General features: G+C 46.0%; 1 protein-coding gene and 1 pseudogene across 3 annotated transcripts; both read right to left on the bottom strand.

Moving 5' to 3' along the window:
- Window positions 1-4,235: 4,235 nt before the first annotated feature.
- On the bottom strand, window positions 4,236-4,605 carry LOC133096086 (mitochondrial intermembrane space import and assembly protein 40-like; annotated as a pseudogene).
- An 86,120-nt stretch (window positions 4,606-90,725) lies between these two features.
- On the bottom strand, window positions 90,726-285,735 carry EGFR (epidermal growth factor receptor). 3 transcript variants are annotated; one of them, XM_061198320.1, is made up of 28 exons: window positions 285,572-285,735; window positions 155,740-155,891; window positions 154,710-154,893; window positions 151,783-151,917; window positions 145,859-145,927; window positions 144,920-145,038; window positions 143,471-143,612; window positions 141,931-142,047; window positions 138,400-138,526; window positions 138,231-138,304; window positions 137,365-137,455; window positions 134,905-135,104; window positions 133,783-133,915; window positions 131,607-131,697; window positions 129,964-130,121; window positions 125,175-125,213; window positions 123,028-123,169; window positions 122,138-122,260; window positions 121,404-121,502; window positions 116,023-116,208; window positions 106,450-106,605; window positions 105,543-105,618; window positions 102,368-102,514; window positions 100,865-100,962; window positions 99,207-99,374; window positions 98,782-98,829; window positions 97,997-98,102; window positions 90,726-97,331 (listed from the first exon to the last, which is right to left on the bottom strand). In XM_061198320.1, exons 1-28 carry the CDS (start codon window positions 285,657-285,659, stop codon window positions 96,970-96,972), a joined length of 3,630 nt encoding a protein of 1,209 aa, XP_061054303.1. In that variant the 5' UTR covers window positions 285,660-285,735; the 3' UTR covers window positions 90,726-96,969. The 3 variants fall into 3 exon arrangements, with proteins under 3 accessions (XP_061054303.1, XP_061054304.1, XP_061054305.1); XM_061198321.1 differs by having other exon boundaries at window positions 97,997-98,099; XM_061198322.1 differs by lacking the exon at window positions 285,572-285,735 and adding an exon at window positions 210,361-210,383.
- Between the last annotated feature and the right edge of the window lie 2,623 nt (window positions 285,736-288,358).

Genomic DNA, 288,358 nt, shown 5'->3' with positions numbered 1-288,358 from the left:
CTCTTAGTAATCCTGCAGGCAGATCACACAGGCAAGGTAACATATGAAAAGAGAGTCAGCCAGTCTGCGCACAATGGAGAAGGATGCAGAACCCAACCTCCTGCCTCGATGATTCACTGAGATTCTTCCCCTCCTTTTATCCCTTCAAAAATTATAATGGCTGAGCAGAATCTTTGGACTTGGTCTTGGGACAGGAGTCCACCTTCTCCCCAGATTGCCAGCTTTTCTGATTAAAGCACCTTTCCTTTCTATTGACACATGCCTCTCGACTATTGGCTTTTGAGTGGCGAGCAGAACTTGAGTTCAGTAACAAGGTGATCATGTGGCAGTGCACGGCACTGCCCAGCTTTGGGTGGGGCCGCTCACGCTGTATTGTGCCTGAGACATCCCTAGGAGCACAGCTTAGGATACACATAGTTCTGTAGAGCTGTGCTGTGCTGGGGCCATGTCTAGGAGCCCAGGGACACTGTCAGGGAAAAGGAGGATATGAAGTGCTAGAGAATCCTAAAGAAACTATGAGTTGGAGTCTTGGAACTAAATGATATCTTTTCTGCTAAACCTGAAATTACTAGTCATGCCTTTACATGTCTGCCTGTAGTGCTGCTGAAAAAGTGTGGACTACACACTGTACCAAAGTCACTGGCTTCTTTCTACTTTCACGCATCCCTGCTTTGTCTCTGAATCTCTTCCTTTGTCTGACCCTTCCCGTCCCCTCCTTCTCCATTGCTCTCCATGCTCAGCTCCAGGAATCAGCATGGACCTGTGTAGGTCTCGGTCCAGAGAGTGGCACCTTGACCACAGCGTGTTTGTGAAGACTTGCCCAGGGAAGAAGAGAGCGTTCTTTATTGCTGATCATATTGAGGAACTCTCCTGCTGAGAAGAACTTGGGTTAGAAGAGGGAGCATCTTTACAAAAAAATGACATAATTATAGTTTCTTTACTGACATGGGTATGTTAAAGATTCTTATTTAGCTAAGAGACCTTTGGATATAACGAGACTTAAAAATTACATTTACTTGTGGGTGTGTTGGGTCTTCCTTGCTGCGCGCGGGCTTTCTCTAGTTGCAGCGAGCAGGGGCACGGGCTTCTCATTGCGGTGGTTTCTCTTTGTTGCGGAGCACAGGCTCTAGGTGCGCGGGCTTCAGTAGTTGTGGCACGCAGGCCTTAGAGCGCAGGCTCAGTAGTTGTGGCACACGGGCTTAGTTGCTCCACAGCATGTGGGATCTTCCCGGAGTAGGGCTCGAACCCGTGTCCCCTGCATTGGCAGGAGGATTCTTAACCACTGTGCCACCAGGGAGGTCCCACATTTACTTTTCTTTATATTCCTTTCTAGGGTTAGGGTAACGTTTTGACTGAAATTTAAATATAGGGCTATAAAATAGAACAATAAAATATTTTCTGTTGGAAAGAAAGAAAGAAAAAGAAAGAAAGAAGAAAGGAAGGAAGAAAGAAAGGAAGAAAGGAGAAGGAAGGAGGGAGCAAGGGGAAAGAGCAAGAAGGAAAAAAGACAAAAGAAGGGTGGAGGGTGGAGTGAGGGGGAGGAAATACTTTGTGTCGCTTCTCAAATCAAAGTTCCTTCTGGGGAAAGTGAGTTGGGGTCCCATAAGCAAAATGCTTGATGTGTTATCTTTTCAAATGATCATTAATATAATATTCCTACACGTGACTACATTTTAGACTGTTAATTCTTACTATATACACAGTTTTAGATCTTTTGTCTCTCCATCTGTCAGGGAAAGAATTGGCAAGGGTGGGGGTGACTCATCTTGGTAATTTCTTCTAGTCCTGTATTATTTCTCTGGCAATATGAATATCATGGAATTCTATCTGATTGGGCAAAAAATCTCTCTGTGTTCTTTTATTATTATTTTTAGTAAATTATATCTACCCAGAATTCATATCACTAGTGGAGGCTTCAGTTCTTAAAAAGAATTGATTAACTAAGATTGGTTCCATCTGTACTTGGTCCTGTTGAATATAACATTCACCCTCCTCCTAGCACCAGGTTAATAAAGATAGTGAGAAAGTCCAATAGAACCCATCCAGATTAATAAGGAAAGATGCAAAAGAAAAGTTATAGTTTGGCTATCATGGATCTCATTAATGTAAAGTTTATTGTTACCACCACCAATACGATCAGATGTATCCTTATTAACAGGGAAACAGAAGGAGATTTCGCATACATAGAAGAGAAGGTAGTGTGACCCAGGAAACAGAGACTGAGTGATGTAGCCCCTAGTCCAGGAATGCTGGCCGCCACCAGAAGCTGGGAAAGGCAAGGGATGGATCTCTCTTATAAGACAGAAAAAGTGCAGCTCTGCTGACACCTTGACTAAGGCTCAGTGATACTATCTTTGGACTTCTGGCTCCAGAAACATGAGAGAATAAATTTCTATTGTTGTAAGCCACTGTGTTTGTGGTAATTGGTTACAGCAGCACAGGAAAGGAATGCACCATGCAATGGAATGCTATCTAGCAATAAAAATAAATGAACTGCTCCACACACAACTTGGATGGATCTCAAAAACATAACACTGAACAAAAGGAGCCAGAGTCAAAAGACAACCCACTGTATAGTTCCATTTAGGTAAAGTTTAAAAACAGTCAGAGGGGCTTCCCTGGTGGCACAGTGGTTGAGAATCTGCCTGCCAATGCAGGGCCCTCGGGTTCGAGCCCTGGTCTGGGAAGATCCCACTTGCCGCGGAGCAACTGGGCCCGTGCGCCACAACTGCTGAGCCTGCGCGTCTGGAGTCTGTGCTCCGCAACAAGAGAGGCCGCGATAGTGAGAGGCCCGCGCACCGCGATGAAGAGTGGCCCCCGCTCGCCGCAACTAGAGAAAGCTCTCGCACAGAAACGAAGACCCAACACAGCCAAAAATAAATAAATAAATTAATTAATTAATTAAAAAAAAAAACAAAACTGAATGAAATCGGGTCCAGTTGCATCTGATGTGAGTTTTCCCCACCATCGTCTCTATAGAGACTGTGGCTCAAGGGCTGGGATGGGAGTGTGGCTGCACCTGCTCTTTCATCCCCTTTCCCTTCTGGACCTACCTTGGTTTGGATTGTTTCAATCTGACGCTGGTGGCTTCTCTGCTATGCCATTCTCTGTGTAGATGCTATGTGTGTTTGATTTGGGAGGGGGCAGTGTTCAGCTTCACCCTGACCTACCCTTTATCACAGAGTATTCCCTCAAAAGGGGGCAACTGTGTGTCCCGTTAGCCGCGCCAACAGTCCAGGTCTATAGCATCTGTTCAGGGCAGGGCTTGCCGTCTCTGGTCCTGTGCCTGGGTGACCCGAGGGCTCCTGTCTCCCCCAGCATCTAAGCTCCGCACTGGAATGCCTCATCCCCCCTTCATGTCTCCAAGAGCTTCAGAGATCTGGGCTGGGTGGAGGAGTAACTCCCTTTGGTTCTCTGGCACATCCCACAGTGGGTCCCTCTCATCTTGCTGGCATGGGGGGCATCAACGGGGGAGAGAGAGGCCAATCGTTTTTTTCTTTTTTTAAATCATGTTTTTCTTTCAATTGACACGGTTTCCTCTCTCGGGTGCTACTTTGGTAATGATTAGGTCCCCACCTCTCAAGAACATTGCATCTGAACAGGCTGAGACAGAGCCAGTGTGAACACGGACCCCAAACCTGGGCTTTCGGAATAAAAAGAACAGGAAAAAACAGCCTTTCTCTTCACTTACAAAGGGAGTCCCTCAGAGGGTCCAAAGCTCTGTTTTCCAAACGTAGAAAACCTGGAGCTCAATGCAAACTGGAAACCAAAAGATATCAGAAAAGAAGCAGAGTGCTTCATCATATACTCAAGGTCTGATCATCCCACCTCTTCTACAAGGAATGGCCCTACTCCAGCATTTTTAAAGGAAGATGTTTGTTTCTATTTCACTTTCCAAGTAGGTATAAAATCTACTAAAAGGGATACAATGAATCAGAATAAATCAGCTCACTCACAAGAGACACTCCCGGATAAAGATTTTTGGTTGCTGAGATTATTCAGCACATTATTTCAAAGAGAATTCAAAAGTGGCAGCTACATTCGCTGATAGGTTATGTGAGACACACATACATACAACCTATTTTTCAGTGTATATGTCAAGGGGCCAAGACCCTTGATCAGCTCAATAAGTTATTTTGTACATTACAGCGCACAGAACAACAGAGGGAAAGACAATTTCTTGGAGAGGTTCACGCGCTCTGAAGGAGGCTGGAGCCCAGCGCCCCGCGCCTTAGTTAGCTGGACCTCTCGTCTTCTTTGGTTGCGATGGCCTCAGAGGCAGCCGATTCCTCTAATCGATTTGCTGGCTTCTCCTCCTCCTGGGGATAGAGGTCCAGGTACTTCTGCATGCACTCCTGCATTGCCCGGAACTGGTCTACACAGTCCGACCCCTTGACATCCTCTGTGCTGCCATGGAAGCAGGAAAAGGCCGCCCCCAAGGCACGGGCAGTTCCAGTTGATGTCTCTGTTGGGTAGGATCAGCCCATGCTCCTCGTACGGATCACTGGGGTCGTCGGCCACCAGCTCAGCGTTGCTTGGAGTTTCATGGTCTTCTTTGGTCACAAATATGATTCGATCCTTCCCTTCCTGCCGGCAGTAGGCCATGATGCAGCCGGGCGCTCCGACCTCACACCGTGACCTCTCTGCTCCAGAGAGGCCAATCTTTTTTTCAGGCACTTCTAATTCCCATAAATAATTCTTCTAGCACCTCCTTCCTCTCTGGGCTCTGGGTGGGGATAGGTAGGGCAGAAGCACTTCCCGCTTCTCTGTAGAAGGAGAAGAGAGGAGCCTCTCATCGTGAATGCTGGGCAAGATCACAAGATAACTCAGGGACCTACCCACACCCACTCCTCCTCTGGGGAGGCAGGTGGAAGCTACAGGTCTCCTTCTTAGTTCGTGGGGTGGGGAGGCTATAGATGACCCTGACTATAGTGGGTATACTCAGCACCTTTCTGTCCTTCGTATTGGACTTTAGTCACTAATTCTGGGGCAACTGGAAAAATCCCACTTGATCTGTTGTCCCAAGGACCACTGCCCCAATCTTTGCAGATAAAAGAATACTCAAAAGATGGGTCCAAGCAAAGTGTGCAGGCAATATTCTTTCTCCCAGAAGTATCTAAGAATACTAGAAGATAGGCTCCAATCTTTGGTAACTTCTGTATTTTTATAAGCTTGTATATTTTTGTCTGGTTGGATCCCCAACTACAGTTGTAACTGGAGGAACAAATTATCTTCATATTCCTTGATCCCTGAAAGTTTACTTGTAATTGAGAATAATAAACCCTCATTCTACCTGCATTCATCTATGTTGTTACACTGGGCAGGTAAAACTTGCTTTTTTGTCATTTGCAATTCTTCTTTCATGCCAAGACTGTTCTTTCTCTCTAATCAAGGGGGTGATGCCCATCATCATCCACTAGTTCCATGGTTTCCTGGAAGGACTCACTTGACTCAACACTCTGATTTGGCCCAAGGTACATAAAATCATTGCAGAAGATACTTGGATTAGTTCTCTCAACTTCTGTTGCGTTCTCAGGAAAACATATTCTGACCTCTCTCTCCTCCCCCTTTCTGACCTTTAGTCGGTGTCTTCCACCGGCCAAATGCTTCAGGAAGCCAGAAGGTGAGAGAGCAAAAGGAATCATGCCCATAAGGGTCAGCTTCCTGAGGCCCAGAGCAGAATGCCAGGGGGGATGGATCGAGGGGTTAGAGCTGGGGAGGAAGAGAGTGTAACCAGCACAGATGTCCCTTCTACTAGAGAAGCACAAAGAATCCAGGTCATTCCAGACCATTGAGGAAGAGCCCATTGGTTTGTAGATTACACTAGTCACTGTCATTTGCCCCTTGTCCAAGTCCTTGTGGTTCCTTGGAGGTGGGGCTTCCTCGGCTTCATCCTGTGCTATGGGGCTCCTGCCTAGGCGGGGCACCCTGACCGCTCCCCCAGCTCCATTCTCCTCAGGTTTGCCCCGTGAATGGTCCTCTCTGAGCTCCTGCCAACTCTCCAGGGACAGCAAAGGCGTGGAGGACGGGTCCTGCCATTCTAGGGTCTACAAATAAAATAAAATAAAACTAGCTAACCCTTTTCAGTCAGTTTGGGAATAAACTTTTAGTAAAATTGGTCATGGTAAAGTTTATTTACCACATTTTAAAAGGAATTGATTCCTTGTGACAAAAATCTAGAAATTCAGAGTTTACCTATTGTTGCTTATTTCTACTAAGTCAAAACTTCCAGATTTTACAAGATTCTTCTGTCAGTTTTACAAAGTCTCCAACAAACGTTTTTTCTGTGTGTAGAATTAATTGTTGCCAGTATTTTGTGTTGATCGTTTCTGATGGTGATATTATAATTTGGATGAAAGACTGATACTTCGTATTTATTTCTTTAATAATCTTTGAGAAAGTGTGTACAGTTTTGCCCAGGAATTTCAGGGCTGCAATATTCCTGATGATTGGTCTAACATTTTAGTAATTCGGTTTCTGCCTATTCTTATCTTTCCTTTTCTGTCAATGTTCTAATTATCTATTCAAAAACATGCCTATATATATATGTATAGATAGATAGATATAGACCCTGACTTTTACCCATAAACATTTTATCATGAGCATTTCCTCAAACTATGCTATACTCTGCCAAAATGTGATCTTAGTGGCTGTGTAATATTCCACCTAAAGGAAACACCCTAACTTCTTCAGGAGGCCCCTATTTTTGGACTCTGAGTTATATCCAATTTCTCCATATTATTAATAACACTTGGAAAATATTCTTATTTGTAACTCTGCATGTCTGATTGTTCCACTATAACTATTCCTAGAAGTATAATCAGTGGATCAAACGATGTGAAATTTTAAAGCTTCTTGAATCATTTTTCCAAAAGATTTTCTTTAGGAAATAATTTTGGTTTTGCTCAAACACAGAGAAAAGGGGAGAAAAACACCCAGTGTTATATATCATAGCGTATTACTGTATTATTTTTCCCTGAAAAATGTTTAAAGTTGATATTAGAAAATGCTCACTTAATCATAAAAATAAAAATCAGTGCAAACGTTACATTCAACAGCACAATTCTCATAAAATGGCTTTAGTTTAGAGTCCCTTTGCCCCTTTAAACCCCTTTCTAGGCCCTGTTCTCCCCTGTCCCCAGGTGAAGTCTCCAGCAGGTTGTGACTTTTCTGTTAACTCACATGTAATCGAGAACCTCTAAGGTCACTGTGCAAAACACAGCCTCAAGGGTATCCGCTTTCAGTAAAAACAATATATATGCCCACATCTACCCATTTGCTTGAAAACAACAAAAACTCCTGTATAAACTTGGTTCTACAGGACTGAGAGGCTTCTTTGAGATGATAGGACAGTTAGGCATCCTCAGGCTGGTGCTGTATGAAGACAGGAGCTGGAGAGGCCAGCAGCACTGCACCTAGTCCATGGGCAAGGGCCTTGGCAGACACGGAGAACACGACCTCCATTTTCACAGCGAAAGGGACATGAGCAGAGCCACACACCAAACAACCTCAGTCACATCATGGAAAAGATAGAGAAAAATGAGCCCAGAGCCTGACCAGGTGTCAGATTCTTTCCCACAAAGCTGGACTTCCAGTCCTCCACTCTTAGTGTAAAGCGACCAGGAAGTAAACTGACATAGAAGATATATACGTATATATATATATGTATATTCTATGTTTATTCTCTCTCTCTCTCCATATATATATGTACGTATATATGTATGTATGTATGTATATATATCTCCAAATACAAGGCTAAAGAGATTCCAAAGAATTGGAATAACACAGATTTCAGGGGCTTCCCTGGTGGCGCAGTGGTTGAGAATCTGCCTGCCAATGCAGGGGACACGGGTTCGAGCCCTGGTCTGGGAAGATTCCACATGCCGCGGAGCAGCTGGGCCCGTGAGCCACAACTACTGAGCCTGCGCGTCTGGAGCCTGTGCTCCGCAACAAGAGAGGTCGCGATAGTGAGAGGCCCGCACACCGCGATGAAGAGTGGCCCCCGCTTGCCACAACTAGAGAAAGCCCTCGCACAGAAATGAAGACCCAACACAGCCAAAAATAAATAAATAAATAAATAAATTTAAACTCCCCCCCCAAAAAAAACAAAAACAAAAACAGATTTCATTACCTGACCACAATGAAAATAACAAAAAAATCAATAATGGAAAGATAGCCTCCAAATCTTGTAGGTCTAGATTCATAATGAAAATTAGAAAATAGTTTGAATTGAATGGTAATGAAAATACCACATATAAAAACTTGTGAAATGTAACTAAAGCAATATTAGGAGGAAAATTATACACATTTAAAACAAGGAAAAGCTCAAACTTAATGAGTTAGGCATTCAAAGGGGCAGGTAAACAACTGAATAAAATCATTGTGGTGTGAATTAAATGTAAGACAATCCTAGTTTTCATCAGAGGAAATTATATAATGTATCCGGAGACCATTGCTCTAGGTCTTGAATTTCTCAGTCAAATTAATGGGTAGGTTCCTTATGAGAATTTGAAATGGGGTGACTTAGTCCATAACTGATTCCTGTTCACAGAAGCAAAGACCCAGGAAATTTCAAGAAAACCTGAAATTAACTTTATTCCTAAAAATTTTCCTCAAAAAATGATTAAAGAGTGTAACATTTTCAAAGTGAAATAAGTAGTTATGCCAAAAGCCTCCTCCACTTGGTATAAAATATTGGTGAACAATTGGCCTACATTCTGGATGAATGACTGAATGCAAAATGATTGTCTTCAAAATGGCCATGACAGCAAAAGATCAGAAAGACAAATTGGAAACAATCCCATTTACCATCATACGAAAAGAATAAAATACCTAAGAATAAACCTACCTAAGGAGGCAAAAGACCTATACTCAGAAAATTATAAGATACTGATGAAAGAAATCAAAGATGACGCAAACAGATGGAGAGATATACCATGTTCTCGGATCAGAAGAATCAATATTGTCAAAATGACTATACAACCCAAAGTAATCTACAGATTCAGTGCAATCCCTATCAAATTACCAATAGCATTTTTCACAGAATTGGAACAAAAAATTTTACAATTTGTATGGAGACACAAAAGACCCCCAATAGCCAAAGCAACCTTGAGAAAGAAAAACGGAGCTGGAGGAATCAGGCTCCCTGACTTCAGACTATACTACAAAGCTAGTCATCAAACCAGTATGGTACTGGCAAAAAAACAGAAATATAGATCAATGGAACAGGATAGAATGTCCAGAGATAAACCCACATAACTATGGTCACCTAATCTATGACAAAGGAGGCAAGGATATACAATGGAGAAAAGACAGTCTCTTCAACAAGTGGTGCTGGGAAAACTGGACAGCTACACATAAAAGAATGAAATTAGAACATTCTCTAACACCATACACAAAAATAAACTCAAAATGGATTAAAGACCTAAATGTAAGGCCGGATACTATAAAACTCCTGGAGGAAAACATAGGCAGAACACTTTTTGACATAAATTGCAGCAAGATCTTTTCCTTTTCTTTTTTTTTAAAGAGTCCTTGCTTTTTGTTTTTTTTAATTTTTATTTCTTAATAAGGCTTTTTAAAAAAAATTTATTTATTTTTATTTTTATTTTTTGGCTGTGTTGGGTTTTCTCCAGTTGCAGAGAGCAGGGGCTACTCTCCGTTGTGGTGCACAGGCTTCTCACTGTGGTGGCTTCTCTTGTTTTGGAGCATGGGCTCTAGGTGCGCGGGCTTCAGTAGTTGTGGCACGCAGGCTCAGTAGTTGTGGCTCACGGGCTTAGCTGCTCCGCGGCATGTGGGATCTTCCTCGACCAGGGCTTGAACCCATGTCCCCTGCATTGGCAGGAGGATTCTTAACCACTGTGCCACCAGGGAAGCCCACAGCAAGATCTTTTTCAATCCACCTCCTAGAGTAATGAAAATAAAAACAAAAATAAACAAATGCGACCTAATTAAACTTAAAAGCTTTTGCACAGCAAGGAAACCATCAACAAAACAAAAAGAAAGCCCACAGAATGGGAGAAAATATTTGCAAATGAAGCGACCGACAAGGGATTAATCCCCCAAATATACAAACAGCTCATGCAGCTCAATATCAAAAAAAACAAACAACCCAAACAAAAGAAGGGTGGAAGACCTAAATAGACATTTCTCCAAAGAAGCCATAGAGATGGTCAAGAGGCATATGAAAAGATGCTCAGCATCACTAATTATTAGAGAAATGCAAATCAAAACTACAGTGAGGTATCACCTTATACCAGTTAGAATGGCCACCATCAAAGAAGTCTACAAACAATAAATGCTGGAGAGGGTGTGGAGAAAAGGGAACCCTCCTCCACTGTTGATGGGAATGTAAATTGGTGCAGCCACTATGGAGAACAGTATGGAGATTCCTTAGAAAACTATAAATAGAGCTATCATATGATCCAGCAATCACACCCCTGGGCCTATATCCTGAGAAAACCATAATTCGAAAGGATACATGCACCCCAGTGTTCACTGAAGCACCATTTACAATAACCAGGACATGGAAGCAACCTAAATGTCCATCAACAGAGTAATGGATAAAGAAGATGTGGTACACATATACAATGGAACATTACTCAGCCATAAAAAAGAATGAAATAATGCCATTTGCAGCCACATCGAAGGACTACAGATTATCATACTAAGTGAAGTAAGTCAGACAGAGAAAGACAAATATCATATGATATCGCTTATATGTGGAATCTAAAAAAAAAAGGGTACAAATGAACTTATCTACAAACCAGAAATAGAGTTACAGATGTAGAAAACAAACTCATGGTTACCAGAGGGTGAGGGATAAATTGGGAGATTGGGACTGACATGTACACACTACTACATATAAAATAGATAACTAATAAGAACCTACCATATAGCACAGGGAACTCTACTCAATACTCTGTAATGGTGGGAATAGAATCTAAACAGGAGTGGAGATTGGTGTTTGTATAACTGACTCGCTTTGCTGTACAGCAGAAACTACCACAACGTTGTAAATCAACTATACCCCAATAAAAAATTAATTACTTAAAAAAATGGCCATGATTCTGTAACCCAGCCGCCAGCTTGCCCCCCACCGCCACTCATCGCTCCTCCTGACGTCCTGGCGCGGCTGGCGAGCCGAGAAGCAGGGGGTGCTGTCCTCACTTCTTCAGCCTCTTCCTGCCCATCTGCTGGTCGCCTTCAATCGCTGGAGGGTGGGTGTGGGAGGGACCGCACCTCCCTTTATGCTTTACTCTTCCATTTTTTCTTAATGTCCTAATTCCTTTATTCCCCTTTGAAATTGCTATCTTTGCCTTCTCCTCCCTGTTTATCTTTTTCTCTCTAGCCCTTATCAACATTTAAAAATAGTATCTTTTTTTGGGGGGGGGTGGTTTGTATACCAAAATGATCTAGAAGCAACAAACACCAGATCTTGTTTTTTTTTTTTATTGAAGTATAGTTGATTTACAATATTGTGTTAATTACTGCTGTACAGCAAAGTGATTCAGTTATACAATATATACATTATTTTTAAAACATTTTTTTCCATTATGGTTTATCATAGGATATTGAATATAGTTCTCTGTGCTGTAGAGTAGGACCTTGTCGTTTATCCATTCTGTCTATAAAAGCTTGCATCTGCTAATCCCAACCTCCCACGCCATCCCTCCCCCACCCCCTCCCCCTTGGCAACCACCAGTCTGTTCTCTATATCCGTGATTCTGTTTCTGTTTCATAGATAGGTCCATTTGTGTTATATTTTAGATTCCACATTAAGTGATATCGTATGGTATTTGTCTTTCTCTTTCTGACTTAGTTTACTTAGTGTGATAATCTCTAGTTGCAAGAGCTTGTTTTCTAAATCCCATTTCTTACAAAAAGGAACCAGGACTCCTTGAAGAAATATCTGAAGCTAGGCCTGGGACTGGGGGAGTCTGAGGTGAGCCTGGGATATCATCTTGTTTTACCAGAAATCAAGGAAGAATTCGATGAAGGATAAATAGGGTCAAAGGACACAGGATTTGCTTTTCTGTATTTATTGTATACCTCAATAACACTTACCAAAAAACCCAAAAAACCAACAAACACATGGTCTGGAAGAGGCTCCCACTGCCCCAAAATGGGTCAGTTTGTCAAAAAGAATAATGACGATAATAAATCATAACAGTAAAAAATTGCATGAGTCCATATAAAATTCAAAAGCAAAAAGAAAGAAAAGGCAGAAGAAGGCAAGCTCTTATTTACAAATGGCAGCGAATAAATTTAGAAAGAATGGTAGAATTTTAAACAGCACCCCTAAGTGATCATTGATAGCTGATTGATCAGTGATCATTAGATAGATGATAAAACGATGAGATAAAATGTTGTGGGAACAGGATGTTATACACAAAAACCCTCATCCCACAGATTACTTACAGATTACTTAGGTTAATTACTAATTAGATAGGGGAAGATGTGGTTTTAGAATTGAGAGGCTGGTTGGTTCCTTATCCAAGTGACCTAATTTAACAGCACCAACAGTGAGATAATCTGACATTTTGGAATTCCTGACGTGGTACAATAAGAAATATTCAATATCTTCTATTTATACTCTTACCAAAAGAATTCGGCTTGAATCTCATCACAAGGAAACCATCAGACAAATGCAGAATGTGGTTAATTTAAGAATCTGGCCCAGATTCTTAAAAAACAGTCAATTACCATGAAAAGGAAGAAAAGGCAAGGGGTAAGTTTTAGACTAAAAGAAACTAACATTTAACAGCTTCGGTGTGTGAACCAAATTGGATCTGGGGTGGGGCAGTACTTTAGATGACATCTTGGAGACAGTTGGGGAATCTGAAAATGATTTCTCTCTTAGATGACATTATTGAATTATCTTTGTAGCTATGAGAATGGTATTGTGGTCATGCAGGAGAATGCCAGTCTTAAGAGAAGAATGCTGAAGTGTTTAGGAGTGAAGTGACATAACATCTGCAACTTACTTTCAAATCATCCAGAAGTTTTATATACATACTTCGGTACACATACAGATAGATACATACATATGGTTAATGAAAACCTGGCAAAACACTGACAGCAGATGGAGTTAGGCAACTGTATGCAGATGTTTGATGCTAGCTAGAGAAGACTGAAATGTTGAGCACTACTGGGAAATACAACTAGTCCCACAGTTCTTGGGAAAACAAAGAAAACAAAGTAAAAGGTAAACTTTCCATGGGAGATGCTCTCAGGATACTTCCCAGGTCCCAGACTAGCTCCCTGTCCTGAGAACTCAGCTTCCCTGCAGGCGCCTCTCCAGTGGGAACTTCCACCACCTTCTAGAGAAACTCCATCCCCAGCTCCAGCCATTGTTTTGGAGCCCTCACCTCAGGCCTTGGGCTCTCCAGGTTACAACCAGCAGTGGCTCTCAGACGCCCTGCCTCAGGGCTTGCTGTGAAGGCCTAGGAGGACACTCAGCCCCTGCCCAGGAGCAGTGGAGTTAATGCCCCTGGGGGCAACCCAAGCCTCAGGAAGGTGGAAACCTGTGGATAGATGTCCCCATCTTCCTGTGAGGCCTTTCTGAGGCATTTTCCCCCAGGCTCTTCAGAGGCTCCCAGGTGGATGAAGCTCCACTCGCCTCCAGCAAGTACAGCTCAAAATATAGCCTCTGTTGACTTTTCTCCCTTCCCTGCCTCTGCCCACTCTCTTGCATCTGCTTCCTGAGATCCTCTTTCCAAATAAACCACCTGCACCTATGAAACTGCATTTTGGGGAATCCAGACCAAGTTACCTACTCTGGGTGTTGGATCTATTTCCTCAACCACTGGCACATTCCTATCCCACTGGTACATTCTTATTGTATAATAACCACTTTAGCATGCTTCCTAAAGTCTGATTTAATCAAACTATACCAATATCAAGTTGCAGAGGAGGAACTGTCAGTAAAACATTGCTAAAGCACATGGGCTTCAGCACCTTAGTCAAAGACCTTGAAGGTTTTCCCATTAGAGTAAAAGCCTTTCCATTATCCCCAGTCTTCCAACAGAAGATGATTTGCTTAAACACATACACACACACACAGACACACCATATACACACACCCCGTATACACAATCTCCCAAGGCCAAACATTAATTTTCAGAGATTATTGTCAGAATTCATATTCGGGAAGATAAATCATTCCCTGAATACAAAATCAACTGCAAAGACCCAAAAAAAGTTGCATCTGTTTTACAGCTACAAAGGAAGAAGATCACACTGTCACATTAAAGACTAAGTGCTAAGTTCTGGTTGTCTGAGCATCTGTATACCAAAGATGTCCATGGCCCCTTCCAAGGGAGGCTGCCCTTCGTGAGAGGGAGGACAGCTGACGAGATCAGGATAGATATTGGACTCAAGGAGACCATCCTTCTACAGAAGATGTGAACTTGCTGAATTGCCCTCTGCCTGGAGGACAGGGACGACTCTTGGTTCCCCTCAGCCTCTAAGTACCTGTGGGAATAAGCCTCCAGCACCTGACTAGACCAGCTCCATCTCCCACAAGAGAGATTTGCAATAGACTCTCTGGATCCAGCCACGTACAAGGACAATGTCAGATCACTTCTAAGGTCATAGTTTGAATTTTATCCTACTCAACCCACCACTTCCCCCTAATCTGCAGGAAAAATTACTGATGCTTGAGATGTCTTTACATAAAACTTTTCAATCTATACTTATACTAAATAAATGGGTTAAACTGTAAATGTCCAAGAGAAGTAATAGTTTAACATATTCACACTAGATTGAAATCGCTCAGTTAAATAAGTACACTGATGGATGAATGCATCAGCTTTTTATCTTTTACTGAATTATATAAACATGGTTTCAAAGCAAAAAAAAAAAAAAAGACAGTCCTTCCAAAGGACTGGTAGGCCTTGACCTGGCTGTCAAAGATGAACTATGCCATTCTGATTCCACTCCAGGGATGCTGAAACTGAGACACTGAAAATCTGACAGTTTCTCTGGATCATAAGACTGAGATTCATTTATCCTTGGGGGGTGAGGTGGCCATTTTTAGGCATTTGCAAGAGGAGGAAGCAGAGAAAACTGGGGAGGGGAGCACAGAGGCACAGAAAGAACTAACTAGAAGCAAGTAAATCCCTAAGACAGGGCAGAGAGAGTAGCCATGGTTTCTGGTTTCCCAATTTTCTTCTCTACTCCCTGTGAGTTCCACATGTGTATCCCTTTCTTTCCACCTATGTCAATGAGGCTGCTGTTTATTAATCCCACCCACTTCCTTTATACGCTTAGTGTGAATGCGTCTCTATTGATGTCAGTAGGGTTTTCAAATAAATGTACTCACATGGATTGAATTCGGGTTCTCTTATGCATTAATTTATGACATCCAGGTAGTCAAGGCAGGAACTTCAGCAAGATAGCTCGTTAGCTTAGTGATGACACCAAAGTGACATTCTCCCACACACCGAAGTGACATTCGTACATTGTTGAACTTGGAGTTACTTGTGAATCACTAAAACTGCAAATGATTAACTCGTGAACGCCAAGATTTCAGCATGTGTGTGTATGTGTGTGTGCGTGCGTGTGTGTATATGTATTATAGTCAGTGTTATATTACAGTAATCACTGGTGGTAGGATTTTGATACACTAGATTTCTTAATTTTTTAAACTTTTGATGATTAGCATTTATTATTATTATGTGTATTTTTAAAACAACAGCTATCTTATTCAAGAAAGAAAGTAGGGCTTCCCTGGTGGCGCAGTGGTTGAGAATCTGCCTGCTAATACAGGGGACACGGGTTTGAGCCCTGGTCTGGGACGATCCCGCATTCCGCGGAGCAGCTAGGCCCGTGAGCCACAACTACTGAGCCTGTGCGTCTGGAGCCTGTGCTCCACAACAAGAGAGGCCACAACGGTGAGAGGCCCACGCACCGCGATGAAGAGTGGCCCCCGCTTGCCCCTCGCACAGAAACGAAGACCCAACACAGCCAAAAATAAATAAATTAATTAATTAATTTAAAAAAAAAAAGTAAGAAAGAAAGTAGATGGGCCTTAATTGGAACATCTGTATGATTAATGCTTAGAACCTGGGTTGATTAAGAAAATGTGTAGCTGTAATTTATTTAAAATATCTCTGATTTTACCCTGAAGTCTGTGTGCAATGCCACATGACAGCTTTCCTTCGTAAATACCTATGTGCACGTTACCCTGGAGGGAACTGCAGGAGAGCAGAAACGGAGGAGAGGGTAGTGGCCAGGAGCAGACTTCCTGCACGAGTCCTCCCAGAGGGCATCCGCTTGCTGGCTCGGCGTACTCTAGCCAGCACTTTTAGACTTACACTGAAATGTTATGTAGCACAGTTAGCATAAAATAATGAAAATTAGCATCGCTCGACATTCTCTGTGATCTGGGGGGATGAGGAATTCTCCTCTATGAACTCCATGCTTGGTGATTTACTAAGAGTACAAAGATAACAAGGCCTCCCTCTACTCCAGGTTGTATATCTTGGAAAAATTTCCTCTTCATCTTGTATTATGCTTTGTAAGTCTAGTCCAGAGGAAAATAATATTTTAAAATATTTTATTCTCAGGTCTGACTTTCTTGGCTAACAGATGTCCTGTTGGGCCCTTAGCCAACCGCTTCCTAGCTGTCCATCTGTGAACCCTTATACCTTGGCTTCGGTCACTGACCATCCCCTGATATTTGCTTTAGCAAGATGGTTTTGGATGAAGGAAACCCCACTAACTACTATTTTATATTGAATTTTCAAGCAACTTTCAAGTTCCACAAGTTACATTTTTTCCTTCGGCCGCGGGTCTAAGAAAGGACAACAGAGCAAAGAGGAATGGACCTTCCTCTCCTTCGTAACAAAACCAGTAACTACTGGAACCCCAGGCCTCCCTCTTTCGGTCACTTTTGTTTCCTGGTAAAGCAAGAGGAGATGGAGCTGAGTTGGGGGTGCAGGACCCACAAACTATTCGTGCTGCTCGAAGAGTGTTTAGGGTTCTTAGATGTCTGCTGGCTATGGGTTTCTGGAATTTGCTGCCAACACCTTTTTTTTTTTGGCTGTGTTGGGTCCCTGTTGCTGCGCGCGGGCTTCCTCTAGTTGCCGAGAACTGGGGTTACTCTTTGTTGCAGTGCACGGGCTTCTTATTGCGGTGGCTTCTGTTTGTTGTGGAGCACGGGCTCTAGGCACAAGGGTTTCAGTAGTTCTGGCACGCGGGCTCAGTAGTTGTGGCGCACGGGCTTCAGTAGCTGAGGCACACGGGCTCTAGAGTGTAGTCTCAGTAGTTTTGGCTCGCGGGCTCAGTAGTTGTGGCTCGCGGGCTCAGTAGTTGTGGCTCGCGGGCTCTAGAGCGCAGGCTCAGTAGTTGTGGCTCACAGGCTTAGTTGCTCCGCGGCATGTGGGATCTTCCCGGACCAGGGCTCGAACCCGTGTCCCCTGCATCGGCAGGCGGATTCTTAACCACTGCGCCACCAGGGAAGTCCCTGCCAACACTTCTTGGAGCCAGAGTCTGCCAGCTGCTCTGGGCACTGAATTACTGCTGCCCCCCTCCACCCAGGTGCCCTGTGGAGGGTGTGCGTCCTAGCCCCACCCCACTGCTGGCCTCAGCGAAACCCTGAGGCCTGAGCACTGCAGCTGAGTCTCCAGGCCGCGCCGCCTGTGCATATGCTCACTCAGCGACCGCAGGCAGGCTGAGGCCCCATGGCTCGGTTTCCCTCAGAAATATTTTTTATTTTAGAATTCTGAAGAGTACAGTTAACACAATCCTCGTATCACATTAGCCGTTATGTGATGGCACAGAGTCAGATGTGCCCCCGTGGCCAGTGAGGGTCCCTGTGTCGTTTCCTCATCTTCCCAAGTGCTGACCAATCTGTTTGTTCCACTGCTGTGGTCCTGCTTTCTGCCATTGCTGTGTGTTCATCTGAGTGGTTTTGATCCGTGTTGGTTGACAAAAGGCACTCAGGTGATGTTGCTGTGTGTGCCCACCAGGTGCATGCCAGGGCCACTTGACATGCAAGTGAAAATGTAAGTTTCATGGCACATTTATGGAGCTACTGGAGTGATGAGTTAGCATAAAATCAGAAATATAGGATTGTTGGAAGTTGGACTTTTAAAAAAATTTTTATTTTATATTGGAGTATAGTTGATTAACAATGTTGTGTTAGTTTCAGGTGTACAGCAAAGTGGAAGTAGTTTCACTTTTGAGAGGGATTCTCATTCATCATACAACCTGTGAAGAAGTGACTGGCAATTGTCTGGGTAGTAACCGGAAGAAGCTATGGGGATGTATGTCCTTACTGCAGGGGATTTCAAGTGAAGGAGATACTGGGGAAGCACCTATGCTCCAGTGACCAATTTAGTAAGCACTCTCACTTCCGGCATAGCAGTGACTGGCTTAAAGGGATGTTTCCTGTAGTCAGAGCACATCTGTTGTCTGTTCTGAGCTGCCAGGAATGGCACATCACCTCTCGATGATGACCCCGCCCACAGGTCAGCACCACCTCAGTCAGCAGGGCTCCACCCCCGCTGGCAGTCACCTTAACTGGTCTTTAAACCAGCGAACTTCCGGCCTTTCTAATCTCTTTCTTTCTTTCACGCTTCCGTAAAAGGATTTTGAAAAATTCTCCATACCTTTAAGTTGATACCTAATACTTTTCAATTTAGGTTTAAATAGTTGCAAAGGAAGTAATTTCCTAGGTACTGTAAATATTGACATGATTTATTGACTCTTTGACCCCTGAGTCAAATAAGTGTGTTGTTGATCTTCCAGTTATGTGGTATCTTTTCGTTATTTATTTCTAATTTATTTGCATTGTAGTCAAAGAATTTTATCAGTCCTTTGACATTCCTTGAGATTTGCTTTCTGACTTTTCATACAGTAATTTTTCTTAAATGTTACAAATGTGATTGTAAAGAATATACCTTCAGGCAAATACATAGAGACAGAAAGTAGATTAGGAGTTGCCAGGGGCTGGGTGGAGGGAGGAGTAGATAACGACCACTAATGATTATAGGGTGTTTTGGGAGAGGTTATAAAAATGTTCTGGAATTAAATAATGGTGATGTTTGCGCGATTTTGCGAATATACTAAAAGCTACTAAATTTATGCTTTATAAGGGTGGATTTTATGTCTGTGAATTATATTTCAATTAAAAATATATTTTCTTCAATTATGGATGTAAGCTTGTTAATTATTTTTCAAATCTTCTATTACCTTCTGATTTCATGATCTATCAGTATCTTTAAATTTGTGATCATCATGACACAAACACAAAAGAAACTTCGCTGATTACAGTTGCAGAATGCTGGTGAATCACCTCATTATTTTGAAAAGTGGTACATTGAAAATGAAACATAAGGGAAGAAATCAAACATTTGACCTACTTTTCCTCTATGAACTATACCAATGGGTAACCAGATAGTAGAAGAGGGTGGTTTCTTTCTGTGGATGTAGTTTAGCTAACAGATAAAGAAGGAAAGACTGAATCAGAATGTCACCTTTTCACAACCAGTGATGAATGAAGAGAACTAGGCTTTGAATATTTAAATAGTAAATGGCAGATAACTTCAGAGAGAGAGAGACAGGAAAAGAGATGGAGAAAGAGAGATAACCTCCTGGAAGTAGACAGCACCCCCTGTGAAGAAGTTTTCCAAAAAAAGGTGGATCAAGCCCCCATTACCAGTTTGTAGGAAACACAGAGGACAGAGAAATAGGTTCAATGACATCTCAGGATTCAATCAGAAAAATCCATACTATGGTAAACTCTACAGGACAAATGACTTGGTTTCTTCAACAAGCAAATTGCAGGGAAAAAAATAAGGTAGAAGGGGAAGTTATAGGTTTAAGAGATATGTCAACCAATCCGAGTGTATAGACCTTATTTGGATCCTATTAATTCAAATAAACCAAAAACAGATTTATGACATTTATGAGATCAATGGACATTTAAACGTTGACTGGATATTTGATGCTACTGGAAAATTAACTCTTTCTTAGGTATGAGATTGGTAATGTGGCTATGTTTAAAAAAGAGTTCTGATCATTCAGAGAGTCATACTAAACATTTCTAGATGAAATAATGTAACGATTAGGGTTTGCTTTAAAATAATATGAGAGAGGGGAAAGTGGATGTTGAAATAAGATGGGCCATGAATTGATAATTGTTGTAGTTGAGCAATGGGTCCATGGGTGTTCACTATATTATTCTCTCTACTTTGTATATGTTTAACCTTTTAAATAATATTTTTAAAAAATAAAAAAAATCTTTTTTTTTTAAAAGTATTTATTTATTTATTTATGGCTGTGTTGGGTCTTCGTTTCTGTGCGAGGGCTTTCTCTAGTTGTGGCGAGCAGGGGCCACCCTTCATCGCGGTGCGCGGGCCTCTCACTATCGCGGCCTCTCTTGTTGCGGAGCACAGGCTCCAGACGCGCAGGCTCAGTAATTGTGGCTCACGGGCCCAGCTGCTCCGCGGCACGTGGGATCTTCCCAGACCAGGGCTCGAACCCGTGTCCCCTGCATTGGCAGGCAGATTATCAACCACTGCGCCACCAGGGAAGCCCCCAAAAAATCAGTTTTATGTAGGAGTCTTATTACTATTCTCTGGCATGATCTTAAGTAAACTTAGTGCCCCTATGTCTCTCTTATAAAAAGGAAGATAATACTTACACCCATTTATCAAATATGACTGTTGTGAATCTTAAAAAGTATTCATGTAATAATGGCCTTGAAGAGCTCAGAGCCATCTGGAATAGGCCAGGCATGTGACTTCTGTATTTATTCAGACTTTTCTAATGAGTGACTAAAGATGACATCCTAGGAGCTGCGACTTGCCATGGAGCTCTAGGCTGGAGTCCAGACCAGGCCCTGTGGGTGTGTGCCTCTGAAGACCAGCCCATGCTTGCTCTTCCTCGGGACAGCCAGCCTTGCTGTGCATGACCCTGCCTCTCTCCCTGCCCAGCAAAACCAGACAGAGTTGAGGCCTGAAAAGATAGCTTTTTGAAGGCACTTCTGACCACAGAGTTTCAACCAGTTTCTTAGCTTTGAAAAGGCTAAGCCTGGGGGTAGGGTCAGCCCGGTTGGGAGAGCGAAGACATTAAAACAGCACCACTCCTGGTCTCGCTCTCTCTCAGTTGTTTTCGGACTTCTCCAGTCTTCCTCACAGTCTTTATGTCTGTCATGATGACATATAACCTTTAAGAAGATGCCACTGCCTGAGTGTCCCTCTCCCTGGTTTCGCTTCCGACCCAAACAGAATCAGCTCAGAATGCTGGTTCCATGGCACACCTAACAGGTCTGACAGGACTCCTGGCACCTGAAGGACACTCCTCTTGACTCCCTGGGAACCCATCCTTAGGGAACAGAACGAACGGGAGCACTGTGTGGGGAGTGAGAGGCTCTGCTTTCCCCCAGGATTAAAGAGTAGGGGGTGAGGAGGAAGGTGGCGCCAGGACACAGACCTCCTTGATTCTCATCGCGTGTGCTGCAGGTTCAATGCCAGCTTTACGATGGGAAACTAGCTGCCCTGAGCCGAGAGGAGAGTCAGGAGGCACCGAGGGAGGGTGTCAGGGTCTCTCAGAACAGGAGTGCTGTCATTCCCTGCCTGGGTCTCTGACTGCCCCGGGGGGGACCTGCTCTGCCGTCTGAGGAGGACCTTCTCTTCAGTATAAAGAATAAGTGACCACAGCTGGCAACGGAGTCACCTAGAAGGACACAACTTTATTCAGGCACTTCCCATCCTTTCTGGAACAAGGAGGGACCTACTGAACACGTGAATAAACACATTTAAATATTTCTTTTAGGAGGCTGAAGGTCCAATTTCAGACTGCTCCACAGTACAGCTGTCAGATTTAGTAATAAAAATACAGGGTGCCCAGTTGAATTTCAATTTTATATAGACGATGCCTAATTTTGTTTTTTTTAATGTAAGTGTGTCTTATGCAATGTTTGGGACATAAGTATACTAAAAACTTGGCTGTTTATCTGATATTTAAATTTAATTGAACGTCCTGTATCTTACCTGGCAACCCTACTCCATGCACAACGTTTTAGTTTTTTCACTTTTCAATTCAGTTGTGACCACGGGACAGAAGAGACAGTGGATGAGCCATAGCGGTATTTTTTGGATTGATGAAAAGGGATGAGGTATGTATAGTCTTGGTTAATAATGGGGGAAGCATTTTTCTTCTTGCAAATTTTTAAAATAAGTTTTCAAACGGACCTATTTTCATCTCCATTTCGTACACGTTGCCAGCTTGCCGCATTTTACCAATTTATTTCATCCCTTGAAACGCCCTGAGCAATGTCTGCAGCGTAAGGAGTTCCCAGAGCCTCACAGAACGGGGTCGGCGCCATGGAGCTTGCAGTTCAGTTCAGCGGAAGTGCTGCAAACCTGCACTAAGTGTTCACGGAAGACGAGGCCTGGCCGGGCTGCGTGAGCGGCGAGGGAGAGGCTCAGCATCCCTCCGGGTGCAGCCCCGCCCCGCGGCGCCGGCCGGAAGCGGGTCCCGGGGAGGCCCCGGCGCTGGCGCCGGAAGCGCCCCTGCTCCCAGTTTCGGCATCGCGCAGACCCTCCGTCTCCCCGCCCGGACCCTGGCTGCTTACACATGGAGACTGGAAGTCCGAGGTGTACCAGGGCGGCGGTGGACATGGTGAGATGTAGGCAGCACCTGGCTCAGAACCCGGGGGGAGGCGTGGGGAGGGGTGGGGGAGGACGGTTGTTCGAAGGACCACTGCTGGGGCCCGACTTCGCCCTGACACAGGCCAGGGGTCTAGGAGCCCGGGGTCAGTGCGCTAGAGGCTGCTGCCGCTTGCCTGTCTCGCTCCCACGCCTCAAACTCGCCTTTCCTAAGCTCACACTAACATCTCCCACGAAATCTAGTGCTCACCCTGAAGTCTCTGTCAAGGGGAGGGGTCCCATATGGCACATGTCCTGGTGTCGTTACCTGCTGCTCCAGCCGGAGGTCATGCTGGAGCAGCCCATCCTCTCGCCCCTACGGCCAGTCGGTCTGAAGTCTTGAGGAGTGGACCTCAGGAGACCCCCTCAGACTCACCCCGTCTACAGTTTCACTCTCTTAGCAGAGGCCCTCATTTCAGCTGCTCTGCACCTTCTCTGAGTTCATTACACTGCTCCCTGCTGCACAGGTTGTTCACATTTGCTTTCCTCTTCCCTTCTCTGTCTCTAACCGGTTTCTTTAAACCCAGCCTTTAAAAGCCACCCTGAGGTTCGTTTCTTTAAGAAGCCACCCTTGGCCTCCCTCTCCAGTTACACCTGGTTGCGTCTGTGTGTGTCTCACTCCCGGCCACTCAACGTGAGTACAAGTAACACAGTGTTTGACCCGGTGCACTGCACTCATTAATGTATTTGTCAGTCTCTCTAGATCCTAAACTCCTGGAAGACGGGCACTTTGTTTTTCTTTGCATTCCTTGCAGGTCTTAAGAGGCACTATACATTCCACATACCCCAAATGGAACTCTTCCTTCAAACCTGGTCGTCTTTTCATATTTTCTATCAATGGGTGCCATGCCATCCACTGGTAGCTTAAGTTAGAGTCATCCCTGACCTCTGTCCATTTTCAAACCCATCATTAATTTCTTTTTTTCTAGTTCTTACTTTTTTATTATTATTTATTATTTTTATTGAAGTATAGTTGATGTACAATATTAAGTAAGTTACAGGTGTACAGTTTTTAAAAGTTACACTCTATTTATAGTTATTATAAAATATTGGCTACATTGCACATGTGGTTCAGTATATCCTTGTAGCTTATTTTATACATAATAATCTGTATCTCTTAATCCCCTACTCCTATATTGCCCCTTCCCCCTTCCCTCCCCCTACTGTTAAACACTAGTTTGTTCTCTATATCTGTGACTCTGCTTCTTTTTTGTTATATTCACTAGCTTTTTGTACTTTTTAGATTCCAGTATAAGTGATATCATACAGTATTTGTCTTTCTCTGTCTGACTTATTTCACTTAGCATAATGCCCTCTAGTTCCATCCAAGTTGCTGCAAATGGCAACATGTATGTTGTATATGTATATGTGTGTGTGTGTGTGTGTATATATATATATATATATATGATGTGGTATATATACCACATCCATTCATTTGTTGATGGACACTTAGGTTGCTTTCATATCTTGGAACTTGTAAATAATCCTGCTATGAACATTGGGGTGAGTATATCATTTCTAATTAGTAGTTTGGGTTTTTTTGATATATACCCAAGTGGAATTTCTGGGTTTCTGGGTCATATGGTAGTTCTATTTTAAGTTTTCTGAGAGACCTCCATACTGTTTTCCACAGTGGCTGGAATTTACTTTCCCACCAACAATGAATGAGGATTCCCTTTTCTCCACATCCTCACCAACATGTGTTATTTGTGTTCTTTTTGATGATAGCCACTCTCATGGGTGTGAGGTGATATCTCATTGAGGTTTTGATTTGCATTTCTCTAATAATTAGGGATGTTGAGCATCTTTCCATGTTCCTGTTAGCCATCTGTATGTCTTCTTTGGAAAAATGTCTATTTAGGTCTTCTGCCATCTTTTAATTTTTTTTTTTTTAATTGATACTGAGTTGTATGAACTGTTTATATATGTTGGATATTAACTCCTTGTTGGTCATATCATTTGCAAACATTTTCTCCCATTCCATAGGTTGTCTTTTCAATTTGTTGATGGTTTCCTTTGCTGGGCAGAAGCTTTTAAGTTTAATTAGGTCCCATTTGTTTATTTTTGCTTTTATTTCTTTTGCCTTTGGATAGAGATGCAAAAAATATTGCTACGATTTATGTCAAAGAGTTTTCCTCCCACGTTCTCTTCTAGGTGTTTTATGGTTTCAGGTCTTACATTTAGGTCTTTAATACATTTTGAGTTTATTTTTGTATATAGTGTGAGGGAATGTTCTAATCTCATTTTTTTTAATGTAGCTGTCCAGTTTTCCCAGCACTACCTGTTGAAGAGACTTTTTTCCATTGTATATTCTTGCCTCCTTTGTTATAGATTAATTGACCATAGGTGTGTGGGTTTATTTCTGGGCTCTCTATTCTGTTCCATTGATCTATGTGTCTTTTTTTTGTGCCAGTACCATACTGTTTTGTTTACTTTAGATTTATAGTATAGTCTGAAGTCAGGACGCGTGATTCCTTCAGCTCTGTTCTTCTTTCTCAAGATTGTTTTGGCTCTTTGGGGTCCTTTGTGGTTCCATACAAATTTTAGAATGATTTGTTCTAGTTCTGTGAAAAATGCCATTGGTAATTTGATAAGGATCGCATTGAATCCATAGATTGCATTGAGTAGTATGGTCATTTTAACAACACTGATTCTTCCAATCCAGAAACACAGTATATCTTTCCATCTGTTTGTGTCGTCTTTAATTTCTTTCATCAGTGTCTTGTAGTTTTCCGAGTACAGGTCTTTTACCCCCTTGAGTAGGTTTATTCTTAGGTATTTTATTCTTTTTTAATGCATCCATCATTAATTTCTTTTGATTCAGCTTCAAGAAGCTACGTCTTGAATCTCTCCACATTTCTTCATCTTCCTTGTCACCACTTTAGTCTAAACCAGTGGTTCTCAACTGTGTGTGACTTTCCTCCCCAAGGGACATTTGACAATGTTGGGACATTTTTGATTGTCATGACTAAGGGAGGGTGCTACTGGCATCTAGTGGATGAAGGCCAGGGTTGCTGCTAAACATCCTGCAATGCACAGGACAGCCCCACAGCAAAGAAGCATCTAGTGTAGAATGACAGTGGTGCTGCTGATGAGAAACTCAGCACTAACCCTGCACTTTTTTTTTTTTTAATTTATTAATTAATTAATTTATTTTTGGCTGCGTTGGGTCTTCGTAGTGGGGGCTACTCTTCATTGCGGTGTGTGGGTTTCTCATTAAGGTGGCTTCTCTTGTCGTGGAGCTCAGGCTCTAGAGCACAGGCTCAGTCGTTGTGGCGCATGAGCTCAGTAGTTGTGGCTCATGGGCTCTAGAGTGCAGGCTCAGTAGTTGTGGCGCGTGGGCTTAGTTGCTCCGTGGCATGTGGGATCTTCTTGGACCGTGGATCAAACCCGTGTCTCCTGCACTGGCAGACGGATTCTTAACCACTGCGCCACCAGGGAAGTCCCTAACCCTGCACTCCTTGCCTGCCCCACTGAGTTAGCCTGATCACTGACCCACGGCACCTGCTCTTCCACGCCTCTGACTTTTCTTCACATAATGGCATGCTGAACTTTAGGAATGCTAATTTGATCATATCGCCATCCTGCTTAAAACTCTACTGGTTTTCCAGTGCTTTTAGGATAAATCTCAGAATTCTTAACAGGGTCCACCAGCTCTAGCTGGTGTGATCTTTGCCCAGGTCGCTGGTCCCACTCCGTGCCTCTCCTCTCCCTGCTTGTGCTCTGTGTGTGCTGCACTGGCCTTTCTCAGTTCCTTGAAGTCAAGGGCTCCTTCCCTCCTTAGGTCCTTGGCACTTTCTATTCCCTTTTCTCTTACTTCACTTCACTATTCTTCCAACTCCTGCAGATTTCAGCTCAAATCTTACCTCACCAGGGGGGTTTTCCTTACTTCCCAGACTAGTTGTCGGGAACTAGATGTTCGGGAACACCTAAGTTGGGGAGCATACTGCGTTTTCTTTTTGCAGCACTTATAATTAACTACTTGTGTAATTGGTTGTTGAAAGTCTGGCTCTTCTGCTAATACACGAGCTCCAAGGATTGGGCTACATCCCAGAGCCTAATGTGGTGCTTGCGCCTAGTAGACCCACAAAAGAATATTAACGATTGGATGAAACTGTTGGTACCCACCTAGCACAGTTTCTGGCACATAGTAGGCACTTAGTACATACCTGATGAATTACTGACTACGTGAATGTCCTTGAATCTAAATGCTCTCCTGCTTTACTGGGCGAGGTTTTAGGAGTCTGTGTGCAGTTCCTGCCCTAGTAATTCAGGTCAAAGACACCATGCTCTTCTGAAACGTGTTTCTTCACTTTCCTCCAATTTCAGGTTTATTTACAATGACAAGTGAAAGTGCTGAAACCACTTACTCACCAGATTGCAATGGTGACCCTCTAACCCTCTGACTTCAGAAAGTCAATTTAAAACTTCCCTGACTCATAAGGAATAATTACCATTCTCATCCACGCTTCATTTTCCCAGACCATTTACACACAGCTTTATCAGACCGTTTTATTGTTAAGCATTCTTAGTGGTGTATCCAAAACAATGTGACTTCATTTGTTTAACAGATTCCTGTTTCCTGAAGCTCACAAAGAACGTGAGCCAAGAAGACATGGGGGAAGTCATACTCAGATGAGCTCCAGTTTAAAAGTGGGCAAACACAGACCATGAGAGAAGGGAGACTGAAGTATCACAGAGCTGGAAGAATAGTGTCTGGAGGGCTAGCACCCTAGCCCCCAAATATGCTGAGGCTAGCCCAAAATGTTGAGGTCAAGGAAAAAAAAAACCAGTCTGAATATTAGGTTCAGAGCAGAAGACATCCGTAGTGTAAGGGTTAGTTGAGCAGAAGATGTACACGTGGAAGTTGACTAAGCTCTGAGCCTCAGTGTCTCCGCCTGTAAGGGGGGTGGGGAGGATAGCACTGTGCACACAGGGTTGTTTCGAGCGTGACATGAACTAATAGTTCAGTGTCTCTGGTGCCTGGCAGGCGCTATGTTGGCATTTGCCATTGCTCTCAACTCAAATTTTGCACCTTAGTTCTCATCTGGGGAGTATTAACCTCAGATAGGAAGGTTGTAACTGGAAGGTGGAAACCGAGTCCAGGGTGAATGTTGAAACTCGAAATCAGGGATCACAAACGCCACACCAAGAGGGGCCAGGAAGCCAATAGGAAGGAGCAAGTGGGTCAGGTGGAGAGGCAAACTAGAAACGCGTGCTACCCCAAGACACCCGATGTACCATGTGGAAGTGAGGGCCCAGGGGTGTCATAGCTTCCAAATTTTCAAGAGAGGTCAGGGATCCTGATTTTATGTGATGTCTTCAATGTTCAACATTGGCAACTAATTCAAAGTTTTTAAAACCTTGTTTGAGTGAATCAGATACAGCTGTAGTCTGGATATGTCCGAGGTCTGCTGGTTGGTGAGCTCTCCTGAGAGATTATCTGGTTGTCCTATAGGTCTGAGCCAAAGGAACTTCAGAGCAGCTGAAGTCACCAAATCACAGGTATTTGGAGTATGTAAGAAGAACAAAGATGAAGAAGTGCTTCCATTTTCTCCAAGGGAAAGAAGGTACATCCTACATTCTATAGACTGTAGTCTTGTAGAATAGGTTAGCAAATGAATTGCTTGTCTATACTTGCACAAGCAAGAGGTGACTAGAATTTGGCAGTAGGTTCAATTAAAAACTATACTGAAGTAGCTTCACTTCCTTTTTTGATCCAGTTATAAAATTGAGAGATTGGCCAAGTGGTCAATGTTGCTACTGAAATTTAGCAAGACATATAATATTTTAAAAAACATTATCCCTTTGGATAAGAGGAAAATGCAGGTTAAATGCTAATGCAATTGGGTGTAAGCGCTGAGTACTGATACCTGATGCCTGATTATTTAAAGACATACCTTCCTATTTAAGGGCCAAGTAACATCAGGAAAAAGTACAGGGGAAATTGCTCTCAAGGAAGTGAGATTTTAGAAAGAAATGGAGAAAACTACATAGAAGGGGAATTCAAAGTGAAGAGGATGAGAGTGGTGTGGCTGCAGGTGGGTGTTGTGACCCTATCTCAGCCCGGTCCTCTTCTGCTCTTTCACTGGGGGCTTCAGTGATGGCACGGATATCTCATTTCCCAGTTTCTGCCTTCTCCGTTACTTGCAGCTGTCTCCTGCTGGATTCATCCCCAGCACCACCCCCTTTCATCCCAGCCTCCAAACCTATCCTGTCCAGGCAGGTCCATCAGCAAGTTGTCACTCCTGGACTCAGGTCAGGAAGTGCTCTTCCTGCCCCCATGCCCTTGCCCAGCAGAAGCTCTCCTTAGGCCCTATTTGCTAGGACTGGGTTTCCATTGTGCTTCTTGTACTGTTCTTGCTAGATCTACTTCCAGGGACCAAGCCTTTTCTTTGAACATTCCAAATAATTGTAGCCCTTCGGAGAGCTCCCCTGGACCATGGCTTTTTGCCAGTCAGATTCTCAGTCCCTTCCACTGTAACCCCCCAGAACAGGATTTCACTATCTTCACTATCTTAGCACCAGTGGCCAGATTCAAGGCTAAGTTGGTCGTATCCTTTGGCTGGTCGTACCTTGCTTCTCCCTCAAGGCACAGCATTCTCTGCAGAGGCTCCTTCGACTCCTCATTCTCTCTCGATAAAGGTTATCTCAGGTCCTGGCTCCCTCTTTGATCTCACCTGCTCCAGGGTGCTGTAAGGAAGCATCATGTCTCATCCCAATCCTGCAATATGACACAAAGAAGGCACAGTTTTCACACTTGTAGATTACATTGAGCGGTGGAACAGAAATCAGGACTCAGAAAAATCTGGACAAGTAGAAGTTAGGAAAAGTCCTGGTCTTGATCCATATACCCACTTGCTCAAATGCAGAATGTGGACTATGGAGTTTTGTGGCATCTCCTGTTAAATAGACTTTTGGATTTTTAGTGCCTTTCTTAAAAAGTTATCTCAGTGTGAGTCATCAGTTTGTGAAGTGACTGCCAAAGAAACCCACAAAAAACAGAAGCCCTAGAATGAGCTCAGACTGCGTTAATAGAAGTCTAGAAGTTGGGAAGAGGAAAGCGATAGGCCATTTTACTCTGTGCTGGTCAGCCACACCTGGAGTAGTGTGTTCATTTCTGAAAGCCACATGTTTGGAAAACTGTAAATAATCTGGAACATAGACGCAAGAGTCGGGATGATGACAAGACTAAAAATGTACCCAAATGAGAATTTATCCAGGGACTAGAGAATGACAGCCTCGTGCATATGCAAGATGGGAACCCGTGTCTCCAGGGTGATCCTGGAACCAAGAATCTTCAGTCTTCGGAACTCAAAGAATAAAAATGCTGCCACCAGAGCCTTTTATGAAGCGAGAAGTCCTTCAATGGGGGAAAAATCTGGCTTCCAGCAGCTTGAGTAGCTTATATGGACTGATTCAAGACTAGCCAATCAGCTTCCAAGTTTGAAATTCCCCTAACTCCTTTGTCCCTAACTCCTTTGTCCCAACCCTGGATTGGGAGAGAGATTTGAGCCTTGCCTCCTGTCTCCTTGCTGGTCGACCTTGCAATAAAGCTCTTTCTTTTCTCAAAAGCCAGTACCATGATACTGGCTCCTATGCATGTCACGCGGCGAGCCTTTGCTCGGTAACACTTATATAGTGAATAGCCTTGGAAAATAGCGAACTCGTGTCCTTCTGGAGCAGAGAGTAGGGTTTTGTTTGCTGTCTAGTATAATAACATCTCCCTTCAAGGTAAAAGTCAGACAGGTTTGCTAGCAGCCTGTATAATAAATAAAAGATAAACAAACAAATAAAAGATTAATGAAATATTTTGGTTTCCTAAGCTTGGTGTTCCTCAGTCGTGATACAGGTGTCTAAGGCATTTGGACTTGTGACCCCTCTTGTGATTTTAGGTTGGTCTTTCTCATTCCAAGGATGTGTTTAGAGCTTTCCTCATGACTTTGGAAAGACAACACAGATAACTTCTTCCTTCTCTTTACTTTTTTTTGTCTTTCCTCCTCGTCTGAATCTTTTTTCTCTTAAATTTTTAACAGCTTTATTGAAATATTATTCCCTTACCATAAATTCCTCCATGTAAAGTGTACAATCCAGTGGTTTTTAGTTTATTTACAGAGTTGTGCAACCATTACCACAGTTTAATTATAGAGCATTTTCGTCACTCCTGAAAGAAACCTTTTAACTGTTAGTAGTCACTCCTAATTCTACCCCCCCCCCCCCACTAATCTCCTTCTGGCTCTGAAGATTTGCCTATTCTGTAGATTTAGTGTAAATGGGCTTATACATAAGGTAGTTGTTTGCATCTGGCTTCTTTTATGTGTTCAAGATTTATCCATGTTGTAGCACGTCAGTACGCTATTCCTTTCTATTTATCCGCGTTGTAGCACATAAATACTTTTATTCCTTTTCATTGACAAACAATATTCCCCTGTATGGATCTAACACATATTATTCATACATTCATCAGTTTATAGACAATTTGGGTTGTTTCTGCCTTTTCTCTGTTATCAGTAATGCAGCTGTGAACATTCACCTGCAAGCCTTTGTGTGGACATATCCTTTCATTTCTTTTGGGTATATAACCAGGAGTGGAATTACTGGATTGTATGGTAACTTTATGTTTAGCCTTTGAGAAACTGTTACACCATTTTCCAAAGTGGCTGCTCAATTTTATATTCTCAGTAGCAGTGTATGGGGGTTTCAGTTTCTCCACATCTTCATCTACATTTGATATTATCTATCTTTTTTGATTCCAGCTGTCCTAGGAGGCGTGAAGTGGTTTTCTTTTGCATTTTCTTAAAGACTAAATGATATTAAACATCTTTTCATGTGGCCTTGTATATATTCTTCGGAGAATTGTCTGTTCAAACCCTTTGACCATTTTTGGTTGGGTTACTTACAACTCTTACTTGAGTTGTAAGAGTTCTTCATATATTCTGAATCAGAGTCCCTTCTTAGATAACACGATTTACAAATATTTTCTCCTTTTTTTGTGAGTTGTCTTTTTACTTTCTTGATGGTATCATTTGTGGCACAAAAGGTTTAATTTTTTTTTTTTTTTAATTTATTTTATGGCTGTGTTGGGTCTTCGTTTCTGTGTGAGGGCTTTCTCTAGTTGTGGCAAGCGGGGGCCACTCTTCATCGCGGTGCGCGGGCCTCTCACTATCGCGACCTCTCTTGTTGCGGAGCACAGGCTCCAGACGCGCAGGCTCAGTAATTGTGGCTCATGGGCCCAGTTGCTCCGCGGCATGTGGGATCTTCCCAGACCAGGGCTCGAACCCGTGTCCCCTGCATTGGCAGGCAAATTCTCAACCACTGCGCCACCAGGGAAGCCCAAAAGGTGTAATTTTGATGAAGTCTAATTTATCTTTTTTTTCATCACACGTTTTTGGTGGTATACCTAGGAAACCGTTGCCTAACCCAGGGTCATTTTCTTCTAAGAGTTTTATAGTTTTTTTCTTACATTGATGTTTATGATCCATTTAGAGTTAATTTTTGTGTATGGTGTAAGATAGGGGGTCCAAATTCATTCTTTTGTATGTGAATATCCAGTTGTCCCAGCAATATTTATTGGGAAGACTATTGTTTCCCATTTTATCTTGGCACCCTTATTGAAGATCAGTTGGCCATAAATGTAAAGGTTCATTTCTGACTCTTAATTCTATTCCATTGATTTATATTTCTATCCTTATGCTGGTATCACACTCTCTTGATTTCTGTAAACTTATAGTATAAGTTTTGAAATTGGGAAATGTGACTATTCCAACTTTGTTTTTCTTTTTCAAGATTTTATTTTGGATAATTTTTGATCCCTTGAGTTTTCATATAAATTTAGAATCAGCTTATCAAAATTTCCAGCTAGGAATTTGATAGGGTTGACACTGAATCTGCAGATCAGTTTGGGGAGTGTGGCCATCTTAGAGTCTTCTAATCATGTACATGGGGATTTTTCTACTTATTTAGATCTTTAATATCTTTTTAAAATGTTTTACAATTTTTAGTGTACAATTCTTGCACTACTTTTAAAAATTTATTCTGAAATATTTTATTCTTTTTGGTACTACTATAAATGGAATTGTTTTCTGAATTTCATTTTTGGAATGTCCATTGCTAGTGTATGGAAATGGGCTTTTGTATATTAACTTTGCTGTGATGGTTAACTTTATGTGTCACCTTGGCTAGGTTTTGGTACTCAGTTGTTTGGTCAAACACCAGTCGGGATGTTGCTGTGAAGATATTTTTTAGATGTTATTAATATTTAAATCAGTAGACTTTGAGTAAAGTGGATTACCCTCCACCATGTGGACTGCCTCATCCAGTCAGTTGAACACCTGAAAGAAAAAGACTGAGGTTTCTCAAGGGGGAAGGAATTCTGCTTCCAGACTGCCTTGACTCAAGACTGCAACATTAACTCTTCCCTGCTGGCCTGTCTTGCAGATTTTGGACTTGCCAGTCCCCATAATCGTGTGAGTCAATTTCTCATAACTCTCAGTCTTTCTCCTCTTTGTTCTGTCCTCTCTCTTCTCCCCTCTCCTCTCTTCTGCACCCTCCCCACCACGTTGGTCTTGTTTCTCTTGAGAACTCTAATACATGTGTTGAACTCATTTATTAATAGTTTCCTAGTGGATTTATTAGGGTTTTCTATATACAAGATTATGTCATCTATAAATAGGGATTTTACCCTTTCCTTTCCAGTCTCTATGACTTTTATTTCTTTTTCTTTCCTAATTGCCTTCCTAGCACCTCCAATACAGTGTTGAGTGGAAGTAGTGAGAGCAGACATCTTTGTCTTGTTCCTGATCTTAGGGGAAAACCATCTAGTCTTTCATCATTAAGTGTGATATTAACTGTTTTTTTCATAGATGGTCTTTATCAGGTTGAAGAAGTACCATCTATTCCTAGTTTGTTGGATATTTTTATCATGAAAGGGTGTTATATTTTGTCTAATGCTTTTTCTGAATCTATTGAGATGATCATGTGGACTTTGTCCTTCATTCTATTAATATGATCTATTATATTGAATGATTTTCATATGTTAAACTAACCTTGCATTGCTGTGACAAATTCCACTGGATCATTGTATATAATCCCTTTTAAATGTTGCTGGATTTGATTTGCATTTGGTTAGCAATGTTGAGCATCTTTTCATGTGCCTGTTGGCCATTAGCCTTCCCTCTTTGGAGAAATGTCTATTCAGTTCTTTTGTCCATTTTTTAATTGAATTTTTTTTTTTTTGATGTTGAGTTGTAAGAGCTATTTATATGTGTTGGATATTAACTCCTTATTGGTCATATCATTTGTTCTTTTTTCCTCAGGATTGCTTTGGAAATTCAGGGTCTTTTATGGTTTCATATAAATTTTAGGATTATTTATTTTAGTTCTGTGAAAAATGTCATATTTTCGTAGGGACTGAGTTAAATCTGTAGATAGCTTTGTGTAGTACACAGTAGTAATTTTAACAATATTAATTTTTCCATTCCAAGAGCACAGGATATCTTTCCATTTCTTTGTATCACGTTCAGTTTCCTTCATCAGTGTTTGACAGTTTACAGAGTATAGGTCTTTCGCCTCCTTGGTTAAGTTTATTCCTAGGTATTTTATTCTTTTTGGTAGTTCATTATTATTGTATAGAAATGCAGCAAATTTCTGCATATTAGTCTTGTATCCTGCAACTTTGCTGATTTCATTTATTAATTCTAATTGTTTTTGGGTGGAAACTTTAGGGTTTTTATATAAAGTATCATGTCATCTGCAAATAGCGACAGTTTTACCTCTACCCTTCCAATTTGGATGCCTTTTATTTCTTTTTCTTGTCTTATTGCTGTGGCTAGGACCTCCAATGCTATGTTAAATAGAAGTAGTGAGAGTGGGCATCCTTGTCTTGTTCCTGAATTTAGAGGAAAATCTTTCAGCTTTTTTTTTTTAAAAAAAATTTATTTATTTATTTATTTATTTGGCTGCGTCAGGTCTTAGTTGCCGCACTTCACGGGTCATAGTAAATGGGAGGTGGTGGCAGAATCTAGGACCAAGGGAGAGGTAGGTTCTGGGGAGGCCGTGGAAACTCCAGGAACGTCAGGGCTGCCTGGGCGCTGGGCGCACTCTCCTCCGGGTCCCACCACAGCCCGGCGCTCGGAGGATGGACGCAGCCCGCCGAGGCCACAGCGCTGCTGGGGGACTGGGCAGGGCCCTGAGCTGGCTCTGAGGTCCCAGGCCCTGCTCCTGACACCCGCTTGGCTCAGCCAAACCCGGTCCCTGGGTCCCGCCATGCGGAACCAGCTCCAGCCCTTCTGCCCTGCTTGGCGGCTATCTAGAACATTAAAAAAGTCGATAATACTCCTTTTCTTTGGAAAGGGAGCTGCAGGCGACGCTGTCAGTTGCTGTCCCATTGTCCTGGCTACGATTCTGTCAGGTCGTCCTTGTTCCTTGGTGGAACTGAAGGGACTGAAGCCCAGCGCAGGTCGGTGCCTTGGTGGAGGTACCAGGCACACAGTGGCACCACTAAGGCATGGGCCGAGAGTGGCCTGAGGCCTGGCGGGGGATGGAGGGGGGCTTTGGTCATCGAGAGGACCTCTGTCCTTCCTTCCCTCAAACCCACCCTCACGCGGGAAGGAAGGTCCGTGGCGTCCAGTGCACGAGCAGGTGTCCCTTGAGCCCTGCGCTGCTTTGAGTTCCTGTTTTCTGATCACGTGCTGTGGTGCAGTGCAGAGTCTTTGGACCAAGAAAGGATTGTTTCTTATCCTCGGCCCACCCATCGCTAGGAGCCCCCCCACCCAGCTCAAGAACACCCAGGCCCTCCCCTGCGCCAGCCCTCAGACTCCCGGCCTGGGATTCTGGGATTCTGGGGTCCCTCCCTGAGTTGTAAGCATCCTCCTCCCCGCCTAGTCCAGGCTTTGACTCTCCCTCCAGCGCCCTTCCTCCAGGCCACCAGGGGTCACGGCAGTCTGCGTGGGACTCTTGAGGTTGTGGCCTCCTGCAGAGTTTGGGATCTGATCTACACCCAGTGATCCGGTGAGGGTGGGGTGAGAGCTGTCAGGTTGGATGGTCTCCCTAAGTCAGCTGAGAACATTGTCGGGAGGTCAGGCGTCTGGGCAGAATTTCCCTCAGCTCCCTGAGGGGTGTGGGCACAGGGGTTCACATTGACAGCACAATACTTGTCTTCCAGTTCCACCCCATGGCCCAAAAGTGAGAGCAGCGGTGGGAATGTTTCTTGGGGGCTTCACAGGGTTAAACCCCTCTGTTGCAAAGGCAAATCTGGGACGCGTGCAAGCGGCTTTGCTCTGGGGGTTCAAACCTTGTTCCAACTACCTTCTTATGGGTTGTGGAAACTTGGCAATTCCTTAAACCTCTTTAAAACTTAGTGCACTGCGTTGAAATCCATGTTCAACGGAGCCTGAGAATGTGCTCTTATTTGGAAATTAGGTCTTTGCAAATGTCATTAGCTAAGGTGAGGTCCTCCTGGATGAGATGGGCCCTAACCCAACGGCAGGTGTTCTGAGAAGAGGATGGGGGTCAGGAGAGATGCACCCAGAGGAGACATGGCAGGAGGCGGGGCGTGGGGTGGGGTGGGTTAGGGGAGACAGGCAGGGCCTGGCGAGGTGCGTCCACAAGCCTGGGAACGCCAAGGACCATAGGCGCCACCAAGAGCCAGGCGGAGGCTTGGAAGGGTCCTCCTTGAAGGCTTCAGTTGGAGCAGGCCCTGCCCATGCTGGGAGAGAACACCTTGCTCAGTTTGTGGTCGTTTCTTACAGCAGCACAGGAGAGGAATACACTTAATTTCTTCAGATGCAGAGTGGGGATGACATCACTTCAGAGGCTGCCGGGAGATTGACGGATATGATGTCTAATGAATGGCTACGTGGGCACATCTGACAGCCAAGCCACAGCCCTGGACGGGCCCATGCTTTGGCTTCTTGCCAGGCGTATAGTAACCCCTTGAAACAGTCATCACTTGGGCTGCTTCTTTGCTCTTGGGGGCTCTCGTGGTGACATCCTCCTGATATTTGGGAATCCCCTCCCACCTCATCTCAGGTCACCTTCCCTGTGGCCTTGTCATGCTTCACCCAGTTAGCAAATCCCTCTGGCTGACACCTTGATGGCAGCATTAGGGCGCTGTGTCCTGCTGCCCTAGCCACAGCCGAGGTTGCACCCTCCACCCCGTGGACTTCCTCCCATCTGCCCTCCCAAGTGACACCAGTTTAATGGACTCAAGAACAGGGTGGCCTGTGGAAATTGCACGTACATTGTGCTCTTGTTGTGAGGGCTGGAGGAGCCCCTGGGAGCAGTGCCCAGGGCCGGCACCTCTAGCGAGCAGCTGACGTCTGGTCACAGAGCCAGGCCACAGCAGCTGAAGGGCTGTAGCAGCCTTGAAAAGTTTGCCTGCGTTCCAGTCCCACTGTGTCTTGTCATCCACATCTGAAACGAATTCCAGCATCTCAGCCCCAGCCGAATCCCCCTCACAGATTCCCACGCTGTCTCCTTAGAGCAGAAATCTATCCTGATAACTACTTATAAACAGTCTCAGCCCTCTGCTGCTGGCTCCCATCTCTGTCACTGGGTGGCAGGTGGACACCTTGTCCACTTAATGTCTTCTGTTCTCTCTCTTTTTTTTTTTTTTTGGTTCTCTCTTTTTAAAAAGTTAATTAATTAATTTTTGGCTGCGCTGGGTCTTTGTTGTTGTGCGCAGGCTTTCTCTAGTTGCAGAGAGCGGGGGCTACTCTTGTTGCGGAGCATGGGCTCTAGGCGCGTGGGCTTCAGTCGTTGTGGCTCGCGGGCTCTAGAGTGCAGGCTCAGTAGTTGTGGTGCACTGGCTTAGTTGCTCCGCGGCATGTGGGATCTTCCCGGGTCAGGGCTCAAACCCATTTCCCCTGTATTAGCAGGAGGATTCTTAACCACTGCGCCATCAGGGAAGCCCCACTTAATGTCTTCTGTTTCCCAACAGGCAGACCAATGCCAGACATAGGATGGAGATGATTCAAGCCCAGGGCCTTTCAGTTGGGCTCTCAAGGCTGTGACTGAGGTGGTAATTGAGAACCGAATTCATCAGTTCACCAAGTGTTTATTCTTCACCTCCCATGTGCTAGGCAGAGCACATGTGTTGGAATTTTTAAAATAAGTGAGAATCTCCTCTGTTGCTTTCCTGGTGAGACCACCAAATCAACCTCCATTCCTCCCATTTCTGCTAGAAAGGGTCTGGGAGCTGCAATTCCAGGAAATCCATGGATTACAAAATAGTTCTACCGCTGATCATCTATAAAATCCCAGAAACTTCTCAGCTTTAGACTCACCGGCATGAGGCTTGATGTATCGTAGAGGTGTTGTTTATGTCCATTCTATTTTAGGTGCTTTTAAAATATGCTTGCAAGTCCTTTAACACTCTTCCTAACGAGAGGTGGAGTCTTTTGTCTTAGTCTGCTCAGGCTGCTATAACAAAATACCATAGACCAGGAGCTTAAACAGCATTTATTTTCACAGTTCTGGGGACTGGAAGTCTGAGGTCAAGGTGCCAGTGTGTTTGGTTCTGGTTAGGGTCTTCTTCCTGGCTTGAAGATGCCCTCTTCTTGCTGTATCTTCACATGGCAGAGCCAGAGAGAGAGAGGCGACAAGCTCTCTGGCGTCTCTTACAAGGGCACTAATCCCACCATGGGGGCTCCACCCTCATGACCTCATATAAACTAAATCACCTCCCAAAGACCCCATCTCCAAATATCATTGGGGGTTAGGGCTTCAACATATGGATTTTGGGGGGGACACAATTCAGTCTGTAGCAACTTTATCTTGTGCCTTGGTGACTACCTTGATGATAAAATGTGGTGATGCTGCCCCACTCTCACTTCTCTTCAACATAGTATTGGAAGTCCTAGCCACAACAATCAGACAAGAAAAAGAAATAAGAGGTATCCAGAAGGGAAGAGGTAAAATTGTCACCATATGCAGATGACATGATACTATATATAGAAAACCCTAAGGACTCCACACAAAAACTACTAGACCAAGTAAATGAATTCAGCAAAGTAGCAGGATACAAGATTAACATTCAGAAGTTGGTTGCATTCCTTTACACTAACAATGAAATATCAGAAAAAGAATGTAAAAAAACAATACCTTTTAAAATCTCACCAAAAAATAATACCTAGGAATAAACCTGACCAAGGAGGTGAAAGGCTTATACGCTGAGAACTGTAAAACATTTCTAAAGGAAATTAAATAGGATTCAAAAAAATGGAAAGCTATCCCATGCTCTTGGATTGGAAGAATTAATATTGCTAAAATTAATAAATTAATAAAATTAATTAAAATTGTTAAATACTAAGAATTAATATTGTTAAAATTTGGGAATACTACCCAAAGCAATCTACAGATTTAATGTGATCTCTGTCAAGTTACTCCTGACATGTTTTACAGAACTAGAACAAATAATCCAAAAATTTATAAAAGACCCAGAATTTTTAGAGCAATCCTGAGGAAAAAAAACAAAGCAGGAGGCATAACTCTCCCAGACTTCAGACAATACTACAAAGCTACAGTAATCAAAACACTGTGGTATTGGTACAAAAACAGGCATATGAGTCACTGGAACAGAATAGAGAGCCTAGAAATAAACCCACACACCTACAGTCAATTAATCTTTGACAAAGGAGACAAGAATGTAAAATGGGTAAAAGACAGTCCCTTCAGCAAGTGGTGCTGGGAAAGCTGGACGGCCGCATGTAAATCAGTGAAGTTAGAACACTCCCTCACACTGTGCACAAAAATAAACTCAAAATGGCTTAAAAACTTAAACATAAGACATGACACCATACAACTCCTAGAGGAGAGCATAGGCAAAACATTCTCTGACATAAATTGTACCCATGTTTTCTTAGGCCAGTCTCCCAAGGCAATAGAAATAAAAACAAAAATAAATGAATGGGACCTAATCAAACTTACAAGCTTTTGCACAGCAAAGGAAATCATTAAAAAAAAAAAAATCCACAAAAAAGCAACCTATGGAGTGGGAGAAAATATTTGCAAATGATGAGATAGACAAGGGTTTAATCTCCAAAATACATAAACAGCTCATACCATTCAACAACAAAAAAACAAACGACCCAATCAAAAAATGGGCGGAAGACCTTAATAGGCATTTCCGACGTACAGATGGCCAGTAGGCACGTGAAAAGATGCTCAACATCACTAATTATTAGAGAAATGCAAATCAAACAACGACAACGAGGTATCACCTCACACCGGTCAGAATGGCCATCATTAAAAAGTCTACAAATAACAAATGCTGGAGAGGATGTGGAGAAAAGGGAACCCTCCTACACTGCTGGTGGGAATGTTAGTTGGTGCAGCCACTATGGAAAACAGTATGGAGGTTCCTCAGAAAACTAAAAATAGAATTACCATATGATCTAGCAATCCCACTCCTGGGAATATACCCAGATAAAACTATAATTCAAAAAGATACATGCACTTCTATATTCATAGCAGCATTATTCACAATAGCCAAGACATGGAAACAACTTAAATGTCCATCGACAGATGAATGGATAAAGAAGATGTGGTACAGTGGAATACTACTCAGCCATAAAAAGGAACAAAATAATGCCACTTGCAGCAACATGGATGAAACTAGAGATTATCATACTAAGTGATGTAAGTCAGAAAGAGAAAGACAAATACCATATGATATCACTTACATGTGGAATCTAAAATATGGCACAAATGAACCTATCTACAAAACAGAAACAGAGTCATGGACATAGAGAACAGACTTGTGGTTGCCAAGGGGGAGTGGGGGGAGGGAGAGGAATGGACTGGGAGTTTGGGGTTGGTAGATGCAAACCTATTACATTTAGAATGGATAAACAACAGGGTCCTAATGTATAGCACAGGGAACTATATTCAATATCGTGTGATAAACCATATGGAAAAGAATATTAGAAAAAAGAATGTCTCTGTGTATAACTGAGTCACTTTGCTGTACAGCAGAGATTGGCACAGCATTGTAAACCAACTATATACTTCAATAAAAAAAAAAAAAGAAAAAAAGATGTGGTGATGCTGCATGACTTCCAAGGCTGGCTTAGAAAAGGTCCAATAGCTTCTGATGGTTTCTTTTGTGAAGCTTACTTTTGGAACCGGCCACCATGCTGTGAGGAGGTCCAGGCCACATGGGAAGCCTGCATGTAGATGTTCCACCAACAGCCCTATACGAGAGTCAGCTGATAGCCAGTGTCAACCATCGTGTGAAGCAGTCTTAGAGAGGACTCCAGCCCAGCCACTGTCTGACTGTAACTACATGAGAGTTCAGTAAGCCCCATCTAGATGAATTCCATCAATCCCAGATCAAGCATGATAATTACAATAAACGGTTATTGCGATTTATGCCGCACAGCTATAGATAACCAGAGCAGCAATCCTCATTGGCTATTTGTTCAGTTATTACCCTTCATGGGAATTCCGTGGCGGTTCGGTGGTTAGGACTCTGCACTTTCACTGCCGAGGACCCGTCTTCAATCCCTGGTCGGGGAACTGAGATCCTGCAAGCTGAGCAGCTTGGAAAAACAGCAAACAAACAAACAAAAAACAAAACCAAAAAACCAAACAAAAACACACAAAAAAACAAACAAAAAAAACCCCCAAACATATTAAAAAAAAATTATTGCCCTTTAGAAGACCCTGACTTTAGTGTGCATGGTCCCAGCGCCCCTGCATACCGGGCTGCATTAGAACAAAGGTCCACAGTTTTCTGCCCACCCTTGCTGCACATATATTTAGCCCAGCTCTAGGAAGACGCTGAAGCTCTTTATCTACAGCAGTGGTCCTCAGCCAGAGCTGCATATCAGTCACCTGGAAAGATTTTAACGTTACCCATGCCCGGGCTACAGCCCAGACCAGTTAAATCAGAATCTTTGGGAATATGGCCCAGGAATCAATATTTTTTAAAGCTCCTCAGGTGATCTTAACATGCAGCCTAGCTTGAGACCCGTGGATGGCGTCAGTGAGGATCCAGGCCAGCTCCTCACAGAGCGTCATGATGCCAGCTCACCCCCCAGCCCCCGCCCCAGATCCCGGAGGAGTCCTGTTACTGTCACTGGGAAAGCAGGATAATTTGGGCCCAGGGATAAGGGATAAGTTTATTCTTCTGTATTTGACTTTCAGTGAAATAGATCATTCCGGACCTAGATTACTCTTTAACCTAATGACCTTCCCTTCTCTTCTTATCAGAGCCCAGAGTCCAATTTCCTTCACAAAATGTCCTGATCATTCCAGGCCTATTAATTTTCTCTTTCTGCTTAACACATCACTCTAAAACCCAGCAGGTTAAAACAACAATAAACATTTATTATTTCATACTATTTTGTGGGTCAGGAATTCAGGAGTGTCTTAGCTGGGTGGTTCTGACTTGGAGCCTGTCTCATGAAGAGTCATTGTGTCAGGAAGGCTTGACTGGCACTGGGGATCCACTTCCAAGACGGTGCACCCACGTGGCTGCGCTTGCTGTTGTCAGGAGGCCTGGGTTCCTCTCCACGGGGGCTCCTCTGTAGGGTTGCTTGAGTGTCCCTGTGACATGATGTGTCACATCAATAATCCTGAGAGAGTGAGGAGAAAAGCTGTGATGTCTTTTATGACCCGGCCTCAAACCTTACAGCACCATTTGCACTGTCCTGTTGCAGGACACTTGTCCCAGGTTAGGCCTATGCATGGCAGGAGGCGCCGCAGGGAGGAGCTCCCATCAGACAGTGGGGATCGCTGGGAGTCAGCCTGGAAGCTCGCTATCACACCAGGCCCCAAACCCCTCTTCCTTCTTCTACTCTGCACCAGTGGTTCTCAAACCTGGATGAGCTCATCTGAGAAGCTCCTAAAAGTAAAGATTCTCAGATGCCACCTGAGATGTTTTGCTTCATTCAGGCCTAGAAATCTGTCTTTCAGTCTTCCAAGGCAATTCCTGTGATCACGCTGGGAACTTATGGCCTGTTCGATGTGGGCACTTAGTTTTTCTGGTAGAGGTGGGCCCCTTTTAGATTTTGTTCCCACAAGCCAGGCCACAAGGAGGACCCTGCAATCCAGGAAAGGAGCCCCGTGTCAGTTCAGGAACTGCCTCTTTGTGCGTCGCTCCTTCCCTGGACGCTCCCGTTATCCTCACCCCTGCTGCACTGCTTGCCCAGCTGGCCACTTGCATGGACCCAGACCTTTAACTAGACCCTCATCCCTGGAGTAGAGTGTTTTTGAAGACCGAAAAAATGGCCTCGTGACCGCCCACACCATGGATGGCCCGTATCCATGGGAATGCATGGGTGGGGTTTGAACATGTCCAACTCCCTCCAGCTGGGCAGTTCTTTAGGTGAGCCGGACACTCTGCATGTCCAGTCCTCGTCTGTATTTTAGAGCCCAGACTTTGGAGCCAGATTTCCTAGGTTCAAATCCTGCCTCTTCTACTTACTGTCTTGTGATTTAGGGCAAGTAATGACCGTTTCTATGGCCCTGGTCCTGAGTGTGGTAGCAGGTGGGGATGTCCCTTGTTCCTGCTTATCTTTCACCACCTGTCCTGCCCCAGGGGCTGCGGCGCCCATGGCCTGGCAGCTGTCAGCGCAAGAGCTTAGAGAGGGGCCCCAAGCTGGGCCCCTGGGGCTGGCAGGCCCTGGTAGGGAGGGGTTGGATTTGGGATTCATGAAGGAGTGAGTATGACCCGCTGATGAATCCCAGAGTATGTGGGAAAGAGGACTTAGTGAGGATTCCTGGGGTTTTGATTTGAAAATGGGAGCAGTGTCCGTGCCGTGTGCTGAAATGGGCATCTGCAAGTTTGAGGGCCGTTGGGAAGAGTTTTGTTTTGATTGTATGAATTTTGAGACGCCTACTAGACATCTGAGTAAGCACTGAGATATTTGAGTTTGGATCTCAGGGAACATGTTGGGGCTGGAAATAGACATTTAACAATCATGAGCATTTTGGTGTCACTGAAGCCATGGGATGGGCGAGCAGCTGCATATGGTAGAGAGAAGAGGCTCAGTGCAGAGGGCAAGGGGCCGGCGCCGGGGGAAGCAGCAGCTCAGGGGAAACATGCGTCCTAGAGAGAGAAGCTTCTAAAAGGTGGGAGATCCTGGAACATGCTGTACGTTTATGGTGATAATCCAGGAGACAAGGGTAAACCGCTGATGACGGAGGGAGAGGAGATAACGACAGGAGAAAAGGCCTTGAGTTGACATGAGGGGGTGAGGTCCTGAGCACAAACTGAGGGCAGGGGTTGCTTTAGAAGGAGCAAGGTCAGCTCACCACCTGCCACGGGGAGGACAGGGGACTGGTGGTTCTCGGTGCAGGGAGTTTTTTTGTGTTTTTTTTTTTAAATTATTTTTTTTAAAAAAATTATTTATTTATTATTTTTGGCTGTGTTGGGTCTTCGTTTCTGTGCGAGGGCTCTCTCTAGTTGCGGCAAGCGGGGGCCACTCTTCATCGTGGTGCGCGGGCCTCTCACTGTCGCGGCCTCTCTTGTTGCGGAGCACAGGCTCCAGACGCGCAGGCTCCGTAGTTGTGGCTCACGGGCCCAGTTGTTCCGCGGCATGTGGGATCTTCCCAGACCAGGGCTCGAACCTGTGTCCCCGGTGCAGGGAGTTTTGCAGACAGGCTGTGGGAGATGGTTGCCTCTGTGTCCTCAGGGAAGCAGAAGGGGAAGCTGTGGGTGGAGAGTGAGGAGGGGGAGGGGTGTGGGATGTTCCAGCCAGGAGAAATCGTGAAATCACCTCCCGGAAAAGGGAGAGAGCAAAAGCATTCCAGAAATGTGCGGGGATCACTGGGCGAGGCAGGCCCCCGTCTCCTGCCCGGGATGGTTATTGAAATGGAGCCAGGACCCCGTGGTCCTTCCCCACCATGTCCTCTGCCTGCCTGTTGTCTGTATAAAAACTTTAGTCAAAGAATAAGTTTAATCAGAGAAGTGGGAAAATGCAAAAACAAAGGACAACAGTCAAATGAGACCAAATAATAATAGTGTAATCATTAAGCAAAGTCAAGGACCTCTAGTTCCTCCTCAAGGGCTACAGATAATACTCTGAGCCACATCCTGGGAGCTGTCTCGTAGACACTGAAACCGCCACCAGGTGGAAGGAGTGAACTACATGATGACTAGACTATAGCCGTGACATAAGCTGCCACAGTTCTGAGAATCGGCCTCAAGGAAATGGGAACACACCAAGCCTGGAAATGAAGACTAACTGTACTTAAAGCAATCACGATGACGCTGGTCAGAGCACTGCAGGACCAATTTCAGGATGACTGTCAAGCCGACTGTGCTGTTTCTATGTGTAGCCCCCTCCGTCCGCCTATACACCCCTGAAACTCTCCTGATAGTTGGTGGGGAGTTGGTCTTTGGACACGAGTCCGCCCTCCCCGCCAGCTGCGGGGCTCTGGAATGAAGCAGTCTTTCTTTCCACCGACCTTGCCTCTTGAGTACTGGCTTTCGAGGGACGAGCAGCCAGACCCCGCTTTCGGTAACATCGTGAAGGGAAAAAGCCAGCAGACGCCTGGGCGCGCGATGGATCTCACCTGCTGCTCAGCCCCGCTCCCTGATGGACCGCTGTGCTGTGGAGCAAGGGTGGAGCCGGGGCAGGGGGTTTCCTCCGCTCTAAAGGCCTGGGGAGAGAGCCGCAGGGTGGGAAAACCGTGCTGAGTATCCAGGGCAGACGGCTCCATGGTGCTCAGAAGCAGCCGCCGTGATGGCAAGGAGAGGGGAGCGGCTGGGCACTGTCCGTGGGCCCCAGCACTTCCCCTCGTCCAGGAAAGAGCTGCCCCGCCGGGTGCCTTCGTCCATGCTCAGCACAGGGCGAAGGTGGGCACAGCCAACATGGCCCTGCCCTCCCCGGGCTCGGAGCCCAGGGAGACTGTTTTCCACACTGTCCAGGGTGGCTGCTCTGCTGACCAGTCGTCAGTAGGGGGCCCCTGCCACCTGGCCTCGGATGCAGCTGAAGCATCTGGAATTGGAAGGCCCGCTTCATTCTGTGCCCACTCAGCATCCAAACCGCGGGGCCAGTTGACTGAGCCCTGAGCCAGGACTTTGCCTGAGCCCTCATTTTCTTCAAGGTTATGCAGCAGCCCTGACCTCCTCAATGAGGAAACGGAGCTCCTGGCCAAAGTCCACCCTTTGGGTCTGTAGGCTCCACGGCCCAGCCGTGCTGGTCATCAGGGCAGTGGAGCTCCGGGTAGCTGCCCTGTCCTTCAGCACGTGGAGCTCAGCATTACCGAGGCTTTGTCCAGAAAACCACAGGGTCAGGCGGGTGTCCTATCTACCCAGAGATCTTCCCAGTCCTCATCTTAGTCACCTCAGGACAATGAAGCAAATGCCACAGACTGGGGGCTTAACAACAGAAAGTTCTCTCTCCCCAGTTCCGGAGGCTGCAGAGTCCAGATTTAGGTGCTGGAGGATGTGGTTTCTGATGAGAACTCTTTTCCGGGCTTGCAGACGGCTGCCTTCCCACCGTGTGCCCGCCAGAGATCTCTGGTGCCTCTTCCTCTTTGATGAGGACATTGGTTCCATGGGCTTAGGGCTCCACCCTTATGACCTCATTTAACCTTAATCACCTCCTGAAAGGCTCTATTTCCACTACAGCCACGTGAGGGATTAGGGCTTCACCATATGAATTTTGAGGGGGCACAGTGCCATCCAGAGCAATCCAAGGGCCCCGCCTGGACCTGGCGAGTCCCTTCCAGGGTCCCAAGCCAGGCTGCAGCCAGGCACGTTCAGTGTGGCTCTACCAGGATTGCCCAGTCCCAGCTCTGGAAACAAAAAGAGCCAGTGAAGGTGGTTCCTGGTGGTTTGCACCCTGGAGGAGGAGTTTCTGACTCAGCGGCGTCTGGACCAGCCTCGCCCTAGGGTCAGGGATTTTGCCCACCCACCAGAGTGAGTGTATGCTGCTACTCAGAGTGACGACGTGCCTGGGCCCGAGACCGCGGCCCCTTTGGAGGAGAATAGGCTTTATTTCTGCTCTCCTGGCCGTCCTGACACACTGTAAGGTCACTGTCTCATCTTGGGCTCAGCTCTGGTGGGAGCAGCGCTTCTTGAAGGCTCTCTCTCCCTGATCCCTCCCAGGTCACACTGTTCAACGGGCACTGGGGAGGGGCAGGGGGTATGCTGCTCAGTGTCTGTCCTAGTTTTAGGTATAGGCTCAGCCGGTTTCCCTTTGTTCTAGCCGGGAAGAGAGGTAGAAGCCCAAGTACAGTCTGCTTAGAAACTCAAGGGACTTCACTGCCTCAGGGCGAGGAGTCATGCGCGTTTCCTCCGCAATGGCAGGCTTCTGGTCCTCGGCCCCTGCTGTCGGGGCCACTTCCTCTCGTCTGCAGGTCTGCGTTGCACCTGTGAGGTGGCAGGGACGATGCCCTCCAGGGGCTCCCGGTCACAGGATTCCTGCAGCTCAGAATTTGATAAGGAAGAGCTCTCGTCTCCCAGTGTCCTCTTCCATCTCCCTGAATATTCTGATTGGCTTTGCTGGGATCGTATCTCCCCCTTAACCCCGCACAGTGTCTGGAGGGATGGGGCAGTGATCGGCCAGCCTGGTCACGGGCGAGGCTACAACCTTCCGTTCTTGGCTCCGACAGCATTGCATATATCGAGTGCAGAAGTTTCTGTAAGAAAGCACGTGTGGCAGCGTCAGTACCCCTCCACTGCACACCCCGAGGTGAAGGCATGGCGGGGTGCGTTGACCCACACAAGAGCACCAGGGTCACACCCGCTGCACTCAGGACGGCAGGGGTGGAGGGGGCCACTCTGCTCCCCTCCGCCTGGTTCTCATAGAGTCTCCATTCAGAAGAGAGCTCAGCTTTGTTTCTCATCCTTTGTTCATCCTATTTCTCCTGGTGTCCGTGCCGCCTTTGGGTGTGGGTCAGCTCTGTCCTGAACAACGGGCCGTACAGGAGGAGGCTCCGGGCACCGCATCTCCCACATGCCAGAGGGCCGTGCTTGTGGGCTATGATCTTAGAGTGCTTACCACAGGCTGGCCTTCTGCCAATGCATTTTTGATTTCCTGGCAGTCTTCCTTGATTTACCCTTTTCTTTTCACATGTTCCCCATCATGTCCCCCACCCCCTCCCCAGATTCTAGCCCTCCCAGCAAACGGAGCCCAGGTAGATGGCAGCTGAGGTGGCTTGGTTTGTTTGAAATCTTGTCCTTGACTTCATGGAGCTTGAGGAGAGGATTTTTGGATTTTAAATATTTTTTGCTCTTTGGATGAAAACCCAGGGTCCCCCGAGTGTTCATCATCCTCCCAAAGAGGGATAGTGTATGTCTTCTTTGGAGAAATGTCTATTTAGGTCTTCTGCCCAGTTTTGGATTGGGTTGTTTGTTTTTTTGATATTGAGCTGCATGAGCTGCTTGTAAATTTTGGAGTTTAATCCTTTGTCAGTTGCTTCGTTTGCAAATATTTTCTCCCATTCTGAGGGTTGTCTTTTCATTTTGTTTATGGTTTCCTTTGCTGTGCAAAACAAAATGGTTCTGAAGAACCTAGGGGCAGGACGGGAATAAAGATGCAGACATAGAGAAGGGACTTGAGGACACGGGGAGGGGGAAGGGTAAGCTGGGACGAAGTGAGAGAGTGGCATGGACATATATACACCACCAAATGTAAAATAGATAGCTAGTGGGAAGCAGCTGCATAGCACTGGGAGATCAGCTTGGTGCTTTGTGACCACCTAGAGGGGTGGGATAGGGAGGGTGGGAGGGAGACACAAGAGGGAGGAGATATGGGGATATATGTTTATGTATAGTTGATTCACTTTGTTATAAAGCAGAAACTAACACACCATTGTAAAGCAATTATACTCCAATAAAGATGTTTAAAAAAAAGAAAAAAAAAGAGGAATAGTGTGATGCATGCATAGTGTTTGTGAAAATAATTTTAAGACTGTTGCAAGTTCAACAAGGTGATTATGGGAATGTGGCAATGAGCGATCGTCTTTAAGAATCATGGGGCAAAGGAGTAAATGTTCTCCTGTCAATCATCTGGAGTGACAGCGATGCTGGGACAAAACACGGTCGAGGAGGTGCGCTGAGACAGGAGTGAGGGGCTGTGCTGGTCTCCCCGGGCAGGTGTGTGGTTCAGGCTCGGATGTCTGGGGGGCAGGCCGGCCCGCGGGGGCAGTGGTCTCAGCCCTGGCGCAAGAGTGCAGGATTCTGAAGGCAGGCCCCCGCGTTAGCGCTCAGGTTCCAGAGTCCGTGAGACCCAGGACGACACGGGCATAGTGGTGGCCGGGACTGCACTGGACAGCACGAGACAGACCCCGGAGGAACCTCCAGGAATACTTGGGCACGTTTGGAAGCGTGTTAATTTCTAAACGGAAGTGCCCCTGTGATGAGGGCCAGACACGTCTGACCATCATGTGGGTCATTCTCTGGTTTTCCCTGTTTAATCCTTTTGCTGTGGCATTCAACTGTTTATCTTTCTGGCTTCCAAATTACGGCTTTGCTTCTGAAACTCTAGTTCAGTCTTTCCCAAACATGGTTAGTGGTAGGCTTTGGGAAAAGAAGCCAAAGTTCTCTGGGCTCCAAGTGTCAGATGATGAGCATGCAGCCTCAGGTGCCAGTCAGAGGGTGACTTCTAGCTTCTGCTGCATGGCGTCATGGCAGTTATCACTGCACGGGCGGCTGTGTTTCCTGAGTGTGTACGTGAAGACCACCCACGTGAAAACAGGCAAAGGCTATTTATGCAGAGCTGGCTGCAGCAAGGGCGGCGACCACCATCACCTGGTTGGTCAGAGACTCAAAGACAAGCAGAGGAGTGGGAAAGCTTCATGCTGGAAAAAAAAAGGAAGGTTTCAGGCGTGCCCTGGCTGGAGGCGTCTACTAGACGGGGGCATCCTATGCGATTTGTCAGAGGGACATATTTGGCTTCTTCTGGTTGGTCCTAGGTTGGAAGTAGGGACAAAAGTATGCTGTCGGTCATTCATCAGGTCCTGGGCATTTGGGGCTGAATGTTGCAGGGGTTACTGGTTGGCTTTCTGCATTGTCACTAGAGACAACAGGCTGATTCCTGTGGATGATTGTGGATGAGAGGTCGGTTCCCTGTATGGGCTGCAGCAGGTGGGGGGGTCAGAGCTCTATTCTTATATATGGTCTGGCCATTGTCTCTTTGTATATTCTGCCTCTCATGTGCTTGGACGTAGTAATAGGCTTCTAAAAAGTAGCTGTTATTATTATCGTCACCTCCGCGGAGGGTGCCCAGATTGTTCACCTGGATGGTCTTAGAACCAGGTCCTGTTATGTCTGTGGCTTCTCTGAAGCGTGCCCGCCCTGGGCCGTTTCCGGATCTGGCTGACTGGCTTCGTGGTCTGGGCTTTCTAAGGCAGCTCAGCTGGGGGCGTCGGTGGTGTGGTCAGAGCCGTGCTGCTGGCCGCTTTTCCTAGAGGCTCAGGGTTCCACAACTGGTTTTACGGGCTTTGTGATTTAAATTCTTTCATGTTATAATCTTCCCCAGGCCAGCACGTGTCCTCTGCAGGGCGGCCACCGTAGGCATGCGTATGCTCTCTCCTGTCTCATTGCTTGATCTTTCTTTCCCCCTTTCTCCCCCTCGCTCATTTCCTTTGGTATTTTCCCTTGAACTCTAGTGTTTCATTATTTTTTGATTATCCTTCCGATTGTTTCCTCATTTTCCCAGCTTCCAAACTATTTCCAGACTGGGAAGTTATATTAGTTTTCCTCTTGCTGCTGTAACAAATTCCCATAAACTTAGTGGCTCAAAACAACACAGATTTATTATCTCACAGTTCTGGAGGTGGGAAGTCTCCCTGAGCTAAAGCCAAGTGTCAGCAGGGCTGTGTTCCTTTGGAGGCTCTAGGGGAGAATCCATGTCCTCGATTTTTCTGGTTTCCGGAGGCACCTGTATCCCCGCGGCCCCTTCCTGTCTTCAAAGCCCGTGGAGCCTACCCCTGGAAGTCTGTCTTGTCTCCCTTTGGCTTTTGCTTCTGTTGTCACACCCCCTTCTCTGACCCTGACTCTTCTGCCTCCTTCTAAGGACGCTGTGAGTACAGTGAGGCCACCTGCATGATTCAGAATGAACCACTCTGCCTCACCAGATCCTTAAATTAACTTAACCACACCTGCAAGGTCGTTTTGCCATGTAAGGTAACACTCACTGGTTCTGGGGATTAGGACATGGACATCTGTTATAGGCTGAATTGTGTCCTCCAAAACACATATGTTGAAGCCCTAACCCACAGTACCTCAGATCGTGACTGTTAATTAAGCTAACATGAAGTTTTTAGGGTGGCCCTAATGCAATCTGACTGATGCCCTTATAAGGGGAGGAGATCAGGACACAAACACACAGAGAGGGAAGGTGATGCAAAGATCTGGGGCGGGGAGAGGGGCAAAGACGGCCTCTGCAGCCAAGGGGAGGGGCCTCAGGAGAAACCTGCTCTGCTGACACCTTGATCTCGACCTCCAGCCTCCAGAACTGTGAGAAAATAAATTCTGTTGTGTAATCACCCAATCCGAGATACTTTGTGTCCCAATCTGTGGTATGGCAGCCTTAGCAAACTAGGACAACATCTTTGGGGGGCTATTATTCTGTCGGCCAGAGGTTTAGTCTAAATTTTGCCTAAGTTTAGTCTATTTTGGGAGCAGTAATATTTCTCATTTTACTCGAGACACATAAGAAACCAGAGGCCTACCTGCACTGAAGGCTTGAATGAGCCAAGGTGATACGCCTCTCTCAATAACTGAAAGGCTCTGAGTTCAGAATCTGCCATGGACACTTTCAAAGACAGCTGAGCCAGCAGGAATGTTTGGTGAACAGGACCAGGGCTGAGTTAGGGGTTGTGAGCACTGGTAGTTTGTCCACAGCAAAGAAACTGCAGACCCAACTGGAGATGGTGGTAGAGAGGTAGTTGCACGGGGACACGGTAGGGACACAGCCCACCCGGCACACACTGTATGGGGTGTACTGCCTCAGAGAGTCTACAGACAGTAATGCGAAGGACTGAAGTCCGCATGCTTTTTATAATCACCTTGGGTTGGAGGTTCTACATAATGTCAGAGATAGGGCTTCTGCCCCCTGCTGTGGGGCGTGGGTGGGACCACCGTGGAGATGATCACATGGTGTTAGAGCTGATTGGGAAGCAAGAACATGGAAGAAAAGAGGTTGTGTTACAGGATCACAAAAATATTTGTGTGGTTATTTATTTTTTTTTAAATTTATTTTTGTCTGCATTGGGTCTTCGTTGCTGCGCACGGGCCTTCTCTAGTTGCGGCGAGCGGGGGCTACTCTTCGTTGCGGTGCGTGGGCTTCTCATTGCTGTGGCTTCTCTTGTTGCGGAGCATGGGCTCTAGGCGCGCGGGCTTCAGTAGTTGTGGCGCACGGGCTTAGTTGCTCCGCGGCATGTGGGATCTTCCTGGACCAGGGCTCGAACCCATGTGCCCTGCATGGGCAGGTGGATTCTTAACCACTGTGCCACCAAGGAAGTCCCTATATTTTAAATTATCTTACAGCAGTTAATGCAGGTCATTATTTAATGTATGACAAATACTTTCTGGATATCTTTACTGATAGTAACACTATTTGGGGAGTAGATGAGAATTTACCCAAATGTAGATGAGATTAGCATCTCTCTCCCTCTCTCCCTCTCTCTCTCTCCCCCTCCATAAATCAAAGGAAATAACAATCAAATGACATAAAATTTGATAATCTGGTCCACCTTCTTGTGTTATTGCACTCATTTCTGTGGGTCATGTAGATGTAAACTTTTAGTTCATTAATGAAGCATCTTAAGTTTTACTTTTCCTCATTTTTCTTAGGCTCCAAAGAGAGACTTAATTTTATGGGTACAGCTTGGCTTGGTTTTTAATTTATAGTCATGACATGATTGTTTATATAGAAAAATCCTAAGGAATCTACAAAGTTACTAGAACTGATAATAGATTGCAGGGTATATGGTTAATATACAAAAATCAATGGGTACTTAATATATAGCAGTACACAGTTGGAAAATGAAATTTTAAAAAAACCATATACCATAACAACAGAAACATACAATACTTTGCAATAAATCAACAAAAACATGCAATACTTCTATAGTGAAAATTGCAAAATGGTGCTGAGATAAATTAAAGAAGACTTAAATGAAGGGGAAGATATACCATGTTTGTGGGTTGGAAGAAGGTATTATTGAGATATCAATTCTCCCCAAATAGATATTCACTGCAATCTCGTCAATCATAATCCCAGCAGGGCTTGTTGTAGAAATTGACAAAATGAGTCTGAAATTTACATGGAAATGCAAAGGACCTAGAATATCCAAAGCCATCTTGAAAAAAAGAAAAGAACAAAATTGGAGGGCTTACATGGCCCAATTTCAAGACTCACTAATAAAGCCACAGTAATCAACACTCTGTGGTACAGGCGTGAGAACCCACAAACAGGCCAAAGGAGCACACGGGGAGCTGAGCACTGGGCCCACGCCTGTATGATCACGGCCCGACTGGGGAACAGTGGTTCTTCTGGTCCTATATTCAGTGTTCTCAGGACAAGGAAGTGTGTGCTGGCTGAAAAAAGACCCTGATTTGTAGAATAAGACGCAGCACGTGGTGATAGTGAAAGTTTAGAGCCGTTCACTGTATTCGCCGATGGAACCATCCTTCTCCGTCCTCCTCCAGCCTGTGTAATAAGTAAGAATTATATGACAGATGGGAATCTGACATTCCAGGATGGGTCAATTGTTAAGACAATTGATCCCGTTTTCTCATGCATTTCTTATGTCATCTATGCATCCTACATGTTCTATGGCAGTCCTGAGTTCAAATAGTCTATCCTGTGATTCTTACTGTTATACTTGTCAGATCATTAGTCCTAATTTGAGGTTCAGAATATTAGTATGAGGTGGCGGCCTGGGCCCTTTCTTAGGTGGCACTGGTGCATGCAGTATCTTTCCTAGTGACCTGGAGCCAGAAGGAATGCTTCCATGACAGATGGTGATTATAGCACACGTATTAAACCCTCTTGTGCCTACTTACAGATAAGCACTTTGTATACATTGGGCAATTTAGTCCTAAATCAACCCTAGTTGGTAAGATTATTTTGACTACTAAGTTACTGACAACGATATAAACTAAAACTAGATTGAAATAGTTCCTTCTGAAGAGCCCAGAGACATAGGAGCCACTCAGACTGGAAATTTTTTGGTAGATTTTGATACAGGTTTACAACTATCAAAATTTTGCAATTCTGAAATCCAAAACAGCTCTAAAAATTGAGCATTTTTAGTAAGAAATTTGGCAGCAAAATCTGACAGGCATTGTGAATCTCCCAGGAGGGAATAAAGCCCATGCAATCTTCTTTTTCCCTTGGAGCATCTCAAGGGAGTTTTATTTTGAGAAATCATGCACTGACATAATCTTGCTATTAGTTCAAGACCTCCTAATTTATTTTTTTGCATAAATTTGGATTTTCCTTTTCAGTTTCCTTCGATTCATTCTTTACTACCTAACTATGCCAGGTTGTTTTTTTTTTTTTAATAAATTTATTTATTTTATTTTTGGCTGCGTTGGGTCTTCATTGCTGTGCGTGGGCTTCTCAACGCGGTGGCTTCTCTTGTTGCGGAGCACGGGTTCTAGGCGCGTGGACTTCAGTAGTTGTGGCATTCCGGCTCAGTAGCTGTGGCTCGCGGGCTCTAGAGCGCAGGCTCAGTAGTTGTGGTGCACAGGCTTAGTTGCTTCGCGGCATGTGGGATCTTCCCGGACCAGGACTCGAACCCGTGTCCCCTGCATTGGCAGGAGGATTCTCAACCACTGCGCCACCAAGGAAGTCCTGCCAGATTGTTATTTGATGGCTTCACAGCCTAATGATCACATCTGTGTGCACAATTCTTCAGGGTTGATGAGGCAGTTTTGTATTCATTTCTCTTTTGGTCCTCAGTAAACCCCTGTTTTTCAGCAACGCAGGAGTGGAGACACAGGACCCAGCTGGAACGTGGCGGAAGCAGAGGTGGAGCCTGACTCTGGCCTCTGGCATCACCATGCCCCTTGTAGAGACTAACCCCAGTGCTGTCTCCAGGACAGCTTGTCAGTGACCCTCACCGGCAGTGGGTCTCAGGTTTTAGATAATGCACAACCCGCACACTTGTAAGTGAAACAAGTGAAGGGCAGCAGTGGGCCAGCCGTGGCTGGGGGAGGGGAGTGGGACTGCGGGAAGGACTGGGGGTGCGCTGGCCGCACGTGAGCTGGACATCTCTGCAGCTCTGTCTCCTCTGCGCCAGGTTCTCTCTGCTCTCGTACGAAGTTGAAAAGTCAAGATGAAGTAGGTGATGTTTTACTGACCGGAGGTTATGGTGGTTCAGGGACTTGTATTGTTGCTTCTACGCCAGGTTGTGAAAGGGTCCGGTTCCCAAACCTTGGATTGGCTCTCCTGCTATCCAGGAACGTAGGAATGTGGAAGCACCGGCTCAAGCTCTTCATTCCAGAACAGACCCCCGAGGCCCAGGAGGGGGAATCACTTACACGATGCCAGTTAGTCAGTCGGCAGAAGAGCTGGGGCTGGAATTCAGCTTCTTCACTGGAGAAGCGAGCGTGCTGTGAATCTCAGCATCCTTAGACTGAGGCCTGGATCCCTTGTGCTGTACTGCTGCGCTCCACCAGCAGAGGGCACCATTAGTCTGTGGGTGTTTTCAACAGCTTTGCTTTCTAGGCCAGGCATTCTGGAGAATGCGTTAAGATTGAATACCGTATAATATGGGGATGCTGCCTTCACGGATTGTAAGAACTATTTGAAGACGCTGGCTTTTACAAAAGGATATGAAACATCACGATGTGCTCTAATGCGGAGATAGATAGAGCTGGGACAAGGGGGAGGTCTTTTGAAAACCAGATTTCGAGAAGCGTCCGTGTTGGCTGAGCTCCTCGGGGGTCACTGAACGTTCTCTCCTTGTCATCCAGGCACAACAGCTCACCGCCCTTTGTGCCGAGATAAAACAGGTGGAACATGCCGGACTCACTTCCTCTCTAGAGCAATGCATCACATTAAAACAGGGCACTGCTTCCACGCAGCACCCAGGGCAGGGCAGCAGACAGCTGGGGTGAAACTCTGCCCTGCGCCTTCTAGCTTCTCGTTTTGGTGACAATAAGACCACCTTGCAGGGCTGTCACGGGAACAAGACGAGACTGCATGCAGATGCCCAGCGCGACGCCCACAGCAGGGAGGACCGAGTGAAGGGGACCTGTGCTCAGGTGAGGGCCTTTAGGGCCTAGCTTGGGTTGGAGGTGGCCAGTCCCCTGGGGTGTTTGACAGATTATTGGAATGTGGCCTCGGAGTCAGGATGCCCGCCGCCTGGACTGCGGGAGACCTGCTGGGCACAGTCTTGTGCTTGATCAGGAGGGCCCCCATCAGCCGAGGGTGGGCCAACAGGGCAGTGCAGGGGTCAGCGACCCGGCTCCAGAGCCCAGCCAGCCGCCCTCGGGCTCTGTGTGGGGTGAGCACACGGAGCAAAGACCACTTCCTGTTCACACTGGGCCTCGGGACCAGAGGCGGACCTGCAGGTGGTGCTGTCGGTTGGGATCCTGTCACGGTGGAGATGGGCGATGAGGACCCGGATACTGAATGGGTCCCAAAGGGCACTGTTGGCAAAGGGGGCGTGGCTTCCACTAAAAACAAGGAATTCCATTCATCTTTTCATTTGAAAAGACATCTTAGTTTTAAGAAGTCTTCAGTGTCTTTTCTAGGGACTCTGCCAGTATCAGGTAGTTGGATTGAAGTCTGATGACAGGTAGGCAAACTTTTGAAGCCACTGTAGATCTTCAAAAAAATTTTCGGATGGATAGAGGAATTGAAATGTGAAGTGTTCAAATGGTTACATTTCTAAGGTCACACTATTAGGTGAGGGTTCTTTTTTGAATATACATTTCAGGAAGCCTGAGCTGTCAGGGCAGCTGCCAGGAGAAGGTTTTCTACGGCAGCTCCTGAGGGCTTTCAGAAACGGCCCGGGGGTTGTGAGGACCCACAGTCAGGGTTCACAGGCATTTGATGTAAGATCCATGGACACGGGTGGGGCAATAAAAGCTGCTTTACCCTTGGGCGTGAGGGAGAATCTCTAGGAATACATGGAATTTCATGGATCTCATCCAGGAATACCAGCTTTTGAAAAGAACGCTTAGGAAACATGATGGTGACACTTAGGTGCTATCAGCCCTACCCCAGTGGGCCTTAAGTTCTTTCACAGAAAGGACAGCAGACTGGAATACAAAGCTACCTTTCAAATGCCTGAGGTCACTTGAAGATTTGAAGCCTGGGTGGGAAAGCTCCCCTGTAACCACCGTGGGGAAGTGGAAGAGATGCTGGGGGGAGTCCTGAAATGCGATTTCTTATCTGGGCCTCTTCAGTTCCTTCCTGCCTGCTTCTCAGAGCAGCCTTGCTACTTTTTTTTTCAAAGTGAATCAGTTATACATATACATATGTTCCCATATCTCTTCCCTCTTGCATCTCCCTCCCTCCCACCCTCCCTATCCCACCCCTCTAGGTGGTCACAAAGCACAGAGCTGATCTCCCTGTGCTATGCGGTTGCTTCCCACTAGCTAGCTATTTTTTTTTTTAAACATCTTTATTGAAGTATAATTGCTTTACAATGGTGTGTTAGTTTCTGCTTTATAACAAAGTGAATCAGTTATACATATACATATGTTCCCATATCTCTTCCCTCTTGCATCTCCCTCCCTCCCACCCTCCCCATCCCACCCCTCTAGGTGGTCACAAAGCACCGAGCTGATCTCCCTGTGCTATGCGGCTGCTTCCCACTAGCTATCTGTTGTACATTTGGTAGTGTATATATGTCCATGACACTCTCTCAACCTGTCACATCTCACCCTTCCCCCTCCCCATATCCTCAAGTCCATTCTCTAGTAGGTCTGTGTCTTTATTCCCGTCTTGCCACTAGGTTCTTCATGACCTTTTTTTTTTTTTCCCTTAGATTCCATATAGATGTGTTAGCATACTGTATTTGTTTTTCTCTTTCTGACTTCACTCTGTATGACAGACTCTAACTCCATCCACCTCACTACAAATAACTCCATTTCGTTTCTCTTTATGGCTGAGTAATATTCCATTGTATATATGTGCCACATCTTCTTTATCCATTCATCCGATGATGGACACCTAGGTTGCTTCCATGTCCTGGCTATTGTAAACAGAGCTGCAATGAATATTTTGGTACATGACTCTTTCTGAATTATGGTTTTCTCAGGGTATATGCCCAGTAGTGGGATTGCTGGGTCGTATGGTAGTTCTATTTTTAGTTTTTTAAGGAACCTCCATACTGTTCTCCATACCGGCTGTATCAATTTACATTCCCACCAACAGTGCAAGAGTGTTCCCTTTTCTCCACACCCTCTCCAGCATTTATTGTTTCTAGATTTTTTGATGATGGCCATTCTGACTGGTGTGAGATGATATCTCATTGTAGTTTTTTTTTTTTTTTAATTTTTATTTGTTTATTTATTTATTTATGGCTGTGTTGGGTCTTCGTTTCCGTGCGAGGGCTTTCTCTAGTTGCGGCAAGCGGGGGCCACTCTTCATCGCGGTGCGCGGGCCTCTCACCATCGCGGCCTCTCTTGTTGCGGAGCACAGGCTCCAGACGCGCAGGCTCAGTAATTGTGGCTCATGGGCCTAGTTGCTCCGCGGCATGTGGGATCTTCCCAGACCAGGGCTCGAACCCGTGTCCCCTGCATTGGCAGGCAGACTCTCAACCACTGCGCCACCAGGGAAGCCCCTCATTGTAGTTTTGATTTGCATTTCTCTAATGATTAATGATGTTGAACATTCTTTCATGTGTTTGTTGGCCATCTGTATATCTTCTTTAGAGAAATGTCTATTTAGGTCTTCTGCCCATTTTTGGATTGGGTTGTTCATTTTTTTGTTATTGAGCTGCATGAGCTGCTTGTAAATCTTGCTTCTTCATTATTATCATCATCATGGTCACCCAGGCAAGCAGCTGAAAGACCTCCCCTCCACCTGCCGTGTCCGCCGTGGTCCCTCGTGTCCCTGCCCCTGCTCTCCCTTGCTTTCCCGAGGCAAAGACAGCCCCAGGGATTGCATGTCACCCCACTGCCTCCTCTGGCTGACTGTTAAGAGAGGGATGTTTGTGCTGAATTTTCAGGCCAGAGCAGCCCGGGACCTTGCAGCCCTTAGAGGGACTTGGCCCTTGCTCTAAGGCAAATCCCTCAGACACACTGCAGACTTCCTCGTGCGGCTCCAAGGCCCTGGGCACACTTGTCTTGGATTTGTGATGAGGTTCCCATGCTCCTTCCCTGCCTCTTCTCCTTCTGCACCCCTGGGGCCAACATCGTTAGCTAATCAACGTGTCCTTTTTCACACGCCTCAGACCCTTGAGGGCAGCTGCTTCCAGCTGATGAGCTGGCACCTGAACAGAGCCTTAGATCTTTCTAGACTTGCCTTTTACTGCACCCCATGTCCTCCCTTTGCTCTTAATTCCTGATTTGGGGCTTTGCCTTCCTAACTCCCTTTTCTCATGTTGTTATTTCCGCCTAGAATGCTCTCCCCACAGCCCAGCAATTCCTGCCCTCAGGCTGTGGGATGCCCGATGAACAACACAAACGCGCTTTCCTTTCTTGTCATAGGAAACTCGTGAGCATCCACGACAGACAGAAATGGACAACAGCTCTATAGGGTGATAGCAAAAGAAGACCCTACCCCAATTTCCCGGGGAACTTCGACTCACATCACTGTTAAGAAAGGCCAGTTAGGAAGTTAGTTCTGAATTGTGTGTCCTTCCCCGCCCCGCGTCTCAGCACAGGAGGGAGGGGTGGAAAGTACGGGGGTTCATACCGCTGGCTGCCTGTAGCGGGACGGCGGCCACACCCACCAGGATGCCAGGCAGTAGCCCCCTCGGGTGCTCGGGAGCCCCATGCCCGACCAGAAGGAATCTCCCAACACACGTGTGGACAGCGTGGGCTGCAGACATGCTCCGTGCTCTGTTTTCATCACGGGGACCAGCCCTCGAGAGAGCTCTCCACTCAAGGATCTCTCCCTGCACGTGTCCAGCACCCTCTGCAAGAAAACCTACAAACTCTGGTGTTTCCAGCAGCTGTGCTTTGCTGCACCCTCCCAAAAAGCAGGATGTGCTGCTTCTCCCAAACAGGTCCGGCTCCACTCCATGTCAACACTTACGGCGGTACAGAGAGTTTACATGGCAACCCGCTCACTACAAAATCCTCTACCTTTTCTCTTTTTCTCCCTCTTAGAGTCAGCAGCCTCATCTTTCCACCTAGAAGTCAGTGTGTCCGGGTGCCTCTGGCTGGGCTGGCTTCAGCCCTGTCTTCCCAGACTTCTTCACACCATCTCTTTTCTTATGTAGCGTGATCTCCATAATTTGTATCTTCATTTTCATCCCTTTGCTGATTTAAAAAGGATTCTCCTTGGAATTTACTCCCCGTACCAGATGCTGTTGGTACTATCCAAATGTCTGTTCTCCCATTTTTCTATAGTAAATGAACTCAGGGTGTTTAGCGGGACACATGGCCACCACAACAGACCCCATCTCCCAGTGAGCGCGGCTCTGTGAGTACAGGGCACCAGGGGATGTAGGCGAGTGTGGACACATCTTCTGTGAGGTGTCCTCCAAGACAGGAGGCACACCCTTTCCTGCCTTTGTCTCCTTTTTGCCTGGAATGTGGATGTTATGGCTGGAATTAGAACAGCAATCTTGGACGAAGAGTTAAAAGCTGTGTGCTGAGGACAGCAGGTGCCACGAAAGAGAAAAAAACGGGCCCCGATAGACGATTAAAACTTCTATTTAAATGAAAACAATTTTAAGTGTTCTTTTCAAAACAAAGTTTAATAATATGTATACATAGGAGAGACCCAGGAAAACTAACTCCTAAAATTTTCTTTATCGTATTTTTTCCTACATACATTATGTTTACAATTGGAAAAAACCTTAAATTCCATGATTTGAGGCCTATTTAAAATTTTAGTTTCTCTCAAGACTTAAGAAAATAAATAAAATAATTGATAATTTGATTCTTAAAATATTCCACTGTTTTGATTAAAAAGGTTATTGGAGTATTGGCAGCAGAGGTCAGATTTGGTCACCTCGTTTGTCTCTAGATGTTCAGATCTTTAACTGAGCCTTCCGTTTAACTGGCCCTGCTCTCCTGTAAAATAGCTGAACTCTGAGACTTCCCTTGACAGCAACATGTGAGGAGCAAAGGAGACAGAAATTAGGGTGGAGGGGTGCAGGGGGTATTCCCAGAGGGAGAAGAAAGTCAGTTCTTTTCCATGTTCCTGCTTTTCCGAAAGCGGATAAAATGTTTTTGTCTGGGCAGAATGCAGTTGCTGGGCCTTCTACTCATTCCTGATCAAACTTAGACAAAACAACGAGACATGCCTGGGCCCAGCCCCTTGGACGGGGTTCAGAGCGCAGGCCAAGGGCTCCTGCCTGTGGGGGTGGGACTCGGGGTGGGAAGACAGACTCTCCTTGGCTGGCGTCCAAGTTCTGAGGCCTAAAGCATTTGGAACCATCTGGGGGGAACGACGGCCGCGGTCCTCGACGGTGCCGGCCAGCCCCCTGTTTCTACGATCTGCGGGCTCCTTTCACTTAGTGGGATGAGGAGTGATCCCTCTGCCTCATCCTCCTCCCTTAACCTTAAACTTGGGGCACGGACTGAAAGGAGGCGGCTCTGCAATCATACTTGATCTGGTAAAACCAGAGTAAAAGGCTCTTACTAATCCAGCTTTTCTGGTGTTCTGAAATTCAGAGATGCAAAGCCTTAGCAAACCCAAAATATAATCAGGCCTCTATTACAAAAAAACATGCAAGGTTCTGGTTCTCTGGCTCTCCTAGACCTTTTTTACCCAAGGAGGTTCCGTTCTTTTCACAGAACCATCTCTCTTCCCAGTCTCTGAAACTGAATGGTCACTATTGTGTAATGTACGACCCACTGTGCTCACAGCTGGGTGCAGGGGCTCGGAACCCAGGAGAGACAGCTAAGCGAAGAGCTACACGTGCACACCCAGGAGGGCCTGGCTAAGTGACAGGCTTATTTGGCATGGGAGGGGGGTGTGTGTTGCTTCTGTGAGAACTTGAGAGAGAAGGTGGAGTGTGAGTTAAATCCTACAGGGTGGAGGGGCGTGAAGGTCATCCCAGGCAGAGCACAGCTTCTGGAGGCCGTGAGTGAGCAGGGATTGGAAAAGGAGATGGTGTGGGCGGCGCTGGTGGGAGGGATGGTGTCACACAGATCTAGACACCAGACAGGGGCTACGTCCTACAGGCAATATTCTGCATGCAGAGGGCAGTTTTGTATAATTTTGGAAGAAAAAAGTGATGGATGAGCTTGTGTGTGTCAGAAGAAAGAGCAAAATACAAAGATGCTTTAAGAGTGACAGGACCCACATCCTGTCGGTGACGTGAGGAGACCACAGTGCAAGAGATGCTGAGGGAGAAGAGGGTGGGCGTGAGCTGGGGCAGCGCGTGCTGGCTGGTGAAGGTGAGGCAGGGCTGGGGGCCCTGTGGGAGGATGCAGCTTCCTGCCTAATTGTGCGCAGTGATTTCTGGAAGTGAACTGGACAGTCAGCCTCAGGGCAGTTCCCTAAGGAAAGAATTTAAAGTCCCATCGCAGGCTGTCCCTGTATCACAATCAGAGCAAGCCTTCCCGCAGAAGAGGGGTCAGGGCGATTTCCAGATTGACTGGACATCTCCAGGGTGGAGAACCCAGCACAATGAAAGGAAAGGGGCTCATACAGCCCACGTTACTGTGAAATTTCGGAACTCATACGACAAAAGAAAATATTAATGGCTTCCAGAGTAAAATAAATACCAACAATAAGAACGAAATCCCACCACCCCGTGGCAGGATTCAAAATATTTAACACGTGGTATGGCCTGGGCACTGGCCCATCAGAATGGATGCCACTGGAAGTAGCTCTCAAGTGGGGTCTTGCTCTACTGGGTATTAGCCCTTTAGCTGTTTGGATGGTGGAAAGGTCTAAAGGTCCAAGAGGAGAGTCTGCAGGATGCTGGGACGTTCCAGGGCTGGGGCTGGGGCTGGGGTCATAGGATGCTGACCATGTACCAACTGGTGCAAAAGAATTTCTGTATTTTAGCAACAGGTGTGGCTGTGTTTCGTGTGGCCCAGCTGACTATCCGTCCTGCCTGCTTCCCACCCAACTCCACCAAGGCAGGGAAACGAATCAAAATGGTACTCTCAATACTGATTCAGTGCCTTTGGGTATCTGAGAAACAAAAATTCAAACTAGAATTTTTTACTTAGCTGCATTATCTATCAAATACAAGTTATTTTCAGTATTGCAAGGGTTCAGGAAAGGTACCTGCAATGCAGTGATGGGTTCAGGTTTGGTGGGGCGTGAAGCCTGTACAATCTGGGGGGCCTCTCTTTCAGAAAAACATTAAAAATTACTACTATATAATTAGATACAAACTGAATAGTTATTTAGAATCATATGAGAAGTCATAACTAAATACAAATATTAGCCTTAAATATTATAAACATAAAATCCAGAAAAAATTTGATTCACTGATTTCTATTATACTTTGATCCTATATTTTCCCCATACTTTTTGGTTGCTTCTTCATATGACAACAGTTTTATAGTATTTTTGTGGAGAGAAGAGAAGCATTCAGTCCTTTCTCTACTATGGTTGGTCAAAATTTGTTATTTCTTATTGATAGTATAGGAAACTCTGTGTTCCTATTGGGATATGACCTCAGGGCCTGCAGGGGCGCGGCCTGTTGGGGAGACAGGTGGCACGGTGAGTGGGGTGGCTCGTGGAAGCCGTTCCTTCTCTGGCTTGGCAAGAACCCAGCTCTGCGTGGGGCTGGAGATGCCGCAGCTCAGTGTGTTCCCCACTCAGCTTCCCCTCGGCCAGATTTCAAACACACGCTGGGGCCGCTTCACCGCCACCCAGCAATGTGGGGAATGTGACCAAGGGCAGGCGGGAGAGAGACGTTGCCTTAAACGGTTGCTGTTGAAGGGTCTGATTTTTGAAGAATTTATAAAAACACACAATCATGTGACTTCCCAGGCCCTTGGAAGAGGCTCATTAACAGCACAGTAAATCCACTTTAACTCCTCTGTGTCTGTCCTGGGAAACTACTGCAAGGCAGTACTCTAGCAAAAAACAAGGAGCAAATGAAAAAAGAGCGCTGAGGGGTCTAGGAAACAGTGGGTCCAACTCAGGAGCGCTCTGAAGAGCGTTCCGGGGAGACAGCAATCCTCAGTCCTAGAAAGAGCACGTCTTCACAGATTTGGAAGAAGGGGGCTCCGGGAGTACACGCATATGTTTCTCCAAAACGCAGGCTATGGATATCGTGAAGATGCCCAAAGGATTCCATGAAAGATCCCAGCCATAGATGGCCAGTCTATGCATATGGGTCATCAAAAGCTCACACCACTATGATAATGCACACTTTGCAGTAGACTTAAAAAAACACCGTGTCTGACAACTAGGAATCCTAATTTATAAATCAGAGCAGATGTATTTCCCATTTGACTTTGATTAATAAATGAGCATTGGCAATGATGTTTTAAAAAAGAAATACCACCTGTCTATAATTAATGAAGAAAGAAGCAGAGATGTAAAGATGCAACTTAAAAATTATAAAGGCCACAAATAGATAAATTGAATATACACCTATATTTCATATACATATGTATGTATGTAGTAGGTGAATGTGTTATGGGGAAAGATATTGAGGGTGTAAACAAACTAAACCATCATTCAGCATAACAGTGGATAATATGTAGAGCTGATAAATCCAGAAATAGCTCTGTGAGCTTGTTATTGCGAACTTCAGAGGCAACCACAGAACCAAATCAGAAATGACTGAATCAGGTTGCTCTGGAGAGCAGGGCTGAGGGTAGGGGTGTAGGCAGGGACAAGTGGCTTTCTTTATCAGTGTCTCTCCTTAGTTGATTTTTAGAAAACGTACATGTTATTCTGATTGAAAATACATTTAAAACATTTGGAAAAGAGCTCAGGTTAAAAGCCTTAATTGAGTGGGGACCATGGGGCTCATGTACGTAACTGCACGGCACTGCCAGGCTTCCTTAGCTATGCCGCCTTGTCGTAGGTGTGTGTGTCTTTGTCAGCTCAGGCTGCTATCGCAAAACACCACACTTGGGGGGCTGCAACAATAAACGTTTGTTTCTCACAGTTCTGGAGGCTGGAAATCCAAGATCAAGGTGCCAGCAGATTCGGTTCCCTGTGAGGCCTTCTACCTGGCTGGCAGATGGCTGCCTTCTGGCTGTGTGCTCACGTGTAGGGGAGAGGAAGCAAGCTCTCTGCTGTCTCTTCTTACAAGGGCACTAATCCCACCATGAGGGCCCCACCCTTATGACCTCATCTAAACCCAGTCATCTCCCAGAGGCCCCGTCCCCAGATGCTACCACATTCAGGGCTAGGGCTTCCACATATGAATTTGGAGTCCAAAGCCACATGCAAGTGGGAATGTTGATGTGCCACTGTTACAGGGTGTTAGGTTTGGATTTAGAAAGTGTTTGGGTTTCACCGAGGCCACATGGCAAGTTCATGGCAGAGCCTGGGTTCCCGTCTCCAGGGCTCTTGTCTGTGGAGAGATGCCCACACGGTGCAGTGGTGTCCGTGGGGTCAGATAAGTCTGAACAGTGCTAAATAGCCCATCTCTCTCTCCCGGCGCCTTGCAGAGTTCCAATTCATTAGCAGTTTAATGTTTTTGAGGAATCGGCAAGAAAGAAAACACCTTTTCCCCAAGCATACTTTTTCCCAAGGTAGCAATTCTTAAGCTTTTTAATTTCAGGACTCCTTTTCATTCTTAAAAAGTACTAAGGGCTCCAAAAAGCTTTTGTTAATATGGTTTAGATCTATCAATATTTATTGAAGAAGAAATTAGAGGTAGGAAACTTTAAAAGTATTTACTAATTCATTTAAAAATAATAATAAACCAAATACATGTTAACATAAATGAACAATTTTATGAAAAATAATATTTTCAGAAGAAAGTTTAGTGAGAAAAGTGGCTCTGTTTCATATTTTTAAACACCTCTGTGATCTGTTGGAGTATGGTCTTATGGTGGAAATGTTTGCAGAAAATCCACAAAAAGGAGTATTTAAATATCCACTTTGGATAATTATGGGTCGTCTTTTTGATACTACACCAAAACTCAACAATAGTAGTTTCTTAAAGGTTAGTTGCAATGTGGAATTTGAAACATGTCAATTAAATTTTCGTACTCTGTTACATTAAAATCCGTTGTTCTATCTTGCAGTTTGGATAGATGTTTTATCTGTGTATTATTTTGTCACATTTTGTGACATTAGCCATTTGGAAAATACTGGATCCTTGAGTTGTGAAATTTATCAAATGTTGACACATTTCATTATACAGTACCGAAAAATCACATCTGTTACTATCACCACTGATCTCGTTACAGAAGTTACTAGGTCATGGGAAACGGTCAAGCTCATGGTGGCAGATTCAAGTTTTCCAAATTCTAGTTTTTGTTAAAAAGCTTGAATTTTCTCATTGGCAACACTTACTCTCAGTTATTTCCTTGAAGCATCGGGCTTGGTTTGTCCATTTTTGAGAAAATGTCTGCCTAATACCCATGTGTGAATAACATATTTGTCTCTCAGTTGTTGTTTCAAGTAAAACTGGTGTCCATGAGAAAGCTGACAAGCTCCGCCCACAAAACCCATCCAGCACCTGGGTCCTCGGTGCCCTGACCGTCACCCTTCAGCACATGGCACACGTGCCTTCTCATTTCATCTCACACAATAGTAAAAGGGCATATATTAATGGGCCAAGATTTAATGAAATTAATAGTTTTTTTTTTTTAACCAATTTATCTAGAACATTCTTAAGAGAAACCGACATCACTTGTCGCTGGTGTTAACGTTTCTTTATTCATGACTGTACGTGCCTGGCGGGGAGAGCGCATGGCTGCTGGCAGTTTGCAGCCGGTGCGTTGATGCGTGTGAAGACTCCAGCAGGCTCTAGGCGCACTGTGTTTGCACTCTCAGTGTGAGTGTCAACACTGAGGTTTCCATCTTTATTCTGTATTTTGAGTTGGCGCTCTACTTTAACGAAGAGCTTTCACTTCTCCTTATTTATGTGTCTTACATGGCTATGGACTCATGAACTCCTGTTGATTCAATGAGTTATAATCTGTTAGGATCATCACTTATTTTGTTGTTCAAATTGTTAATAGCTTTGGAAATCTCTTGAAACTGGTTCTCATCTGCTTCTTCCTGCCCCACACTCCCATCACACATGGTCTTAGTGTCCTGTGCCTGTCACCACTAGCCCTGAAACTGCAAGACCATGTGGACTCTGGGCCATGACAAGTTCTCCTCGCATTTCAGCTTGAAAGTGATGTCTTTTTCTCTGTCACGGCATTTTTTCAGCCTTCAGCTTCACGTGGCCTTTGCCTGGAAGGGAATTAGTTTGTAATGGAGTCTTTTCATTTCAGGAGGTACATCAATATTTATATTATTTTGGAATTTCAGCCCAGGTACTACTAAAAAGTTTGTTTCCACAGATTATTGACTCAACACGAGATCTGGATGCTTACCTAGAAGAGTTTCTTTTGCAGAGGTGACGTTTCTAAATTCTCCTTCGTATTGACATTAGACCGGGTGTTTATAATATATTAATGGCTATGTTTGCCAAACCAAATGAACCAGTCACTGTCTTCACAGAGTGTAAGTTGCGAAAGAGACATGGCAGATACACCTCAAGAGGGGAGCTTTTGGTTAATGCATTTTGTTCTTTTTTGTTTGTTTTTCTTTATTATTTAGTTTTCATTGACATTTGAACATGGACAAGGGTGAAGAAGTAATGACAAACTAGGAAAGTAACAGGTCCCAGCACCTGCAAGTACAGACAAGGTCCTGCTCTGGGCCCTTCACAGGCACTACACCTGCCAGGTGTGTGCTGGTGGCTCCCGGCTTATGACGGTTTTCCATCACAAAGAGGAGCCCCCGCAGCACGGATAAAGCTGCACGGGCACTGGCACGGGGCCAAGGCCTGTGGCGCTGGCTGGCATCGGGCCGATGAGCCAGGCCGCCGAGCACAGGTGGCAACGCCGGGCCGTTCTGACCCGGGCGGCCCTCGGCCGGCACTGTCTGTCCCTCGTGCTCCAGGACAGCCGTGAGGACGCCACTGGGCCATCCGGGGAGCGGAGAGCGGTGCAATCGCTTCCGAAGGAGGAGCGGCCGGGCGGCCAGGACAGCAGTGGCCGTCCGCACCGAATGGCCACAGCTCGTGCCGCGGCCGTCCTTGTCTGCTGGAAGCGAGGAGCGCGCGCTGAAATGCGTAACGAGTGGCTGCGAGCGCACGTCCCCCGTGGGGCTGCGTCAGGGTTCCAGCCCCCACGTGTGCCCGGCGATCTCTCCTCGCTGCCGCCCCGATGCACGTGCTTCTGGAAGGAGAGGAGGGCTGAGCGTGGCGGGGGGAGGGGACGTGGGGAAAGCCTGAACTAGGGAGCCCGGGTGGGTGGGAGAAAAGGGCAAGAAGCTGTCTCTTCTGAGAAAGCTCCTCTTCACCCACAAACCCGCCCTTCGGCACCAGTCCCCGCGGCCTTTCGCGGGCTGCAGGCCTCAGGCTGGCGGCTGGAGGCCTTGGCCGGAGTCCAGGGAGGCTGAGCGGCCGCCAGCGGGCCTCTCTCGCCCGCTCTTCTCCACGGACAGAGCCACCTGGCTCTCCTGTCACCTCGTCGAGACGCTTTTGCCTTCAGGAAATCAGCTAATGACACTCAGCCTTGTTCCAGAATCCCAGCTGGAGCCCTGGGCTTTGGTCTGGCACCCGCTGGAAGCCCGGGCTGAGCCCTGGCCCGCCTCCCAGGCCCGCGTCTGCGGCTCTGCCCGCTCCTGTGTGTCTGTGACGGCCAGACGACAGGGGAACAAGGGAGGGGAAGGGAAAGCAGGGCAGGCAGCCATCGCCTCTTATTCTTCTCAGTTTTGACTCGCTGCTCTGCTGTCATAACTTGGTTATCACTTTTCACCAGAATGTGAGTCATCCTGGAAGACATTTGTTTCCCGAAATTAACATTCAGATAGCTATACGTTCTTTCAACTTGTACCTCTTCCGAATTTATAGGAAGAGAATCTCATTTTACATAATCCCGTACGTAACATTGGGGTCCCCTTACAGCGTATGGCTTCCTCATGTTTGGGAACAGGCATTCTATAAAATATTTACTTTGAATCGCTGAGAAAATAATTGTGCTTGTAGATTAAAAAGCCTGATTTTCTTGGAGATGAGTCCTTTAAAAATGATAGAGCGCATTTCCATAGAATCATTGCACTTTTGTAGAAGCACCCAGTCTGCCTGGCGTTTATTTCACATAAGCTTGTAAGTCATGTTAATGGCTACTTTGAGGCTCTCACTGCCAAGAAAGTGGCTCCTCGGGTTATAACCCAAGCAGGCTTCCTTCCTTTTTCCAGAGAATATAAAACAAGGTAAGCAAAACAGTGCTTTCCCACCCTCTGTGTGAAGTCCTCAGCTCCTTCTTCCCTTGTACTTTTAAAAAAAAATTTATTTATTTTATTTTTGGCTGCGTTGGGTCTTCGTTGCTGCATGCAGACTTTCTCTAGTTGTGGTGAGCAGGGGCTACTCTTCCTTGTGGTGTGCGGTCTTCTCGTTGCGGTGGCTTCTCTTTGTTGCAGAGCACGGGCTCTAGGCGTGCAGGCTTCAGTAGTTGTGGCTTGCAGGCTCTAGAGTGCAGGCTCAGTAGTTGTGGTACTCGGACTTAGTTGCTCCACGGCATGTGGGATCTTCCCCGACCAGGGCTCGAACCTATGTCCCGTGCATTGCCAGGCGGATTCTTTTTCTTTCTTTTTTTTTTAACATCTTTATTGGAGTATAATTGCTTTACAATGGTGTGTTAGTTTCTGGTTTATAACAAAGTGAATCAGCTATACATATACATGTATCCCCATATCTCCTCCCTCTTGCGTCTCCCTCCCTCCCACCCTTCCTATCCCACCCCTCTAGGTGGTCACAAAGCACCGAGCTGATCTCCCTGTGCTATGCAGCTGCTTCCCACTAGCTATCTATTTTACATTTGGTAGTGTGTATATGTACATGCCACTCTCTCACTTCGTCCCAGCTTACCCTTCCCCCTCGCAGGGTTCTCAAGTCCATTCTCTAGTAGGTCTGCGTCTTTATTCCCGTCCTGCCCCTAGGTTCTTCATGACCTTTTTTTTTTTTTTTTTAAGATTCCATATATATGTGTTAGCATACGGTATTTGTTTTTCTCTTTCTGACTTACTTCACTCTGTATGACAGACTCTAGGTCCATTCACCTCACTACAAATAACTCAGTTTCGTTTCTTTTTATGGCTGAGTAATATTCCATTGTATATATGTGCCACATCTTCTTTATCCATTCATCTGTCGATGGACACTTCGGCTGCTTCCATGTCCTGGCTATTGTAAATAGAGCTGGCAGGTGGATTCTTAACCACTGTGCCACCAGGGAAGTCCTTCCCTTGTACTTTTAAAGTGGGAGGACAGGAGAGACGCTGGCGTCCAAAGCAGGGGCTGTGCTGAGACGGTTTGCGGACCCCGTGCAGAGCGGGGCAGCTCTGTGCTTTGTCTCCCAGCAGGATTGTGCTGTGTTTGGACAGCACGCACTGTGGAGTAGGCCTCTGCTCGAATCCCAGCACTGACGTCCAGTAGCTGTGTGTCAAGTAACTGAATCATTAAGAAAGTGACCTCCTGTATTTCAGATGCAGTTTCCTCATCTGTGAAATGGGAACAACGTCACTGAGGTGCTGACTTTGGCAGGATGTGTAAGACACGAGGCCGGCGTCCAGGACACGACAGAAGCTCAGTGAAGCTCCAAGATGCAGAGGAAGGTAACATCTGGATCCAGATTTCTTCTTCTGTACTTTGAACCCTCTCCAAAAACAGGTATCCACACTTGTTTGTTTTATTGTAGACAGACTGTCTGATCTTGGAACTTCAGAGGTGGTAGACCTTAAGGACCCTCTAACCCAGCCCCTCATTGTAGGGTGGATGCGGGTTCATGCAAGGTCACACCCAGCGGTGTGTAGCAGAGCCCAGGTGAGCCCCTTGGATAAGGAGGGGAAGGTGTGTTCCTTGTCCATCCTGGAGATAAAACCACGCTCACTGATGAAACAGGTGCAGAGATTTCTTTTGCATTCTAATTTTAGCATCTGTAGAGTCAGCGTGAGCTCATACTTTTGAAGCTGCCTTCAAGCTCCTTTGTTACTGGAAAATGCATATGGATGGGTTGGACGCAGACAGGGGATTTTGTTGTTTTGTTGGGAAGAAAGGCAGCCTGAAGCTCCTATCACCTGCAGCTAGTCTTGGTCTACCTCCAACCCAGACTCGGGCTTGGTGAAGCACGTTAGTAAAGGGATGGGACACCTCTGGCTGCTGAGAACATGTCGGGGACTGTGCAGGAGGAACAGGCAGTACAGCGTAAACATTTCTCTCACCCTGGAGTTTGCCAGTAATGTTTCTGCTTTCTTGGATTTTTCCTAAGTTAAAGGATGCTAGAATTGTGGAGCCAGAAAGGACCGTGTGGTCCAGCTTCCTCCTTTCAGAGACGAGCAGACTGTGTTCACAGAGGAAAACCCGCTCAAAGGCACACAGGGAATGGCTCGCAGGCTCCGGACCAGACCAGAGCTTGTAGCTCCTGTTGCAGGTGACGCTCCACACCTGCAGTGCCACAAGCACTCACGTTTCTTGCTGAAGTTTGTTTATTAAAACCATATGGAAGGCGATTTGAGGCTGAAGTCACATGCATTCAAGATCAAGAGAAATGTGTCTCATCATGAGACCCGTGATGTGATAGGCTGTGATGACGTCATTTTAGAACCCACTAAATGCACTCTTCAGAAACAACATGACCGTTTCAGTTTTCTGCAGAGCTATTTAAAACCAGAGGAGCAATGACATCATTTTTGACTTACAAAAATTGCTCCTGTCTCTCCTAGCAAACCTTATGCATGCAGCAGCCCTCACCTACCTGGCCGGGAAATACCCTGACGCTATGCAGTGTGATGAGATGAGCCATCACCAAGTCCGTCGTGGAGGACAGAAAGCCGCTCAGGCTGAATGCAGGAGGAACAGGGCTGTACTTCTCATCAACTCTTGCCTGAATGTAAAAGGAACTACAGCACTGAAAATGAATTAACGAACACGAGCAATCTTACCAACATAATGTAGAATGGAAAAAGCAGCCCCAGGAGACCACCTAAATTAGAGCAGTAAAAATCAAGCAAAATGAAATAATATACTGTTTAGAAATTCATTCATTTGTGATAAAACTACTTCTTTAAAAAGCAAGAAGATGATTAAAAACACAATTCTGGATGGTGCTTATATCTGAGAAGGCTGCAGGGGGATGTGATGGGAAAGATGCAAGAAATTGATGATGTTCTTATTTGTAAGCTGGGGAAAAGCCGGGGAGGGGTAAGATATTAAGCCAACTTCTGGACAGAACCTCTGACTTGGTAGCAGTCTTTACTAAGCAAGATGTCTTATTCCAACAATTTCAGACAATTTACTAGCAAGAGGATGCTCTTTATTCTATATTGTTTAGGAATGAAAACTCCAAAATACATGAGGCCGTGGGCACAGTGCCTCCTCGTTTCTTGTTCTGTAGTAAATGGTCATCATAACTACTCATGCTGTGTTCCGTTAGATGGAGTAAGTTGGGGAGACTAAGAGGTAGAGAGTGAAAGCTGAGCTGCAGTATGCAAGAGATGACAAAGTCACAAGAGGAAGTTTGTTTTTAAGTTTGTTTTTAGTGAATAAATGCATTAAGGTGCTTGACAAGATGGCTGTTGCACCTCTAGGCAGCAAGTCAGAATTCCAGGTGGGAAGTGGGCCCAGCCGGCTGGGGCCTGAAGTACAGACAATTTGCGGACTCTAGTGGATGGAGCACTCCTGTATGGAAAGAGGCAGGAATAATCCAGAGGGTACCCAAGTCTGGCACAACTGAGTAGAATTCAAACCCAAGTCAAGAGAACGGGAAGGGAGCCAAAGAAGAGAGCGTCCTTCTTCTTGACCTTTCCTCTAGAACCACAGACATAGAGAAGCACCTGGGCAGGGAGGTGGAGGGGGTGGGGCTGTCTGCCCCATCACAGGGATGGATGCAGAGGAGGCTGATGAAGAAGCAGAGGTGAGTAGGAGCCGTGAGGACCGTGTTAGCCCCTCTTCCCCAGGCTGCAGGCTCCCCTTCCAGCCATGTTGCCTCAACTGGGGTCAGCTTTGACAGGACCTGGTCATGTCTACCAAGGGCGGGGTGGTCTAGAGAGACTCACCTCCACACCCAGGGTGGAGGCTAGACTTAGTTGTCCTGCTCTGAGCCTTGCTCTCAGAATTCCTGGACTATACCTGGAGGCAGTTCTGGGTCACTGCATGTCTCCTAAGTCCCAGCTTTCCTCTCTGATGGCTGCGTCCGCCTGGGCCATGCAATCAGCTGTGCCTTGGTTTCTTGGCTGCCTTCTAGCTTCCTCCTGAGGCTGCTGCCTAGCCCTGCACTTCTTTGACCCACTTAGCTGGGCCCACACACCCTGTTCCAGTTTTCCCGTCCCTGCTCTGTGGGTTGGACTCTGCTCTTCATATCACCATTAGCTTTCCAGGGTTCTGCTTCACACTGGGTAGAACATGCTGGGTAACTGTAGGATTCCAACATCCCTGGCATCCCCAACATTCTGGGAACACATCCCAGCCATTGGGCACTCCCCACATCAAGCCTCCATTGCCACCTGGCCTGATGGAGTTGTGATGAGACTCCTGGTCACCGCCCTGTTGAATTTGTACCTTTCCCATTGTCCTGTTTCCCCACAGATTTCTCCTTGTTGTGTGCACTGGCTATTATCCATCTGACAGCATCTCCTGTCTCTTATTTTCTGCTATAGTAGCCCAGTTGTTTAGGTGGCAGAGATTCCTTGATCCTGGGAGGGTGAGCGACTACTCCAGCCCAGATGGATGAAACACGATGGCCCTGGAAAGGTCTTGGTGCTCCTGCTGCCCTCGGTCAGTGTTCTGACAGATGATATACAATCAAACATCTAGACTTTCTGATCCAAAGGCACTTATTTGACATTCCTCTTTACCTATTTACCCTTTCCCCACCTTCTTTCCTGGAATTCTGACTTGCCATCTGGAGGCATAGCAGCCATCCTGCAAACTAGGATGATAATGAAAGCCAACACCGTGAGGGTTGTTGTTGTTGGAAGGGAGAGTCTGGTGCTCCTTTTTGTTTGAGGCCTGGAAGTCTTGGAATTTAGGTTGTTTTCTGACAAAGGGGAAGGTCTTCGACAGAGGGGAAGGTGTCTCCTGCTGAAAACGTGTGGTGGTCTGAAGCCTGCGCGGCTCCGGGGAAGGGGGACCCTGATGGGCTTGGCAGGCACTCGGGGTGTGGGGCACTTTTCCTCTGGCCCCCGGAGGAGAAGACACGGTCGTGTGGGTTGATTCTCTAGTCTGGAGGCGGCTCAGTACCACCCTGGCAGCCAACAGCATCCATGAGTTCTTCTCGGAAAGATGGCCCTGGCTATGGCAGAACCTGCCAAGATTTTTCAGAGCCCTCACTGCCACCACCTCCTGCTGATTTATATGGGGATGTGTTAGTCTGCCAGGAAAACCAGAGAAGCATTTTTAAGGCTTGTTAAGAATCCCATGAACCTCCTACCACTTAAGTCCCAGGGCTGCTCCTTGGGTTTCCAGGCTCTGTGGGTGGCGTGGGAGGTGTTTCATCACTGGGGCCATGAAGTCAGGACCAGGAAACCAAAAGCAGCAGGGCCACTCAGAATGTTTGCCTCACTTATCTCACCAAGTGCTGGGACTTTGCGTACACTGGGAGGTTGCAGGGCGGATGTGAGCAGCTGGTGATGAGGGCAGCGGACCTGCTGGGTGTGCCTTAGCCCCAGAAGTGCCAGCTGAGGAGCGTGCGGCTAAGGAAACTGCCTCATTGGAAGGATGTGTGGTCCAGCACCAGAGAGGGAGCTATGCTGTTGAAACTCATAAAGCTGAGGGTAAAAATACCCTGGAGACAGACAAAAATATGGGAAAACATTTTTATGTCCTTAGGGAAAAGGAAGACCTAAAATAAGATGCACAAAGCAAAAACCATAAAGAAAAAATAAATTTGTATAAACAAAGTTAAAATTATGTTTACCAATGGTAATAGTTACCATATAAAATGTATGTGATTAGAAAATTGAAAATGAGAATCCAGTGTATGTAATGAACTCCTAAATGTCAGTAAAAAGAAGACAGACAACCCAATAGAAAAAGGTCGCAAACAAAATTTGAATGTTTAATAAAATAAGAAAAATAAATATATATATATATATATTTTAATGTTTGTTTACCTTTATTATATGTTTTACTTACAATAAGCATTTTATATGCAGATATAAAAATTTAAAAATGCCCGTCTTCACTAGGAAAATGCAAAACCACAAACAAAGAAAGCAAAAACAAAAACAGGACTTCCCTGGTGGCACAGTGTTTAAGAATCCGCCTACCAATGCAGGGGACATGGGTTTGATCCCTGGTCCAGGAAGATCCCACATGCCGTGGAGCAACTGGGCCTGTGTGCCACAACTACTGAGCCTGTGCTCTAGAGCCTGCGAGACACAACTACCGAGCCCGCACGCCACAACTACTGAAGCCCGTGTGCCTAGAGCCCATACTCCACAACAAGAGAAGCCACTGCAATGGGAAGACCGTGCACCACAATTAAGAGTAGCCCCTGCTCACCGCAACTAGAGAAAGCCCACGCGCAGCAATGAAGACCCAACGCAGCCAAAAAAAAGAAAAGTAAAAAAAACAAACCAGCTATTTAATGTTCACTGAATTGACACAAATGATAAAGTTTGATAATGTTAAGAATTGGCAAGGATGTTAAGAAATAGGCCCCTCATATTCTTCTGGCAATTTGACAGTATGTGTTTAAATTAAAATATCCCATGATCTGACAAAGCAATTCCCTGTTGCCGTACCCCTGAGAGAGCCTTGCAGAGGTGCACAGGAGGGCATATAAAATAATGTCCATTGCAAAATTGTTTGTAATAGTGAAAGGCTGGAGGGGCTTCCCTGGTGGTGCAGTGCTTGGGAGTCCGCCTGCCAATGCAGAGTACACAGGTTCGAGCCCTGGTCCAGGAAGATCCCACGTGCTGCGGAGCAACTAAGCCCGTGCGCCACAACTACTGAGCCTGTGCTCTAGAGCCCGCGAGCCACAACTACTGAGCCCACGTGCCACAACTACTGAAGCCCGTGCGCCTAGAGCCCGTGCTCCGCAACAAGAGAAGCCACTGCATTGAGAAGCCCGCGCACCGCAATGAAGAGTAGCCCCCGCTCGCCACAGCTAGAGAAAGCCCGCACGCAGCAACAAAGACCCAACTCAGCCAAAAAAAAAAAAAAAAAAAAGTGAAAGACTGGAAACAAGCTACCAAAGGGCTATCAACAAAGGGACAGTGGCTTTAAAAAAAAACGGTATGGTTACACTATGGAGTACTATGCAATATTTAGATAGAATTGGCTGAATTTCTATGTCATAATGGAGAGAGTTTTCCAAAACATATTGCTGAGGGAAGAGAGCAAGCTACTGAATTATAAATAGAGGAACTACCCCTCCTCACCAAAAAAAAAAAAAAAAGAAAAAAAATCCATTTCCATCGGCAATATTTTACTCTTTTAAAAGAGGGATGAATTCATATTACATGGGTATAGTATTAAAGGCTATCTACCAGAATTGCAGCATTTATTCAGGGACAGAAGTGCAGTGACACAGCAGTCACAGCCCTGTAGGGGCTGGTAAAAGGGAAACTCAGTGAGGAGGTTTTAGGGGTCCTTAGAATAAGTAAATACCCCCTGAGACAAGGGAGCCACCTGAAGAATCCACTGTGGCTGTCCTGGGAATTCCTGGGGGCCTTCAGATTTAGATATTTTAAAATCATCTGTGTCATCACAGGAAAAGGGGGGACATAAGAAACAAGCTGTAGGCTCTGGGGGAGAGCAGGGCCTTGTTAGCTTTGCTCCCATCACATTTCCAGGGTCCAGAACAGTTCCTGGCCCATGGTAGGTGCTCAGTAATGTTTGTTGAACAAATGAATGAATGAATGAAAACTTCCCAGTGGTAAGATCTGAACAAATAGTTTCGACCCGGCTAATACAGGATTTATTTAAAATGCACTTCCCTTTCCTTTGGGACGATCCTTTTATTTTTTTCAAAGGATGCTCTGCTTCTGTATCTCCTGCGTTCCAGTCTGTACTTTTTAGACTAAAGAATATCATCTTATCTCCCACGTTGGTTGTTTTGTTTATTTGCTTGCCCTTTGTCAGGCTCTGTGGTTTCACCTTGGCCGTAACCGTTCCGGTTGTCAGAATGTCCTCTGGCAGCTGAGGGCGAGGCGTCCCCCTGTGTGGCTTCTGGCCAGCTTTCTGATGGTATGGTATTGCCGATGGCAATGGATTTTTTTTTTTTTTGGTGAGGAGGGGTAGTTCCTCTTTTTATAATTCGGTAGCTTGCTCTTTTCCCTCAGAATATGGTTTGGAAACCTCTCTCCATTATGACATAGAAATTCAGCTAATTCTATCTAAATATTGCATAGTATTCCGTAGTGTAACCGTACCTTTTTCTGATGGTACGGTCCCACACGTGTGCGCGCGTGCCTTCAACTTTACTTGCTGTGGGACACCAGCCTTAGTGTCTTCACAGCTCTCAACACCTTTCTTGGCACAGAGTAGGGCCATAAATGTTTGCTGCAATGAGCCAGTGTCCTTCATTGCTGGTGTATACTCTGTGGGCTTGTCACTCTCAGGGGGCCCAGAATGACCGTATCCCAGGGTTGCTTGCTTTGACTTTGTGTCTGGAGCCCAGGCAGTGTGCAGCTGACCCCCAGGAAATACACCAGCTCTGTGGGCTCTGGTCCCAAACAAGGCTGACGTGATTTTTCCTATGTCCAAAACAGTAGTATAATGCAGCATTTTAAATGTTTCTTCATCTGTAATATGGGAAGATCATTTTTCTCTCTTAGTGTAGATATGCACTTAGCACAGCATCTGATCTATGTTAAAAATCAATATATATTACCAATGATTATTGTTTCTTTAGCTAATTCTTTCATTAGTCCAAGTATTAATTAACACTTTACTAGTGTGTTCCTTTTGGTTAGTGTAATGGATGAAGCTTGGAATCCTCTTTTACTCTTGGATGTCAGCAGGCCTTTTTCAACTTGGGTACCTAGAGAGAATTTAACTCTATAGGAAGAAGTCTAAGCGATTATTGTCTTGATTCTCCCAAGGATGGTGCATAACTGCACAATTCTAGAAGGGCAGGGAGAAGTTTTTTGTTACATATAGTGGATTCCTTCATTAAGGCTAAATTCTTTTGTGGAACTGGGTTGAGACTGGCTTTGGGATGTGCTGCTTGAAGTGAATATATTTAAGGAAGCTCTTCCTAACATCCCTCTGCTCCAACTCACTTTTTAAAACACATTCCAAATCTTTCTGTTGCCAATTCCTGTAGCCAGTAAACTTAAAAATATGGTTCTGTTTCTTAAGCATTAAAAAGTTATGTATTGAAATTTTGACCTATAATGGCAAAGGGTTGGATACTTAGATCAGTATCTCATTTAAAGAAACAAGATCCAAACAGAAATTCCAGAGCATACTTGGATCTCACTTAAACTGTAGAGTACATGTGCTCTCACTAAAGTCTTCTATCCTCCCCGAGCCTCTTGCATCCTAAAGTGAAGAAGGTTCTCTGTTATAGACTGAATGTTTGTGTCCCCCCCAATCCATACATTGAAAGCCTGACCTCCAGTTACGATGGTGTTTGGAGAAGGGGCCTCTGGGAGGTAGGGTTAGGTGAGGTAGTGAGGGTGGGGCCCTTGTGACGGGATTAGTGTCCTTATAAGAAGAGGCACCAGAGAACTCACTCTCTCCCTCTGTCTGCCTCATGAGGACACAGTGAGGAGGCTGCTCTCTGCAAGGCCAAGAAGAGGCCTCTCTACCTTTGCTTTGATCTTGGATTTGTCAGCCCCAAGATCTGTGAGAAATAAATGTCTGCTGTTTAAGCCACTCAGTCTGTGGTGTGTTTTTATGGCAGCCCAAGCTGACTAAGACGCCCTCACTATGGAGGGGCTCTGTCACCCCATCCTCAGTGATCCAGGAACCTGCGTGCTCAGCCCAACTCCCTGCTGGCCACATCCTCCCGCTGCCCGCAGCGCCCCAGCACTGTTTTCTCCTTCCACTGACCTGTTCCCAGGAGACAGTGCCACAAGGATTTTGTTCTGGGGAGAGAGAGCAGAGAGAAGAGAAAACAAAACAAGAAATTGCTAAATGTTTTGTTGTGAGTGGAGGGAAGGGAACTGACATACGTTAAATTTTGTCCCAACACAACTGCCAAAGTAATATATATTCATTATAAAAGCCAAATAACACAGAAATATAGAAAATAAAAAGTGAAATTCCCTCCTTGCCACTTTATTATTTCACATACTGCTCCCTACTCACCACCCGTCTCCACCATTAATGGGCTGACACTAATATTTCCAGACGATTTCCAGATTGTGTGCACACACACCCACATACACACAAACTCAAAGGTAGGTATGTACACTAACATAAGCTTTTAAAAATAACAAAAATGTTATTCAGCAATTTGCTTTATTTCATTTAGAACTATATATCATGAAGATTTATCCTTTTCTTTGTTACAACTGCTCAGAATTCCATACTATGGATGCTCCATGATTTATTTAATAATTTCCCTTTTGATGGATATTAAGCATTTAAAAAATTTTTTTTCTCTATTACAGATAACGTTTTAGTGAACATTTTCATTCCTCTATCTTTGTATAGTTGTTTGAATATTTGTCTTAGCTCAGACAGCCAAAACAAAACACCGCAGACTGGGGGCTTAAACAACAGACATGGATTTCACACAGTTCTGGAGGCTGGGAGTGTGAGATAAGGGGCCAGCGTGGTCAGGTTCTGGTGGGAACTCTTCCTGGTTTGCAGACGGCTGCCTTCTCGCCGTGTCATCATGTGGCAGAGAGCGTGTGAGCTCTGGTCTCTCTCCTCTTGTAAGGACACTAATCCTGCTATGGGGTCTCAGCCTCCTGATCTCACTTAACCCTAACTACCTCCCAAAGGCCCCATCTCCAAATTCCAGAACGAGAGCTTCAACATGAATTTTGGGGGGGAGAGATGTTCAGTCAATAACAGTATTTTAATAGAGTTTATTTCTACAAGTGAAATTGCCGAATCAGAGGATATACACATTTAAACTTTTTATTGTCTTACAAAAACTTTATGACACTTTATATTCCTACCAAAATGTGTGGTGAAAAGGGTTTATTGTTTCATTTTAATTGGCATTTTCTTGACTGTTAGTGAGGTTGAGTATATATTTTCATAAGTGTTACGAGTCATTTGTAATTTCTCCATGAATTGTCCATTTATATGCTGTCAAAGTTTTAGTAGGGTGTTTAACTATTTTTTTTGAGTCCATTGGAATTCTTCATATTTTAAGATATTAATCCCTGATATATCTCAGTTTTTTCTCCTTATATGAATTTTGATTTTTTTTACTGCTATTTCTTTCCTTAAAAACCAAAAACAAGGGGATTCCTGCCCCCAGCATGCACCTCCCCAGAAGGGTGCCCTGCCAACATCCCCAACAGACGTTTTCTGCATCCTCTGGGACCTGCAGGGTTGAGGATTCCCCAGAGTCGGCCCAGGTCCACGCAGTCCATCCTCTTTGGCTGCAGCAGCATGAAGCCTGTGGGGTTTTACAAGGCCAGGACCTGGTTGTGGATGTGGGAAGCCAGCCCGTCAGAACACAAGAAGTATTTAAAGCATGTGATGAAGATAACAAAGGCTATCTAAGCAGAGAGGACTTTAAAGTTGCTGTTGTAATACTGTTTGTGTACAAGCCCTCCAAGCCGTGTGGCTGACAGGGTCTTGGTGCTCTGGCTGGTTATCAGGCCTGAGCCTCTGAGGTGGGAGAGCCGAGTTCAGGATATTGGACCACCAAAGACCTCCTGACCCCACGTAATATCAATCAGTGAGAGCTCTCCCAGAGATCTCCGTCTCAATGCTAAGACCCAGCTCCACTCAACGACCAGCAAGCTCCAGTGCTGGACACCCTATGCCACACAACTAGCAAGACAGGAACATAACACCACCCATTAGCAGAGAGGCTGCCTAAAATCATACTAAGTTCACAGACACCCCAAAACACACCACCGGACACAGTCCGGCCCACCAGAAAGACAAGATCCAGCCTCATCCAACAGAACACAGGCACCAGTCCCCTCCACCAGGAAGCCTACACAACCCACTGAACCAACCTTACCCACTGGAGGCAGACACCAAAAACAACGGGACCTACGAAACTGCAGCCTGCAAAAAGAGACCCCAAACACAGTAAGTTAAGCAAAATGAGAAGACAGAGAAGCATGCAGCAGATGAAGGAGCAACGTAAAAACCTACCAGACCAAACAAATGAAGAGGAAATAGGCAGTTTACCTGAAAAAGAATTCAGAGTAATGTAGTAAAGGTGATCCAAAATCTTGGAAATAGAATGGAGAAAATATAAGAAACGTTTAACAAGGACCTAGAAGAACTAAAGTGCAAACAAACTGATGAACAACACAATAAATGAAACAAAAATTCTCTAGAAGGAATCAATAGCAGAATAACTGAGGCAGAAGAATGGATAAGTGACCTGGAAGCTGAAATAGTGGAAATAACTACCACAGAGCAGAATAAAGAAAAAAAGAATGAAAAGAATTTAGGACAGTCTCAGAGACCTCTGGGACAACATTAAACGCACCAACATTTGGATTATAGAGGTCCCAGAAGAAGAAGAGAAAGAAAAAAGGGACTGAGAAAATATTTGAAGAGATTATAGTTGAAGACTTCCCTAATATGGGAAAGGAAATAGTCAATCAAGTCCAGGAAGCACAGAGAGTCCCATACAGGATAAATCCAAGAGAAACATGCCAAGACACATATTAATCAAACTATCAAAAAATAAATACAAAGAAAAAATATTAAAAGCAGCAAGGGCAAAGCAACAAATAATATACAAGGGAATCCCCATAAGGTTAACAGCTGCTCTTCCAGCAGAAACTCTGCAAGCCAGAAGGGAGTGGCAGGACATATTTAAAGTGATGAAAGGGAAAAACCTACAACCAAGATTACTGTACCCAGCAGGATCTCATTCAGATTTGATGGAGAAATTAAAACCTTTACAGACAAGCAAAAGCTAAGAGAATTCAGCACCACCACACCAGCTTTACAACAAACGCTAAAAGAACTTCTCTAGGCAGGAAACACAAGAGAAGGAAAAGACCTACAAAAACAAACCCAAAACAATTAAGAAAATGGTAATAGGAACATACATATCGATAATTACTTTAAACGTGAATGGATTAAATGCTCCAACCAAAAGACATAGTCTGGCTGAATGGATACAAAAACAAGACCCGTGTATATGCTGTCTACAAGAGACCCACTTTAGACCTAGGGACACATACTCACTGAAAGTGAGGGGATGGAAAGAGATATTCCGTGCAAATGGAAATCAAAAGAAAGCTGGAGTAGCAATTCTCGTATCAGACAAAATAGACTTTAAAATAAAGACTATTACTAAAGACAAAGAAGGACACTACATAATGATCAAGGGATCAATCCAAGAAGAAGATATAACAATTGTAAATATTTATGCACCCAACATAGGAGCACCTCAATACATGAGGCAAATGCTAACAGCCATAAAAGGGGAACTTGACAGTACCACAATAATAGTAGGGGACTTTAACACCCCACTTTCACCAATGGACAGATCAACCAAAATGAAAATAAATAAGGAAACACAAGCTTTAAATGATACATTAAACAAGATGGACTTAATTGATATTTATAGGACATTCCATCCAAAACCAACAGAATACACTTTCTTCTCAAGTGCTCATGGAACAGTCTCCAAGATAGATCATATCTTGGGTCACAAATCAAGCCTTCCTAATTTTACAAAAATTGAAATTGTATCAAGTATCTTTTCCAACCACATGCTATGAGACTAGGTATCAATTATAGGAAAAAAAATGTAAAAAATACAAACACATGGAGGCTAAACAATATGCTACTAAACAACCAAGAGATCACTGAAGAAATCAAAGAGCAAATCAAAAAATACCTAGAAACAAATGACAATGAAAACATGATGGCCCAAAACCTATGGGATGCAGCAAAAGTAGTTCTAAGAGGGAAGTTTATAGCAATACAATCCTACCTCAAGAAACAAGAAAAATCTCAAAAAAAAAAAACCCAACCTAACCTTACACCTAAAGCAATTAGAGAAAGAAGAACAAAAAACCCCCCAAGTTAGCAGAAGGAAAGAAATCATAAAGATCAGATCAGAAAGAAATGAAAAAGAAATGAAGGAAACAATAGCAAAGATCAATAAAACTAAAAGCTGGTTCTTTGAGAAGATAAAAAAAATTGATAAACCATTAGCCAGACTCATCAAGAAAAAAAGGGAGAAGACTCAAATCAATAGAATTAGAAATGAAAAAGGAGAAGTAACAACTGACACTGCAGAAATACAAAGGATCATGAGAGATTACTACAAGCCACTATATGCCAATAAAGTGGACAACCTGGAAGAAATGGACAAATTCTTAGAAAAGCACAACTTTCCGAGACTGAACCAGGAAGGAATAGAAAATATAAACAGACCAATCACAAGCACTGAAATTGACACTGTGATTAAAAATCTTCCAACAAAGAAAAGCCCAGGACCAGATGGATTCAAAGGCGAATTCTATCAAACATTTAGAGAAGAGCTAACACCTATCCTTCTCAAACTCTTCCAAAATATAGCAGAGGGAGGAACACTCCCAAAGTCATTCTGCGAGTCCACCATCACCCTGATACCAAAACCAGACAAAGATGTTACAAAAAAAGAAAACTACAGGCCAATATCACTGATGAACATAGATGCAAAAATCCTCAACAAAATACTAGCAAACAGAAGCCAGCAGCACATTAAAAGGATCATACACCATGATCAAGTGGGGTTTATCCCAGGAATGCAAGGATTCTTCAATATCCGCAAATCAATCAATGTAATACACCATATTAACAAATTGAAGGATAAAAACCATATGATCATCTCAGTAGATGCAGTAAAAGCTTTTGACAAAATTCAACACCCATTTATGATAAAAACTCTACAGAAAGTAGGCATAGAGGGAACTTACCTTAACATCATAAAGGCCATATATGACAAACCCACAGCCAACATCGTTCTCAATGGTGAAAAACTGAAACCATCTCCACTAAGATCAGGAACAAGACAAGGTTGCCCACTCTCACCACTATTATTCAACATAGTTTTGGAAGTTTTAGCCACAGCAATCAGAGACAAAAAAGAAATAAAAGGAATCCAAATCAGAAAAGAAGAAATAAAACTGTCATTGTTTGCAGATGACATGATACTATACATAGAGAATCCTAAAGATGCTACCAGAAAACTACTAGAGCTAATCAATGAATTTGGTAAAGTTGCAGGATACAAAATTAATGCACAGAAATCTCTTGCGTTCCTATACACTAATGATGAAAAATCTGAAAGAGAAATTAAGGAAACACTCCCATCTACGATTGCAACAAAAAGAATAGAATACCTAGGAATAAACCTACCTAAGGAGACAAAAGACCTGTATGCAGAAAACTATAAGACACGGATGAAAGAAATTAAAGATGATACAAACAGATGGAGAGAGACACCATGTTCTTGAATTGGAAGAATCAACATTGTGAAAATGACTCTACTACCCAAAGCAATCTACAGATTCAATGCAATCCCTATCAAACCACCAATGGCATTTTTCATGGAACTAGAACAAAAAATTTCACAAGTTCTATGGAAACACAAAAGACCCCGGATAGCCAAAGCAATCTTGAGAAAGAAAAAAGGAGTTGGAGGAATCAGGCTCCCTGACTTCAGACTATACTACAAAGCTACAGTAATCAAGACAATATGGTACTGGCACAAAAACAGAAATGTAGATCAATGGAACAGGATAGAAAGCCCAGAGATAAACCCACACACATATGGTCACCTTATCTTTGATAAAGGAGGCAAGAATATACAATGGAGAAAAGAAAGCCTCTTCAATAAGTGGTGCTGGGAAAACTGGACAGCTATATGTAAAAGAATGAAATTAGAACACTCCCTAACACCATACGCAAAAATAAACTCAAAATGGATTAAAGACCTAAATATAAGGCCAGACACTATAAAACTCTTAGAGGATAACGTAGGCAGAACACTCTATGACATAAATCACAGCAAGATCCTTTTGGACCCACCTCCTAGAGAAATGGAAATAAAAACCAAAACAAGCAGATGGGACCTAATGAAACTTAAAAGCTTTTGCACAGCAAATGAAACCATAAACAAGACGAAAAGACAACCCTCAGAATGGGAGAAAATATTTGCAAATGAAGCAACTGACAAAGGATTAATCTCCAAAATATACAAGCAGCTCATGCAGTTCAATATCAAAAAAAACAAAGAACCCAATCCAAAAATGGGCAGGAGACCTAAATAGACATTTCTCCAAAAAAGATACACAGATTGCCAACAAACATATGAAAGGCTGCTCAACACCACTAATCATTAGAGAAATGCAAATCAAAACTACAATGAGATATCACCTCACACCGGTCAGAATGGCCATCATCAAAAAATCTACAAACAATGAATGCTGGAGAGGGTGTGGAGAAAAGGGAACCCTTTTGCACTGTTGGTGGGAATGTAAATTGATGCAGCCACTATGGAGAACAGTATGGATGTTCCTTACAAAACTAAAAATACAACTACCATATGACCCATCAATCCCACTACTGAGCATATACCCTGAGAAAACCATAATTCAAAAAGAGTCATGTACCACAATGTTCACTGCAGCTCTGTTTACAATAGCCAGGACATGGAAGCAACCTAGGTGTCCATCATCGGATGAATGGATAAAGAAGGTGTGGCACATATATACAATGGAATATTACTCAGCTGTAAAAAGAAACGAAATGGAGTTATTTGTAGTGAGGTGGATGGAGTTAGAGTCTGTCATACAGAGTGAAGTAAGTCAGAAAGAGAAAAATACCATATGCTAACACATATATATGGAATCTAAAAAAAAAATAAAAAATGGTTCTGAAGAACCTAGGACAGGACGGGAATAAAGACACAGATGTAGAGAATGGACTTGAGGACACGGGGAGGGGGAAGGGTAAACTGAGATGAAGTGAGAGAGTGGCATGTACATATTCACACTACCAAATGTAAAATAGCTAGTGGGAAGCGGCCGCATAGCACAGGGAGATCAGCTCAGTGCTTTGTGACCACCTAGAGGGGTGGGATGGGGGGGTGGGAGGGAGATGCAAGAGGAAGGGGCTATGGGGATATATGTATACATATAGCTGATTCACTTTGTTATACAGCAGAAACTAGCACAACACTGTAAAGCAACTATACTCCAATAAAGATGTTAAAAAAAAAAAAACACCTAAAAAAAATTTAGGTGGCCGTGTTGCCAGTCGTTTTCTTTTTTTTTTTTTAAACATCTTTATTGAAGTATAATTGCTTTACAATGGTGTGTTAGCTTCTGCTTTATAACAAAGTGAATCAGTTATACATATACATATGTTCCCATATCTCTTCCCTCTTGCATCTCCCTCCCTCCCACCCTCCCTATCAGTCGTTTTCTTCATGGCTTTGGAGTTATGTTGTTATGCGTCAGCATCACCTTTCCTGAGATTCAAGAATATCCACATACATTTTACCCAATACTTTGATTGTTTTGATTTTTCATCTTTAGATCTTTAGTCCATCTGGAATTTGAAATAGAGCTCTAATTAATTTTCTAATTAATTAATTTATAATTAAATGTATAAAAGTTTTCTCCAAAATCATTCATTGGGGAGCCTTTTATTCCTCCACTATCTGGAAATGTCATCACTATCACATGCTATACTTCCATGTACACGTCTGTTTCCAAAAATTCTAATTTTTTTCCATTATTTCCTGTAGCTACATTGGTCCTATGCAGCTTTAATTATTTTAGTTTTATGTAGTGTATTTTTATATCATTGATATCACTACTCAATTGTTTTCCAAATGTTCCTGGCTACTGTCGTGCGTTTTCTTTTTTGGATTCCAAGTTCTAAAACTTCTACTTCCCAAAATAATGATTGAAATTTTCAATTGACTTTATATAATAATTAGGAGAGAATTGGTATTTTTACAAGATTAAGTCCTCATATCCATGAATACAATATATCTTTTAAGTCTTCTTTTATGCCTCAGCAAAGTTCTGTAGTTTTTGTTTTCATACTGTTTTTGCACATTTAAGTTTATATCCAGCTATTCTGTAGTTTTAGTGCTATTTTAAATGGGATTCTTTTCCATTACATTGTCTAATTAATGATTGATGGTATGTAGGATTAATGACACAGATGGCCACCCTACTGAGTTTTCTTATTTTGTTAATGTTTGTTAATAATGTTTTCAGCCAGTTGTTTGGGGTCAGCAAACTTCTTCTGTGAAGGGACAGATAGGAAATATTTTTGGCTTTGCAGGTCATAGGAGCCCTGTTGCAGCTACTCACATCTGCCACTGCAGTGTGGAAGCAGCCGTAGGCAATAAAGGAATAGATGAGACCATGTTCCAATAAAACTTTATTTACAAAAACAGGCTGCTGGTTGGATTTGACTACTGGGCATGGGACAGGGTTTGCTGAATATTCTAAGGATGCAAATATATTGTATATGAATAATATGCTTTTCCTTGTCTCCAAAACAGTGGATTTCAGAAGAGTGTTGAATAATAGACATGATAAAAGTCACTCTTGTCTTGTTCTTATTTAAGGTGTTGGTATCTCACCATTAAGTTCAATGTTTCTTATTAAATTTTTGGCAGATATTTTTACCCAGTTAAAAGTGTTTTCATCTACTCCTAGGTTACTAAGAGATTTTAACAGCAGTGTGATTGAATTTTAGCAAATGCCATGTATCTCTTAATATTCACATTTTCCCTATTATTTCTTCATGAATATAAACAAAATATCTTATAATGAACTGTCCTTGAATTACTGGAAGAAATGATTCCATTTCCTATATTTCATTAAGGATTTCTATATCTACATTCATAAATGAAGCCATAATTTTCTTTCTGTAATATTTCTTTGATTTTTTAGTACTATTCTAACTTTTGTAGAAACTTCCCATCTTTTTTTATGTTCTGAAATACTTTAAATGATATCAAAATTAACTATTCTTTGCAGGTTTGCTGGAACACCCAGAAATTATTTGGGTGTAGTGAACTTTTTCAGTGACGGGCTCTGCCATTTCCATTTCCTCTGTTATTTGGTCCTCCCAGCACCTCTTTGTCCCCGATGGCTAAAGCCTGTGTGCTGCGTGGGATCCATTCCACTTAGACTTGCTCTTGTGGAAACTGATCGGCCGAGTGGATGTGAGAGCAGAAGAAACCTGTCATAGGTTAAAATGTCTCCCCCATTCCTGCTTGAGTTCCGGAATGGTTAAATTATACGATAAGGAAAGACAGAGGAGAAGCAGAAAAGGCAGAAAAGTTTGGCAAGCTCTTTAGAGATAAAATAACTGGTAAGGAGAGGCCCTGAGCCGCTCCGGAGTAGAAAAGAGGGTGGGTACCCCTCCAACTTCTACTTCCACCCAGAGAGAGCAGGGCTGGATTTTTTAAGGGCATCATTGGTTCAAGGAAAGAAGAGATTTTGCACTTTGGAAAATGTGATGGGCGTTTAAGGCTCCTGGAAACCTTGGGCTTTCCACTCCCTGCTGAGTTGTCAGGTCCCCTTTGCTGGGGCCATACCAGCTTCAGCTCCAGGTGTTGGGGACCCTGGGTTGTAGTGCTCTCAGGCTCCCTCCCCCTCACCACCCTCAGATCCCTGGCTACATCCTTTCCTGGGGGCGGGGTAGGAGGTAGGCAGAGCCCCCCTGCAGCCAGCCCTCTCTCTTCATGCTCAGGTGCTGGGCCCCTAGGGATTCCTTGCCCAAGCGGCCAGGCTGACAGCACCTTCACGGTGCAGACCACCTGGAGAGGTGGGGGGCCACCTGCTGTGCGTGGGCTGAGCCACAGGTGAGACAGAGTGGCTCCCATCTGTCCTGCCCTGCGACCCTCACGCGTGATGTGCCTTGACGGGACAGCTCAGTGCTTGGGCTCATCGGAGCTAACTTTCAGGAATGGAGTAAAAGATGTAAAAGATGCATTTTTGTTTTCGTTAGAACCTAGCGTCCAGGTTTTCTAGCTCGGTGTCCAGGGCAGGAGGAAGAGGCTGCAGGCAGAGCCAGTGGCAGGGCCTCCGCGTGGACCCGGCCGTCCTTGCACTGTTGAGTCTCCCAGGGCGCCATGCCTGCCTGGTGGGCCGGAGGGTGAGGCTCCTTCAAGGCACACATTTACAAACTACAAATGGATGCCCACGGGCTCTTTATTATATTTTGTTTACTGTGTTTTTGAGGCCAGGGCAAAAATTAGATGTGATCTTACTGCTTTTCTACCCAAGTTTTTAAATGTCCTTTCCCAGGTGTGAAGGAAGGAACGGGATGGCCTGGAGGACGAGCCAGGATACGACACAACCTGGAGAACTGGCCTCAGGAGGACTTGCCCACGCCCTGAACAAGAGGAAAACCCAGGGAAGAACCGTCTACCCATCTTTTTCAGACCCTCCTATTCTTGGGAAAGCTTTTCTCTCCCTAGAGAGCTGTGATGACTTGGCCTTTGTGATTCCAAAGGCAGAATCTCTTCAAGCTGAAACCCCATGTGCACTGAGCTTCAGCTAGGGTTCCGGGGCGGGGTGGGGGGAGAGCGGGGTGCTGCTGCGTTTGCCCTGAGGTGGGGATGGAAGCCACGACCTTCCTTTGGGGGCAACATTTCAGGCTCCAGGCAGCCGGGGTACCAGCACTGTCCCTGTCTGCCTCACCCTTCTCTCCGTGAGGGTTCAGCCCTGATGGAAGGCTGGGAGCTCTAAGAGGCTCACCCCTCCCAGGGCACCGAGCACACCAGGGGCTGGGGGCTCGGGAGGCCGGGAGGCCAGGGAGGCCTGGGGGGTCCCACAGCGACCCGGAGAGGTCCCTGGACCCGCTTATGCTTCCGGAACCTGAAGTCCTGCTGCCACCTGAATGACAGATCCCCCTCAGCCTGTGTTGCACGTAGGTGATAAACGATCGTCGGGATGCACCACACCAAACAAAGCTGCGCCTCCCCTGGGAGTGATGGGCGTCTACGCAGCCAGCATTAGGGAGCTTGTGACACGGGGGGGCCTGGGCGGTGGCCTCGGGAGGGTGGGACGGCTCCAGGTGACTGCTGCCTCCTGCCTGGGTGCTCCCTCCCACCGCCCACTGCCCCTTATGGCCAGTTCAGATGACAAACCACCTCCGATTCCCTGAGCCGTTCAAGGATTTAATCTCAACACAGCATCTTCCCTCAGCGCTGCTGGTTTCCTCCACGGGCGAGTGAAGAAACGGCTCAGGGCGGGCAGGTCTTCCCCGTGGTACGGAGGGTGACGGGGAGAGAGTGGGAGCAGCTGGGCCCGACGCCCGAGCACAAGGTTGTGGTTCGTGAACGTCTCTGACTTTCAGTGTTTATTACGGAGCAGAGTCACAAACTTCTGGTGTCCTGAGGAAACGCAACCTTGCTACAGACTCTTCCGCAAGGAGGCCTCTCTCTTGGAGGAGATCTGGGAAGGGGAGATCTTGGGAGGTGTGCCCTGCACAGCACGGCATCGAGACGGCCCCACTCGCTGAAGCGTATCAGGCCCTACGGTGTGGACGGCGGAGCGGGGAGCCCGGGGAGCAGAGAGCATACGGTAACTCTCCGCAGTTCCGCCTCAGTTTTGCAGTTGTTGAAACTAAAACTGCTCTAAAACTAAAGTTTATTAGTGAACGTGAAAAAGTTGCCAGGAAAGAACATCTACAGTAGGTCAGATATGATTAATAACTAATACCAACACTGCATTAACAAGAATGCAATATTATTTTTTATAAGTATGAGTAACGAACAATGAATAGTATACATCTAATTTTTTAATACTCCATATACAATCAACATGTTTTGATCAACAGTGTAAACCATATAAAAGAAAATCTTGCTTTCCATTTGTACAAATATTGTTTTCATCATAGCAAAACTTTACAATGTTAAAACGTACCATATATAGAGGCTATAAAGAGTATTGCTTGTTTCAAAACGAAGTTATTGGTGTCTGAGGCTAATCAGTTACATCATCACCTCTAATATCAGTCATCAGATCCATAGCATGTCTTTGTTTCCAAGAGTTTATATTATACAGCAAGATTACTCTGTAGCCAAATTAAGTCAAAAGGGTTTCTTTTTTTAAAGAACAAACAAGTAAACGCAGCTAAAAATGTGTAGTTTTATCTACCAAGTGATAAGGTGGGGATTTTTAGTACTTCTGCTGGCAATTCAGATAGGAATGTATAATCTCGGAAGGCATACTGTGCTTGTGGAAGAGAAAATAGTACTAACTGCTTCAGTTTTTATCCCAGATATAATATATATATAAAAAAAATAAGACGTGTTTCTTAAAGCAAGCATCCTCTCGTTGGCTCTGGTTTTTACAAGCGCCATCCAACTACTCATGCAATCTCCTTGCCGGCTCCCTCTGCGGCTAACTGCTTCCTTTCTCCCTGGGCAATAAAGGATGCACAGTGGCTCCAGGCAGGGCAGCCAGCTGGTTGCACAAGCAGCAAGGATGCTCATGATCAGTCCACTTTTAATGGAAGACATGGAAAAAAGGGGTCTGTTCTGTATTTCCTTTTCATCGATTGGTTTGGCCCTTTCCCCTCTAGTGCTTGGGCACGTGCCCTGGACCCTCCCCGTCCATCCAGGTTCCTGACGCTCAGCGAGTGATGCTGGGTTTTTAAAAAAATTAATTTATTTAATTTATTTATTTTTGGCTGTGTTGGGTCTTCGTTGCTGCGCACAGGCTTTCTCTAGTTGCGGCGAGTGGGGGTTACTCTTCGTTGCGGTGCGCAGGTTTCTCATTGCGGTGGCTTCTCTTGTTGCCGAGCAGGGGCTCTAGGCTTGTGGGCTCAGCAGTTGTAGCTCGCAGGCTCTAGAGCGCAGGCTCAGTAGTTGTGGCGCACGGGCTTAGTTGCTCCGTGGCATGTGGGATCTTCCCGGACCAGGGCTCGAATCCGTGCCCCCTGCATTGGCAGGTGGATTCTTAACCACTGCACCACCAGGGAAGTCCGATGCTGGGGTCTTTGTGCTTGGACTTCTCTCAATCCTCAGGTGTCTACAACTGCAGAATCTGCCTGCAAGTCCACACACCTGTGGCTAATCCCTAGGCTGGTGGTTCTCAGCCTTGGCTGAACATCAGAATGATTTTAGGAGCTTTACGAAGTATAAATCCTGGGTTTCGCTGGCCTGAGGCACGGCTGGGCCTCAAGATTTTCAAAAGCTCCCCCCACGATTTCACTGTGCAGCCAGCGTTGAGAGCCCCATCCCTAGGGTGCGGGAACGGCTTACTTTGGAAGACCGTTGGTGGCATTCATCAAACAGGCTAAACGTTATTAGGGGTCTGCTGGTATTTCTAGTCTATATTGTAATCGCATATCAATTGTAAATACAAAAATGAAATACTTTGCATCAAAATCAGATAGGGATAGATAAACCAGCCAAGTGCTCCGCTACTGTTTTTCTCACATTTACAGGGTCCCGTTGGCAGATGGGTGGAGTACGGCATGCAGTTGAAGTTGTGTCTTAGTTGTAACAGTGATTCTTTCCCACTGAATTGCGCCAGAGTCAAATGAACCTCCTTCAGACCAAGAAACTGAATGTGCTTTCCACCTTTTTCTCATTTTATAGATATAAAAACGAGTCTCCTCTTCATCAGGACGATGACCTAGCCCAGCTCTGCAATGATGATGTGCCTTTTTATGAGAGAGAAGAGAATTTTCTCTTGTTTCAGTCAAATCCCTTTAAACAAAAATTTCAGTTTCAAATTTTGATTCTCTTGCAGTCTTTCTAAAGTAAGCTATTTCTTTTAGTAGAAAAGTGAGTTTTCCTATAAATATACCTTACAAAGTTCAGTGCTCAAAAAAGTTACAAAAATAGGCTTACATTTAAAAATCTTGTTGGAATGTGTCTTCAATAGTAAAAAATCTGTGCTCCTGATACAGCCGGTGTGATTGATTGGTGATAGAGGTAGGGGTTTCTATTCACTAAGGTTTTACAGCCCCAGCAAAGAAAAAACAAAGATCATTACATTGTAATAATGCACTCGTCACCAGGAAAGAAATGCAGAATAGATGTCAAGGGCAATTTCAACAGCTGTCACTTTGGGTGAGCAGCTCATTCCCTGCAGCGGGAGATGGATTTTTCTAATACTTCTTAGAAAATGAAACTGTCCAGGGCTTTCTCAAGGCTCGGATTTGGGTATCAGCCACTTTCAGGATGAGTTAGCTGCTGGTGACAAGGAAGTAGAGGCTTCTGGAATGGCCACCAGTGGCTGAGTCTCCAGGCACACCAGGGACCGCAGGGTCGTTCTGGCCCTGCCTCAGGAATCTCTTCCACACACACAGTTTCTCTGATTCTGCCCTGACTTGGGGGCACGGTGTAGACGCCTAGGCTTGTACAAGAGAAGGTGACCTTAGAGATGAGGGTTTCAACTCTGGTTGCCCATTAGAACCACATGGGGAGCCCGTAGAATTCCCATTCAGTTGGTCCTTTTGAGCTCACAGGCGGTCCTGGCGGGCAGCAAGGGTGAGAACCACGAGTCACCGAAACCCAACAGCCGCATCCTACACGCTGAGTGCGCCGTGAGTGGGAGGCCGTCAGCCCAAGGCTGAGTCTCCCCTGCAGAGCCTTTCCTTTACACGACTGCTCCCCAAACTCTGGTGCTCATCAGAGTCACCTGGGGGAGCTCTGAAAATCCCTGGGCCCAGGCTGCACCTGAGACAAATTCAGACCCTTTTTGGTTGGGACCCAGAGACTCCCAAGGGCAGCCGGCCTGAGAACCACTATCGTTGTGCTTCCGCAGTTCGTGGTTCATGTATGTCTGCAGTTTGGGCGGGGGAGGGCTAAAGCTCAAAATTAAGAACCTTCAACAAATACCTAAGCCTTATCGTCAACTGGAATGCAACCTGCTGTCTCCACCACTGTGCTCCTAGTTGTAAAATCAGTGACAACTTGGACCAGAGCAAACGTAGAGTTTGGAAGATTCATCTCTGTCTTCCTGAGGTGACAGAACAATTTTTCGTAGAGTGCGACAATGGGGACTCCTTAAAGATTATGTGAGAAGATGTGTGTAAGGCCCACTGGACAGCTGACCCTGGAATGACTCAGGTTGGGGCGCTGACCCTCTGAGCAGTGGACCCGCCAGTAACTTTAGTAAGTTGGCACTCTGGAGCCTCCGGTTCTTTATCTGAGGATTCAGCCAACTGGGGCTCGTGTAGAACTGTCACGTTCACTAGTGAAAAAATCCACGTCTAAGGGGACCCGCACCCATGTTGTTCAAGGGTCAGCTGTAAATGTTAGCCTCTAACTCTTACTTCCCCCTGACCTGTTTCCAAAGGCCTGGTCTGGGGCTGGGCCATGGGGAAGGGTTCCAGGGATGGCTGGGGAGGAAACAGAAGACAGGCTCTCTGTGGGACCTCGGGGCCTGGTGTCAACTAGGAGGAACCAAAGGGGTGAGCGTTAAGCTTTGAGGTCCAGCCACTCAGAGCCAAGACGTGGGAATCCTGGAGCCCTGGGAGCCCCCCTCCTGACTGCCCAGGGACCCCCGGGCTGGACTCAGGCTCTCTTGGGCTCTGAAGCATCTACAGGCCCCCCTGAATCTCCCTGGACAGACACAGTGAGACCATTTTGGGAAACACAATCTTTAAGAGACTTTAGCAACTACATTTTACGCAGGAAAACTGAAATACAAAGAAGAAAAAACTTGAATAGTTCTCGCTGTTTTATTATGTTACAGTATTTCAAATTACAAAAATACTAGGATTTTACTGCTACAATTGGACCAGCATGTCGTGGTCCTCCCTCACCATCTGTTTCCTGACAAATAAGTGACAGCAGAATGTGAATCGTTCTGTTTCTCAGTGCTGGATAAATAGTGGGCTAAAGTATTTATGTTCTGAGGTGAATAAATAATGAAAGTGGTTTACTGACAAGGACATAAAATTTCAGACTCTTAAGAGATGTTGTTTAGTCTTTCCTTGAATCATTTTCAAATCCCCCGTGGGGATGGACCCGAAGGGCCCTTGGGGAGTGTAACTCCCAGGCCGGAAGGGGCAGTGGGCCTGTAGACTGGCTGCATGAGTGGTTCCTGTGGCAGATGCTTTCGTGGGTGAGGCTCCCTCTGCTGGGAATGCACTTTCCATTTTCCAGTGGCTGACACCCTGGTGGTCTTTTAACCCAACTCCACCACGGCTCCTCCAGGACCCGGTCCCCCTTACTCCCTGCTTTGTGCTGTCGCGGGGCTGGGCTGACATGTCATGTCTGGCATCTGTCATATCGTTTTAAGGCTGGTATTTGTGAGTTAATTTTCTTCGCTAAATTGTGAATTTCGTGGAATCACGGATTATGTTTTATTTATCTTCAGTACCTATGCCAGGCTGGTAAGGTGTTCAAGGGTATTTAGACCACGATGTGATGGAATTGAATATAGTTTATATTTCCATTGAGACAAAAGAAAATACTTTGGTAACAAAACTGGGGCCCTGATCCATCTGAGTCAATAAATAACTTAAAAGCTAAAGGAAAATCATGGATGTGGGATGTGGGATGGGCAGCTGAAAATATTGTCTGAAACATTTCTTCCTGGCTGAGGTGGATGCTAAGAGTGTTTGTAACACTGTCTACAAAGAAGTGTGTTGACAGTCAGGGTGTGGGGACACAGCTGAGAAAATGCTGGTGTCCTAAGCAGCAGGTCCTCCAATTGCAGGGAGTTATTTTAAGGGGAAATTGTTTTCTTCTTCTCACGTGCCTATAGATGTTATGAAGGCAGTATCATCAAAGTCAAATTTCATATTTACCACCTGAATTCCACATGACACAAAATGCTGTCTCTAGTCTAAAACGTGCCACCAGTGGTGAGGGCAAGACGTGGCTGCAGAGCTGCCCCAGAGCCTGGACCCTTCAGCTCACCAAGGGCAAGGAGGAGCTTCGGGGGCAGCTTACCAGTGAGGAGCAAAGTACCCTTGGAGTAAAAAACCCTTGAAGTGAAATAAAAAGAAAACTATCTTCCATGAGTAGCTTAAACAAATTTTTTTTTGTCGGGGGGAGCTCAGAGTTTTAAGCGCAGCTTCGTTTTTGCAGTCTCCCAATACATGCCTGTCCCCCGACCCCCAAAGGACTTGATGTATTTCCTCTGAGACTCAAATTTGGGGGATTTGTTCCTTTTTTGCAGTGTCATTCCATCTCAATTAAAGGCAACTGGTCTGAATGCTGATGAATCAAATATGAGCTGATCTTGGTTACCGTCTCCTCCTGCTGACAGGGAAAGCACACTGAATTTCAAAACAATGGAATGGAAAAGAAACAAATCTAATACCTGTAATTAGAAAACACTGGTCAACCAATGGAGAGTTAAGTACCATGGAGACATTTATATAAAAGTAAGTCTGAGGAAGAATTCTACCCCCTCTGTTTCTTCCTTGCCCAGGAAGAATTCAAAGTGGCTTATCCTCTTGCACCTGCCGTGATTTGATATAGTACCAATCGGGCCTGCTTAGGATCCAGAGGACTGGTTCGTTATTCAACTGTCTTGCAATGGAAGAGTCTCCAGGCAGAGCCAAGGGAATCAAGTGTTAGCTGGAAGACTGACCCTTGCTTCTCGGTCACAGGTGGGCCTGGGTCAACTCAGTGCCACAGGTGCTACGAGCAAGATTTTCCCTCATTGGAAAAGTCCATTAAGAGCAAAATCAATGACAGTTAAAACCGCAGAGGTCCCCAAGCAATAAAACTCCTTAAACATATTTAGTGTTTTTCAAATATACCTCATTGAAAGGTGAACTTCTGCCCAAACGGACAACATTCTTTCTGGATGCCTTTTGTGGAAGCCTCACAGTTTGAAGACAAAGGAATGTCCCTGCAATTCCCCAAAGTGCATCCGAGTCGGGGGCACTTGTTGGCTGAAAGATGGGCTGATCACGGCAAATGGGGCCAAACCAGTCCACGGGTCCAAGAGTGAATGTGAGTATGGCTGACAGGATTGAGTAGCTGCCGTGGCTTGGTCCTGGGGGCTGAAGGGGCTGGAAGTTTTAGGGCTGAGGCCATCCTCCGTGGTCAGGCCCCAGTAAGGTCACTGCCTGCTGGTGCTGCCCTCAGGTATTCTGCATTTTCAGCGGCAGGACCCTTAAAGATGCCATTTGACTTGGCTTCCTTGGGAAAGAAGGCCTGCTGGTAGTCAGGGTTGTCCAGGTTAATCTGGTGACCGCCTGTCTGTGCCCAGAGGGCAGGGCCGTCGAGCGCACCGCTGGTGCAGGCGGGATGGGCGGCGTTGAGATACTCAGGGTTGCCCACGGCATTGCTGTGGGAATTCTGGTAGTGAGGGTCTCTGCCTGGAGCCGGGTTTAGAGGCTGATTGTGATAGACGGGGTTCTGGACAGAGCCCGCGGGCCTTTTGGGAATAGACTGGTTTACGTATTCTGCAATTGAAAAGAAATCAGACGTAATCAGCAAAGCATCGTCCTAAGCGGGATTCCGAGGTTCATTCTGAACCCGTGAATATTCTTCAATGAGGCAACGGACGACAGAAGCAGGGAAGCCTGCGGAGACAACGCTCTGGCTAAAATAAATTGTGTTCTTTTCTGTCCTTCGCAAAGCAATGGGCACGTTTATCTTTTGCTAATTTAAAGTTCTCAGAGGACAGCCTCCCTTGAGGGTGTGTGTGTGTGTGTGTGTGTGTGTGTGTGTGTGTGTGAGATAGCTGGGTCTGTCTGGGGATAAAGCTTAGATTAGGCAAATACATGTTTCACAGGCCAAGAACGGAGCCAGGAGAGAGAACAGAGATCAAATGTGTCACACACCCACCCACACATGCTCACACACTCACACACGTATATCTCTGCTGTTTGCTTCAAATTCTAGAAAATGTGCAGATTCATTCTAAAGACAACCTGGACGCGCCCTGAGCCCCTCAGAGACCCGTACGCGTGCCTAGCGGTTTCTGTCGATCGGCCTGTTCCTCCATCCATCGTGTCTGCACGCGTGCCACGGGCCCCACCTCCGGACCAGCTCGAAAGCAGCAGCTGGCCGGGGCACCGGGGACGGAGGCTGAGGAGCATGACCGCTTCCAGGGCGAGGCACTCACCGGCCGCTGGAAGGAAGGCGTCATCTGTGTTGTCCTCGGTCAAGGTGCCAGTGGGGTCTGAGCTGTACCGCTGCAAGAAGCTGTCTTCCTTGAGGGGATAGCTCTGCTGGGGAGGAGATTAGGCAAGGTTACTGCAGCCAGTGCCGCTCGCTTCGGCGGGGATCAGGATCCCCTGACAGCTCGTTAACCTGCAGATTCTGATTCAGCAGGTCTGGGAGAGGACCCGCTCCACCCACAGGTGGCCCACAGACCACAGGGCAGGTGGCACGGCCCTGGCCGGGGCCGTCCAGCGGGGCTTTCTGCAGTGACAGACATGTTCTGTCATCTGTGCTCTTCCACGTGGCGGCTACTAACCACAGGTGCGAGGAACTGAATTTTAAATTTTAACTTAATTAATGAAAATGTAAATGTAAGCAGCCACATGTGGCTAGTGGCTGCTACATTGGGGAGTGTGGGTCCAATCAAGGCTTCACACATCAAGCCACAGCATCACCTGGAAGGTGGGCTCAAATACAGACGGCCAGGCCCCTCCCCGCAGATCCTGAGTCAGTAGGTCTGGGGTGCTGGCCAGACAGTTGGCATTTCTAACCAACGGCCAGGTCCATCAACTGTGTTTTCAATAGCATTCTGATAAGCGATAGCTAATTGCTGGCCTTAGGGTAGGGATCAAACAACACAGGAAGGAAAGTCACAGCTTTCTGGGTTGGGGTGGGCATTTTTTATGTCTAATAAAGCCATGGTACAGAGCTGTGATTTAATTCTGGTTTACAGGAGCTGATACCTACCCCGTTTCTATCAACGCAAGCCACAGTGGGAGTGCTGCTGGTGGCGCTCTGAAAAAGAATCGCAGCTGTTTATGGTGCACGTGGACGCTCACCCACCCCCACTGAGAGCACGACGGGGGACCTCCGGGAGTGGGCACAGTTAAAGGGGCCTGATTTCGTCTTGACTCATTAGCTTTAGAAAAACTAGGTTCAGTTCGGATTTAACTCTGTTCCTTAGTGGACCAAAAAAGGTTATGATCCAGTTGTTGCAATGCAGTAAGATAATTAATACACTGAACTGATTCATTCTGATTTTGGCTTTACCATCTGCTTCACGTTTACTTCTTTGTCTCTACGTGAGTTCCACAAGATGGGTATCATTTTTTTGCTAAAACTCAATCTGTTCAAACCAGGAGGCAGAGCCTGAGCAAGAGTGACTTTGGTACCAGGGAACTGAGGAGGGGCGTCCGGGAAGTGGTGGGGCTGTGGAAGAAGCCCTGCTGGGGGATGAGGTACTCATCGGCATCCACGACATCCTCCATGTCCTCTTCGTCCATCAGGGTGCGGTAGAAGTTGGAGTCCGTAGGGCTTGGCAAATGCATCCTCTCGTCCCCCTGGCGCAGAGATTGTGAGACCATCAGAAAGGTCCAGAGAGCTGAGCTGCCGTTCCACCCCCTGGCTATCGAGGCGGGTCTGCTGTCAGCAGGTGCTTGTGTGTTTGCCAGTTGGGTTCTAGTACACTCGTCCCCCCTCTCCCTGCCCGGTTCTGGGAAGTACAGTTCCTCCTTCCATTTCCCCCGACCTGGAATTAAGACACTGAAAATTCCCTGATGTCTCAAAGTCCTCAAAGGAAATGCAAACGGCTCAGGAGGAAAAAGGAAGGGCCAAAGCCACAGCATTCACTGAGTGCTGTGCTGTGTACAATGAGAAATACACATTTGGTCTTCTTCCCTGCTCCTGGCACAGGGCTCCTAAACCCTTGGAATTCCCTATGTGTCTTTTATGTTAACGAGGAGACTTCTGGAAGCACCTAAAGATGGGGGCTGGTGGCCAGTGGAGCCAACCATGTGATTATATGGTCGGAACTTTCAGTCTCACCCCTAACCTCCTGGGAGGGCAGGGGGACTAGGGTTCGAATCTATTGCCAATGACCAATGATTTAATCATGCCTATGTAATGAAGCCTCCATAAAACCCCGAAAGGACAGGGTTCAGAGCTTCGGGGTGGTGAACCCCTGGAGATCTGGGGAGAGTGGTGCACCCAGACAGCACGGAAACTGCGCCCTTCCCCCATGCCTTGCCCTGTGCATCTCTTCCGTCTGGCTGTTCCTGAGTTCTATCCTTCTATAGTAAACCAGTGATCCAGTAAGTAAAAAGATTTTCTGAGCTCTGAGAGCCACTCTAGCCAATTAATGGAACCCAAGGAGGGGGTTGTGGGAACCTTCTGCCAGACGGTCAGATGCCCAGGTAACAACCTGGACTTGGGACGGGCATGTGAACTGGGGGGGGGGGGGGGGGGGGGAGGGGAAGCGGCCCTGGAGGACTGTGGGATCTGACGCTGTCTCCAGGTGGACAGTGCCGGATTGAGCCGAACTGAGGGACACCAGCTGGCGCTGGAGACTTGCTTGCTTGGCGGTGTGGGGTCCCTCCCCTCCAACACACACGCACCTGCGATTGCTGAGCGGAACCTTCAGGTGCTTTGCAAAGTATTTTGCATATATTATTTCACGGAATCTTTAAAGCAGCTCTGCGAGCTTAGTTTTGTTAACCTCACATTGTAAGTACAGGGTCAGGGATCTGAAGCCAGGTTTGCCCGACACCAAAGCCCCGGTTCTCCATGAGAGCGACATAAGGCTTTGTCTAAGGGGACCATGAAATGACGGGGGCCGAGTGTGAGGGGCTCACAGGGATGGCAGATGGAGCTGGGGGCCCCACGGTGTGCTCCAATTAGTCCACAGCTTGGGCTGTGCTGCTTCTAACGCACTGAGGGTTAATGGTGTGACCTGCGAGACGGGGAGGCTGTGTCGGCACCGGACGGAGCATAGTGACATTTGATGCTTATTAGAGGGACTTTCCCAGTGGGTGTGCAGACTGGGAGCTGGTACCTGGATGACAAGGTAGCGCTGGGGGTCTCGGGCCATTTTGGAGAATTCAATGATCAACTCACGGAACTTTGGGCGACTATCTGCATCAATCATCCAGCCTGGGGAAGGAAGGAGGAAAGTCAGTGCAATTAGAACCCTGAAAGAAGTGATGAAGATGGCATCGCTGAAAGAAAGCACTTACGGTGAGATTCTTTTAGACAAATAAATGAGGACGAAACCTAATCTTTGTGACAGGTTTTTCAGTCTTGGCAAACCAGCACTGATTACTGTTTAAAGACCATGATGACATCACATATTTGAGCCAGAATGGCAATAACATGCTCTAATTTTCTGCACCTCCCCTTCCAAGGGCCAGCATTCTGGTGTCATCACCTTAAGTGACCCAGCAGCTGTATGATATGCACTGCTTTCTGTGAACTGCTCTGACTGTAGGGTGCCCTGGGTCCAGTCTCTCAGTAAAGTCCTCCCTTGACGTTCACCCTCATCCATATTCACTCAGCAGTCTAGTAAGCTGGAAACCAGATTCGGTTTAGGGAAAATTAGGGACTTTCTTAAGAACCTCGGCGTTTGGGAACTCCACACCCTGGTGCTTTCACTGTATTACACACTCAAGCAATCACATGTGCACGTGACAGGGGTGCTTCAGTGCCTTTCCTGGGGGGGATACTTCTTTCAACCGTGCCAGTGCATTTGAGTACACAATGATCCAAGTCTAGATTAAACATGCTGGAGCAACAGCTATTGACTGGAAATCCTCATGATTCCTGAGGGTTCGTATTTATTTTCTATCAGCAGGATGTCAGGCTATTTTGGGCCAGACTGCTATGTGACCTTAGACAAATCATGTAACCTCTCTGGATCCCAGCTTCCGCAACCTAAAGCAAGGACGTGAAAACGGATTAACTCTGTGGTCTAAAGTTCAGAAAGGCTTAATATTTACATTAACTCTATCACATTCCCTGTGCTACCTTCTGTATAAATGGTCATCATACATGTAATGTTACCCCCAGAGCCTACTGAATTTGTGATTCTGATGGCGCGGTAGTGTCACAATCAAGCTGCACGCTCTTACTTGGATTAAAATGTTTACTTGCTACACTGCAGAAGGCCTCACATAAATCCACTATCTGAAAAGGTTGACGTCAAAGCAGAAATGCCGATTCTATTAACCTCTTGTGGTTACTCATTGTTAGGCATTTAAAAAGTTTCTCTGGTAACAGGCTTCAAAAAGTGGGGCAGAATTTTTTTCATTGAGCAACTCAGAGAGAAGAATATTTTGGTGTAATGGCTTATGGAGGACTTTGATTTTACTCGTTTGCTTGTGAACATGGGCAAACGTCAGCTCACAGTGTTCAGTGCGTCAGGTAAGTGCTTCCAGAAGTGTCTGAGGGGCTGTTTACAGATGTGCCTGCCTACGGACTGTGACAGCATGTCTTCAGGGCGTCGAAGGCCTGGGGCGCTTGGCTCAGGGCAGCCCAGGGCCAGGTGCAGCTGGCCACTCACACTTGACCATGATCATGTAGACGTCGATGGTGCAGATGGGCGGCTGAGGCAGGCGTTCTCCCTTCTCCAGGACGGTTGAGATCTCACTCGCGGGGATCCCGTCGTAAGGCTTGGATCCAAAGGTCATCAACTCCCAAACGGTGACTCCTAAGAGGAAGAAGCGCTGCTGTATGAGTCAGTAATAATCACAGCACCTTGTCTTTGGTCATCGTTGTTGACACACTGTGTCTAAGGTTTAAAAGCCCATGTTTCTGTGGCCTTGGGCAATTTGCTTGATGCTGGAAGTCTCAGTTCAGCTCCCTGTAAAGGGGGGTGATGACAGCGTCTGCCTCATAGGACAGTTGTGAGGATCAAACAAGATAACACAACTGCAATGTTCAGACAATCCCAGGCAAACAGTAAGTGGTCAATAAATAGTAAACTTTAGTAATAACAGCAAAGAGAATACCACCACTCTGAAACATACGGATTACGGTCTGTGGAGCTGGAGTTACACACCCAGACATCATCAGCCGCAGGTGACTTACCGGCAAGGTTATAGCCTGTGTTTTTAAAGAATAAAAAAATTGGAAGAAAACCCCCCTGTGTTCCCTTTGATAAATATAAAAACCCCATACTTTTAATTTCAACATCAATCAATCATGATGATTTAAAAAAATCCAAGCAGGAGTAATTTTAGAATTGGTGTTTTTTTAAGACTGTTCCAAAGTTCTGATGGTCCTTCCATCTCTGTGCCTCCCTTGATGGAATTCTCTGCTCCAGAAACACACAAATGCCGTGGGGAGTATGCCCCCACCTGGACAGCAAGGTGCCACTAGCGATGAGCGCAGTGGGCCTGAGCCTGGGTTCCCAGACCACACAGGGAGGGACCAGACACAGGAACCCGGGGCCTTCCTGGTCTCCAGCTAGTCTAACCACTCCTTTTCTTGAGATTGGCTTCTAAATGTGTATCACCACGGATCTGCATAGATTTTCCAGAGGTCATTCCCAAACCGAATGACCTGAATTAACACGCAAAATGCAAGGCTGAAGAATGAAGAAAAGCAGTGGTCCAGGGACAAGAAAATTGATTCTTCTGTCCTGCCCACCACGGAATCAATATGGACTTGAGGAAAGAAAGAAAATCTCATGTCCAGATCTTTAAAGTCGATTGGTCCTACTCTAACTAGGTTTAGACATTGCGTTTAAACACACACAATGAATTCCTGCGGGAAGGCAGCTTTTCAGGTTTCGGAACAAATGGTGAAAGAGGGCGGTGTGTGTACCCGGTTGTGGGGTATGAGTGGGGCTGGAAGGTGCTATGAATTCTCTCTCTTTTCAACTCCTAAGTGGAACACGTAGGTCCCTAACTGACTAAAATATTTTGCCTTGACTGGAGCCTAGAGAGTGGAGTAACAGGGTATGTTTTTAGACTAAAAACTCAGGTTCATGTTGTAACAGGTCCGGTGTACTGCCAGGACAGCCGATTAGAATCACTGACAACACGATTTCCACTGAGATGAAAGACACAGCCCCCGTGGTGATGCTGACTTTCTGATGCCGGTTGTAATCATTCCCAGGGATTAAGTCACTGAGCCGGAGAGTTTTCATTTACTGGACAAACGTGGCCCAAGCGCGGGCTGCGAGTGGACACACAGGGGAAGGGGAGGACGCAGCTGGGCGGCTGGGAAAGGCAGGGGGCCAGACCACTCTTGATCCTATCGATCACGGTTAGGGATTCAGGTTTTATCTGGAACATACTTGGCAAACCAAAGAAGGATGTTAAGCAGGGAAGCGAACGTCTAATGTAGTTTAAAAATATATTTTCCTGCTGTTTGGAGAATAGACGAGTGGGTGTAAAACAAGCCCAGAGAAGACCCAGGAGGAGCCCCTGCTTGGTGTCACTGGGGGTGGGGGGGGTGGCTTGGGCTGTGACAATGACAATGACAGCTCTGGGCAGGACCACAAATGGGAAAGAGGCGTTTCTTCCCATCCCTCTGGGGGAGTAGACATTTCTTGAACATGACTGAAAATAAGGCATCAGAATAGCTTTATTTCCTTATCTAGTTCATTCATCGTGAGCAGCTAGCTCACAGGTATAAATGAAAATTCACTTATTCATTCACAGAGATCTCCGTCTCTGTAAAGCTTACATTATAGCAGACAAGACAAAGACCCAGGAAATTTTTAAAAATGCATTTGGAATATTAGGAAGTTAATAATGCTCTGAAAGAAATGCTAAATGGACAATATCCTGAATGATTTTGTTTTTGTGATAATGACTGAATTCCTCTTGGAGATCCTTTTTACTATTGCTCTCCCCAAATACACGTTTCTATGGAGGTGGGTGACTCCTTCCCTTCACCTCCGTTGCGTTGATAGCTGGGATAGGCTGATAATGCACAGGTCAATGCAGATCAGGTGTTCTGCAACCTTTGGGCTGATTCTGGGTGACAGGGAGACTGCCTGCAGTAACATAGGCGGAAGCACCCCAGCACGGCAGCCAGTGGAAGTGCCTTCCTGAAAGGCAAGGCCCTTGCGGACTCAGGAAATGCTCTGTACAGAGAACGAGGCGAGAGCGTGAAAGGTGTGTCTGAAGACAGGGAAGCTCGTCAGAGGATGAAGCACAGGGCTGCGTGGGATTGGAAGGAAGAAGAGTCAGACCCTGACGAGACGGCCTTCACGAGAGCTGGAAACAGTAACTATTTCCCTTTCCTCATATTTCCCCCCCAACACACCCTCACAGTGCGTTTCATGAAGCCATTCTCTCTGACACACAAAGATGACCACTCACTATATGAAACCATAACCCCCGAGTCAGTCCATCATAAAACCACATTTCTCTACCGGGAAACTCTTCCCCACGAAACCTGATTTGTCATCTCCCTTTGGTTCACTTCAAATTCAGGGCAAGAGGTCACGTTTGGTTTGATTCTGGGGTACAGGCGTCTCCTAGGCTGCAGTTCTTTCCCTCCCGCTACCCGCTCTCCTGACAAGCTCCCTGTTCTCTCCAGTGACACTCGGTACGGTAGTTAGAGTCAATTTCCTTTTTCACATTTTCTAGTACAACAGACAGACAGCGATGATTATGGGGTTGTTAGTAACTGTCCTGGATGGCAGAGCGTATCATGTACATCAACAACACGAGCCAGTGAAGCCTCAGCCCTGATTCATCAGCCTCAGGATTTCGACTCACCGTAGCTCCAGACATCACTCTGGTGGGTGTAAATTCGGTGTAAAATTGATTCCAAAGCCATCCACTTGATAGGCACCTTGGGATGATGAGAGAGAAAAGTAATAAGACAACAATTAGCTTCCCTCTGTTGAAAAAAAGTAAATCACACTGGAATACATTACAAGCAACAAAAGTGAGGAAGCTGGGCCACCCCCAGCCCAACCCGGGCCCAGTGTTCCTTCCCAGCCGGGGGAGAGGTTTTAGTCTGGTAGCGAACAGGGCCTCTGTTAGGCCCAGAGCTGAGGGCCTTGGGTCTGTGGGCTGTTCTGCCGAGCTGGGTGCACGTGCTGGCAGCTGGGGGCCCTGGCTGTGCCCTGCGTCTGTGGCTGTCTGCAGGGCTAGCTGCTTGGAGCCACGTGGGCCACAGTGAGAGCGAAGAGAGAAGCAGCTGATCCAGAGCGTTCCGGAGGGCCTATCAGGAGACCCGCACCCCTCGCCGCTGGGAGAGGCCCCTGGAGAAGCCCCAGGCCCGTCCGAGAGGAAGAAGCCAATGCCGCCGTGGCCGGCGCCCCTCGGGAGCTGCTGCAACAACACGGGCCCTTTCTGGGCTTCTCTCCCAGCTGTTCTTCTGAAGGGGCTTTACCCAGGAGTGGGAGGTTGAAACCTACCCTTGGCTAACGGTCACCTAGAGATGGAGCTGAACTCACGTTTACTGCCTTTGGCTTCCGGATGTGTCAGAAACATCTTTACGCACTTTCCCAGCAAATCCTGCTCCCCAGGCAGCTCTGGCTGCAGGGCCAGAAGGGCCTGGCTAGACCCAGGTGCTGGTGGCAGCTGTGACCTAGCCCAGAAGGTCCTGAGGACGGCCCTCACATTGGTCAGCCTGCTGGCGGGGGAGTGCTCGCCCTTCTACAAGCCAGCTCCTTACTTTGCCCCCTTCTGCGTGGTACTCCTTCTCCTCGGCGCCCAGCAGTTTGGCCAGCCCGAAATCCGTGATCTTGACGTGCTGCGGCGTCTTCACCAGCACATTCCTGGCCGCCAGGTCTCGGTGCACCAAGCGCCGGTCTTCCAGGTAGTTCATGCCCTGCAACACGGGCCACGTGGTGAGGGGTGGGTGCTCAGCGGGCTCCCCTGGAGGGCACAGCGGGGATCAGGCAGAGGGCGGGCGCCCCGGCGCAGGGTGCAGTGTCACGTACGCAACAGCCTCTGAGCCGGAGCCTGTCTGCGGACGGACTGCCCTCCACGGACACAGTGACTTGCACCTGGTAACATCAGTGACCAGAGTCTATCTGCTCCACGGATGAAAAGGTGAAGAGATGAAGACGTAACTAGCTGCTGACTTACTAACTTATTGCCATCCAGTTACTCAAGTTTCAAACTCAGTTAAACAAATAGAAGAGGCCAGTGACAGAGCAGGAGCCCCGACGTCGGGCCGCGACCTGGTTAGACGCTGCACGCTGCTCCGGACAGCCGACCCCACCTGCCTGGCCTCGCCTTCCCCGTGCCAGCGCGTCTGGGGCGCCACCTCCCCAGGATCCAGGGCTCTCATCACGCTTTCCTGGACCATCTTATATGATTCACTACCAGTGAAGGTTTTGGTCCTGTTTTATTTTCTCTGTTTTAAATTGAAATCACATGGATATTGAATTTGCTTTTATTGATACAAGGTGCCACTCCCTACCCCCTCCCTGGATGCCTCCATAACTGCTGTAACCAGAATCAAGGCTGGAAGAGAAAGAAAGATAGAATACTTGAGAAGTACCCAGCACAGTGCCCGACACATAGTGAATTCTCGGATGTACAGTCACCCCTTAGTACCCATGAGACTGGTTCTGGGACCCCCTCTCCCTGCCACCCCTCCTAACCAAAATCCATAGATATTCAAGTCCCTTATAAAAAATGGAGCAAGTATTTGTTTGTAACCTACACACATCCTCTTGCATACTTTAAATCACCACTCGATTACTTATAACACCTCATACAATGTACATACTTGTAAACATAATGTAAATGCTATGTAAACAGTTGTTTGTGCCCAGCCAATTCAACTTTTGTTTTTTGGAGCTTTCTGGAATTTTCTTCCCACATGTTTTTGATCCACGGTTGGCTGATTCTGCAGATGCAGAACCGCGGCTACGAAGGGCTGTGTGACCCCTCACCTCTAGCCCTTGTCCACAGCCTCCTTGGTGTCTTTGTCACCTGCCCTTTCTCCCCTGACAGGTGGGCTCACTTCCTGCCCCTACTCCTGGCTTGAAGCCTGCCCAGCTGAGCCAAGCTTCCCTTGGACCCTCACAAGCTCTAACCCGTAGACATGAGCTTGGCAGCCGCTGCCCCTGTGCAGGGCCACACGGGCAGGCAGGAGAAGCCGGAGGGTCAAGTTCTGCACATGGCCTGTGTGGCTGGAACCATGTGTTCTCCTCCTTGCTCACAAAGGCACCTCTCCTCTCCCCAGCCAGGGAGGTGGACCACATTTCCAGCCTCCTTTACAGCTGACACTCATGAACTCTCCAGTGAAGGGTAGGCACCACAGACATGCTTACCGAAGGGCACAAAATGGAAATGAATGGGCGAAACCAACTCTGCATTACCCTCGAGCTTTTTGCATGTAGCTCTCTTCATTTTAGTGCAAATGCAGGGAATACCTGCACATAAGGATAGATCCCAAATTTTCTGGCAAATTCATTGCTTCCTTTTGCATAGATATTAGGTAAAAATTACTAATTAACTTGTCACATCAAAGCGAAGTTTACAAATTTTCTTTCTAGAGTTAAACTAGCCATCACAGGAAAATAGGATCTTACAAAGACACTACCAGGAATTAGTCTTTGAGGGCTATTTTTGAGGCCTTTAATGTTTTTCTTCTCTTGGGGAAAAAAAAAAAAGATTCCCATGTGTCCACTGTATTATCTAGAAAGCTCCTGAATGTTTAAGATGCTGTTTGATTTAAACGGTTCCTTTCTAAGATGTCTCAGGTGCCGGCAAATAAGGTTAATGGGCTCATGTCTATTCAAGAGGAAGTGGGCAGGTGCTTCCCTGGAATAGCACTTCCAGGTTAGGAATCATTCCTTAGGGATGGAGCGTGGAGAGGGAGAGAGAAGCAGGGCTTCCTGGCAGAGGAGGACTTCCTACTCCCTGGCACCTCCCCCCCTTCACAGGGCTCCTTTCAGCAGCATCCGTCTCCCCTGTGGTTCACTAAGCCCACAAGGAGGACTTCAGAGGGCATTTCCAGCTACATTTAACTATCGTCGTGAACTTTCTTTCTGCCTCTTTATATGCCTAACAGAGGATCTGGTGCACTGGATACATTTTTTACAAAAGCTTGTTGAAGATGAAGGAAGGAAGGGATGAATGAATGATAATAGCGGCCGACAGTTCCGAACCAGGCATTTCAAACACGCCTGCGAAGATGCCTCTCCCGGTGCTGGGAGGTCTGGTACCACACAACAGCCTTGACAGCTGACCCAGGGGCCCAGAGCCTGGGCTGGTGCTGCTTCACAGACCAAGGGCTCTGAGGCCACCACTGGGATGGTGCCCTTAATTTCCTGCTGGGGCCTCCAAGTGAGACTTGTCTGCTGACCCAGAGACTGCTTTGGACGCCACACTCCAGCATCTTGGCCCTGTGCCGCTGAGCGTGCCCAAGGGCAGGTGGATGGGACTCTAACAATGGAACTGGCTCCACCCCCGCCCCTCCCCCCACCTCAGATTTTTTAAAGGAGCAGAGCAACTGCAATAAACTGCAACGTTTTCTCGTAACACCAGCCTTCAGAGAAGGCTTGGGAAAGGGCAGGAAAGAGCAGTACGTGTCTGGAGCACACAGCTAGAGGGATTTAAATCAGAGATAATTTCGGGACAAGATTAGACTCACTTGAACTTAGATAAAACTCTTATTCCTTGGTCTCTGTCCCACACAATATGGCAGTTTGAAAGGCCATCTCAGTTATAGTTCTAGGCCCAGCAGAGTTATAGTTTAACCAGCACCAGAGATAAGAGCCCTGACATCGCTGGTGAACTCTCAGAATCCAAACAGAGACCCGCAGGAAGCGATATCAGCGTCAGCCTCGTGGGGCCTCTTGGAAACGCAGTTCCCTGATTTTTCTGAGGGCCTCACTTTAATTTAATGGAACATATTTATTTTGCTAGTTAACACAGGACGGCTAGGATGGATGCTGCAATACTGAGGTTAAAAGGGGATCTGAAGAGCCGCCCTGGGACCTGAATGCACAGGAGACACGGGATGCTTCACGAGGGTTTGAAAGACTTTCCTCGCACAACACCCGGGGGAGAAGAGAGGCCTGGGTTGGGTGTGACATGTACGGACCGTATTCCCAGGCACTGCAGCATCCTGCAACTCTTAGCAGGAGCCCAGAGCGAGAGGCAGGAACGAGCTGCATTTCTAGTGTACTTCTTAACCGCCATGTGGGGAAGTGGTGGGTAGCAGGGACGGCCACTGACTTGGTGACTACGGAGGTGGCAGAATAGGAAACGGAGGGGTAGGCGGAGGGCTCTGGCAGAGTAAAGCAAGGCATGGCGTCCACACCACTGAACCCCTGCCCTCAGAAGAGGCAGGGAAGTGTCAGAATTTCCTATTCCAGGCACCAACCTCCTGCTGTGTAGGGACGGGAGGCCTGCTAGGCTCACCAGCCTGTGGGCTCCACTCTGACCCGTGACATCACGTGCTGGGGAAAAGCACAGACTTGGAAGCAAGGAGCCCTGGGGTGGAATCTTGATTTTGCTACTTCCTAGCTTGAGATCTGGGCAAGTTACTTCAACACCCCTTGCCTCCCTCTCCCCCATATGTAAAACGGGCTACTCAGAGGATTAAATGAGTTAATCCACATGGAGCACTTAGGACGGTGCCCAGGGAGAGTCCTCCCTTGGTGCTGTGATTGTCATCATTTCCTCCTAAATGCCAAATCCATCCCCTCTTCTCTACCCCTTTTGCCATGACCTTGAATTAGGCTGCTGCCATGTCCTGCTACACTTCCCAACAAAGTCTGATCGTGAATAAATTCCCGCGTGCCGCCCTTTGCTTTCGTGATGAAGCCGCGCTTGCAGGTTCCTGCGGGGTCTCCCCTCCCCTCCGGCCTGCCCCTCATCCCTCAGCAGCCCTCAGTGTCTCTTGGTCACCTCTCACTGCTCCCTCAGATGGTCCCCAGGACGGGGACGGGCTCTCACTCGTGTCCACAGCACCACAGCCACGTCCAGGCTCCCGAGGGTGCAGGGTGGCCGCCTCACCACTGCCGTCCCCGCACCTGGCGCTTGGCTGGCCGACTGAGCCCACTTTGCTGTCCCCGTGTGACTTGTACAGCAGCCTCTGGGAGTCTGGTCCCTCAGCTCTCCTGCTCTGACCCACTCATTTCCTGCTGCATTGTTACCTCTGTATGGATCTGTTTTCCTCACCTGTTTGCAAGTTTGGGGAGACAGGAAATTTTGTCTTCTTTATATACATATTTCACATGATACCTGACACTGACAGATAAATGCTCAAGAAATCACCAAGTGAAATGACTAAAAGTTGATGAATATGCTTTAACAGTACAGCAACTTTTGGCTTTATAGTGACATACTGTAAAGTGATCATTTAGGTTGATTAAGTTCAACTGTAATCTTGTGGAACGATGTGAGAATAAATAAAAAAATAATTCAAATAACTGAAATATCTGGTAACCAGATCTGCTGTGGGGCTCTGTCCCTGTCTGCGGTCTTGTTGCCCAGGGTTTTACGCAGGTACCTGCTCTGCAGCTGAATCAGCTCTTAGGAAGCGTCTTCCTCTCCCATCGCGTGGATGGAGGCTGGAGGCTGGAGGCTGGAGGCTGGAGGCTGAATCACCACCCTCAGGCTGCACAGTTAGTCAGCGGGGTGGGGGCTGCCTGGAACCTCACCTTCAGGAGTCCTGATCTGGAGCACAGGAAAGCCAGGCGGGGGGTGGGGGGAGCAGACCTGGGCACGAGGGCCAGAGCCACCTGGGCCCAGACAGGAGGCTGTGCACAGAGCGGTCAGCGTCTCCCCCCGCCCCCGAAGGCTGCGCGAGGCTGACGGACAACGTCTCCTCTTCCGGCCCCTCTTCCAGCATGATTTTCATTCTCTCCCACCCCTGCTCATCCCTCACGACCAGGCCACAATTTGTCGATGTGGATGTCATGACACGGCACCTAGACCCAGACACGAGGGGCCAGCACGCTCTGCTACGTCATCGGCAGGACCACCTTCCTCTCCTCACCTGGATGGGTCTTCTCTTCGCTGCTCTCGTGCCCTGAAAGCGCCTATAAATGTGTGAGCAGTGAAAACGCTGGGGCTTTTTCAGATGAATTTAGACCAAACTAAGTATCCCGTCTACTTAAAAAATGCATCCTTCGAATGGCATGTTTTCTGAAGTTCATCCTTATTAAGTTTCATCTTATAGAATGAACTAGGCGTAGTTCGGTGCTTCTGAAGTTGTGGTCGGTTTCCTTCTGACAGCATCCACCCACCCACCCCTCCACCCCAGCCCCCAGCTACCTTCAGATCTCACCAGGGCCTGGTCAGGTATCTGAAACGTATATCGTCTCTCTGAAAACTCACTTCTGTGAGATCTTAATCCAGGTTAGGTGAAAGAAAGCTCTGTGGTCCCAAAGGTTTGTGAAAATGTTAAATTAATCACAGCCTAGAGAGCTGATTTATGCAGCACTCGGCAGTAATGTGCTCTGTGGTGCTCTAAGAGGAATGAGCCTGGCACGGCAGCGGTGTTCTCTAAACTGAATTGATGACAGACAGCATCTTTTGGATTCTAACATTTTACTACATTATTATCCCGTCTAATTATTTTGGGATTTACGAGCTGGTTTATGCAGCCAGGAAGAAGGCACACACTTTCCGAAGCACCTAAGTTACTCCCCGTGAGTGAGAGCCCCCTGTACCTTCCTGAGCCAGGAGCTTAGGAAGCGGTGATGAGGGAGCAGGTGACGTCTCCACGGCCTCCTGAGACTTGAGTCTAGAATCTACTCTCACCCTGTGTGGAACGGCACCTCTGCTTTCCCAACCCCAGCAAGATTCCCCACTAGGCCACCTCTGTGTTCTTCTTTTTTTCTTTTGCCTGTGATATAATTTTATTTGTCGTCTTAGCAGTTTAGCCAGGACAATAAACCTACGTAATGGTACCCAGCTCTCCATCAATACCGGAAAACTTCCCAAGAGAGCCTGTGCCTTTGTGAATCAGGGAGGATATTTATAAGTCAATAAATCCCACCTTGAAAACGCCAGCAGGTTTAGTTTCTGGTCAGCCACTAAGTGTTTCTGGGTAGTTTCACTTCTAACTTTTACAGAGAAAACTGTTCAATACTTAGGTAAACAGTCACTAACCCAAGAGCAAATTTCTCTCTTTACAGCTGAAGAAACCATTATTTTCCTTTCCCTGCAAGGACAGACACTGCATCGCCACAGCTATTCAAGTACAGTGGCTTAGGTTTCTCTTGTGAAATAGAAAGCAGCTCCATCGCAGACAAATCTAACAGCTGCAACGTGAACCGACTTTGGATGTGAGTGAACCTAAACAAAGTTCAACAGGCAGAGCAGTGGATTGAAATAACAAGGTGAAATTCTGAGTAATATTATATAGAGCACTATCTTGGAAAACTTGCAGGCCCTGGAAACTCAACTCAGGAACTTTGGAAACTCATGGCTGACCAGGGCCCGGGCAGAGCTGAACTCGCCCTGTGGTGGGCACTGCCGTGGTCAGGTGTTTGTTTCTTCCTCGTGCTGGCAGAAGACTGATTTTTGGGGTCAAATAAACTTCCATCTATGCAGACACTTGTGAGCAGGCAGATCTGAATGTAGGGCTGCCAAGGAGAGAAGGGGAAAAGCTCATGAACGAGAGAGGGACCGGAAATAGGAGACGCTGCTCTAGGGAGAGAAAGTCGATATAGAACTAGAATAAGACAATGTTTCAGCTTAGATTTTCGTCACTAATCTAACTTAAATTAGTCGAAATATGGGGAAAAAACCAGAGAGGTGAGCATGGGGTGCCTACTGGGGCCCGAGTGGGCACCTCACAGAGGCTGCCCAGCACCGTTCTCGCTGCCGGGAGGACAGACGGCAGAGGCCCTTCCGCGGCCACAGAGAGACAACTCGCCTAAGAAAAGCCAGAATTGAGATGTGAATCCCCCAGAGTCACAAGCCCGGTTCCGTACCGGGCAGAACTTGCCAAGGCTATGTGTCGCATCACGTAAGAAGTCACTTTTGTGGAGCGGCCAACTGACACAAGATAATCAGAATGCTAAATATCCGGGCACCCTCTGGTGAGCTGGGCCTCATCACCCAGGCAGGTGTGCAGAGTTCTGGATGCCCTGCCTGACGGGGCAGCAGCCAGGGCCAGGGCCCAGTTTCAAGTTAAACAAGTAAATAAACCAGGTCTTCGCAGGTAGCAAGATGTGTTTTTAAAAAATAAAGCGAGTTAAGCAAGGTGATAGAGGCTGCCTGGGGTGGTGGGGGATAGCTTTGGTGATTTTCCTGCCTTAGCTAATCAGGGAAGAGACTAAGGAAGAATTTCTGGGGACGGGAGTCAGGACACGAGTAAACCTCCAGGAAAAATGCCATATTCAGCGAGACCTACTTGGGGCTAACGACCTCTGCCCCGACACCAGCCTCTGTTCTGGGCTGAAAAGCATCCTCCCAGATCTCATGCCTACCCAGCACCCCAGAATGTGACCTTCTTTAGACATAGGGTTTTGCAGATCTAATCGGTTAAAGACCTTGAGATGAAGTCATCCTGGATTTAGGAATGACCGGTGTCTGCTAAGAGAGAGGGTGATCTGGACTCAGGCCTATAGGGCAGGAGGCCACGTGAAGACCGGGGCAGAGGTGGGAGGGACCTGGAGCCCCCAGAGCTGGGGAGGGAGGAAGGATTCTCCCCTAGAGCCTTGGGAGGGGTGCGGCTCTTCTGACACCTTGATTTTGAACTTCTGACCTCCAGAACTATGAGTGAGTGAGCTTCTGTTGTGGTAAGCCACTAAGTTTGTCGTGCCTTTTGGTGGCAGCCCTAGGAAACTAACACTGTCAGACACAGAAATAACCAGCCTTTTCATGAGACCACAGCACGTGAGGCACGCAGGTTCTACCAGGACCACTGACTAGCAGCGGCCACGTGACTCCTCTGCCCTGTGACCGGGGTTACGGCCATGAGATGCCGAGAGCACCACGCGATGGGCGGGGGTCCGAGAGGCGCACCCACACTGCCGGGTGCCGGAGCCTCCGGGGCTGGGGCTGAGACAGCGACCCCGGCGGGCGGGCACTGGAAGAAGAGGGCAGAGGCGGCCTCCCACTGCCAGCCTGACCCTGCACTGCTGACCCCAGAGAAGCCTGTCCTGGAGCGAGCGTCTCGGGCGGCTGCTGGCTGAGAGGAGCCCAGAACACGTTTTCGTCTGTCTTAAGTCACCTTCTACGCCTGCTGGGGGTTGAGCGAGCAAGTCCGGAGCATCCTCAGGAGTAAATCTGCAGGACCGACGGTGCTGCCGCCCTGGGTGAGGCGAGCAACCAGGACCTGGATGGGGCCTGGGGCACGACGGGCGCCCTGTCCTCCCTGGTTCCTGCACGCTCCCAACACCTGCCCCGGGGCTGAGGGCGGGGCCTGCCCACAGATTCCATTCGTTCCACTGAGTGAAAGGTATACCCACTGTCAGGAGGAACAGAATTTAGCAAGTTGGGTTGCAGATAACTGATGCACTACCGGCATTGAGAGAGAGAGATCTGAAATGGAAGAACAGTCCTTGTGAGGCCATCTGAGCAGCTAAATACCCGGCCCATCGCTCTGCTCCTGGCCTCAGCTCCACCTGGCCACTGTCCGCCCCCTCGGCCCCTCCCTCGCTCCAGATCTAGCCTGTCGACAGGGGGACGCGTACGGAGCCCCATGAAGCAGCAGAAACATCTATTCACCTCCTGCCACCGCACGTCAGAGCCAGCACCTGTCTGTCCGCCCGGCCACTCTGTCACCTGACAGCCCTGGCCTGGTTTGCTGGCCTTGTGATCAAGTCCTGCCTGGGTGAAAGCCACACCGCCCCCTCTGCTACAAATTACCACAGTATTCAACAAAAAGAATGCCAGGGAAATGAGAACACTAATGTCACGCATACTGAGAGCCCCCCGTACAGAGAAAATTGTGCAAATGTAGCTGAATAATTAGATTTTCAGTGTGCAGTGGGACAGGCACCGATCTGATGCAAAAGACAATTGATTCAATTTAATGCAAACTAAAGAAGCGTGCATGCCATGTACACGCGTGTGCACACACATACACACGCCCTCTTGGCACACTCTGCGCTGTCCTAGGATGGAGAACGTAATTATTAACTTCCTGGCTGTCTTTATCTCCCCCTTGCCGCCGGCCTCTGGGGCTCTCCCCAGGGACCGCAGCATCCCGGGGGGCGAGGGCGGAGCGGCGAGCGAGGGCAGCCGCCAGCCCTGCCTCGTGGCCCTGCCTGCCCTCCCTGCAGAGCCGGGCGCCTGCTGCGAGCACCCTCGTCTGGCTTACCTTCGCGATCTGCACGCACCAGTTGAGCAGGTGCTGGGAGCCGATGTTGTCCTTGTGTTCACGGACATAATCCAGCAGGCAGCCGAAGGGCATGAGCTGCGTGACGAGCTGCACCGTGGACGTCAGGCAGATGCCCAGGAGGCGGCACACGTGAGGGTTGTCCACACTGGCCATCACGTAGGCTTCCTGGGGGCAGCGGAGGAGAGGGCGCGTCAGAAAGGCTCCCCGCCGTGGCTAACGGAATGGGCAGGCTTTTGTCCCTTTCCGGGTACAGAAGTCGAACGTGATTTTGAGTTTGGAAATGCGCGCGTGTGGAGGACAAGGGGGCCCGTGAAACGTCTAGTGCAGTGGACGTTCCCGCAGGCTCTCCTGCACGCGAGGCTGTGGAGTGGCCAGCTGCTTGATGGGAGACGTGCGGATTCTGCGTCACACAGAGGCCCAGGCAGCGCTCGCCATCGGCAAAGCGCTGGGTGACAACGAGACCTGATGTCTCCAAGTTTGGGCGTTGCCGAGTCCTTACGAAGACCTCCACCTCAAAGCCAAAGATGCCGCCGCTTCAAATGGTGTCAGGGCCGGTGGGAACCCGTGCTTGGGGCCCACACCCTGGTGAAGACTTGCCCGCTGACTCCGGAACCCCGACCGTGGGCACCGTGGTGGGAGATGCTGAGAGCTCTGGGGGGTCGGGAGAGGGAGGGGGACCTCACCTCTCCACAGAGCACCGGGGGCAGAGAGGGGGAGCCCCCCCCCAGGCACTGCCGGGGCCACGGGCACCGCTGCCATGCACGTCAGAGAAGCCCTTTGGGCTCTGAACCGGACGAAGGACGTCACACCTACAGCGATCGCAGACTCCGCTGGCGGCCCAGGATTCACTCCTGAAGAGGGGGTCTGTGTCGCCCCGCCTCAGCCTTGGGAAGGGAAATCCCTGCTGCTCTGCAGAACCCACTCCCCCCAGCCCCGCCCCTGCTAATTCGGAGGCTGCCGTGGCGGAAGCCTGACACAGACCCACAGCCATGGACTTTATTTGAACCCTTCTGCTATCCTTGGGCGGAGGAAGCTGATTTCATTTACAACCATGCACACAACTGGGCCTGGCTTTTGTCTGACTAAGAATCAGGGAATCCTCAATTTCCACCAATAAACTCCAACTCTTTCCCTTTAGAATGCAAAGGGGGGGGACATTTTATTCAGATCACCTGGTCTCCAAGAGAAAGTTCCGAGGCGCCTTTCCCCATCTGACCGCTGCTGTGCTCGGGGTGTGGGCCCTCTGTGCAGAAGGGAACACAGCCTGGGCCAGGTGAAGGCACGCGAGGGGGATGCTGGGGGATGCACCGCAGGAGCCAGAGGTGACAGTGGTGACAGACAGGTGGAGGGGCACGCACACATATCCCTAAACACAAACGTGACGGCACCAGTTTCTGGCCTGAACCCCTCCCCCGGCCTCACTGTTCCTGGGAAGCCCTCCAGGTCTTGCAAAGCCTCTCCTCCCACAGACCCCCGGTCCTCCTGCCCTCTGTTCCCCACCTCTGCTTGCCTGTACCTGGGAGGGCCTTTGTCTGGAATGCCCTTCCACCTCTCCTTTCCCTGGCTGACCCCTCCTCAGAGGGCCTCCCTGAACCCCAATCTAAGTTGAACTCTCCTGGCATCTTGCAGTTTTTCCCTCGGGGGAGCAGGCTGAGTACGGCCTGCTAACTTGCCAGAGATGCCAGTCCTTGGGCCTTGCCCGGGCAGGTGTGCCGTGAGAGATGCACGGAGCTGGGGCTTGTTTATCACCTCACCTCCCCAACACCTGCTCCTGCTGCGTCACTCCCATGGTGCCCAACACATCTCTAGGCACAGAGCTGCCTCAGGAACACCACGGCTGAAAGACACTGAAATCATATGACACAGAGACCATGCCACGTCCACTACGGAAAGAAACCCACAGCTCTGACATCCACTGCAGAAGCACCGTCCGTCTGGACGCTGCCCTAAGTGGAGACGCCCTGCTCTCACGGGCAGTTGGCCTTTCTCCTCGTCTGTGTTGTAAACGCAGCATCACAACAGCAGAGCAGGTGTTTAATACTATGGACCTTCTGACAGCTCTTCACCTTTGAGAAGGGCTACTGATAAAAAGTTAGAACTGGAAAAGGCCTGCAAGTGGTTTCTTCTCAAGCCATTATTTGTCTGAAGAGGAAACTGAGGCCCAGTGAATGACAACCAGAGACCGCATTTCTTATGTCAGGGCAGGGCCCACACCCGGGTCTCCCCCGACCCGGGCCCTCCTGGTCCTCTCCTGCTTACCCCATGCGCCGTGAGGCCTTGTTGAGTGCTCCGGCAGATGGGCTACCAGAAAGCTCTAGAACTTATGACACAGAAAGAGCACGTATATAAATCTGTTTTGCATTCTCGTTCCGTTGCCTGCCCTAAATTTAAACTGGAAAGTCTATGGAAACATCAGTAGGCCATGCGATCGCCAGAAAAGCACAAATCACGTCTCTCCCCCAGTCTGGGAAACTGTACAACCATAACACCAAAGAAATCCTCTGGCTGTTCTTATTTTCTTAAGATCTGGTTGAGACTTGGAAACATGTTGTATTCATTTTAGAGGGGAGAAAAATCTGCAGATCAGAGCAGTCTGAGTGGCCCATCTGCTGTGGGCCGTGAGGAGTTGACCTGGGGCTCAGGGAGCAGAGCATGGGCGTGGGTGTCCGGCCACACAGAGCCTGGAGCCCTGCCAGGTCCCCGCTCCTCTTAAAATCTGGTACAGCCACAGATTTCTGCACCCCGAAGCCCAGGCACAATGGGGATGCCGTCTGGTCGTGCGTCCTGTTCAGTGTATGCAGGAGCTAACGTGAGCTTTGTTCTTAGCTTTGTTTTCCTTGGAATCTCAAAGGTGCACCGTGACCTATGGCAAGAACGCTTGGTATTGCCCAGCCATCTCCGATCGGCCACCCCCGCCGGGCGTGCAGACTGGCAGGCAGAGCCCACGCTCGGAGGCTCCCAAGGCTGAGGTCAGAGTCACGTGGCAGGAGGGCCTCTGAGGCTCGGTGACCTTGAAAGTCTATTATTTTGTCCAACCGTTGAAATTTGGGGGGCCTTCCTTCTTGCCGTCTCCCTCATCTGTGAACTAGTTTACGTTCACAAAGATTGGGGAAAAAAGGATTCCACTAGACTTTAAACTCCTTCAGGAGAGGCAGACGCTTCACTTTAAGAATATTTCTGAAAGTGTCCCAGTAACTAAGCCACCACTGACCGCAGCGTGCGCCAGGGCTAGAGGGTGGGTGTGTGTGCTGTACCTCAGTGCTGGCCTGGGCAGGGGAATAAGAGTACGGGTTGCTGGAGCCATTTACAAGTGCGTGTGAGTGTTTCAAAGCCCACGCTCAGCCCCCTGGGCTGCCTGTTACAGAATTAACTCGCCCTTTAACTCACTGTTGAAACTGGCCCTCAAATCACTGGCTTTCCCTTCCCTCAGGGGCTCCCCACGGCCGCGCCCACGCTGCGAGGACAGGCTCCCTGTGCGCGTGGGGCAGGGGGAGCTTCGGGAAAAGCAGGCGGAAGGCCTCGGGCTGCCATCCCTCTGGTTACAGCCACAGGACGGGTGTTAGAGCAGAAAAAAGAAACCAGGGGCGGGACGCAGGGAGAGAAGGAGAGCAGGACAGAGACAGCACGAGAGGCGAAATGGGACTTTAAACTTCTTTTTTTTTACCTTGTCAGTCTTTCCTTTCTCTATCTTCCACCCCAACTCTGGCCCACGAAAGCAGATTTCCTCCCGTTTTAGGGTTCCTGGAGGGCCCTTCTCAGTGAAGCTACTTCTTTCCCAAAGTATAGCTACTGTCTTCAAAATCGCCCTTACTCTGCATAGTGAATAGTGTTAAAATTCACATCTCAACACCATTTTGTGAAAGTTATTAGAATGTCTTAAATGAGTAACAAATGAATTAAGGAAGCAAATTCTGCAAAAAAGATTTTCTTTTTAACGGTGTAGGAGAAGGACCTAGAGGTTGAAAGTGAAGAGACTTCACAAATCACTTGTTTGCTGTACTTCTTGCGGTTATGGAAATAGGAGTCGACCCTACGTTAACAGACTGTACGTTAATCTGTAAACTGTTAAAATGAAAGATAACTTTGCTTGGTAAGCTATCATCGGTGTGTGAGACTTTCTGTTGCACTGTGTTAATACATCATCCTTCATGTAGGAAATACTGGGGTGGGACTTTCCTGCTGCGATGAAAGGAGAGGAGGCTGCCTGGAGAAAATGGGGTTGGAGAGAGTGCGCTCCTGGGAAGCTCACTGTCTGAAGGCTTTTTTAAAAAGGCCCATGTTTGCTTTGCTTACTGTATATTCTGTGGGTTAGATACAAGAGTGGGGAAATGTTATATCCGACCTTTGTCCTTCGTGGCTGTAACACGAACGAAGTTCTCTAGATTTTTGACTCAGTAAAGGCAGTCGTTTTCCTTTTTCATTGACTGTTTCCCTAATTCACCACTGAGCCCCTCCAGCTCCTCTTTCACTGGCTCTGCTTTGGGACAAGAGCAAGAGAAACCCACATCCACCCCAGCAAGCGGAGGCCAGCGCCGTTAGCCCGGGACCCCAAGGGTGCGTCCACCGGAGCTTCCTGAGCTTCTACCTGCAGAGGGCTCTGCCCAGCTCCAGGCTGGCCCCTCCTGCATCCAGCCTCTTTCTAAGACCGTGCAGCTCCCTCATCGGCTAGTGAGGGTCCAGGGAAGGTGGAAAACGTTCAAGAGAATCGCAAGTAAAAACATGCAACAATAATCTTGTGGAGTATTTCAAAGACTCCATAAAGTAGCAATCAGCGGATGCTAGAAATAACATTTAAATCACTTTGAGAAAAAGTACAGAAGGTGAGCAACAGATTATAGAGTTCATAGAGCATCATATTGTTAATCCTAGGCACCTTTACAAAGCCATTTCAAAGATGAGCTAGTTGGTGGAAGAAAACGAACATGCATTTCAGAGTCAGAAGTAACCACGTGCTGGAAACCTACCCCAGCCACGCGACCCTGAGCATCAGGCTGCTTCATGCCTCCGTTCCTTCACTGAAGGCTTGGGGGGCACAACACCTAGAGCAGCACAGGCCCGCCAGGGGCGGTCACTGAGACGGCAGGGGTAAAGCCACTAGCACGGGGACGGCCCCTGGTGGATGCCCAGGGACCGCAGGCTTCCATACTTTCGGGGGCCAATAAGAGAATGGAAGAGTGAGTCTTCTCTACGAGAGAGGATTATACCAACTATAGCCAGAAGGAAAAAAAGACAGGAAAAGTGACCATTTAGAATGCGGTGATGACAAAGTCTAAAACAGAGCAATGTGCTGCCAATCACGAAAAAAGGTGGCTTCTGGCTTCCAGGCGTGCAGATAGCTAGAGAATAAAGCAGAAACTCACATCAAGAATTTCCTTGTTGGCTTTTGGAGATGTGGCTTCTCTTAATTCCTTGATAGCCACAGGAATTTTAACCTTCTCGCCTTCTGGTATCCAGAGTCCCTGTGACAAAGACAGGGGAAGACATTGGCTGGCAATCATCATACACGTAAGATGCGGCTCCTAGGCCGGCTGGGCATCATTAGTGACCCCACCCCAAAGGGCGAGGGGCTCGAGCGCAGCTCTGCACCCAAGGCCACCGGTGCTGGGAGTCACGATAGCTCAGCAGCTCTTTAGCTATCATGTTCCAGAAATCAGAGTAGTTAGACAAAACCCCTAAGCTCGTGCCAGTTACACAGTCAGTGTGAGTCATTTTGTCCAGAATTCTGAGATTCTGGGTCTAGGCCTAACTGAAATCAGACTATGCAATAGGGATGTAGGAAAAAGAAATGAACAGGAAGCTGTTCTGAGCTGGGCTTTATTCAGATGCTGCTGGGCCGTGACAGGCAACCCTCTTTCAGACTGACTTGTGCCACCCACCCCTCGGAAAGCTCACACTGTCCTCCTGAAAATGTCTGTGCCTGTGTACAGACCTCACCGGACCACTTACTTGTCACTGTGATCATAAAAGATTTCCTCTAGACAACTTGAGAAAAACATTGGAATTTCCTAAACCCTCAGTGACACAAAGAGCACGTGACCACGATAAAGACCACAGTGGAAGGCGCCTGGTTCCCCCCCGGGGGGGGGGGGCTCACCTTGTACACCGTGCCGAATGCTCCGGAGCCCAGCACCTTGACCTTTTTCAATTCCGTCTCCTTTAAGATCCTCAAGAGAGCTTGGTTGGGAGCTTCTCCGCTGGGCGTCAGAGGCTCGACAAGCTGTGAGAGACAAGAGGAAGAGACGATGCCCGCCGGGCCGGGGAGAGGCGTGGCAGGTCCAGACACCAGGGGACAGAACTCGCGGCTCTCACTCCGGAGACAGGGACGCCTGTTCTAAGGAACTTGGTGAGACACTCGGAAGGAACAGGGACTGACCCCCGCCCCCCCCCCCCCCCCCCCCGCCAAAAAGGCATCCTTGAACAGAACAGCTCCTTTGCAATAAGTGCAATTTCTATTTCTGTGTCCGGGCCGAGAACACTTGGGGAAGGACAGTGTTCTGTGGTGGTCCCTCTGCTAACCGGTCGGGCCCCTCACAGCCGTGATGCTGTAGCTGCGGTGGGTCCCTCTTCCCAGGGCCTCTGGCTTCTGACACGTTGTCAGACACGGATGCCGGCTGAGGAATCACGGACAACACGGTCACAAACGTGGCTCCAAAGGGAGCAGCCGCTGGTGTGGACAATGGCATTTTCCAAAGTAACACCTCGTGAGTTTACAGTTCTGCGCACCAGCCTTCCCCTTGGCCGGCCCGAGCGCCCACCCCACGTGGGCAGCGGGCGCCCCGGCTTGGTAACCGGCCGTGGGACTTACCCTAGACACAGCTGCATTCCCCCGGATACAAGTACTAACATGTGCATGTAGTTGCTTATAACCGGACATTCAGAGATGCTTCCGACTTTTTCCTCGCGATAAACAGAGCACAGTAATACATCTTTGAAACGCAACCTTCGGGCTGCCGCGCCTCCCCGCCCCCTCGCGCGGGCGCTCACCTCGCGCTCCTGCAGCAGCCGGCGCAGCGTGCGCTTGCGGACGATGCGGCGCCTGCGCAGAAAGAGGCCGACGCCCAGGGCCAGCACCACCGCCAGCAGCAGGGCGCCCACGATCCCGGTGGCGATGGACGGAATCCTGGGCCTGGAACGAGGTGGACACGCAAGGGGGTGAGGCTTGTTACGGTGGCATTTCACACATTTCCCGTATGTTCTGATAGCATGACGTCATTTAGGGCTCGCTCAGAAAGTGGAATACGGCGCAGCCAGCTCGGAAAGGAGAAAGGAGGGCGGACTTCGAGCCCCAGGGCAGGGTTTCCAACTTCCTTCAGTATAGGAGCCTGCTGTGTCGCCTGTTTTGCACTGAGGTATCACTTGGACTTATCCCTATAGCGATCATACTTTCATCTGCTGATTAAGAAAGCACATCATTTAAAAAGTAACTCAGAGTTCAGTCATGCTTTTCATGTGAATTTGTGTGGCTCCCCGGAGTGTCTCCACGCGTTTGAGGCACGCCCTCCGCACGTGACACTTGCGATGTCTGCTGGCCAGGCTGGAAGGAGGGACCTTTTCAAACCTGTGGAGACTTCCCGAGGGGTCCGGGGCTTTCAAGAGCTGTATGCATGAGTGTGGAGGGGGTGAGGAAGTGACAGGATTTCCACACGGACAGCAGAGCTGTCATGGATGAGTGATGTCATCCTGCAGCCCCCCCACACCCCATAGGGCTCGGGACCAGCAAACACCCAAAACTCGGTTTCTAAAGCTCACGGGGAAAGAACCGTCTGAATTAGTAGATTCTGAATTTAGAATCTTCATAAAGCTTTTCTTCGCCAGCACCTGTGCCATCTAAACTTCTGGCAAACTTCATATTTTCAGGTAGAAATGTTAACGAATATCAAAGATTAATCAGTAGCACCGTTTGCACCTAAAAAAAAGTGCCATAGTTCTTACGGATTTCTCATAAGTGGGTCAAAGGTACTTCACGTAAATAGTATATATGACACTTTCTTCTTAGCAAGTGCAAAAGTCATCTCCTGAGTTATACCATCTTCCCAATTAATGCAGTTTGAATTAATGGGTTTTTACCATTTTGAAGGGGACATTGAAAGATGTCAGGAATAATTTGTACAGAGTATGTGTTCCATGGGAAGTAGGGGGAGTGAAAAGAGAAGAGAAAAATTAAAAGGGTAAATACAACAAAGAATGGTCGTTGACTGGTTTCAGGGTGGGGATGTGACGGAAAACCTCATTACTAAGACGCTGATTGAAGCACAAAGAGAGGACGAAGCTTGCTGGTGTCCTCGTGGCTCAAGTGAAGAGGGGCGTAAAAGGAAATCTTTATCTTTGAGAAACTGCCCCATTTGTCTTTAATATCTCACTTGATAGTAGGAGGGATCAGTTATCTTGGCTAATTCTTCAGCAAGAGACTGAGCTGACTGGCTCAGCTGGCAATGAGGAAGGTTGTTGAGGGGAGGAATTTTGTAAACGTTACTGGAGATGGCAGAGGTTCCTGGATGTTTGGCTGGTGTTTGGGGATATCTGGTCAGTGTCTTGTGTATAATTCTGATTCTTCGATAGACATTATTAATGGATAATATCACTTTCCTGATGAGTCTGAACAGGAAGTCCCAATTCTGCTTTTCTCTGTGCAGCATTTCAGGCAGTGACGGCAAAGTGATCACAACTGAAATGCTGAAGGAAGTCCTGTGTTTAGAAAAGGAAGTAAGGGGAGAAATTCTCCCAAGCTGGAGCTCTGTCATTGGACAGAAAGGTCATTCAAACGCAGGTTTGTGGTAGGGCCAGCTGGGTCAACGAGGAAAGAGAAGAGAAGCTGGAGGAGGAGAAGGATCCAGCAACGCTGGTGACCTAGGGGGCAGGACTGCATGTGAAGCGCTGGGCAGTGAGGCTGGCTCCGCGTGGAGGAGGCCCAGCACTCATGTCCTGCCCTCCCCCTCCCGGCCCCCCGGCCCCAGAGCACAGCCAGCAGCGTGGGCAGGGTGAGCTCTGCTAGGGATGCCCAGGCTGGCCCAGGGTGAAGTGAGAACCGGCCAAGGCAGAGGGCAGTCGGAAAAGAGGGAAAGCATTACCCTCACCCATAGCGCTCTTGGTCATTTCTGATCAGGTCATAACATACAAAGTGTCACACTTACCCATTCACTGCACAGCCTTGAAGACCTGGCCCAGCACAGCTGTAGGAATTGAAAGAGAAATACACATTTCGATCATTTTACTCCTTTAGCACTTTTTCTTGGAGAGTTTTTATTAAATCATAAGGCAATGTGTGTTAAATTACTTTCAAATCATTACAATCGCAGTGTGTCTCAATAGTGCTTAAGCATTTGTTTATTATGCATTTATTCATTTGTTCATTCACTCAGCAAGTATTTTTGAGTGTCTGCTTTGTGACAGGGATTGTTCTAGCATTGAACAAAGTAGACATTTCTGGTCTGCATTATTGACATGTTTTCACGGCTTCCATTTGACAGAGGTTCAGCTGGCCCACAGCTGGCTCTAGAACATCAATGTGGGCAGGAGGTACAGGGAGCTGAGACCAGAACCATTTCCTGGGGCACACTGATTAAGGAGCGGGGCGGGGAGGGGGGTGGGCAGACGAGTGACGACATGCATCTCAGGGGCAGGGAAACAGGGACGATGATTTCAGACGCAGAAAGCCAGGGGCTGGCTCCATCCGCTTCCACACAACTGCGATGTTGTACGTCAAGCAGGGACATCATTTGTCCTAACGTGACCCCTCAGCAGCTGGGTTCCCGTTCTGTGGGGCACCACCATCTGTTATTTTGATTACAGGATGATGGTTGAAAAGGCAGACTAAGTTGGCTCTGAAGGACAGCAACGTTTGTCAATAAAAACGTCAACAGGAAAATAAAATATTCCAATTAAATGGGGAAGACTGATGTTCACGGCCTGGGGAAAGATGAAGAAGCCTGGTTCAGGTATGTGAAGAGGCCCGGTGCTTGTTGGATGCGCACTGTCAACTGGTTCTAATCATTTTCTGTCTCATTCCAAGGGCTGTGATCTCTATACTCTACTCCTCTTGGTTTTGAGGGTCTGAGACCTCTTTTCCGTGGTGTCAGACAACGCAGTCTCGGCCCTGCAAGCCTTCGGGCCTTCATCCCTACACCCGACACAGGCTTCTTCAGGCAGTGGAACACACAAGGAGTTCTCCTTTTTTCACAATCTTTTATCTCCTAGGATGATCGCCAGAGACAACATTCGCTAATGGATAACCACTGGTAAAATTAACCCCTCCTCAAAATATCCCTCCTCACTAGTGTTTTTATATGTTCCCATAATGCCTGTTTGGTTTCCAGACCGTAACAGAATGGGAACTCTATGCATAGTGGTGCAAACTGGAATTGCACACTTTGGAAAAGAAGCAGGGTTTTCATGCAGCCTCTGAAAGTGCTGCTGGGAAACCTATGGGGTTTCTAGCAAGAAGCTATGGACAAGGGAGACGCTCCTAGGGAGAGCTCGGCCAGTTTACATTTGCAGAGATGATGGACATGGGTAGTGACTGGATAGGTGCCCTAAGAGGGAACCATCTGAGTATCAAAGGATTAAGAGGTCCTTGGGAAAGCTGATGGTGCCCTGCATAATTCTGCAGAAATGATTGTCAGATATCAAGCAAAAGAGGCCATATCATGCTATCATTTAATTTTGTCAGAAAAATTATTCCTTGTCTCCCACTTGATTTATCATTTTTTTGTTACATGTAATTAAAATAGGCAAAATTTCGTGTTATTTCGTTTAATTTATTGGCATAAAATTTCAAAGAAACCTTCCCCTGACGACTTACTATAAAATGTGGTTCCATTTAAAAGTGGATTTGCGGACTTCCCTGGCGGCGCCGTGGTTTAGAATCCGCCTGCCAATGCAGGGGACACGGGTTCGAGCCCTGGTCCGGTAAGATCCCACGTGCCGCGGAGCAACTAAGCCTGTGCGCCACAACTACTAAGCCTGCGCTCTAGAGTCCGCGAGCCACAACTACTGAAGCCCGCGTGCCTAGAGCCCGTGCTCCGCAACAAGAGAAGCCACCGCAATGAGAAGGCCGTGCACCGCAACGAAGAGTAGCCCCCGCTCACCGCAAGAGAAAGCCTGCACGCAGCAGCGAAGACCCCACACAGCCAAAATAAATAAAAGTGGATTTGCTTCAAGTTTGCTGACCCATTCCCTGGGGTAAGCAGACCTGCCCTGTGGGAATGGCATGGCTTCTGGAAGCAAGCATGCGCCTGTAACCTGGGCTCTGTCACTGCTGGCTGATGAGTCGTGGTGATCCCAGAGCCTTTCTAAGTGTTTCTTTAACAATACAAATGGGGAAAGCAGCGCGTTCGCTCTTAGTCATCGTTGAGGCTATGTGTTTGATGATGCTGTGCACATCGCAGATACACAATAAAAGAAATGTTTTATATTTCCCCTCACCCCATCAATATTTCTCCATATTTAAAAAATTAAATCCATTTTTAGTACGTAATTCCTTTGGGAGAAGATAGAGATAGTAATAACAAGATTACGGAAAACTATATATTTTTCTACCAATGCTATATGCTCACAGACACACACACATATAGAAACACATTTATTTCCCAAAGATAGAAAAAACAGGAAAAATATATTTATTTGATATAGGTAATATAATTCTATTTTAGAGAATCTGCTCCAAAATTGCTTATTTTGGGGAATATGAAAAAAATAGACTAAGTAAAAAACTAGCAAATTACAGTTTATACTGTGTTTTGTAGAGTTTGCAGAGTGGTCAATATAACCAGTGTGCTGGTATACCCAAAGGGAAAAATATGAAAAATCTTGAAATTCCTACCAAGGAGGTATTTGGTAAAGTTCAGAATTCATTCTGGATTTAAAAAAAGAGTTTAAAAGTAGGAATAGATAACTGTTTCTTTAACAAGATAATAAGAATCTCACACTAATAGCAAATATTGTTCTTAATGGTGATTTATTACAGCCATTCCCACCACCATCAGATATAAAATTCTGATCTCCACTACCATTGTATCTGATATTATTCTAGAAATTCTGGCCCTTGTAATATGATTTGAAACTTTTGGAAAAGAGATACAGATACCATTACTGGAGACGATATAATTGTTTTCCTGGAAAATTCAAGACCATGAACTAAAACCCTAATTTCAAAGGAAGTTCAGTAGAGACCATCAATACGAGATGAATATACACCTCCGCCAAAAAAAAATCAAAAGCTATCTTATATATTACATATAATAAATGAGAAGATATACTAGAAAACAAGGTCCATTTCACAGTAGCAAAAATAAATACAAAATGTTTAGGCAGAACATGAAAGAACACAACTAAAACTTTACTGAAATATAAAAAAGAATATCTGAATGTATGAAGAAATTATCATTTCCTGACTGGGAATACAAAATATTGTAAAAATGTTAGCCCTACTCAAATTAATTAATTGGCTTTAGTGGGGTTTTTGTGTGTGTGTGTGTGTGTGTGTGTGTGTGTTAAACTTGGTAAAATATTCCAGGTCACTTGCAACACACCAATGGCTTAGACTAAGATTAGAGGGAGAAGACAGTCACATGCAAACCACACAGGAAATGCCCAGGCTTCCTACATGTTAGCTGGGGAATCAGCTGCCTGGGACTGAAACTCTTGGACCACAGGGTCATGGAATGGTGGAGCCCTTCCATTTACCCTCATGATGGCTGAAACTCAAGAAGGAAGGTGAAACGATGGAAGTTGACCAGGGTACCAGTCATTCCCAAATCACTTGTCTCCAGGCCCAGGCTCTTCCATATAAATGCAGTTAAAATAGGTTTTTTGGAAAAACTTAGGACGTACTCGGAAAATTTTCAAGACTCCTGATGTTTGGAAGCCTAACTGGAAGGTTCTGCACCCCTTCAGAACACTAACCATCACTGTCACGGTCATAATTACCACCGTCACTACCAGCAGCACAGGCACCATTACCTCCTTCACCAGCATTATAACCGCCACCATCGTCATTGCCACCTCGTCACCAGCTCCGCACCGCCATCTGTGCAATCACTGATTGAGTGCTCGTGTGGTCCACGCGCTATTTTAAGTACAGTACACGTATTCACTCAAGATCTCAAAAATCCTGTGAGCAATGCAGTCTTATTATCCTAATTTACAGGTGAGGAAAGTGAAGCACAGAGAGGTTAAGACACTTCCCCAAGTCCACACAGCTAGTAAGAGATGGCTCCAGAGAAGAGTAACGGTGCCAAATAAAGTTGAGGATTAGGAGAGATAGAAGGGAATGTGAAATATATGGGACTTCTCCTTCTGATTTCTAGTAGTCCCATTTCATTGTCAAATTTATCATTTTAGTAAATAAGATATATACGTTCTGAGTGCTTCTGCTAATTACAGTCAAAATAGTTTTAATTTCCCTATTAACAGCTTAGCAATCAACTAGCTAAAAGAAAAAGCATCTTTAGGCAACATTCCAGGCAATGTTATCTTCTATTAATTGTAAACCAATAAAAGATTCCCACAGGAATCCCAGTCATCTGGAAAGATATATATATATATATATATATATATATATATATATATATATATATATATATAGAAACCTTTGGGGACGGGGCAGGACCTCTGCTCTCGTTCCCCCTGTCCCTTATTCTTCTTGTTGGGACATGCTGGCACCGCAGAACAGGGCCCTGGCACGAGACACACCTGGAGAGGCTGAGAGGCTCTCCCGCCGGCACCATGATCTGCCCACGAGTGGATCATTGCTGCTGCCGTGGCCGTGGGACCAGAACACCTGGAGGAACTGACTCAAATACAAACCTGTGTACTTGACTGACTGGAAAGTCTGGAGACATTTTCAATCTACGAATTTGCAAGATGGGAAGCACCCTGTTCTTCTGCCTTTTCCTTTGCAGACCCAGAGCTTTCTGCACTCACCCGTAGGTGCAGCTGGGGTGGCACAGGTGACACACGTGATTGGCATCTGCATACTTCCAGATCAGGGTGCTGTTTTCTCCTGTGACTCCAGCAGGGCAGGTCTTGACGCAGTGAGGGCCGTCGATGTTGTGGGCACACTTTACACAGCTGCCTGGTCCCTGCACCGAGGTGGAAAAACCGTTTCATAAATCAAACATTTACTTATGTCTCTCTCTTTTTCAGAATGAAGTAACTTTTTACTTAAAATGCTTATCACGAAAAAAAATCAAACGACGTGGAAGTTCTTAAAGTGGACAAGCTCTTCTGTGACTTGCCTGATGTGACCACTGTTAACAGCTGAGAATAAAGCCTTCTTGACTTTAAACGTGTATTTTATATACATACACACATATATATATATATATATATATATATATATATAAAACATAAAAGAAACTGTACTATGTGCTTTATTACATTTTACTTAATAAACTGTGGGCATCTTTTCTCGTCAAAGCATTCTTGATTGGCCTACATGTATATTTACATCCTTATCGGTCAGATGGACTTCCTTGTGAATCGTGTTTGGAGTTGAGGGGGCCTCTGTGGGAAGCTGTACTCGCCAAGGCCAAGCTGAGAAAACCCACACCTACATTTCTCCAGCGTTGAGAAGGTGGCACGTGTAAATGCAGTGGTGGCTGCATAATTAACTGTGCAGCATGCTAAATTTGATTCTGTTGGTCAAATGTGAATGCGTCGGTAAAACCCACAGAAATGAATGCATTGGGGCTGCTTGGGTTGTGTCCGCACACTTCACAGAGGGCTGAAATAGTGTGGGTAGGGGAGGGTCTGCCTGTTGGCTCAGTGCTCTCATGTCTCAAAGACGGAGTATTCCCAGAGCCAGAACAATCAGATGACGAAGTCGGTCAACATCACCAGTTATTTTATTTCACTGATGAAAATGTAACCGAACACCAACCTAAAAACCAGTGGTTTCCTTTGTAACCAGCCATTTTGGTAGCCTGTACCTCAAAACTGAGCCTTACCGTCTTCTGTCTGATTTAAAGAACTTGTGAAAAATGTTTTCCGTTACTAGATTTAGATATGGCTGTTGAAATTCAAATCCAAACAGAGCTCCTCATATAAATAATACTGAGAATTAACAACATGAGCTCTGGTGTGAGAGGGACCTGCAGTCTCACACTCTCTAAAAGATTATTACTGAACATGTAGATGTGAAACTGAATTTTGAAAAACCTTTCCTTTGCGATTAAAAAACACTCTTCAAATAACGATAAACTCATGTCAAATAAGAATTTGGTGATGTCTGATTAAGACGATAAAGCAATGATGACAGATGTCAGGAACACTGAAGGCTGCCTGTGGGTGTGCCCCGTCCACAGGGCGCCCTGCTCTGTGGTGTGAGGACGGGCGTCACCACGTGCATCTGGGGTTGGACAGAGAAGGGGAATGCCCGTGCCAGCAGGGTATGTGCTGACTTCCCCTCGGTCACAGCCCCCGACGGCTGTGAGATGGCACGGCCTCAGGTGTGGGCGGGGAGTGCGCTGGATGCGCGTCCCAGCAGGCACAGGGTGACGGGGGTGAGGGTCAGCCTTGCGGGCTACAGCTGACGTGTAGGGGGTGACATCAAACATGCTCCTTACGTGTCCCGTGCAGGTCACGTTCATGGCCTGGGGCAGGCATTCCGGATGGCACTGCACGCACTCAGAGTTCTCAACGAACTCCCTGGGCTCTCTGACGGGAGAAGACGGGAAACTGGTCAGTGCCGTCCCTGGAGACCCTGCTGCAGGATGCTGTCTGGCTTCACCTGTCTGAGAGCTCAGATGACACAAATCACCTCTCTTAGAAAGTCAAAACAGTTTTAGGTAAAAGTCGAATGGCCGGGAATCTAGGACTATAATGTAATAAACTGATTCTTGTCAGCGGAATCTTTGGTCATCTTCTCCTGGAACAAAAAACATCAGCTTCCGTTACAATCAAAACATCTTCCCTACATTTTTTCTCCAGGCACAGTTTTTGAATATTAGATAAGCAAGGCGACACATGGGAAAAAAAAAGAGAAGAAAACAGTCCTTAAGATATCAGTGCTTAAGATAGAAGATACCCCCTCCAATATCAGATTCATGGATATTTAAATTAAGCTGCAAAGAAATGGTATCTAGACTAATGCCTGGGAAAAGGAAAGACAGCTATTAAAAGTTTCCTCAATGGTTACTCCTAAAAACAGCAAGCAGGGAACACAGGCGGGAAAAATTTTGCTTGTACTATTTTAACCATTCCTCAAACTTAGATTAATGTTAAGCGACAAGCTGATGTTTGACTGAAAAGACACTGTAGTTGTGGCAGCTGTTAAGACGACTGGTAATTAACTAGGCAGTGAACAAGGAGTGTTTACACCCAAAGACGTGGTCCGTTGAGTCCTCTCAGGCAGACGGCATCAATTAAACCAAATATGCCGTGGGACTTTTTCCCTGTGCTTCTTCTCTGGGTTACCACACCTACTGCAGGAGCCAGCCTCGCAACTGGAGGAGGTGCTGCTGGACACTGGGGTTCTCTAATGTGCAGACCCAGGCGCCACCGCCGTGGCTATTTTAATCACCTTGTAGCTTCAAAGAGAAGTCAGCACTGAAGACATGAGAGCTTAGTGTCTGTTTGCAGCTGTAAAGACTGCGCCAATATTTCTTACTTGTTGAAACAATACTATCAATTATGCAAATTACTCTGTTAGGCTAATAAGCCTATCAGCTAAAGATTCCTACAGAACTGAACTTGGTCTTCTCATCCTGCTTCCGAGTATTTCGGATCTGAGCTGTAGCCCAAGCCCTGATAGTGAAACAGAAAGGAAGATTTCCTAGAGCCATCTGTAACTCCTATGTTCTTCTCCATCATGTAATTTCTCTTGTTCTTTAAATTAAAAAAAAAAATTGCCTCTGCCAGTCTCTATCCTTCCGTTTCACTTTCCTATTAATTTATTTTAGTCATTATTTGTGGTCATTCAAAGCCTTACTCAATATCAAAATTCCTATAGAATCAACAGACGGTACTTTTTATTGATTGCAATAAATTCAACAAATGTCATACAACTGTTTATTTCTTTGTCCATGGGTATATTTGAAGTTATTTGCACTGTTCAGTGTGTCTTGAACATAAACAAAAATTAACCAGGAGCTGTGTTTTGACACAGCAGGATTGCTGTGCTACAGTGGCCATGGTCTTGGCCATCTGAACCATGGAAGACTGTTCTGTTTGTCTTGGGAACTTTGTGCAGCTAGGAAAAATATAAGATATTTCCAGATAAAGAGAGACTCTATAAATTGGATTGGATTAAGTAATGAAAAAAGTTTGTTCACTTCCCTTTGTGATTAACAGTTGTCAACAAACAAACAAGAACAAAGGAAAAGGAAAAAAAGGAAAATAATCTGACTGATTAACTATAAACCTATAAAACCAAAGTCTTACTTTTTTTAATCAAAACATAGGGATTGGGGCTTCCCTGGTGGCGCAGTGGTTGAGAGTCCGCCTGCCAATGCAGGGGACACGGGTTCGAGCCCTGGTCTGGGAAGATACCACATGCCGCAGAGCAACTGGGCCCGTGAGCCACAACTACTGAGCCTGCGCGTCTGGAGCCTGTGCTCGGCAACAAGAGAGGCCGCGATAGTGAGAGGCCCGCGCACCGCGATGAAGAGTGGCCCCCGCTCGCCGCAACTAGAGAAAGCCCTCGCACAGAAACGAAGACCCAACACAGCCAAAAATAAATAAATAAATAAAAAAACAAAACAAAACAAAAAAACATAGGGATTAAAAAACAAAGCCTCTTACCCCTTTAGAATGTTGCACTTCTCCACACACTCCTTGCCACGGCTGAAGTTTCGGCAAGACACGCAGTCTTTGGGTTTCGGGCCCCAGCAGCCCTCTGACGAGCACAGCGGGTTACAGACGTGGCCCATGGCCTCTGCGAAGACAGGGTGAGCCACACGGGTCAGCCAAGGAACAGTGGCCAAGGGTGGGTGAGGTGCTCAAACACATGCTGGGCCCCCTGGAAGAAGCAGTGATGCAAAAAAGGGCTTCCGGAGGCCCACTGCAAGTCCCCTTTGCCCTGCTGGGGGCTGAGTGTACCTGGGTGAAACACTCAGAGCTGCCGGAACAGCATGGGAAGCGTGTGGTTCCTTGCCGTGTGCAAGGCACACAGAATTTCACCAATTCTGTCAACTGCACTATGGTGTGGGAATCATTATTACCTCCATTTCATGGATGAGGAAGCCAAAGCCCAAAGATTTACGTAAACTGACGAAGGTCTCAAAGCTAGGAAGGGCTCGAGCCACGATGTGAACTCAGGTCTGCTTCCGCCGGTGGCCAGGGTCTCAGCACAGGCTACGGTGCAGGCCCCACTTCAAAAGCTGACTATGGCTCTAAACTCAGAACTGGAAAAGCCCGTGTGAAATAGTCATCCCATTCCGGTGTGTGTGTGTGTGTGCGTGCGTGCACGTGTGTGTCTAGCTATAGTCACTGGGGATGAAATGAGCAGGGAGGAACACACAGCTAAAATGCAATATAACTGGGGGAAGAGGGGCGGGTCGGGATGGTGGGATGAATTGACATGTATACACTAATATGTATAAAATAGATTAATAAGAACTTGCTGTATAAGAAATAAATAAAATTAAATTAAAAAAATGCAATATAATTAATACTAAATTTAGTTCTGTAAATTACCAATAATTGATAGCCTAGACTTCAAGGCAAGCTCATCCTATGAAATGAGAATGATCTAGAAACAATTCTGATGAACTTCACAATTAAGAATATACAGATTTCTTTTAATTTGCTTCTTTACTAAAGTAAAAAGTAATTTTAATGTTTGGGAATGGTTCTTCAATATTCTAAATCAAAATAAATGACCCGTTGGAACCATCTCCACAATCGACCAAAGTGATGACTCACTGCACTCTTTTTCACTCCTGTTGTTTATAATTTTGGTTTTCTGACTTGAGGTCCCAAAGAGTTTTTTCCAGTTTATTGTATCTGCGTAGCACAACTTTCGGTTTCCTGAAATGATCACATCTCCATCACTTATCTCCTTGAGGGAGCGTAATCCCAAGGACATTATATCCAGGCCAACAACCGCAAGAGAAAACTGACCACTAAGTTGGAGAGAAGAAAAACAATGTCGTGAAAAATTATGAAAACACAGTATCACTAAAAACTTTGCTTTTCTGTACCACTTTAGATTTACCACAAACTGCCTTCCACGGGTTGTAAGTCATGTTGTGGAAGGTATGTACTGCAACTTTGGAAAATTGCAAGTGCTTTTTAAAGCTAGTTCAGGGAAAAGCTAGTTCCTTGTTCATTTAGTATCTCTAATCCCGGTGGCAGACTAGGGGCTGAATAAATATCTTCATGTCATTATTTGATTTGCTACATTTTAATTTTGCCTGGGAATTGAGAACATGTTCTAACTTCTCAAATATCCAAATACACTTAAAAAATCATAGGTTCATCTTTCCATCCATCCATCTACCCATCCGTCCATCTATCCATCCACCCATCCATTTATTGAACAAACATTTGAGGTAGTATGTGACTAATTCTATTCTAATTCTAGGTTAAGTGTGTGTTTCCTATTCTCAAAAAACCTTTTGTCTAGTGATGACACAATCATATGAGTAGATAATTTTAACCCAGCAGGGGTACCACGGAGGCAAAGAGTAGGGGTTTAAACAAGTCTGGGGAGGGGGTCTCCCAGAAGTGGTGATGCCTGATTGTCAGGACCTCGGGAGCAGGAACTATGATATTTTCTTCGCTACCCAACCCTGTGCTAGGATCCTACGGGGTGATCAGTACGTGTTCATCAAGTGACCAGATGGAAGTTATTCCGACTAAAGGGAAGGAAGTCCTGAACCACCTGGAGGAGCACGTGACAGGCACTGAGAACCATGAACTACTGCTGGAGGTGGGGGGGGGGGCTGGGAGGGGGGCCTGGGGAGGGAGGAAGAGGCCAGAGCATGGACCACCTTAGACACCACGTGGAGGTTTTTGTCTGCAAATGATGGGAAACCACAGGAAGGAGATTTGCATTTTTAGGAAGCTCACTGGACACCAGGACGTGGAATGGGCCAGTTGAGACAGTACAGTAGAGAGAGAGATAATGAAGGCGTGAGATGACAGAAGTCAAAGCATAGTTTGGAGATTCCTTCTCCTTGTTTCTTCTTCTCTCCCCACCCTTTCCTCCCTCTGTCCTCCCACAGCCTGGCTCCTGTGTATTAGACCTGCGCCCCTGCTGTTAGGAATCCCCCCAAACTGTGCCCAGGGGAGGCAAGCCAGCAGGGACAAAGCTGAGGTCTTCCCTGCAGGGCAGGTTTCGCTTTGCTGAGAACCAGGGGTCACACTGCCCCAGGAGGGACGGTGCATCACTGGGCTTCTCAGCAAATGTGAAAAGGAAAAAAGTCATCTTTATCTTGTATAAATCCCTAAAACTAAGCTGAGAGGTACATGCTAGTCACCCAAGAAAACGGACCTAAATCTCTCATCTCTGTATGAACTTTGGGCAAAAGAAGTATTCCTGAGAACTCAGAGCACAGGGGCCTTTCTGGGAAGTGATATGAGCTGCATGTTTAGCATCAGAGATGCAAAGCCAAGACGGTTTTTGGAGAGTGATGCTTATTTTACATGTACTGTCGTCTGACTTTCTTTAATATTGCACAATATTATGTAGCCCTCTTAGGGGTCAATTATGGGAAAGAGTTCTCAGAACCAGACGGTTTCCAAGGCAGGTTTGAACAAGAGAGTCCCAAACTTCCCCTCACCACAAAACTCATCATTACCCTTATTACGTTAAAGGTGCTTGTGTGTGTGTGTGTGTGTGTGTGTGTGTGTGTGTATTTCACTGTTGGAGCTGGAAAAGTGGAAATCCTGAAAGAAACACTCAATGTTAAAAAGCCTCTCAGGTCCCCTGAAATGACTTGCTGAAAAGGATGTGTGACCTCAGCGCTGTTCTTGCCAAAAATGCAAAACCTCAGCTGAATCAGGAGAAAACACTGGCTATCCTACAAGATGCCTGACCAATACTTTTTGAAAGGATCAAGCCCATGAAAGACAAGGAAGACAGAGGAACTGTCACCGACTGCAGGGACCAAGGAGACGTGACAGCCGCATGCAGTGTGGGCTGACAGAACACACACGGCGTTCATGGAAAAACTGGCGAGATCCCAGGAAGTCTGCAGTTCAGTTACTGCTGATTTCTTTACTTGATTCTTGTGCCACGCTGATGTAGGGTGTCACCATCGGGGCAGCCGGGTGAAGGATGTGTGGGAACTCTCTGTACTGTCTCTGTAGCACTTCTCTAAGTCTTATTTCAAGAACAAAAAATAAGGGTCTACCAGGCTTTGGCTGGGGTCAACTTACTGTTGCTTCGTCCTGCCACGTATGATTTCCAGGTTCTCAAAAGCATGGAGGCCAGTCCTGTTTGCAGGCCAAGCCTGAATCAGCAAAAACCCTATAAGGCAGAAGGAAGGCTCAGACACACACCACTTAGAAATTTCTATTTTGTATGAGACAGTATTGTAGGATTTTCAGGAGAGTGTCCATGAGCAGGGGAGGTGAACGCTCTTCAGTCGTCTTCCCGAGCGCACGCACGCACGCACGCGTCGGTGTGCACCAGGCACGCTGCCCCTGGGCCACCGCCCGACTCTCACCCCGCAGGCTGTGCTCCAAGGGCGAGACCCCAAGCAGGCCGCCGCGCTCAATGACAGCGGCCAGTGCCGAGCTGTAGCGCCACGAGGAGCCTCACATGTTATCCTTATTTAGCTCCAATTCTCCAAACAACCTTGCTATTTAGTCTGATTATTTCTTTTTTAGGGATGGAGGAAGTGGAGCTCTGACGGGTCCCGGGCCCAGGTCTGCCGGTGGCGGAGCAGGATGTGAAGTGCGTCTCCAGGCCCGGGAGCCTGCTGTCCGCTCGCCGCTGCCCCCCTCCCTCTACCCACCATGTCCTGGGCTGGTCCTCGGACGGCTGGCCTGGGCTGGGCGGTAAGAGATCAGACATGTTCACACCACGTCATGAATGACCTAACTCTTTGCTTAAAGAGCTCACCTCTCGAGTGCAGGGGAAACTGCATTTTTGAAAAATATCGAAGAACTAATTACTCATTAATGGTAGAATTTCAAAATAAATGTTTTCATGCCAAAGGAGAAGAAAATACTGCTAACAGTTCTCTTTGTAAAACACTGATTTCCTGTTAATGTTCATATGATATGTTAGCGGCACACACCTGTTATTTCCTTTACAGTTTTTAGAATGTCCAGTTCCTTTGGGTCCAGGCGTGGAGTACGTGTGAAGGAATCACTGAAACAAGTAACAGGATGATCAGTAACAACCTGCCGCTGAACAAAGCTGATTTCGTTTTTTTCTATTATATCAGTCACTTAATCTTTACTTACCCCCTAAATGCTACTGGCAGGATATGAAGGTCTCCACTGATCGAGGTGCAATTTCTGAAGTGTTTAATATTTGTAGCATTTATGGAAAGTGTATCTTTAAACTCACCAATTCCTATTCCGTTACAAACTGTAAAGATAAGGGAGGTGTTTATTCCACTCGCATTTGTTGAATTAAGAATAGCTAGTGTTCCACAGGCAGAGGGGAGCAGGCAGGAAACTGCAGCCGTGGGAACTATTGCTGCCATGCTGTCATTCATTCACTCAACAAACACTGCTAGGCCTGCTAGGGCCCAGGGACCATGGCAGGGTTGGGGCTGCAGTGGTTACAGGAGACGCCATGGCTGTCCTAAAGGAACCTGCTTTCTCCTCCTCATTTTCCCCACTTGGGCCAGAGTAGTTGCTCCTGAGGACTCCAGCTTCCTCTCTATGAGAGTGTGCCCTGCGCTGTCAGTGGTGCCCTGGGCTCATCCGCGTGCCCCTACTATCCCTCAACGCCTCCCCTCGCCTAACTGGGCCTGCGGCTTGGTCTTCTAACTGAAAGAAACAATATGCATAGATTTTTTTTTTTTAATGAAAAGAGCAAGATGCATTCATCTGAGAAAACCTTGAAAACACATAATAGAGAGGAACAAAATGACAAGCAATTCTACTATGTACCTTTGATATTTCAGAAAACTTCCTTCTAGCTATCCTCCATGGTTATGTCACACTAGATATGTAGCTGGTTTGTTTTTTTTTCCCCACTTACTATGCTGTGAACATTTGTCCTGTCATTAAAACCATTCACAAACATGGTTTTTAATGGCCGTCTGATGTTACATCATAAGAAATACTGGAATAACTCTTATCAGATAAATTGCTTTTCTTCCACAGTGTTTACTTAAGCCATGTGCTTTGATCTGTGTCCTATTGTGACGTCAGTCTCAGATGCCTTTTTCCACACTCTGAGCCCATTTATTAATTTACATTCACTCCCGAATTTCCATCTCAAATGCCAGCTCCCTCGAAAGCCCATTTATCTGTTGTGGCTCTACTTCTAGAATTCACAGTGCAATCTTTGGTACCTCTCTTTCAGACTGTATCTCACTTTGAAGAATAATCATGGAAAATCTCATTGTTCAGGATGAGGTCCTCCCCTGGCCTCACCCAGGCCTCCCTGGGGACAAGGTCCCCCCGTCACTCCGTCTCCCTCTGCTCTACTCTGTCCGGAGTCCCTGCTGCTTGGGTTGCCACCTGGCGGTGGGGCCTGTCCCATCAGCCCCCCTGGACCTCCAGGCTCGCCCTGCGCTGCATCTGCCTCCTGTGGGTTTGGGAATGTGAGGGCGAGGCTGGTTTAGTATTCCAAGGCTCTGGCTGACAACAGAGTGAGGCGGCTTCGGCAAAACAAGCCCCGAGGCAGATGCCTGCCAACGGGGACTTGCCGTTTAATTATGGGTTTGGAAGAGAATTCCACATGTTTGAAAGAATATCCATTCTCTCTCTGTTCAGGTGTGATGGTGATGGTGGGGTTACCTGAATTCCTAAATTTGGAGATAAATTACACATTCACCCCTAGACCGATCAGATTTGGAGAAGTTGTGGACCATCAACACACGCATTTTCCAAACTTTGTTTTCCTGGCGTCGCCCTATACCCGAAGGGATCTGAGTTGGCCACTACTCCAGGATATGAACTGGGGGTGGGTAGAAAATAGAGCATAATGATTACAGGAGAATCGAAATGTTTGTTGAACACAAAACTAACAGAACAAAGACAAAAATAATCTCTGATTTTATTGATCCATTTGAGGATGCTGATAGTAACCCTCTCTCTCTTCAGGGGCTTAACTCTTCTACTTCCTCTGTGCCAGCACTGCCCCAGGTTCTTATTTTCTTCCTTCCACGTCCCCTCTGCTGGGAGGTCTCCTGGAGCCAAAGGATACTCATCTCTCAGGGCCCCGACACCCCTGCCACACAGGAGCTACAAGGCCAGGTGGCCAGAGAGACCCGCTGGGAGCTCGTGGTCTGTAAAGTGGGGATCGTAATGGCACAGACCCCCTAGAGGGGCTGGAGGGACTCGATGACGTGGAGCACGGAGGCTGAGTTTGCCCCGTGAAAGAACACACGTGCAATGTAAGAGCACAGAGGTGGTAATCAGTTTCAGCTGAAATCACAGATGCTTCTTAGGGAAGGTAGCATCTGAAGCAGATGTTCAAGATAAGCAGTTATTCATTGAGGCATTTTTTTTGTAACAGCAAAACAGTGGAAACAATCTCAATGACCATATACAGGGAGACTGGCTGGATAAATTATGGTAGAGGGGATAGGATATAGGGGATTATGGATAGGGTTCGGGGAGTGCCCAGCAGCTGCAAAGTAGGATGAGGAAGATTCATATGAAGTTATCTGGAGTGATCTCCAGGGTATGCTAAGTTTAAGTGGCAAGGTACAAAGAGTGTAGATGCGTCTTCTGTGGAAGTGGAAGATGTGGTCTAGGCCTGCCACGTGCCCAAAGGACCCAGGTGCCAACTGGGGAGGCTCCCATGGGCCACATGGGGGACAGTCTGGACATCAAAGTGAATAATGACAGGAGGAGTTACCATAAACTGAATAAAAAAAGGATTCAATGACCTCACATGGGTACTAAAAAAGCTGTTTTAGAAAAGAACGTCAACTAATAAATGTAGAAGAAATGATAGAAATAGGAAATCACTCCTTTATAACCACCAAGAAATCTGACTGATGCTACTTCAAGCAAATCATCAAATTTGTCATCGTGGTAACGGGATGAAATGGTTGTGCCACCTGGTGGGACGCAATGAGGGGAAATGCTCCTGCCCACCTGAGTCCCACCCAGAGGAAAACCGTGCCCAGGCCAGACGAGGGACGTCCTGCAAAACACCCGGCCTCAGCCCTGCACAACATCGGGGAAAAGGGGGCTGAGAAATGGTCCTGAATTAACGAAGAGCATGGAACCCACAGCCCTCAGCTGGACTCTGGATCGAAAAGCAGCTAAAAAGGACGTATTGGGACAGTGGGGGAGTTGAAATTAAACTGAAAACTAGAATTGCATTGAATCGATGTTAAACTCCGGATGAGAGTGAAGCCGTCTTTTGTTACTTAGGGGAATGTCCCGTGTGTAGGAAAGTGTGCTGGCGAATGTAGGGTGAAGTGTCATAACACCTGTAATTGTCACAGGGCTCAGAAAACACACACACACATACACACACACACACAGAGACACAAACACAGAGTGAGAGCAATGTGGCGATTACTGAAAATTGGTAAAGTTAAGTGCAGGGCATATGGGTGTTCATTACACTATTCTTGCAACGTTTCTGGGTGTTGTTTGAAAAATTTCAAGATAAAAGATAAAGTACAGGATAAGCAGGGATAAACTGGCATTGAGGACACCCAGGAACAGGGCAGAGCGTAAAGGAAGGGACGCATCTCCGAGCCTGGAGACCCCCTAACGTCTCGTCCGAGCGTGACGCCGAAGGCCTGGGGGCAGGGAGCAGAGAGAACCCCTCACCCGCACTGGGCGGCTTCCCACCTTTGCCACAAGGTCCGTCGCACTTTTTACACTTGCGGACGCCGTCCTCCTCCACCTCCTGGCTGTCAGAGCTGCAGGCGCGGACGCACGAGCCGTGGTCCGTCACCACGTAGTTACCTGGGGGACAGTGAAAGCAAGGTGACGAAAGCGGCGCCAGGTGTTCCTGGGCCTCACGACCCTCCATGACGGGCTGATCCTCTGGTTTTGTTTACTTTAAGGACAAAGAATGAAAGGCTGCGAACAGAGAGGGGAGCGGGGTTCACGGGTTCTCAGGGCCTCCCCGCCCGCCGCGGGGCGGCGAGAAGACCGGCTGCCCGGGGCGCCGCCGCCTGCTCGCTGGTCACAAAGCTCCCTCCCTCCGTCCCTGCAGCCTGTGTTCCCGTAGGGTCTCCCTTCAGGACTTGTGGTTGAAGCTTGACTATTTATTAGAAAATGGGAAGCTACACAAAGACCACGCTTCCGCCGGGGCTGCCCCACCCACCCGGGGCTGCCCTCGTCCCCTCCGGCCACCGCGGGTGGCGGTGCCCACGCTCGGCACCAGCCCCGACGCCGGTCACTGTCTCGGCTGCCCTCACCGGTGCAGCCACGTGTTTGTGTTAACAACCTATTAACACAAATATTAGTCTATACTTTTCAGGAACTCTATGTGTTCCTTGTGACCTTCCCAAGTGGATCCTCAAACCTATTTGCTGGGCATTTGTCATTTTCCTTCTGAAAACTGTCTACTTTTGTTCTCTGAGGCTCTGAGTGGTTTCCTGTGGACTTTAAACTCTGCCTGTTAAGCTGTCTCTCAGAGAGAGAGACATGTGTCTCTACCTGTGTCATGACTGTGGCGAATTTTTCTTAGCTCGTCATTTACCTTACAGTGGTTTATTATTCTAGTTGTGTGTTCTTTTTTCTGTTCCAAATTTGTAAAATTTCATGTTCACAGATCTGGTAGGGCAAACCTCCCCCTCATAACTGTTCTTAAACATTTTTTTTTTTTCCTTAATCTTCCCTCTTGGAAATCAAGATTGGTTTCTAAAACAATTTAATTAGACAATTCTACACTTCCTCTACCACAAAATAATTCATGTTGCCAATTCCCTAAATACCAGAGCCATCTGTAAAGCACAAATAGAAATAAGCAAAACCCAAGCCCAAATGATTAAACAAAGCCAACTGACAAGCAAAAACCCCTCTGCAGTATTCCTAAGGGCACAACCTTCACCAGATTTTTAACCACTAAAGAAGGCAGGTCTTCTAACTACTCTCTAACTTGGGCCTTTTAAATACCCGCAAAGAGCTAAACGGGAAAATGGCCTAGTGGTCACGGGTTTGTGCCAATCAGACGATGGGATATTCTGGGCGACCACAGCTGGGGCTCAGGACACAAGAACTGACTCGAGGCCGGAGCAGCAGCTGTCCCCTCACCTGCCTGACGCTGAGGCGAACACAGGGACCCAAGGACACATGAGCGGGGGACGCGGGGATGCCAGCAGGAGATAGAACAGGTAACGGGGTGCCTGACAACGAAAGGGTCTCCACGAGGGGCACTCACGGGGGCACTTCCTGACACAGGTGGCGCCGAAGCTGTACTTCCCCAGCGGGTTGACTTTCATCTCGTAGGTGGTGGGGTCGTACAGCATGGGTGGCGGGCACGTGTCCTTGCACGTGGCTTCGTCCCGGAACCTGCGGCAGACCTGTCAGGGGAGGGGGTGCGGCTGTTAGACTCTGTGCGGGGAGCCGCGGCCACGGTTCTCTGCGTCCAGGCGTTTGGTCAGAGCACACGTGTCTAGCAAAGTACTCTCGGTAGAGTCAGAAAGACCCTTCTCTTAAAAGCATGGTTTTTCGTAAATCCACTGTCCCAGCTGTCAGAGTTTATGGATTATGATGAGGGAAAAACACGTCTCCGTTAACTTTCAAAACAAGGCAGGAGTACACACACGAGAGCAGTTAACTCTACGGTGAGATTATTCTTCAGCTTAACTTACGTCAGGTTTCCCTCCTCAACAACACTTGAGGACACATTTTAGAATTTATTGCCAAACGCAGAGAACCTGGACTCGGGGGTGTCGTGCAGAGGGGACCAGACCACGCACAGAGGGGTCCTGACCAACGGCCTCGGGCCATCTCCTTCCAGCCGCACATCAGGACCGGCCCAGACCAGCTGAGTCCAAAGCCTGGGGGCCTGTCCAGCCTCTGGAACTTTAGCCTCCCTGTCCCTGAAAACCAGACTCTTCTGGATCCCATCCAAGGTGAGTCTCCCAGTCTGGAGCTCGCTCAGCTCTGACTTCGGGACCCTGTCTGTCCGCCCTGGCGTCTCGGGACTCACAAGGTGCCCATAATCAGATGTGTGGCACCCACGGCCCACGGGGACACTAGGTCTCGCTTGAGCTTTCTGCAGCAACAGGGACAACAGCGAGGGCATTGGGACCCCACAGGGGGCGAGGAGGTGGGGGGTGGGTGTGGAGGGATGCGCAGGAGGCCTCTGAGCCGAGGTGGAAAGAGCAGAGGCTTCAGGGGCGAAAGACACAAATGGAGCCCCAGCTGTCCTGCCACTCGGGATCTGTGTGGCCCCTTAACTTCGCCGTACACATTTTAGGGGTCCCTGCGGCATCAACGCCCTAGGTTTGCAATGAGAATCGAGTGGAACAATAAACAGTGAGACGAGGCTGGTGCTGGCCACAAGAGACATTAGGGGCCCATAACACACAGTTCGTGTTTTGGCTCATTCTATGCCCAGGTCCTGGGTATGGATGCCACACACACTGTGCCGTTTAGACCACTTAACAGGTAGGTACTTTATTCTCCACCACTGTCAGACAAGGAAACCGAGGCATGGAGAGGTCACATAAGTTGCCCAAGGTCACCAAGTAAGTGGTGAAGGAAGGCAGGACACTAAAAGATGCTTTGTCACCCCTGCGGCTACAGACGTCAGTCAGTACGTTTCAATCACAGGAAGGCTCTCTGAATCTCAGGCCAGAGAAGCCGCTGGGGTGGGTATTACCAGGCAGTCGCTCTCCCGCGGCCCCGTGCAGCCGGCGGCACACTGGCTGTGGCAGCAGTCGCTGGGGGACCTGCCGCGGCAGCGCCCGGAACACTGCTGGGCACAGATGACTTTGGTCACTGCAAAGAAGCAGAGGCCACCCGTGAGCTGAAGGGCCCGGGAGGGAGGAAGGATGCCTTCCCCGGGACCTCGCAGAGCACTTGCAAACAGCGGATGAAAGATGGATCAAGTTGGCGATTCTGCGGCTTAAGTTCCCAAACATTCACATTCTGCTCAATTCAACCGAGTCTTGATCTTTCTTACTGTACTTTTTTTTTTTTTTCCCTACTTGTTTCTCATCACTTAGGAGAACTGACTCAGATCAACACTGGACTTTCAGACTGCTAGATTAGATACCGATGAGAATTGAGTTTGGGGGGGGGGTAACAGAAAGCATGTACAAAAGAGCATGACGCCTGCCAGAAAGTAGTGTTTAAAAGGACATAACAGTCGCATCACAATTAGACTTAAAGTTTTCAAGCTGACATGTCCCCAGATTCCTTGGCCGTTCATGCTCCCGAACTAGGATTCCCGCAGAAAAACCCCCTTGAAGGAGAAGCTACTCTTGCTTCTCTGGAGGTGGGTACTCAAGAGAGGGAGGGGTGCCATGACTCAGGTAACACAGATGAGCCCCCATTCCCAGGAAAACCTGCCAAACATATTGTTCAGAGAGAATGGCTGGTACACGGGTGGCCCACTTGCACTGACTTATGACAGGCTGGAGTGCCAACAATAGCCCGCGCTGGACTAACTGCACACGGGGAGATTTGCAAGACTGTCATTCACATAACTGCTAACATCTGGCCTTAAAATCAACAATGCTTTCGGAGTCTTCAAAGGGAAAACAAATGCAAGTGTAAGGGGAGAAGATGGCCAGTGAAACTCTGCTCCCCGACTCACTTTTCTGGCAGTTCTCCTTCCCCGCACCCCAGCAGCTTCCATTAAGACAGACTGGATCACATTTTGGGCCTAAAATATAAAAGTAATCGTTAAATTCATATTTCAGGGAAAGGGAACAAGAAACTGATGGCCCCTTCTCAAGCCCCTAGGCAAAGCCACATCCTAGAAACAAGGAAGTGCTTTCAAATTTCTTATTCTCTGTTTGTTCAACTGGCTGGTTTGTAAGATGATTTAAAAAAGACTCTCATGAGAAAAAAAAAAAGAACCAGGTACTGCTTTTATTTACATTTCAGTTGTGGAAACTGAGGAGGAGAGCGATTATTGACTTGTCGCAGGCCATGAAAACTGGGATTTAAATGGACTCATTGGTCCAGATTTCAAATCTGCTTAGGCTTGGAGAATTTTCCAGCGTCTCCCACAATGATGTTAAGGATGCTTCATCTGGGGGGATGGGTATGCACCAACCACATTCGTGCCGTGTCCAATCCTCTGTGATCCCAGGAGTTGGGGTCCTGTAAATAAATACTCCTACACTCCACGCCAAAGAGAGAGAGGCCTGGATGCCACACAAAGGGTAGGACGTGCATGTTCTGTGTCACCTGGTTGATTATCTAAAACTTCAGCTATTAATTTGCAAGTTACTGTCTGAAACTATCTGTAATTGATCAATCCATTCGTGCAGTTTTTGTAAATGATTGACTATAAATGACAGCTACTAAGGGTTTTAATCTCATCAGTTGTGTTTTGTTTTCATCGGCATTAAGAAATCTGAAGACCAAGTGTTCTATATACAGACATAGAGAAGAGCTGACCACCAAATTTGTTAGAAAGAGATCAGCCATGCCGATCACTTCCATTGCAAAGACACAGTAACCAAGGGACTTAACGTGTGTCCCAAAGTCTCCCACAGTCAGGAAGAATTCAGTCTCTGGGAGAATTTCGGTTTCAAACAGAAGAGCTGACGATTTGCCAAGTGATTGTTGGACCAGGGCACCCCTTCAATAAGACCGACAAGGTTTACAATCACTCCCAGGGGTGAAAGGCATTAGTGCAATGCTGGCACTTCTCAGAATCCTGAAGGATGGGAGGATGAGCCCCAGATGGATGGTGTGGGTTGTACATTGTGAAGAGAGACAGATGGAGATGGAGACAGAAAGAGAGAAAGAAACTAAGAGGAAAGAGCAAAAGTAACACATAGATATGTTCAAAGTGGTTGTGTCTGTACAATGATATCACGGTATCTTTCGTTTTTACCCGATACTTCCCCATATTTTCCGAATTTCTATTATAAGCATATAGTATGTTTATAAAAGAAAATATTTAAAATAAAAACGTTTAATGGCATCTTTCTGTAACACAGGAAAACATCTGCCAATCAAGGAATTCAAAGTCTGCTTATGATTCTATTCTTAACCTTTTGTGACAAAAAAAGAATTAGACATTATTTAAAATACGGATAATAGAACAAAGCAAGAAGAAGAAATGAGAATCATCCAGAGGTAATCAATATAGGCATATAAGTATATCTACATATAAGAATTAATATCACACTACACACTGTATTATAACTTAAAAAATAACTGATAAAACGTTATGACAATTTTTCCATGCCTTTAAATATCCTTCTGGGACTCCCCTGGTGGCGCAGTGGTTAAGAATCCGCCTGCCAATGCAGGGTACATGGGTTCGATCCCTGGTCTGGGAAGATCCCACATGCCACAGAGCAATTAAGCCCGTGCGCCACAACTACTGAGCCTGTGCACTACAGACTGAGAACCACAACTACCGAAGCCCGCGCGCCTAGAGCCCGTGCTCCACAACAAGAGAAGCCACCGCGATGAGAAGCCCACGCACCGCAACGAAGAGTAGCCCCTGCTCGCCGCAACTAGAGGAGGCCCGTGCGCAGCAACGAAGACCCAAAGCAGCCAAAAATAGATAAATAAATTTAAAAAAAAAAGTAAGTATCTTTCTACCTAACATGAATTTTTAATGGCATGGCTGAACCACAATTTATTTAACCAATCTCTTCTTTTTAGATACATAAGTTGCTTTCAAAATTTATTATAAACAAGGTTGTAAGGAACATTCTTGAACAAAAATATTTTTCTACATCACTTAATTTCCAATGTGACTAACCTAATATCCCTAGATCCTTTAAAAAAAAAACCCTTAATAGTTCTGTCACTTTGACATTTTTCCCTTAGTAGTGAAATCATTCCAGAACAATTTATTGAATAATGAATTCTTTTCTTATTTGCTTGCAATGTCATTTCTTTATGGACATTTGATTCAGTTAGGCTTATTCTTATTATCTTATTCTTATTTGTATATGCCTACTCTTAAACCAATACCATATTGGTTTAGAGTTCATAGCTTTGTAATATTTGAATCTTGTTATTGCATGAACCTGTCCACCATTCTTCTTTCCCAACACTTTCTTGCCAGGTCTTTCCCGCAGCTGTGGTGTGAGAGGGCAGATGTGCCGCTTTGGGTTGCCTGATCTGGTCCATGGCAAACCCGTATTAGGTTCACAGCCTTTCCATGTCAGTTTTTCTTGTTATAAATATACACAATTTAACCTCCCCCACTGTCCATCAGAGAGCTGAGGAAAGGCTAACCTCGATCTCTGGATAACATAAAATTTTGCATTGTAAAAGAAAGCTTTTGGTTTCCTGCAAACATAGTAGGTATCATGCTGAGTGTCTGTTGGAATAATATATTTACAAAACCAAAGGGCTCCAGAGATAAGCCCACGCACATATGGTCACCTTATCTTTGATAAAGGAGGCAAGCATATACAGTGGAGAAAAGACAGCCTCTTCAATAAGTGGTGCTGGGAAAATTGGACAGGTACATGTAAAAGTATGAAATTAGGACACTCCCTAACACCATACACAAAAATAAACTCAAAATGGATTAAAGACCTAAGTGTAAGGCCAGACACTATCAAACTCTTAGAGGAAAGCATAGGCAGAACACTGTATGACATAAGTCACAGCAAGATCCTTTTTGACCCAGGTCCTAGAGAAATGGAAATAAAAACACAAATAAACAAATGGGACCTAATGAAACTTAAAAGCTTTTGCACAGCAAAGGAAACCATAAACAAGACCAAAAGACAACCCTCAGAATGGGAGAAAATATTTGCAAATGAAGCAACGGACAAAGGATTAATCTCCAAGATTTACAAGCAGCTCATGCAGCTCAATAACAAAAAAACAAACAACCCAATCCAAAAATGGGCAGAAGACCTAAATAGACATTTCTCCAAAGAAGAGATACAGATTGCCAACAGACACATGAAAGAATGCTCAACATCATTAATCATTAGAGAAATGCAAATCAAAACTACAATGCGGTATCATCTCACACCGGTCAGAATGGCCATCATCAAAAAATCTACAAACAATAAATGCTGGAGAGGGTGTGGAGAAAAGGGAACACTCTTGCACTGTTGGTGGGAATGTAAATTGATACAGCCACTATGGAGAACAGTATGGAGGTTCCTTAAAAAACTAAAAATAGAACTACCATATGACCCAGCAATCCCACTACTGGGCATATACCCTGAGAAAACCATAATTCAGGAAGAGTCATGTACCAAAATATTCACTGCAGCTCTGTTTACAATAGCCAGGACATGGAAGCAACCTAGGTGTCCATCATCGGATGAATGGATAAAGAAGATGTGGCACATATATACAATGGAATATTACTCAGCCATAAAAAGAAATGAAATGGAGGTGTTTGTAATGAGGTGGATGGAGTTAGAGTCTGTCATACAGAGTGAAGTAAGTCAGAAAGAGAAAAAGAAATACAGTATGCTAACACATATATATGGAATCTAAGGGGAAAAAAAAAAAAAAGAGGTCATGAAGAACCTAGTGGCAAGATGGGAATAAAGACACAGACCTACTAGAGAATGGACTTGAGGATATGGGGAGGGGGAGGGGTGAGATGTGACAGGGTGAGAGAGTGTCATGGACATATATACACTACCAAATGTAAAATAGATAACTAGTGGGAAGCAGCCGCATAGCACAGGGAGATCAGCTCGGTGCTTTGTGACCACCTAGAGGGGTGGGATAGGGAGGGTGGGAGGGAGGGAGATGCAAGAGGGAAGAGATATGGCAACATATGTATATGTGTAACTGATTCACTTTGTTGTAAAGCAGAAGCTAGCACACCATTGTAAAGCAATTATACTTCAATAAAGATGTTTAAAAAAAAAAAAAAAAAAAAAAAAAAACCAAAGGACTCAATAGCCATGTTCACAGCAGCATTTTATACACAACTGTCAAAAGGTGGAAGCAACTCAAGCAACTCAAGTGTTCATCGACAGATGAATGAATAAACAAATGGAATAGTATTCATCCATATTAAGGAAGGAAGTTCTGACACATGCTATAACTTGGATGGCTCTTCAAGAAGAGCCACTGTGCTCAGTGAAAGAAGCCAGTCACAAAAGGACAAATACTATGTGATTCCACTCATACAGGGCACCTAAAGTCGTCCAATTGCTAGAGACAGAAAGTAGGATGGTGGATGCAGGGGTTGGGAGTGGGGAGTTAGTGTTCAATGGGGACAGAGTTTCAGTTTGGCAAGATGCAAAGAGATAAATGGTGGTGATGGCTGCACAACGATGTGAATGTACTTAATGCTACTGAACTGCACACTTAAAAATGCTTAAGATGGGGACTTCCCTGGTGGCACAGAGGTAAAGAACCCGCCTTCCAATGCAGGGGACGTGGGTTCTACTCCTGGTCAGAGAACTAGATCCCACATGCATGCTGAAACTAAGAGTTCACATGCCACAACGAAGGAGCCTGTGAGCCGCAACTAAGGAGCACACGTGCCGCAACTAAAGGAGCCAGTGAGCCGCAACTAAGGAGCCCGCCTGCCACAACTAAGACCAGCACAACCAAGATAAATAAAATAAAGAAAATTAAAGAAAAAAAGTTCACCACAAAAATACACAAAAGGAAAAAAGGTCCTTATTTAAAAAAAACAATGATTAAGATGGTAAATTTTATGTTAAGGGTATTTTATCATAATCAATCAAATCAGAGAAAAAAACAAAAAACAAAGCAGCTCCAGTTGATTTTTAAGATCCATATCAGCTCCAAATTCTGAGACCAAAAAAACCCCCAAGAAACAAAAACAAAAAAACACCCCTGCATCCACTGCATAGTTGTTGGGAAACAGAGAAGCAGGAAACGATGATGGCTTCTTATTTTCAAGACCGAAAGGTCAGGGAGATCAAGAAGGCAGCCGGCTAAGCGGAGCTCAGGGTCCTCAGAGTTTCCCACTGCCAACAGCGCTAATGGGGCAGCCCTGACCTGCAGCCTGGCCCCGGCCAGCCTCTCCCTTGCATGGGCTGCTTTACTGATGAATGGCAGGGACTAGGTAACGGGCACTAGTTAAAGATGGACAAACGCATCCCCATATGCTCCCCAATTTTGCTGGGGCTCCATGTGGGAGTGCCCAGGCCCATCAGCAGGAGGGCAGAGTTCAGTCCCAAAGCTTTCCAGAGGGCCTGCCGCTACTTTGAGCCTCGGCAGCAAGTCAGAAGCTCACAAAAGTCTAGTCAGTCCCCTCACACAAGATATGAGAAGCCCCCTCGCCAGGGCTGACATGACGGGCTCTTCTTAATGCCACATGAGGGCTTAGCTGTCCTGGGTGGGGGCGGGTGGGGGGGCGCGGGTGATCTGCCAGCAGGGGAGCTGTCACCATGAAAAACAGACTTTTTCCCCCCCTCTGTCTTCCGGTGAGCATATAATCTGTTTACTATCAATATTTACTTTTGTATTAGATTAATGTAACGTAGTGTTAGCTCTGCTTTCTCTGATCCCCACCCCAGCCCCACAGCTCTGCCCACCTTAGGAGCTGCAGGTTGCGGGCAGGGGTCCTTGTGGAACACTTACATTTGCTCAGGTGGCTCTGAAGTTCAATCGACATATTGCTTAGGAAGTCGGTGTGGACGATGTCCCTCCACTGGACGGTCTCCATATTGCAGAGCCCAGGGTTGTTGCTGAATCGCACGGCGCCTTGCAGGATCTCTGCGTGAGGAAGGAACCCCCATGAGCAAATGTGCCATCCCTCCTCAATTCTCCTGAGGTATGCATGCGTCTCTTCACATTGTGCCTTCTGCTAAAAGGCGGCCACCTGCAAACGAGACTCCCCTTGGAACTTCACTGGGGGGCAGTGGAAAATGACCTGATGGATTCCTCTGTGGAAGAGTCAGGGTTCCCCTGCACTGGGTCTTTGAACCACGAACGATCAGAATTTCGAAATATGGGGAGGAAAGAAGATAACGCCTTAGTCACTTAGCATAAACAACACAGTGTACAGTGAGTCGGTGGTTCCCGGGGGGGCTGGTCTGGGCTGGACCGGAATGACCATGTGATGACGATGTGAAAGGGCAGACGCGACAGGAAGGGTGGGTGGAAGGGAGGATGCTGTGAGGGGCTTTGGGAGCATTTCACTGGAGAAAAGGGGGTGGGAGTGAGGTGCAGCAGAAGGATATGTACATGTGAGGAAGAGACGGGACGGGCACTGGGAATGCCAAGGTGTAAAACTGTTCAACTGTTCAAAGGAAGAGCTGGGAAGACATGAAAAGTCAAGGGTGGTAAGAAAAGTCAAGCCTGAGCAGAGGACAAGTGTTTCCTCCGTGACATTTGTGTAAACATTTCCTGAATGACTTGTGTACACAGAGCACAGCAGCAAGAGCTGCGGGGTCAGCGGAGATGAGTGATTTCTGTTGGTCCCTTTCTAAGAAGCGACATGCGTGGGGGACACGGCACACAGTTAATGACCTCACGTCCACAGAGGACCACGACTCACAACGGGGCTGGGGCCAGCTGGGTTATACACGTGACCTGAGCTAACCCTCGCACGGTCCTCTGACTGTAACTCAAATCTAGATACATAGCTAATGCCCAGCATCCCACAGCGGGAAAAAGACGTGGCAGAGGAAGGGTGCTCCCTGGGAAGCTCTCTGAGGCTGATGGAAAGGATGACATTTCCTGAAGGCTGACGGGAGCGCGTGGAGGAACCCGAGGGAGGGCGGGCGCCGCGGGCTCCAGCGGACACACAACCGCAGCAGCGGCCCCCAGGGCTCCGGGGGGGGCGGCTCCTTCAGCAGACGGGGCGGCGGCGGGGGCCACAGAGGCAGGCTGGGGGGTCGGAAAGGGAGCTTTGGATGCGAACTCAGAGACGGCAGCAGGACACCCAAGTGAAAACGTTCACCAGGAGGGAGCCAGAGTCAAGGGATAAACTGCTGAGAGGTCAGCACTGGAGACGCAGAAGAGAGATGTCAGGGCAGCGGGACCCTCGGGACGATAGATCAGGGGCCGGGAGAGCGCCAGCGGGGAGGCCGAGGGCCCGACAGAAGCCGCGGGCAGCGTGGCGACGAGCAGAGGCCCGCGTTAGTTATCAGTAACAGTGTGTAATTCTCACCCAGTAACCCACATTAGAGGATTATTTAATAACATTAAATAATCGGGATTGACACTACCCCAATACCCACAACAGAAATAATACCAAGCGAAGAAACGGCTGCCCAGCGCTTTATCTGGAGTAATTCACTGAGTCTTCTCAGCCACCCTCGGAAGTCTGTCACCATCGTTCATCCCCATGTTTGAAGACACAGAGAACACGCTCCCGGGTGCCTGGCTGGTGAGCGATGGAGCCGGGGCTGGAACCCGACCGTCCGCTCCCACCCGCCTCTGCCTGTCGCCACGAGACAGTGACAGCATGAGGCAGGATGGGCATCCAGGGGGGCCGAGCACAACCGAGCACGGACAGCACGACCCAGCACCGGGGCTGCGCCCAGCAGGTGAGGGGGTGGGAAGCCCTAAGGCCGCCTCCTGAATGCAGAGCCCAGGAGCCAACCTGGAGAGCAGACGTCAGGCTCCATGGGGCTTGGACACTCAGCCATCCCAGCACCGCGGCCTGGGACCAGGCCCCTCCCCGCCCAGCACCCTCCCTCTGTCGTGCATCCTCTGCTCTCATCCCCCATTTGGGGTCGGCCCCCTCGCTCGTCAGAGCTGCGTGGAAGATGCGAAGGCGAGGGCTCTGGGGGCACAGACTGGGTGGCTATCCCCGGCCATCTTTTCGCTCATGTGGGACTTCAGGAGGGTTACTTTGCCACCATTTCTTTATCTGTAAAGTGGCAGAGCTACCACTTGCTTTCAAGAAAGGTTGTGGGCATTAAATGAAGTTACCAATTTAACACGGCTGGCACTGCACCTGCCATGTGGTGAGGGCACGATCACTGTTACCTTCAATTTTTAAAAATCAACTTGACGTCTTTTCTTCATCTTCTGTAGTTTCCTCTCACAGAACTCACACAAGTGCCCTACTCACAAGAATTCAAACTTCTCCTGTAATACCTTTATTCCCTATTCTTAACTTAAAAATGGCTTTCCGGATAACAGCATTAATCTGGAAAATGTCTCAGATAAGGGTTGATTTTTTTTAACGTTATGTCCCTTATACCTGAGGTCCAGGTGGTAAGACTGGCAGACTACCTAAGCATTCCAGCTCCGGTCACCTGGTCATACTCTCTTTTTTCCAGAACCTTTACCACTTTTTACGAACTCTCTGGATACTTTTCCATGAACCAGGGAGAACTGGTACTTGGCTTAAATCTTCCCTTCCCACCCCACCATCTACTATCTCCTTAGCAACTTCCACCTGCTGTATCTTGCACATGGCTGGCACGCAAATACATCTGTGTCTGATGAATAAAAGTCTTCTCTGAATGGAATTCAGAAAAGCACCAAGTCTGCTGAGTACCATCCGAGGTCACTCTCTGCATTTACAGCCTCCCCATTCCCTGGCCTCTCACCCTGTAAGTTTCTCATGGGCAACTCCCTCAGTCCGGTTTTATTTGCACCGTAGTTGGATAAGACCGCTAAGGCATGGGTGTTTTCATAGAGCACATTTCCTCTGATGATCTGCAGCTTTTCCAAAGGAATCTTCTCCACTGTGTTGAGGGCAATGAGTACATAGCCAGCAACCTCCTGGATGGTCTAAGGAGATAAAACATAAACGTATTATTTCTCTTTTGAGGAACTCACGAATGCAAGATCTGAAATGGGTCCAGAGAGCCCAGGACACCTAGCTGAACAGGAGTGGTTGACAGATGCGAAGCATGTAGGTGATTACCACTGGATCCCATGGGAGGTGACAGAAATTACAATGATTCCTGCATTTTTGCCTCTTGAGCTTGATAACAATAACAAAAGACCATGTGTATTACTTAGGAATGCTGTGACTTTCATTTTGCTTGCTGTTCAACACACTGAGATGAAAATGGAAATATTTTATTAATTTATTTTCTATCTGTCTTGCAGGTTTTCCTAAAAAACCAGAAGAAAACCAATCAAATCCTAAGTTTACACCAAACTCAGAAGCCTTCAGGGCTGATTCCCATTGGCTCATTAGAGGCTACTGTGAAACATCTGGGAATTTTGTGAATGAGTTGTTAAACTCTTGGTAGCTGGAAATCAACCATGGTGGGGGTATTTATACCAAGGAAATAGGCAAATGCTACAAAGCAGGAGTTTTTTTCTTTTTTTTTTTTTAAAGAGCCAGTATGTCAGGATACCATGGCTGAAGCGACGGTTGAAAGATTAGTGTCCACGATGATAGTGGAATGCCAGACTAGTCTGTTTCTCTTTGTTGTTTTTTTATAGCTATAACTTGACACTAGCTGGTAAAGTGGTCTTTTCATAAAACTTGCATGTGTAGGTCCCTAGGACTTATAATTGCCACAGCAAAAGTAAATACACTGCCAGTTAAATTCTGCCAAGGCCTTTATCTACTTATATTTACTTCTACTATATTTGGGTAAGAATCAAATTCATTGAACTAACCTTTAGGAAGGAAAGGTTGTAACTACTTTGCATGTAGGTAATTTCCAAATTCCCAAGGACCACCTCACAGTTATTGAACATCCTCTGGAGGCTCAGAAAGTGGTCTTCAAAAGTGCCCAACTGGGTGAGCTTGTTACTTGTCCCTTGGCAAACTGGAAACAAGAGGAAAAAAGGTATCACATGAAATGCCAAGTAGAAGAGCAAAACTAAAATAAAACGATATTCGCAATCTTCAACTAACTGCACACTTCAGTGACTTATGACAGAAATTCTGATCGAAGGCCACTCAGGACAAACGTGATGAAAATGTTTAAAAGTTTATATAAGGTGCAGTTCATAATAAGGACTAATTCATCTCTATAATGCATAGAATTTTTTAAAACTTCAAGGGGAAATAGATGGGAATTCTATGAAAATCTTTAAGATAAAACAGTCTATAAGAGCTTTAGTAAACAAAAAATACATATCATAATATGCAACTCAGCATTACAATGATGAGTTAACAACTATATAATGAACTTTTTACTTTGCAAAAAATAGCATGTCACATTATTGCGTGCTCAAAGAATATTTACAAACATATTTTCTGACCATAACACTGTACAACCTAAAATCAATGACAAGAGTGTAAATTAAAACCCACTGGCCGGAGATGAAAAATATTCTAAACGAATGCACCAAAGAATAAAATCAAATATTATATAACATTTAGAAAATGACAACATGAAAACATATATTTAAAAAACATACTCAGCTACTAAGAAACCAACATGCCTTTGTGTTTGCCCACACTCCAAGGAGCCCACCCACCCAGGCGCAGGTGCAAGGGTTTTGCATCCCCTGCCGGGATGCGGCCTTGGCACGGTTAACTCCCTGATGTTTTCAGGTATCAAACTTAATATAAGAAAACATTTAAAATTAGGGGACAAAGTTTGACTATGAAAATACATTTGGTAGTCTATCTTTAAAAGCAAAGGAGAGGATTATAATAAAGCCATGTTTATAAACCTAGCTCTTTGAACAACATGTACAGGCAAGCATAAGAAAACAAAGAGGTTCAGGGCTTTTGAAGCAGGGAGCTGTTAAGGGACTGTACTTTGAACCCAAATTATCATAAATGAAGAAATATGGCCCCTGGTTTTGGAGGTTAGATTCAGACCAGGCCAGGCTCTTCCACGGACGCAATCTGCAACCAGGTGGTTGAGGACAGCACCAAGGCCAGAGTCAATATGCAGGGACTTCCTTCAGGAACTCTTGCCGAGTCTGCACTTCTCTTTGATAGGTCCGTTGTCCCCTCCCCACAGAAGTGTTCTGAAGAGTATCACCGTCTGCTCTTGCATTTTAGTGCCACGGCAGCGAGCACATGTTCAGATACCACACAATCAGTGCAAAGCATTTACACCAACAGTAAATATGAAGCAACCCTTACTTCCTCTTTAACTGTGTGGGGATTTCCCTCTTCTCCCCTTCTGTGGTCTCATTCAAATCTGGTGGTAGAGAGAACGTTCACACAGGAACTGCGACGGCCCACAAGACAGAGCCCCCCGGCACTGGCTCCAGGGCACAGTGATTCCATCACTCTTCCAACCATAACACGGGACGGACCCAACATCTCTGGCTGCTTTCACCCAGGAGTGTGGACCGCTCTGACGGCAACCTCAAGTTGGAACCGCTGTACACAGTTGGCTGCAATGCATGTGGACGGGGCCAGACTGATTTCCCAATTCTAAGGTCCTTAAAGATGCCACCACCAATGGAGGTACAGGGTTTTGACGATAAAGGGTGACCTTTCCGTCGGCACACCTTGGAACAAAAGCTGCCTTCCAGCTGACAGACCATGGTCTCTAAATTTCAGCCTAACTGGTCAGCTCTGGTCTAGGGAGCCCCAAGTATTGATCATGCCCTTCACACCAGCCAGGTGACCAGTACTGACTAGAGCGGGGTGTTGGAGCACGTTTCTGAAGCGTTTCTTCTGTACAGAGAAGGATGAAAACAATCACAGCTACTTTCATTTTAAAGGATCAGGGGTACTAGCTTGTAAATTTCTCTTGGCTGAACCAAAGAATTTTTATTATTAAATCACGCAAAAGTGACTTTCCTCAGTAGAAAAGGAAAACATGCCATGTCAGTTTAGCCTGTTATAGAAGAAAATAATTGCAAAAAGACTGTACTTGTGTTGTCATTCACTCATTCAAAAAGTGCTGAATGAGTATTTATTTGATGAATACCTACTATGACCCTTCACTGTCTACAATTAGTATGAATTACTTTTACATTCATAAAAGATCCTTATCTGGAAGATAATAGCAACATTACACATTATTGATATGAAGGTTAATTTGTAAAACATTTTGAGAAGCAACTGGACAACCTGTATAAACAAATAAATATGCTTAAATTCCATGTCATGATGATTCCACTTTGGAAAACCTATTTTGAGGAAATAGACCTAAACTGCCAGGCAAGATGTTGATTTATTTTTTAATAATGGCAAAAAATTGTCCAACTGTCCAACATGTTTATCCTTGAGAAAAAGCAGTTGACCCACTATTTGATTCAGCTTAAGGCAAGTCCATCTTGAGTTCTATTCTGGGGTTAATTACTAAAGTATCAAAAGAAAATTTTACAAGGCTGTTTCTTCTGAGGCTTCCCCTGTCATATGCCCAAAAGGAGACAGCAAATCTAGGGTGAGGATGGGAATGGCCTGGCCTAGGTTTCTTGACTGAACAAAGTATCATCTTGGTTCCATCTTTATACCAAATATCTCATGTTATGTAATATAAAGCAGTGAGAAAATTTAAATGTGAGGCTGTTGAATCAGTAATATTAAAAAGTAAAAATCACTAACTAGTGAGGCAGATTTAAGACAAAACTGCAAGAGTGAGAGCCCTTAGCTCAGCCAGGAGAAAGTTTCTTGGTCAGCTCTTCTTCCTTATGCAACACTGAACGACTTCCCCGAGCTCTACGCCACGCTTTCCTCAAGTACAGACTTGGTGAAAACAATCCTGGCCTCCCAGAATTGTTCTGAGGATTGAATGAACACAAAAGCTTCAACTTTCTTTTGTTACAGCTAACTACTGGGAACTGTGACAGGTGTTTGACGTAAGGTGCCTCTGGACAGGCATTGGGGACCTCTGTGGACGTGTCCTTGTCCTAAGGTGCTGTCTGAACTGGGCATGTTTGGATCTGCCGATTGGCTTACTCAAATACTGCGCATTAAACAGTTACTTTATTCTTTGTCTGAAGAATACTTATCCAATCATAAGAAGAAAGAAAAAGAAATACATTGTACTTTAAGAATTTCATTAAAATATGCATTTAGGCATATTTAAGCAATTTATTCAAAGAGAAATTTAATATTACCTTAGGGCTATGAAGTCGAAAACAAGACAATTAAAAGTGTTTGTGTCAAGCTCCGTACAGCATACTAGGGATTTGCTCTCCCTCCTGCAAATGTGAAGACAAATCCTACTGAACCAAGAGCAGCAGGGCCTGCAAAGCACTTAGCTTTTCACCTTCACAGTTTATTACGACGATTCATAAATGGACAGAAGAGCTAAAAGAATTGCACTGTGAACATCCTTAAAGTAGCATTTTACTACGTTTACTTTATCATGTATCTATCCATCTCATTTTTTGGATGCATTTTAAAGTAAGGTACAGATATCAGTACCCTTCACCCTGACATGCCACTGATTACAGTTCAAGATGAGTAGACAGCTGTTGTTGAGGTAACATCACAAACTGTGAGATAATCAGTCTTAAGTGTAGCATTGATGAGTTTCAACAAATGCATGCACCCGTGTAACTTGTTACCCCTGGAACATCACGGTTACCCTAGGAGCTCCCTCACGGCCCTGCCCAGACAATCCCTGCCCCAGACACCACACACCGCGATTTGTTTTCACTTAGAATAGTTCTGCCTGTTTGGGGACCTCGTGCTCCTGGAATCACGCAGCACCGTCCTTTGGTGTCAGGTCCCCTGCACAGCAGGCGTTTCTGAGATTCATCCTGGTGCTGGGCTTCACGTGGCTTCCAGGGAGTCTTATGGGAAGTTATCTGCGTATTACAACTTGGACACTGAGGACTGATCCAGAGTCAGGCTGTTCTTTTTCTCAAGAACCCCCCCAAATTATCTTAACTGAAAATAAAACAATCTGCCTCCTTTAAGTCTTGAGATACCCCTGATGTGAGGGGGAGAGCCTGTGGCTTTCCTGTGTCATTGTGGGAGTGGGCCCTTCTCTTTGCCCACAAGCCTGGGCAAATCTGTATGGCTGATTAAGACACAACATGAAAACAGGTTTCTCCAGATTTCTCCAAATCCACTTAGACACTTGTGGAATTGCCTAAGTAAACTCATAATTGTTTTAATTTGTCTTCTCTACACTTCAACGGCAACCAAAGTCACTGGGTTCTTGCCAATCTATCCCCTTCTCCGAAGTTGTCTGTTTTGATTGTTACCCCATTTTCCACAGAGCACCTCATTTTGAAGCAGAAATCACACTGCAGTGCTCTTGGTTTGAACGATCCAGGTTTCCCAGTATCATCAGAACACGGGACGGGCCCCTGCCCGCGGCCTCCCCACCTCCTCTCAGGCTCCCTCCCCTGTCCACTGGCCCAGCCACATACGTTCTCCCCGGACACACACCCCCGCCGCCGTTTCTCCCCAGCGGCGCCAGGTTCCTGCTCCCTTCAGGGCTGTTCCATCTGCTTGGAACGCTCTTCCCTTTCTCCCCAGCTCTTTGCATCTTTGTCTCCCTTTTTATCACTGAGATTCCAACTCAATGGACATGACATCCCTTCAGAAAAGCCTGTCTGGAACCAGAACAGCTTAAGTCCCCACCATTGCATTCTATCACATTTTCCTGATTTCTTTTCTTCTTAGCATTTATCACTACTTAAAATTATTATTTGTTGATGCAAATACACACACAGAATGGGGAGAGGTGGAATATGTACAGATATATATCTTGTTGGACTGACTGCTGGGATGTGAATACACATGTTGCATTTACATTTTAGACGTGGAAGCAATGGGTCAATGGTGGCCATGTGACCAAAGTCTTGGATGATTCGACATGGGTCCCTCTGCCTTTCCTGTTGCCGTGTGTCTGGTGGTGGAGGAGGAGGAGGACGCAGGATGTCTCAGAAGAGCGCCAGTCCTCACAACTTTCTGGAGGGTTATCGTAAAATCTTTCTAGGCTAGGTAACATCTTTGATTAAGCTTTAAAAGCCAGAGGAAGATTCTGCCCACTTTCATCCTGAAAAGGTTTAAGGAAATCTCAAATAAGATATTTACATAATGGATTTAAAAATAAATAAGGAAAAGATACTCAGAGTTTGCTAGAGGTTTCATCGTATCAGGATTTATCATTTCTTTTGCCTTACTGAAACTGTATTATGGTGGCAATTTCAAACTGTGTATGTATATACATTTCAACTATTCAAAAATGCACAGAAATATGACAGGAAGAAAATACACCAAATGCTGTTAACAATAGTCTTTTATGAATAGTGGGATTCTGGGTGTTTTTCTTATTTCCTCCTTATAGTTTCTCCATTTTTCAAATTTTCTACAGTGACCATATATTTCTTTATAATAAAACATTATCGAGGAGATAATTTACAAAATTCTGTGTTGAACAAGGCCAAAAGAAGGACATTTTTAATAGAATACACTTCACAAAAATGGAGAAATGATTTTCAAAGTTTTGCATGTTAAACGGCTTTATGAAAGTGGTTTAAAAATCAGAAATAACTGAATGAAGTACTATATATAGAAAGTGTTAGAAGGGCAAATAAACTGCAGCTTCTGTACGTCAGTGTTGTTCAGAACAGCTGCATACGGCAGCCCCTGGGAAACGCCATGCATGGCACACACATGGTTTCTCCTCAGATGAGGACAGAACTGAAGAGTTCCCAAGTTCCATTTTCTTCCTGATCTATCAATACATTTTTCCACTTCGGGGAGCAGAGAGTAAGTTTATTCCATAGAAAAATGTTATAAATTGTGATTACGGCACCAGACTAGCCTGTGAAACTTATTTAATCCACCCAACAGTTTGTAGGAAACTAGATCTACAGTTCAGTTATAATGAAGTAATTGGGAAAATAATAAGAGTAAATACAAAATAGTATTTAAAATTTCACTGCGTGTTTAATCAAAGGTTTTGTGGAAGGGGAAAAGTCTCATTATAATTTTGAAAAAGATTTTTCTTTATTTTCCAAAACTTTATATTTTATCAGTAGTTCCTTATTTTATCATATTTGATTTCATAACTAATAAATAGTTCTCAGTTTGTAGGCATCCAAAGATTGGTGTCAGACTGAATTTCAATCTACACTGCAACTTGTAATATGCACATGTAATACTCAAAAAGTCCTCTTAAATACTTGATAATTTGCCATGTGCATTATAATATGCCTACTGGACTAAACATGCCAAGCCTCGGCATGTCCAACACATTTGCAAACTCAGGTAACTCTAATTAAGTTAACAAGCAGAAGACTTTAAAATAACACCTATTTTATTTTTGAGTTGGGGCACAGAATATCAAAACTGGTTGATTTCCTTCCCTATGATTCTCCTCCTAGCCATTAAAATAAGCCCAAGCCCAGTTTATGACTTTTAAAAAATATACTGAGTTAGGACACCTGTGCATATTGTATCCACTTTCTTGGGAGTTAAATGATGTTTATGAATCCTGGGAAGGCCAGTTCTGGGAGGGATTGTGGAAGGTTTCCAGGGACAGCATCAAACATCTGCCCTATCAGTGTGAAGATTGTGATGTATCATTATGGGATGATCTCCAGCCAGTTATCGCAACTCTCTGGGTCTCGGTGTTCTCACTGGTTAAAATCAGACCAGCTTGATGCATTTGACAGGGTAGTTGTGGGAAGTAATGAGATCGTGGACATGAACGTGTGTCATAAATCACAAATCTCTCTAAATACAAATCATGTCTGACACTAAGGCTTCACCATAGCAGTATTCACAGTAGCGAAACCACTGCAGTCTATTTCTGCCTGTGTGTCTTCAAGGATACCAGCAAACTATCCCCCCGCTTACCCCCCACCAGGATTTCTTTTTTAAATGCACTCAACAGAATTTGATGAGTTGTGTTGAAATTTGGGATGCTTTAAAATTCTGAAATTAAAGACATCACTTTTCATTTTTATAGGATGCTGTCCAGAGAATGGTCCTGACAATGGAAATGAAAAATCTTGAATCACAGGGCTGGCCATCAATTCCATTTTCATAGGTAGTTGAATGGCTGGTAGATCAGAAATGAATTTTACCTATTTTGGACTATCAGGAATGGATTTGGACCGGAGAAGATTTCAGAAAGCCATACTGATCTTTTATTCATTCAGTCCAAGAAATCTCTTTCGAGTACTTGGCAACACGTTCTGTCTCTGGTCATCTGTATTTTAAATACGTGGACATGTACTGAATGAAAATTCATGGGTAGATGAACGATACATGTCAGATTATGCATCAGAATCTGTATCAGGTAACACAGAACTAGACCTCTGTAGGACTGGACTGTTCCTTGATCGAATGCTGACTGCTGAGCGGTGCACTGAGGAAAGGACAGAATGCTGGATTCGGTTTAAAATCTCTCTGTGTGAAAATATACCAAGAGTGAATTTAGTGAGCCTGGCTGTTCCTTTCTAGATATATTGTGAGTAAGCGCCTCCTCCCGACCCGGGTTCTGTTTTTCTAATCTCCTAGCTGGGGACTATTGCTTACTCATGCGCAGGGCTCTCTCTGCACACAGGCATACTTCTGAAGTGAGTAATGCCACTTCCCTTCCAAAGGTCCGCTGGCCAAACCACGGCTTGGATGCTTTGCCCGCACTGCGATTTTGGTGCTTCTCACCTATTTCTTCAGAGCCCTGTTGCGTTCTCAGGTGATGACTTCAGCCCGACCGGTGTGGGGCAGCACAGAGTCCACAGTAAGATTAGTACTTGACACTGCACAGTTGCAATGACAGTCTGCAAAGCTCTTCCTCAAGAAGGCGACTGCGGAGACCTGCCTGTCACCTGGATGAGGAAGAGCTGGTTACCCTCTCTCACCGCCGAAGCACCCACTGGAATGGGACGGTCTGCCCATCTGAAAGCTAGGAAACTTGAAAGAACAGGGCAGGACAGGGGGCGGGCCGGGGTCTCACCGCCGAAGCACCCACTGGAATGGGACGGTCTGCCCATCTGAAAGCTAGGAAACTTGAAAGAACAGGGCAGGACAGGGGGTGGGGCGGGGTGGTAAAGGGGACACGGATGGTTAGCACAGAGGAAAGCCCAGAGGAGGGCTGGTTAAGGAAGTGGGAAATGTGAAATCCCAGACGGGGTTGGTGTCAAAGACCACTGCTTGAAACCAGGGTCAAGACGCGACTTGACGGTTCAGAGTCTGACTTAAGACTGCCCGCTGTCCCTCATCACCTTTCGCCTCTGACTCGGCCTGACCCTCTTCAGCAGAGACCTGGTGAGCTGAAGGCAGCAGGAAGGTTGGGGAGAGCTCACAATCGGTGTCATTCCCAGCAAGATGGCGTGGAGGTACAGTGGGGCAAGGCTGACACGTCCCCGCCCAAGTCACATCCCTTCTGCTTTCCATTCTGCTCAGGCCGGCATGACTCCCTCTAATGACAAAGGCTGGGTAGCGCCCCCCAGTGGGAGCTGCCCCTCTGGAACGCATCCCAGCCCGGCCTAGGGGCGCCCTGGCCTGGGGAGCCATCATCGCCTTGGGGGTCGCTGGCCACCGCGCGAGGGTTTGTTCCCTCCTGCTCTGTGGTCTGCACCAGGGCCACGAGGGCTGTCTGTTCTTCTGATCGTTCACGTCTTCAACTAAAACATATTTCATATTTCATAAAATGGTTCTACAACCGTTGCCAGGAATGAATCCGAAGTGCTCACTGCCCTGAAGAAATGTATTAGTCCTTTGGGGAGATGACTTTACATATGAAATAGTCACAGGACATCCCACAGCCAAGCGGTGCAGAGACGCTAAAGGAACCCAGGCCGGCAAGAGGAGAAGTCGCCGACCGCGAGCTACCCGGGAACGCTCCTTGCAAGCAAATGAGGCCACGCTACCCCACGTTCCCAGTAAAGACGAGGCTGCCTACAAGTGCCAGGTGTTGGGCTTGGTGACCTCACTGTACCCAGTCACACCATTTGCTACATGAAGAAAATAAGGTTCCTTCCATTTCTCCTTCCCCGCCCCCCCCGCATTCCCCTCTTCTGGGCCACCTGGGGATACAAGTGATCCTTCCTGGGTTCTTTATAGTTATCTCTAAGAATCACTTCTCCACGCATTCTTCTTATTGAAGGAAATTCTGGAAAAGATTTGTAATTTGCAAGGAAATAAAAGATTTCCAATCCACCATGGGGGGTAAGGACCTTTCTGGCAAGTATTTATTTCTGTGCAGAAGCACTGTGTTTGGGTGCTACGTGGCTGTGCATGCCTACCCTCCACCCCAAGATGGTCTGACTGTCCTTTTAAATGTTTTCGTCTATTATTACTCATGTTTTAAAGAAATCAGTCTCTAGTGCACAATGGTGTTTCAAGGTCATCTCTCTAAACATACACACATTTAAGTTGGTTTACTCATGAGCGTTAGAAAAAAACCCAAACACACAAATAGCCACTACCCCCCACCAAAACAAAAAACAAAAACCAAAAACCCAAAGCAAATGACAACAACAAAAATCCAAACAAGGGAGTAATCACTAAGACACCGGGAGAGGCCATGACACCAGTGTTTTCTTCTGAAAACCAAGATGCTCCCAGCACCCCTCCCTGCGCTCCCTGGGCAGCACGGGCCACGGTAAGGCTAGGTCTAGTTCCTCAGCTGCCCCGTGGTGTTTGGGATCCGCCCGGCCTTTGCTGTGTGAAGACTTCCAAAGGCGGCCTTTGCAGAACTGCAGGAAAGCCCAGAGGAGACGACACGCAGGAGGTCACAGAGGACCTCTGACACTCCTGCGGGGGAACCTACAGGAACGAGGCGCAGGGAAAGGAAGCAGAGGTGCAGAAGGAGGCCGGTCTACGGGGGTGCTGCTTGGGAAAGGGTGGATTGGGGGGGGGAGTGTGGAGGGGACAAAGCTAGCACGGCTGAGATTTCTAAGCCACTTCTCGAGTCTGAGCTTGCACTTGCTGCTTCAGGCTGGAATTGCTCTCTGCGGGGGAGTCATCGTATCCTTTTTGCTGCTGGGAACAAATCAGAAGCAGTGAAAGGAGAAAAGTAATCTCCCTAAAAAGGTGATGGGCTTGATTTCACCCACCAGCAGAGTCTGTCACCGCTTGCTTTTTTTTAAAGTTACTGAAACGTGTCAGGTCCTCAGCACAACTATTTGATCCAGTGCTTCATACTCAGGTCATGAAGGATTTGAAAGGTCAGAAAAGGGGCAAGTTAACGCCCCCCCGCCCCGACCCCGCCGCCATTCTGACTACAGAACAATAGCATCCAACTTTTACAATGACTTGTCAATGCACAATGGCCTTGGAGCCACAAGGACTGGATAAGAACTCTGGTCCCACCGCTACGGAGGTCACGTCTCCATCACATTGAGGCTCCTTTTCTTCACCTATAAAATAGGGACTCCTGGGAGGATTCAGTGACACATGGTAGGCTCAGTAAATATTACTACGACTTGAATCTGAGTTAAATCTGGACCGGGTCCAGTCGAATGAATTGTTTCCTTCCTTCCAAGCACTCCCAGACGCTGACCCCTCTGCCTTCTGGTCACATGGCTGTCCGTGGCCTGGTGAGCAGCCGTGGCTCCTGTACTGAGGGAAGGAGCAGTGACCTTCCTGACCACGGCTCACCGGCCACGGGGACGAGCCCAGGGCTTGAAAGCGGGGGCATCTGGGCCTGTATCTGACCAGGGGGTCTGTGCCGGGCACTTAAGGCTGAGGAGGCCACACCTACTGGGCGCCTCTTAGAAGAATTCCCTGAGGAGACCTCCAGCTTTCTGCTCAGAACATTCTCTACTGTTGTTATTTTTCGTTTAGAAGAAAGCCTCGCCTGACCCTTTGTGGTGGTTTTGTAAGTGCAGTTGGATTTGTGTGCTGTGTGTATGCACATGTTTTTAATTAACGCTTGTTTTAAAATGAACAATTTTTTCACTTACTCCTATTTAATTTAAATATTCCTTTTAAGTTTCATTTTAAAATGGTCCCAGCGGTGGAGGCCTGCAGCCTCTCTTTCCTTGGTTTGCAGTTTGACCCAAAGCCCGCCCCAATTCCTGGGCTCAGTGACTAGGAAATACTGACTCAGAAATCACTAAAAACTTCTAAGTTAACTAAGAAGAAGCCTGAGCCAACTTTCTGCCACAGAAGAATCTAGATTTTGCTCAGATACTAACTGTTTCTAGAACATATAAGCTCTCCACGAGGAGCTAGCAATTCAAGGTAATAGTTTTCCTACAGAACCATCTGCTATTAGATGGGTCACGTGCCTGGAAAAATGCATGAACGAGTGATGCCAACCAGAGCTGCCTCTCACCCTGCAGGTCTGAGTCCAGAAAATACAGTCTGAAGCATCCTGTATGCTGGTCCAGAGCAGGGGCTGGCAAACTTTTTCTGAAAATGGCTAGAGTAAATATTTCTGGGTTTGCAGATGACAGGGCCTCTGTCCCAACACTCAACCCTGCTGTGGCCCAAAGACAGCCACAGACAACAAGCAATGCCAGCCAGGCCCCACCGTGCGCCAAGAAAACTTTATTTGCAAAACAGGCAGCAGCTGGATTTGGCCCCTGGGCTGTACTTTGCCGATCTCTGCTTTAGAGGAAGGCCTGACAGAAGGTGGGGAAGCACGTGATTAGAATTCCCTCTATTCTGTACTTTCTAGAAGATAAACCTGGTTAAAGTGAGTCATTTTGCTCCAAGGCCAAACTCCAGAAGGGTTTTCTTAGGGTTAAGCTCTTCCTATTTTATCCTCAGCTAAATAGAGGAATTGAAGATATACGGTACTAAGAACTTATAAGGAAGTGCGGGGCTGGAAGCTGTCATTTAAGTGTTTGGAGCAGTGAGGTTACGGTTCCGTGCGAAGCTACGTCATCTACTCTTAGAACTGGACATCAGCAAGAGGGAGGGGATATGGGGATATATGTATATGTAGAGCTGATTCACTTTGTTGGTTTTTTTTTTTAATAAATTTATTTTTGGCTGAATTGGGTCTTTGTTGCTGTGCACGGGCTTTCTGTAGTTGTGGCGAGCCGGGGCTACTCTTCGTTGCGGTGTGTGGGCTTCTCATGGTGGTGGCTTCTCTTGCTGCGGAGCACGGGTTCTAGGCGCGCGGGCTTCAGTTGTTGTGCCTCGCGGGCTCTAGAGCGCAGGCTCAGTAGTTGTGGCGCACGGGCTTAGCTGCTCCGCGACATGTGGGATCTTCCCGGACCAGGGCTCGAACCCGTGTCCCCTGCATTGGCAGGCGGATTCTTAACCACTGCGCCACCAGGGAAGCCCTGATTCACTTTGTTATACAGCAGAAACTAACACACCATTGTAAAGCAACTATACTCCAATAAAGATGTTAAAAAAAAAAAAAAAAAAGAACTGGACATCCAACTCCATATCCAGGAATCCTGGCTTTCCATATTCACGACAAATGGTTATCAAGTCCTGCTGGTCCTTCCGCGTGACTAAGAGTTTTAATCTTGCTAAGAGTTTGTGTAGCAGCCCACTCCTGACTTACAGCTCTGTCCCAGAATTATTCCTTACGCTGATATGAAGCTAGACCCATGATAATTTCCTCTGACTTAACACAGATGCAACTGGCCCTGCAGATACTGAAGACAACAGCAGTCTCTCACTGCTGTTCTCACCGCAGTGCTTTCCCCACCCTGACTCCACCTCCGAAGCGCTCTTGGAGTTCCACGTGTGTGGTCTCCCTTCACAGCTACACCCTCCAGAGAGGCTGCCCCATCAGCCTCCTCCTCCTGGTTCCTCAGCCCCGGCTGCCTCTCATGGACGTGCACTTGCTCATACTTGGGTGGTGAAAGCGTTCTGTTGTTTCACAGCACATCCTGTCTCTGTAAAGAATAATATGTCACCTGAGAACGACAGCAAACATGCTGTTTCCTTTGGCTTCCCTTTAGCTTATTACACTGAGAAATTCAGCAAGCAATAAGGGATGAATAAATATTGCTAAATTACTGAAATAGCTGTACTAACATCATATATGAGTTTTCAGCAGACTTGATTCACTTCTTTAAGTTTAATCACTAAAATGGCAGCTGAGCAATGAAAATGGAATCTCCACTGCATCTATTAATAGTAGGGCTGACCGTAAATTCCTCTCAGGCTTGGATGAGGAAGTATTTTTCCTTGCTCGGGTCTCTCTTAGGTTTTACTTTCTATTACATCCTCCTGGCCTAATGGAATTGGATTTGCTACTGACTGCAGGTACAGAATTCTGTTGTTGAAAGCCCACTTTCTGACTGAATGTATTTGGGATTTAACCAGAGTGACGTCTTCCAAAAACATGGTCTGTTAGAATACCAGACAAGAAAACTTATCATTGCCATCCTTGCTGCGTTATTAATTATTACCCAAGGGAATACATAAAAATAACTCACACAGGGGATTCACAAAACATACTTCATATCTTCTTTTGAAAAAATTCCTACCTTCAACTTCTCTCTTCTGCTTTTCTCTTGCTCACAGAAGACATTTTGTAATTCTCTTCCTTGCTCAGCTTTCTAAAATAGCCTTCATTTAAGCTCAATGACCAAGGTGAAACTGCTCCACCATGAAAATAATTCTAGGCCAAAGAATCCTGGAGTGGGGTTTCCTTATCTGTTAGTGGGAAACTATTTGAATTTTTTCCCCTTGGGGATAATCGGAGACTAATCTCCAGGAGCCACATATGCGGCTTTTGATCATTGTTAGTGTCTTTCAAAATGCAGGTACCGTAAGTGAAGTTACAAGGCTTCAGCAAGATGGCCTCCACCTATTTGCTTGTGACTCTAAGTCTAGACTCCTGGTAGTTAAGGGAGAGCAGTGGAGTGATGGGGCTGGAGCCAAGTACCTGGGTCTGGAAAACCACCGCAAGTGAAAGCTGCTGACCCGCACTATATGTCTTAAGTACCAAATTCAGGCTCAACAATTCACTCCAGGAGATGGGAAAACTTTTTATTTGTTCTTGTGCCAGCCCCGGATTCTTGGGCTGTCCCATTCAATCCGACAGAACATGCTGACAGAGATAAAGTCATTCCTGGCAACCTGGGGCCCTGCAGGTCCCTGCAAGGCCAGTGCTGTGTGAGGATGGTGTCCAAGGTCTTTTAAAATGGCCGGGAGGCCTAGGTGCAATGGACATATTTCAGTAAGTTGGTAATCTGTAACCTAAAGTACTTTTTTGGTTTGTTTATTTTTTGCTTTTTAAGCTGACTATCTGGTTATTGAGGCCAGTAACCAGAGAAGTGAAAACGTGTAAGTGTGTGCTTTATGTTTTGAGGACTCATCATTAAGCTGTTTATTCTGGCACATTGTCAAATCTGCAGAAAGGGGCTGGTGGCAGCAGAAGGGGTTACCCAGTGGGGCTGTAGGAATGCCTCCAGTGGACCAATTTCTACCCTGTGGAATGGCCACGCAAACCAGACTTTTCTCCTTGAAGCTGAGAAAGTTTCCTACACAAACATTTCTTTGTAAGCTCAATTAACTTTTACAATAATTTGTGCTTTTAGTTTAAGAACTACAGATGTTGTGTGGGTGTTGGTGAGGGGGTGGGAATGAGAGGGTAAAGGAGCAAGGATATAGATCCTCCCCCTTTGGAAAATGCCGTAACACTTCCTTGCATGGAAAAAGCACATCAGGTTTTAGAATTACTAAAAAATTTGAATCGTTTGTAGGACGACGAGAGAAAGCCATGGCTCTTTGGTTTGGGGGAGGCCAGACTGGGCCACCTCCCAGCGTCCCGCCCTCCTAATGAGACCCAGATCTTTGTGGCATGATTATCTGGAATTGTAATTTTTATGTGGGAAACAGTCCAAAAGTTGGGGTAGCAGAACCTAGCCATTCATCAAATGCTAGCTCAATTTGCAAAAGACATACAAAACCAAAAATATTAAATAGCAATTGGCAGCAAGTATTAATGTGCTAAGGGACAGGGGAACTCTTATTAACTAGATAATAATTTAATTTTCACTGGGGAATGGTTTTTACCACTAGAAATACACATGCACTTCCCCCCCCCCTTAAGTCTAGTCACTTCTTATTTAGTGTTGATTTTAGGCTAAAAGGGGGTGTTTGGGTGTTACTGGATGTTTGTGGCTGTTTCATAGGACAATTCCTAAGTCAATTTTATACCCCAAATCCCACAATACTTTACATATAATGAATGTTATAGTCATTATACCCTCATCCACTTACAAATAGAATTATTTACAAAACGCTTTATACTTCACACTTGCAAATAATCTCAACTTTCTAATTCATCTCTACCTAATACTTAAGCTATTAAAGAAAATCAACCTAATAAGGAAAACTACTGAGAATCTAGCCCACTAGGATGAAAGCCCCTTGTGACCACACCCCGCTTAGCGAGGGCAGCGCGGGGACCGCTTCCCTTCAGCGTTTGTACGGCAGATGCCCACGGGACACCTGACCACTGTGTGTAGGGACCAGCGCAGAGGCTGCCTGTGGTGAATGCTCCTGTCTGAGGCAAGGATTCCGGCTCCGATGCCTGCCTTTGAGCCAGCTCTGAGGGGACCGGTGGGGTCACCCCGGGCAAATTACTTCTGGCTCAGCCTCGCTTTCCCTCCTCTGTAAAATGCGGGTAAAAGTGCCACCCTCTTGGGATCGGTGTGAGGACGAAATTGTTAACATCTGCAAGACCGTGTCTGCTCACGGAGGCCATCGCTGTTACCATTGTCATCAGCACTGTCACTGTAGCATCAGTGTGTGTCAGGCACACGTGAGGTCCGGGCACACGGCTGAGATAGGTCTGGCACTGTTCCTGCCTCGTGAAGCCTGCACTCCAGTGGGGAGACAGACAGCCACCAAATCATGGATCAGTTCGGTGCTGCAGCGTGGCTGTGAGCGTGGCTGGGGGAGGGTGTAGAGGGTCGACCCTGACGCAGTCAGAGCGGCCCTGGCAGGATTCCCTGAGCTACGGCCATACAGCTGAGCTCTTAAGGACAAGAGGAGCTTGGCCAAGCTTGGGGAAGGGCTCGGGGGGCTTTCTTGCAGCAGGAGCTGCGATTGTGGAAGGCTCCCTGGCAGGACGTGAGTCTAGCAGAGATGCAGCCCAGAGAGCAGCGAAAGGGGAGGCAGGGGGGCCGCCGAAGGGCTTGCTGCTGAGGACTTTCCATTCCATTTTAAAGGCATGAGAAGCCACCGACAGGTTTCAAACAAGGAGGAACATGCTCAGATTTGTGTTTAAAAAATACCTGCTGTGGGAGATCAGCTCGGTGCTTTGTGACCACCTAGAGGGGTGGGATAGGGAGGGTGGGAGGGAGGGAGACGCAAGAGGGAGGGGACACGGGGATGTATGTAAATGTAGAGCTGATTCACTTTGTTATACAGCAGCAACTAACACAACAATGTAAAGCAATTATACTCCAATAAAGATGTTAAAAAAAGAAAAACCTGCTGCTTTTTGGAGCAGGACCTAGATGGTGCCCCGAAGAGGGCGTGTCCGTACGAGGTCCTGTGGGAGGGGATGCTCTGTGCCAACATCCTGGTGTTGCAAGATGCTCCACTGGAGAAACTACATAAAAGGTTGCACGGGGCGTCTCGGTGCCAGTTCTTACAACATGTGAGTTTCCACTTTTCCCAAAACAAGAAGTTTAATTGCATTACTTTTTCAGAAGCACAAGCTGTAAGGCAGAAGTCTGGCAGGAACTGTCATCCTTAGAACGTGTCAGCTGTCGGAAGAGCCAAAGCCCTAGGCTGGAGCCCAGTGCTGGGGGTAATGAGCCTGGCTTCTGGCAGTGCCCTGGTGACAGCGGACTCTTCACCTCTAAGTGGGATATCAATAGCTTGTAATTTTCAAACGCTGCGATTTTTTCTTGTAAAGAGGAAAGCCATTATTTTTTTTAAAAGACTACCATATCTTTTTTTTTTTTTTTAATTGGGGTATAGCTGCTTTACAATGTTGTGTTAGTTTCTGCTGTACAGCGAAGTGAATCAGCAACATGTATACATAGATCCCCTCTTTTTTGGATTTCCTTCCCATTTAGGTCACCACAGAGCATTAAGTAGAGTTCCTGTGCTACACAAGCATGTGGTTTCTACGGTGCACAAGAATTGTGTTTCTCTACGCCATGTCGCACCTTTGTAAAATTAAATAATCTCCCTCTTCTAACTTAAACAAAAGGCCTTACTGCCCCGTGGAGAAGGGCCCAGAAGGTCTCCAGAGCAGTGTGGGGAGACCAGTTAGGCAGCTGCAGAACAGTCTAGAGCCTCAAGACGCAGAGTGGGGTCTGCAGACTGGCAACGTTGGCCTCGCCTGGGAGAGCCTGTTAGACATGAAGAGTCCTGGGCCCATCGCAGACTCACAGAATCAGAACGTGCATCTTAACAAGGTCTCTAGGAGATGCCCCTGCACTGAGCTTTCCAAGCCCGGCACTAGCATGGTGGCAGGGTCACGGGCAACCCCGACAGGTGTTAAGGAGTTTGACTCCACAGAACTGGGGAGAGCTTGTTATAGAAGCACAGAAGAGGCCTTTCCAAGTAAATATCTGGACTGTTTGAGCTCGTCATGGCAGTAAGGAAAAACGAAAGGTCTAGATAATAGGGAAAGACCTTGAGTTCAGTCCAGACCGGGCGAGAGGGGCTGCCCGCCTTGCCTGGAGCCTGGTCTCCCTGCTTGGGCTGTAGATGACAGCGGTGCTTCCTAGGGACAAGCAGGGGGTGATGGCTCCTGACCGTCAGCCAAGTGCACTGCCCACAAGGGTCCATCCTTTGAGTTAGTTACGCCGAGTCCAAACCTGCATATCATGACAATGCAGACTTCAAAAAAGTCCCCAGATCCATGGTATTCACACAGGACCCCTTATAGCTTTCTAACTGGAGGCTGCAACCAAAGGATATCCTGAACAACATCGTAATTGTAGAGCTTAAATTCGCAATTTTGAGATTCTGTAAACACCAACAATGTCAAGCAAGTCTCCAGAGCCCGGGTCCACACTCTGTGTGGGGTTCAGCCTCCGTCGTGAATAACTGAGTCAATTTAAGGCCTACATGTGCCTATACAAAAACCTGGTAGAGACCTGAAACATACTGATTTCAATAAAACATGCTGAAACAAAGCTTTTAGATTTGATTGAAGTAGTATGGAATGTCACAGGGACATTTTGTGCCAATAGCACAGGGGGAAAATATCGACAAGTCTGGACATTTTAAAACCATGACTGATCTAGAGCAGAGTTTTCCTGTAACTGAAGCTATAGCTTTCCTGTTCATGTCCCTATTCCTTTACACACTGTCTCTAATTAGGCTTTAGAAACACACACACACACACACACACACAGAGCTTTAATTCTGTGTTTGAGCTGGGAAAGTTCAGTTGCTCTAGTCTTTCATTACATTCCCCCCATATTTTGATCCCTCTCTGTCTTATCCTATAGGCTTTCCTTCTCAGAAACTGCATCTTAGATTTAAACTGACACTGACACTTATACTAGTGAGACACTGCAGCTCTAAAGCTCCGCTTACAAAGCCTCATGAAATGAAGCACGTGATAAAGATGGGATGAAGCTCTTCAAGACGGTGCCAGCAGTTGTCTGTGACATAAGTAACCTCTGAAAACACTTTACATGGAGGTACACTTCAAGTATGAAGAAATGCATTTTCCCACAGACTCTATTCTAAACAGAAAGTAAAGATCAAAAACCTTAAGAAGAATATATCCTTTCTGGGCATATAATCTTGAGCAGATATATGCAGTATTTTTAGTTAAGTTTTCTTCATGTTTGTTTATCAAAGGAATGATTATGCTGATTACTATAAGTGCATTTTGAATGTTAATTTCTTAATTGCTTCAATAGATATTTATGTGCAAAAAATACCTCTTTTACCCCTTGGCTTTCACCACAGCATCACCATCATTCCACAAATTCACCTGAAACTTACTAGGTCACACCAAGAAGGGTCTGTAGCCGCACATCACATTTTTTCCATACAAGAAATTTAAGACACAGCCTGGTAAAATTGGAGGCACCAGGTGGGTCATTTTCAATATCTTCTATAGGAAGCCCGTAGATTAAAACGGAATTCGTGACCTAGTCTTGTGTGACTTCTTTCCTGATCATAGGCCATCACTCTGAAACAACCCAGCATGTGGATTATGTTAATGGGATCTTTGCATCGAAGGTGTGCTACTGTAAACTATTAATTAATTAACCAATCAATTCATCTGTCACCACATACTGAACACAAGGCACTTGTGCACTGGCCCCTGCCCCGAAGGAACTCCGCCCGTGGCAGAGACAGGACGCGACGTGCTGGAAAGAAGTTACGGCAACTGCTCAGACTAATTCTCAGCTAAGCGAGGATAGAGGGCACCTTTAAAAAAAAGGCTTCCTAAAGGAGCTGATGCTTGAGTGTATTGTGAAGAGTAGCTTTTCGTCGTGCAGAGGAACAAGGGGGAGAAAACAGAGGAACAGAACATGAGAAGACTCGGAGGAGGCGGGAAGAAGCAGGGAGACACAGGTCCATCCGCTGAGCGAGCCGGCATCCTGATGCCAGCCCGGAACAGCGGCTCCCGAAGTGAGCCGGGCACTGATTAGAAGGAAGGAGCACACAAAGCGCTGGCAGTGGGGGGAGGGCATGTGGCTGGCAGGCAGGCAGGCAGGCAGGGGCCGCGATCACCAGATCACCGTGCGCGCTGCCAGAGGGCAGGGAGGACGAGGCCTGGGTGCCACAAGGGAGGCTGAGGGCTGGGAGCAAAGGAGGCCAGTGAGAGGTGTGGGTGTTGGGGTCTCAGAGGGCTCTTAGGGAGGAGATTCCCATACTGCTTGTTTCACAGAGTACCTAAGTAAATTGATATCATTTCTTTCAGAAAGTGGGCTCAGGTCCACACTCTAAATCTTTTGGGGATGGACTTTAAGGGTCTGAATTGACTATAAAAAAATCTCACAGTGTTATCTATTTAATTTTTTAAAAATTGTATCGTGTTAAGACACTTAACGTGAGACCTATCCTCCAAACCGGTTTTAAGCACACAATACAGCGTGACTTGATGGGATCGGACAGCAAGGAGCCCCCTGCACAGAACAGACCCTGACAAATACACTTGTTAGATGGCTGAATTAATTATAGCACACACTCGATTGCATCACTGAAATACCTTTTTAGTCTGGTAAAGGGGAAGGCCTTCTAATATGAAGTTCAATTAAATGACGTTATCCAGGAAAGCTTGGTAATCTAAAACAAAAGATAAAAACCACCCATTATGCTGCAGAGTGGTGTATTTCTAGTCTGTTTTTAATGGTGATTCTCTGAATGGAATTCAGATAGAGAAAGAAAGTAATAGGGGTGGTGGCCGGGCTGGGGATGGAGCGAAAGACAGAGCGGCAGAAAGCATGGCTGAGCCGGCTGGCTACGAGGACCAGTGCAATCTCTAGAAGGGCAGGATCTTCTGTTCTTCTTGTCATGGAAAATGCCAAGATGTCCAAGACATTCCTCTAATGGCCAAGCCACTACCTGACAGGAAGGGATGGCACGATGCCATGGAGAGGACACGCCCTACCTGCCCTGCTCCGGTGCGGGGAGGAGAAGTCCCGTCTGCTTTTTACCTCCTCTGTTGAAACAGCTTCTGAACGCCAGCGGCAAGGACAGCAGGACAGCCCCGTCCTCGGGTGCCTGATGGAAGAAGCTCACCTCTTCTCTGGTATCAGAGCTTCATCCCCAAATCTACTCACGGCTGTGCACTCAGAGGTCTGGATTGCATGGGCTTTCCAAAGAGGACAGCGTGAAGAATTTCTGCTTTAACGTTCAGCTGGGGGCTTCCTTACAACTGAACGGTCTGAGACATTTCCCCATGTTGTAACACTTGGATCGGGTTCATGGAATCGTCCCCACTTTCAAAACAGATGACCTCTCACTAGAAGATTCACTTATCTCTTTCCCCTCAGCCCCGTAAACCAGTCCAGCAAAGTCCTAACTTGCAACAAACAGGCAATTCACTCTACCAGACAACACAGTTATCTAATCTCCCAAAAATGACACCTGGCAAGTTTCTAACCATAATGCCATTTGACTCGTTTCCATCAACATTTCTTCTGACAAGCAATATTAATAACGCCTTTTAAGTCTGAAGGCTCCATAACCAGTGGAAAATAAAATAATAACAACTGGCATCCTGACAAGCAGCCTCTGTTCCGAATGAGTGTTTGAAGATTGCCAGCGAAGTTCCCAGGAGAACGAACGAGCTCTTGCGTCATTCATCAAACGTTCACTGGCCCCAAATGCGTGCCAGGCCCTGTGCTTGTTACTGGAGGGGTGAACGGTCTTCGCCCTCACGGAGCTGACAGTCTGGGAAGAAAGACCGACACTAAACACAGGTGGGGATTCCTGACACCACTACTGATTTGCAGGGCTAGGAGTAGATGCCTTTCCAGATGGGTCGTAGCCACATAAATGTCCTCATGGAGGTCATGCATTCTTTTCTCTATCAATGTGAACAACTTTCAACTGAAAGAGTGGAAGCGATTATTTGTCCAAGAAAGCAAGCACTTCCTTTTGCCATTAATCAAGTTGCCCAACACCCCTGCGGGCCCCTAACCTGGGAGATGCAGCCGCTGCAGCGCGCTGTCACACACGGCGGGAGGACGGAGAGATACAACAACGCGAGGGAAAAACCCAGAACGCAAGCCTGCTCCGGCCAGGTGGATGGCCTGGGGCCCATCCAGGCTCACACGAAAGAAAAAGCATCCCCAGTCATATCTAGCCACCTGATTAGAGCACTGACCTCAGCAATAATCAGACTCCAGGAGCTCAGGACACCACTTCTCAAGCCCTGGAGGGCCTATGAATTACCTGAGATTTTGTTAAAATATACCACCAACAAGGAGAGATGAAGGAGACGGGAGAGCTGGGCCAGGGCAGTCCCCCAGGCCATGAGGCAAAAGTAGACACCACGTTGTCCAAAGCTGCAAAAGCTTGGAGCAGGTAAGAGGAAAGGCACGGACCAGATCTCAACTACACAGGCAGTCTCCGAACCTTTCCCAGATGAGTTTCAGTGGCGTGGTGAGAACACACGGATTATATTCTGAGGAAATGCACACACTGGCTAGGAGGAGAAAATGCACAGTGACAGTTTCTTCTCACATTTGCTGGGGTAAGACCATCTCTGACTACATTGCAATTTGAAATTCTAGTTTCCAAGGATTAAACATTTGTTGGAGATATACAACTTTAGAGCCAACATTACTTCCATATATTTTCCCCAACTTTACTCAGGCATAATTAACAAATAAAAAGTATATCTATTTAGGATGTACAATGTGATGATTTAATAACACACGTTATGAAATGATTGCCATAATTAAGTTAATACATCCATCACCTCACAGAGTTACCGTGTGTGTGTGTGTGTGTGTGTGTGTGGTGACAACACTTCAGATCTACTCTCTTAGCAAATTTCAAGCACACAAGACAGTATTATTATCTATAGTCACCATGCATTTTTAAACACTCCAAAGGCTGCGTTGGGATCAGACACTTAGGTCATATCCTATCCTATCAAAGAAAGGGAGAGTCTGATGTTGAATTCTGAGCCTGTAATCTCACTGTGTTACATCTCATGGGAAAGGACTTGCAGACCATCACACGGACTGTCCATGCAGAGAACAGAGTATTCGAGAAGTATTAGTATTAGAGAAGGCTTTCAAAAGGCCTGCATTTCACAGCATTCATATTCTTATCAGATTAGACAATATTATGAAATTAAGGTCTTAATAATGATACCTTTCTTGCAGTAATAAATGTAGTAACACTTTAATTGTAAAATGAGCAGTGGGGAAGGGGCAAGTGTTTGCAGGCTTACCTGAACTCCCCATGGACCTCTATTCTTTTCTCCTTGCCTTTGGAGCAAAGGTAGGATTTGTCAAAAATAAAAATAAAAACATTTTTGGAGTGTATTTTTAAACTCTAGCTTTCCAGTAAGAATCTGTAAAGTGAAACCACCAATTTTCCTGCCAGTTTGGCACTGAGAGCACATTTATGGGGACGATTTGGGCCTTCTGATCTGCCACTTCAGTGTCCCGCCACCCCTGGAGCCTTCCCGAGGGACCAGCTCACACCGCTGACCCCAGGGCTGTGAGTGGCTGCCTGACTTGCCGTGTGCCGGTGGATGTGAACTTTCTGCGGCGCAGGCACTGTGTCTGCTGGACTTGCTGCGGCCGCGTCACTGACACCTGGTCGGGGGAGGGTGGCGGCTGATACAAGGCTGACCCAGTGGGAAGCAGCTTCCCCAGCAGTGGGCGGACCTGCTGGGCCCACCCTGCTCTAGCATTTCTGCTGAAAACCTGCAGGGGGAACGTCCTTCTAAGTATTTTATGAAGACAAATAAAAGATTCATTAATAAAAACTTAACGTGTGCTGGAGACTTGCGAAGCCCTCAACGATGTGAGAGCGCACGTGCAGTTCCAACGTGGATTTACAGACGTGAAGGCTGGGGGGGCGTCAGCCCATTTCCTTGGTGTCCGTCAAGGGCATCCTACAAAATGCCTGTGGACCAGTCTGAGAAGGCGGCCCACGGACGGTACCTGCTGCGGAGGGTCTGGGCGACTCCACAGAGCTCCTTCCGTTAGGACAGGGCCGTGACCCGGACGCACGTCTCCCCTCACTCAGTGCCCGGTCTCCAGGGTTGCCCTGGCTTTCTTAGGACCAAATGTTCCTCCACGCAGCAGCCACGGCCAAAAGGCCTTCCGTTTTGACAAGCTGCCTTGTTTGATTCTTGCAGCTTAACTGTAACATGCTTCTTAATTGTGGAAGTTAGAGAGGACGGGTTTTCCCAGAGGAAATGCCCCTCCCTTCTAGAATGTTACATCTTTCTTTGGGTGCCATGATCTCTCTTCCACTCACACATTCATTCAATAAACATTTACTGATCTAAAATGGGGGCAAGGAAACCTTTAACCACACCTCTCTCGCACTTTATAAACCATTGGAATCAAAAGAGCAAATACATTTCCTTTCGAATTTGCTGAATAGTTGTCATTGGTATGAGAGGTGTTAGATTTATTGTGAACAAGATAGAAGTTATATTAACTGCATATGTCAGAAGTCATTTTCATTTTCATTACGGCTTAAATACAGATTTACGCTGTATTGACTAGAGGCACCAAACAGTGTGGCACCAGCACTAGTTCTGGAATCAGAGGGTCTGAGTTCTAGGAGCATCCAGGCCACAACCACCTGTAGGGTCTCGAGAGAGTCATTCTACCTCCTGAGGCTTAGTTACGGTTTAATGGAGTGAATTGTTGCGCTGGAGGATTTCCACGTTTTTTTTTTTTTTGGCTGTTCCGTGCGGCATATGGGATCATAGTTCCCTGACCAGGGATCAAACCCCTGTCCCCTGCTTTGGAAGCATGGAGTCTTAACCACTGGACGGCCAGGGAAGTCCCCACGTTCTCTTTTAAGTGTCATCCTCTAGGATTTAGGGAATGGCCCTGGGAAAAGTGTGAAAATTCATATCGTCTAGGGAGAGAACAAAGCAAAGAGACCACATGTCAGCTCACGGCCCTTGGCCAGAGTTGACTGTGGCCCATGGCCTTACACAACCCTCACGCTTTGCTGAAGAATACAAGCTTTTCTGTAGCAAATGTGAATTTTAAAAAAATCTGCAGGGAGTGGGGTATAAACAACAAACCATTATTGAATGTAGTGCCTCAGGCCTTTTCTGTTTTCTGACATTATGTCATTTAATCTTCACTTAATCCTGTCCTTTATTCCAATTTTACAAAAGGAGAAACCAAGGTTTAAAGATAAGCTACTCAGTTGACAAAGGCAGAAGCAATATTCAAGCCCATCTCTGCCTTATAGCCTGTTCCAGGTCCCATGCTGCCTCTTTGGCATAAAGGCTATATTTATAAATTTAAGAAAATTAATTAATTTTAGGGAGGTTAATTAATATTGACTTTCACCATTAGATTTCCACGAGCACAGTCATCAGAATAGTTAAAATAAGAAAATCAGACAACATAAGCATTGGGGCAGATCCAGAGCAACTGAAACTTTCAAACACTGCAGGTGGAGTATGGTTTGCTAAAACCACTTCGGAAAATTTTTTTGTAGTATCTACTAAAGTAGAGCAAACCCACACCCGACGACCCAGCAATTCCTCTCCTAGGTACCCAACAGAAATGCAGAGGAGTGCACCCAGAAACATGTGCGATAGTATTCACTGTCTCATAACTGCAAAAAAGAGAATAACTCAAACGCCCGTCAATGGTAGATGGACAAATGCAGTGTAGAATTCTCTTATAATGGACTATCCAGCTGCGAAGGAGAGAAATACAACTCCACAGGACAACATGGACAATTCTGAACACATAATGTTGAGTGAAAGGAACCAGACCCACCAGAGTACTTGCTGGATGATTCCATTTATACAAAATTCAAGAATAGGCAAAACCAATCCATGGTATTAGCATTAAGATAGTGGTGACCATGCCCCAGAAGGAGACACAAGAGGCTTGTTATCCTGATCTGGGTGCTGGTTACAAAGGGGGGTTTGGTTTGTGAAATTCATCGAATCGCACCCCTTTGATCTGGGCACTTTTCTGACTCTACGTGATACATGAATTGAAATTTTCCTTGAAAAAATTCTAGGACTGCTGCTCCCTATAAGAAAAGCTGCCTGGGTTGAACAGAATCCCCTGTCAGGAATCAGGCTTTCCGAAGGGGCCATGCATGGGGCTGGCAGAACACACGAACAGGAGATCCCCGCGGGGGCCAGGACAGTGCGGTCCACCTCGGGACCTTTCACGGCCTCTCACCAAGTCACCTGCAAAAGAGGAGAGCTGCCAGGGCTGGAGTTCTGAGCACAGTGTGGGCACAGAAATCTCACTCACCTACCCTGGGTCGGAAGCAGAGAGGGCCTGGACGTTCCCCGCACTTGAGATCAGGGATCCACCTGCACGGAGAGGCGTTTAAACAAAGAACACGCATGGTTCTCTCAAATCCATGCCGTCAAGTCTCCCTTTTCCCAGGGCAATCTCTCCTTTCTAGCATGATTAAGCTGTATTTTCAAGTGTCAAACAAGTAAGGTTATAACAATAACCACGGACCCACACACTCTGCCCCCTCTTCCAAATTGAGGAAGCTAATAAAACACCCTGAACCCTGACTTGGGGACACTTCTTTCCAACTTCAGACGCTTATCTGTGTTTTGGGACCCTGTGCATCTTCTTACACACACCTGCTGTCATTTAAAACGTAAAATTTTAACAATACATGATTGCCCTGAGGATTATAGAGTTTACTGAGGTCATTCTCCATTCCAGTTATGCAGTCCAGGGGTCAACCAGTCCAAGTACCCAGCAACGACACCGGCATGTCGTTGTGCAAATGGAGTTACGTGGAAGAGGGAAGGGCACACAGGAAGTTCTCCATGTAACTGACAGAGTTGATGTAAATACATTCCCGGGTCTGATTAGCAGCAGCCTGAGCGTCTGAAGGGAACTTGTGGGTGGCGAGTGAAGCCTTGAGGAACCTGTGTCCCGCGGTCCCAGGGGCCCCTGTGCCAGGCCTGAGGGATTCCTAACAGCCTCCACCTCCGAGAAGGCTTCCAGGAAACCCTTCAGATTTACAGATCTGTGAGTCACTCTGCAATCCTGTGACTGATTACAGAATCTATTTTTAAAAGACAGAAGAGTTAAAGTCTTAGGTAATGACAAATATAACTTCTTCAATGCGATACAGGACAATACACATTTATTAAACAGAATTCATAAAAATTGCAACCACTGAATATTTACTCTGTGTGGGCACCGTGCGTGGCGTTTTTGCATTTATCCTGGTAGGTAAGATCCTGTTTCACAAGCCTATGGTGGCGTTAAGAGATCATGCCTGTCAAGTGCCTGATGCACTTTTATTGTACTTTTGTCTAAGTAGAGTCTTGGTGATATTTTAACTTAGGGTATTTTTTGAAATCATCTTAGGTTTTCAGGTAAACTTAAAGAATAATAAATAAAAGGCTGCAACGTTTCATTATTTCTATGAAATTTCCTTCTCTCAAAAGCTGATATTTACATAGCTTGTAACAATGTATTTCATTCTTTTTGAAATGCCAGGAAAAAACCCCCAGAAACACACATATTAAGACTTCGAGTCTATTGGACAGGGTGCCATAGAAGAGAATGAATTCTCCAATTACATCAAGTCCAATGGTTCCTTATGATAAAAATTAGAAATGGACATTTTAAAAAATAGTATTTGTTTAAAAAATTGCTGAATGTCCAATATTAAGAAACTATTATAAATAAATGATTGCGCATAGATATAAAATTGAGTGCTCTAACAACGAAACACCTTTTTAAAACATTAAATGCCACAGAAAAATCTCAGGATATACTGTTAATGAGTAAAAAACACTTACACATACTAATCTGTTAACAATGGTTGTCTCTGGACGCCAAGGTTTTTATTTACTACATGGCCATTTTCCAGGATGGCCATGTCTTACTTTTTAAATGGAAGACAAGGTATTAAGTGCTGACAGAAAGGGAAATCAGTGTCTCTGGGGGGGGGCACTTCCCCCCCAACCCCGGGAACCTTCAAACCCCCGCCCCCAAGGCAGGGCCCAGACCTGGGAAACAGCGAGTCGGGTGAGCCTGGGCCAGCAGCGTTTCTTCAAAGCTCCCCAGGTGGCCCCAGGCTACCACAGTAAGGCATGTGTCCTGCTTTCCAGAGGTCTGTGGGCCTTTGGGTGGGACTTGAACTCCTATCAAAACATTCCAGAGCCCATACACAGCCCTGCTTCTTACCAATTCACCTTGGGGTCTCTGTCGCAGATAAACTGCTTGTATCAGAATTGAAGTTCTGTGAATATATGGGGCTAGAATGTTGAACAAAAGCTGGATTTCTGAGGTATGTTTTTGGATCAATAGTGAATCTAATTAAAGCTTTCAATGAATTTCCCCTTATTGATTCCTTACTGGAGGACATCCATTGAAAAACTATCGGGAATGTGGAAAGAAGGTGATTTACTTGTCTACAGGGCAAAAGCATAACGTTTATACACGTCCAAGACTTTCCACACTTTCAGAGGAAAAAGGAGACCAAAAGGACCCCCTTGCCAACACCCAGGAGAGCAAGAGCTGGGCATACATCTCACTGTGCACTTCACCTGGAAGACGAGCGGCTGCCTGGATGCCAGGGGACTCGACTAGGAAGTGTTTTCATGGGATGAACGCGTTTACCAAGCACTCCCTGTGCAGGAGGCACACACGCTATCTTATTCAGTGAACAGTACTATCGGACTGGGTCACTAGTAGTCAGAATGCTTAGGGAATGAGCTGGCCCAGTTCACTGAACTCTCCACGTAACTGAAGCTGAGTGACTAACCTGACTCGCGTGAACCTTTCCGTGTGTGTGGGAATCACTGTTCTGCCCGCCCAGGAGCTTCTCTTAGCGCTTTGGCTCCAGGGTCTGGTCCAGTTATCCCCTCCTTTCACTCGCAAAAGTGTGCTAGTTTGGAGGGAAAAATTGTATGGACATCCTGAATCTACAGGGCATAATTTTATCTTCCTTTGATGACTGCCCCAGGATCACCAGGATAAAATGATACCTGTCTTTAGAAGATGGGACCGGAACCCAGGGACTTGGGCGGCAGTTCCTGTGTGACTGTCAGGCTGTGCGTCTGATGAAAATCACACAGGACTGAAGGTCAGGAGACGGATTCCAGGGCTGGCTCTGCCACGAAGTGCCCGGGCGACCTGGGCCGGTTACAAAAGCCTTCTGGACAGCAATTTCATAGCCTAACAGGGATCGTCGTGATGTCACGTTTCAGACAGTATTTTGCAGCCACTCTTTCTTGTTTTTCAACTCTAGCAGCAAGCCTCGTAGGAAGACCCCCCTCTCACCTTTCATGTGAGGTGACCGAGGCCCAGGTGGGCTTTCTGATTTGGATTCGTGCAGCCCTTCCTTCCTCAACGCTTCCCCATCTGCGCAGAGCCTGCCAAGGAGCCCCACGGGGCTCTCTCTGAGGCCACGTCCAGACGATGCTAAAGGCCTTGATTGAAAGTGACAACCCCCAGCTAATCGTCTGTTTGTTTTGACTGCGAATTACGGGTTTGAGCAATGGCCCCCTCCCACCAGCTGCCTGGTCACCGGGCTGTCGTGTCCCCATAGTTGGCCCAAGATTCTGTTGCCCGCCGTGACCATGGGACCAGAGAGGACACTGAGCGGTGGCCGTCAGAATGTCCCCAAGATCGTGCTGATGTCACCGTGAATATCCATGAGATGCAGACGGGTGGAACACTCACTTTGTGTGGGTGTTTTCGTATGTCTTTGGGAGGTCACTGTGGCACACAGGTTAAAGGCTTGCTGTTATTGCTGTGGGCTTTTTCCAGCCTGAAAAGGAGGAGGTAAAGGGCAGCTGCCCTTTTGCCCACGAATCCTGTGCACTGCTCAGCGGAGGGCTTTCAGGTAAGGCCGGGGTTGGCAGCGGTCACGGGAGAGTCCAGCTCTAGCTCTCCCAGGCCTTAGCGCGAGCTGTCAAGCCGCCCCTCCAACCCCATCCCCCCAAGCCCCTGCACCCCCTAACAGCAGCTCTGGGGTGCCCTCAGGCGGAGGGAGACGATGTGGACAAAAGCACTTAGCACGATGCCTGGCACAGGGGAACTATGATCAGGGTACACATTTCACTTTTTCCCTGTTTAAAAACCTTTCCTTTTAGTGGCACCATCCTAAGCCCTCCTAAATGTGGCATTTCCACGGTGTTTACCTGGTGGGCCGCTGACGTAAGAGGCCAGGCCGCTTCCCAGGGTAACACTCCTCTGTTTGATCTTATTTAACGGAACACATTTACTCTTGAGGTGAGGCCAGCTCACCTAACGGTTCAAGTCAAGGAACTCATCTCTATAGGATTTTATTCAATCCGGATGGTAACAATATTTTTAGTGCTTTTTAGACCACATTTTAGGCAACTTTAAACCTAAGACATTCACTGCTGCATTTTATTCAAGAAGGCTGGTAGGTCCTCCTGGGGGAGCCTGTCTGAATCCGTGGAAACAGCAGGCTCAGGAAACGGAAATCCAAGTGTAATAAGAAAAAGGTGTGAGGTAAGAAAAAACAGCCAAGGAAGCAGGATGAAACCTGACTCACTGGGCTGCCTCAAACCCGTTACTGGGGGTTGAAATCATACCCTGGTTGACTGAGCCCAAACCACAAAGTGTGTAACGAACGAAGCACAGCACTGCAGCTCTGGTCACTTTGCTGTTGGGCTGCCTCAAACCCGTTACTGGGGGTTGAAATCATACCCTGGTTGACTGAGCCCAAACCACAAAGTGTGTAACGAACGAAGCACAGCACTGCAGCTCTGGTCACTTTGCTGTTGGACGGGTGGAGCTGGAGGACCTGGCCGGCCAGCTCAGGGGCGCTCGCACTTGGTACCTAACCCAGCTGGCAGGAATCTTGGGAAGAGTGCGGGCAGCTGTCTGCTAGCATTCAGCAAGTCCAAATCCAATTGCTATGGTTTCTGAATCAGTTCCTGGGATATAAATGGAAGGGGGAAAAGGGACAATGATGCTTCCAAGAATAAAAGCAGTGTAAGTCTGGAAACTCCCCAAAACTCTAGTCACTGGGAGGAAGCTTTTCTGAAGGCACTTGAATCCCCTTCAGTTCTGCATACTGCCAATGGAAAATGAAATCACTCCCTTCTTGGCCCTGAAACGGTTCTCCAGCTACTTCACACCTGGGCCCAAGATCTGCCAGGGGCCAGCTGGTCATTGTGCAGAGTCTGGTGGCTGATGGCCAGCAAGAGGCAAGAGAAAGGAAAGCGGAGCTAAAATTGGTCCCAAATACAGTCTGAAAAGCAATATTTGAAATTCGACTTCCGGGTGTGAACAGGAAGCAACATGGAAATGCAGTAATTACAGGACTGAGAGTGGCCTGGGTCCCTGATTCTGTTCATGCAGATACAGTCTCTTATGAATATCTTAGGTTATGGATACATGTTAATTGAGCTCTCTCTCTATATATATAACTAAATAATCTTAAGACACTTAAGATTTAAGACAAAGGCCTATAAATGATTGAGGGCAGTGCTGATGCAAACCTTGGGTTGTGCCCAATCTCTGCTGCCTTTCCCCTGGTGGGGCTGGGAGGGCTGCCCCAGCAGTCGGGCTGTCCCTGCAATGCTGGACGGGCTTGGCTGTAGGGACACAGACACACACTTCTGTGCTATCACCTAATGGGGATTAGTGGGGATGGATTCACAGAGCCATCTCTCTCTATCGAGACCCCTTGTCTCTCTCTGGAAATTCTCATGAGATTCATAGAAAATCTTCTCTCCTACCCTCTTCCCCCACAGACTCTTACAGTGATAATATCACACCTCTTGATATCTGTTTACATTGTTATACCTCTCAATTTCTTCTATCTTTTTACACCCCCTAACGTACTTCCACATTTGGTTATCTAGGTGACCTTGTTCTCAGCAGAGGGCTAGCTTGCCGGAGTTCCTGCAAGGAAAATACACAACCAGCCTTGGAGTAGTACCCAGGTTTTCTCTTCCTTCAGAAGTTCACTGGAGAACAAGTTCGATACTCATTCAAAAAGAGAATGTTTTTATATGCCTGTTTTTGTTTGTTGAAATACCAAAGGCCTCTTTGTCATGCAAATAAACACACATCCACAGTCCTAGGCTCAACAGATTAATAGAATCTATCCTTTGAGACAAAAGTTTACACCTAAGCCAAGAGGAAGAATCACTTTAAGGTCTGAAAAGGATTTAAGTCCTTCTGCAAAGGTAATTTTCTGACTAACAATGACTCACATGGGAAAGAGAGGAAGGCTTTGCATTACTGCGTCAGGACCTGTCTCATCTTGCTTTCTGCTTGGTCTCCGGCCATAGGATCCCTTGTAACCAAGCACTGTGCTTTGTGCCTTGTACCGGCCCTTGGTTTTTTTGAAGACAGCCATGAGGCCACAACCTCAAGGCAGAAATCAGCCTGAAGTTACTGTTATCTGGGAACACAGTGCAATGCCCGAAGATCTTTCACTCCTCTAGATATTCCTTACGATTCTCCCGACACGGATGAAAGTCTCCCAGTGTAACTACAGTAAAATTTGATCCTTGGGAAGAATATGAGTCCTTGAGGATACCTTTTGTTTGGATTACATCCATATATTTTATGTTGAAAGAGACTTTAAATAACATTGCAGATACCATAATTTCATCCTCTGTGTATATTAATATACTCCCTTTCTAACTTCCAAGGCTGTGGAATTTACTGCCTAATAAGGCAGCCTGTTCTTCATTTGGGCCTTTACTGTTTATCCTATTAAATGCTGCCCTTCATCCTTCTTCCCTTCTAGTCACTCTCTATCACAGTACCCTATTTTTTTTTCAACGATCATTGACCAGTATCATTAATTTCCTTTTTCTTTTGTAAGTTTACTTCTGCATTTTCTGTTTTCCGAACTAAAATGGAAGCTCCACGAGAGCAGGCAACTGGCCAGGCCTGTGATCCTGCTGCCAAGGTGCTCTGTGCATCCTTTCTAAGCCTACAGAAGCCGCGCTTGGAGTCTGGCCCCGGCCCCGCCCACCCCCAGCCCCGCCTCCCTGCAGGTGGAGTCCATTCCTGCTCTGGAGAAACGCTCTTTGAAGATTTGAGGATGGCTGTCCTGTCTGCAGCCCCCTCCCCATCTCTCCTGTCAGGACTAAATAGCCTCAGCTATTTCAACTATTGTTCATGAATCCCGGGCAGGCTACGTTTCCTCAGTCTTAGCCTAGTTTCGCACCTTCTTAAAATGTAACACTTAAAACTCTCACAAACCTTTGACCAGATTTCACTTCCAGGAATTATCCAACAGAGACTTACCTAAGTGCATAAAAATGTATGAACAAGGATGCAACCTCTTCTAGAAATAAGCCAAATATCCAACAATAGGGGCACGTTCTAATCCTGGTATACAGGACGGCTATTAAAAGAATGCATCCACATGGAATCTGCTCAAGTTGTAGTATGAAGTTAAAAAGAAAAAAGGAACTTTTAGAACATGATTACAAACATGAGTTACGAACTCTAAATTATAGGTTAGAGCATGGATATGATTCTATTTTTGTTGAAAATTCATTACGTATACCCACCTCTCTCTCTCTATATATACACACACGTATATACATATATACATACACACACACATATATGTCTCCATACACACACGTATATGCTATATGAAAGGCAAAATTTGGGGGAAAGCTATAAACTTGTTATTTCTCAGTTGTGTGGGGATAGGTTTATGGGGATTTTTACTTTATGTCATATATTTCTATAATTTTTGAAGTTTTAAAAATATATATGTATATATAATTATAAGGTTACTTGGAATAACAGAAAAGCAAAATGTTACTCCAGGAGAGGTCTGGCGAGGGAAGCAGGCTAGCACCAGTTCCTCGTTTGCTCTGAACACCAGCCATCCTTCCATTAATTCATAAGAGGTGCTCAAGGTGTGTTTTGGAATGCAGAGAGTAAGTCTGCACGAAGCTTGAAGGCACCCACAACTCCTGGTCTGTCCACCTCCCGGCCCGCACTCCTCAGAAGAGTCTACATATAGTCATTTCCTATCGCTCGTGGCTTTTCTAGGCTCCTACATGAAAAATAGACTAGCTCAGGGTCAGAGAATTTTGTACTTGGAATGAGTCATAGTACAGCTAAGAATCACCTTTCAGAAGTTCTGCCAACTTAAAAAGAATAGAACTTTTGTTTCAACTTCATCTTTCAAGGATAACGCCTGAAGAGGAAATACAGAGCTTTGTAAGAAACCCAGTGGGATCCAGTAAAAAGATGTTTCATTTACACAGCAGTGGAGTTGTTTTCCAGTTATTCTTTGCTTATTGACATTTTTATGCATAGTGTAACACAGTGTAACCATTTGCATGGATTTTAAATATTTTTCTTAGTTTGCAAATCATTTATTTTGCAAGTACGCCTGTTTTTTCAGTAGTTTGTTTCAGATAATGGGGGGGGGGGGAATCTAGTGAGTGGGCAAATTCTCTCCAGAAAATGTATAGGCACTTGTGCAAAAATCATCCCATAATTTCATATGCAAACACTGTTCTATCTCCAAATCTGTGGCCTCCGGAATTTGGAAGTCAAATGTACTCTGGACAAGCGGAATTCACTCCTGTGCTTTATGATGCACTCTGGCAGGACATGGCTGGGACATTACAAGATGCTGAAAAATAGGAACTCTGATATTTCCCACTCGCTGCAGCATTCACTCCTCACATATTCCCTTTCTTTTGGGTTATAATGCCAATATTTCACATGAAATTCATTAAACATGAACACCTGAAATAGTAATAGATTTTTTTATATCACTTAACTCTGTAGGTGCTACTGAAAACAAAACAAAAAAACTGGAAAATAGTCTATATCACTAATTAACAAGACCTAATGGGCATTTTCCTTCACTGAGGAATCATATTCTTCTAGTGATCATTTGCTTGTCATGTAGCTTGCCAACGGAAATAGGAAAAAAAATATACACCAAGTATCAGGAACAAAAAATGGGGAGAAAGAGGAAGTGACAGACGGGAGGAAAGACATTTGTTACAACATGAACTATTTTGTGTAAACAATGAGAATGCCTGGGCTTTAATAAACCAGATGCTGCCAGATTATGCTTAATATATTTTTTTTCTGACAAAGCAGACTTACTTTTCCTGTATTGTAATTTTACTTAGAAAAACACAAGGTTGGAAATACATATGCATGTTTTATATGCAAATATATTATACATATATTTAACATGTTCATTATGAAAACGAATTCAGGAACATCTGAGTTAGAACTGAAGACAATTCCATGGTTAATAGGGTAATGTCTTGACTCCTAGACTTTTAACAAGATCTCTAAACACCACTTTTAAAAAACTGATTGTAAAATATGCATTTTACAATGCAGGTGTTGAGGAATAATTGATAAACTGCTGCATTAAGGATACGTATTGATAGGATGAAACAAAATTCCAGAGTTTGGGGAAAACGTCTTAGAATTAAAGTCTGGAAAGTCACTTTGTATTAATCAAGTCTAGACTTTCACATGAGATGATTAATTTGAAAGGTTTTACTTTAAGTCTTTGATAAAAGGTAAAATTTCCCTCAGGCCTGTGGACTGTGGAGCACACAGTGCATCCCTGGACGTGCAGAGTGATGCTTAAAGGAAACAGGACTGAGTACTGATACACAACCACTGGACCAATTGGTGCCCAAAGAAATGTGATCGACTTCAAGTTAGGAGCAGGGCAAAATGCATCATGAAATACAGAGATACAGCTGCAAATAAGAAGGGAAATGATGGGCATGGCCCACTGGCGGGACATCTAGGTAGGACGACACTCCTGGTGACTCCTGACTCAGGGCCAGAAGTGCTCTAGCGCATCCCTGAACTGAGAGTGAGCGTGAACAAACAGTGAGCCCCCAACCAGTGCTGGGAGGGGATGAGTAAGCATCCGTGTTTATCTTCACTATCCAGCCACGTACTACCAGAGTTACCCGCGTCTCTGGGCTCCGCATCTGGACACAAAGCTTCTACCTACTCTTCAGAATGGCCATGGCCCTGGCTTTCTACTGAAGTGGTCCAGCTCGGCCCTGACCTGGGTCTCTGGATCTCCTGGAGCCTCTATGTACTACCTCAAATACCTCCTTTAACGAAGTCTTGAATTTTGTTGTTATCGGGAAAGAGCTAAGAAATTCATGTGACAGCCTTCTTATTTCACGCTTAAAACTTTTATTACGTATTCTCACCATCCTACTTCTTTCAGAGGAAAGAATAGAAGTAACTAGTTCTTAAAAACCCACTCATCAAATGAACATTTATTTTAAATTGTCTTATCTATCAAATAGATCTTTCTACCAAAACAGCTAAATTAAAAGTTTATACATTTGGGGGCTTCCCTGGTGGCACAGTGGTTGAGAATCTGCCTGCTAATGCAGGGGACACGGGTTCGAGTCCTGGTCTGGGAAGATCCCACATGCCGCGGAGCAACTAAGCCTGTGAGCCACAACTACTGAGCCTGCGCGTCTGGAGCCTGTGCTCCGCAACAAGAGAGGCCGCGACAGTGAGAGGCCCGCGCACCGTGATGAAGAGTGGCCCCCGCTCACCGCAATTGGAGAAAGCCCTCGCACAGAAACGAAGACCCAACGCAGCCAAAAGTAAATATAAAAATAAATAAATAAATAAGTAAAAGATTACTATTAAAAAAAAAAGTTTATACATTTGGAATAACCTTAAATATAAATGAACTTTAGAGTAAAATCAGGATTCCTTTTCTATGCATGGGCTCTGCGTTCTAATGTGGGTGAACCTATGCTCTGTGATTTAGCTGGATGTTGTCAGCCCCTTTAGAGACAGGTACAGGTGGTCCAGCTCTGCGCCCAGGGCTCCGAGGGCCCCTCATGCTGTGACCGTGCCTTATTCACTACATGTACCACTTATGCAGGAGCTGTTTTCATGGTGAAAAGGAGAGAAACAATTCATGTCTACATGTAGGCACTGAAACTACTAGACCCAGATTCTCCCTTCCCCCACCCCCCCCACCGCCAACTTTATTGAGGAATAACTGGCAAATCTAACTGCATACATTTCAAGCGTATGATGTGATGCTTGATATACATATGCATTGAGAAATGATTACCAAGATCAAGATCACCTCCCATAGTTAAACTCTTTTTTTGTCTATGTGATGAAAGCACCTAAGATCTACTCTCAGCAAATCTCAAGTATACGATACCGTGTTACTAACTGCAGTTACCAAGCCGCACGTTAGATCCTCTGAACAAATTCCTCTTAAGACTGAAAGTTTGTACCTACATCTCCCCATTTCCCCCTCCCTCTGACCCAATTTCTCTTTCATCATAGAAGGCATGTCTAACACTCTGTTTTACAAATAAGTTATAGAGTAAATCCCTCTCTTCTAACAACAGGAAACTGACTGACAAAACCACTTAGAATGAGATTAAAAAAAAAGTAAAACAGCAAGTGAACTAGTTTCCCCTCTAGTACCTGAAGCAGTGAAGGCACACCCTTTCCTTGGTTCCCCGAAGTACATGGAGCCACATTGTAATCGAATGTGTTATTCCTGCCTAAGTGTTTGACATCAGGGGAGACAGCTAAAATTGAGCAATAAGGGGAAGGATGCAACAACTGTAAGATCATAACAATAATTTAAAATACCGATTATACTCCAAATCCTCAAATCAAGAGCAAACATCCATTGTACAATTCATTTTTAAAGGGGCATCATTGTAGTATAAATTGACCATATTAACCAAAAAAAAGTTGTTATTAATCATTAATACTATTTCTATCATGGAAAAGTTTACTAACCCAAATTCCCTGCACCCCCCCCCCCACTTTTCTTCCATTTGAGTAGCTTTCTGAGAGCAGCTGATCTGTCTTAGATCAAATGAAGCCAAAGCATAAACAATAAATTGATTCTAAATCACTTTCCCTGCCAGGCTGCCCACTTCCTACTTCACTGGAAAGCAACAGAAAAAAACAAAAATAAAAACAAAACAAAACAAAAATTCAAAAAACAAACTCCACAGGGTCACTAACATGGGTTTTGAATGGAAGGAGTCAGCGCTTCCCCAGAGTTGCTGGGCTGAGCCCTGCCTCACCATGGGGCGGGAGCTGGGAGAAGAAGGCAGACGGGCCAACTTGGCTGCGACTCAACACACCCAGCATCTTTGCCCTGAGAATACAAAGTGATGCTAACCACCATGGATCACGTAGCATATACTGGGTACCGAGTACCATGCACATCCTTGGAATTCTTAAGATAACTACCTCCATAATTGGCCCTAGTTTTTCTTAATTTATAGATGAGAAAAACGAGACTCAAGAAAATGACCTTGCCAAGGTCATAGAGCATGTAGGCAGCTGGGGTGGGATTTAAACCCAGCCTGTCTCAGCATCCTACGTGACTTCAAAACTCCATCTACCCAGATGTCACTCATCCACGGCAGCCATGCAGAAAAGCTGGAGCCCATGTGTGTGGGCGTCAGTCCAACTTGGCAGGTTGTCACCTCCGTGGCCTTGGTATATTTACCTAGACTCTCTATGCCTCAGTTTTCTCCTGCTGAATTGCTTACAATGCTTTTTGCCACAAAGGGTTGTTAATGAGACCCTAAAGCTCACATGCCAGTGCCTATCACACAGTAAGCATTTGATACACATTTCCTATTCCTATTAGTTACAGATGTTCTTTTATCCTCAGCACGTCCATGGGTGCTTCTGGGTGGGCATAAGCACTACAGATCCTGTAAATTGGGTTTTGATTCAGGCAGAGATTAACACTGCTGTTTTTAATATGAGCACAGGCACTTCTACCCTCTGGCATGAAAAAATAAAAATAAAACAATGCAATGCAAGTAATAAATTTTTAGAAACTATATCATTCAAGAAAAATTAATTTTCGTGAATTGAAAGATGTGAACTTCCCATACGGCATCCTTTATTCTTGTAACCAGAGATGACAAAACTTGTATGAATAGCTCCCAATCAAGAGACAGGTTCCAGAATATTTATAGGTTTCCTGCAGGACATTATTCTACAGATTCTTATGTTTGGAAGAACGTAGTCTGATGTCTAAACTTCCTTGATGTCTAAATATTCCTTGCTCAGATTCAGACACCACCATCCACTGGTACCTTGTTCTTCCCAAAGCGCGCTACCTACACAGCTCTGTCTATACAAACTTTCTTCCTTAGATTGAGCTTCAGGTGAAATATGCCAGCTTTCACTCCATCTCTTAATGTGACACTACAGGTTCGTGAATGTCCAGTTAATTTTGCAAGGGTATCTTTACAAGAACGCATTAGAGAGTGTTAGGAATGTAGAGACATTTTAAGGCATATTAAAATTATGAACTGCAATGAGGCCATCTAGTTAACTAAACCATAATATTAATTAGCAAAGATGTGGTGGCTGATAGGATTTCATGGATTCCCATAGGGTAAACAGAGCCTGTTGACAGAGTGTTGATTTCTAAGCAGATGAGGGTAGCGCAGTTAACCACGTACAACTCAGCCTTGGTCAACATCTGTGCCACGATCCAGTAAATAAAGCCATAGAAATCACTATGAAACACTGGGATTCAGAACTGTATGTGCCGGGTGGCAGGATCGGATCCCAGGGGTCAAGAAGCTAGAATGAAGGAGTGTTGATAACAGCATTCATTTTAAAAGGGGCAAATGACAAGTGCTTTATTTAGGTTCCCAAACCCCGACATACCAGGATAGCAAGCAGCAGCTGGGAGAGGGCAGGAGTGGTCGGGGGGCTGCTTGGGAAGCATGGGGTCCCTTGGGCAAGTGACAAAGTGTGACAGGAGCCATCAGCTGGTTGCAGGGAGGGGGCTTCTCAGCCTCGGGAAGAAGACGCTCAGCTGTCTTTAAACTGGGGGGTTGGCACGAAGAAAGAAGGCATCACACGTGGTGTCGGAGGGCCAGAAGAAAGGTGAGGCGGGGACACAGATAATGTACTAATGACAAAAATTTTTTTTTAAATGATTAGAGCTGCTGAAAAAGGTGGAACACAGATTGTCTCGGGTAGCGGTGAGGTCCCTGCCCTTGGCAGGGTTCACGGACTTCAGGCCCCGGGCAGCCCTCCCGGACCTGAGGCCCAAGCCACTCAGGCTGCTGCTTCCTGTCGCGTGTCCCGCAAGTCCAGGACCCCAAGGACTCCGCGCTCTAAGAGGGCGGAAGCCGCGATCCCCCTCCTGGGCCTCGCGCACCACAGCTGTGAGCAGGGTCACCGCGGTGCACAGCTGTGGTGGCTCTGAGACAATTTAGAAAGCAGACAGCTGGGGGGAGGGGAGGTCCTGTAGGCTCGGCTCTCTTGGGGGCCCGCCCACCGAACCCGGGGGAGCTGGCCAGATGGAATCAACACCACTGTTTACATGGAACATCCTGGCTCGGAGGGGATGGGGCGCGCACGGCACAGCTGTGATTGGAGCCCTTCGCGACGGGCAGCCCACGGCGCAGGGAGCAGGGCCTTCTCAAAGCACTTGACGTAGTTAACCTTAGCAAACAGGCCCGCGGCAGCTTGGTGAAGGCTTGTGATCTTCTAGTGCTTTCCTTTCTCGAGGAGCACGGGAGGGTGCTCAAGGCTCCGCTCAAGGAGCATGTCCCCCGGGGAAGGGCTGGAGGTGCTGCAAGGCTGGCTAGCCATGCACGCTGGCCACCGAGGCCACAATGAAAGCCCACTTCTTTTTGACAAACCTGGCTTGCACGGAGAGCTCCTAGACCCAGCGGCTCTCAGAAAAATTTTAAAAGAAAAGATTAAAATCATAAGCAGCCCACCTTGTAACACAGGCAGACCCCGGAGATACTGCAGGTTCCGTTCCAGACCATGCAATAAAGCGAATATGGCAGTAAAGTCAGTCACACAAGTTTTTTGGTTTCCCAGTGCACATAAAAGTTATGTTTACACTACACTGTAGTCTAGTGGGTGTGCAATAGCATTATGTCTAAAAAATGTACATTAAATGTACATTAAAAATGTACTTAATTAAAGAGTACTTATTGGTAAAAATGTTACCCATCATCTTACAGTGCAGGGTTGCCACAAGTCTTCAATTTGTAAAAAACGCAGTATCTCTGAAGTGCAATGAAGCAAACTGCAATAAAACAAGGTCTGCCCGTATCTGTAAACACTGGTGCATTTAATGCATCAGTTCCATCTCTGAGATTTTAAACAAATCATTAGTCTATTTTCTTCTATCAGAAACATCCCAGTTGGGACTTCCCTGGTGGCAGAGTGGTTAAGAACCCGCCTGCCAATGCAGGGGACACGGGTTCAATCCCTGGTCCGGGAAGATCCCACGTGCCGCAGAGCAACTAAGCCCAGGCACCACAACTACTGAGCCCACGTGTCGCAACTACTGAAGCCCGCGCACCTAGAGCCCGTGCTCTGCAACAAGAGAAGCCACCGCAATGAAAAGCCCTCACACCGCAACGAGGAGCAGCCCCCGCTTGCCGCAACTAGAGAAAGCCCGCGTGGCAACGAAGACCCAGTGCAGCCAAAAATAAATAAAATTTTAAAAATGTACATATATATATATATATATATACACACATTTTATGTTTCTTTTACACATATAAAAGAAACATCCCAGTTATTGAGAATGGAGATCCTTTGTTTAATTTTTTTTTAAATTCCACATCTGTTCACAGAAGTTGGCAGAAGACACTGGGAGAAATTGTGAAATCCCTGCTTTCTCATGAATCAGATCCTGGGAGGGGGCACACAGAGCTGTCAGCAGAGGACGTCTCCCACCCTGGCATGCCTTGGTGCAGGCACAGCCTGGTGAGAATGCCCTCGGGGGAGAGCCACAGCTGGTGACAGCGGGGCACCCCTCCAGAAGGTGGCTTTGGCAGCAGCAGCAGGTCCTGCAGTGGCTGATCAGAGCCCTCAAGGCTGCTAAGTGCAAAGTGCTCTTTTCCTACCTCGTGCCTGAATTCCTCCCGTGCCTCTGGGACCAAGTGTCCTGCTCAGCTACTCCAAGCAATTATTTCATCTCTTCACAGAAAGGAACGTTGCCCTCACGCTGAAGGCTTGTACCATCACACTGACTTCCAATTCTGAAAGTCAAATGGTAGTCTTTAATGCTTAAAAGAATGTAGCATTAAAAAAAAAATATCACCCATCCCACGGCCCCAAACAAAAAAGAGTCAAATGGGACCGCCCTACCCTAGAACCGGCATCTGTTAGCTCATCTGAAATGTGTGTGTAATTGATGAGATGTGGGCAAGTTTCACCACAATCTTCACAGCGTGCCGGGGGTGGGATTGCGAGCCACTGGCTTCCAGAGAATAAATCAACAGAGGGATACAGAGGAAGCCACATGTGTGCACGTGAGCAGACCCGGTTGGAGAGAACCCCGGGGTATTTCTCGAATGATTTCCATTTCCTCTTTGAGGCCACGGGACAGAGGAGTGAGAAGGGGAGAAGACAGGCACTTGAGAAGAGGCTGGAGGGCCGCGTGCTTTGGGGGCCTTTCTCGGGCCCTCTCACCCGCTCCCCCTGGAGACGGCAGCTCCTGGGGCAGCCACTGTTGCCTGGCAATCAGAAGACTGCGATTTCAGAGGGATCAAATCACTTAATAATTCGGCTCACAGACAACACCTCCACACCTTTTATGGTTTATTTATTCACATATTATTTCAATACCTTGTTGAATCTTTTTATCAAGTGAGAAAACTGAAGTTTCAAATCACAGAAGGATGATAGCTTGGAGGGCCAGGTTTGCCTGCCCTTGTTTAAAATAATTCAATTATTTCATTTTTATATTGTTGGAGGAACATGTTCTTTGACGCATAACTGGCTTATAGATAAGCAAACAGGAAAAAAAGACAAAACCAATGATCTTCATACAGTATTTGTATTTTCAGAATTCTTTCTATGCCTAGCGGGTAGGTAAGGAATTTATTTATAAAAATGGGACTCTACTACACATAATTTTTCACTTGCCTTTTTTCATTTAATAGACTGCCAAGTATTTTATTTTAATAAATATTTATCTACAAAATACTTTTTACTGGCAGAGGAGTATTTCATCATATAGAGTCAAGTTACATATGTAACGGGTCCTCCACTGTTGGAGCCCATGCATGTTTTCAGGTCTGCCACCGCGCTCGCAGTAGGTGAACAGAAGCGCTCCCTCCCCTGGTCCCAGCCAGGTCACAAATTGGTTATTCAAAGAAACACAGGCTGTTTAGGTGTGGAAAACAAAAATCAACAAGCTTTCCATTTCTAATAAGGCTATCTACACCCTCGTTTTTTAAAGTAAAGGGGATTCTTTGTTTCAGCAACTACACCATCAAGGCATAGGGCAGCTCTGGGGTCTATCCTGGAAGAAACGTCAATTGTAAATACATTACAGTAGTTATTACGGTGAGGCATGATTTGAGAATATTTTCTCATCACATTTTAAATTATTTTCAAGCTTCCTATAAAAATTGATACTTTTCTATTTAGGAGAAATAATAGAATCAATACCATTTTTGAAGTTTGGGGAAAGATCAAGAGTACAGAAGAGTATAGGGCTAAAAAATTTTTCTGAGGTGCTTAGGTGCACACAAATACATCACTTCCTTTTTTTTCACAAATGGGATTGTCCTATGGATGCTGTAGGCAAAGTACAGGCTCCATCTTGGCCATCGCTCACCGGACACACTGTGATCTACTGCAATCTGTTTGCTGCTGGGCAGTATCCCCCAGGTGGCCCCAGAGGTGGACACAGGGTTTGTGGGCCCTGAGACTTATGCATATAAAATTAGGTACAAAGTGCAAGTGAATACTTGGAATGAAAAATCACAAGATGCTTTCCTTATGCAAATTTCCTAAAACATTAAGACCCTGCCAGCATACTGCTAGGACCACCCAGGGCCTTGGAAGGAGCTTCAGTTTCATCAGCTTTATAGTAAATTCCCTCTAGGTGATTTACTTATCCATTTGTTCTTTGATGGATATTTGGGCTGGTCAGTTTTATTCTGTTTTGTTGTGTTATTAAAACAATACTGGGTGGGAGGTGTGAGAGGGAGCTTTGTCAGCTGAGGTCATTCTCACAGTGGCTGTGCTGCCTTCCTTCCCCGGTGGATCTGAGAGCCCTCAGGCCATCAGGAAAGGAGCAAGGTGGAGGCTTCGGTTCTGCATTCCAGGAAAGTGGCTCAAGCCCCCTGGGGAGATTCTGGCTCTGTAGATCTGGGCGGCACACAGAAGTCTGCGTTTTGACAAACGTCCTCAGGAGTTTCTTTGCATGCTAACATTCTAGAACCAGTTATTCAAGCTCCAGAAAGAGCACAGGCTCGGCCTTGGGAAAGTCACACTCTCTCTTGCTTCCCTTTCTTTATCGGGCAAAGGAGGATGATAATATGCATCTGGAGGGTTGGTGAGGGGCTGGGGTAATGAATTCACATGACATTCATTCCATTCCATTAGCTCCATTGCACAAGCGTGGCACAGGGCAGCTTTATTAACATCTAATCTAGGCAGAACCTCCAGTAACTTCAGGAAGGGAGCCATCAAGAAACACTGCCACCCCAGTGCTTTGCCTGGCCCCAGCAAGGACACAGCCACCATTCACAGCCACCATTCACAGCCACCCCAGAGCGGGCGGGCAAGGACGCGGCACAGACTCTGTCACCAGTGCGAGGGAAAGGAGAGGTCTCTTTTTCCAAGGGAACCTATACACTCCTAGTCGACAAAGGTGAAAGTGGAAAGCTGAATAAGGAGCAGCTGGGCCTGGAACACCTGATCAATCAATTTATGTCCGAGTGGGAAAAATATTTTGGTTTCCTGGTCCCTGAGATCATGACGCTTCACATGTTCCTGCAAGTAAAATATCCATAAATAGAAATTTTTTTAAATAACAGGTGATCTCTGTCATCTAATTCCCATTGCTTGATAGAATTCTTTATAAATGAGCAGAAAAACTGAGCATGAATGGCAAAGACAGCTTATACCCCCATGACATGGTTTAGGCTTTCGTCCACTGGCGTCCCAGAGTTAACTCAAAAACAGATCTCCGTACACGTGGGTATATTTTACAAGATTCTGAATTGTTACCAAGAACTTTGGTCAATACAACCACATAACTGGAAAATCAACTACAAGTTTAAAGTCTTCATTTTATCAGGGATTTGCAAAGGAAATTTTCTCTAAATTAGCAGAAAAGAAACAGGGCTTCAAACCGCAGGAGGAATGACAATGATTGTGACGGTGCTTGCGCAGCTCAGCACAGCAGACGTGTCTGGTCAGCTCGTCCAAACCTGTCTCTTCACTCGGCAGTTAGCAGGCCGGGGCACTTTCAACACGGCCCACGGACGTATATCAGAGACACAGAGGCAGTGCCCCAAGAACACGGGGAGGAACTGCGCTCCAGACAGGCCTGTTTCCAAACCAGTGATGGTAACTTACCTGCATACAGGTTTTAGTCTTCACCAAAACTGCAAAGGAAGGTTGCCCTATAACATCTGGAAACAGGATGACGAGAGACTGGGGACCGGAAGGAACACAAGAATTTAACCCGTACAGAAGAGGGGCGACATTCTTATAAGAGGAGATGAGGCTTCATTATGAAAAAATAAAATAGCATGAGGTGTTTGTGCAACCCTAGCTGCTCTTTTTTTTTTTTTAAACCAGAGAACAGGCAGACCTTGGAGGTATTTTGGGTTTGGTTCCAGACCACTGCAATAAAGTGAAAATCGCAATAAAGCGAGTCACAGATTTTTCTGGTTTCCCAGTGCATATAAAGGTTATGTTTACACTATACCATAATCTTTTAAGTGTTCAACAACATTATGTCTAAAAGAGCAATGGGGCTTCCCTGGTGGCGCAGTGGTTGAGAATCTGCCTGCCAATGCAGGGGACACGGGTTCGAGCCCGGGTCTGGGAAGATCCCACATGCCGCGGAGCAACTGGGCCCGTGAGCCACAACTACTGAGCCTGCGCGTCTGGAGCCTGTGCTCCTCAACAAGAGAGGCTGCGATAGTGAGAGGCCCGCGCACCGTGATGAAGAGTGGCCCCCACTTGCCGCAACTAGAGAAAGCCCTCGCACAGAAACGAAGACCCAACACAACCATAAATAAAAATAAATAAATAAAAGAGCAATGTACATACCTTAATTTAAAAATACTTTATTGCTAAAAAATGCTAACCATCATCTGAGCCTGAGATCTTTTTGCAATAATAGCATCAAAGATCACTAATCACAGATCACCATAACAAATACAATAATGAAAAAGTTTGAAATATTGCAAGAATTACCAGAACTGACAGAGAGACACAGAGTTAGCAAGTGCTGTTGGAAAAATGGCACCGAAAGACTTGTTTGATGTGGGGTTGCCACAAACCTTAAATTTGTAAAAAAAAAAAAAAAAAAATGCAGTGTCTCGGAAGCGTGATAGAGCAAAGCACTGTAAAACGAGCATTAAATTTCGGTTTCTGATATTAGGCTTCAAGATTTCTGAGGTGAAACAGCTCCAATGCCATGGGAGTAGGTAGGAAAGGTGATTTGGAGGTGCAGATCTCTGGGGTTCTGAATGTCATCCTCAAGGGCACTGAGTGATAAACTTCAAGGATGAGGAAGTGGGTACCTAAGATTGTCCCACTGAGAGCAGCTGAGAGCTCTGAGATGCCACGCACCCCTCTTTGCACCTCGGTACCCGAAATATGAGTTACGGTGCAGCGACTGGGGAGCCCTTCAGAGGAGAGCCAGAGGCAGTGGTCAGTGAATAGGTTCAAGATTTAATGTGGGCCTGGGTGGCACAGACACAGGGAAATGGATTGGGGAGGGGCTGCTTTAGCAGTCAGAGCAGGAGAGGGGGAGATGACAGGCAGCTGGGGGGCATGGACCAGGGGATGCGTACAGAGCAGGTAAAGGCCCCCGCCAGCAGCATCTGTTAGCATTTAAATGTCACGTATGAAGAAAGTGAGCCCCAAAGGTAAGGTTCAGGTCGACAACAAGCAAGGGAGCGAAGAATAAGGCTGGTCATATTACCAAGAGGTGTAGTCAATCCACGGAGCAACTCAACCAACCAGGGAGACGAACGGGCTGTGCCTGCTTCGTGCCTGAGCGCCCAACCATCGGCAAACGCTCGGCAGACCCCTGAGAGAAACCTGCTGAATAAATGAGCGAGTGAACGGGTCCTTCAGTAGCCATCACTGACGGTACCTCAGGGGGGGCTGACACGTTTTCTTAACCCAACGTTACTGTAAACCGTTCAGAAACGGAACTGCTGCACAGGAATCAGACAGCTGCAGTCAATAAGAAGAAACTTACGGATGCACAAATTCACCCTTCAATACTTGCTGAGGAGGCAAATTCCGTCCCCCAGGATTTTCTAGAAAGGAGTCATAGGTGAATTCTGATCGACAGAGCCAGCACTGCTATGAAATAGAACCCAAAGTTGCCAAACCTAGAAGACACCGGTGGGAAGTTTGCATTTACAAACAAGAAAATTAAAGGGAAAGAACTTATTGACCAAATCATTGGGTCAGATATTCAGTAAGTCATGGTAAGGTTTTAAAAAAATATTATTTGCAAATCAATCATTCTGGGGCAGCACGGGTGTCTGAAAGCTCTTCAGATGATTCCAGTGAGCAGCCAGCGTTGAGAACCACGGAGCTGAGGGCTGTTGAGGGGAGGAGCACAGCTGCCTGACCCTGGACCGCCTTCCACTTGGCTCCACTGAAGTAGCCGATGTGTGTACTCCTGGCTACCGGATGTTACATGGGCCCAGGATTTAAACAAGGTTGCCTGGGTGTGCATGTGTATTTTAATTATGAGGATAGAGGCAATAAGTAATTATTTTGTTCTCACAATGCCCTGCTGTCAATCTAGCCTTTGGTGCTCTTGTCATAGTTCTTTTGACTTTTTCTTCCCACAAACATTGCTGGGTTTCTTATCACATTTATCCTCAGTCCCTTTGAGGTAAGCTGCATACTTATAATCATTTCTTGCTATCAGACCATACAGGACTAAGAGTTTAAAAAAAGACATTAGGGCTTCCCTGGTGGCGCAGTGGTTGAGAATCTGCCTGCCAATGCAGGGGACACGGGTTCGAGCCCTGGTCTGGGAAGATCCCACATGCCGCGGAGCAACTAGGCCCGTGAGCCACAAGTACTGAGCCTGCGCGTCTGGAGCCTGTGCTCCGCAACAAGAGAGGCTGCGATAGTGAGAGGCCCGCGCACCGCGATGAAGAGTGGCCCCTGCTCGCCGCAACTAGAGAAAGCCCTCGCACAGAAACGAAGACCCAACACAGCCAAAAATAAATAAATAAATTAAAAAAAAAAAAGACATTAAAAAATATTTGAATATGTGTATAGTGTGAGTGAGGGAAACTTTCATGGAGAAAGGCTTAGGTGGAGGCCGGGATTCACTTCTGTGCTTTGTCACCTCAAACGGAGTCTCCATCTCCCCCTCTATAAAAAGGAGAGAATGAGTGTCACTTTCTCCTCCTTAACTAGGAGCCTTACCTCTGTGTGTGTGTGTGTGTGTGTGTGTGTGTGTGTGTGCCCACACATGCCTGTGGGACCCTGTGGTCACTGCACAAATCGGGAAGCTGCCCTGCACTCGGGCCAGTGCGCTGAGCAGGGTGGTCACCGCCAGGTGGCTGCTGCACAGCCGGGAGACAGGAGAGGACAAGGCAGTGATGCCGCCGGCCTTCTCCTCCTCTAGGGCACAGGAAATTGAGTCTAGGGAGGTGAAGTGATCTGACATTTTGAATTCTGCATGATGGAGGGAAAAGTGGATACCAGACAAGACCAGAGACAGCGCGTGCCCGTGGCTGGTGGGGTCAGTGCAGGCGGGCACCGAGCACCACGAAGGGCGCAGAGGCAGGAACAGACAGTCAGGAGCGGGCCCCTGGCTGCGCCCCCGGGAACCCACGCTGTGTCTGTATCACCATCTCTTTAGGAGACCCGGCTCTCCCAGCTCCCTGCTCCCGCCGGCCCTGGGGCTGCTCCCTGCCGCACCCTGACTTTTCATCCAGGAAAGGGTGGTAGGAGCTCCGGGCAGACCTGCTGGTGAGGGCTTTCCTGCCAGGATATCTGCTCTGTGGGTGACACAGGGGAACGTCAGTGATTTCAAGCAGAGGAACAGAAGGCAGAGCGAGTGAGAAGGGCCACTGTGAGGCCTAAACAAGATGTTTTCTCAAAAGTGGTGATGGCTCCGTATGTGCCACCAGGAACTGAAAAACAACACATTCAATTCCACAAGGTGACTTCTAAGGCTCCTCTATAGATTTTACTGAATCATAAGCAAAAAAAATACAAACTTGAGTTTTAAAATACTATTTTCTCCTTTCCCTGTGAAATCTATCCCTTACCAACATAAAGAGTGGATGTAGCCCCAGGATCATCCTGTGTTCACCGCTGACTTTCCTGTTTAGCTGGAGGCGGCTCTAAGTTTCCAAGGTGACGAATTCCTTCCCCCAGCATTTCCCAAGGGAATGCACCCTCGAGGGCACAGCGATGGGCTGGAGAGACCATGCCCTCCGTGCCACAAGCCTGGGCACCAGGAGTTACAAAAGAATAAGAGGATCAAGCAGTATCCTCAGGGAAATGACCATCTTTTGGTACACATTTGCAAGGCATTTCAACTGGAAAAGGATAAAGGACAATTCAGAATTATTGGGACACTGAGCCTTAATTTGAGGAAAGGGGAGTGAAAGAACCATTGAAGGAGGAGGCCCAGAGCCCCCTCTCCAAGTCCCTAAAAGCCTTCAGAGCAACTTCCCAAGTCTGGATGTCCCCACAGAACTCTGTGTCTTTTGCTCAACTGAAGTCAGAGTCATGAATTTGTATTACTATGAGTCATGGTTTTGAATGATCCAAAATGCCTTTGCTAAATTGCTGGGACCTTACTAATATTTCAAGGATAACTACATATCTGCTAAAGAGCAGGGCCTGTCTAGAGCCTGCAAAATAAACGCCCGTGAACATGTAGTGCTGAGCAATTATCATGGCCAGAAACAACCTAGAGCACTACGCGTTCCTTCTTTTACCCTCTTCCAAACCCAATCTGAGACAGCTGCATGGATGCCAAGTCTTAGAGTATCTAGCATTAGTGAGAGATGAAGTTAGAAAGAAAATTGTTAGAATGCTCTGCAGTAGCTTCCTCTTCCTATTTTCATTATGGACTCTTAGTAGAAAACTATGACCTAGATGTTGGTCACCGACTTAAGGAGTCTCCAAGCACTGCTCTATGGACTGCCCCCAAACTAGATGCTTGAAAACCTCTCTCTGACTGGACCTCCTGATGTGACAGGCTAGCCTGTCCTGTACGATCATCTGGACAGTAGGAGGGCCACGTCCACGAGGCCCTTTTGCCATGCTCAGGAAGAGCCCTAGGCAAACCTCCCAGAATTGGTGCTGGCACAAGGCAACTGCCTCTCATGACCGACCAAGAGCTCTCTCTCCCGAGGATGCAGTGCTGGATGCTGGGTTAGGACAATTCATTCTCCTCCTCACCAGTCAATGGAAACTCGCTTCTAAGGTTAACTTCCAAATGAAAAATGTTATCGCCAGATGTCATCCTGTCAAGCAGCCCCTCTTGAAGACAAACTTTCCTTTGTAATGGGGAAAACATACAAGCCTATGCAATGCATTGCATCTGTACAATAGTTTCATTTTTTATATGTTATGCGCATCTCACACTGGCTGTACTGTTAAGTTCTTGGTGGATGCACTTCCTGTCCTGGTTCTGCCATCATCTGCGATACAGCTGACGTTTTATGAAGACAACTGCTCCGTGTCCGTCGGCACCTCCCATGCTTCCTTGGCCACTCCCTGGGCCACCAGGAACAGTCACAGCGTGACCGGGAAGACCAACACCGCCGCCAGGAGTGGACTGGCCTCAAATGTTGAGCCTTAAACCACACCGCCTAAGAGAAACTTAGGTTAATCCTTGGATAACAGATGCAAAAACTCTCCTATGTTTAAAAGAAAAAGCTTTAAAAACAAAACCCCAGTCTCTAGAGGAAGTTTCCATCAAAATTAGAGTAGATATAAATACAGTTTCCTCCTTGAAAAAAATCATTTTTTCATTATTGATTGTCCACACATATAAGTAGAAATTACTGTTTCCAGAAGAGAAAATTGTGTAATACCATGAAAGGACGAGGAAGAGTAGCGCAGAGGTGCTGCACAATCTGGGTGAGAAATGCTCTTGTTTCTGTTTATCATTAACTAGGACTAAGACCTGAAAATGAGTCGTGGAAAGAGAATATGGATTTGGCTACTACAGTCATCTGTGGGATTTATTACTAACTGTAAACTACAGTTTTTGGTTATAAATTGGCCAAGCTAGTGATTCCAAAACTAAGTGGAGTAAAAAATGACCAATACAACCACCAACACAAAGGCGATTTCATTTAAAAAGCCTGGACACATGACCTCTATAATTTCAAACACGGAAAGTAGAACTAAAAGGGTAGAAGGTAAATCTGTTCTCACAGGACACGACCAACAGAAGTGCCCTGAAGGCTTGCCCATTGTGAGGAGTTGACAGGCACGCACGCTGGAGGGGACCCCTGGGACCATCTAGCTCATCTTCTTTTTCCGAGATGTCGGTTGAGGAAATTAAGACACACATAAGGTAAATAATTTTTCAAAGTCCCATTTTAGTTTGGATTCTTTTGACTAAAATTAAAACATGTGAAAATGTTGGGCAAGTTAGAAAGATGGGACACATAAAAGTAACCAATTAAGGGACTTCCCTGGCGGCACAGTGGTTAAAAACCCGCCTGCCAATGCAGGGGACACGGGTTCGAGCCCTGGTCTGGGAAGATCCCACATGCCACAGAGCAACTAAGCCCGCGAGCCACAACTACTGAGCCTGTGTTCTAGAGTCCGTGAGCCACAACTACTGAGCCTGCACGCCACAACTACTGAAGCCCATGAGCCTAGCGCCTGTGCTCCGCAACAAGAAAAGCCACCATCCCGCAACTCGCCGCAACTAGAGAAAGCCCGTGTGCAGCAATGAAGGCCCAACACAGCCAAAAATAAAAAGATAAGTAAAAAAAAAAAAAAAAAAAAAGTAACCAATTAAGTGAACTTTGTCCATTACAGGTTTTCACATAGGTGTGCAGGCTGGACTCAGTCCTCTAACTGGTCATTTGTAGAAATGCTAGCAATAGAAGCCCTCCAAATTCCTAATCTCTGATCCCTCTCTACACTGACAGATCTTTAGCAACATCATCAAAACCACATTTATGATCTGCAAGTTGCTGGAGATGCACCACCAGCTGGCCCTGCCCGGTGGCTGACGACAGGGCAGGCAGCTGTTATTAGCCTGGCACAGGGATGACATGACCTGCTCGTCACTATGCCTGGTGACATTTGCTAGGACAGCTTCTTGTGAACCGGTGAAAAAGGTATATAAACTTGATTCCATAAACGTATTCCACATGATACACAATCTGAACACTTTCTTCAGAACCAATTATACAGTAATAAATATAGAAAAAACAGCAGTCCTCGGGGATGAAAAACGGGATCATTTATGTGCTGCGATCGCGGGGGTAGGTGAAACGTGAGTGTGCCGGGCTCTCGGGCTGGCCTGGATTTGCAAGTGCCCCCGACTATGGGGTAGCAAGGACACTGGAGCCTCCGCGGGGCACACTGCACCGCAGGGCTCCAGTGAGGTTGGGCTGATGCTCTTGATGCAGACCTTGCTGCAGCAATTAAGGTGACTGCTCCACGACAGGGAGCACCTAATCTCGGCCTCCAGGGCATTTCCTGGCCTCCTCAAATAAATCTGCAGAACTCAGCATCTACCGGAATTGTCAGGCCAAATGCAAAGTGAAGCAAGGGACAGTTTACGATATTTCACCCACAATACTGTGTTTCAGGCCATTCTGTTCCCAGCACAGCAGGAATCATGGGCACAGTGGGAGAACAGAGGCAGCTTAGTCATTAAGGGTGTGTGTTGTACGTGTTGTTTTGCCAAACTTCAGTCATGGGTGTGCACACCAAGTTAGGACTGGGTCTTGCCACCTGTGTGTAGCTCTGCAGAAGGCCGAGGGACCTTGTCTAAGGCAAGCTCTGATACAGTTCAAGCACTACCCACGGACTTCGCTGGCCACTGCTCAGGGCCACATTTAGAACACAGTCCGGGCTCTTCTGACCAACAGCTTGAGCATTCCTTGAACTGTTCCACTCTCCTCGGGATGACATAAAATTCGCGGTTTTAGGGATGCATAATGAAGGATGGTGTGGTGAAATGACATTATTTCTTGGTGTGACGTGGCTGGCTTTAAAATTTTTCAGACATGAAAGGATAGATGGTGAAATAATCTTGATGATTTGGGGCTCTGGATGTGTATTACAACTTCTGGGTATAATGGAAATTTTTAAAACAATTTATTGAAAAATCCACTGAATGGTCCTCCCCTTCTAGCTGTCTTCTGGAAAACCCCTTCCTGTGTGCAGAGAAAAACTGTGTAAACATGTTCACTACAGCCCTAACTGTTCCGGCTAACAAACCCAAAGCAATCTAAATGCCCACCAGCAGCGGCAGGCCACCCTGAGGACGAGGAACAGTTACACAGATCATACAGATTGCAATTTGGAAAGCTCTCAGTTAAAGTGAAGTTTAAAAAAAAAAAGAGCAAGAAGCAAAACAATTTGCATCATATAAACTCATTGTATAAAACTATAAACCAAACCTAAAGTATTTTTATTTGTGCATATGTTTGTGTGTAGAATACAGAGAACACCTCCCAAAGGCACCTCCCAAACTCTGGAGGCACCTCCCAAACTCTGGAAGGCACCTCCCAAACTCTGGCCAGTGGAAGTGGGATCTGGGAGGTGGAGAGCAAGACGCCCTCTATTCTCTGACTTTCTGCGACCACTGAACTTTTTACAAGGAGAAGGCGTTTTTGTATCAAGGAATTAAAATACAGCCAAACAAACAAACAAATGGAGACAGATAAGAATGGTGGAGGGAGGGAAGAGGAAGGATGGTGGAGTGCAGGAAGGGCACGCCAGCAAACCTCCGGAGCTTGCTGTCTTCACATTCAAAGGGACGGGAGTGAGGTGGGCAGAGGCCTTTCATTCCAGAAAGAACAGTGTCAGCATTAAAAAAAAAAAAAGGGGGCTGATAACAGGGCTGCGCCCCATTGGCAGAATGATGGAGGCTTTCATCAGGGCTGAGAGGGACGGTGACCGCCCCTGGTAATCACAGGAGCTGGATGACTGTGGAGGTCGCCCAGGTGCGCCCCTGTAATTTGTATTGTAATGACCTTAACCAAGTCATGTGCCAGGCATTTAGTTTGCAAGTGCAGATGCCCGGCGGTTGACTTTTAAATTACTCTAAAATTACCCCTGTAATCTGAACCACCACAGCTGTGGCCAGGGCTCCATCCAGGGAGAGCGCACATACTCAGGGCACACTGGTCGAGAAGTTAAATGTTCTTGAAGGCACCTGTGTTCTGACTCACGAAGACGTCCTAGGAACATTGCTGGCATCTGTTTTGCAGTTTTACAGATTGGATTTCAGGTTCTTTCATGGGGTCCTTTGTGCCAAGGGGGCCTGCCCTGATGGATCCCACCTTCAGAGCAGGGCAGGGGAAGGTGAGTGCAGAGTCTGAAACCAGGTTTTCTTCTCCGCGGAGGTGGCCACCTCATTCCCTTCTCGGTACCTCGGGCTTTGTGGGGCTGTTCATCCAGGTGGGAGAGGAATGGGCTCCGAGCAGGTGTGGCAGATATCAAGGACGTGGGAGCGGGTGCACTTTTACTCCCTGCGTTATGCCAGGATCTGAGGAAGGAGATCCCTGTTTCCATGTATCACCTCCCCCGTGGGCCCATCTCGAGCAGCTACGGACATACACACCCAGAGTTACTACTGTGGGCTCCTTTCCGCGGCCTGTGCTGCACAGAGGGAGGAGTGCCGTTGGGAGGGGCGGCTGCACACCAGGTGCTGGAATGTTCCCCGCTCACCTGCATGGGTTCCTGTAAGCCTTGACTCATGGCCAGGCCTTCCCACATCCTGGGTGAGAGCACGGCCCACGGGGCTGGGTCTCAGCTGGGGGCGTGGGTGCTCAGGCACTGATGAACCCGAAAGGGGAGCTTCCGACTTGTCCCGACAGCACAAAGCGCGGGTAAGAAAAGGCTGCTTAATCCTCCTTCAAAGTCTGTTCTTGTCATTCATGCTCCTAATAAAAATAAAAAATCTTTGGTGCCAATCAGACGCATTTTGCCACATATTTGAAATGCTTTACGTGCTTCAGGCGCAAACCACCTTTCGTTAAAGCGTGCGCTCTGCCTCTTTTGGGTGCAGAGAATAAGGCTTAGAATGAGCTTTCCGGAGACCCACCATCCCCTCCCTCCGCAGGCCTAGGAATACGCATTTTTAAAAGTGCCCCGGCTCGGGCTGATCGACTCTCTAAGGAATGACGGGTTCAACAAGGGGATTGTGAGCCCAATGCTGAGAGCACAGACTAGAAGAGATAACCGAGAAACTTCTTCCAATGAGCACGAAGTAGGGTGAGCCTGGAGCGCGCTGCTGGGCAGCAGGGCGTCCGGGTGCCTGTGGTCCGTCTCAATAGCACACTCGCGGCAGCGGGGGAAATACGTTTCCTTGTTTCAAGTGGGCAGTGGAAGTAGTGAAAGCCTAAGTAAACTCTGGCCATTAGATAATGGGCCATTATAACTCCGGACAACTTCCTGAATGGCTCTAAAAAATGAGTTTCTCATTTCCTGCCCGGAGAAAAGAGAAATATTAGGACAGCATTGTGTACACAGAACGCGAGCCTGCAGCGGGGCACGGACGGAGAGGGGCCAGAGGGGACAGAGTGGGGGGAGACTGGGGTCGATTCACGGCTTAGAAGGGGAGACAAAAAGAAAGGAAAGACTTCAGTTCTCTCGTGGGCCATCCACCCCCCAGCTCACCCCCTGATCGGCCGGCCAGCGGCTGCCGCCTCCCCCTCTGGGCTGTGCGGGCCTCCGGGCCTCCTGGAGGGAGCAGAGGCCAGTGGCCCCTGTGCCTCGGAGGCTGGCCCTGGGGATTGCGAGCTGCACGGCTGTCCAGTGGGCCAGGCAGGGGCTCCTCGGAATTAACTAGGCAGAGACGGGGAGAGAGGTGAAAGCATGAAGCAAAAAGGTCACCCTGCAGCTCATATTAAAACAGAAAATTCTGCTATAGTTGGTTTTGTTCCAAGACGCTGCCAGGAAAGAACTGGCTCACAGAGAAGCCGTAGTTTCACTTTTCCCACGCTCTGGTGATACGTCTTTCCAGCGCTCTTTCTTCCTCCACGGGAGCCAAATAATCTCACTTTTTTGGATTACCACAGACCGTCATTTTTTTTTTTTTTTTTTTGGTGAATCTTAACAACCTGTAATGACTGGTTTTAAGACATTAAGAACGTTCTGAGTTGGAAGTCCTGGCTCCATACTGACCAGCTGTGTGAACGAGAGCAAGTTATTCAGTCTCTGAGCTTCAATTTCCTCACCTGTGAAGTGGAGATACTGAAGCAGGAAAATTGTGAGGCAATATAGACATTAGATAATTCATAATAATTACCCAGCACAGGGCCTGGTACCTGGTAAACAGCAGCTACTATAATACTATCAATACTGGTTTTAAACTATGTGTGAGACGCACAAGGAGTTAGCAGTGGGAGAGGGTCACCTTCCCCGGGGCAGGGGGCACATCCCTACGCAGCCCTGCACGTTGTCAGACTCAGGGCAGCACGTTCAGTGGACAAAACATGGAGCCCAAAACACGTGAGCTCGGCCATCGCATCTGCCACTGTGTCACCAGGGGCACCTGTGAGAATCAAGGACACGCTGGGTAAAGAACCCAGCACCGTGCCAGGAGACACAGGGACCCTGGGCGTCAATTCTTCTCCCTGCTTGATACTTAGCAGATCACATTTAGCAGAATTTCACCACACTATTGACGTTATGGTATGGTTAAAATGAAAATTCTACATGTTCAAGGATTCTTGTCTAGTTATTTCAGAAGTAATTTTCAGAAAGTAAAAGTATTTATAAAGCACCAACTATATACTTTATTCTTTCTATGTTGCTCTATTAGGTTTTCACGGACTCCTTTAGAGACAGAATCATCCCCATTTTATAGGAAAGAAAATGGCTCAGTGCGACAGAGCAGATGCCTACGGGTCCAGGAGCACATGGTGACCTGGGACCTGAAACCAGAGCTCACCTGACCCCAGGGCCCACCGGCTTTCCATTCCGCCACGCCATCCCATGGAAAAGCAGACACACGCAGAAGACTTAAAGAAGATGGAAATGACACTGAGGTTTTGCAATATTAAAAGAATTGGCATGAATACAGCGGAAAGGGGCAACTGAATGCCAACTCTGATGCCTCAGGTAAGACATACCTGCAGCAGTTTTTCCAGGTGGTATGTATTCTTTATATGATTAAATACGGAATACCTGTGTGGATGTTTTTTATTCTAGGCAGCTGACGACTGTTCACTTAGGCACCGGAAACTTCTCAAGGCTTCTGGTGTCCTGATTTTCTGGTGCTAGTTGACCCTTTGAGGGTCTAGAGAAATGATGGGGAGGACACACCCTCCTTGGACTGGAGCATGCCCTTCAGTAGATCATTCCGGTGGAAATGGGCCTTTGCCACAGTTACTTCCCTATTTCCTGAGTGTCCACAATGTGTGTGATTGCTGAAGACTATGGCCAGGGCTGTGCTCCTCTGGAATTCAGACAAGCAACTGAACTGGGGAGCCGGGAAGGAATGTGGCAGGCGAGTGCTGGGCTGGGATAGATGTTTCAGGATGTCTCATCGTGCCTTTCCAAAGGCCAAAAGCCAGTATGTCAAATTCCTCTTCCCAATAATAGCCCTTCAAATATTTGAAGATAACGATTATATCCTCCCTTAGTTTTCTCCCAAACAAGCAGGCCCAGGCCATCTTCATCTGTCCTTGTGACTTTTCTGAGTGCCTTCCCCACCCTTTGGCCCATTTCAATTTGCAAACATCCCTCCCAAGTGCAGCCCTGGAGCTGAGCACTTCCAATCAACATAAGCTTATCCAATTTCATGTCCCTTGCTTATTCCTTAATACAACTTGATCCAAATGCATGCTGGATATCACTCCTGTGATTAGGTTTTAAGTCAGAGGCAAAGGGATCTTGCAGATGTCATTAAGGTCCCAGATCAAAAGGGAGAGTATCTATGTGGGCCTGACTTGATCAGGTGACAGCTCTTAACAAACGTCTCTCCTGGCAGAGACACTGTGGTCATGAAGAAGCAAACAGTCCTGCTGTGAATGGGCAGGCAGCTGCTAGGGCCCAAGGGCCTCAGTCCTACAACCTCCAGGAAGTGTATTCTGCCAACAACCAGGATGAGCATGGAGGAGGGCTGGGAGAGCCAGATGAGAACCCAGCTGGATCACAGCATTGTGAGCCCCTGAGAACCCAGGCACTAAACAGGGTGACGATGCATGTGGATTGTTTTAAGCCACAGCACTTGCAGTAATTTGTTACAACATCCCAGGTGGGGCTGTTATTTCCTTATGGTAAACTAAGTCTCACCTTCAATGGGTGCATCTGTTAAGCCAGCTTTCCTCCATCCTGTGTCTTTGCAGTTGGCCCTGCCTTGACCTTGCTGTTAATGAACTCCCTAATGCTGTTCCATTCATTGTGGTTCGTGTTTTAGGGTCCTGATCTTGCCAACCCGTATATTCGAATCCCTCTTCATTTCTTGTATTAGAAAAACCTGGGTACTTACTGAACCTGGACAATCATTCCCAGCATGTCGCCTGCTGACTCGTGTGAGTAATATACAGAGACAGTGGATTTCATTTCACCAAAGACTTCTCAGTATACTTAACTAACGGCTGTCTGCATTATAGTTCATATTTATTTATTTTTTTATTTTTTATTGAAGTATACTTGATTTACAATATTGTGTTACTTTCAGGTGTAGAGCAAAGTGATTCAGTAATACATATATATGTATATATCTATATTTGTTTTTTTATTCTTTTCCATTACAGTTTATTACAAGTTACTGAATACAGTTCTCTGTGCTATACAGTAAATCCTTGTTGTTTATCTATTTTACATATGGTAGTGTGCATCTGTTAATCCCATACTTCCAATTTATCCCTCCCCTCTCTTCTCCTTTGGTAACCATGTTTGTTTTCTGTGTCTATGTTTCTGTTTTGTAAATAAGTTCATTTGTACTATTTTTAAGATTCCACATACACGTGATATCATATATTTGTCTGTCTGACTTACTTCACTTAGTATGATAATCTCATTTGTTGCTGCAAATGGCATTATTTCACTCTTTTTATGGCTAATATTCCATTGTGTGTGTATATATACATATATATATGTATATATATACACCACATCATCTTCTTTATCCATTCATCTGTTGATGGACACTTAGATTGCTTCCATGTGTTGGCTATTGTAAATAGTGCTGCTATGAACATTGGGGTGCATGTATCTTTTCAAATTAGTTTTCATCTTTTCTGGATATATGCTCAGGACTGGGATTGCTGGATCATACGGTAACTCTACTTTTAGTTTTTTGAGAAACCTCCATACTGTTCTCCATAGTGGCTGCACCAATTTACATTCCCACCAGCAGCGTAGGAGGGTTCCCTTCTTTCCACGCCCTCTCCAGCATTTATTACTTGTAGACTTTTTGATGACGGCCATTCTGACCAGTATGAGGTGATACCTCATTGTAGTTTTGATTTGCATTTCTCTAATAATTAGCGATGCTGAGTATCTTTTTATGTGCCTATTGGCTATCGGTATATTTTCTTTGGAGAAGTGTCTATTTAGGTCTTTTGCCCATTTTATGATTGGGTTGTTTGTTTTTTTGTTATTGAGTTGTATGAGCTGTTTGTATATTTTGGAAATTAAGCCCCTGTCAGTCACATTGTTTGCAAACATTTTCTCCATTCTGAAGGCTGTCTTTTCGTTTTGTTTATGGTTTCCTTTGCTGTGCAAAAGCTGATAAGTCTGATTAGGTCCCATTTGTTTATTTTTGCTCTTATTTCTATTGCCTTGGGAGACTGACTTAAGAAAACATTGCTAAGATTTATTTAAGAGAATGTCTTACCTATGTTTCTCTTCTAGGAGTTTTACGGTGGCATGTCTTATATTTAAGCCATTTTGAATTTATTTTTGTGTATGGTGTGAGGGTGTGTTCTAACTTCATTGATTTACATGCAGCTGTTGAGCTTTCCCAACACCACTTGCTGAAGAGACCGTCTTTTCTCCATTGTATATTCTTGCCTCCTTTGTCGAAAATTAATTGACCGTGGGTGTGTGGGTTTATTTCTGGGCTCTCTATTCTGTTCCATTGATCCATATGTCTATTTTTGTGCCAATACCATGCCGTTCTGATTACTGTAGCTCTGTAGTATTGTCTGAAGTCCGGGAGGGTTATGCCTCCTGCTTTGTTCATTTTCCTCAGGATTGCTTTCGCAATTCTGGGTCTTTTGTGGTTCCATATACATTTTAGAATTATTTATTCTAGTTCTGTGAAAAATATCATGGGTAATTTGATGGGGATCACATTAAATCTGTAGATTGCTTTGGGTAGTATGGCCATTTTAACAATATTAATTCAATCCAAGAGCATGGGATATTTTTCCATGTCCTTGAATCATCTTTGATTTCCTTTATCAATGTTTTATAGTTCTCAATGTATAAGTCTTTCAGAAACCTCCTTGGTTTATTCCTAGGTATTTTATTTTTTTGACACAATTTTAAACAGGTTTTTTTTTTTTTTAACTTTCTCTTTCTGATATTTCATTGTCAGTGTAAAGAACTGCAATAGATTTATGTGTATTAATCTTGTATCCTGCTACCTTCCTGAAACCATTTATCAGTTCTAATAGTTTTTGTGTGGTTTTCTATATAGAGTATATAGAAATCTACATATAATGACAATCGTACCTCTTCCCTTCCGTGGCCACACTCCAGACCCTTTGGGCTGTCTCCGAGTGGCCAAACCAAGTCCTCTCCCTGGGTCTGTCCACTGAAGCCAGTTGCAGCACACACCAGCATGTGCCCATCTTGGGCTGGGAAGTGCAGCGATGTGGCCAGGACCGTCTGTCCTGGTCTCTCTCTACCCTGTAGGGCCACAGGTCAGCTCCCACACTCTCCTCTCCAGCCTCTGAAGCTCCCTATCTGTCCAGGCTGACCTCCTGGCTGGTGAGGGAGGTTCCCAGGGTGAGAGAACCTTTCCTCTTTCACGGCTTCCTCCCCGGGATGCAGGTCCCCTCCCGATTCCTCCTCTTCTCCTTTTTCCCTTCATCCTACCTCGTTACATGGGGATCTTTCTTGCAGCTTTGGTTGTATGAGATCTTCTGCAAGCTTTCAGTAGGTATTCTGTGAGAACTGTTCCACATGTAGATGTATTTCTGATGTATTTGTGGGAGGAGGTGAGCTCAACATCCCTCTACTCCACCATCTTGATCTCCTTTTCACATATTTTTAAAACACAAGTTTGATTAATGAGTTGCAATTTTCGAAGGGCAAAAAAGGATTCCCTTTCCTCAGTCTTTGTTGTCATCTGTAGACCCACCAGAGATCTCCACTCAGCCTAGCTGTAATTTAAAACTTGGGATTTATATAGTGTCTCACCATATCACTCTTTTTGTTATACTGCAGGTAAGTTGTCATTCCCCTGCAAGAGTGACCTACTGTGTGTCATTCTCATATTGTATTCACCAAAGAAAGCTTTCAGCGAGGGCTCTAGACCATTGGCAAAGGTATCTGCTACAGTCCTTCTGGACTATGGGGAGGGCTCAGTGGAGTGAGTCATGAAGAAAATCCAAAGGAAGCCCTTCACTGGAGTTCAAGGCTGACTGACTGCAGACTAAGGAAGGAACACAATGTTTTCAATGCATTTCAGAGATCATATGCTTCAAGCTGTCTGCGACACTGACATTGCAGTGGTTACGACCACTAAGAGCAAAGTCTCCAAGTGGAATATGTAGACGACTGTGTGCTGTGATTTGAACTGTTCAATAAGAGGTGTCCGCGTCCTGACCTCCGGTATCTGTGATGTGACCTTATTTGGAAATAAGGTCTTTAAAAATGTAATCAAGTTAAAATCAGGTCATACCTGATTGGGGTGGGTCCTAATCCAATGACTGGTGGCAGAAAGGAGAAAAGGAAAATGGGGAATAATGTAAGGTAATGGGTCTTCTATCCATGTGTGAGGTTCAAAGACTATCTTTCTACTCATTGAAGTACCAAGAACGACCCAAGTTCCTGATGCCAAAACAGTTCTAATCCAGATTCTGCCACTTTGTAACTAGCTTTAAACAACTTTGGGTTAATCACTTATCTACTAATGGCCTCAGTTTCCTGTTCTGTACATGAGAGTCATGCCCTAGATGCTATTTCAAACTGTGGGTCTCAAACCAGCAGTGTTGTGAAATCATCTTAGTGGGTTAAGACCAGCATAACAGAGAAGAAAAAGAAATAGAATGGAAAGAAAAGAAAATGGACAGTTTCAGAGTGATATTATAAAGATGGTATTATTTCATGAAACTTCATATATAGTCATGTGTAAATGTCGTAATTTTTAAAATGAATTTCTCAGTTTGGTAATGTTTGAAAGCCATTGAACCAAATGTTATCTTGACACCTTTCCTGTGCCAACTTTTTGTGAGTCTATGACTGGCTTCAAAATCTCCTATAGAATAAACAAGAAAACACTGACAGCATGTTCTGAAGAGAGGAAAAGAGCTGGAAGGTTGAAAAGAAAGAAAATTCACTACTCCAAAATGATCTCTTTGCCCATTCTCTTCCCAGCAACACTAAGGGGTTGTGCAGAAACAGCCACTGTTACCCTAAGTTGGTGGGTAACTTGGTGACGCCCTGCTCGCCAAGGGGAGGCTTTGCCCACGGGGAATTTAGAGGCTGCCCCTCCCCACCCCCGCTCTGCACCGTGGCCAAGGTCAGGTGCTCTCCGGCACTGCAGCTCGAGTTCACCCACACCCCAGCTTCCTGGGGACCTGGCCTCTGTTGGGGTTCTGCAACACACAGCAAAGAAGAAAGCAGAGCCAGGCTAAATACGTCTGCTTCCTACCAGCAGCAGGAATGACCAAGAAAAAGCTGCACGTCCTCTGCCAGCACTGCATTCTCCTCCTGCTCCTTGCCGTGGACGAGGAAAGAGACTGTCCACAAAATCGAATGTCTGGGGTATGTGCCTCAGGCTCACACTACGTCAAAAAATAACGTTGCCTCTGCTGCCGGAAGTCCACAGTTGATAACCGCCCTGTTAATCATTTCCACTCCCTATCTGCAAGGAGCCCCACCAAAAGCATGTTTCAAAACGCTTTCTGTTCAAATTGCTTTTGTTTTACGTTAGGAAAAATTCCACCTGAAAAACTGTTTGACGTAAACGTGGTAACCATATACTTCTTTTTTTTAATTTATTTTTTTAACATCTTTATTGGCGTGTAATTGCTTTATGGTGTGTTAGTTGCTGCTGTATAACAAAGTGAATCAGCTATACATGTACATATATCCCCATATCCCCTCCCTCTGGCGTCTCCCTCCCACCCTCCCTATCCCACCCCTCTAGGTGGTCACAAAGCACCGAGCCGATCTCCCTGTGCGACGCGGCTGGTTCCCACTAGCTATCAGTTTTACATTTGGGTAACCATGTACTTTTTTTAAGCATTTAAAGTCCAGGATTGAGCTTTCATGCTTTGCAGCGCACCTTTTGTGGGCATTTTTCTAAGTGTCTGGTGGCTGGGTTGTGGGGAGGTCTTGTCATCAATCACCAGCACCCCAACCTCCGGGTCACCCTGAGGTCACAGTGCCACAGGGAGGAACGTCCCCTGTTTGTCCCCACCATGTCCACGTTGCAGTGACCGGCATTTATTATCAAAACAAAAAGAAACAAGAACTCCTGATTATTACAGCTGTGTAATATGTCTTGAAATAGGGTAGCGTCTTTTCTACAGATGGTGCAGGAGCAACTAGACTTCAGGGACAAAAGAATGAACAGCGACCTAAAGCTCACATTTTATATTCAAAATGGATCAAAGATTTAAGTCTAAAATGCAAAACTATGAAACTTTTATAAGATAACGTAAGAGAAAACACTCAGGATTTGGACTTTGGTGCGGAATTCTCAGATGTGACACCAAAAGCATGATCCATAAAAAGAAACACATCACCTGCACTTCATAATGAGAACGTTTTGCTCAGCAAAGACCCTTCTAAGGGGTTGGAAAGACAAGCTACGGACTGGGGGTAAACATTTCAAACCACATATCTGACAGAGGACTCATAAAGAGAACATAGGAAGAGCTCTCAAAATCTACAAATGTTCACTTCTGGCAACAGCCTGTCACTCAGGGTAGGAAAGAGTGAAGAACCCCTATGTGCCGATCTTATTTTCTCTTCTCCCTTTTGAAACCAAAACTGAACATAAGTACTTGGTACCTGGAGGTGGAGGAGAGTCTGGTGCCCTGTGCTTGTTACCATGCTCTAGGCCATACAAGGATGTAGGGCTGCACGAAACAGCAGAGCTCCTGAACCTTTTTCTTACTCCATGTCTCTGTGGAGGATGCCCAGGTGATGGAGGGGATACTCTGGGACCCAGAGACCTAGTGTTGCCCGCAGCTGCCCACGCCTCCGTCCTTCTGGGCAGAGCCCCACAACGTGGACCCATCACGGCTTCCAGGCTCTCACCATGTCAGCCACGTTGGCAGTTCCTTAATCCGACAGATTCAGCAACTGCAGCATCAGTGTGGTCTCCAAGCTGACAGGTAGAGAGAAACATTTTCTACAGGTGGAAAGACATGTAACAGCGTGTAAGAACGGTTCTCCTCAGGGGGTTGGGACCAGATGAAGGAAGGAGGAAGCTTACAGACTCTTTGCACACTTAGGTATTGTTTGACTTAGTACGATCAGCATAGAGTCTAAGTGTTAAGGAAAATAAAGCAAAAGAAAAGTATTTCTCTAAAAGTGCGGCACCTCTGGAGAAGTGGGGTACCTAAAGTATGGCTGTGAGAAGGGACCTTTCTGGCACTGTTGTGGGCTTTAGGGAGCTACGCCGGCGTGGAGGGCAGGCCCTCATCCGCCCTCACACCCCTGGTCCCACAGCTGTCACGCTGCCCCCCTTCCCCTCCCCCCCGTGCCCACAGGCGAGGGGACACCCGGGGACTGGAACATACCACAGGGGAAGGGTAAACACTCCAGAGTTTCTAGAAAGCCAGGAGGAACATATGAAGCCTATTCTAGGCTGTTCTCCCGCCCAGGGAGGAAAGGCAGGCCCGCTGTGTACTTTACCCCAAGAGAGGCAGCTAAGGTGCCCGCCCCGCTCCCTCCATCACCCACAGCATCCTGGCTCACCACCCATCGCCTTTAACTGGTGAAACACTGCGACCCTGTGAAGCTCTGTGAGCCAAACCAAGCAGAGCCCGAGGGCGTCAGAGCCTGTTCTGCAGCCCCCAGCCCAGGAGAGAACATCCAGCTCTCTGTCACTGCCTATGGGGAGGGGGAAGGGTAAGCTGGGACAAAGTGAGAGAGTGGCATGGACATATATACACTACCAAATGTAAAATAGATAGCTAGTGGGAAGCAGCCACATAGCACAGGGAGATCAGCTCGGTGCTTTGTGACCACCTAGAGGGGTGGGATAGGGAGGGTGGGAGGGAGGGAGATGCAAGAGGGAAGAGATACGGGAACATATGTATATGTATAACTGATTCACTTTGTTATAAAGCAGAAACGAACACACCACTGTAAAGCAATTATACTCCAATAAAGAGGTTAAAAAAAAAAAAAAGAAAAGAAAAGCTGACGGTGCACCCAGAATAGCACCTCTCCAAGCCTTCTTTTGCAAGAGCGTTTCACTAAATCTAGCATCCGAGAGCCCCTGCGGCCTCACAGGAGGTTTCCACTCCTGCCCAGGGATGTGGGTTCCTGCTCTGGCCTGTTTCTGGCACTCTGGCAGACCTGGATCTTTTAGTCTACACGCTGCCCAGCCTGGCTTCCCCTGGGTTGGTTCCACTCGGGAGTCAACATTTCTGTCATTTAATTACATCACAATCACGCATCATCGATCTAGATATTAGACTAGGAAGTGTGCAGTAGGGCACATGACACATACATGCTTTTTTCACTGTTACAGAAAGAGAAGGAAGCCAAAGTTTTACTTTCCAAGTAAATACCAAGACTGAGATTAGAAAATTAAGCAATGAAATTGTTCGACAGCTTATGTTGTGCAAAATATTTAGTTATTTACTATTTTAACCACCCAGGAAAATAATTTCACAGTCTTAATGTGATCTTTTACACTGAACTTTTATTCAACGATTATCAAGGAATTTCTATGTGGCCAAGGTCCTATGCCAGGCACACTGATAATGTTTTTAAAAATACTACATCTAGCACAGAATATTAAACTGCCAACTTCCACCTAGCTTTACAAAGAATGAAGATTTGATCCAAATATCTTCTTTGGAATCTTTGAGTCTAAATAATAATCTGTAATTGATCTCACCAAGACACTGAATGAGTTAGCCACTCCTCTATTACTACATGGGTGTTTGTTCAACAACCGTGCAGACATTGGTACCAACACAGATTTTTGCACAATTTTCATTCTGCCTTTATATGTCCTGTGATGGTAGTGAACTCGGTTTTCAAACACCAAAGCAGAGAAGGTTCAGGACTTTGGTTGCTAGTCAATTTCCCTCATTCTCTGTTTTATTCATCATATATTTATTGACAACCTACATGGCAACGCCAATGATGGGGTGGCATTACAAAGGTCCAAAATAAATGAAGGGGTGCCCAGAGCTCCACAGGTGTTATGTTCTAGTAGGGGAGGGACAATACATGCCCAAGTAACTCTTCCTCAAGGGTGAATGAGCTGTATCCTCTACAAGTGAAATACAAAGGAGAAGAAACTTGCAGGGGAGGCTGCTGGAAGAAGCAGGGATCAAGTAGTAAACAGGTCTTATTGAGATGAGCTCTGAAAAATTGATATAGATGAAAAAGGTGAATGTGCGTGTGTGTGTGTGTGTGTGTTTGCTTGGTTGTTTTTGGCTGGTGTGTGTGAAAACAGGTGAACTAGATGAGCGAAATAAAAAGGAGAATTATTCTCTCGACATTAATTGTGTTCCTAAGTCCAGGCCACATAACATACTGGAAATTTCAATCATCAAAGTGAATAAGCACAGGGGTTATTGGGATTCTCTCTAACCGATGCATCCAGCTTTTACTGGGATCCCTGAGTCTTGATAACAAAACTGTCTTGTAGTGCCCCTCAGATTGAAGGAACTTACAGGTCTTTCTTACGTTTTACGGATATTTAACATGTGTTACCATTTCGGTTATTTATTCAACTATGATGAAAATCATATTTCAATTAGAATTTTAGCTAGGTATGCCACCTGAAAAACTAATGAAGCTCACACAGAGTTTGGATTGTGATACCTTTCAAGCTGATGAAACATCGCTAATAGAATGTCATGATAAACAGTAGCAGTACCTTACTTAAATTAGATGTTCTAACAGCAAACAGGCCATTCATTTCTAGTTAGTAATGGATAACTGCTAGGCTGGACAAGTGAACAAGGACAATTAATCGAGCTAAACAGTGTTGACATTTCCAGGTTACTGGAAATTACCGTGCGGTGAGCTTGTCTGTCTTTCTAAAGCCCTGCCCTGCAGAGCTACTCTGTCACAGTCGCACCTCTGAAAGCAGCCCCTCTGATTCAATGGTCTTCTTAGCTCAGCAAATTCTGATCCGGAGAGTTGATTTGCATGGATTTTTGTGCAATCCTATTTACAAACCAACTGAAAAAAAAAAAAAAAAAAAGGGTTCCAATCCCGGAGTACATCGTGTAGCTCGGCGCTTGCCAGCCAAGGCAGCTGCGGCGCACTTGCGATGGGCCCGAGCTCCCGCCTCGTCTCCCCGCTGCCTCTGGCCCTGCCCTGGGGCGTCCCTGTCAGAGGAGCCCGCGTTTCAGGGAGCCCGTTTGTAAGCAAGTTCAAGAAGATGTGTTCCCAAGATCTGGGAGGGACACGGCCATGTATCAGCTGCGACGCGAGCGTGACCGAATCTGGGGAAAAATTCAGATTGCCAAATGTGTTGTTCCAAGATACACGGGTTTCTTTTTTGCTTGTGTGATTGTCGTTGCTAAGTCCACTCCCCCGTGAGCACGGTCTGAAAACTGTTTCTATCCCAAAAGCCCTGAGACGAGAACTTCTGCCACGGTGCTTACAACTCAGTTGATAGAATGACCTCCAGGAGAAGGGCTGAGCGAAAGGAATGTGGCTGTAGGTGCCGAGGAAGCGTAGGCGAGGAAGGCCAGGTCGTCAGAGGTGGTGTACCGGCTGGTGAAGTTGACACTGGTTCCTTTGAGCTTTGTCTTCAGCGTGCCAATCACGAGCCCGCAGCCTGGAGCTACCTGACCCTGCTCTAGCAGCGGGCTGACCGTGCAGCCACCTGGACACCCCTGACCCTCACTCAGTGACTTCCAAATGTTCTGGAAGAGTTTTAAGAGGGTGACAAAGGAACTTCACTAGTATTGTGAAATGTCTTCTTGAGGTTGTTCTTCTATCGGTTTTCCATTAACATAACTCTTAGAATCTTCACCAAAGTTGTCTAAAATAGACTTCTGAAATACAGTCTCATGGTTCAAATTCTGGATGGAAAGGTGTTGTTGAAATACTCTTCGGAAGAGAGCTCTTTATTTGGTAATTAGAGTGATAGGTTAGCTACCTTAAGAAAATATAACCTCGATTTTGACAGCCAACAAGCTTACTCATTGATTACAAATTTCTTTTGACTTCAATGAATGGGTCAATTTGTAGTCGTAGTAGTTTATAACATGAAAATATGCATTCCTAAATATTAGATATTCTTTAGTAATACTCTACATCTGTTGGGCCCCAGGGCAGGCCACCCCAAAACATGCCTCAAAGGCATATTGATTAGTTTGAATTAAAGTTACTTAACAAACAGCTGGTGGAAAAAAAGGTATAAAACCCCACACTCTGACACTCCTCTTTCCCCCAGAAAGTGGGAAATAAATAATCTCCCACGTGACGGTGTCCTTCCTGTACCAAGAGGATAGAGGGCATACTTAGCACCGGATTTAGGGAAATCAAGGCTAAGAAAGCCGTATAAACAAACTCTGGCCACTTCTTCATTAGGCTGCTGCCCCAAGCACAAGCCCCTTTGTTTGCTAAATCTTCACAAGTGTTTCTTAATCTAAAAATGATATAAAAACAGTCTGCTCTGGTCACTTCGGCGGTCCCATTTCTATGAGACCTTCATGCATATGAATTAAATTGGTTTTTTCCTCCTGTTAATCTGTCTTGTGTCAATGTAACTATTAGACCAGCCTAAAGAACTCAAGAGGGGTAGGGAGAAATTATCACCTCCCTGATACATCCTAGGTAAGAACATCATGTATTTGGGGAACAGGCAAGAAGATGTTTAAAATAATTAGATATTTAAAAAAAAATCCATATGTGTCTCAAAAATAATTTTGAAAAGACTCTGAGTGGCCTTTCACACTGAGTGAAAGAATATGTCGATGCTCAACATCACTAATCATTAGAGAAATGCAAATCAAAACTACAATGAGGTATCACCTCATACCGGTCAGAAGGGCCATCATCAAAAAATCTAGAAACAATAAATGCTGGAGAGGGTGTGGAGAAAAGGGAACCCTCTTGCACTGTTGGTGGGAATGTAAATTGATACAGCCGGTATGAAGAACAGCATGGAGGTTCCTCAAAAAACTAAAAATAGAACTACCATATGACCCAGCAATCCCACTACTGGGCATATACCCTGAGAAAACCATAATTCAAGAAGAGTCATGTACCACAATGTTCACTGCAGCTCTATTTACAATAGCCAGGACATGGAAGCAACCTAAGTGTCCATCGACAGATGAATGGATAAAGAAGATGTGGCACATATATACAATGGAATACTACTCAGCCATAAAAAGAAATGAAACTGAGTTATTTGTAGTGAGGTGGATGGACCTAGAGACTGTCATACAGAGTGAAATAAGTCAGAAAGAGAAAAACAAATACCGTATGCTAACACATATATATGGAATCTAAAAAAAAAAAAAAGGTTCTGAAGAACCTAAGGGCAGGACAGGAATAAAGATGTAGACGTAGAGAATGGACTTGAGGACACGGGGAGAGGGAAGGGTAAGCTGGGATGAAGTGAAGAGAATGGCATGAACATATATACACTACCAAATGTAAAATAGCTAGCTAGTGGGAAGCAGCTGCATAGCACAGGGAGATCAGCTCAGTGCTCTGTGACCACCGAGAGGGGTGGGATAGGGAGGGTGGGAGGGAGACGCAAGAGGGAGGAGATATGGGGATATATGTATATGTATAGCTGATTCACTTTGTTATAAAGCAGAAACTAACACGCCATTGTAAAGCAATTATACTCCAATAAAGATGTTAAAAAAAAATATGTCACTACTTACACTTTCTGTTTCTATTTTATAAACACAAACCAGACAAGGGGAATCAGCTGTAAACCAGGGCTCTAGTTTGATGACATCCTCATAACTTTCAGCTCTAACTGAGACTGCCAGGATGTAAACGCAGCAAGGTATTAAAGTCATGAAGTAATTGGTTAGCCAGGAGGAGACTCAAAATGGGATCGCACAGTGAACACGTGGTCCTACAGAAGTTTTTTTGTGGATCTGGATGGCGACTCATGGTCAAAACAGATATTCTGAAACATTTTCAGCATGCCTCAGAGCAAGTGGGCAGGGCGGGGACCCAGCCTCTTGGTTTTCTCTTGGGGTTAATAGTGAGCACCTTAGACTGAGCCAGGGCCCCTCAGGAGAAGCAAAGCCGGTGCCTCTGGCGGACCCGCAGGGAACCAGAGAGAGCACGCGCCAGGGACTGCCGGCCACGCCCAGCGCCGCAGGAGCCCCGCCCACATCCAGTGGCTCCGCCCGCTTGCCGCTCCAGGCCAGGCGAAGGGTGTGGCTTACACTCACTCTCGCTCAGAAAGAGCTAGTTTAACTCAATCTAAGACATGATTATTTCCATTCTAAAGGGGAAAACATGCAAACAGTATTTTAACCATAATTTGCCTAAAAGTTATTCCTTGTGGAAGATACACATCCCAGTAACTACACAGTCTTCAAAGAAAAATATAATTGCTTGACTAAGTGAGAGTAGACAACATATTTGCCTTTTAAAAAACATTTTGGCCACCCCACGCCAGGGTGGTGGGATTTTAGTTCAGTCCCCAGGGACTGAACCTGGGCCCTCGGCAGTGACATCGCAGAGTCCTAACCACTGGACCGCCAGGGCCACCCTCCCCCCCCCCCGTTTTTTTTTTAAATGAAGCTGATAACATCTTAAGAGGTGGGGAAAACCAAATCTGATGTAGGTGTGCCTGTCTCTCTCATTAACAGGGATGTGGTTCAGATGATTCTAGAAAGTATTCTAATTTCTGCTCCTTGGTTTCCTCGTGGGAAAAATGGGACAAAGTGGATATGAATGCTCTTAACAGCAGCTAAGAGTCCATGATGTTATGTAAATTCAAAACTGAGTTCACACTTGAACATTATGGAATAATACACATTTCACGTCCCCACAGGCCACATACAAAGTGTGAGCTGCACTCAAAGTCGCAGTGGGGAGTTTGGGGTGATACACGTGTGTGCATCGCTGCGGCATCTACACTGCACACCCCTTCCGTCGGTGGTACGTGCCTCACCCGCTCACTGTGCTAAAGTTTTCCAGTGAGTCTTTGATTTTATTCTCACAGAAAATCCTAGTAGGAAGGCACTACACGCACAGCTTTCCATAGACGAGGGAGCAGGCTGAGTGGGAGACCTGGGAGGCTGATGGCGACGACAGCACCCAGCACCACTCAGGCTGCCCAGGACTGAATCAGCCCTTCATTGATCCTGGACTCTCCGAACTGAGGGAATTCCTTCAGTGTTTGGAAAAATCGTAGATAATTAAGTGGTTAAATGACAGAAAAAAGGCTGACAGGTTGGGAGGAAAATGATGACAAGGTGATCAGGGAGTGAGCGAAAGTGATCATACAGAACAAAGCCTGAGTGCTTATGTACAAGTAGTGAGACGTTAACATGAGAAATTTTAGTCTGACTGTTGGGGAACTTTCCAGATGGTGAACTAAACTGAACTGTAGCCATGTGCCTAAAAAAATTAATGAAAGTCCTAGGTATGTGACATTTTAGAAGCTGGCAAATTCACAAGTAAAGAAAACAGGTTCACTTGGAGATGTCAGGTGACTCCTGACATCTTTTCACCTGTGCTGTCATCTTTCAAGGACCTCTTTAAGGAGACAAAACAGCACATTGTTAAAAGCATTTATCAGTATTTATCTAAACACATCCAAGCAATTTGACTACGGTGCATCCATGAGTCATAAGAAGGCTGAACAACCGTTCCTGGGCCTATTAGTGGAAACAATTAATGGGCAAGTGTGCTGACAGGAAGCTGTCCTTATGTAGTTGGTGCCTTTGCATAGAAAAGTCACTTCCTTAAAAAGGGAAACCAGCACCACTAATGATAGTGGTCAATACACCATGTGCCGGGCTGTATGTGCTGAACTCTGTACAAAGTTCCCTGAGGAAGTCACTCCCAAATTACTTTGCTAGTAATAGCTATGACACCTGGACTGATGTTCTGTAAAGTAACAGTTAAGTAGGCACTGGAACTTTATAAAGCATACCCATTTCACTTTCCTGGAGGTCACGTACAAAGGGAGAGCTGCACTCAATGTCGTGGTCAAGGAGGTGCTGGAACTGGTGCATACCTGGCGGAATCCCTACTGTGGGGATAGCACTAATCCCAGCACCGGTTGCAGGAGTCTTTCAGCTTTCTCTACACTGTTTTCTCTGTGCTGCTTTCTGGCCCAGTCCAAGAGAAAAGTGTGCTGCAATACTGGCTCTATTCTGTTTATGTTGCTAAGTTACTGAATATTTTGCCTTGCCTTGCCCAGAAAACCATGTCAATTGTCTCTCAAGAGATAAGCTACATTCTGGAACATCTCTGTGTGTGTGACCTGAATGTGCCATGAGTATATCTGTAAGATAAATTTTGTTTTTTCTTTCTCTTTCAACTACAATTTGGAGAGAATCCTGTGATTCTATACTGATTTGAAATGTAGACTGCAAACATACTAGTATTTAAGCAGAAATATATCTCTTTAGAGTTCTTGTGAGCTACACGTGCGCACACACAGACACACACACACAGGCACATGGGTAAGAGTGGTTAGTAGGGAAGGAGGGTCACAGTCTGAAAGAGACGAAGAGACCCAAGAAGCCACAGAGTTGCCAGGACTCTGCCAACACACATGCGCGGCTTGTGAGGAGAGAGTCATCGGGCCCTGGTTTAACGGACACCCTCAGGCTCTCCGGTTTCAATTCTCCTTTCAAACAAAACATTCTGAGATAACTTTTCATCTGTTTCTTGAAGAGTCTGAATTTTTAAAAATAGGCAAAACACGATTCTAAGTAACAGAAGCAAAAGGAAGTATATATTCAAAACAACTGTTTCTTTCCTCTTGCCCCCAAAAGTCTTAACCCCAAAACATACAAAGTCAATTTTGGAAAGTGCATCGTGTATAAGTTCTCCACTGCAGCACACAACTAGTGGGGTGGGACAGCCTCTTCACCTCCTGCTTGGGAACAGGACACAAGACTCCCGGTTCCTTCCTGGCCACGCGGGAAGCGGCCTACACAGCGTTGGCTCTGCTTCGATGGTCAGCGTCAGGGGATCCTTCTGGATCTCACAGCAAAGGCCGAGGCACAGACGGGATGACAGGCCCGGCATCTACCTCTGGGGCCCGTCTCCACTTTGCCTCCTGCTTGAACTCGGCACAGACCTCACCTGCTCCAAGCGACTGAAACATCCAGCGGGATGTGTACACCCACGTTGCCATGGAAGAAAGCAAAACTTTATAAAGCTGGGATTAAATAGGATTCTTCTGGGACGAAAGCCCATCAGCTTTGTTCATTCCTTTTTCTCTTCTCCACTTCCTTGCCCTTCTGCGGGACTGGCGTGGGGGAATGAGAAGAATGCAACACTGATCAACGATCCTACCAAGATAGGAGGTTACCCAAGCCACAGTCTGTGTGATTTCTTCCTGCACGTTTGTTTATTTGCTTCTAAAATCAGCACTCGCTGTGAATTACGACATAAACTGGAAGACTGGAGGATCATTTGCCAGTGACCATCTGCACAGGCCTCAACTCTCTCATCTGTAAAAGCAGAGCACTGAACTGGAGACTGAAAAGTCCTGTTCTAATTCCAGCACCTCATCATTTTTTAAAATGCTGTTGCCGGGACTTCCCTGGTGGTCCAGTGGTTAAGATGCCATGCTCCCAATGCAGGGGGTCTGGGGTTAGACCCCTGGTCGGGGAACTAAGATCCCACATACCGCTACTAAGCCCACGTGCCACAACTACTGAGCCCATGTGCTCTAGACCCCGCGTGCCGCAACTACAGAAACCTGCGCACCACGGCTAGAGAAGCCTGCGTGCCGCAACAAAGAGCCCATGCGGCCAAGATAAATAAATAAATAAATTAAATTTTAAAAAATAAATAAATAAAATGCTTTTGCCACTTTCTTGCATGTGGGTACGTGTGCACGTATGTATTTAAATCCCAGAACTCTAAATGGAAATTAGGTAAGAAGTTCAACACTTTGGTTCTTTTCCCACTCCAGTTATGGCGGTCCTTTCCAAAATGGATAAGCTTGCTATATTTCAAGCAGTGGAGGTTTTGCTGAGGCAGGAAAGTTGGTGATTCTTACGATCACCTAGATGAGAATAAGTCAGTCAGTGATATCAGGGGACTCAGAGAGCACAACTTCAGGGGTCAAAACCTACGCCTGTCTGACCAGAAATAAAAGAAGGTGCTATGCACTGAAAAGGTGGGGAAAACTGGGGCTTCATTACTCAGAAAAGAAGACATTGGATTTCCCTGGTGGCGCAGTGGTTGAGAACCTGCCTGCCAATGCAGGGGGACACGGGTTCGAGCCCTGGTCTGGGAAGATCCCACATGCCGCGGAGCAACTAGGCCCGTGAGCCACAAGTACTGAGCCTGCGCGTCTGGAGGCTGTGCTCCGCAACAAGAGAGGCCGCGACAGTGAGAGGCCCGCGCACCGCGATGAAGAGTGGCCCCCGCTTGCTGCAACTAGAGAAAGCCCTCGCACAGAAACAAAGACCCAACGCAGCCAAAAATAAACAAACAAACAAACAAATAAATAATAAATAAATAAAAAACATTACAGTAATATTTAAAAAAAAAAAAAAGACATAGTGTATTATTCCCTTTCATTTTTCTTAGATGCATCCTGGGACAGGGGAGAAATGTCACATTCACAGAAAGGTGGGATAAGGCATGTAGCGTTATTCTCCTTTTAAAATAATTTTAATAACCTATTTTTCTAAATATATTTGTGTCCTGTCTGTGCTTTTCAAGTGAGATGTTTGAAAAATAATGCAGCCTGCGTTGCTCTCTATTAGAACTAAAAAAAAGCTCAGGTAATATCTCCGTTTGGTACATGATGTATTTCTGGAAACTCTTCTGAAAGTAGACTATCTGAAACTTAAGCAACAAGATTCTGTGTATGTGTGTGTGTCGGGGGGGGGGGGGAGGTTGGTGGGGAGAGAGAGAGAGAGAATGCGTATTTGTGTGTGTAATCGAACCCCTGTGATTGGTGTAGGTAGCAGGTAGATCAGCTTGGGGCACATGCCCTGTAAGGATTTTCTCCTCAAACACTAGGCAAGTCTTTTCAGGCATCTTCCTGGGTTCAGTGCATCTACCCGACCCCACTGTCGGTGGCCTAATATTTAAACTCTAGTCAGCAATGTCACAGGCAGGTGGGTGCTCATCACAGTATTGTGACCTAGAAGGTCTCCAATCCTTGAGAGGAGGACAAAGTGAGTAGTGAGTAGGGAGTCTGGTCTTCATGGGTAGAGTACCTGTTGGGCTCTGTGGCACCCGGGACTGAGCAAGACCTAGGTCTGACGAGTCTGCCCAGTCAGGCCTGTGGGAACCCCGGGGGGGAGTCAGGATGGGTGGAGCGAGGGGTTCTTTGAGACCTGGCACCACCCACTGTCTCTTCTTCTGAGGCTGTTTATTATTCGTTCAACAAATACTTATTGGACATATATGTGTAGCAGAGCAGAGCCATGACAAGGGCTAAAATCGGTGGTTATAAGTGACTTCATTTTGCAGCTGAACACATGGAACTCCAGGGCCACCAGTGTAAATTTTTCTCTTCACATGCTCAGCAGTGTCAGGAGCGTCATGTGTCTTAACTATCTGATTTTAGAAGACATATTAACTGCAGAGCTCTCACTGGTTTCTTTGCCTTTCCTGAAATGAGAACTCCATTAAAAAAATACAGTAAAAATAAGCTTCATACTCATCTCTGTAATCAGTCTGGAACTGAATGTCTCAAAACTGCTTCATAAGAGACTTTAGTCTCACGACCTTTCACTAAAGAAACAGTAGCAAAAAGAAGTGGCTACTGTTCCCAAAGAGCCCTGGAAGTTCCGTAACAAAGCCAGACCTCTCCTCTCGGAACACATGTCCTAACACTCTTCCCCTGCTGCCCCGCCCCAGCCCTGCTCATCTGCTCACCTCCATACGCTTCTAACACGAGTGTGGAGGTGAGCTTCTCTCTTCCCTCAGCTCTTCCAAGTTTGCTCCTAGATGTTGACAGAATACTGCCTACTGGCCGAAGGCACTGACACGTTGACTCTCACCGTGCACTGTGGTCACGGCTTCGGTGAGGGCTGGCAGGAGGAGGGGACGGTAACCACCCAGGGCAAGTCCCCAGGGAGTGTCCAGGTACTTGACCATCACTGTGCCGGGCAATCTTTGCTTTGACCTCGTTCGGTGTCTCACTGCAGACTACCTGTGAAGAAAACCATTGTCTAATCTGGATGTGCTGCTACCAGAAATAACCAGAAACACCATCCCCAAGGAAAGCTGAGGGAGCAGGAAACAAGATAAAAAAGAGAAGGGGCCTGACATCGATTGTTTTGACTCTTGTCTTTGTATCCTTCTCTATTTTCAGAAAAAAAATTTCAATATCGAGCCTGAAGTCTATGAGGACTATGTGAGACAGTTCCACCCAAAACTATTAGAACTAATAGATGAATCCAGCAAGAATGCAGGATACAAGGTTAATATACAGAAATCTGCTGCATTTTTATGCACTAACAATGAAAGAGAAAGTGTAAAAACAAACCTGTTTAAAATAACATCAAAAAATAAAATAAAATACCTAGGAATAAACTTAACCAAGGAGGTGAAAAACCTATACACTAAAAACTACAAAACACTGATGAAGGAAACTGAACATGATTCAAAGAAATAGAAATATATCCCATGTTCTTAGATTGAAAGAATCAATATTATTAAAATGGCCATACTACCCAAGGCAATCTACAATTTAATGTTCTCCCTATCAAAATATGCAGGACATTTTTTCACAGAAATAGAATAAATAACCGTAAAATTTATATAAAACCATAAAAGACCCCAAGTTGCCAAAGCAATCCTGAGAAAAAAGAACAAAGCTGGAGGTATAAACCTCCCAGACCTCAGACTATACTACAAATCTACAGTAATCAAAGCAGCATGGTAGTAGCATAAAAACAGACACATAGATCAATGGAATAGAACAGACAGCCCAGAAATAAACCCACACACCTACGGTCAATTAATCTATGACAAAGGAGGCAAGAATACACAATGGAGAAAAGACAGTCTCTCCAACAAATAGTGCTTGGAAAACTAGACAGCTACATGTAAAACAGTGGAATTAGAACATTCCTTCATACAAAAATAAACTTAAAATAGTTTAAGGACCTAAATGTAAGAGGTGACACCATAATACTCCTAGAAGAGAACACAGGCAAACCACTCTTTAACATAAACTGTAGCAATATTTTCTGAGATCAGTCTCCCAAGGCACAAAAAATTAAAAGCAAAAGTAAACAAATGGGACCTAATTAAACTTAAAAACCTTTGCCAGAAAAGGAAACCATCAACAAAACAAAAAGACAACCTCCAGAATGGGAGAAAATATTTGCCCATGATGTGACTGACAAAGGGCTAGTATCCAAAATTGTACAAACAGCTCATACAATTCAATATCAAAAAAACAATCTAATAAAAACGGGCAGAAGACCTGAATAGATATTTTTCGAAAGAAGACATACCGATGGCCAACAGGCACATGAAAAGATGCTCAACATCGCTAGTTATTAGAGAAATGCAAATCAAAACCACAATGAGGTATCACCTCACACCAATCAGAACGGCTATCATCAAAAAGTCTACAAATAATAAATGCTGGAGAGATGTGGAGAAAAGGGAACTCTCTTATATTGCTGGTGGGAATGTAAATTGGTACATCCACTATAGAGAACAGTATGGAGGTTCCTTAAAAAACTAAAAATAGAAGAACTACCATATGATCTAGCAATCCCACTCCTGGGCATATATCCAGAAAAGGCAAAAACTCTAATTTGAAAAGACACATGCACCCTAATGTTCATGGCAGCACTATATACAATAGCCAAGACATGGAAACTACCCAAGTGCTCATCAACAGATGATTGATTTAATACACACACACACACACAAACAAACACAATGAAATATTACTCGGCCATAAATATTCATGAAGTACTGCCATTTGCAGCAACATGGATGGACCTAGAGAATATTATACTTAGTGAAATCAGTCAGACAGAGAAAGACAAATACTATATGATATCACTTACATGTGGAATCTAAAAAATAATACAAATGAATGTATATACAAAACAGAAACAGACTAACAGATACAGAGAACAAACTTATGGTTACAAAAGGGGAGAGGGAGGGATGGACAAATTAGGAGTGTGGTATTAACAGATACAAACTTCTATACATAAAATAGATAAGCAACAACGATACACTGTATAGTGCAGGGAATTATACCCATTATCTTGTAAAAACCTATAATGGAATATAATCTGAAAAAAAGTAACTGAATCACTATGCTGTATATCTGAAAGTAACAGAATAGTGTAAATCAACTTTACTTCAATATAAAATTTTAAAGAAAAGAATATATGAGACAGAACAATGGTGCTGATTGAGGATTTTTGTCTGTGGAAAATTATTATTGTTCTGATATTTCAAAACAAAAGCCAAGGCAAAACAATGACTGTTCTTTTGACTATAGAGCAATGAGGGGTCCTGACTTTAAGTTTTGAACGTCATGGACCAGTAAATAACCTTCCAGGGACTCTTATCATTATTTTGCTTGCTTGTTAAGGCATTTATTTGCTTTAGTGTACATTTTCCATTCGGATGACTTCCTCTAATAAATGTAATACTTTGAAATAACTTTCTTGTGGGTTCCATTTCTCTCCTCATTCGTGTCTCTAATTAATCTTGAAAGCATTTTGGATACAACAGCATTTTCCAGCTCCAGCTTTTAAAATCCTGACCCTCCTCATCTACCTCCTCATCTGATGCCACAGAACTGTAGTTACCTGATGCACCCCCCCTGCGCCAGGCACTGAGTAGGTGCTGAGCATCCTCACCTCACAGCATCCCGCAGCAGGGCTGCAGGAGAGAGACCCTGAGGGGTACAGAGCCGGCCTAAGATCCCGTGGTCAGCAGGCGGCGGAGCTGAGCCCAAGCAGGCGCTGTCACCCTGCAGCCACGTGGGGCTCACCATCCTGCTCCAGGAACTGCCAACTCAATCTCGAGTTCTGTCATTTCAACTCTACGTGAACGTGTTAATTATTTTTAAGTTTCAGAAGGTCTGCGTGAGCGTGAAATCATGTATTTTTTCTTGCTGTATCATTTTCCAAGCTTAGGAACGGCGCGCACATCATTCGTCTTTGCTGGGGTCCATTTCAAAGAAGAGGAACGTGCCACCGACCCCAGGAGCAGCCGGAACAACCTGCCGGGCACAGTTTATCTTACCTTCCTAATAGCAATCTAAAAAATCAAAGTTTTTTTGACCTGCCCTTTTTTTTTTTGTGATTCAGCAAAGCAAACTTGACGGTGAAAAGAGATGCCTCCATGTGGTCGTGAAGACAGTCCGCTATCGTGCGTTCTGATCTAATCTCCTGCAGAATCTGGGTTCTCTTCCCGCAGACGCGCCCCAGCCCTTGCCGCGTCCGGGCACCGCCGGGCACCCCCTGCCTCCGCCACCTGCCACCCACCCACCGCGCCCAGGCTCCTCCACCAGAACAGTCTCTGTGTTGAAAAGGGGCTGCGAAAGTCTGAAAATAATGGAGGCATGGCGATAACTCGTTTTCTATCAAATGCCACAATATTTTAACCACAGTGTTACAATATTGTGATTCTTCAGTTATCAATTCTGTGATTTTCTAAAACTTGGGCTGTCATTCTCCAAAGTCAAACTAGATTACGGTGATTCGCCAATTTTATTTTATATTTCTGAAGGTAAGAACACCACCTAACGAAAAGTAAAGGAGTCTCTCCAAATCGAAGGAATGTGTTACCTTGCAAAAAAAGAGAAGCAAGAAAGGAGCCAGCCTCCACAGGGCGGTTCTCCACACGCTCATGGGGACATTTCAGCACCTTCTTCAGATGTCCCGTCTGCACTGAACTTCAGTCATGTAGCCACAGCTAGGAAAACGTAGGCTAGAAACGATCTCCAGCTTTTTGGAACAGTTCATCTTTTTCATAATCCATGATAGGAACAGACTTCCGGAACCCCTCTCCAGAGTTACAGAGGAATGCGGCAGCAGAGAATAGTTTGGGAATGACAGAGGCTATATGACTCAACTTCATTCTGTAGGAAAATTAGTTCACTTACTCTGTGTCCCCAGTGCCTTCACCCCTGCCATGAATATCAGAACATGTTAGTGGAGAGAGGTGGGGAAATAACAGTCCACGTGCCCTACACCACAGCACCCTTCTGGTGATGCTTCATCTAACCTCTGGCTTGATTTGCATACCTCTCTCCAGCCGGAGTTAACATGTTGACAACACGATTCATGCTGCCACGATCCCAAGCTATTTCTTGTTCCTTTTGCAACAGGAACCTTTTAATGAATACTTTCAAAAACGGGAAACTGGCTGTCCGTTTTTAATGACTTTCCAGCCCTTGCTCTGTACTTTTGATCTTAAAATAAAACTGATCTTTTAAAGGCTACAAGTGTGTTAGTATCACCTAGATACTTCTGGTGAGTAAATTACTCTCCTGGATAATAAAGGAGAGGCTTCTGAAAGTGCATTAACTCTTCAGACTCGCCCAGGGCAGCTCACTTGCACGGGGAATTTCCACACAGCACATGAGTCATGAGCAAAGGTTACTCCTCATGCACCCCTCTCCTCCCTAGGGAGTTACTTACTTAGAACATCTAAGTATTCATACAGGAAAAGCCCAGAATGCAGCAAGAATCTCCAGGAAGCTAAGGAATTCCAGAATTACATTTCTGAGATAGTAGACGGGAAAATCCTCATCTGGTCCCCCATTTATTAAGGATCAAGCAATCTCCAAAAAAATGTCATCACCTTCCAGATAACTCGGGTTGACCTCTGTAAGCCTTGAGAGTGCTTATTTCAATGCTTTTGGGTAAATATTTGTAAAACATTTGCTCTAAGCCTTCCGATGTCACCATATTTGGTTTGCGGTAGGTGACCCCCTCTGTAGACAATGCTGGGACACACCAACCTCCTTGGCCTCTGGCCTGTGTGGGCTGTTTGCTGTCACACAGATCACCTGCCCACTAGGCTTATGTCTCCTTTTCATGTCCTTTATTCATTGACTTTTTCTTTGTTCTAGAGGCTGTTATGAGAAGTTCTAAATTCAAAAGTCTAAGGTCAATGAGAAATTCTATTACCTCGAGGTTGTTACCTCGCCTTTACCTTGCTATATAATTGCTACACTATTTTTTCTTGCTGCTGTCAAACTTTTTAAATCCCTTGTGGACATGTAAGAGCTTCTGGTTTCTAATTAGGTTTAAATTGTCCCTAAAATAAGAGCAAATAGCCACTGAGTGAGAATTTGAAGGACCAAATGAGGGAATAAAAGTACATAAACATCAGTGGGGTCACTCTAAGATCTCTGTTTGGTTTGCATCTATTTATGTGTTTTTGTCTGTAAAGTGGACCCTTGAACAACCCAGGTTTGAACTGTGCAGGTCCACTTACACACAGGTTTCTGTCAAAGGTAAATACTACAGCACCAGACGATCTGCTGTTGGTTGAAGCCACGGATACCGAGGGCCGACTGTAAAGTTATTCTCACATTTTCCACCGCGCAGGGGTCAGTGACCCTAACCCCCGTGTTGTTCAAAAAAGGGTAAATGGACTCTGAGAACGTGAGGGGCCCTTTCTGGACGTCTGGATTCTAATATATTCTCCTAACAAAGCAATACAGGCTGCTCTGTGAAAAATATCCAGTTCTGGATTTTTGAAATTACAACCGACAGACACTACATTAAATTATTTTCCATTAAATTGGCTTACTGGTGGAGAAGAATAATTGACACAATTATTATGAATTGGAATTACTTCTACTTGACAGTCAAACAGACCTGTGAATAATACACACGACCTACTATTTAACATTCATTCTATATCGATAGGTTCGTACGTAAGCCTGCATGCATTTTAAAATTAAACTCTGAATATTAAAGACACAGTTTGAAGAAATATATTGTTATACATCAAAACCTGATGTTTACTTGTGCTTTGCAGTTTTCCTTTAGTCCAGGGAAGATCATTCTTTTAAAAGAAAAAAAAAAAAAATCTCCTATTATGTTCGGGCAAATAAACCCAAAACACCTCGTACAATTTTTCTGGTTTCTTGTGCGTCACACATCATGAAGCACTGCTGAAACAAGAAGGTTGATGGGAACTGCCTTTCCATTAGCAGTGAAGGACAGTGGTGTTCAGATGACAAAAATGTACTTAAACCTCTATTTTCCATGTTAGGTTTTCACTCCCTGAGGGCTGCATGTGGAGGTGAAAGGCAAGGAAAACAAGAAAAATGTGCAGCACCAAGCAAAGAAGCCCAGGAACTCCTGTGCTGGCTGATTCAGCCTGATTTCTCAGCTGAAGAAGAGAGCAGTTGGGATTTACATCCCAGGACAAGCTGAGAAGTCCCTCCAGTCCTGGGGGCACCGCTCTGCTTCCTCTACGTCACCCTCATGGAGAGCGTGTCTCACGAACCATCCCACCCACTGCCGTGCTCCCCTCGCTGCGCAGACCCAGCCCTTCAACGAGCACCCACTGCCGGGCTCACGATGCACTTCTGTTGGCCAGGCTGATGCCACGTGTGGCCCAGATGGTCCCAAGATGGCCCCATCTCTGAGTAAGCTCTATGTGTGCTGATGGTAAAATACTTTGGGGGGATCTCATGGGAAGAGAACTTTTCCCGTTAAGTGTAGGTTTAGTATTCATGAAAAAACATCTATTTTTTGTTCATTCTATTTCCTCCCCCACGCCTGGTCTTTTCATCTTAAACACACACTGGATCCGTCCACAACTCTACTGCTGTCCAGAGAATTCCACACCTTTCCAACTGCATCGGCCCATGTGGGTCCATCTAAATTATGAACCAAAGTGAAACAAAGCCTGGACCTTAATGACTTCACCAGGGAAGATCAAGGAGGAAAAGCGGGGGAGAGAAAATCTGCCAAAGGCAGAAAAGTTTGGAGATGAGAGGAGGCGACTGGACCAGTTTGATGAGGCCGGTCGTTCTGGCTTCCGGGCATAGATTTCCTAATTTCTCTTATGTTTGAAACTTGACCCCATCTGTTCTTTCCATCTGACCCTGAGTGATGAGAATGGAGATGCAGTGTGGTGTGGAGAAGCAGAGCGACCTTGGCAGCAGACAGCTCAGGGCTCGGGCTTGGCTCTGTGGGTTTGGAGTGGTCACTCCACCTCTCTGGTCCTCACCGGTGAAAAGGAGCCATGACGTTTCTCTTGCAGGCTGAGTTTAAGCACACAGGCTTAAAGCATGGTGCCTAGCATGGGGCAAGCAACCACAGCATGGTAAGATTCATCTCATACGAGCAGCACGGGCTCTGTTAACTTGGTATTAAAAGTACGTTTGTCAAGTTCAGAGCACAGCTTTACATTAAGTAGCTCTTCAATGATGCCACAAGTCAGTTCCTGATTATTTCCAAAGAACTGGGAAGGAAAGAAAGCTACTGGGAAATAATACTGAATAATAATAATACTGTATAATACGGTGACGAATACTGAATAATACTGTTTGCCTGCCTATCAAATATGATCCAAATGGCACAAATACAGTGGAGAGGAACACCACAAAATTATACTCAGAAACCCATGTACACTTTTCCATGCAAATAAGCAGTGATGAAAGAGAAAATATGACCGTTGAAGCAATAGGTATAAATGATCAACAGTCAATTATCGTAACTTATTTCTAGGGTCATTTCTATGATCTTAAGTAAAGGGTTAAGAAAGGGTACCTGGGGTGTGGAGTCCTTTTCTCTCCTGTTCCACCCTTTCATGGCCACCTATTACTCCCACTTTAATTCAGATGCTTTGGAAGCCAGAACTCATGCCTCTTTCTCACACAGTGAACCACAAATCCCCCGCCTGTCTTTGAAGATCAATCTTTTTCTTTTTTTTTTTTTTTTAATGGATTTAATTAATTAATTAATTTATTTATTTTTGGCTGTGTTGAGTCTTCGTTTCTGTGCGAGGGCTTTCTCTAGTTGTGGCAAGCAGGGGCCACTCTTCATCGCGATGCGCGGGCCTCTCACTATCGCGGCCTCTCTTGTTGCGGAGCACAGGCTCCAGACGCGCAGGCTCAGTAGTTGTGGCTCACGGGCCTAGTTGCTCCGCGGCATGTGGGATCCTCCCAGACCAGGGCTCGAACCCGCATCCCCTGCATTAGCAGGCAGATTCTCAACCACTGCGCCACCAGGGAAGCCCAGAAGATCAATCTTAATTCAAAAATGAAGTTTCCTTTTCCACCATGTCTTGGGAGCTGCTAGAGCTGGGACCTAGTTCTAGAACAGTCTTTCGCTCCCCCATTATTCCACTTCTGGCTTTTAGCCTCGGGCTCTCTCATTCTTAAAGGCTAGATTTCTTACTTTTCACATCTCCCCAGCATCAGTTCCTCTCCTGGTTCATAGGGTTTTTTAGTTCCTCCTCCGGGGCCCTAAATTCCCCTGAAGCTGAGATTAGAGTCCCATAACCCTCAGCAATTAGATCCCCAGCCCCTGGTCCGCCCAGAGTGACAGTACGCACTGCGTGCTTGAGCTTGTGAGGACCAGTCGGTCCAAGCCCCGCATCTCCAGCAGTCGTACCCACATAGAGACAGTGATGTCTGTGAGGCTTAAACAGATTCACTTTTTAGGTGCTGCACAAACTGCGTCAATCAAGGTATAAAATGCTTTGTAGGTCAAGGAGATTAGATCATAGTTGGTCTACCTTTTACAGTCTCTTGGCTAAGCTCATTTGTCTTGGTTCCAACAATCCACACATGGGCAATGACCTTTCACACAGAGAGATGTGTATATTTATAGGGATTTTTACGTATGACATCCTTTGAGACCCATGTAGGGAGAAGTGTGCCTCTCATAGCAAATCTGGGATGTGAAACGTCTCATCAGAGCAAAGAAATCCGTGCAGTGTGAGTACCACAGTGAGGGGAGGGGAGAGCTCTGTTATAAAAAACATCCACGGTTGTTTCCCCCGCTCTGTGGTTCAGAATCTGCACGGACATGGGAGAATTGTACTGATCAAGACACAACCCGGGTTATGTATATCGGGGCTAATTGGAAGCAGCTGAGAACAGTGGGAAGCAAACTCTCCACATTTGGACGCTGCTCTCCTTAGTGTGGGTGGGCGAGTTGGTAAAGGCCCTGCAGCCTTCCCAGGGGTGGGACCTTCAAGCTAAACAGCAACACATGGAAGACAGAATCCCATCCAAACAAGAGACCTACATGTCCAGTCCCACGGGGCCTACTAAATATCACGAACGAAATCCACCGGATTCATGTTAAGTGATTCAGAGTGGGCTGTGTTGTTTTTAGACCCAAATGTTGCTGGTGGAAACACAGTCAGGAGCGGCGTGCATGGGTTCCTGGGCTGTAGTTTCCGTCTTGTTTAAAGAGCAAGGAGTGTCTCCCAATGTTTTGTTCACTTTCTTTAGGGTTACTTTAAAAGACTGACATGTGGCAGAAGTTAGAGTAGAGTAGATTTGGCCATGTCTGCTTAACATCATCGAACAAAACAGTAATTTGCTGGGCTCCCACTCCATGCTCATCATTCCGAAGGCTCACATGGTCACGTGGTTGGTAACAGGCAGAGCTGGACCGAGACCAGGTCTCTCCAGCTCCAAGGCCAGGTTCCTTCTCCAGGCCACGCAGCATCCTGAGTCCTCAAACCTGCTCATCTACTATTCAGAGGGAACTGCACTGTTACATTGGGAACAAGCCCAAATAACCTTCTAAACTATGGTGTCTATCATAACCTTCTATGGCTCCCAAAACACAAGATGAAAAGTTCTACAATGTCTTCCTGAAATGGAGACAAAGTAATGAGAAGCTCACTGTGGCCCTGCTCATGGGGGGATGGTATTAGGTCTTGGGTTCTTGAAACAGTCTGGCACTCCCCTACAAAAACGGACAGAAAAGATACTAAGGAAAGGTCTATTTAAAAAAATTTGTGTGCCTCATCATCAGAGAATCTACAAGCAACAAATGCTGGAGAGGGTGTGGAGAAAAGGGAACCCTCTTGCACTGTTGGTGGGAATGAAAATTGATACAGCCACTGTGGAGAACAGTATGTGGTTCCTTAAAAAACTAAAAACAGAACTACCATACGACCCAGCAATCCCACTACTGGGCATATACCCAGAGAAAACCATAATTCAAAAAGACACATGAACCCCAATGTTCACTGCACTGTTTACAATAACCAGGACATGGAAGCAACCTAAGTGTCCATCAACAGACGAACGGATAAAGAAGATGTGGTACATATACACAATGGAATATTACTCAGCCATCAAAAGGAACAAAATTGGTCATCTGTAGAGACGTGGATGGACCTAGAGACTGTCACACAGAGTGAAATAAGTCAGAAAGAGAAAAACAAATATCGTATATTAATGCATATATGTAGAATCTAGAAAAATGGTGCAGATGAACCAGTTTGCAAGGCAGAAATAGAGACACAGATGTAGAGAACAAACGTATGGACACCAAGGGGGGAAAGTGGCAGGGGTGGTGGTGGTGGGATGAATTGGGAGATTGGGATTGCCATATATACACTAATATGTATAAAATAGATAACTAATAAGAACCTGCTATATAAAAAACATTAAATTAAATTTAAAAAGGTGTGCCTCATTACATTTTTTTGTAGAATGTGGGACTTTGAAAAATCAGCATCACACTGTGAAATTCAAAAATTTACCATGAGACTGCAGTGATTTCACTTTCTGAACTACACCCGAAGGAAATAATCCAAAAGAGAAAAATAATTTTGTGTAAAACTACTGAGGCACTAATAAAAAAAGAAGTATCAAGAAACCACACAAACTGGCCCAGTAAAAGAAGGGTTGAACAAACTAGAATACATAAATTTAATGAAATAAAATCATATGACTTTAAATGGCAATTCTGTGATTAAGAGTAATAAAATTGCTCACTGGAAAAGGTAAGAAAACTTAGAGTGACAGAAATAAATTAGAATTAGGCTGTTCTTCTGTGGGGTGGAAGCAGCCCCTGCACGTCCCCCTCAGAACCCACTGTGTGCTCTGGGCAGGCGGGGAACCCACCTCAGCCTGCACCCCTGAGCCACCAGCGGGCACCCAGCACAGGCTCCTGGAGGCCCAGTAACACCTGGACAAGAGCGCGGACCTCCGTGCTTCCAGCTCAACTTCCGCCCAGACGTTCTCCGGGTCAAGAACGTGCCCGGTGTCCGCTCAGCGCATCTCTGTGAAAACACTGTTTTCTCATAATGATGATGTAATGGATAAGAAATCTTGCGAAACGCTGATTATTCACGCAAATATTTATTCAACAAATATTTACGGAGCACTACTATAGGTCATGTAATTTCACATGATCAGAATGTGGTAAGCATAGAATAACACAAAGCATAGGAATAAATACATTTAGCAAAAGGTGATTGCCACAAGTTCTGGGAAGGGAAGGGAAGGGAGAACAGGTGGCGCACAGAGGATTTTCAGGGCAGTGGAACTATTCTGTGTGATACTGTAACGGTTGAGCCACGTCCTTATACATTTGTACAAACCCATAGAATGCTCAACACCAAGAGTGAACGCTAGTAAACTGTGAACTTCAGTTAATAATAATGTATCGTCTCTTGTGTTTCCTGCCTAGAGAAGTTCCTTTAGCATTTGTTGTAAAGCTGGTTTGGTGTGCTGAATTCTCCTAGCTTTTGCTTGTCTGTGAAGCTTTGGATTTCTCTGTTGAATCTGAATGAGATCCTTGCTGGGTAGAATAATCTTGGTTTTAGGTTTTTCCCTTTCAACACTTTAAATATATCCTGCTACTCCCTTCTGGCCTGCAGAATTTCTGCTGAAAAATCTACTGAAAACATGATGGAGATTCTCTTGTATGCTAATTGTTGCTTTTCCCTTGTTGCTTTTAATATTTTTCTTTGAATTTAATTTTTGTTAGTTTGATTAATGTGTGTCTTGGTGGGTTTCTCCTAGGGTTTCTCCTGTATGGGACTCTCTGCACTTCCTGGACTTGAGTGACTATTTCCTTTCCCATGTTAGAGAAGTTTTCCACTATGACCTCTTCAAATATTTTCTCATACCCTTTCACTTTCTCTTCTTCTAGGACCCCTATAATTTGCATGTTGGTGTGTTTAATGTTGTCCCAGAGGTCTCTGAGACTGTCCTCAATTCTTTTCATTCTTTTTTCTTTATTCTGCTCCTTGGCAGTGATTTCCATCATTCTGTCTTCCAGCTCACTTATTTGTTCTTCTGCCTCAGTTATTCTGCTATTGATTCCTTCTAGTGTATTTCTCATTTCAGTTACTGTGTTGTTCATCACTGTTTGTTTGTTCTTTAGTTCTTCTAGGTCTTTGTTGAACATTTCTTGTATTTTCTCAATCTGTGCCTCCACTCTATTTCTGAGATTTTGCATCATCTTTACTATCATTACTCTAAATTCTTTTTCAGGTAAGTTGTCTATTTCCTCTTCATTTATTTGGTCTTGTAGGTTTTTACCTTGATCCTTCATTTGTAACCCAAAACAATTAACAAAATGGTAATAGGAATATCCATATTGATAATTACCTTGAATGTAAATGGATTAAATGCTCCAACCAAAAGACACAGACTGGCTGAATGGATACAAAAACAAGACCCATATATATGCTGTCTACAAGATATAGCATATATATATATATGCTGCATATATAAGACTCGCCTCAGACCTAGGGACACATGCAGACTGAAAGCAAGGGGATGGAAAAAAGATATTCCATGCAAATGGAAATCAAATGAAAGCTGGAGTAGCAATACTCATATCAAATAAAATACACTTTAGAGTAAAGACTGTTACAAGAGATAAGGACACTACACAATGATCAAGGGATCAATCCAAGAAGAACATATAACAATTATAAATATTTATGCACCCAACATAGGAGCACCTCAATACATAAGGCAGATGCTAACAGCCATAAAAGGGGGAATCGACAGTAACACAATAATAGTGGGGGACTTTAACACCCCACTTACACCCATGGACAGATCATCCAGACAGAAAATAAATAAGGAAACACAAGCTTTAAATGACATAATAGGCCAGATAGATTTAATTGATATTTATAGGACATTCCACCAGAAAGCGGCAGAATACACTTTCTTCACAAGTGTGCCTGGAACATTCTCCAGGATAGATCACATCTTGGGTCATAAATCAAGACTCGGAAAATTTAGGAAAACTGAAATCGTATCAAGCATCATTTCTGACCATAGTGTTATGGGATTGGAAATCAATTACAGGAAAAAAACCCCACAAACACATGGAGGCTAAACAGTGCGCAGCTAAATAACCAAGAGATCACTGAAGAAATGAAATAGTAAATTAAAAAATACATAGAAACAAACGACAATGAAAACACAATGATCCAAAACCTATGGGACACAGCAAAAGCAGTTCTAAGAGGGAAGTTTACAGCAATTCAATCTCACCGCAAGAAATAAGAAAAATCTCAAATAAACAATCTAACCTTACACCTAAAGCGACTAGAGAAAGAAGAACAAAGAAAACCCAAAGTTAGTAGAAGGAAAGAAATCATAAAGATCAAAGCAGAAAGAAATGAAATACAAACAAAGAAAACAAGAGCAAAGATCAACAAAACTAAGAGTTGGTTCTTTGAGAAGATAAACAAAATTGACAAACCTTTAGCCAGACTCAGCAAGAAAAAAAGGAAGAGGACTCAAATCAATAAAATTAGAAATGAAAAAGGGTAAATTACAACTGACACTGCAGAAATACAAAGAGACTAAGAGAATCTCTCATAAGAGACTACTACAAGCAACTATATGCCAATAAAATGGACAACCTGGAAGAAATGGACAAATTCTTGGAAAGGTACAACTTTCCAAGACTGAACCAGGAAGAATTAGAAAATATAAACAGACCAATCACAAGTAATGAAATTGAAACTATAATTAAAAATCTTCCAACAAACAAAAGTCTAGGACCAAATGGCTTCACAGGAGAATTCTATCAAGCATTTAGACAAGAGCTAACACCCATCCTTCTCAAACTCTTCCAAAAAATAGCAGAGGGAGGAACACTCCCAAACTCGTCCTACGAGACCACCATGACCCTGATACCAAAACCAGATATCACAAAAAAAGAAAATTACAGACCAAAATCATTGATGAACATAGACGCAAAAATCTTCAACAAAATACCAGCAAACAGAATCCAAAAACACATTAAAAGGATCTTACACCATGATCCAGTGGAATTTATCCCAGGAATGCAAGGATTCTTTAATATATGCAAATCAATCAATGTGATACACCATATTAACAAATTAAAGAATAAAAACCATACGATCATCTCAATAGATGCAGAAAACGCTTTTGACAAAACTCAACACCCATTTATGATAAAAACTCTCCAGAAAGTGGGCAGAGAGGGAAACTACCTCAACATAATAAAGGCCATATATGACAAACCCACAGCAAACATCATTCTCAATGGTGAAAAACTGAAAGCATTTCCTCTGAGATCAGGAACAAGACAAGGATGTCCACTCGGGCCACTCTTATTCAACATAGTTTTGGAAGTCCTAGCCACAGCAATCAGAGAAGAAAAAGAAACAAAGGAATCCAAATTGGAAAAGAAGAAGTAAAACTGTCACTGTTTGCAGATGACATGATACTATACATAGAAAATCCTAAAGATGTCACCAGAAAACTACTAGAACTAATCAGTGAATTTGGTAAAGTTGCAGGATGCAAAATTAATGCACAGAAATCTCTCACATTCCTATACACTAACAACAAAAGATCAGAAAGGGAAATTAAGGAAACAATCCCATTTACTATCGCAACAAAAAGAATAAAATACCTAGGAATAAACCTACCTAAGGAGGCAAAAGACCTGTACTCAGAAAACTATAAAACACTGATGAAAGAAATCAAAGATGACATAAACAGATAGAGAAATATACCATGTTCTTGGATTGGAAGAATCAATATTGTGAAAATGACTATACTACCCAAAGCGGTCTACAGATTCAGTGCAATCCCTATCAAATTACCAATGGCATTCTTCACAGAATTAGAACAAAAAAATCTTACAATTTGTATGGAAACACATAAGACCTCAAATAGCCAAAGCAATCTTGAGAAGAAAAACGGAGCTGGAGGAATCAGGCTCCCCAACTTCAGACTATACTACAAAGCTACAGTAATTGAGACAGTATGGTACTGGCACAAAACCAGAAATACAGATCAGTGGTACAGGATAGAAAACCCAGAGATAAACCCATGCACCTATGGTCACCTGATCTATAACAAAGGAGGCAAAAATACACAATGTAGAAAAGACAGCCTCTTCAATAAGCGGTGCTGGGAAAACTGGACAGCTACATGTAAAAGAATGAAATCAGAACCCTACCTAACACCATACATATCGATACCGCAAACACCTGAGGATGGCTGTTATCACCACGGGTCCTTCCATCAAGCTGAACTACTCATGCATGGTCTCTTAACTCTCCTCTTGGCTACACTCCACTCCACAAACTCCCATTCGCCATGGTCCCTTTAAGATGTGCCCTGAATCAGCCAGCAGAGTCTACTCACGCCTGCCCAGCACCTGGCACTGGACCATCACCTCGTGGGGTCAGGACCCTGCGCGTCCACCAACATGCTGCTGAATCCACACCACACTGCTGTTGGCTCACATTCAACCTGGGCCAACGAAAACACCCCATCTTCTTCACACTTACATAACTGGTGCTTTGTCATTCTGCCAGTCATTCAACAAATAGTGCCTTCAAGAAAAAAATTGTCCAAAAGCGGACAATTTTCCATAAGATGACTGGGCAACAAACAGACTAAGGAAACACATGGACTTTTGACCTACAAGTGAACCCGAAATTAAATTTTTCCATGTTAAAAGTGAACTATATTATTATCAGTTAGTTGTTAAAGGCAAAGCAGCCACGCAGAGTCCCAGTGTCACGTGGGAGGGGGCACTGCAGACGATGACGTGAAGTCCCCTCACGTCCCACCGTCACGCTCAGACGCGTGTGTTTGGAGGGGCACAGAGTATACTGCTGAGAAAGAGTCAGATTCTGACTGTCACCAGTTTGAAAATCAGTGGAAAGCACATCTTTTAGTTCAAAATGTTATTCTTAGAAGTTATGTAAGCAGCACTCGTAGCTGCTTTACTGACTCTGACACATCAGACAAGCGCCTTCGTTTTCCAGGTATTACCCTACACATAAATACAGGATGACCATCTGTTTTACTTAAATAGTGAAAACACTCATGAGTTTTCCTTAAACTCTTAAGCTACCAATGTCGCTTACAAGACGCCTTTATTCCCTCTGCCCTCACCCATCTGGTTTTCCATGTTTTGTGAATATTTTTCAGGAGCCAAGGGTCTAACTCACCTTTTGTATTCCCTTCTTAACCAACAAACTGTCACAGAATCATGCAATTATTAAGAGCAAACTCAAGCTCAGAGCTGGAGAAACCCAATGTTTTCTTACACTGAGGCTCCCAGAAGCACCCTGGTTCATTCAGGCATGTTCAGCTCTGTGCTAATAAGCCCTGTGAACACACAAAGCTCAAGAACTGACCTCGAGTAGGTGGAAGTCTACTTGACAAGAAAACAGTGAACAAAAGAGTAAGTCACTCAAGCTCAGAAGAGTTCATGATGCAGACGATGTGGTTCAGCATAGATGACACTGATCCTGGTGTGTGTGTGTGTATGTGTGTGTGTGCGTGTGTGTCTGTGTGTGTGTCTGTGAGTGGGAGGGAGGAATTGCTAGGGGAAGAGGAGGGAAAGAAGGGGAGAGAAGAAGTTGCACAGCTAAATGTGGTTACTTCAAGGACAGACCCGCAGGTCATGCGCTTATGAGGAAAACAGTCATGTGTCATATGCAACTATAGTAACGAGTTCCTAAATAATGTCCCTGGGCTGGATGAGTTAATGCACAAGTGTAAATGTGTACACTGAGTCCAGATTTGTTCAGTTTTGAACGTCAGATAGAAGGATCACCTAACAGAGTTAAGGAACTCGCGACCTGATGCGATTAGCATTTTAGCACATTTCAGAACAATTCTAGCTAAACCATATGGAGAACTTTCACAAAACACCTACGAGGTCCACTCCAGACCAATTACAGCAGAATACCAGGGGCTGGGGCCAGTGCTGGGCTTTTTTAAGGCTCCCCAGGCGATTCCAATGTGCAGCCAAGGTTTCAAACCACTGTTTTAGAGATAGCTCTGGCAGCCGTGCCGAGAAGCTAAAAGAAAGAGCAAGGGAGGGAGGCAAGGAGGCAGCAATGACACTGCTGTCCTCACGGGAGATGGTGAGGGCCAACCCAAGAGGTCGGCGTGGGGACCAAGGACAGGATGGACGCAGTGGGGAAAATGGGGACGTCTAGGACGGCTCTGGTGTGTGACTCTGGTGCACGTGTAAACAGAACCTGAAGTGGTTGTGGGGCTGCCAGTGCAACCTCCAAGGGGCTCTACACACACGTGCGCAGACGTGAGGCCTGGCCATGGTGAAGGCTCTGCATCCGGGGTCGGCAGGGGCCTTTAACGGTGAGCACGGAGAAGAGCACTGAGGACAAGGAGGGCGGGAGGGACAAGGATGGAGACAGCATGAAAATAAAGGCAACGCTGCCCTGAGGACCTGCCACCACGGCAGGGGTGGGAGAGCAGAGGTGCTTGGCTTCCTACTGCGCCCAGGGTTTTGGCCACCAGGTGCTCCAGACTTTCCCAAGCAGATGTCACACATCCGGGCTTGCTGTCAAGCTGTGATTGAGACTAAGGGCCCCCATTTTGGGAACAAAGGACATCAGTGTGTGAAACAGCCTCGCTGACCCGTCCAGAGCGGTTGTGCTGGGGAGCTGGGTCCCCGCAGGAGGCCCGGGCACAGGCAGGCACGAGGCTCTGGGCCTGGTCAAGGCAGCCCGGCCCGCCAGCCCCGCGCCCCTCCTGGCCGGGCAAACCCCCTTCCTGCCAGATGGTTCTGGTCGTCAGCTGTCTTCCACGCAACGCCACCTGGTCCCGCACACACCAACGGAAGGACGACCTGGGGGTGAGACTTGCTCAAGTTTCATCAAAGGTGAAACCTGAGAAACTTGCTCAAGGTCAGCGAAGGTCGAGGTGGGGGAAACTGATGGCCAGGTTCCTGCTCCAGGCTGGGCGCTCGGCCCAGGAGCCGCCTGATCCGGGCCAGGCGGTTTGAGGGAGGGAAGCGTGGAGCGCCAGGCCTTCAGACCTTCCAGAAAGGGCGGATGCGAGTGCGGGCAGAGAACAGACGGGGAACAGGCAGCCCGGTGGGCAGGCTCTCCTCTTCCAGGGTGGGCAAGGCCCCATGCCGCGGCACTCGGCACCCGTTGACGGGTGTGGAGATTGTCCACCGAGGGGGAGGGAGGGCACCTGCCTTTTTCACAAATTGAGGGAAATGAAAACTCTTCCTCAGAGACTGAAGAAATCATCAGTGTCCCTTAGGAACTGGGTTTGTCTGCTTCCAACAAAACCAGCTTATTGTAAAGCAGATCAGTTAAGAGCTCAATCGATCAGTCAGTCAATCAATAAAAAACCAAAGAGTGCGAGCTCATGTGAATCACCTGAAGGAAGGGCCAGGCATCAGGTGTCCACAGAGATGCGGCCCCCGCCCACCCCAGGTCGCCTGGGACACAGGGGTGGCTGGGCTGGAACAGGAGCCTCTCGGATTTGCCAACCTTTGCATTTTTTTTTAAAATATCTTTATTGGAGTATAATTGCTTTACAATGGTGTGTTAGTTTCTGCTTTATAACAAAGTGAATCAGTTATATATATCCATGTGTTCCCATATCTCTTCCCTCTTGTGTCTCCCTCCCACCCTCCCTATCCCACCCCTCTAGCTGGTCACAAAGCATGGAGCTGATCTCCGTGTGCTATGCGGCTGCTTCCCACTAGCCATCTATTTTACGTTTGGTAGTGTATATATGTCCATGCCACCCTCTCACTTTGTCACAGCTTACCCTTCCCCCTCCCCATATTCTCAAGTCCATTCTCTAGTAGGTCTGTGTCTTTATTCCCGTCTTGCCCCTAGGTTCTTCATGACTTTTTTTTTTTCCTTAGATTCCATAAATATATGTTAGTATACGGTATTTGTTTTTCTCTTTCTGACTTACTTCACTCTGTATGACAGACTGTAGGTCCATCCACCTCACTACAAATAACTCAATTTCATTTCTTTTTATGGCTGAGTAATATTCCATTGTATATATGTGCCACATCTTCTTTATCCATTCATCTGTCGATGGACACTTAGGTTGCTTCCATGTCCTGGCTATTGTAAATAGAGCTGCAATGAACATTGTGGTACATGACTCTTTCTGAATTATGGTTTTCTCAGGGTATATGCCCAGTAGTGGGATTGCTGGGTCGTATGGTAGTTCTATTTTTAGTTTTTTAAGGAATCTCCATACTGTTCTCCATAGTGGCTGTACCAATTTACATTCCTACCAACAGTGCAGGAGGGTTTCCCTTTTCTCCACACCCTCTCCAGCATTGTTTGTAGATTTCTTCATGATGGCCATTCTGACCGGTGTGAGATCCTTTGCATTTTAATTGTAACTTGCTTTTTGGCCCCGGGGGCAGCTAGCAAACGACTGTATAACCCATGGTTCTCCCAGGGCTTCCGCGGGCCTCCCCCGCAGGGGCTGCAGCTCCGCTCTCGCCCTGCCGCCGCCGGGGAAGGCAGCACCGTCTCTAAGGGCAAGCAGCGTGAGCCGGGCTTTGAATGAAACAGGCAGCGCTCTGGGATCACGTGGGAAACCCCGGGAGGAGAAAGCGTGGCCAGGCGGGAGGCGGCTCTGACGACCGCAGGCTGGGACGTTTCGGGGACTCCCGGGCTGCAGAGCATCTTGGCAAGCTGCGCACGCGCCGGCCCACCAGGCACCGCCTCGCAGCCGGACCGCGCGGTGCTGGGCTCATTTCTAGGGACGCCTCCGTACTTCCCGGGGTCGGAGGTCTCCCAGCCCCCAGCGCCGAGGGCTGAGTTCCTCCAGGCGCCGGGCCGTGAAGTCTTATTTACTCCAACACTTAGTTATGACAGTGAAACATGTCAGGGAACCACAGGGATTTTCCCTAGATAAGCAGAACCCATATTAAACTGGTAATAATTAGAATAGTCTGCTCTGAGGAATGTGCGCCGGGCTGCATTCTCTCCCTGACCTAAGAAAGCTAAAATAACATACTTCTCAAAACCGTATCCCTAAAATGCCTGCAGGGCACTGTTTGCACAGTTGGAGGAGGGCCTCTCCTGGTGCTGGGAACCCACGTTTTCTTTTCTTGGCTCCTCTCCCAGTCCCCACGTGGCGCTGTCCTCAGGGTCGCCGGGAGCTGAGCGGCTTGGGTGCAGCGGGCTCCAGGGGTCAGAGCCCACGCTCGCCCCGGCCGGGGCCCTTCCTCCAGGACGGCCCCCCGCCGGCCTCCGTCGCATGGCAGCCACTGCATCCCCACCGGGAGCCTGGACTCGCCCCTTTCCACACGGCCTGCCCGGCATCTGCACCTTGGCCACTGACGTCGTCAGCCCTCGCGTGTGCAAGAGCCCGGCCAGCATCCCCCGCTACCAGCCTGGGCGGCCAGGGGCACCTCTCTACCTGGTGGCATCTTCCCTTGTTCCATCACAGAGCCACATTCCTGGGCGGGACAGACCCCCGAGGTTTCTGGGGAGAGCAGCATTTAGCTTGCTTTCAGTGGAGCACGGCCAGCATGGGGCAGGATTACTCATTATCGTTATTATTACTACTACTACTACTACTGATTGATTGATTACTGAAACTATTGAAAGAAGTCTAATTTTTGAAGAATAGAAAGGGTTTAAATGTGAGGGTCCAGGCCAGGCCATCAGAGACCAAGGTGCACGATCAGGGCTGTGGACACCACATCGCTCCCCCAGAACCCATTTCTCAACACAATGAATGAATAATGAATAAACTGTGCCCGAGGAAGGACGGTGTGTAAGTCTCTTTTGCAAGGCTCGTCATCGTTAGTGGGCAGGCGCTGGCTCAGTGCCTGTCTGTGTAGTCCCCCGAGACACGCCAGCAAAGGGAATCTTCATCGTATTACAGGAGAGAAAAGTAAGGCCCAGGGAGGACACGGGACTTGAGCAAACCTACTCAGCTAAAGCGAGCGCTGCGGAGCTGCGATTCAGGTGTTTTTCGCTCTCAGTGCATTTTGTGTCAGTCAACGTACAGTGGTGCTGGGCTCTGTGAGTACACAGGTGAAGGAAGCAGGTGAGAGCTCTGCCCTCGTGGTCCAGCTGGAGAGACATTTAAAGAGTAAACAAATACTCCACAAGGTGAGAAGGAGGTTACAATGGAAGATCCGGAACGAGCTGTCCAGGCAGCGGGAACAGCTTGTGCAGAGGCCCCGGGGGAGTAAGAGCTTCAGTTTGAGAAACTAAGCAGTGGCCAGTGAGGCTGGAGCCGAGAGAGCCGGGGGACAGTGGGTTAACATGACACTGGGGAACAGGTGGGGACATGTGCATGAGCGCAGCTCTCCAAAAGCTCCCTTTAACCTTGGACACGCAGACTTCAGAGGGTCGTGACCCTAACTGGACCAAAGAAGGCTGAGCCTCATCTTTGTGTAAAGGCTTCCTAGGGCTGTGCCTGCCCCACAGGTCACTCTCTGGGGACCAGATACACTCATGCAAAGAGCTGTGACCTGGGCAGCAGCAGCAATCTGCAAAGGAATGACTTAGCAGGGCTCTCCTGAGGGTCAGGAGCTGTCACACTGCTCAAGGGACATTTCCAGCAAGTTAGGCACTTAGGGAAGACCAGGATTCCCAAATTGAACCAGATGGTGTGCCCACCCTCTAGGGGCTCAGATCCTACAGGTGACACAGACACACACAGGAGGAGGGAAGGGGAGCAGGCATGTGCCGGACCCCAGGGAGAGGCCAGGACACTTGAGCTCTTTGGATTTTGGGGTTTGGGTTTTTTTTTGAAAGAGGAAACAAGATTTCAGCAGGTAGAGATGTTGAAACCACATTCTAGGTGGAGGGCAGAGTATGGACACAGGCAGAGGGCTATGGAGATGCGAGGCCCAGCCACAGTGATGGGCCAGACAACCCAGGGCAGGGCTGGCAGAAGAAAACTACAGGAGACCCTGGCCTTTACCCCACGGGCATAGGGAGCTGGGGAATACTTTAAGCTGGGGAGTGACTTTATCAGATTTGGGCTTTAGAAGAGAACAGTTGACACCCATGTTCATAGCAGCATTATTCACAACAGCCAAAAGGTGGAAGCAATCCAAGTGTCAATTGATGAATGAATGGATGAACAAAATGTAAATATGTACAATAAAATATTATTAGCCTTAAAAAGGAGAATTCTATAATATGCTATGACATGGATGAACCTTAAAGATACGCTAAGTGAAATAAGCCAGTCAGAAAAAGCCAAATATTGTATGATTACACTTATATGAGACTTCTAGGGTAGCCAAGTTCATAGACACAGAAAGCAGAATGGTGGTTGCCAGGGGCTGGGGAAAGGGAAGAATGAAGAGTTGTTTACTGGGGACAGAGTTTCAGTTTTGCAAGATGAAAAGCGTTCTGGGGATGGATGGTGGTGATGATTGCACAGCAATGTGAATGTAGTTAATGCCACTGAACTGCACACTTAAAAATGGTTACGGTGGTAAATGTTGTGTTATGTATGTTTTGTCACAATTAGAAATAGTTGGAGAGAGAGAGAGGGAGCAGGGTGGACCTGATCACGCCTGGACCTCCCAGGCGTGGCCCACGACTGGGGAGGTTGTCCATCGCTTGCCCGCAGTGACAGCTGGGTCAGGGTGGGAGCAGGTGAAGGGGCGATTCAAGCAGCATTTTCAGAGGCCACGTGGGAGTCTATGGACGTGAGGGCGTGTGGGAATTCTGCAGGTAAGACGGGCAGATTCCCACTCGGGCTGATTTAGAATCTGCCACCACGATGCAAGTAAGCAAGGGGTTTGCGCTCCTCTGAGCTTGTGGACACACAGTCCTGATTTTGTTTGAGTTTATCATTCCGTATGTGAAAGAGCCCCTGGCTCCCTGCGGGCCTGTTCCTGAGATGGCCCTGCCGGACCCCATCCCGTCGGTTCCACGCCGTGCAGAGCCTCGCACCTGCGGCCCCGGGAAAGGCCATGAGGGATGGCCAGGGGGCCGCGGCCAGGCTGCCAGGGGAAGGTCTGCAGGAGGACGAGTGAAGCAAGGAGCCCACGCTCAGGAACAGCTAGCTAATCCCCAACTGTCAAAAGTGACCTGTGGGTCAAGTATCAGATTTCCTTCCCCAGAGCCGTCTAAGGGCTGACAGGTTTGCCTGTGCAGCGGTGGCCTGTGGTGTGTCCTGTGAAACAGCGACAAGGGGCTGAGCGCTCACGGGTCCACGGGCCGGGAGGGAATGGTGGGTCCAGGTTTTCCCTAATAGAAGATACATTAAAATTATTCTCTCTTCGGGCCTCCCACTGGAGGTGGTGAAGCTGGGGTGGAACTTTCTATACACATATCAATGATCATCCCTACGTATTGCTACAATCAGTAAAGATCGTATTAAAGTTTATTGAGATAATGCGGATGGAATTCATACTTAGCTAATTTAGGTAGAAAAAGTCATGTAATATTGTATTGCATCAACGGCATCAAAATACTTCATGTGGCTAAAGCATACATACTAAAAGTAAGTAACACTTCCACTTATTTTAAAGGGTTGAAGATATTATTTTAAAATAGCATTTTGAGTTTCGAGTTCTATCTTCAATATACTGTAGGACACTTGTGTTCCCAGTTATTAAAGCACAGCCACTTCAGGCATCTGTCCCATTTCAACATCTTCTTGGTGAGAATTAAGCTAGCTGGTTTCTGTTTCCTGTTAACCTTCTAGCCTGGCTTTCTTCCTTCTGGTGTTACAGAAGCAACTGAGGTTGAAAGATCCGGGTAGGTTCCAACGCTCCATTAACTGGTCACATGGTCCTCCGACCATGTTACCTATGGACACCAGTGCCTCAGACAGCACCCAGTTCTAAAAAAGCTCTGAAAGCATGAGTGGTTCTGTCTACACACCTCCACCGATCATTCACAGGGAATTAAAATATTGACACAGCACTTTTTTTCTAATACAAGAATTTCAAACTGCTTCTCAGACTTACTATTCTTGGTGAATTGCGAGCGTGTGTGTGGATAATAGTTGGGACTTGTTGAATATCTCTCATATCACAAGCATAACCACGCTTGCTTACTTTTAACACCATGGGGGGGGGGGTGAGGCGAATAAGTCTTAGACATAACAAACACTCGTAACAGAGTACTTTTGTTTTTTAAAAAATATTAAATATAGATTAAATTTTCCGGAAAGGTATGCTGTTTAAAACTGACACAGTAAGCATTTGGAAAGGTGTGATATGACTCAAGTCATATCACACCGGTCAGAATGGCCATCATCAAAAAATCTACAAGCAATACATGCTGGAGAGGGTGTGGAGAAAAGGGAACCCTCTTGCACTGTTGGTGGGAATGTAAATTGATACAGCCACTATGGAGAACAGTATGGAGGTTCCTTAAAAAACTAAAAATAGAACTACCATACGACCCAGCAATCCCACTACTGGGCATATACCCTGAGAAAACCATAATTCAAAAAGAGTCATGTAAAATGTTCATTGTAGCTCTATTTACAATAACCAGGACATGGAAGCAACCTAAGTGTCCATCAACAGATGAATGGAAAAAGAAGATGTGGCACATATATACAATGGAATACTACTCAGCCATAAAAAGGAACTAAACTGAGTTATTTGTAGTGAGGTGGACAGACCTACAGTCTGTCATACAAAGTGAAGTTAAGTCAGAAAGAGAAAAACAAATACCGTATGCTAACACATATATATGGAATCTAAAAAAAAAAAAAAAAAGAAAATGGTCAGAAGAACCTAGGGGCAAGACAGGAATAAAGATGCAGACCTACTAGAGAATGGACTTGAGGATACGGAGAGGAGGAAGGGTAAGCTGGGACAAAGTGAGAGAGTGGCATGGACATATATACACTACCAAACGTAAAATAGATAGCTAGTGGGAAGCAGCCGCATAGCACAGGGAGATCAGCTCGGTGCTTCGTGACCACCTAGAGGGGTGGGATAGGAAGGGTGGGAGGGAGGGAGACGCAAGAGGGAAGAGATATGGGAACATACGTATATGTATAACTGATTCACTTTGTTATAAAGCAGAAACTAACACACCATTGTTAAGCAATTATACTCCAATAAAGATGTTAAAAAAAAAAAAAAAAGACGACACCCCCTACTGTGACACCATTCAGAGGATAAGGGGCCTCCAAAGACAAGGATAACAAAAACTTGTTTGGGGTTGATTTTCAATACAGGGTCACCCTTTGTATGTTCCACAGACACTGCATCAACAGCCAGGCTATAACCAGCGTCAGCAAAATACTCGTGGGAAAGATTTACCTGTAGTGGCTCCAACTTCAGGCAACAAAGGTCTGATGATTTTATTTCCACGTTATATATAGTATAATCCAAACACCCAGCTCATAAAACCAATGATTCCCCTCTTGGTGTGGATCCTTACAAAGTATTCTGAAAGCAGGGCAGACAACCAGGGTTACTTGGTGTCTGCACCAAAAATCAGAGTGGAAAGTCTGGGAAATACTAACAGAAAAAGGACAGCCTTGCTGGGCCGTGTATTAGCGGCTTGTTCACACCATTTGTGCTAATAGTCTGGATTTCCTTTAACTAAGAGACAGCTTGTATTTGATGTATATAGCTCCTTCCTGAGAATCACCGGCATTTTACGCTATAGAGACATTCAAAAGAAGAAAATCTGTTCCAGGTCATTTAGTTTACTTTTCTCCTTGTATGAATTCTGGATCAGCTGCTACCATATTTCACCTGTGCCCCAGATGGCACCGAGTCATTGCTGTGAGTGCCTACCTACTCGGCATGCAGTGTCCCATTCGGTGCTCTGACAGAGGTGGAGACTCTACCCTCAGTCCCAAGAGAGGACTCTGACGTGGGATCGTGCCCATGGTCCCACGGCCAGTTTGAGCCCACTCTGTCTATAAAGAGATGCCTTTAACCACTGTCTTCTATTGGCTCCATGAAAGTCTGGTAACCAAGAAAACACAGACCAAACCACTTTAAAAGCATCATGGAAGGTCCTATCGTGCCAGGGAAGATGCACATGCACATCTCCAAAGGTAAATTACAGTGATGTCCAAGGTCACGCAAAGGCCATCTGGCAGTCCCAGCTGTGTTTACCTAAACTTCACCAACTTCATCAGCACTTGTAACTCAAATTCCACGCAGGGCCCTGGAGCCAGCTTACACAGCTTAAAAAGGCACACGGCTGTCACCTACTACTCACACGCTGGCCCAGAGACGCCATGTGTCATTACAAAAAATTATTTTAAATACCCCTCATTACTGCTGGAAAACCAGTGGACGAGGCTAGAGCAGGAAGGCCTAAAATAGTTTGGATCAGCATCCCTGTTAGCAAAATACGTATTGAGAACATCCCCGTAATAAATGATTATTTAATTACAATGCACATAGATAGTTGTACTAATACATGTTATGTATTAAGAAACAGAAAATGATGAGATAAAAATTAAATAGAAGTTTCTGCTCCTCATTGGAGTATTTTCCTAGTTAATGAATATGTTAATGAATTTTTATTTGACTGATTATTTTCTAGCCCTGTGATAATATGCATAATATGTATTCAGATGATTTTTTTTAACCCTTCTTTCACCTCACAGTTACCTTTTTTGTGCGTGTAGTGAGAAAGTTTAAGATTCACTCTCTTAGTACATTTCTAGTAGACAACAGAATATTATTAACTATAGTCACCATGCTGTACACTAGATCCTCAGAACTTATTCATCTTATAACTGAAAGTCTGTACCCTTTCACCAGCATCTCCCCACTTTCCCCTCCCCGCAGCTCCTGGCAACCACCATTCTCCTCTCTGGTCCTACGAACTCAGTGTTTGGTTTTTTTTTTTTTTTTTTTGATCCCACACATAAGTGAGATCATGCAGCATTTGTCTTTCTGGGTCTGGCCTATTTCACTTAGGATAATGTCCTCCAAGTTCATCCATGTTGTTGCAAATGGCAGGCTTTCCTTCTTTTTTTATTGCTGAATAATATTCCATTGTATCACATTTTCTTCATCCATTCATTCATCGATGGACGTTTAGATTGTTTCCACATCCTAGCTCTCGTCAATAATGCTGCTATGAACACAAGGGTGCAGATATCTCTTTGAGATACTGATTTAGTTTTCTTTGGGTATACATCCAGGAGTGGAATTGCTGGATCATGTGATAGTTCTATTTTTAGTTTTTTGAGGAACCTCCATAGTGTTTTCCATAATGGCTGCACCAATTCACATTCCCACCAGCAGTGCACGAGGGTTCCCTTTTTTCCACGTTCTTGCCAACACTTGTTACTTCCTGTCCTTTTGATAATAGCCATTCTGACAGGTATGAGATGATACTCGTTGTGGTTTCAATTTGCATTTCTATGTACCTGTCAGCCATTTGTATATCTTCTTTGGAAAAATATCTATTTGGGTCCATTTTTAAAGTGGATTACTTGTTTTTTTGCTATTGAGTTAGTTGTATGGATTCCTTATATATTTTGGAAATTAACCCTTTATCAGACATATGGTTGCACACAGACTTCTTTCACCCCAATTTTAATCTTTTAAAAGCAGCAAGCCAGATCAAGTATACAAATACATTTTTTCATTTAAAAAACATTTGGATTGACTATATTAGGTTTTTTCTTTTCAGAACTTTTTATAAAGAAGGTTTTCTGTATACCAACACGCCAATAATGCATAATCCTCTAAACTGACATCTGCAGTAACCAGATGTTGGAGGAGATTCCCCCCCACCCCCAGAGCTGGCCTTGCTGCTATGACTTAGGCAGCCATCTACCAGGCCTGGGGATGGGACCATGAAGCTGCAAAGGCCTTCCCTGCAGCCAGGAGGCTCCGAGCTGGTGCTTGTGCCCAGCTGCATGACTCCCACTAGCCTGCAGTCTCCGGCAGGGTCGCCTCCTGCCTGTATGGCTGCGTTCTTTTTACTTTACAGTTTCGCTGGAATGGCCCTATTTTTGCAACTCTCATGTCTCAGCTACTTTCAGGAAATAGACTAATTGTAAATACATATAAATTTAAGGCAAACCTTTTGTAACTTTTTCCTTATTTTATTGATCTAAACAAGGCATTCTTTCAATATTGTTTGAGAAACCAAAAATAAGAAAGGTATTAATCAGAGGTTGACACACTAGTAAAAGAGCAATTACTTTTTCCCCCTTCACTCTTTCTAGAGACGCACAGTTCTCGGCGATTTCTTCCAGCCAAAGGCAATCAGCAAGCAGCATTCTCACATTTCCAGGGGGACCGTTTCAGCCTGCCTTCCCTGAAAACATTGTTCATGTGAAAGGACCCTTTTCATTAAGAGAGTGTTTTTGAAACTGTCTCAGTTTGGGGTGTGTCTTACAGGTGAGGTGTGTCTTACAGGTGTTCTTTGAAAAGGATTCTGCGGTCAAATAAACTTGAGTGACCACGGGTCATGACAACATCAGACAAGCCTCCTTACTGCAGGACTACCCAGAGTCCTTAACATCAAATGTGCACAGGAAGTGGCCTTGTACATGCAGGGCCTTCCACTGAAGACTTTTTTACAAGAACTATTAACACTAACATGTGTCTAAGGAACAAAGCCGGGAACCACAGACTAAAGAAGCACCAGGCCACGTGCTGCCCTTGAAAGGAGAGCCGCAAGCAAGGTCAGTGACGCTTTCTCAGTGGACCCTCTCAGGAGCAAGGGACAAGATCGCCCTTCATTTACTGGGGACAGATCGACGCTTAAAGAGGGCCTCCTCTTGGCCAGAGCAGAACAGTCAGAGAGCAAATTAAATTCACAGTGGCTTAGATGCTTGTTCTTTTCAATCTATTTGGGCCAACCCTTCCGAGAGATAAAGCCTACCAATCTGAAAATTCAGGCCCACACTGCGAGGGCTCGGGTGGAGGAGACCAGAAGCTACGGTCAAGTTGTGACAAAACCTGCCGCATCGTCCTGGGACCCTGGCCGCCCACAGTACCCACGGCACCGCCCAGTACTGTCATTCGAACCACATACGTCACTTAAAACTTTCTCGTAGCCACAGTAATAAAAAAGTAAAAAGAAACAGCTGAAATACATTTTAATAATGTATTTTATTTCACGCAATATACCCCAAATATTTTTGTTTCAATGTGTACTTAATTTTAAAAAGTGTTAAGATTTTTCACATACTTTTTCTTGTCCTGACTTAGTACAAGAAAAAGTATGTGAAAAATCTTACTTTTAAAATTTTGAAAAATCCAGTACATGCTTTAGACACATGGCACATCTTAGTTCGGACAAGCCACATTTCAAGTACCCAAAAGCCACTGAATGCAGCTCATGGTTACCTTATTGGATGGCAAAGGTCTAGAAACCACATTAATAACCACAGCGGCAGCAGCAGCAATAAAATAGTTAATTTTTGTTGAGCACTTTCTACTTGGCAGGCACTTTTCATGCATCACTTCCCTGAATTCTCATCATGGCCCTAAGCCCTAGCTGCCATTGTGTTGGTGTTTGACAGGTGAGGAAACTGAGGCACAAAGAGGTGCCTCTCAAGGTCACACAGTCACTAAGCGATGGTGCTGACTCTGAGGCCGCAGGACCCTCTGTGGACATGGTCCGGAGTCCTCCCTTTGGGCCATTTCCCTGAAACTCGGCAGGTACCTTAGCTACCGGGAGGTCTGACCCCTTTTTACAGATGGGAAAACTGGGGTCAATTATTGGGAAAAAACATATAATACAGAAATTCAAATTAAGTTCAATCAGTTATGTAGCTGGGTGTAGTCACACTAAATTTGATTAAATGTGTCTAATTTATAAAAAACTATCAGTTTGGTTCTCTAAAATTTATTAATTTATTCAGAGAGCGACACTTGTATTACATTCAAATAGAGCAAGAACTAATATATATAATAAACATTTTTAAAAAGTCTTACATTTGAAAATATCTATTTCATTGTTTTAGAACTAATAGTTATGTCGAAGTCTTCAGCCCCATTCTATTTATTCTTTGATTTTTCTCAACTAGGGTGATGCAGATTTGGGGGAGCTCGAAGCCGAAGCAATCCTGGAGGCTCTTTTTAAGAAAGCTGGGAGCAGGAGCGGGAGGGTGCCCAAGCCAGCACTATCTGCTGAGTGGGTGTTTTCCTGGGGGTCTGTATTAGCACATAACCCACAGGGCCCTGCAAACCATGCCCGTGAAAGCAACCTTTTCACTTGGCAATCGTAGAATCTCTGTGGACCTCAAGTTTCTTTCTCTGTGAAGTGAGAGCTGGACCAAGAGCCCGTCAGTTCTGAACTCATTCATTCACTCAACAGATACTTATGGAGCCCCTGTTGTATGCCAGGCACTATTACAGGCATGACTTTAAAGTTCAAGAAATTATTGTGTTTTATGACACACATGAATTATGGGGGGGGGGAGTGTTACTGAACTTGAGCTCACAGCCAGATGTGCTTTCAAGTTGGCTTCCAACTCCAACAGGACCCTTGGTCACCTGCCCTGCCCAAATGCCCAGGGAACACCCCACAGGTGTGTGGCCCTGTTCCAAGACTCTAGTAACTCCCTTTAGGCACGGCCAAGAGTATGGTGACTTAGCCCTTTCGGGAGTCTCAGGCAGCTGGTGGGCCAGCACCCCAATACTGACGCAGTGACCCCTGCCTGGCAGAAGGTTTCCTCCCCCTCTGCTAGGCCATTAGGTGTCGTGATCTAAAACCTCAGCGCGCACAGCCTCACTTTCAAGTACCATAAAGCAGAAAGAGGCATGCATTCACTGCGCATTGTGTAATTCAAACTCTTAAACGCATTTCATCCTTGGGCAGGCTGCTATCAGAGAAAGGCTATTTCAGAATGGAGCAGCTGCCTTCTCTCCATGACAAAGCTGGGCTAGAACAAGCTGGGTTTTCTTCTGGTTCTGGGGAGTGGCGTGGGGAGAGATTTCTTCACCTAATGGCGCTCTTGCACTGCCAGGAGGGGGACAAAAGAAGGGAAAAGAAAAAGCACGTGTTTTCTGTTAAATTTCTGTTGTTTCTACAACAGGGATAGAGCCAATTTCTGACTCCAGGACCTCACGGATTCCTTTCTAAGCAAGTTTATGGGTGGGTATAATGAAGGCGTCTTCACATGACTCTTGCTTTCACTTGCTAGGCTTTCAGGTTGGACAGGCTTTTGCAGGTAGAGGTGGGATGCTGGCTTGAGTGCAACCGTCAGGAATGCCAGACTCCAAGCCGGCTGCTGCACCGCGGGCACACAGAAAACCCAGGCGAAGGCAGAATCAGCTCCAAAGCCAGGAGGAATAAAGCCCGTGAGTGTATGCTGGTGTGATATGAAAAAGAGGGATGAGTAAGAGCTGAATACGGTTGGCTTGGCCTAGCCCAGGGTTTCCCCACCTCGGCACCACTAACGTTTTGGGCTGGGGACTGTTCTTTATGGCGGGGTCTGGCCCTGGCCTCTGCCCACTAGATGCCTATAACACACCCCAGTGTGAAAACCAACAACTGCTTCAGACATTGCCAAATGTTCCCTGAAGGGGACTGAGGGTTGCAGGGAGCAAAACCGTTCCCGGTAGAGAACCACTGGTCTGGATCTGCATATTGCTGAAATCTGTTAACTTGATTTGCAGCTTAAGTTCTAAGTTTGAAGGTAACACCTTGTGTATAGTAGTCAGTCATTAAATGGCAGTTTGAAGGATAGATACCATTTGATTTGAAACAGGTACTCCTAAAGGATGCCAGCTTATCATATTTGACATTTAAATGTGATAGTCTGTTTTAAAAACAACAAAAGGAAGTTCACAGACAGCTTCTACTTCCCAGTAAAGTCACTGACGACGCTAATTTCCATTTCCAGAGGTAAATGGGAAGGAAGAAAGAACTATTTGTGAAACGTGTACATGCAAAGTCAAGACCAATGCTCCTCCCCAGACTCATGTGTGGCAGCAAAGTTTGACCTGCTATCATTATTTTGTTTACATAGTTCTTCCGATTCCCTCTATTTTATGTCTTCCGGTTTGAAGATTCAAAAATTTATCTGGTTGATGGTTCAAAATTTTATAATTTCCTCATACACTTACATAGAGTAAATTACATGAACCGCCTCTGTAAAGGAGACTCTCACCCACATCCACGCTACATGGAAATATAAAATGAAACAGAGGAATCCTGCACTGAGTGTAAGAAAGCATATGACACTTGGGATATGAGTCACAGAATTCAATGAACTTTGCTTTCCCTGTCCTTGAAATTCAATTTTATTTCATTGAAGCCCCTCATTTAGTACCTGTGGTCTTCTCATCAGTGTACCAACTCCGGGCAGATCCAGACACATAGACAGACAGGACATGACTTCTGCCTCTTGTCAGTAATAAATAACCACTAGCCACTTGACTTTCACAACACTCTGGCGTGAAGCAAACTCACTGTTCATGATGTTTCTTGGGTTACAGTTAATAGCTATTTCCAAAATAAATGAAAGTCAAACTTATTTTTCTTGGATGTAATATTTAAGAGTTGTCATGGTTATGACCTTTTAATATGCACTTAAAGTCACCTTATCGTATTCCATGCAAAAATAATTAGTTTTCTTTTAATTGCTAAGGGAGCTTTGAAGATCAGATATTACTCTAAACTGCCTGCCAATTTCTACTAATTTTAATTAAAAAAAAAATCTATGCCCCTGAGTTCTTTGGATGATGGTGAATACGGCAGATAAATCTCAGACCCTTCTATATGAAGAGGTCTAATCATGAATGCATGAAGTTAAGATATGTTTTTCCTTGATAACTCAATTTTAATCCAACTACTAATTCCTTAAAAATACTTTTAAACCAATGTATGTTCTTTACTTTAGAGATGAATGCTCTGAAAAGTAAAATAAGAAAACACTTGGCACTCTCCTTCAGACATGCTTGTTTTTCTATGTACTCCAAATTAAGTATAAAGAAGGCCAGTGAGAAATTTTACGAATTGAGATCACTATAATCTAATCATTTGCTGGTTTAAAAAGTCCTCCCCCGTTTTTAAAAAATACATTCGTGCTCCTTAGTGAAAAAAGATGTGTTCAGATTTCAGAAGTTTACCTGAAATGCAATCGTACCCTAGATATGTTCAATGCATTGCAGCCAGTATTTATTTACTGCTCACTATGTACCTGGCATGGTGCTGGGAGTTATGGGCTGAATGAACCAGAAGCTGCCCGTCACACGGAGCTGACAATCTAGTGAGAAATTTGTACCGGAACATAAATAATCTAGAATGTCATAAAAGAAGTGCAGAGTACCTCAGGCTCACTCTATGGTTTTATATGTAACTTCTTCCATCATCAGTGTCTGACTCCATGGGTGTAGTTATGACACTTCCCACCACAGAGGCCCAGGCTAATTTACTAAGGCGTCCACCATGGTGGACGGTGCAGAGTGGCCTTGTGAACTCCTGAAGGACATGCAGTTGCTGGTCACTGAATGTAGCTTTCCAAACAGAACCACACATATTCTTTCTCACATAGCTAATTTCATTCCTGGATGAATAACAAACATCTTCTGATATAGATGCAATGCAAATAAAATTATCACCTGATAATTTTAGAAGTTTACAGTGGAATTCTAAATGTTCCAATGACCTCCTACTTAGTTAATAGCGTAAAGTATATACAAAGGTTACCGAATTTCTCATGCTCCCATAAACAAGATCAGATAAACATCCAGTGCCTATTTAATGTTAACCTGATATTTTCTGGGAAAAGGCATGCTGTTCCTAAAACACAGTAGTTCAAAAAACATGTTTTATAAGTAGACACTGAAAAACAAAAACAAAGAAACATCTCTCTCCAGTTATGTAGTGATTTGATGGGGAAACGCAGAGCAAAGAAGAGTGAGGAAAGCACTTTTAAACATTACTTTGTAATAGTTCAAACCAGCCTTGAAATAAAAATAGCAATGCGTAAGTAAAAGGCATCGCAAAGGTCTGATTCACCCATTTTGTATTTACCAAAGCTTTTCCCTGACGGAGCACATTGTCACAGCACACAGAGGATGTAACCACGCAGACCTTCCAAGCTCACCGTCTTCTTAAGCATCTCTGGATCCTACTTGACTGCGGGTCTCAGGATTAATATTTCTTTGAAGAAATGCAGTATATAGATATACAGTAGTTCTGTGCAGAAATCTTACAGGGTATATAGCTATAGAGGCATAATCCATCTTTTATACTTCCCTAGGGGACTCATTCCTCCCACCTCCACGTGGCCAGATTCCAAGCTTGATGCAGAAAGGCATCCTTACAACACAACCTTTTGATAAGCAGCTTTCTTTGTTGTAACAAGAGCCAGTGGAGACAAGGCTGGATCTACCCCATACAAAACTTGTTTAAAAACACCCTGTGACCCTCAGGGAGCTCTGAATTTCTGCTTCACTCTCAGTGCATTAGTTAAGAGGACAGTCATGTGTCAGAGCTTAATCAGGTGGTCTAAGAAAGAGAAAGGTATCAGCTGGGAGAAACCCACAGAGGACCCATCTCTTTCCTTCATTCTCAGTAGTTTAGGGACAGTTCCTTGCTCCCAGGCCTGGGGGGGGGGGGGCTCATGTCAGACAGTGCTTCCTTTGCAACCACTGTGACAGCACGACAGAGTATGGAAAAAACATGGGATGCGCAGAATTTATTTCTTAAATATCTACACACTCAAGCATGCCTAGACTCTCTCTATAAACGAACACCTCGGTACTAACCCCACAAATGACTGCTCGGTCTCCGACCACCCCTGGGACAGAGGGGCTCTGCCTCAACCAAGCACATTCCTCTCTGGACAGAGCTGAAATGACTTGTGCCTCTGTGGGCCTCTGCTGTCCCTTCTCATCCCTGCTCTCTGTTCTCCCTGTCAACCTGAAGAGGCAGGTGTGGCCCCTAAAAGTTCCTCTCTTTCCCATTACATATCCTCGGTTGTTATAACTGTTCTTCAGGCTTCCTGCCATTACTACTGCCCCTCACACCTGTTTTCTAGGTTCCCCTTAAAGCGTGGCGTGTACAAACAGAACTTCTGATACTTTGTTTAGTTCTGCTACCCAGCATCAGCCGAGTGTTTGGTGATCAGGTCCCTAGTACAGTACGTCGAACAAGACACCTACCTGTTCGTTCTTCTGAGCTTCATTCATTTATAGTGAGGTTTCTCACATTTAATACTGTATGGGCCTTTTTTACAAAAAAACAATTTCCACTGGACCCCAACTGGAGAAACACTGAAATTATAAATATTCCATCCACACACCTCTGCTTCTGGCCACTTCTGGGTAACTGGTACTAGACTGTCCTCCTGCTATAAACAACCAGAAAACTGACTGAAATAATTGAGGCAACTGTTGTCAGGCAATAGCCACTGGTCAGTGCAAGCCTGAACGACAGAAGAGAAGGGAAACGCATGGTAAGTGGGTGGGTCAGTATAAAATAACAGCTTTCCTTTTCTCCTCTTAATTTCCTTAATATACAAGTGACTGTTAAGATATCGCTGGAAGGTGAGGTTTACCTACACACATGCGTACCATCGGGTTGTGATTTATTGCTACAAAACGGTTCATTCTGCACATAAGTTCAAAAGAATGTAGATTATCCTCAACATGAACAAACAAGATTTAAAAATCTCATAAAGTCCCCAGGCACTTCCCCCAAAGGGTACATCTGTGGCCCCCAAGTTTGAGAAAGCAACTTTAGAGCAGCTTCATAATTGCCGCCACTACTTAGTAAGCTCAAGACAGGGAGCGGGTTTGCTCCCCAGCAGCCAGCCCAGGCGGGGACGCACAGTGGGCTCAACGTTGTCATAGGGACCAGTGCACCTGCGCTGTGATGGGTTTGCTCAGTGAACGGTCCTGCGACCGTTCCTGCGAACGGTCATGCTGTTCACAGCCTCCTCCCTCCATCTGGAGGAAGGTTCACTGTTTAGGAAAAGGCTGCAGGCAGGGTGTGTCTCCTCCGGGTTCCTGACTGTCACTTTCACACTCCTGCCTGCTCTGTCCTTAGTCTGACACCACGGCGGTGGCCCCCATGGTACCCGGACTTCCCAGGGTGTCCCCGCCTGTGTGTGCTCTTTCCTAAAGCCAACCCACCTGAACCCAGGTTCTCCGTTCACAACCACCCTCCTGGCCCATCTCAGGCCCCGTTTGTAAAATCCCTTCCAGGTAGCCACATGAAAGGATGGCCGCATGCATGGTGCTGGACCCAGCACTGAAATACTGCAGACAGCCTGGCCGACTCCCTCCCTGCAGCCGGTCCCTGACGGCTCCTTGCCCCAACTTCCCATCAAGTGTCAAAATATCCATCTTAGAATCGGCATTCAGAACTGAGATAGGTCTTTTAAGGAAGGTATTAACAAGTGTTTTGACCAGGAAAAAGACGTCAGCATCTTTCTGGCAGCTTCACCAAAGGATTGAAATTTTACCTCTTACAACTATTAAGCTTATGGTAAACAATTTTAGATGTCAACTTAGAAACGTGAAAAGAGTTCAGAGATTTTCTGAACCAATTCGGTTCTGTGAACACAGAAGCTGGGGCTTGTAATCTACTGGATCACCCTCACAAAGAGATCAAAAAGGGAAATGAGGCTACTTTTTTTAAAATTAATTAATTTTTGGCTGTGTTGGGTCTTCGTTGCTGCGCGTGGGCTTTCTCTAGTTGGGGCGAGCAGGGGCTACTCTTTGTTGCGGTGCATGTGCTTCCCATCGCAGTGGCTTCTCTTGTTGTGGAGCACGGGCTCTAGGTGCTCGGGCTTCAGTAGTTGTGGCACGTGGGCTCAGTAGTTGTGGCTCGCGGGCTCTAGAGTGCAGGCTCAGTAATTGTGGTGCACGGGCTTAGCTGCTCCGCGGCATGTGGGATCTTCCCGGACTAGGGATCGAACCCGTGCCCCCTGCATTGGCAGGCGGATTCTTAACCACTGCGCCACCAGGGAAGTCCCCAAAATGAGGCTATTCTTGCATGATTATTCAAACAAGATAAAGTGTGTCAAAGGCTCAGAGAAAGCTGTGAGGGGCTCTGAAAGCTATGCCCTGATTCACAGCCACACACCAGCATCCCAGGGAACCCATTCAGGTTTCCTGCGACAGTCACTCCAGTTCTGAAGAACTCACAAACGACATGAGACCAAATTCTCACTTTCGGAAACTTGATGGAAGGAATGGGCTTCTGGACTGCAGGCTCGTTTGGGCAGAGACTACATTTTCTGACTATGGAACCCAGCCCCAGCAGCTTTTTGGTATACAACATATGCAGTAAACATTTAATGCATGCCTACTGAGTTGAACTGAACTGAAAAGTTGGAAATGAAACATGAATATGATTCTGCTAAATTATACCAATCTATTAAGATAAAGCGCCCCTGCTGTACTGCGAGCACAGTTTATGGCTGTGCAATGGAATAGGTGTAAGAACCAGGGCTCAGCATGCTTGGAGATCTGGGAATCTCTAGAGACTCCCACAAGAGGATCTGTGGTATGGGAATGCATTTGTTATGTACACTGGGAGCTGTCTTTACCATGGGATTGGTTTTCTCTCCTCTTTCCCTGTGTGGGTCTAAATATAGCTCCATGAGACCCTGACACTGGGAGGTAACAGACAGGGAAGGAAGATGTGGTTACCCTCCAATGACACTGTCTTTCTGCGAGGATTCTGCAGTTGGTGAGTACCTGTTAAAAGAGGCTTTCTCCTGGGGGGGGGGGATTTTATATCTATGTAAGAAGAAGGAGTACGCCACTCTGATGCTATCCTTTTCCAACCCTATATTTAAAATGATTTGTAATTAACTTAAAGTGAAGTAACAGGAAGAGTAGTCTCACTTTGAGTTGAAGAGATTTTTTTGCTATTTATACCAAAAGAAAGAACGGATGCAATGCCTTGACTTGGAAGTCCAATACTGTCTTTGAGATCCTGAATTTTCTAATAAAATCTTGGCTTTCCCTATAGGTTTTTTATCTTCTCTACCTAGTGACTGCGAGGCCAGTATTTTAAACTTAGTACAGTATAACGTACATGTAGAAAAGTGTACAAATCAAAAATATGCAGGTCCGTGAATCCCTCACTGAGTGATTCCATTTGTGGAATCAGCATCTGAATCAAGAAACATGACATCACCAGCGATCCAGAAGACACTCATCTAGGGCACCGATAATTAAAGAAGGCAAAATAGACCAAATAGATGAAAATAAACATGGGATGGACATAACGGTACACACACAAAAACCCAACCACTTATGATCTGAACACAATACAAACTTGGCAAATTAACCCCAAAACTAGAAGAGAATGTTTGGCTTGTCCAATCAATCAAGCAAGAAAGCAATCTATCTCTCTATCTCTCTCTCTGTTTCTCTGTTTGTCTGTCTGTCTGTCTATGTTCTCCCTCCATCCCTCATTCCATTTCCTTCCTCATGCCTCCATGGCTTCCAAATTTAAAGACCAAAAATTTCCTTAAAAATAAAAAATTAACTTCTAAATAGTACTGTGAAGGCTATGATTTCTATATTATCACCTTCCTAGCTAATTAAAATAGTGAGCATTTAGCCTAGGTTATATTAGATAAAGACGTCAAACTAAATATTTAAAACTTTGCTAAGATGTTCCACTGGGGGCAGTTGGGGGTGGGTGGGTGCAGAGGACCTCCCTGTGCCTATTTTGCAACTTCCCGTGAATCTGTAATTCTTGAAAAATAAAAAGTTAACAACAAAAAGCTTTGCTGTTGCAGCAAACCACCATTCATATTTACATAAGGTGGTCAGTGTTTTATTTTTAGTCTAAGGACTACAACAATTTCAAAAGTCTTCTGAACATCTCTATTAAGTTAAAAAAAAAATTATTGAGAAAAAAATAAGATCCAAATACTAAGTTCAGACAAATACCTACTCTAAAGTGTGTTTTTAAAAAAAATTTATTTATTTAATTTACTTATTTTTGGCTGCACTGGGTCTTCATTGCTGTGCGTGGGCTTTCTCTAGCTGCGGACAGCGGGGGCTACTCTTTGTTGTGGTGTGCGGGCTTCTCATTGCAGTGGCTTCTCTTGTTGCAGAGCTCAGGCTCTAGGTGCGTGGGCTTCAGTAGTTGTGGCACATGGGCTTCAGTAGTTGTGGCTCGCGGGCTCTAGAGTGCAGGCTCAGCAGTTGTGGCGCACGGGCTTAGTTACTCCACAGCATGTGGGATCTTCCCGAACCAGGGCTCGAACCCATATCCCCTGCATTGGCAGGCGGATTCCTAACCACTGCGCCACCAGGGAAGCCCTAAAGTGTGTTTTGAAAGTGAAGAACTTATTCTCTCAAACGTTATCTAGGGAAGGTACAGCAGTTTACTTCCTTAATCCTAACCTTCCTAACTGCACATTTTCTTTTCTCCCATGCTTTAAAAAAAAAAAAAAAAAAAGAGCTAACCATAAAGTTAATTTTCTAAGAAAATAAATGTTTGTTTCCCAAAGGCTTACGTGTCAGGAGCGCTCACTGCTTCCCTGTGTGTCCTGCCTGTTTTCAAATGGCCCGCTCACAGGCAAGCCACATCTCCACGACTGTGCCGTGTGACTCCAAAAAGCTCAAGGATGGCGAGACCTGGCATGAAGGTTAGAACGCCCTTCAACCCAGTTGTAAATCAAGCGTCTCATAAATCTTCTCACTGTTTAAAGCAGCTACGCTGCTAACAATGCCTATGAGATAAATTATCGTCTTTGGACTGTTAAGCTTTTCCATTTTTGGTGTTTCTTGCAGCAAAAGCAATTTATTTTTACTCACAGATTTAAAACAACTTTAAAAATAACTTTTATATGCTGCTGCTAGGAAATAGCAAGTCTCTAGCATGTTCATTCATGACCAATCTGTTATCTTGCAAATTCAAAAACAATGATAAATAAAATGATAGATAGAGAATTGGTACATTTTCCTGGTTCCACAAGAGCACCTGCAGGCCTTAGTACAAACTTGGTGAAGAACCGGAAAGCAAAGGAAGCTCTGAGGCTGGTGCCTCAGATGAAGGCAGCGGCCCCTGGGCAGGACATTTGCAGAAGCTCGGGACCCGCCACACGTGCACTAAGCACTACCTGAAACAGCTTAATTTCAGAGCAAATGATAATTGAAAGAGGGAACACAGACCCATTTTTTTCTTTCTTTAGAAACTGAACTGTGGCTGAAAGGGCCAAGGGCTCCCGGCAGGGCATCTGTCCAGGGGACCATGAAGATATAAAGGCTGGGGAAACGTGTGTGGCCATCACTGCCATGTGAGCTGCAGTGATGAAAGGAGGGTGAGCAGGCAAAACAGACGAGAAATGGGCCTTCACAGTGGCGGCAATAAACGTGCTAACGTGAAAACAGCACAGGAATAAATCATCAGGTTGTACAATGAAATCAGGAGCATTTTGAAAACTGGCCCAGGGCTGTACAGGAACAAAACAGCAACAATGCTCTTCCGAGGGAAACTGAGGCCCTGAGTGGGTCCACTGAGCCTTCCCTGCCTGGGCCCCATGGCCTCCTGAGGACCCCGAGCCAGGGTGGGCATCTGGGGCAGAGACCTGCAACTGCTGAGGACATCAGCTCCCGGGCAGGGGCCAGGGCCACGCTGCCTGGGTGGATGAGCTCCGTGAGTGGTGTGACATTGCCCCACCCCAGGTTCCCCATCTACAACAGGGATCATAAAGGTCGTGGTGAGGGTCAGAGGTCAGAGTGCAAGTCAGCAGCACTTCACACAGTGATAACAGTGGGCTCTTCCGGAACGGACTCCATCCTCTAAACACACCATCTCCTTTCATCCTCTGGGCAGCCCCAGGAGATAAGCACCATTACTGTCTCCATTCTACAGATGAGGAAAACAGGACTCACGGGGTTACTCAACTTGGCCAACGTGCCCAGCAACCAAGGGGAGACTGATCCAGACCCCACGCCGTCCTGTGAGTGTGCAGGATGCAGAGCCTCCGTAAGTAACTTTTGTCCAGAAAAAGAACCACACAGCAGATCTAGAGATTTTCTGATATACTCCTTGTTTTGTATATTTACATTTCAGTCCCATGTACACATTTTATCTTTCCTGTTTACAAAAAATTTAACATCAAACAGATGATAGCGATACGAACGTTATTATTGCCTTTTCTAGAATGAAAAAGTCATCCGTCAAATGTTGGTGATGATTACTCCTAGAATCGCTGGTCGAATGCATTCTTTAGCTTATTATAATAACGTTTAGATTGGAAAAATTACTCATAGACATGATCATTTTGGACACAGAACCAGTGAAATTCACAAACATCCACCTGATGGAAGCCTTTGTTTTGGGGGCAGTTACTCCAAGAGCCCTGAACAATTGGCACATGTGGCTTTTTTGACCTCTGGTTTGGTGAGTCCTCTTCACCCCACAAATGCAGTCAATTCTTGGCTGAGGAAGTGTCCTCTTTCCCTGTTTGAGTCAAGAAACCCCAGAACATTTTCCCCATTTAATAATGACGTTTTAATAAATGGCATACACATTCCACTTTACAGCGCCCAACGTATAAATGGATACACATTCTTCAGGAGAATCAATTCTATACCAACTAGTGGGCACAGCAAATTGATAAGTGACCAGAAGCATCTGCGGCAAAATGACACCAACAACAGAGCGAGGACAGTCACAGGCGGCCAGAGGGCAGTGGTCGCACGTCTCTGGAGGTGGCACACACGTGCCGACCTGCCAACGTCCCAGCCGCGTGTGTCAGGATGCACACGACTCCCACCTGTCAGGGCCAGCCAAGCCACACCAGGAGGCAGAGGTGTTGGCACGCGGAGTTCTACGCAGAACGAAACTTCACCGATCAAACGCTGGGGAAACGCATCTGTAGACACGCTCTTCCCCCGAGACCACACGCAGCTTCCAGCTCACCGCACGAAGCCATTTCCTCAGACAGAGACGGACTTCATCATCCCACCCTCTCCCCATCTCTGAGAGACGCTGCTGAGTTGGCATTTTGATGGCTCATTTCAAAACCACTGGGTGTTAATTAATTATCATCTGTTACTTTTAAAGCTCCTTTTAAACTCAGCCTGGGCCTTTTCTGGCTCGACAGAACACCTCGTGAACAGGACACGTGACGGTCATGAGATCAGGACTGCATACTGTTATTACATTACGTGGTACCCAGTGGTTCTCTCTTAACTAAAAAGCAACCTTGTACATAGTGTCCAGAAGTCACCCAGCCTGTGAAACTTCAACAAACATGCACTCGGCATCCCTGTGCTAACCACCATTGCATTGCACTGTGGTTGCCACCTCGGTCTACCTCTCCCTTGTCACCTAGATGAGAGGACGCAAGCCTAGAAGGGGAATAAAGTCCAACCTCTCCCCAAAATGAAGTCCAAGGAAGAAAGAAAAACTGCAACAGAAGAACGCACTCCTGAGAACTGTCCCCACCGTGGCATCAAACACCCCATTCTCATTGGCTCCTAGGATGGTTCAGACCTTGAATTTTTGACTACTTATTTCCCTGGCTATAGTTTGAATGTTTTGTTTTTGCAACTGGGCAACATTATGACAATTTAGTAGCTGTTGCTCAACAACCTAAAAACCTAGCTTTCCTAGCCAAGACTTTAAGGACAATCCCTATGTCACGAGGGAACATGGACTCAGATACCCACCCAAGTCCTCCATCAACCTGGGGCTTTCTCACTTAATGCCCTCCCCCAGCCAGGGACATCATTAAATTTGCATTTAAACAAGAGAAAGTCTCTGGAGGCCGAAAGTGAAGTGAAAATCTGAGCAACTCATCTGACTGACTCTTTACGTCGTCCCGTTTCACCAAATCGCTTAACTGTCTGTTCTGCCTTGGCTGGGCAGACTTTGCTGATTGAAGGTGAAATGGCATAGCTTTTGCCCAAGTAACTTCTGCAAGACTTAGAGGCTCAGTTACTAAAGTGGCCCTGAGATCAATATACTAGCTGCCTGTTCACTGTAAGGGTTTGTGCCATCTCAGGCTGCAAAAAATCCCGTTCTCAGTGACAGCCCCTACACCTGAGTACACAGGCTGCAACTGAAGATCAGTTAGTCAGCCTACAGGGGCTTCCCTGGTGGTCCAGTGAGTAAGAATCCGCACTCCCAATGCAGGGGGCCTGGGTTCGATCCCTGGTCAGGGAACTAGATCCCACATGCATGCCGCAACTAAACATGCTGCAACGAAGATCCCGTGTGCTGCAACTAAGACCCGGCACAGCCTAAATAAATAAATATTAAAAAGTAAAAAAATATTATTCAGCTTACATACAGAACTTTTCCCTATTTCACTTGATAATTATGAAATATAAACATGCTCTTGGGGAATTTCTGCTGGAGTACTAAAAGTTTCCACTATGTTAGGAATAAACAATAACCGAAAAAAGCTCCTTCCTTTGTAACGGAGGAGAATGAACACTGTTATCTGGAAATTCTTTGAGGAAAGGTGTCTCTCCATCAACGAGGGGCCCACCCACTGTCATGTTCCTTGTTCCATCCATTTAACCAACAAAGCTCCTCAAAGTGGGACAGCTTCATTTTTGTAATAAATTCTCCTTAAAGTCCACACTTCCAAGGATGATACTTGCCAGAATGGCTTTGTCTAAAGGGTGTGACGTAGACGTGAGCATCCCTGGAAAGCACACTGTTTGTTAAGTGTGTCTCTTTTCATCATAGCTGTTTACACACCCTAATGAACTGAAGTAAGTGCTTCATTTAAATCACAGAATATGATTCTTTGCACAACTGTGTAAGTAAATTAGCACACTTTGCCACACGCATTGTGAATTGACCCAACTGCTACATCAAGGTGCTTTCTCCCCTCATTTTTTCTTCAAGTATTTACAGGTCTGGCAAATTTACATAAGCTTATGACTCTTTAAAATAAAGTTATACTTTTAATTTCTAAAGTAAATGTCTTCAAGGCTCATAAATTCAATGCCTGTATCTTATGAAACAGGCTATTACAACACATATATAAGAAACAACTCTCAAAAAATACTTCATAACAAGAGGAAAAGTGGGAAAGGAACAATACAGAGCAGGAATTCTGAGGGGCATTAAAAACAAGTAATAGATGTATAACAGAAATGTTGAGGAATGCTCTATGTTAGTTTTTTGATTCACAAACAGGACTAAAAATGATAGGAAGCATCAACAGCGAAGAACCAGGGACATCTCAGAGGAAGGGTAAGGAGAGTGTGCGGGACATCTGACACGGGTGACAGCGTGTCACCCGTGTCAGATGCGTCATCCGTGTCAGATGCGTCACCCGTGTCAGATGTGTCACAGGTGTCAGATGCATCACCCGTGTGACATGTGTCACAGGTGTCATAAGTGTCACCCGTGTCATATGTGTCACCCGTGCCAGATGTGTCACACATGTCAGATGTCACCCGTGTCAGATGCGTCACCTGTGTCAGATGTGTTACACGTGTCGGGAGACAGCGTGTGTTGTGAAGCAGGAAAAGCTCTCGGCACCTAAGTGTTGACTAGCCCAGTAACCATGGGCAAACTGCAGGACCCCTGTGAGCCTGGGTCCCGCACCTTCAAATGCGGATAATTATCTCCATCCCGTTGGGGTGTTGGGAGCCTGGGAAAGATGGATATTAAGGCATTTTGTAAACTGTGAAGTGCTGTGTAAATGCAAGGCGTTATTGTTATTCTGATGACATCAGTGTTTTAGCATCTAAATTATAGGGACAATACATTTATTATCGACATGTTTAAATATATATCTTGCATGCATTTAGATTTGCTTTGAATTTCATAGACAGTTCCAGCTGGCAGGAGGCTCAGAACCATCTGGTTTAGTTGTTTTTTGGAAGTTGAAACTAGGAAGGTAGATTCTAATCTGTTTTCTCTTCCTATTGTAACTAACAACAGATTACTGGGGGACAAATACATTAGGCTACATACTAACAAAAACTTTAGCAACACCACTTTTAAGGAATGATACAAGAATATGCTTATTTGTACAAAAAATAATCATAAATACTGAATGTCTTTGATACTTTCTAACTTAAAAAAATTACGTAGTATATTATTGCAGTCACTCATCAAAGTTTTTCACTGCAATCTTTTGTCGAAATTTTCTTTCTCTGCAAACGCTTATTCATAACAGCTTCCAAAAAGAAAGAAAGAGAGAAAGGAAGGAGAAAAGGAAGGACGCAAAGAAGGCAAGGGAGGGAGGACAGATTAAGGTAATACATTATTCTCACTTGTAAATATGTTCCATGCATAAAGTCTATTAAAGTATCAGGAAATGGCAAGAGAAAGAAATCGGAAGTAACTATAAGGAAAGGTTTCTGATTCTCTATTAACTCTGTAGCAAATCAAAGCCAAGAAAAAGTTCTGAAATGCATTGTATTTAAAAATCAATACCTTAAATACCAACAGGTGATACAATAATGCTTCGACTAGACTACCACCTTTTGCTTCTCTGTCATTCATCTGGACTTAATCAAAACTAGTGGGGTGTTTTTTTCTTTTTTTGTGGAAGAGGTGATAATTTTTTAACTTTCTAATATTATGTTAAAGTGTACTTTAGTTTAAAAAAAAAGAAAGGATCTTACAAGTTAGTACTAGAAGAAACTTAAAATAGTTTAATTTATCTTGTTCAGCACAATTTTAGCCATCTACTCTAGCTTATGATGCATACAAATGAACTAAGAGACACTGTGTAAATGCAGAAAGGGTATGGCAATAAAATCTCCCTACAGACTTCAGGTATTCCACATTTGCTGGTAAATAAGCAAAACCAGGTTTGTGATATAAAAAATTTTTTTTTGCAAAACTTTCTGAAATCCCATTTACAATTATAAGAGATTTCTGGGAACACTTGCCTGTCCTTAAGGACTTGCACAGATTCAATAAATGATTTGTTTTTATTCCAGACACTAAAGTAGAGATAAATTTATGAGTGAGGGCAAAGAAACTAAAACATGCAGTTTTTCACATACATTCAGTTTGTCATACTGGAGAGACTATATGCAATGCATCAGTTTTCTCCAAAACCTAGAGTAAAAGAAAGGAACTTCAGCAAGTGGTCATAATGATAGCATGTGCAAAGGCCTACAACTGCTAAGGCCATCATGACATCATCCACCATGTGCAGGCCTGCATGTCCATAGTAGTAAAACCTTCAGGTATCACATTTCTGTGATTAAAATAAAATCCTTCATAAATGCTCTTAAAACAACTGCTAAGTAAACAGTGGTCTAGAACCACTTCCATTAAAGGCAGGAATGAGTGCACAAGGGAGCATCCGCAGTCATTAATCCTGTTACAAATCCGCCTGGTTGTTTCCAAATGACCTCCGCAAAGAAACAGGTAAACCTGTGCAATTTTCAACAGTGAATCAGGAAACAGATGTCTTCTAATTCATAATTGATAGTGGCTCGATTAACTTGAGAGATTTTCTGAGTTCAATGTGATTCAACATGTATTTATTGTGTCTAGAATTATGCAGACTTTTGTTGCCATTTTCTCCTTGCTTTCTGTAGTAGGAGTTAAATAAAGGATCGGACGAAGTCATTTTTCTTATTCACAACAAGTTTTAGGGACAAATCTTGCTATTGGGGAGAATGTTAAAACTATGAACTATAATCCAGATTCTAGTTCAATCCTTCATATCTGGTTAATTTTTAAGAAGATGACCAAATGATCATTTTATTTTTTAAATATAAAATGTGTCAGCTCTCGGGCATTTTACTTTTGACATTGTAAGTTTCCTTATGCTCATTTAGAAAAGGAAGCAGGAAATGCTAAAGTCTTCATCTGTGCCTTTATGAAGTGGCCAGCCATGGCGGGGCTGCTGCAGGACTGCCAGCCACAGTATCATCTCTCTCTTTTCCCTTCGCATGGAGACCAGGCAAAACCTCATTCTCTGAGGTCCAGCTAAATGTCCTCTTTCTGAGACGCTGCCGCTGTCCCAGAGATAAACGCAGCCCCTTTTCTGGGCTCCCACCGAAACCCCCATCACATCTATCACGAGACGTTGTGCTACACATGTCCCTCCCCCCTGCTCAGCCCTGCAAACTGTGCATCCAGCAAGGCCGAGCACAGTTCCCGCGTTCCTCTAGTGTGTACCCAGAACCCAGCTCGAGGCCTGCGGGCAGCATGTTAGCAGTTCTCGAACCCTGGCCCCAACCCCCAGTGCCTTATTCAGAGGTCCGGGCTGGGGATTCAGGAATGCGCATTTCTCCTAAGTTCAAGGTGCTACTACTGTTGTCTTGGGACATACTCTGAGAGCCACTGTAGTAGACTTCTCATGTATCAGTTCATGAAAAACATGCAACTCTGAGACTCATTTATTAATGAAATATAAACCAGCCCCTCACTCTTGAGGAAGCTCATGTAATGAGTAAAACACGGGAATCAGAGAACAAAGACAAAATTTCTTCTCTGCCACAAGCTATACACACCACTTACTCCACTCATCACAACCCCCCAGGGAGTTTTAAAAAGTATGTGCCGGTGTTCCATCCTCCAGAAATGTTGACTGGACCGGCCTAGGGTGCAGCAAGGCATCCTCTTTTTCAGAAGCTCCTTGGTGATTCTAAGGGATGTTCAAAGTGGAAAGGCTGCCGCTCTTAAGAAAAGGAGTCACCTCCTGGTCTTTTCGGTTCAGTCACTAATGTACAAAACCAAGTAATCCGATGCTGTCCTAAATAAGACGTGGCGGATTCCCATCTGAGGAGGTGCAGTAGTAGACCAGTACAGTTCCCAGCGAACTTCGATGCACGATACATTATTCATCGGTTGCTGATAACTGCACCTCATCAGGCTGCTCACCACAGCAGCCTAGTCCGAAAAGCAGCTGGTGATCTACAACCTGGCCAGGCTCAGTATGGATGGTGGCAGTGAGCATAAAACAGGCTGGGGCGAGTTGTCCTACAGCCAAAGACAACGCCTGCCATTGAAACGTCTAATAGAACAACAATTCAAGGCCACACTGCTCTCTTGGGCTCCAGACCTGTACGCTCTACTGCCACCTGGACTTTTCCATCTGAGCGCTGCAAACCCCACCAATCGACTCCATCCCTCCTGGAGCGTCTGCAGCCTCCGTGAATGGATTTATATTTGTCCAGGCTTCCTGTGTGGCATCCTGGGGTTCTCCATTTCTTATACTCGTTACACACAATTATCAATCAGCTCTACCTCCAGATCTACCCGAGTCTCTTGTTCTGCAACCTCACTGGTCCTGCGACATCATTTCACCCGCAGGAGTCACCCATCTCCCTAGTGCTACTGTTGCCCCTATAATCCATCCCCCACAATCCTGCTAGAGTCATCTTTCCGAAACACCAAACACATCACGCCAGTTCCTAGCTTCGAACTCCACGGTGCCCCTCCCTTCACACACAGCTCCCCATGAACTGCAGGCTCGTCAACTCTCCCTTCTCCTCCCATCACACTGAATAACCAGTGCTCTTCGGGACTTTGCTACTCTTGGCACTTCTCTCGGAATGCCCTTCACATCATACGTCATAGTCTCTGGGGAAATACCCATAGCCCTCTGCAGGCTCAAATGAGTAATCCCTTCCATTTGGGGCTATACCTGGCCCCCTCTCCAGGTAGAATTCAAAGCAAGGACTAAATACCAGAAGACTTCTTTATCCTGCATGGAATTCTATCATCGCTTCTGTGACATTTTCACACTTGTTATCTACAGATCTCTCTTCCCATACTTGACTTCTAGACACTTAAGGGCAAGTATCAAGTCAGATTCATTCCTGGAGTTCAAAATGTGGATGGAACAGCACACACTGTCACCATGGCTTGAACGTAAAGAAAAAAATGCAAATAAAAGCCAAGGCTGTAATACACAGTAATACTCATCCTTTTATTTGAAGGAAGAACAATAGTGGTTAACTTATGTAATAATAATTAAATAAACTAAATTAAATGAACGAAATCAAGGCCATGTTTGCTGGCCCCCTAGTAACAGGTGCAATTGTGGCTATAACAAGAACTAGGTACAAGGCATTCTCACCTAACCATTAGTCCACTAAATTGCAATTTGAGACTCTTGATAATGACAAGTTCCAGATATAGCCAGAAGAGATACTTGGACTCTGGGTTTTTCCATGAGAAACCACCAAAATGGGATATAATGTGGGGCAAAGAAGGAAACTCTACCCCACACTCAAGCTTTCACAGACGACTTTCTTAAGCACGCTGCTGAAATTTGGTAGGAGTAAAGTTTATTTTAAGCATATGCAACTCACAGATGCTCAGTCAGCAGGGTCAGACATTTGATCTTATACTTCAGCGTCTTCAGAGATTAAAACGTCAAATCCAGTTCTTAGCTTCTAATGAGGCTAAGTAAACAAGGCACCACTGCTTGCCGGCCCCAGCTACCCCTCCTGCCCCAGCTGGCTCAGGGAACTTTCTAGACAACTGAATCGAGTGTTTCTATCTAAGCCTGTTGTAAGGAAGCTGGACCTGATGACTCTGAAAATGTGAACATTTCAGTCAAACCGGTTATTTGGCATAAGTCTCAAAGCCTGGATCCTTGCCCGAATTCAAGCTCACCTGCTTACGCCCATGGGCTGGATGGCAGACTATCCTTAGATGCTGTGCAAAGAGACAACTGTAGGAATTTTCTCAAAAAAGACAAGCTTTTAGAAGGGAGATGAAAAAGAAGGTATGGGCAGAAGCTCCGATGCAAACGGGAATGACCTACGAGAACAAGCTAAGATGTAAGTTCTGTTCCATGTGTGTTGATGGTTCAGAAGTAAACCAGTAATAATTAACTGAGACCAAAAATGTTTCTTATCATAATTTCGAATGTCCACAAGTGACAGAAGAAAACGAAAATGGGATTTGTTCAGTAGAAATCTGAGGGGCATAATATAATTTTTAAACTGTGTCTACAAGGAAACAACACATGGGTGAGCCATGTTCTAGAACTTGGACCTCTTCTCAAAACATACCTCTATTAGTGAAACCATAAGCCCGTTTCTACTATACTAAGTCCAAATGAAAACACAAACACACACACAAGCACAACGTTCACAGCAAGCCGCAGGGCGAGTGCCAGCCGATTTCTTAAGTGTCCTTCAACAAGCCGTGTGTCCGCAATGCTCTGATCCTGCCCCCGTATCAGGGCTTGGGGCACCAGCATGGGGCCAGCTTCTCTTAAACACCATGATCATCAATTTAATGTTAGAGCTGGCTTGCCACTCCTGTCAAGAAAGTTTCAGACACTAGCTGCTGGTCCTGGAGCTTTGATCAAAGGAAAAACAAAGAGTATTTTCTTTTTAAACAGGGCAGAATTCTTCCTCTTTACTGACACTACCTCTAAAAACATTTTAAAACATGTTAGTGCCATCACATGGACCGAGTCTAATTACACAGCACCATGGATTCTGGCAATCGGCTTCTTCAAACTTCAGAATAAGTTTTTGAAAATCTATGGACTATAAAACTAAACATATGAAGCCTGAAATGGCAGTCCGAAGCCGATGGGAGCTATCAGCCTGTTCCTGCTAGACGGAGCTACCCGGGTGTGGACAGATGACAGACACACAGACGCTGGTCTCCTTTTCAGATCTGAAAAGCAATCTACTAATACTTCATCAGTGGCCCAAAGAACCACTCTGGAAGCAACAACAGAAACCATTAAGATCACCCCTGCCCCTTTGAATCCATCATGTCCGGCACATTCTGTGCACTTCATACATATTCGTTGAATTGAGAAATGAGGACTCAAGAAGCTGGAGCTGGCAAGGGACATGTCCACCTTCACACAGAGCGGGAATAAGGACACAGGCTCCTGGACTCCGGGCCAGTACTGAGTGGGAGTCCTCTGGTCTCCTTAGAGGAAGGAGGGTTCGCTCTGGATACAATTTGGAATCCCCAAGTTTGTCCTCTTCAATACAGCCCAGACCTACTGAACCAAGGATGTCCTCAGAGGAGGGGCCAGGCAGGCTGGCTTGGCTGGGAATACCACCCAGGATCACTTCCGGAGTAGCGCCTTCACCTTTCCGTTTTGCAAGAGCAAGGGGCTTGCTCAACATCCCTCCAGCAATCTCCATGGTCACGGCTCACTTGGTGATGGAGCTCCTCCACAAAAGGTGCCCCCTGAGTACCGGGGGCAGGAGTCCAGACCACGGGCCGGGCGGGCTCCCCATCCCCGGTCCTCCTGCTCCCCTGCCAGCTTCCTACATCACACACACCGACAGGGCTCCCCCAAGACCAGAACTCACACAAGACAGCACAGGCAGGGGCTGGGGGAAGCTCTGGGGCCAGAAGGCCTGAGTTTGAATCCAGGTTCTGCCTCTTGCTAGCTGTGGGAAAGTCACTTCTCTGTACCTCAGTTTCCCCATATATAATGAGAGGACCCACCTCGTATGGTTGATGTAAGGATTAAGAGGACGCTTAAAACGGTGTCTGACAGGACCAAGTGCAGTAAGAACAAAAGACACCATATCTTAGAACCAAACAAATCTCTCTAAAATGAGTAAATTTTCTAGAACAAAACTGACTAGATTTGATTGATATGGGTCCCTTACACTTTGGTCTTTTTATGTTACTTTAACCCAATGACATTTGCTCACCTACTCTCACTATTCTATTCAGGAGGATTCTGTTTTAAACAAACATGGGACTAACAGGCAAATTAAGTGGTATTTATATATTTCTTAGAAACAAATCTCCAAGCACTAATAGTAGTGTTCAAAGGGGTAACAGCGAGGCGCTGGGAACATTTCTGGAGTGAGAAAAGTGATGCTTTGGAGGCACTCCAAGAGTTTAATTTAAAATAAGGATGGGGTCCCCTTGCCACCTGCCTAAAAGAACCCTACTGTCAACTGATTCAGGAGCAGGACCACAGCCTCCTGGGTTCACAGCATGTAGTAGGGGAGCCCGTCAGACTCGGAGGAGTAGAAGCTTTCAGTGAAAAGACTAATCCCTTATTACTGAAATCACCCCCACGTCCTCTTTCCCATATTTTTGCAAGACTGTTACAACTCCAGATGTCCCAAAAGAGCTTTTTAAATTGGCAGGTAATCTCTCCAGAGATTTTACCTCTATTGCCAGTGATTCCCAAACCCAGCTGCCCAACAAAAGTACCGGAGGAGCTTTTTAAAACACAGATGCCAGATCTCACCCCAGACCAGAGAAATGAGAAAGTCTGCGGGTGGGAGCCAGACGTCATTTTTTTGTTTTGTTTTGTTTTGTTTTAAAGTCCAAGTGATTCTAATTTGCAGCAAAGTTTGGGAACCACTGCTTTATGCCTTAGCGCTCCCACAGCAAAGGCGCTCAGCCCCAAACCCAACTCCCTGTGCCAATGACATCAACAGCAAGTACAGACCTGACTCTCGGAACCCCGCTGCTCGATCTTGAAATTGTGCAATTAAACCTTCTGAGGCATGTTTCTCGTGTCAAGTGGGTTTATGGTCGGTAGTCACGAAGCCAGACTCGCTCATGTTGGGTCTGGACAGGGCACACGTGAACCATGGACATCAATCCTTTTTTTTTTTTTTTTAAGTTAAGTTTAATATTTTGGTTGGCCTAATGTCAAATTCTTCAAAAAGCTAGAAGACACATCCCAAAGAGAAAAATCTCTGGATTTTGAGGAGGAAAGCTTGCTGTGAGTCCTGTTTTGAAACCGCGGGGCCCCGGCCAGGAGGGGTTCCGCCCCTGGGGCGTTCGCACCAGGACCCTGCTGTCGCGCCGGGGCCGGTCCCACCGCTCTGTCCACTCCACCGCGCAGCCCGGACACGCGGCGCAAAGGCTGCAGGTGGGGGCGAGTCTCGGGAGTCCCGGGAAGCCACCACTCACGAGAGCCCGCCGTCTGGGAGGGCGCGGACGGCCGGGGGCAGCTCGCGGCGGCAGGGGGGGCCGCGGACGGGCCGTGCCGAAGGGAGAGGCGGCCCTCCCAGCCGCGCAGCACAGGTGGCTGGTGTCCGGGACGAGCTCTCGGGCCTCCGGGTCAAGGGTGCGCCGGGAGGAGGGCTCGCGGGGTCGGAGAGCCGACCCGGGGGCGGGGCGCGGGTGCGGAGGGCCGCTCCCGTTCCGGAGGTCCGAGGGGGCGGGATGGACCCCGCGCCTCTCCTCGGCCCCCGGGCCCGGGCTGACTGCTGACGCACGTGCCGGGACGCACCCGCCCCGCACCAAGCGCTCGCCGGGGCGTCCACCCGGCGGAGGGCAGGAGAGCGGACGGGAAAGCCGCGCTCCGGGCTCCTCGGCCCGCCGCGCCTCGCGCCCGAGGTGCCCCGCCGCCCGGAACCGAGGCGCGCGTTCCTCGGCGGCCCGGCAGAAGCGCGGCCGCCCAGGACGGGAAGGACGGCGGCGCGGGCAGCCTTACCTTTCTTCTCCAACAGCGCCGGACTCGCCTGGAAGTGCGCGGCCAGCAGCGCCAGGAGCACGGCGCGGCCCGCCTCGGAGCGTCGCATCGCGCCGGGCTCCGCACTCGGTCGGGACGCAGCGACTGCCGTGCACGGGGCGCGGGACTGGGCGGCGCGGGGCGGACGGGGCTCGCGCGGGGCCGCGGGCGTGCGCACCGAGCCGGGGCGGAGGCTGCGCGCTGCGCCGGCCGCCAGGATGTCTAGCTCTCTGGGGCGGGGGCGGGGGCGCTGGGAGGCCGAGCCGAAGGAGGAGGGACCGGGAGGAGGGGCGGACGGCGCGCCTCGCGGAGGAGGAACCGGCGGGAGGAGCGTCGGCCGGCAGGACAGGGGGAGGCGGACAGCGGCGGCCCCGGGAGCCCGGCGCCCGGGAAGGGGGCGTGCGGAGCCGAGCGAGGCCTCGGGAGTTCATTGCCGAGCCGGGCGTTCCCCGCGCTGTCCCTCGGGACGGGTCCTCGCGGACTTCCCTGCTGTCTCGTTGACCCAGCCTACTGCGAGCCACTTTTGTGCCAGGGTTCCCGTTTCCCTTCTTCCTCCCTCCAGCTTGCGGAGCAAACTTGTTCTAGCTCCGGGCAAACTGGCCGAGCCTTAGGCCAAGGCCGGATGATGGTACTTAGGGGGGAAACCACCGATTTATTCTGGCCCCCAGCTCCTCTGAGCACCCCGGGATCCCAGTGGGGGGTCAGCGGCGGCCTGGCCTCCAAGAAGGTAGTTAGCCGCGCCCGCGTGGATGCGGTGGGTGCCTGGCCTCTGAGATGCGCTCTCAAGTCCGAGGGTCCTTCGGATCCCGTCAGGCACCCTCGAAGTCGTCTGAAATAAGGGCACCCAACTCCTGACACAGAGACTAGCCTTGGAAAAATGTGTGTTGAACGAGTGCATGGGCACCGAAGAAGCCCGCAGCATTTCGTGTGCCAGAAGTACTTGAAAAGCAAATCCATGCAGTAAATCACTTCAAAAAGTCAAGCGCTGAGAATAAAGGCTCAGCACAAACACTAGCTAGGTGCCCCTCTGCCCAGAGACAACCACGCTGTAACTCAAGCAGGAGAAAAGCCAGGGAAACCCACTAAGGACTCGGCTAGAAGAAATTAGGCTTTCTCGGGCTGCAGGAACTTTTCAGCTAAATTCCTTCAGCAAAGCCCACCTTACCCTACTGCTCCTCCTCCTACAGGACAGATGTCTTCCGCCTGTCTACAGCCAGATTCCCTCTCCTCACCAGGTCCACTGTGACATTCAGGCGGTTCAGCTCTGGTCTCCCTGCTGTTTAAGCAGGAATCACAAACCTACAGTAAGCGGAGTTAAAGCAGGACCTTTCCTATGGTGGGAGGAGCAGAACTTTACATCTTTCCTTCCCAGGCAGCAAGTCCATGGAACCTGGGACTTCTTTAAATTTAGAGTCATCTGTGTTTGTTTCTTTGTTTTAATGAATCAGGACGACCACTGAGCCTGCTGAACTCATCCAGCCCGTGGATGAAGGGGGCTGTGTACGTTCTGCAGTCTGTGGCTTCGGTCCCCTCCACACACTCCAAACAAGGACTTAAAGTGGTTTGTAAAGAAACAACCTCAGGAAAGGACAACCTGCTAGAGAAGGACACCAAGGCACACAGCACTGGGGGCACAGAATGCAGCCAAGGGTGCGTCTCGTAGCAGATTTGCTCACAGAAATTCTGTGCATTTACTCAACAAGGGCCACAGACTGGGCCCTAAGCCATTGTCAAGGAAACGTTTGTGTGGTAGCACGAATATACTGTCCATTAAAACACCAAGCTATTCAAGCTACATCAAATATTTAAGACTGCACAGGGATTTCTCCCATGACTCTCCCAAAAGGAGAGAGCAACAACCTTCATAGTGCATCCTTCCATACGACCTGATGGCATCTCAAGAAGCAGAGCTTTGTGAGAACAATTACGTGAAGAGGCAGGGTGACACTTCAGGCACACGAACCAATACGGGGTTGGTCCCAGTGACTGGAGAGGAACGGGAAAGCTCAGCATCCTCCTGGGACATGTATGTGAAGGTTCAGTTTCTCCTCTGAGCTTGTGATGTGAGGGGTGACATTCAGGATGATTTTATGCTCTTTGACAGGTACGTGGAGTGGAGTGTACTCATGGATGTGTTACTTGTTAAGAAAAAAACCGTGTGGCTGAGCTAACGGAAATGACATCCTCTTGAGAGAACGGAGCTTTGCCCAGACTGGGCCCTGTAGACAGGATGCTCGGGCACCCAGCCTCTGCAAAATGTGATCCCAGGTCACATCCTGGGCCATATCCCAAGCAAAAGCTGCCCCTACCACCACCACAGGAATAGCAGGAGCAGCCTTGACTCCACTGTATTAAGTACTGATCAGAAATTAGCTTATCTGACCACCCATGAGCTAGGTTACGCTTTTGTCTGCCTTTTATAGCAAGATGATGCTGTGGCTGGGAAAGGTTAAGTAAATAACTTGCCCAAAGTCCCAAAGCATCCTTGCTAGTCATGAGGCCAGCCTTGAACTCAAACCCTGGCCACGTCCTTCATCACTCTCATACTGCCACTTTTCCAGACCTGAGACACATGGAGACTTCAGGCCCCCAAATTCTATTTCACAATATCTTGAAAACTTCTTAGAGAAGGTACAACCAAAATTTCTACTTGGCCCCAAAATTCCTACATAAAGCATCCGTGCACACCAAGTATGCACTGAGACTGTAGTACATCCCACATTAAATCTTCTGTGGTCCATCCATTTTCATAACACAGGCTGTTCATTA

The sequence above is a fragment of the Eubalaena glacialis genome, chromosome 8, assembly GCF_028564815.1.
Source record: "Eubalaena glacialis isolate mEubGla1 chromosome 8, mEubGla1.1.hap2.+ XY, whole genome shotgun sequence".
Classification (NCBI taxonomy): Eukaryota; Metazoa; Chordata; class Mammalia; order Artiodactyla; family Balaenidae; genus Eubalaena; species Eubalaena glacialis.
This window is presented reverse-complemented; position numbering and strand designations above follow the sequence as displayed.

What these genes read in the sequence shown, in the direction of transcription:
- EGFR (XM_061198320.1), bottom strand. Translation starts at nt 285,659, where the DNA reads ATGCGACGCTCCGAGGCGGGCCGCGCCGTGCTCCTGGCGCTGCTGGCC. An exon ending in CTGTGTCAGGAAGTGCCCCC is followed by an intron (nt 142,048 to 143,470) that starts GTGAGTGCCCCT and finishes ACTGTCCCCCAG; the next exon opens with GTAACTACGTGGTGACGGAC. An exon ending in CGCCCCTCCTCAGTTCCCTG is followed by an intron (nt 98,830 to 99,206) that starts GTACCAAAGTCA and finishes ATTCTTTTTCAG; the next exon opens with AGCGCCACCAGCAGCACTCC.